Genomic DNA, 288,358 nt, shown 5'->3' with positions numbered 1-288,358 from the left:
TGCGGCCAAATTGTATGAACACCTCATCAAGAGCCGCCTCGACGAGGAACTGACGGCAAAACATCCGCTGTCCGACGTACAATTCGGCTTCAAAAAAGGAAAATCCGCGATGCATGCCATGACGCGTGTTCTAGAAGTGGCCCGCGACGTCAAAAATCGTCGTCGCGGAGAACGTTGGTGCGCATTAATCACGCTAGACGTGAGAAATGCGTTCAACAGCGCGTCATGGGAGTGCATAATTAACGAATTGACTAGAAGAAATATTTCAGATTACTTAATCAACGTCATAAAAGACTACTTCGCAAATAGAGTAGTAAAAATAGACAAAGAGACCACGTTCAATATGGCGATGGGCATTCCGCAAGGTTCGGTACTCGGCCCGCTCCTATGGAACATCATGTACGACCCCATCTTAGAGGCGGGCAAATCGGAAAACGTTACGCCCATTGGCTACGCAGACGACATTGCTCTCGTCGTTTGCGGCTCCGATAGGGCGCAGCTAATAGGCGAAGCGAATCGGGCAATAAACCGTTGCGTGCAATGGTTGACCGACCATTCGCTTCAAATAGCCTCGGAAAAAACCGAAGCAGTGATTCTAAACGGGAAAAGGTATAAGAAGGACATTTTCTTCATCGCTAATGACGTCCGCGTTAAGCCCAAAAAATCCATTAGATATTTGGGTGTAGAGTTCGGAGAAAATTTGCATCACGGGCGCCACGTGGAAGTAATCTGCCGGAAAAGTCTAAACAAACTGGGACTTTTGCAAAGAATCATGCCTACGTTAGACGGTCCAAGTTCCCAAAAAAGACAACTTCTTTATGGAGTAGTACAGTCGACGCTTCTCTACGCCGCTCCGATTTGGGGGTGGATGACGAGAATCGGAAAATACGTACGTATGTTGCTCAGCGTGCAAAGAAAGGCACTCCTGAGAGTCATATGTGCGTATCGCACTGTATCCTATGAAGCGGTACAAGTGCTAGCAGGAATTCCTCCAATCGATTTGCTAATCGAGGAGAGAACACGGCTCAACACTTTACAGAAAGTCAGCAATGCGGACAAAAAAGCAGCTCGATCTGAAACAATTTGGAAATGGCAGCAACGTTGGTCATGTCTCACGGAAAAGGGGCAGTGGACTAAGAAATTAATCCCTAACCTGGATACGTGGGTCTCATGCAAACACAAACGCCTGAATTATTACCTAACTCAGGCGTTCACTGGGCACGGAAGCTTTAGAGCTTTCACGCACCGCATTGAAAAAACGGAACCGAACTGCAGTCACTGCGGAATCTTAGACTCCGCAGAGCACTGTATTTTCCGATGCCCGATTTTCCAAACTCAACGAGACGAGTTAAAAGCATGCGTGAACGCTCTAACTCCAGTAAATCTAATAAAAGCAATGCTAAAAAACCCAGAAAATTGGGATCGCTGCAGCAGAGCCATTTCCAATATGATGAGAAAGAAAGAGAGGCAAGAACGAATCTTGGGTACGGTATGATTCTCGTAATTTTAATTTCACGAAACAGCATAAATCCAAAGGATTATGGGGTGGTCACGATTATTTTCACTGATGGCCGTCACTAAATTATAAAACTCATACAGCCACTTCCTGACTAGTAAACTGTTTTTCCAGATTTCTCGAAAAAAATAGAAAACACAAAAAAAAAAAAAAAAAAAAAAAAATCTTTCTATTTTTATATTAAATTTCCGAATATTGCGACGCGCAAAAACAATGACAACACCGAAACCACCGTCGTAACCGAGGTTTTATCCCGAGGGACAGTTCCGGCCGACGGTGGAAAGCTGCAAACGAGGTTTTTAGTGGGTAGGCACTGCTAAGTACAACACAGTGAATCCCACACTACCCTGCCAATTCATCAGCAGGCACGGGTGTCTTTAGAAGATTTTCCTCGTACAAAAAAAAAAAAAAAAAAAGGCCGAAATAAGCCAAATCGGTCGATTTGAGCAAATTCAGAGATGAAACGAACGTTTCTGACCGATTTCGCTCGTTTCTGCCTGTTTTAGTCATTTTGGCACGTTTTCATCCATTTGGTTCTGTTTCCATCCAAAATAGACAGATTTGGCCGAAATAAGCCAAATCGGCCGATTTGAGCAAATTCAAAGATGAAACGATCGTTTCTGACCGATTTCGCTCGTTTCTGCCTGTTTTAGTCATTTTGGCACGTTTTCATCAATTTGGTGCAATTTGAATCCAAAATAGACAAATTTGGCCGAAATAAGCCAAATCGGTCGATTTGAGCAAATTCCTTGAGGAAACGATCGTTTCTGACCGATTTCGCTCGATCCTGCCTGTTTTAGTCATTTTGGCACGTTTTCATCCATTTGGTTCTGTTTCCATCCAAAATAGACAGATTTGGCCGAAATAAGCCAAATCGGCCGATTTGAGCAAATTCAAAGATGAAACGATCGTTTCTGACCGATTTCGCTCGTTTCTGCCTGTTTTAGTCATTTTGGCACGTTTTCATCAATTTGGTGCAATTTGAATCCAAAATAGACAAATTTGGCCGAAATAAGCCAAATCGGTCGATTTGAGCAAATTCCTTGAGGAAACGATCGTTTCTGACCGATTTCGCTCGATCCTGCCTGTTTTAGTCATTTTGGCACGTTTTCATCCATTTGGTTCTGTTTCCATCCAAAATAGACAGATTTGGCCGAAATAAGCCAAATCGGCCGATTTGAGCAAATTCAAAGATGAAACGATCGTTTCTGACCGATTTCGCTCGTTTCTGCCTGTTTGAGTCATTTTGGCACGTTTTCATCAATTTGGTGCAATTTGAATCCAAAATAGACAAATTTGGCCGAAATAAGCCAAATCGGTCGATTTGAACAAACTCCTGGATGAAACGATCGTTTCTGACCGATTTCGCTCGTTTCTGCCTGTTTTAGTCATTTTGGCAAGTTTTCATCAATTTGGTGCAATTTGAATCCAAAATACACAGATTTGGCCGAAATAAGCCAAATCGGTCGATTTGTGCAAACTCCTTGATGAAACGATCGTTTCTGACCGATTTCGCTCGTTTCTGCCTGTTTTAGTCATTTTGGCACGTTTTCATCAATTTGCTTCTGTTTCCATCCAAAATAGACAGATTTGGCCGAAATAAGCAAAATCGGCCGATTTGAGCAAATTCACAGATGAAACGATCGTTTCTGACCGATTTCGCTCGTTTCTGCCTGTTTTAGTCATTTTGGCACGTTTTCATCAATTTGCTTCTGTTTCCATCCAAAATAGACAGATTTGGCCGAAATAAGCCAAATCGGTCGATTTGAGCAAATTCAGAGATGAAACGATCGTTTCTGACCGATTTCGCTTGTTTCTGCCTGTTTTAGTCATTTTGGCACGTTTTCATCAATTTGGTGCAATTTCAAGCCAAAATAGACAGATTAGGCCGAAATAAGCCAAATCGGTCGATTTGAGCAAATTCAGAGATGAAACGAACGTTTCTGACCGATTTCGCTCGTTTCTGCCTGTTTTAGTCATTTTGGCACGTTTTCATCAATTTGGTGCAATTTCAAGCCAAAATAGACAGATTTGGCCGAAATAAGCCAAATCGGTCGATTTGAGCAAATTCAGAGATGAAACGAACGTTTCTGACCGATTTCGCTCGTTTCTGCCTGTTTTAGTCATTTTGCCACGTTTTCATCAATTTGGTGCAATTTCAAGCCAAAATAGACAGATTAGGCCGAAATAAGCCAAATCGGTCGATTTGAGCAAATTCAGAGATGAAACGAACGTTTCTAACCGATTTCGCTCGTTTCTGCCTGTTTTAGTCATTTTGGCACGTTTTCATCAATTTGGTGCAATTTCAAGCCAAAATAGACAGATTTGGCCGAAATAAGCCAAATCGGTCGATTTGAGCAAATTCACAGATGAAACGATCGTTTCTGACCGATTTCGCTCGTTCCTGCCTGTTTTAGTCATTTTGGCACGTTTTCATCAATTTGATGCAATTTGCAGCCAAAATAGACAGATTTGGCCGAAATAAGCCAAATCGGTCGTTTTCAACAAATTCATTGATGAAACGATCGTTTCTGACCGATTTCGCTCGTTTCTGCTTGTTTTAGTCATTTTGGCACGTTTTCATCAATTTGGTTCTATTTCGAGCCAATATACACAGATTTGGCCGAAATAAGCCAAACTTACTGATTTGAGCAAATTCCTTGATAAAACGATCGTTTCTGACCGATTTCGCTCTTTTCGGCCTGTTTTAGTCATTTTGGAACGTTTTCATCAATTTGGTACAATTTGCAGCCAAAACAGACAGATTAGGCCGAAATAAGCCGAAAACGACCGATTTGAGCAAATTCCTTGATGAAACGATCGTTTCTGACCGATGTCGCTCATTTCTGCCTGCTTTAGTCATTTTGGCACGTTTTCATCAATTTGGTACAATTTGCAGCCAAAACAGACAGATTAGGCCGAAATAAGCCGAAAACGACCGATTTGAGCAAATTCCTTGAAGAAACGATCGTTTCTGACCGATTTCGCTCGTTTCTGCCTGTTTTAGTCATTTTGGCACGTTTTCATCAATTTGGTGCAATTTGCAGCCAAAATAGACAGATTTGGCCGAAATAAGCCAAATTTACCGATTTGAGCAAATTCCTTGAAGAAACTATCGTTGTTGACCGATTTCGCTCGTTTCTGCCTGCTTTAGTCATTTTGGCACGTTTTCATCAATTTGGTGCCATTTCGAGCCAATATACACAGATTTGGCCGAAATAAGCCAAATTTACCGATTTGAGCAAATTCCTTGATGAAATTATCGTTTCTGACCGATTTCGCTCATTTCTGCCTGTTTTAGTCATTTTGGCACGTTTTCATCAATTTGGTGCAATTTGAATCCAAAATAGACAAATTTGGCCGAAATAAGCCAAATCGGTCGATTTGAGCAAATTCCTTGAGGAAACGATCGTTTCTGACCGATTTCGCTCGATCCTGCCTGTTTTAGTCATTTTGGCACGTTTTCATCCATTTGGTTCTGTTTCCATCCAAAATAGACAGATTTGGCCGAAATAAGCCAAATCGGCCGATTTGAGCAAATTCAAAGATGAAACGATCGTTTCTGACCGATTTCGCTCGTTTCTGCCTGTTTTAGTCATTTTGGCACGTTTTCATCAATTTGGTGCAATTTGAATCCAAAATAGACAAATTTGGCCGAAATAAGCCAAATCGGTCGATTTGAGCAAATTCCTTGAGGAAACGATCGTTTCTGACCGATTTCGCTCGATCCTGCCTGTTTTAGTCATTTTGGCACGTTTTCATCCATTTGGTTCTGTTTCCATCCAAAATAGACAGATTTGGCCGAAATAAGCCAAATCGGCCGATTTGAGCAAATTCAAAGATGAAACGATCGTTTCTGACCGATTTCGCTCGTTTCTGCCTGTTTGAGTCATTTTGGCACGTTTTCATCAATTTGGTGCAATTTGAATCCAAAATAGACAAATTTGGCCGAAATAAGCCAAATCGGTCGATTTGAGCAAATTCCTTGAGGAAACGATCGTTTCTGACCGATTTCGCTCGTTTCTGCCTGTTTTAGTCATTTTGGCAAGTTTTCATCAATTTGGTGCAATTTGAATCCAAAATACACAGATTTGGCCGAAATAAGCCAAATCGGTCGATTTGAACAAACTCCTGGATGAAACGATCGTTTCTGACCGATTTCGCTCGTTTCTGCCTGTTTTAGTCATTTTGGCAAGTTTTCATCAATTTGGTGCAATTTGAATCCAAAATACACAGATTTGGCCGAAATAAGCCAAATCGGTCGATTTGTGCAAACTCCTTGATGAAACGATCGTTTCTGACCGATTTCGCTCGTTTCTGCCTGTTTTAGTCATTTTGGCACGTTTTCATCAATTTGCTTCTGTTTCCATCCAAAATAGACAGATTTGGCCGAAATAAGCAAAATCGGCCGATTTGAGCAAATTCACAGATGAAACGATCGTTTCTGACCGATTTCGCTCGTTTCTGCCTGTTTTAGTCATTTTGGCACGTTTTCATCAATTTGCTTCTGTTTCCATCCAAAATAGACAGATTTGGCCGAAATAAGCCAAATCGGTCGATTTGAGCAAATTCAGAGATGAAACGATCGTTTCTGACCGATTTCGCTTGTTTCTGCCTGTTTTAGTCATTTTGGCACGTTTTCATCAATTTGGTGCAATTTCAAGCCAAAATAGACAGATTAGGCCGAAATAAGCCAAATCGGTCGATTTGAGCAAATTCAGAGATGAAACGAACGTTTCTGACCGATTTCGCTCGTTTCTGCCTGTTTTAGTCATTTTGGCACGTTTTCATCAATTTGGTGCAATTTCAAGCCAAAATAGACAGATTTGGCCGAAATAAGCCAAATCGGTCGATTTGAGCAAATTCAGAGATGAAACGAACGTTTCTGACCGATTTCGCTCGTTTCTGCCTGTTTTAGTCATTTTGCCACGTTTTCATCAATTTGGTGCAATTTCAAGCCAAAATAGACAGATTAGGCCGAAATAAGCCAAATCGGTCGATTTGAGCAAATTCAGAGATGAAACGAACGTTTCTAACCGATTTCGCTCGTTTCTGCCTGTTTTAGTCATTTTGGCACGTTTTCATCAATTTGGTGCAATTTCAAGCCAAAATAGACAGATTTGGCCGAAATAAGCCAAATCGGTCGATTTGAGCAAATTCACAGATGAAACGATCGTTTCTGACCGATTTCGCTCGTTCCTGCCTGTTTTAGTCATTTTGGCACGTTTTCATCAATTTGATGCAATTTGCAGCCAAAATAGACAGATTTGGCCGAAATAAGCCAAATCGGTCGTTTTCAACAAATTCATTGATGAAACGATCGTTTCTGACCGATTTCGCTCGTTTCTGCTTGTTTTAGTCATTTTGGCACGTTTTCATCAATTTGGTTCTATTTCGAGCCAATATACACAGATTTGGCCGAAATAAGCCAAACTTACTGATTTGAGCAAATTCCTTGATAAAACGATCGTTTCTGACCGATTTCGCTCTTTTCGGCCTGTTTTAGTCATTTTGGAACGTTTTCATCAATTTGGTACAATTTGCAGCCAAAACAGACAGATTAGGCCGAAATAAGCCGAAAACGACCGATTTGAGCAAATTCCTTGATGAAACGATCGTTTCTGACCGATGTCGCTCATTTCTGCCTGCTTTAGTCATTTTGGCACGTTTTCATCAATTTGGTACAATTTGCAGCCAAAACAGACAGATTAGGCCGAAATAAGCCGAAAACGACCGATTTGAGCAAATTCCTTGAAGAAACGATCGTTTCTGACCGATTTCGCTCGTTTCTGCCTGTTTTAGTCATTTTGGCACGTTTTCATCAATTTGGTGCAATTTGCAGCCAAAATAGACAGATTTGGCCGAAATAAGCCAAATTTACCGATTTGAGCAAATTCCTTGAAGAAACTATCGTTGTTGACCGATTTCGCTCGTTTCTGCCTGCTTTAGTCATTTTGGCACGTTTTCATCAATTTGGTGCCATTTCGAGCCAATATACACAGATTTGGCCGAAATAAGCCAAATTTACCGATTTGAGCAAATTCCTTGATGAAATTATCGTTTCTGACCGATTTCGCTCATTTCTGCCTGTTTTAGTCATTTTGGCACGTTTTCATCAATTTGGTGTAATTTGCAGCCAAAATAGACAGATTTGGCCGAAATAAGCCGAAAACGACCGATTTGAGCAAATTCCTTGATGAAACGATCGTTTCTGACCGATTTCGCTCATTTCTGCCTGTTTTAGTCATTTTGGCACGTTTTCATCAATTTGGTTCCATTTCGAGCCAATATACACAGATTTGGCCAAAATAATCCAAATTTACCGATTTGAGCAAATTCCTTGATGAAATTATCGTTTCTGACCGATTTCGCTCATTTCTGCCTGTTTTAGTCATTTTGGCACGTTTTCATCAATTTGGTGCCATTTCGAGCCAATATACACAGATTTGGCCAAAATAATCCAAATTTACCGATTTGAGCAAATTCCTTGATGAAATTATCGTTTCTGACCGATTTCGCTCGTTTCTGCCTGTTTTAGTCATTTTGGCACGTACAATAGACGATGAATCATATTCAGATATTACAAAGTAAGGCGAAATAGCCATATAACTTTACTCTCATATTTTAGTCGGTCAACTTTTATTGTTGGTAAGGTTACTGATCATAATCTAACTTTTACTTTATATACAGTGGGCCGCATTAATATTCGGACACTGTAGTGGTTAAGCATTTGTTGCTTTTAAATTAAGCTGTTTGTGAAATTAATAAATCCCTTGTTTTATAATAAGTTAAATCACACATTCTAGATACTCAAAACATAATTTTTATTCCCCTAGTTTATCCACATTTTTTATTAATCAGTATTAAGTAAAATACTGTTTAAATGTAATCGAGCAAAAATATTCGAACACGTCACATGTTACGCAGTTTGCACGTCCTATTCTGCTGTATGTTTTGCTGGATTACCATGTTTGTAAACATATCTTTAAGCGCTACCTCGCAGAATTACTTTAGCTGTGAAAATGCCACGTAAAGGTAAAAATACAACGTTTGATATACGCCAACTTGTGATTTATAATCACGAAAAAGGAAAATCATGTAGAGAAATTGGTAAATTATTAAAATTAAGTAAGAGCACTGTAGCTGATATCATAAAAAGATATAAGCATGAGGATAGAATACAATCTATCCCTCAAAAAGATCGTCCAAAGTTATTGGACGATCGTGATAAACACAATATTATGAAGAAAGTGAAGAATAATCCTGCTATAAGTGCTCAAATATTAGCAGCAGAATTGTTTCAAGAAACTGAAAAGAAAATTCATGCATCTACAGTGCGTCGAATAATTAATGAAAATGGATACCATGGTAGAATTACACGGAAAAAGCCATATATTAACGATGTTAATAGAAAGAAAAGATTATTGTTTGCCAATCAATACATGTCTAAAGAATATACTTGGTGGAATGATGTGATATTTTCTGATGAAAGCAAATACAACATGTTTGGTTCAAATGGACATAAACTTGTATGGCGTAAAGCCAATGAAGAGCTTCTTGTTAAAAATCTCAGACTAACCCTGAAAAACGGCGGAAAAAGTGTATACTAGTTTGGGGCTGTATTTCGGCTGCTGGAGTGGGCGAATTAGTTTTCATCGATGGAATTATGGACAAAAATTATTATTTAACCATTTTGAAAGAAAATTTAATTAAAAGTGCTACTAATATGAATATTCGACAAAGTTTCAAACTTTATCTGGATAATGATCCGAAACATAATTCGCGCATTGTACAGGAATATTTATTGTATAATTGCCCAAAAATATTACATCTTCCTCCACAGTCACCAGTTCTAAATCCCATAGAGAATCTATGGGATTACTTGGATCGTAAAACCAGAACATCACCCATAAAATCCAAAAATGAATAAAAACTACGATTGACTAAAGAATGGTCACGTATTCCACTATTATACTTAAATAAAATTATTTCTAATATGTCTAAACGATTGAGATATGTAATTAAGCAAAAAGGTTATCCTACCAAGTATTAAAATTGTTAAAATATATTATATTGTTAATTAAAAAGTAATAATTCGTGAAGCGTCCAAATATTTTTGCTCGGTTAAATTTAAGCAGTATTTTACTTAATATTGATTTATTAAAAATGTGTATAAATTAGGGGAATAAAACTTATGTTTTGAGTATCTAGAATGTGTGATTTAACTTATTATAAAACAAGGGATTTATTAATTTCACAAACAGCTTAGGTTAAAAGCAACAAATGCTTAACTATCATAGTGTTCGAATATTAATGCGGCCCATTGTATATTGTATCGAATAATTTTTCCTCAAAATGGTGTCAACATAAAACACTACTTGTGTTTGGAACCCAATCAGACGTTTTTACAAATTTAATCCAAAATTTCCTTTTATTTGCATCCTTGGGGAAGCTAAAAATATTTTTCTATGTGAATTTTCATAAAGAACACTATGGAGGGTTTGTTCACGAATGCGTTTAACACGTTGACCATGGGTGTTAATGGCAAAAAATATATACTACGAACGGGAACTTTTTCTCCATTATCTTATTCGGATAAACCATAATTTATGAACATTATACGTTCTTATTGCAAAACATCATTTGTTTTGTAATTTTTCAATGTTTTTTTTCATGGCACGACATTGGTGTCTCGCAGTCTTTAAATAGTAAATTAGAACATATGGACGGTGAGGCATTGATGTGATACCAAATTTTCCAGTCAAGACTTGTTAGTTTTTGTTATTCGCGTCAACGCCTTTATGCGAGTTATAATGTCGGTTCATCAAAACGCGTAAAAAAACACAACTTTATTCAGAACTAACATATGTGAGATTTCGGACAAGAATTAGCAAGCTAATCGTGCAGCGAGGATAACTGAACAAACAAGTCCCCCGCTTCCTACAATAACTTCTTATTTATAGTCTACTATGATGCAATAATATTATTATTTTGTGTTGATTTTGCAACTACAAGGATTGTAACTTGTGTGCAGTGTCAGTTGCGTTTTGTACGTGCTAAAGTAAAGTAATCATCAGCGAACACGGATGATGAAAAGGATCAAAGCGCTTAGAGCAAATGTGGGATTCTTTGATGTCCGATGAAGACAGTAATGTTGCTGAGTTCGGCGATATTTATTTGTCCGATGCGTATGAACCTTCTTCAGGCGAACAGGAGAGCAACGAAGAAGAAGTTATTGTGCAGTGTGCTAAATTATCAAATATAGTTTTGAATGGCGCAAATGAAGCAGGTCCTTCAAGCCAGAAAGACAAGTGACTCTGAAATTTGTTCTACAGATACGGTAATTATAAATTTTTATAATAAACTAAAATTCACTCAAACTTTATCGGTTTTTAAAATCTTTTATTGATCAGTTTTCAATTTTTTCGATTATTTCTTTAGAGGTTGGAGATATAGTTAAGTTTTCATTCAAAGAAAACTTCTTAAAAAAAATTATTTATTTTCAAATTATAAACTAAAGTTACAAGATTTTTGTACTCGATGTACTAGCAACTAGACTAACTGATGATTATTACAACAATAATAATCCTATGCTAAATACCTGACTTTATATAATAAAAAGATGCTGAAAGTGCTGAATTCTGGAGCGTGTTATGGTTTTTGTTTATGCACGTGGTACATGTGTTATGGGTTCCTATGGGAAATGACCATATAATTATATAGTAGAAGTTGTTATTGCACATTATGCTGCCACGGGCGATAGCTCAGTCTTAATAAAAGTGTTTCTCAATAACTATGGTGCTCTCAGAAAGATAACGAATTGAAATTTTAATGTTGTTGGGTTGCGTGTTGGTAAAATAACTATGCAGGGTGAGGATGACCAGAAATGATACACGTTAATAGTATGAACTATTTATATATTATATAAGAAATTGAGAAAGAAAAAAAAAGGGCTTGGCTGAGGTGATTCCGGAACCTCTTATAGACGACGACTAACTATACTATTATACCTATATGTGAGCATTCCTCGCTTATGTTAAGACTATCAAGTAATACTATGTGAGAATGACATGGGGGTTAGCCGTAAATTACTTCTAAGATAAGTGTGGGAAAACGATAGAGGGTTGTTTATGAATTCCTTAACATAGGCGAGAGAAAAATTGATGATGGGTCAGGAAATCGTGGGAAAAAGCCTGGAATGTGCCTTATCAATGCTCTTAAAAAGAGAAGGATGCGCTCGGGGATGGATAAGACATGTGTATCGGGGGGCATTCCGGCCTTGGTTCTTGACAAGTAAAGGAGTACCTTAAAACTTGCTTTGTTTTATTTTTTTATAACGGTACCGAAATCTTACATATGTATATGTGAGCATTCATAAAGAAAGTGATACGGGGTTGGTTATTAATTCATTTAAGGCAAGAGCAATAAACCTGTTATCTTACAAGAATGGTGTTATGTCTTATCCTTGGGCATATGTGGTATGTCACAGACACCTATGAGTGTCCCATTGGAGATTGACTAAACTTGTACTAGTTAAAGTAGATCGTTGCCTTAAAAGATAAAGAGGGTCTGTTTATCATATGGGGGTGGGAAGAGAATGACTAAGAGATGTAAGCGTGGGAAGGATGTGGAAGGTTTAGCGTTTATTTTTTGAAGATAAACAGATACGCGGGGATGACTCCGACACTTTTTATGGAAGGGCACTCTATTCCCAATCTTTGTCGAATAAAGAAGTCTTTCGTAAATTTGTGTTTTTTTTTCCTAAGAAGGAAATATTTTTCTTGCATATATATATGCATGTGCATATTTGGGCATAAATTCGCAGTTTGTAGCAAAAACTAATAACTAGGTATAGGAAATTATGATGTATTAATTGTAGTGTACCCATCGAATTTTATTAGAAATGCAATGTTCTTAGAATAAGCTAAATTTGTTATTAATATTTTTTTCATCCAGATCTATTTATTTTTCCCACGAAAAGGCACCATTAGTATAAGCAAACTCAATCTTTAGCTCAATAATAAAGTAATTCAGATATCGACACAAAACAACTCCCCTAGTTGGTAACTTTAGATATAAATGTAGGTCTAAGTCAGTTATAACACACTTCCAATATAGAATTAAGATCGTCAAACGCTGATTATAGTAGTACCAAACCCAAAGTACGTTTTCATTATTTTTCCTGCATCAAGATACATTATATAATTACCAGGTTTGTATCGGTAAATATTAAGCTTCAAAATCAGTTTTTTTCCTCAATCACGTCTCACATACAACAATGAAGCGCACTTCCATAATTAATATTAATAATATCGAAAATTTACTGAGTGACCTTAATACATGCGAAATTATGTGACAGGAAGAACCGTGTGACGCAAAATTATTACTATCATTAGTTTGTAAGGTCAATTAATGTGAAAATTAAGTGCAAGGTCGTAAACGTGAGCTTTTGTATCATGCAAACTAGTGTATGCTTTAGACATTTCTTCATTGTGATTTTAGTTATCTCAGATTCCATTTTGCGACATTCAAAAATGTCACAACAGCGAATCATTTATTGTCATTAAATTGCTTATAAATTATCAAGAATTTCAGATAAGAGGTATTTATGTCATATTATCCCAGAGCTCCATAAGCCGATGCAACGTCAGCAGTCCAAATCAAAGAACGACGCTTCGGCCATATGAACCGATAGCGGCGCGATATAATTTCCCTTGAGAAGTCATAAATAATTTGTGTTAGGGAGGTTTTTATTTAATTAAACGCACGCACGTGTTCTCAACAACTTTATTTCGTCCTTTTCGGGAATCGAATGACCCACCATACCAAAGATGCATCAGGGTCACCCCCGAGTACATCTGTTTATCTTTAAAAGAATTAACACACACCATTCCACCTTCTTCCCACGCTCGCAACCCTCAATCATTCTATTCACACTTATGTTAGGACAAACTAATAAGTGAATCGTTTTCTACATTTTATGTTCCAGCCAAGATGATAAACAGACTCTCCATCTTTACGACTAATGATTTATTCTAATTTAATATAGGGCTAAACAATAAGGGATATATGTATTATATGTATACAGTGGGTAAAATAAGTATTTGCACACTCATGATTTTTGGATTATTTCAATGTATCAATAAAAATTTGATTTTAACAGTATATATTTAATAGTAACAATAAATGCTTTATAAATAATTAACTAATCATATGATAATAGAACTTAAAAAATATTGTTATTGACTAATATAATATTAAATAATATCAAATATCGGACAAAAAAAGTATTTGCACACTATGTCCAACTCAGAAAAATGCAGTCGTTGATCGTTTGTTTATGGAACGAAAATTTATTTTATAACAACACGAGCAAGTCAAAACTTGTATGATGCGTATGTAATCGTGCATTAGTCGACAAAGGTTTATTTGTAAAAATGTTTCCGAAGATAGCTAAATTATCTGAAAGTGTGCGCGCTCAAATTATTTTATTGCGATCTCAACAAAAAAACTACAGGGAAATAAGCGATTTGCTGAAAATTGGGTTTTCTACAGTACGGTACGTGATAAAAAAATATGAAGAGACAGGTTCTACTGAAAATAAACCGCGATCAGGACGACCAACTGTCCTCACTACTAGAGAATGGAGGCAAGTTTTAAAAGAAATCTCCAAAAATCCATTTTTTTCTGCTCAAAGTCTGGCCGATAATATCGTTACCACTGTAATGTACCCTTAGGCTACGCCTATGAATTTTCACTACTTTAGTGGTATGTCCGGGATGGCCATATGTTGGGAACCCATTATCCTCCAATAAGGGTTACCCTTCATAAAAACTTTCACTCCTTTTCCTCGTTAAGACAAAAGTCTAAAATATCCACATTTTGCTAAAATCTCACTACAGCTGCAACACCCCGTAAATAATCTTTTTTTACCATTATCTTGACGTTACGGGTTAAGGATTTAGAAAGTTACCATCTGTGGATTGTCTCGTTAATTACCTAAAACCGAAGTACGCCTATGGGTACTGAGCCCCAGATTTAGTACTTAAGATACCCCGAAGTTTGTAAAAGTCGATAACCATTTTGACCATTTTACCATTATAATAATATAACTCGACGCTCCCGGAATTTTGTCACTTCCCTCATTAACTCTTGGCTCTCTCTATTGAAATGTCAGTTTAATCCCAAGATCTTTAGTTTTGTAAACGATTAAGGGTTGTGTGTATCATAACGAGCGGAATAAAAATCTACCAAAGTGTTCCCGAGTTTTGTTTCGCGAGTTCCATTACACAACATCTAACAAAATTGTCAGTGCTCAAACTGTAAGGAATATTCTGCATGGCTCCCAGGTTTTTGGTAGATCTCCTAGAAAGAAGCCCTTTATTCAAAGGAAATCACCAGAAACGTTTAACATTTGCAAAAAAATACATCAATGAACCAATAGAATTTTGGAAGAATGTTATATTTTCTGATGAATCAAAGTTTAATCTATTTGGTTCCGACGAAAAAATATTTGTATGGAGTAAACCAAACAAGGAATTGGATATCAAAAATCTACATCCTACTGTCAAACATGGCGGAGGAAACGTTATGCTTTGGGGATGCATGACATACAGGGGAGTTGGTAAAATTGAATTTATTGAGGACAAAATGAATCCTGTACACTATACAGGGTTATTCACCCAAACCGTTCATTAGAAGTTTACTAGGATCTAAAAGTGATACGAATTTGAAAATTTGGAGTTAAGTTAAGTTCGACATATACTATTTTTTTTAAATATTTTCAACTTGCTGTCACTTCCGGTTTAACCGGAAGTAGCTGTAACTTGCTTATTTCAAATGGAACCCCCAGTATATTATTTTATTTTTAGATTCTACGTAATATTTTAGGTACATTTTCTGTATAATGTCCTATACTTAGTTCTTACCGTTTTTGAGATATTTGACTTTGAATTAAAAACGTGCCTCTGTAATGACCAATTTTAAAATTGCATATCTCCGCAGTTATTAAAGACATAATCACCATATTTTGCAGAATACCAATACATAGTCTTAGGTTCACACTTTTACTAGTTTTATGGCTTAGTATTATACAGGGTGTCCAAAATTCAGCTCCTAACATTTACATTTTTGAAGTTGCAAAAGTCGTTTTTTTTAAATGGAACACCCTATAACTTTAAGCAGTATGAAGTAGCAAATGTAATTCTCTATCGAACTGTATTAGGGTTACCTATACCTATTCCAAACCATTTTCGAAATAATTAAATTTATGTGAAACTAGTAGTACATATTCACTCTGGTAAATTTTTATTCTTCGCGTAGTTGGCCATGGAAAAGAAATAATGACAGTTATTACTTGCATTGCACGTTTTTGTTTTTCGGTGGCTGTTAGTAGCAAAATTAAAGTGAAACTTTCAATCAAAATGGAAGAATACACAAACGCTGATATTCTCAATTTGTTTTATATTCACGGAGAATGTTACAAAATTTTGGAGAGAACTTGCCGTGTATTTAGTGAACGACATCCCCATTTGCCGCCAATGAACAAGACAAAATTCAGGAGAATTGAAACTAACTTTTTACAATTCGGGAAAGTTAGCGCTACAAAAAATGTTCCTAAACGAGTGACTAATGACGAGGGTAATATAATAAGTACACTGGCATATTTTAACGCCTTTCCGCAAAGTTCAACAACATCTGCAGAAAAGGATTTGGGAGTTTCAGCTTCGTCTATTCAAAGAATTCTGAAAGAACATCGTATGCACCCTTACTCTTTCCAACACGTGCAGGCTTTTAGAGCAGGCGATGATCTTCGGCGAATAGAATTTTGCGAATTTATGCTGCTAAAAATTCAAGAAGACCCTCAATTTCTTTCAAAAATACTTTGGACAGATGAGTCGAAGTTTTCTAGAGAAGGAATAACAAATAGAAAGAATCAGCATTTCTGGGCAGTAGAAAATCCACATGTTTTACGCAATGTATATTTCCAAGACATGTTTAGTTTTAATGTTTTCAGTGTATTATGCCATGATCAGGTTCGGTATTGTATTTACAATGAAAATTTAAATAGTGACAAATATTTGGAAATTCTTCGAGAAACTGTTACTCAATTTGTAGAAGAAATTCCTATTGGTGATCGTCAAAATTGCTGGTATCAGTTAGACGGGGCTCCTGCACACAATTCTCGCGAAGTTTACTTACAATTGTCACGAATGTTTGATGATCGCTGGATTGGACTCAATGGCCCTTGGAGGTGGCCACCGCGGTCGCCTGACTTAACACCCTTAGATTTTTTTTATGGGGCTATATTAAAAGCAAGGTTTATTATTCTCCAGTAAATACCCGCGAAGATTTGCTCAACAGGGTGCGGACAGCGTTTGACGAACTGGACAATAATCAAATCCGACAAGCTGTAGAAGGAGTCCAAAGAAGAATTGATCTGTGCCTTCAGATGAACGGTCAACATATTGAACATTTATTATAATACAATTTCTTTGTTTCGACGATCGTTGAAATTTAGTTACAATAATTAGTTTATTAATCTTATTTATTATTATTATGTACTTCTTTATTCAGCAATGATTTAGGAACATTTTTTGTAGCGCTAACTTTCCCGAATTGTAAAAAGTTAGTTTCAATTCTCCTGAATTTTGTCTTGTTCATTGGCGGCAAATGGGGATGTCGTTCACTAAATACACGGCAAGTTCTCTCCAAAATTTTGTAACATTCTCCGTGAATATAAAACAAATTGAGAATATCAGCGTTTGTGTATTCTTCCATTTTGATTGAAAGTTTCACTTTAATTTTGCTACTAACAGCCACCGAAAAACAAAAACGTGCAATGCAAGTAATAACTGTCATTATTTCTTTTCCATGGCCAACTACGCGAAGAATAAAAATTTACCAGAGTGAATATGTACCACTAGTTTCACATAAACTTAATTATTTCGAAAATGGTTTGGAATAGGTATAGGTAACCCTAATACAGTTCGATAGAGAATTACATTTGCTACTTGATACTGCTTAAAGTTATAGGGTGTTCCATTTAAAAAAAACGACTTTTGCAACTTCAAAAATGTAAATGTTAGGAGCTGAATTTTGGACACCCTGTATAATACTAAGCCATAAAACTAGTGAAAGTGTGAACCTAAGACTATGTATTGGCATTCTGCAAAATATGGTGATTATGTCTTTAATAACTGCGGAGATATGCAATTTTAAAATTGGTCATTACAGAGGCACGTTTTTAATTCAAAGTCAAATATCTCAAAAACGGTAAGAACTAAGTATAGGACATTATACAGAAAATGTACCTAAAATATTACGTAGAATCTAAAAATAAAATAATATACTGGGGGTTCCATTTGAAATAAGCAAGTTACAGCTACTTCCGGTTAAACCGGAAGTGACAGCAAGTTGAAAATATTTAAAAAAAATAGTATATGTCGAACTTAACTTAACTCCAAATTTTCAAATTCGTATCACTTTTAGATCCTAGTAAACTTCTAATGAACGGTTTGGGTGAATAACCCTGTATAGGCGTGTTGCGTCGTAATTTGTTAACAAGCGCAGCAAGACAATGACCCAAAGCATACGACTAGAAAAACTAAAGAATGGCTGTTGTATAATGCAAGACGTCGACTTCTCACACCCCCACAATCACCAGACGTCAACCCTATAGAAAATGTGTGGCATCATTTAAATACTCAAATTCGAAAAAAAACGTTACCAACAAAACGAGTTTGAAGAATGTGATAACTGAAGAGTGGGACAAAATACCCGAGAATCTTATTAAAAAATTTGTGGAGCCCATGCCCAGAAGATTACAAGCAATTATTGATGTGTAATGTACCCTTCGTATTATCATAATTCTCAAGGAATAATTTTAAAGTAACTAAACATATTATAGAACAATTAGGTTGTTTACTACATTAGATTGTTATTTCTTTGTTCAGTATAAGTAATTAACTGGGTAAAAAGTCCGGATTCCGTTGCAAACTACCCTTAATGACATGATAAACAGTAGTATTTAAGTAACTTAGAACCCCTTAGTCGGCAGTTCCTGTTCAGCAGTCCTTCCTCATCAACCAGCTTGAGAAGAAGCCTCAACTAGTATTTAGTGTTTTCTTGTTCTTGTGTAATAGAGAAGTTGAATAAAAGTGTTCTATCTAAAAATCGCATATAGTTTCACACGGCCACATTACAGATGCAAATGGATTACATACCAAGTATTAAATTAATATTATTATGCTTTTTTAATATTTTTTTGACATTCACTTTGCTTAGGCTACCTACTGTGCAAATACTTTTTTTGTTGGATATTTAATATTATTTAATGTTATATGAATTAATTGTTATATTTTTCCAATGTTGTTGTACGATTAATAGATTATATATAAATAATTTATTAATATAATATTAAAACTGAAGTATTCAAGATTAATTGAAATGGTCACAAAATCATGGGTGTGCAAATACTTATTTTACCCACTGTATGTACTTAATTATGAGAACTAGGGATAACATTTGGCAGTTAAGACTTTCCTGCTAGAGACATACAGTAATGGACAAAAGTATATAGACAAATAAGATTCTTTATAAAATGTACCAAATAATTGAATTTGAACTTCCTTTTTTGGTAAAAAATATGGGTAGCTACAAGGAATAATATTTTTAAAATGTTTATATTTTTTTGCATAGCAATAAATATTTAATAAAATAATATAGTTTTTTGCTTGGACAAAAGTATATAGACTGGCAGTTCATATCGTTTATTTGTTGAATATACAATATTAGAATTGTTTCATTTTTTCAAAAAATTAAGGTCTACAATGCCCCGCGGTGCTCAAGTATCTTTTGAAATCAGAACAAAAATTATAGAGCTGTATAATAGTGGTTTATGACAAGTAGACATCGCAAAAAGTTTAAATTTGAAGCGGAAGACAGTTTGGGCTATTATCAGTCAATTTAAAAAAAAAGGCTCCGTGGAAGTTGCTCACCGAACTGGTCGACCTAGAAAACTTCAAGCTAGGACCCTTCGTTTGATTAAGACAATTTCTTCCAAAGATCCATTTAAAACGCCAAGACAAATTAAAAATGAGATTACCGCTGAGGGCGTTCCCAGTGTTTCAACTAAGACCATAAAACGAAGGCTGGATGATCTTAATTTATTTGCACGTCGTCCCATCAAAAAGCCATTGCTTAGTAAGAAGAACCGGAAGGCCCGACTAGAATTTGCACGCAACCATCTGCACTGGACCTTTAACGATTGGAAAAGAGTGTGTTTTTCGGATGAATCGAAATTTAATCTGCATGGAACTGACGGGATCAATTATGTGCGACGTCCATGTGGCAAAAGAATGGATCCCAAGTACATGTTGTCCACCGTTAAACATGGAGGTGGGTCTGTGATGGTGTGGGGATGTTTCTCGGGATTTGGAATGGGTTCGTTACATCGTATTGAAGGAATTATGGACAGATTTACGTATAGGGATATACTAAGAGATGTCTTGTTACCTTATATGGAAGATCATATGCCCCTACGATCCACCTTTCAACAAGATAATGACCTAAAACACACTTCTAGGCTGGCAAAACAATACCTGTTAGATGAAAAAATTCGCATTTTACAGTGGCCATCGCAGTCACCGGATTTAAATCCGATTGAAAATATGTGGGAACATCTCAAAAGACTAGTTGAAACCAAACACTGCTCCAATAAAGATGAACTCTATAATCAATTGGAAGAAACATGGAAGAAAATCGATCTGGATTACATCAACAAGCTTTTAGAGTCCATGCCTAGGCGATGCCAAGCAGTAATTGACAATAATGGGTACTCCACTAAGTATTAGAATAGAATTTCATAAAAAATAATATTTTGTTAATACATATATTAATTCATGATAACCTTTTATTTTAGAAATTTCTGATTTGTCTATATAATTTTGTCCAACCAAAATTGATTAAATAAAACTTATTTTTTTTAATTGAAATGTTTGAAAATTGGGGTTTCTGTCTCAACACGCACCCATTGCCAGGCAACTTTATAAATAACCATCTTTTAAAAAAATCTCTGGAAATAAGAATTTTTCCCAAAATTTATTTGTCTATATACTTTTGTCCATTACTGTAGATCAGGTTCACTTAAACTCTCCACTTGTTAATATCGTTATAATAAAAGTCTATAATCCAAGAATTTTGAGTCACTAACTCACATCACCAACCAAGACCCATACTAGTAGTCCTAATAAAACATAACTTTTATACGTATTGTTTTACCTACAGGCTTTATGATGTATTGGCATTGTGGATAATTAATCCGGCGTAAGGTACTCGAAGTGTGTGTGATCTTTCTCGTAGGGCCGAAGTGTCATAATTCCGCAAAGTGACCGCTAAGTTAGTTATGGACTAGATAATCACATTCGGACCCTCCCTGAGATCGCAGTTTCAGAGATGCCGTTTCGCACAAAAATAACTAACAATCTTCCTAACTACAGCTAAAATTTATTGATAAAAATGAATTATTTAACAGCTAAACAAGTTGATAAAAATACCAGCAAAAATGTGGTGGCAGTTAAAAAAAAGGGTATCTGACATCATACATGAATAAAAATATAATAACAATAACGTTCCACGGAAGATGGTCTAATTATTACGTCGATTTAAATCTAATAAGACACATGTCTCAACAAGCACTATGTGTTTAATTACATCATTTGTAAACTTAATTTTGAGAAATATCTATCCAGTTTTATCGATATTTTACAACATGTTTTCATTGCAGCTAATTAAACGGTGTTGGGACCAATTAGTTGATTGGTCAAATATCATACATGTAGATAAAAACTCTACTGTTTATAAAAGATCTTACTAAGGTTTTTACTTTCATAAACATAATTTCTGTGTGTGTTTATTCGAGAACGGTATCGAAATCGATAAAATCGAGAATCAGTAAAAATTATATCTTCATAAAAAGACAAATTTGTGTATTATATGATGCAATTAGGTACTTGTGTGATTTTACCTATTTTATGGGTGTTTTTCTTTAAGAATCACTGAAATTGCTGTTGATTAAAAATCGTCATGAATGATAAAAATGGCACAATGAAATTTTCCCTAAAGTATTAACAAATAATGATCCACAAAATATACTCTTAAGTCATTAAATCATCATTAAATTATAGTTACACAAATTTGCCTTCTAATTTATTCTTAAAGAACTACTAGTTTAAAATCACCTTACCTAATAAATAAATAATGGCTTTATGTCTACTTTTCTCAGATTTTATGTATTTATTTGTTGTCATAAAGTAACGTAATAACCAGCATTTTGCAGCAAAAAATACAGGATATTCCAGCTTTTGTAACAATAATTTTCTCAAAACTATAAAATTATTTCTTATTCCTGCAATTTCTCCCAAAATCAATATGTCTATGATTTTTGCCAGAACCTCAGGTCATGTTAAGTAGGGACGCCATCATTTTTTATTATGATCGAAAATAGCATTCTGAAAATTGCCCAATCAAAAGTGCGTATCTCATTCTTGAATTGTCACAGCTCTGTCACCACGTCTGTCATTTTAAGATAAGAATAAGATTCAAAATTATCTTCTATAGAGGGATGCGTCACTTGGTTGTGTCAGCTCCATTGGCGTATCGCATATTGGAACTTAATAAAATTAGAAAAATTACTCATATATAAATGTAAAGCCGTTTATTGCAAAATTGAGATTTTTACGTTATTGCATTTGTAAAAGTAATCCATACAACGTGTCAGAACGGCGAAAGTGTTAAGTTAAAAATGGCGGGTATTTTAAAGACGTATGCACCAATTATTCTGGTAGTATCATAAAGGCCTACGGGTTCTTATGTCCCCAGTAAATCCTTTAAACTATATCAGCACTAAGTATCATAAGGGTGAATAACGTGACAGACGATGGTGTGATAGTGTTGTTTTTGTTTGACTGCTGTTCCGACCAGAACAGAAACTCAATTGTAGCCGCAGCTATGATGTTGATTATCCAGAATCATCTAACTTGAATTGCATAAATTTGAAATTTCTTGAACCAAGTAACAAGCACATGAAGTGTGACTCCAACGATTGAAAATGTCAGTCGTTGTTGAGGTTCCTTCGATAAACGAAAACCACGAAAACAACAATTTGGTTTACGAAAGTGGACTGTATTAAATTTCACTTATATAAATAATGTTAAAGTATTGGTCTAAGTATGAAGTGGGAGTTTGCTTAGTTGGGAAGTTTACGAATTACGTTTACGATCACATGTCTAGAGCGAGCACTGGTCAAAGAGAGCAAAATTACTGCAATCATCCCTTAAGTACTAAACCCGAGGAACTCCACCCAGGGGCGCACCAATACCAGACCCTATTGCGGGCAATGGTCGCGCCTAAGGTCATAAAATCGCCGCCATCTGGCAAATACCTATACAAGTCGCTTTCATTGAAGTATTGCGATCCGCCGAATTGCGGATCGCGGCAAAGGTCAAATTTAGAAAGCTTCCTTTGACTAGTAGCGTATTTCCCAGCCATAAAGAGCCCTTCGATATGGCCTGGTGGGTACGATGGTCTGGCGCCCAGATGGAATCCTTCAAATACGTATCGATGCCCATGGGCGTAACTTAAGGGATAAAAATACAAAACAAATTAACTAAGCAAACTACGCCAAGAAACAATAACCTAAAGTCCTTAACAGTCGTCGCGTAAAAATTTTTGTGCCAAATGATTGGCAAAGAAAAATGGCCTACCTTATCAATTGAATATCCTTAAGCATGATAACTTTACAGACTTCAAGCGGTTTTAAAGATATTAATTTCAGAAATTTTCACATATCTTTGGATAATTTAGTTCTCAATTGGAAAATTGTAAAATGGTTAAGAGTAGAAAAGGAAAGAACTTCATTGTTACTTAAAAAAAAATGAAATATGGGAGGATTTTCATAAGCTTGATGCAAAAAATCACTTTAAAAGAGCAAATCGACGCAACAATGTGCATGAATATCCCATAAACTTGCATGATTATCCTGCATATCGAAAGATTCTACCTATAAGTGATGTTAAGGACTTTAGGTTATTCATGTTAAGGATTTTAGGTTATTGTTTCTTGGCGTAGTTTGCTTAGTTAATTTGTTTTGTACTTTTATCCCTTAAGTTACGCCCATGGTCATCAATACGTATTTGAAGGATTCCATCTGGGCGCCAGACCATCGTACCCATCAGGCCATATCGAAGGGCTCTTTATGGCTGGGAAATATGCTACTAGTCAAAGGAAGCTTTCTAAATTGGACCTTTGCCGCGATCCGTAATTCGGCGGATCGCAATACTTCAATGAAAGCGACTTGTATAGGTATTTGCCAGATGGCGGCGATTTTATGACCTTAGGCGCGACCATTGCCCGCAATGGCGTCTGGTATTGGTGCGCCCCTGGGTGGAGTTCCTCGGGTTTAGTACTTAAGGGATGATTGCAGTAATTTTGCTCTCTTTGACCAGTGCTCGCTCTAGACATGTAATCGTAAACGTAATTCGTAAACTTCCCAACTAAGCAAACTCCCACTTCATACTTAGACCAATACTTTACCATTATTTATATAAGTGAAATTTAATACAGTCCACTTTCGTAAACCAAATTGTTGTTTTCGTGGTTTTCGTTTATCGAAAGAACCTCAACAAGTGAAAAGAACTTTAAAGATTTAAGTGAGTCATGCCAAACTGACATAATCGAAGATGTGATTAAACCGTATTACTTGAAACTAAAGCACACTTTGGGCGATGAAGAATCTGCTTCTACTGACTGATGAAATACCGCTCTCTGTCATGAAAGAGGATATGAGAAGAAGAAAACGGATTTAATTTCACTTTTTATGCTATTATTTTAAGTTGACATATTTAGGAAGTGCAGTTGATACTAATTATAATTGGAAGTAATAAATTGATAATAATAAAAATGTCATAAAATATACACAGATATTTGCCCCTTTACTCAGCAAATAAATTATCAAGACTGTCGATTATCAAAATCTTAAAATTTGTAGCAAAAACTGAAAACACTAACAAAATCTTTTATACAGCAAAACTAGAAAAATGGTGCATCTGCCTTTCTGATATAATACTCTTGATATGTTTTTTTTTTTACTTAAATATGCAATAATAAAATTTTCATCTACTTGCTTACCCTGAAAGTGTATATTAGTTACTATCGTTACTGCTAGGGGGCATCAGGCCAAATTCTTCTCTGAAACAAACTTAAATAATTAGTACGCAATAAACTGCAAAACTCTCGCTGATTACCTTTTGAATACTAGGTAAGCTTTCAGTGCTGCGTTCTGAACTGCTTCAGTAGGAAAATGGGCCGTTATAAATCTTTCTTCCGATAAGATAAATCTTATCATAGAGTTCTCTGGAGTAATTCGTAATATATCATGTAATAATAAATTATATGTCATGGATGTACCAGGATCACGAAATTCTATCCGGCGTTCCTCTCCTGAGGTAATAAAAGACAACTTACCAGGAAAAATAACTCCACTAAAAGAAAAGGTGAGAGTACACGAGTAACTATTTGCCATTTTCAGTTTATATTTTTGATAATCTTTCCAAGCTTGTAGAACGTTCTTTACTGAAAATTTAAAAAAATTTGCACTTTAAAAGTATAAAAATAAGTTAAACATATACATACAATCCATGGTGATTTTTTCTTTTGCCTGTGGTCTTGTGTGAAATAAACATTCGTATTAGGTTAGGAGAGTTCAACGTATAGTGCATTACCCACTCGAGAACCGTTCACTCTGCGAACCTGCACCGACAAGTGACACTCACACGAGCCGCACTTAACGGGTGACAGGAACGGAAGTACAGAAAGGGTTCGTTAGCCTTTAAAAAGGAAGCGAGCCCCTAAGACCCTCCCTTAAACACAGAAGGACAAGAAAAAGGTCGAAAGATCCCCAAATCGGCGGGGATTTTCAAATCAGGCACCAAGGAAACACCACCGGTAGCACTTGTGCAGAGGAGGTGATTTTTCTCAGAACATCGTCCCAGATCATAGCGACGCAGAGCAAAAAGCAATAATCCCGCTAGACTCTGCTACTTGAGGCCGAAAACCAAAAGCAACCTAAAATCCAGATCGAGGATTTTTGGGCATTGGACTTGAAATTCTCTGCAAACACAAGGTGTTTTAGTGGATGAAACCCTACACAGGCTGGTAACACTGGCTACCAGTGTCGTCTTATCAACAAGATTTTTCATCATCGGGGTCACATCCCCCCCAAAAAAGTCCTCTCTTTTCCATTCGGAATTATCTCATAATTCTGAGCTTTCTCTAGGAATGTACCACTGTTGTCACCCTTAGTATTGCGTATACAAAGCTGTGATAATTAGCATATTATTAATTCGGTGTAAATAAAGTGATCAAGTAGGAAAAGTGTGTATCAGTGTCTAGGATCAGTTTCTTCGTCGGGTTCGAATACTGATCCCCCAGTGTGTTCATACAGTAATGAGATTTCAGATTACCCCGTTAGCTCTAGCTGCATGTTATACTGTATCGAAACCTGGTCGGTACATGTAAACACAACTAAACTCGACAAGCGCAATGTGAAATTGGTATTCGTAGGGCGTGTGGCCAAAAATTTCGTTATTAATTTCGGAAGGAAACTGTAATGTCGAAAAGTTACTGTTATGTCATAAATGTGTGGTACTCACTCGGGAGCTGTTCACTCCGAGAACTTGCACCGAGAAGTGACACTTACACTTGACGAGTGACAGGGGCGGAAGTACAGAAAGGGTTCGTTACCCTTTAAAAGGGAAACAATCCCCTACAACTCTCTCTTGTCCTGCTGGATATTGAATGAGCATTTGACAGAGTATGGCACGATGGGCTGATCTACAAAATAAGGTGCTTAGGTATATCGACAGCTACTTCCAAGATCGCACGATCGTTTTCCAAGTAGGTGACGTCTTTTCTGCTCTAGGAACACTGGAAGCAGGCGTGCCCCAAGGAGCTGTCTTATCACCACACCTGTAAACTGTGTATACGAGTGATATTCCTAGAACAGCTAGGACTGCATTAGCACTCTATACTGACGATATGGCCATTCTTTCCAAACACCGGAAGAAAATTGTTGTACAAAGGAATCTGCAGCGTGCACTGAACAACTTGCAGAAATGGCTGGTTACTTGGCGAATCCAAGTCAATCCGACAAAGTGCCAGGCCATACTGTTGGGGAAACTGCGCGATGAGGTACCAGATCCTTTAGAGATCGATGACATCAAAGTTCCATGGTAGAACTCAGTCCAACATCTGTGAGTAATACTGGATAAAGGATTGGCCTGCAAAAAATATATTGTTATGTTTTATATTAAAAAATTGAATTGAATAATGGGGGAAAAATAATAAAATGAGGTAAACTTTTTTTATTGATTAAACTTTTAAAGAATAGAGAGAATGGCAACAGAGTCATTCAGCCAAAGCTAGGATTTCAAGATTTCCCTAAAGTTTAAGATTTCTTGTGGCAACACTGACAAGACGTATGTTTAATGTTTTAATTATATTATAATTAAATAAATCTGAATATATAGGGTGTCGGGTATTAGTAGGCCAATCCACTAACAGGAAATTCCTTATGCGAAAATAATTGGACTTTCTTTATTGCATTTTTTTCTTTGGCCCTTTATTATTATTATTAATTCATTCATTCATTCATTTTGACCTTTTACATGCTAAAACCTTTGGTACGAAATTTTTTTTTTCTAAAACGTATACAGGGTGTCCCGAAATTAGGTGTCAATAATTTACAGGAGTGTTAAACTTTTCAAAATAGGACGACTGAACCAAATAGTGATAGATCAATAATGTATACTAACGGAGCTAGTGCCCTTCGAAGGTACTCCTTTGGAAATTAATTATTTAAAATACCTGTGGAACCGTTAAAGAGAATTGAACGCAATTTAACATATCTACATAAAATTTGATGGTGATATTCATTTGTTAACAAATACGTCAGTAGCGTGCGTTTAGGGGGAAGAGCATAGAATATTTTTGTCTAACTTTTTTGTACGCCATCTATCGACAACTTTAACCCAAAATAAAAGTTATTTGAACTTTTTTACACAGATAAGGTCCTTTTATTGTAAGTCGCTATCCCTTACCGTTTTCGAAATAATGACACTTAAACATTTCTCTGCATGATTGAAACTGATGTGTCTATTTAAATTAAAATTGGCTTTCCACTTCCAAATGTTCAATTAATCGTAGTGAGCTCCTGTCATATTATTTAGAAAAGTCAATTTTAACTTACTGTTTTTAATATAAAATAAATTATTGTTTTGTTGTTTGTGAAAATGGAACATTATTCGCACAGAGAATTTGCCGACATGGTTTTTGTTTATGGTTTTGCAAATAGAAATTCTACCGCCGCAAGGCGGGAATACGGGCGAAGATTCCCGGGTAGAAGAATACCCGATCGTCGATTATTTGCAACAACGTTTAGAAGATTAAAAGAACATGGAAGTTTTAAAAGGGTTAGAGGCCAAGGAAGACCACGAAACGATAATTATGACGGAATCGATGACGTTATGGAACTGTTGGAGCAAATAAGCATTCGAAATTTGGCGAGGAGAACGAATGTCCCGCGTTCGATGGTATTAAAATCAATTTTCAAAAAATGTGTGGCTGGAAATAAAACCAAATATTCTTTAGGTTGGAAGAACTCTTCAAATTCAAGGATTACATGCTTTTCATTATCAACGGGTTCATGGATTGCTAGAGAGGGATTTTGCCCCACGGGTAACATTTTCACGGTGGATTGTAAATAACGTAAATGAGGTACCCCTAATACTTTTCTCCGATGAATCCACATTTACAAGAGATGGAATTTATAATTTTCATAACTATCACATATGGGCAGACGAAAAACCCAGGGCGATCTTGAAGTCAAGGTTTGAACATAGATTTTCAGTGAATTTGTGGGCGGGAATAATTCATAAAACCTTGGTAGGGCCCGTAGAAATACCTAACCGCTTAAATACACGGGAATATCTAATTTTTTTACAAAATGTCCTTTCCTGATTGCTGGAAAATGTGCCATTAAACGTGAGAAGTTTAATGTGGTTCCAGCAAGATAGAGCTCCAGCCCATAACGGGAGAGTCATTACACATTTTTTGGACAATCAATTTCCTGGGCGATGCATAGGTCGATTTGGGCCAACACATTGGCCTACACGTTTGCTTGATTTTAATCTTCTGGATTACTTTTTTGGGGTCGGCTTCATGAATTAGTTTACGCGACCAAGATGGAGACATGAGAAGAACTTGTCAACAGAATATTTGCCGCTTTTGCTGAAATTCGACAGAATTGGCAACACGTGCAAAGGGCTTCGCAAACTATTACAAGAAAAGCACACTTATGTCGGTTAAAAAATAATTCATATAGGGTGTGGGTGACCAGAATGATACACGTTAATAGTATGAACTACTAGTATATTATATAAGAAATAAAGTGCTTGGTTGAGGTGATTCCGTAACCTCTTACAGACGACGACTAATTGTATACCTATATCATATGCAAAGAAGTAAACGGTACTTAGAACCCAAGAATAAAACATAACGTAGCCAGAAAAAAGAACCAGACATGAACATAAACAATCTCCCTAGACGAAAGGTAATCAATATTAAGTATTTATTACCGAAAATGGGAGACTGTTCCCATAAACCATCTTTAATATTGTGATTTCTAACAGCTTATGCATAAGAGAAAACGGAAATGTTTTCGAACAATTCTTAGATGAGAAACAATGACAGTCATTTATTTATAATGATTGTGTTAATAAAATACGATAACATTACAGAAAAATTGGAAATTCAAATAAAAAGAATTTATCGGCTCGCAGACCAAAATCTATTATTTATAAATAAACAATAATATTATCTCTCCTCTTTGAATATCAGTATTAATAAATATGACTATTTCACTAGTGATAGAATTTCCAAAAATACTGTGATGTTAGCACATTTTATAATCAATCATTGTATTTTATGTTAACTAGTTATATTCATTGGTATTTTGTAAAAACATTTTGATTGGAAAATAATATTAATAATACTAATAATAATAATAATAATAATAATGTCGCACAATCTGCCAATTTTAATTTAAATAGGCGCATCAGTTTTAGTCATGCAGAGAAATGTTTAAGTGTCATTATTTCGAAAACGGTAAGAAATAGCAACTTACAACAAAAGGACCTTATCTGTGTAAAAAAGTTCAAATAACTTTTATTTGGGGTTAAAGTTGGCGATAGATGGCGTACAAAAAAGTTAGACAAAAATACTCTATGCACCTCCCCCTAAACGCACGTTACTGACGTATTTGATAACAAATGAATATCACCATCAAATTTAGCATATAATTTTATGTAGATATGTTAAATTGTGTTCAATTATCTTTAACGGTTCTACAGATATTCTAAATAATCAATTTCCAAAGGAGTACCTTCGAAGGGCACTAGCTCCGTTAGTATACATTATTGATCTATCACTATTTGGTTCAGACGTTCTATTTTGAAAAGTTTAACACTCCTGTAAATTATTGACACCTAATTTCGGGACACCCTGTATTTTCTGAGATATTGGATTTCCTTACACTAAGTAGCAACCCTGCATACAGTGTGACCATTTAAGATGGATACACTCCTATAATTTTTGCGTTTATAACTCGATTTCAAAGAACCAAGACTCAAGAGATAGAGAAGAAAAAGCTCTATTTATATCGTAAAAATTATCTTCTAACTCACCGGACCAAAGCCTACTAGAACTTATTTTCTACGGCAAAAATCGAAAAAAAGGGTTAGGGTGTTTTTTTGGAAAAAATAAGTTCACTGAATTCAACGTTTTTTAAAATGAATACTTACCAAATTTCATAAAAAAATAACAATTAAATTTAATTAATGTTCTATAACTACTTTAGGTGAAATACTTTTATATGCAGCACAGATTTTTATAAAATACACAAACAAACCACCGATTTTATTACTTCTGACAAATAGATTGAATTAATTTGACGTCTATCATTAAATTTAATTCGTTTGAATTTGTTTTTATGGCTCTTTTGATAAAACAGTTTTGTTTGCAACTATAAAATAACTTTCTCTGAAATGGTTATCGATTGTTATTTTTTGATAAAATTTGGTAAGTATTCATTTTAAAGAAAACCGAATTCAGTGGTGTGCTTATTTTTTCCAAAAAGAACACTCTAATCCCTTTTTCCGAGTTTTGACATAAAAAATAAGTCACAGTAAGTCTTGGTCGAGTGAGTTAGAAAACAATTTTTACAACATAAATAGAGCTTTTTATTCTCTATCTTTTGAGCCTTGGTTCTTTGAAATCGAGTTATAAGTGTACAAGTTAAAGGAGTGTTTCCATCTTAAATAGGTCATACCGTATACAGGGTGGCTACTTAGTGTGAGGAGTCCAATATCTCAGCAAATATACGATTTAGAAAAAAAAGTTTCATACAAAAGTTTTTAGCATGTAAAAGGTCTGTATTTTAAAATTATTTTCAAATATACATGGTCCGGCATAAAAGTGTGGCAATAACAAATTAGATTTTTTTAAATGGAACCTCCTCAATTTTTTTGTCATTTTAGGATTACACGTTAAATTGTAGGGTCAGTTCATGTAAGGTTTTTGCTACTTGTGACGCCATCTGTGAAGCCGGATTGTGAGCGTTTAAAATGTTATTGATTTTTTATTTGTTATGTCATCTGTGAACCAGAGTCGTAAACACCTGCAGATTTTTTTCTTGAGGGCGTTTACAGATTTCTTCTAAACGCCTCCAGATTTATTGATTTTCTGCTTGTGGTGCTTTCGGTACACTAGGATAATAAATGCCTGTACTATTATTGATCTTTTACGTATGGTGTCATCTGTGAACCAGAATTGCAAACACCTACAGATTTTCTTTGAGTGTCTCGAGATTTTTTGATTTTCTGCTTGTAGCGCCATCTATGAACTAGGATGGCGAGGACTTCAAAATTTGTTATGCCATCTATGAACCGGGGTTGCCAATGCCTGCAGATTTCTTTTTACCAATTTTCCGTGCATTGTAAAATTATATGGTCATTTCCCATATGAACCCATAACACATGTACCACGTGCATAAACAAAAACCATAACACGCTCCAGAATTCAGCACCTCCAGCATTTTTTTATTATATAAAGTAAGGTATTTAGCATAGGATCATTATTATTGTAATAATCATCAGTTAGTCTAGTTGCTAGTACATCGAGTACAAAATCTTGCCATTTATTGTAACTTTAGTTTTATTTTTTGAAGTAAATAAAATTTTTTTAAGAAGTTTTCTTTGAATGAAAACTTAACTGTAACGACAATAATGACATACGTCAATAACCAGCCTATGAGAATTCTCCATTTGTTTGTTTCCATTAATTGAAAGATGGAAATTAGTTTAAAATTTTACGTTTGAAATAAAATTATTATGCAATTTAAAAATTAAAAATTGAGAAGCAGAAAATAAGAATGATGTGATGACGATGTGATCCCAGTACACTGATTGACGATCTATGGAGCTAGGAACTAAGAGGTAAGAAAGTAAAGAAGTGCTAGTGCTAAAGAAATTTACAATAATTCTTTACTTCCAATATCTATTCTAGAATTGACAGGGCATACAAACTAGTAATAAATTTCTGTTTATTCTAATGCAATGAAAACTTATCTTTGGCACTGTTGTAAAACAGTTTTTTCACAAATGACCAAATCAGTTTCATTGTCGAGATTCCCTTCAGACTTGCAATTTAAAATTATTCAGTTTGAGTATGAACAATCGATTTGAAGAGGAATCTCAATACCTACTTGAATAATTAACGGTAATAACAAAAGCTCATTTACTGTATTAGCTTCGCCTGAATTACGTATTCGAACCAGCAAAGGTATTTTTTTAAAACTATTAATTTTTTATTAAAAGTTACTACTACTAGAACATTTCCTTACAAAGGTTTAAAATTTAATGAATGCTTTTGCAGCACATCTTCCTTCCTAATATCTTCTGTGTTTGCAATGGGAGCAGTTTTATTGTTGTCACAGCAACTTGTAGTTGGATAACTCTTGTATTAAAGTCAACACATTACATAAAAATTGGTTGCGTTTTTCATACCTATAAGGGGTTAAGCGATAATACCTAACATTATCATTATTATTTGGGACTTGTTTCAAAAAACCAATTTATGGAAATTTGAATAAGAAAGTGTTCTTTTCATAGAAGTTAGTTTTGTATAATTGTTTTTTTATAAGAATGGCTTATGTGTGCAGCAATGAGGAATTAATTACTAAACTATTGTATTAGTGTACAGAAAAGGAAGACAAAATTCCTCAAAGTCGAAGTTTGCATTCAAGCCAAGGGAAACAATTGTGAACAATTTTTTTAGCACAGAATAAATAAACTTTTGTTATTGTTCATCTCGTTACCAGTAGGATTTTCATTAGAATTTTATTTGGCAAATGAGCTTCTTAGGTAACAGTGCAAGGTGGAAATATGTCGGATAACTTGTGAAATGCGTATTACAATTACTGCTATTGTAATATATACAATATATATTATATTAACTGCTATTACCAGATAAATTCCATTTAAAGGAATAGTTTTAAAAAAATGAATAATTTATTAATTTCAGAGAAAGCTGTAGTAGCTAGTAGGTAAGTCGAATTAGGGCTTTATAATACAAAGTATTAAACATTTTACATTTGTGTATGTCTTTCCAATTTATAAGTGAATATTTCTCTTGAGGTAATTGTAATCCACTCGACTTACAGGGTTAGTTCAATGCAAAACAAATTAGAACTATAGTATAATTATACATATAAGATAATTGCCATAGTTGATTAAATAGTAATAATCAATGTGTAATTGTATCCAAGATTGAATTAGACGTGGTTTTTACTTTATTTTACTGTTATTTTTCCCTTATTATTTGATATATTGTGAATTGCATTAAATTTTATTTAATTATAACATATTTAAAATATATCAAACATACATATACATATACATGTATAATAGTGAACACATTATATAGTATATACCTAACGATAATGGGGGAAAATTAAGTGGAAAAAAACAGCGTTTTTTATTTCATTTTATTGTAATTTTTTTCCCACCATTATACAGGGTGTCTGGTATTAATAGGCCAATCCGCTAACATGAGATTACTTATGTGAAAATAATTGGACTTTCCTTATTGCATTTTTTTCTTTGGCGCTTAATACTCGATATACAGGGTGTTCAAGTTAGTAAATAAATAAATATTTTTGTTAATAACTTGGATGTTTCTTAACATATTTTAACAAAAATTGGCAGGGATGTATAGTTTCATGAGGCGCACTTTTCCTATAATTTGGGTAAAAACATTTTGAGAAACAATAGGGAAAATGGGGGGTTGTGTACACATTTTCTCTGCCAACTTTTTTTTGCATACGCCAATGGTGGACGTGTCTACTTTTTGAAACTAAATGTTCCTTTACCTCAATTTTTTTATTCTTTTAAAATTTTTATTTACCATTTACATTAGAAAATATTTCGGCTTATTGCCCTCAATACGTAGCTTCAGTTAGTACCATAATACACATGATTGCCTTTTTAGTACTTGGTGCATGGTACATTTATTAATGTATTGATTTTCCATTTGAAAAACAATTGTTATCGTGCTAATGCCCGGATTTTTATGGACAATTTGTAAAATTTTGCCTTCCTGGTGTGGAGGTAAGTAAATAAGTGTAAGTTACGTATTGGGAGCAATAAGCTGAAATATCTTCTAAAGTAACCGGTAAATAAAAAAATTGAAATAAAGAAACATTCAGTTTAAAAAATTAAACACGTTCCCCATTGGCGTACGCAAAGAGTCGGGGGGGGGGGGGATGTATACACGACCCCTCATTTTCCCCATTGTTTCTCTAAATGTTTTTATCCAAATTATAGGAAAAGTGATCCTCATAGAACTATGCATCTCTGCAAATTTTCATTAAAATATATTAAGAAACACCCAAGTTATTAACAAAAGTAATTATTTATTTATTAAATTCAATACCCTGTATATCGAGTATGAAGGACCAAAGAAAAAAAATCCAATAAGGAAAATCCAATTATTTTTGCATAAGGAATGACTTCTGTTAGTGGATTGGCCTACTAATACCAGACACCCTATATATTCAGATTTATTTTATTATAATATATTTAAAACATTAAATATACAGTGGTGGACAAAAGTATGGAAAGATTTTACTTTTCTGTAATCATTTTTATTTTGTGTTACTGAAACAAAAGTAAAACTAAAAAATAAAACACCATTGAGCTACTCAATATTTGTCACATAACTATTCCTGAAACAATTAATTATTAAATTTTGTCAATGAAAATTAAAAATAAACTTAGACAAAAATATGAAAAGAAAAGTTTATTGTTATTTTTCAATGCTTTTGCAGAAAAAATCCTAATATTTAGTAGAATATCCTTTTGCCTGAAGAACAGCTTTACATCTTCTGGGCATTGAGTCCACAAGATTTTGACAGATTTCAACAGGAATGTTCCGCTATTAATCTTGAAGCACTTCCCATAAGTCTCCTTCTTTATGAATAGTTCTTAACCGAATTTTCCGGTCTAAGTGTTCCCAGAGATGTTCTATTGGATTTAAGTCTGGTAATTGGGAAGGTCATTCCAAAACGTCCACGTTGTTTTCCAAAAACGAATTTTTTATGAGTTTTGAAGAGTGCTTAGTATCATTATCCTGTTAAAATCTCCATTTTAGAGGCATCTCCTCCTCAGCAAATGACAGCATCGTGTTTTCCAGAATATCCCGATACATGAATTTATCCATTTTTCCAGTTATTTTAAATATTGGGCCGGTTCCAGATTTAAAAAAGCACTTCCAAATCATTATATTGCCACGTCCGTGATTCACGATAGGTTTCTGATATTTAATGTCAAATCTTTTGCCCACTGGTCTTCTAACAAATTGTAATGTACCCTTAGGCTACGCCTATGTATTTTCACTACTTTAGTGGTACGTCCGGGATGGCCATATGTTGGGAACCCATTATCCTCCAATAAGGGTTACCCTTCATAAAAACTTTCACTCCTTTTCCTCGTCAAGACAAAAGTCTAAAATATCCACATTTTGCTAAAATCTCACTACAGCTGCAACACCCCGTAAATAATCTTTTCTTACCATTATCTTGACGTTACGGGTTAAGGATTTAGAAAGTTACCATCTGTGGATTGTCTTGTTAATTACCTAAAACCGAAGTACACCTATGGGTACTGACCCCCAGATTTAGTACTTAAGATACCCCGAAGCTTGTAAAAGCGGATAATCATTTTGACCATTTTACCATTATAATAATACAGGGTGTTAGTGAAATAACTTTCGTAAATTTAACCAGTGATTAAGAACATCATTTTGAACAAAAAAGTTCCTTACAACAGGGGTCGTAAATACAACCATTTCCCTGGAAAATTAAAAAAACATTTTCTGAGAATTGGCAACGTAGCGTCGAATTTATTTCATTTTCACACCTACCTAAGTAGCCGCATGAAGTGGGTTTGCTTCTTTACACGTTTTTTTTTTTGGGTCTGGTAGGTTTTACAGTACATAATTAACAAAATGCACTAAATTTATGAAATTTAAAAATTATGTGATTCTTATTATTTTTAAAAGCTACTTATCTTTAAATCATTGTTGTCATCTCTTATTGGTATAACATGTTACATTACACACTTTACACCACTAATATCTTAATCAAAATACAAAGTTATAATTGTTTTTACTACATCAAATGTTCAAAATGTCCACCATTTGAGTCCATACATGCACGACAGCGTTTTAACCAATTTTCCCGTACGCGATGAAAAATTCCTGGTGTATTCCTAATATGATCGGCAGCAGCAAAAATACGTTGTCGTAACTGGTTTTCGTCCTTTATTTCCACGGCGTAGACCAAATTCTTCATGAAACCCCAAAAGAAAAAATCTAAAGGATTAAGATCCGGAGATCTGCTAGGCCAATGATTAGGGCCATTTCTTCCTATCCATCTATTTTCAAACTTATTGTGTAAATGTTCCACAACTGGACGGCTTATGTGTGCAGGAGCTCCATCATGCAAATACCACATCATGGCACGCAATTGAAGAGGTACATTTTCTAACAAATTTGGCAAATCATTTGTTAAAAATTCTAAATAGATGGGTCCATTTAATCTTGAAGGTAATACAAAAGGCCCAATAAGCTGATCTCCCACTATTCCAGCCCATAAATTTATTGAAAATTCATGTTGGAATTTTTTTTGGAGAAATGGCGTGAGGATTTTCATCTGCCCAGTTATGACAATTGTGAAAATTTCAAATTCCATTCCTTGTGAAAGAAGCTTCGTCCGTTGATAAAATGGTAGACAAGAAATTTGGATTTCTTTGTTGTTCAATGAACCATTCACAAAATTGTTGCCTTGATGCAAAATCAGTGGGTAAAAGTCCTTGAACTCTCTGTACGTGGAAAGGATAGAGCAATTGCTCCTTTAGCGTTCTATGAACAGTCCAATTAGAAACACCTACGTAGCGAGCAATACTCCGGGTACTCCTTGTTGAATCCTCTTCCACAAAGTTTATTATTTGTTCCTCGGCTTCAGAACCAACTTCTCGCTGTCGACCTCGTCCTTTGTAAGTAGGAATAACACTACCTGTATCCAGAAGCCTTTGGGAAACTTGCACAAATGTTTGTCTCGCTGGAAGTTTTCTTTCTGGATAACGATCACCGTAAATGCATCTAGCTTCTTCAGAATTTTGTGACGCCTCACCATAGATTAAAAGCATGTCATGATACTCGCGTACAGAATACATTGTCACATAGGTATTATTAATAAGTAGGGATAAAATCACTTAAAGCTCCCCCAAATTAACTTTGCGGATAATTTGTTGCGTGTACCGACAGAAGATGCATTCAGCGAGACCGAAATCACTCTAAAATATTAAAAGTATGGAAGGACATACAGTCCATGACAAATTTGAAAAATAAGGGTGGTTTTTGTCTTTTGTCTCTTCTTGATGGTCACTAATGGGCTACACATGTCCATGGCGCCAGGCATGTTTGCCCAGGATCATATGTCACATAAAATGGGATAAAGTGCAGATGGTTACATAACTCATGTACTATTGAGGTACTAAGTCAATCTGTTTACTGCGCATTCCAATGCCTTATCACTTCACCCGCAAGGTGGGTGAGCGACCCTCATAAGGGCCATAAAAAACAACCCTGACGAAAATAAACTTCTCTTCTTCGGTAACATTCAGTGCGGCGTTGCCACTTACGTTTTTTTTTACCGTTTAAGTTATTAATTAAGTTTTCAATTGCTTTTAGCAATGTTATTGTTGAATTATTTTAAGTTTTTTTGTTACACGTCAAACAACCTGTATGTGTCAAGTACATTTTTCCACATTTTATTCAAATTTTAAACCTTATTATAGCTTTTCGGTTACCAACTTTGACATTTTTTTTTGAAAAAACTATTAGGTTTTCGACCCCTGTTGTAAGGAACTTTTTTGTTCAAAATGATGTTCTTAATCACTGGTTAAATTTACGAAAGTTATTTCACTAACACCCTGTATAACTCGACGCTCCCGGAATTTTGTCACTTCCCTCATTAACTCTTGGCTCTCTCTATTGAAATGTCAGTTTAATCCCAAGATCTTTAGTTTTGTAAACGATTAAGGGTTGTGTGTGTCATAACGAGTGGAATAAAAATCTACTAAAGGGTTCCCGAGTTTTGTTTCGCGAGTTCCATTACAAAATGATCTACTATCAGACCCAAATATTTGGAATTTACTTTCATCGCCTCATAACACTGTGTTCCACTTTTGAGAGTTCCACAGTAAATGCTTCTGAGCAAATTGAATTCTGCTCTTCCGGTTCTTTTTTGAAATTAACGGTTTTTTAACTGCAACTCTTCCGAAGAGACCAGCTTCACACAAGCGTCGTCTCACAGTGCAATCAGTCACATTAACGTTGTAATGTTGAGAAATTTCTTGTTTTATCTGCTGGGATGATTTATGGGGGTTTGCTATAGAGATCTTTTTAATACACTTTTCTATGTAAGGAGTCGCTTTTCTAGGACGGCCGGACTTTGGACGATTTGTTGTAGCACCTAGTACTTTAAACTTTTTTAATAGTTTGGAGACCGCACTTTCTGACACTCTCCGGGACTTTGTTATCTCACACTGCTTGAGGCCTTGGTTATTCAACTTTACAACTCTATTCCCCACATCATCTAATAGATATTTGTTTTTACCCATTTTTAATACTTCTTGAACCTTCTGGGAGGAACTAAACTCAATAAACGTGATCAAAATTTTTAAAAATCCATTCTTTTGACCAGGGTATTAACAAAAAAATACTGATAAAAACGAAATGCATGGAGATCCAAATATAAAATCTTTGGAATGTTTACTATTGAACAAATTGCTAATAGTATATAAATAACCGTTGCCGTTTTATTAAGATTGTTTACATGAGATGCAAAATAAGAATCTTTCCATACTGTTGTCCGCCACTGTACGTCTTGCCAGTGTTGCCACAAGAAATTTTAAACTTTAGGGAAATCTTGAAATCCTAGCTTCGGCTGAATGACTCTGTCGCCACTCTATTCTTTGAAAGTTTAATTAATTTTAAAAAAAGTTCATTTCATTTTATTTTTTTCCCCCATTATTTTATTCAGTTTTTTTAATATAAAACAACAATACAGGGTGTTTCCTAAGTACGGTACATAACTTCGGGAGCGCATTCTACAGTTAAAATAAAGGTAATTTTGTTATATAATCTATATCCCAAAAATGCTTCGTTGCGGAAATACAGGGTGTGAAAGTTTCTTTAAAAAATTACTATTTTTAAAATATTTCCGAAACTACTTGAGACATTTTAATTAAATTTTGCAGGGTTTGAGAGTGCGTATTTTACGCTAAAAACAGTGGCTGTTGTGTAACCAGTGGCGTGCGGACAGGATAATTGCTGGATATTTTAAAGGAAAAATGTAATACGCCACTGTTTTTTTCCAATATTTTGTTCCTTTTTTAATTATGTGTTCGATTTGGAAGAAAAAAGGTCTCTTGACTTTTTTTCGTAGACCGCACCGTTTTCGAGTAAATAAATAAAAAACATTGTAGCTAAATTTGTTTAATTCTTTTTTATTATTTTTAAGAGAAGAAATACTCGTAAGAAGATATGAATTTTTTTGTTGTGTACTTGCCTGTTTGGTAGCGAAATTGTCGACATTTTACTAGTCACCAACACCGTTTATTTATCTGTGCGTGAGACATTAAAATTCGAAAATGAATAACTTTACTATCGCTGAAATGGCTCAAATGCATTTCATGTATGGCCTAGCAAATGGAAATTCGGTAGAAGCTCGACAACTTTATCAAGAACGTTATCTGAATAGAGTAACGCTATGTACTAAATCATTTAGAAAGTATTATAACTAGTCCCCATAATCAAACACACATGTGCCCTTTATTGTTTAGCCCTGTACTAAATTAGAATAAATCACTTGTCGTAAAAGATAGAGAGTGTGTTTATCATCTTGGCTGGAACATAAAATGCAGAAAACGATTCACCTATCGGTCTGTTCTAATAAGTGTGAAGGGAATGATTGAGGGTTGTGAGCGTGGAAAGAAGGTAGAATGGTATGTGTTAATTCTTTTAAAGATAAACAGATGCACTCGGGGGTGACCCTGATGCATCTTTGGTATGGTGGATCATTCGATTCCCGAAAAGGATAGAATAAAGTTGTTTGAGAACACGTGCGGGCATTTTTATTAAAATAAAACCCACCCTCTTAACAAAAGCTACATGCCAGATTGAGTGAAACCGGTAGTTTTAAACATAATCCGGAAGTTCATGGTAGACCTCCAACAGTAACAACGCCTGCACTAGATGAAGTTATACTTCAAAAGATAGAAGAATATCCTTCAACTAGTACCAGGAAGATATCACAACAACTTCATGTGAGTCCAAAGACTGTTTGGAAAGTTTTGAAAGTTTCTCAGTTATTCCCATACTACATACCACGAGTACAAACTCTGTTGCCCCGCGATTTTCAACCAAGGCTAAATTTCAGTAGGTGGTTACTGTTGAAATCCTATACTCAACCATAAGTCATCCAAATTAATAATAAACAGTTTTTTCTAGCGGCGTCTAAAGACAAGCGGATTGATTTCAAATATACATACCAATAAACTATTAATTTGGGGAACTCGACAGAAATACATACCTAGCAGTTATTATCGTATATTTTTCTTCTTAGAGTTAGTTCTATATACAGGGTGAGTTTTTTAAGTGTGTCACGTAAATATACTACGTGACAAAGAAAGGTAAACACCCATTAAAAACCATTTTATTTTGATAATTTTTTGCATGTTGACTTATCTTAAAAAAAGAAAGAAATGATCAAAATTTCAAGTTTATCTGTTAACTTTTTTTTAGTTTCCATGGGTCGTTCCTTAAAAAAATAAAATTTTGTTTAAACATTTTTGTTCACATTTGCATCGCAACTTTTGTGAAGTGTGTTGCAATCGGTCATAATTTTTACTCATTATGCCTAAAGTGCGTAGAATTGAACAGATCCGTCAGCTTAGTGACTTTGAGAGGGGGCGGATTGTTGGGTTGCGCGAAGCAGGTCTGTCGGTCAGAGAAGTGTCTAGAAGAACTAACTGATCCTTAGGAACCATAGTGCGGTGTTACCAGGCGTGGACTCAGGAAGGCCGTGGGCACAGAGCCAGAGACACTGGGCGACTCAGAGGAACCACAGAGCGCGAAGATCGTCGATTGCGACTTTTGGCTCTTAGAGACCGATTTAGCGGCAGTCGAGCTATTGCAAATCAGTGGTTTGAAGAACATGGGAATAGTGTTGGTATGCGTACAGTATATCGCCGAATACGAAGTTTTGGCCTTTTGTCCTATCGTCCGCATTGGGTGCTGCCTCTCACTCGCGAACATCGATCTAACCGCTTACAATGGTGTAGAGAGAGGATTCAGTGGGACCAAGAATGGACTCAGGTGATCTTTAGTGATGAATCCCGCTTCTGTCTGGGGATGAACGACGGTCGGGCAAGGGTGAGAAGGCGACGGGGTGAAAGGCGAGATCCACAATTTGACAGAGAGCGTCATGTCCACCGTACTGTAGGCGTTATGGCATGGGATGCTATCGCATATGGTAGCAGGTCACCCCTAGTTTTCATTAGAGGCAACATGACTGCCCAACGCTATATACAAGAAGTGTTGGAGCCATATGTGATTCCATATTTTCGAACTATCCCGAACGCTATTTTCCAGCAAGACAATACTAGACCTCATGTTGCTAGGCAAACAATAACGTTCATGGATCAACATTAAATCAACCGTTTACCCTGGCCACCTCGATCGCCGGATCTGTCTCCTATTGAACATGTCTGGGACATGATTGGCCGCAGACTGTTGAATTTACAGTACCCTCCACAGACTTTAGCAGCCCTTACTCATGAAGTTCAGATTGCCTGGAATGAGATACCTCAAGAAGACATTGACAATCTTATTAGATCCGAGCCCAGGCGTATCAATGAGTGTATAAGGAACCGTGGATGCTCAACACACTATTGAAAAGAAAAATGAAGTTCTTTCTCTGATCTTGCTGAAAATGTAATCATTGAATAAGTATGTGGTACTGAACATGTACAAAAAAAATTATCAAAATAAAATTATCTTTAATGGGTGTTTACCTTTCTTTGTCATGCAGTATATCTCTGAAGTTACGAGTTTTAGAAAAAAAAAATTTCAAATAAAAAATGTATTATATGAAAGGGGAAAACTTTTGGCATCATCACTGTTTCGATTCAAGGTCATCTTCAGGCTCTAATCAAGGTCAACTTTGTTTTTTCAAATAGAAACCCCACATTTTTTTGACAGATTCTGATTTGTTGTTCAAAATAAACATGTTTTTACTTGAAACATTTTTTTATTCATTTGAGAGTTTTGGCACAAATTGACATTTTTAAAGAATTTTGTTCTAACGAAAATGCTTGTATCGATACATTCAAGAGAAGAAATTTAAAAAAAAACATAATTTTTAAACAATTCAATCAAATAAGTGTTCAAAATGATGTCCTTCTACTTCAATGCATTTAGCGATCCTCATTTTGAATGACTGTTGGATATTCCAATAGGTTTCTGGTGGAATATTACGGCAAGCTACTCTTATTCTTTCTTTCATGTTTTCAGCAGTTGTTGGCACTTCAGCGTAGACGATTTCTTTTAATTACCCCCAAAAAAAGAAATCTGGAAATGTTAAGTCTGGTGAACGTGCTGGCCAGTTAACATAACCACCACGACCAATCCACTTTTGAGGAAACATTTCATCCAATTTTTCCCCAACAACTGTTGCATAATGAGCTGGGCACCCATCATGTTGATACCACATGGTCATTCGTCGATTTAGATTTACTTCTTCCAGAAGTATTAGCAAGTCATGTGCTAAAAAATCGAGATACTTTGCAGCATTAAGATTTCTATCGATAAAAAAGGGCCAATTAAATGTTCTCCTACAATGCCACTCCAAACATTTACAGTCCATGGACGCACATCTCGCAACCAATAGGGATTTTCAACAGCCCAGTAATGCATGTTGTGTCTGTTAACTTGCCCCTGGTTTGTGAATCCAGACTTGTCCGAAAACAACACATTCGAGAAAAAATCATAATTTTGTCTTATTTTTCTTTGAGCCCAAGTACAAAAGGTAACTCGGTTTTGAAAATCGTCACCATGTAGTTCTTGATGAAGAGAGAAGTGATAAGGATGAAACTTATGATTTTTTAAAATTTTACAAACACTACTTTGTGAAATACCAGACTGTTCAGCCAGTTGGCGAGTACTTACATGAAGATCAAGTGCAATGGCAGCTAAAATATAAATTTGATTGTCTTCATTTCCAACGACGGTCTTTGAGCGTGCTCTTTTTTGTATTTCGACACTTCCTGTTGCTCGAAATAAACTAACAATTTTATTGAAAAAAGTCCGTGACGGATGTACGTTTTGTGGGAAACGCTCGGCATAACGCTGCACCGTTGCAGTAAGACTTCTACCTGATTCGCCATAAGCAAAAATAATTTCAATTTTTTCGTCTTTTGAAAATCGCACTGCCATTTTACAATATTTATTATTCTAAAATTGAATTAAAACTGTAAGCGAGTAGGACTGTGGGTTCTATTTGTTTACAAATTGATAAAACATCTATTTATTAGGTTTTTTTATTCTTTCTTTATTCGACCAGAAACATATTGGAATATCCAACAGTCATTCAAAATGAGGACCGCTAAATGCATTGAAGTAGAAGGACATCATTTTGAATATTTATTTGATTGAATTGTTAAAAATTATGTTTTTTTTTTAAATTTCTTCTCTTGAAAGTATCGATGCAAGCATTTTCGTTAGAACAAAATTCTTTTAAAATGTCAATTTGTGCCAGAACTCTCAAATGAATAAAAAAATGTTTCAAGTAAAAACATGTTTGTTTTGAACAACAAATCAGAATCTGTCAAAAAAATGTGGGATTTCCATTTGAAAAAACAAAGTTGACCTTGATTAGAGCCTGAAGATGACCTTAAATCGAAACAGTGATGATGCCAAAAGTTTTCCCCTTTCACATAATCCATTTTTTATTTGAAACTTTTTTTTCTAAAACTCATAACTTCAGAGATATTTACGTGATACACTTAAAAACTCACCCTGTATTAACAGTAACGGTGTCCTCCTTGTACAGAGTTGAAGTTAAAGCGAATATAGTTAAAATTTTTAAGTGATTATGTCATTTTTCATGTCAGTTAAGTGTAAAGGTGCATTACATGTGAAAGCACAATCTATGGTGCTCAATGTACATGATGCACTAGTTCATCAATTGCCACACGAAACCATTAGAAGTTTAGTGACAAAATGTTCTCACATGACAGGAGTTAGTAAAAGGACAGTGTACAGCCTTCTGCAAGAACGGAAAAATGGAAGTGTAGCTCCTCCAAAGAAATCGACAGGACGAAAAACGGTAGAAATGGATGAGGACATCACAACTTGTGTACATTTTTTCTGTTGTACTATGTTGCGTTATTATTTTAAATATTGATATTTAAATAAACATTACGAGAAATTAAAAAAATATATACATTTAATTTCAAGCTATACCCTTCTTAAACTCTGCCACTGGTACTACATTTCATCCGCACTACTATTGTTTAAATTGTATGACCTATTGTATTTCTTAAGGGTCTATGGTGAGCACGACCTTAAATTGCGAAAATTGCCTGTTTACTATGAAAACCGTGCATTGTCTTTTCAAATTTTGGCGACTCACCCTATTAGTAAAAATTTGTGTTTATTGGTGTTCTGTGCTGCCAAACATTTTCAAATAGATTATAACAAAAAAATTTGAAATGTTTACTGAAATGGAGACTGATGAACATTTTATAAAATTATTCAAAATTTGGCAACACTTTCATGAAACTAATATTCCTGATAATCATTTGGCCGTAACAATTAGTAAATTACCAATTAGTAAGTAAAAAATAATTAGTAAACTATATATATATATAATCTTCATTTCATCGAAATAGGCTATCGACCATATTGGTCTTTCTGCCCTTGTTACATAATCAGGTGCCTAGGTCTACACAGAGAGTGGTCAGAACGGTATACATTGGAGATGCAAAGAAGACAAAAAAAAAAAAAAAAAAAAAAAAAAAATCGTTATTGTATATCTTCGCTCAGTTCTTCGTGTAACGTATTAGGAGGGGAGAGAAAGTGGGACTGTCGTGTTTGTCGTCTGAGGCAAAGTGGATTAAGTATTGTCCAGTTGTGTCGGTTGTTTTTCCATTTTGTCTGTATTTGTGATAGTCTGTCCGTTATTTTTGTCATGTTCGAACGCTCGTATAGTAATTGTATGGAGGGGTTGTGCAAAGGATTGTCAGGATGTCTTATTTTAGTGATGAGTCTCAGAGCGATTTGTTCTGTTGTCTGTATATGTCTTTTGGTTTTTTCGGTAGCGTTTGCTCTCACTATATGTCCGTAGTCTAAAAGGGGTCTGCATATCGATTTGTAAATTCTTGTCGCTGTCTTCGTGCTGACTCCCTTATTTTTGTATGTCAGTGCTCGGAAGTGTTTTGTTCGTCTCGTTATTTCTGTCCTTATGTTTTGTGCATGTTTGTTAAATTTCAATTTGTGGTCTATAGTTACGCCCAGGTATTTTACGTCGTTAGTGGGGTGAATTGTATGTCCGTCTGCTGTAAGTGTCGGGGAGTTTTCTTTAATTCTGTGATTTGTCAGTAAAAGCTGGTTCTTAGCGGAATTCGGTGTTAGCCTCCACTTATAAAACCAGGTCATAGTGTCGTCCATCAGTATCTGCAATCGATCCACGGCTTTCCTTGTCGTTTTGTCATGTACTACCAGCGCCGTGTCGTCCGCATATTGTAATATGTAGGCCGTTAAGTCTATGTCGTTTTTGTTCAGTAGGTTGTGGTTATAGATGTCGTGGCAATATACGTTGTAAAGTAAAGGGGAGAGGGGCGAGCCCTGGGGCAGGCCTTGCTGTGGGGAGAACGGGAATGAGAGCGTGTTGTCAATTCGAACTTCAAGTAGTCTATCGTCAAGTAAATTTTTTACTATGTGAACTAAGTATTTCGGTGTGTTGAGTCGATGTAGTTTGTATAAGAGTCCTTTATGCCAAACACTATCAAAAGCCTTATTGATGTTCATAAATAAGCAAGCTGATTTGTTGTTGTTTAGTTGTGTGGTCTGTATATTGTTCGTCAAGGTAAAGAGAGGGTGAATTGTTGATTGCTTCTTCTTAAATCCGAATTGGTAAATCGGTATGTGTCGTGCTAAATGTTCGTCAAGTCTGTTTTTTATGATGTTTTCGAATAGTTTACTTAAGACTGGAAGCAGCGTAATAGGTCGGTAATTCTGTACTTGTGAGTTGTCTTGTCCGTTTTTCGGGATCGGTATAATTATGCCTCTTTTCCAACATTCAGGTATTGTGTTATTGGTTATATGGTGGTTTAGAGCTCTCAGCATTACATCATGGGATTCTGGTGTTAGGTTTTTTAGTATTTGGCTCTTTATCATGTCCTTTCCTGGTGCTGTATTTTTGAGGTGGGTCAATCCTTCGTCGTATTCCGCGTCAGTAATTAGATTGTTTAGGTTGTTTGGGACTGTCTCAAAGTAATTGTCGTACCAGTCGTTAATCTCTTCCCATGTCTGTTGGTCAAAGTTTGGGTTGGTTGAGTTACTGAAAGTCCCCCGATAGTGCCTGGCGAATGCGTCAGCTTTTTGCTGGTCTGTGTACAGTTGATGTCCGTTTTCGTGGATGTATGCTGTGATATTATTCGATTTGTATCGGGACAGTTTTTTTATTTTCTGCCAGTACGATTTGCCTCTGTCGTTTTCTATCTCTTGGCAAGCTTTCAGCCATTTGTCCTGTCTGTATTCGTAAATTAGAGCCTTGATATTTCTGTTGAGTTTGTTTAACGTACGTTTTAGTTCATTGTCCTGTAATATTGTATACTGTCTGTATAAGTCTCTTTTCTGTTTGATTAGCCTCAGAATGAACCTCGGCAATGCGTGCTGATGGAAGCTTTTTTTTAACAGTGGTGTGTATTTTTCGACAGCCTGCGTTAGTTGTTGTTGAATCGTCTCAATGGTTATATCGCCTGTTTGTATAAAATTGTGTATGAATTGTTTTACTTTGTCTAAGTCTGTTCTCTGTAGATTAAGTTTTTTGTTTGGTTCTATGTTAGTCAGTGGAGTTTGCTCAATGTCAAGTTCAAAGGTCATTCCTAGATGGTCCGACCCAAGCTCGTTTGTCAATTTCACGTTGTTGATGTTTATGTCAAGGTTTTTCGTGTGTAGAAAAACGTCAGGTGTAGAGTCCGGGTTGTCAGGCATTAAAAACGTTGGTGGAGTTTCAACTTTCACAAAGTCAGAATTTCCGAGGAATGTTTCAAGCTGTCTGGTTTTATTATTGTTCATGTTTAAGTCTCCAATGATAATTGAATATTTATAGAGGCATGCCTTGGTCAGTATTGTCTGTTCTATTGGTGAAAAGGGATGGATATATACGAGGAAGATGTGGATTTTGTCGTCTAAGAAAGGGATAGTGAAGTGGATGCAGTCGTTGAGTCTGTTGTTAAGTGTTGGTGGGTTGGCCTTTCCAAGTTTGATCTTGGGATTTGCTAGGACGGTTGCCCCTCCCCTAGCATTGTTTATAATGTTGCCGTGTCTACATATATATTGCCAGTCTCTGTAGCGTGGTGTTTGTCCAGTCTTTGTCTTGGTTTCAACAAACAGACAGCAGTCAATGTCGTTGCGTTCTATGTAATTGTATATTAAGTGTTTCTTGTTGTTCAGTCCATTGATGTTGCTGTATATTATTGTGAAGGCTACAGATTTGTGATGGTCTGTCTTAGTTGTTCCTGTGGTTCGGTATGGGAGCTGCGGTTAGGTTCTAGGATATCAAGCATTAAAATATACATATAACTTCCGAAAAACACAACCGAGGTGTCAACTTTGAAGTCCTCAATAAATTGTTTTTTCAATTTCTTTAAGAGTTCATCTCGGTTGATGTTATTTGATTTGTTAATTTGATGTTTGTACTTATTGATTATATAGTCGTGTGTGGTTAACGGAGAGTGAATTCTGCTTTGTTCTTTGATTGGTTGTGACCCCTCGGTTGTTGTTCTGTTAATACACTTGATTTTCACATTAGGTATTCCCTCGATTGGTGCGGTTGGTCTTTTCGGGCACTTTCTGCTCCATGCTGCGTGTTCTTCTGAGTTGCAAGCGATGCATTTTGGCGGCAGGGGAGATTTGCATGTTGAGGTTGAGTGGGGGCCTTGACATTTAGTACACTTTATAGGTTGCTTGCAGTCTTCGGTACGATGTGAATATTGGTTGCATTTTTAGTAAACTATTAGTAGTACAAAATTAATTTAATTGGTTACAGATTCTAATATACGTGCGGATGTTAAAAGTCCCCCCCCCCCACTTTTTTTTTAATGGAACAAGATATCGACTTGGGGTCAATTACGTTCAATTTAGGGTCACACTTACTACATTCTGGAGAACAAATGACATGTGTCACGTGATCACTCTCGGAGAAGGCTCTGTCAACGCAATATTTTTAAATGGAAAAGGGGATCATGTGACATATCGTTTTAAAGGGAATTTAATTTCCTTTCCAGCGAACTATTTTTTATTAAAATCGGTTCAGTGGTTCAAAAATAAAATACAAAACTTATTAAAGAAAAACTTTTATTGAAAAATGTATAAATTATTTCAATAAGTGTTCGAAATGTTCACCTTGTACTCCCTGGCAATAAAATAGTCTATTTTCAAATTCAGCCCTCACATTCTGGAAAATTTCTGAAGAAACATTGGCACACACGTCTCTAATTCTATTAATAAGTTCATCGATATTTTGTGGTTTAGTCCAGTAAACCTTGGACTTGAGATAACCCCACAGGAAGAAATCCATTGGTGTTAAATCTGGAGAACGGGCAGGCCATTCTAAAGGTCCGCTTCTGCCAATCCACCTTCCGGGATAACTATCATTCAACCATTCTCTGATCAGTCTGTAAAAATATGGAATTGGAAGGTCGTTTCTATTTGAAATTCATCAGGATTGTCTTGAACTATTTGCAGAATGATTGGATTAAGTTGCATCCGCAACATATCCAGATACAGAGGACCGGTCAAATTTTCCCACAAAAATATTGGACCAATGATGTGGTCAGCTAATATACCAGCCCAAATATTGACCTTCTGGGAATATTGCGTGTGATCTTCACGAAAGACGTGCGGATTTACATTGGACCAATATCTGACATTTTGTCTGTTTACGATGCTATTAAAAAAAAAAGTGCTTTCGTCGCTGAAGCAAATTGATTTAACATACCCTGGATTTTCAGTTATTCGGTTGACGAGTGTTTCCGAAAATTGCAAACGTCTATCGGCATCATCTTCGGTCAATTGATGGAAAATGATTAGTTTGTATGGATGAAATTTTGACTTCTTTGGGTACTTTTTAACAGTCGTTGTAGATACACCAAAATTCAACGCTATACTCACTGTTGATTGCTGGGGTTCATTAATTACTGATTCAACAATGTCCAGCTGCTGGTCTTCGCAGAGTGCTTTGTGCGCCGATCCTCTTTGTCTCATAACACAACCAGTTCTTTGAAACTTGGAGACCAATTCTCGATAATATTTTCAACAGATAGGATTATCCGGAAACCTTCCATTAGAAATCCTCTCTGCTTCATGAAAATTACGACTAACTTCTCCAAAAATCAGAATAGTTTCGCATTTCTCTTCTAAAGGACGACTACGAACCATTTTCGAATTTTAGCAATAAAATAATATTGAAAATTTTAAATGAATACTGTTCAAATGTGCACAAAATAAAAATGATTTATTTTCTTTGTTGGATAATGCTTTCTTTCATAAGGCAAAATTTATGAAAGTATCACTTCCATCAGACACATAAATTATTTTTCGATAGATATGTTTGGTCTAGTCCCTCCAGGATTATATATATGTCGGAGTAACTTGTGTAGTATTCTCCATTTTTTTGTATTTGGTATATCGCTTTTTTTTATTAACAGAGAAAAGAAAGATAGAAGAGACAGACAAACCAGTTCACTATTCCACGACCGCTCTTCTTCCCATCAATCTATTAACTGCCAGTTCTTTGTCCCTATTGTCTTAACTTTCCCAGTTCTGGTGAGTCCTTCAGAACCGTGGGAAAAGTACCTGCTAGTCCCTATTACAAAGGAACTAATAGTTTAGTATCACCCAAATAATTAGCACACATGGCCACTTAAGCGCGCCGTGGCAATAGTGACCTCGTTCGACAGTGCTTTGTCTTCAGATGGCCCTGTCAGCCTGCCCTTCATCTTATTGTCTATCCTAATGCTACTTTTACAAATTTTAAAGACTAATAAATCTCCGACATATATTAGCAGCGACGGAAATTGCTGATAATTTGATATCTTTCTTTTCACATCACGGAATTCCTATGAAAGTAATCGTTGATAATGGAACCGAATTCAAAAACACTGTCGTAACGGAATTCTGAAATTACACAGAATTTAAATTCATTTTTGTTCACCGGAACATCCGTAATCAAACGGACTAATTAAAAGATTGCATTCGACTTTAACAGAACACGTAAGATTATTAAATAATCAAGGTCAATCGAAATTACCAGTCGAACAAAAGATGAAATATGCGATTTTGGCTTATAACTATTCAGTTCATTCGGCAACAAAATTTAAACCTATGGATATAATTAACGGACACATTGGCAATGAAGATCCTTTTAATATTAAATTAGATCAAATGTTAACGTCCAATTATGCGACGGAGCACAAAGATAGAACTAAGTTATTATACTCAAATAAATCAAAGGCTAGTTGAAAATAAGGGAAAAGTAATAGGAAAAATAAATGAAGGAAAGAATAATCCGTCTTTATTCGAACCCGCAAGAGAGGTTTATATTAAAGAAAATACGCGACAAAAATTAGGCAATACATTTAGACCTCCGATACAGTTAAAATCTACGAGCCCTAACCACTATATGTTGGGACAAGCCTCATATTTTCAAATAATATACGTTTACTATTGAATAGGTTATTTAATTAATTTAAGATTTTAGGTACTTATTTATACATATAAGCAACATATTATTTAGGTCTTTACAAAATCAAAATGCCCTAACTTTCTTGAATATACCATTTTAATACATTTTCTGCATAAATATGTTGACCACTATATGTTGGGACAGGTACAATTTATTTCCATACGCGGGTACGGGGATCATCAAAGTAAGCGTTGTAACAAATGCAATACGTTAGTTTGACAGCTATTAACACTTTATTATAATAGGTTATAGCTTATTTATTTGTATTGTTACAACTGGTGGTTTAATAAGTGAACTTATTGCAAAATGGGTCGAGGAAAAGCTACAAATCTAAAAATCTGTGAAATTATAGTCCAAAAATAACATCATGGTATACCAATGAGAGATACTGGTGAAGAATTAAGTATAGCAGGAAGCACTTGTTTATTCGTGATTCGTGGTAACAAGATGTTGATTAGATATGGCCTAATTCTTGATACGTCTAGTTAGCAATGGACTGAATGCTTGCGAAGGACCACCCTGAGTTCGCGGTCTCAGAGACACCGTGTTCGTGCAAATGAAGAAAACAAAAACCCGTTTTAACAGTAACTAAGGTTTATTGTTCACCAACAATTTCGAGTAATTCAGCAAAGAAGTAACAACTTTTCGTGACAAGTTAACTAGTGTACTAATTAACCGTGTATAGGAACCGTGAGTAAAGTAATCGCGTATGAATAACATGCAAAGTACGGAGTTAAGAGTCGACGGAGACGCACAAGAAGAGAGCGATTTTTCTTCTTGCAAAATCTTAAATACTAAAGTGAATGGTAAGCGTACATAGGCGTACCAAAAACCAGGAGGTCATCATCGGCACTTCTTCTAGATCTGTCCTTGTAACTTGCCTAACTTTAACAATATAATTGGGTTTTATTGGAGGGCGGTTAAGACCAGAATCAAGAACGTGTCTAAATTCTAGTACGCACAAAAGGTCGGCGAGAAGTTTTATTACATAGTTAGTCTAGGATCAAACGAAATGCGGACCAACATCTGGTCATACGGGCAAAGTGGCAAGAAAAACGAGTAATGTTCATAGGCGTAGCACACGGGCCCCTTACAACTAGTCACAGATTTAATACTAGGCTTATGAAGAATACAACTTATCGAACTATTAGATTAAATCAATTATCGGATATTCTGTCATCTACACAAGCCCTAACAGTACTGTTTATAACGTTATTAAAAAATATGGCGAAACCTGCAATATTGAAGTACGTGGAAAAAGTTCTGGAAGACCGAAACTACTTTCGGAACGACATCTTAGAATGTTATTAAAAATTTGTAAATCTGGGCGGAGAAACACCCTTAGAGAAATCAGTACATTGTGGAATGCACAAACAGGTCTTAAAATTGGTCGAGAATGCTGCCTGCAATATATCCATAAATGTGGCATGAGTTTCTATAAAGTTTGTTTGTTATTCCTAGTGTAAATGTTAAAATAAGTGAGTTAATTTTAGGCAAAAGAAAAACCATTACTAACATATGTACAAAAGAAAAAAAGATTAGTTTGGGTAAAATCAAACCAATCTTGGACAGAAAGAGATTGGAGTAAAATAATATTTAGCGATGAGTCAAAATTCGACGTTTGTGTGGGAGATTATCGAAAACGGGTTATTCGGACAAAGGCAGAAGCGCTTCACAAGGACTGCCTCAAACGAACTGTCAAGTTTCCACAAAATATTATGGTGTGGGGATGTATGTCCGCTAACGGGTTGGCAACATTAACTTTTATAAATGGCACTGTAAATGCCGTTAAATATCACGATATCCTCCAAAACTCGTTACTACCGAGTATTAATAAACTATATCCCACAACTGACTGCATATTTCAGCAGGATGGCGCATCATGTCATTCAGCAAAATCCACCAAAAAATGGTTTGGAGAACATAATGTAAAGGTTTTGTCGCTTCCTGCCAGCAGTCCAGACCTGAATGTTATCGAAACACTCTGGCATAAAATGAAACAGCAATTGAGAAATCATCCTCAGCGAACGGTCCCAGAATAGATGCGAAACTTCAAGAAATATGAAATAGTTTCACACTCGAGTTTTGCCGTTCTCTTGTATATTCTATGCCTGCTAGAGTTCGTACTGTTTTAAAAGCTATGGCGATGTGACTAGTTACTAAATTTAATTTTCTTGGTGTAAAAATTACTCGTGTCAACATATAGTGGTCAGCATATTTATGTATGAAGTTAATTAAAATTGTTTATTGCAAATACTGCAGCCTTTTCTTTGGTTTAAATGACTAAATCATATGTTATTAATATGTATACATAAGTACTTTAAATTTAAACTTAATGGAATGAAACAATTCACAGAAAACACGCTATTTGAAAAAATGCAGCCTGTCTCAACATATAGTGGTTAGGGCTCGTATAAACCCTGCTCGTAAAACAATGACCAGTATGGAACAAAAAAAGGTTCATATGGACAACGTTAAAAGACCGTTTAGGAACAGATAGAGTTTCGAATCAAAGTAATCATTTAAATTCTATTGTCCCTACTGTAATACGTAAATTAAAATTATCCATCTACACTGACTAATTTTAAAACATTATATTTCAGCATTTTGACCGGTGCACACGGAACTTCAACAGAGGAAAATGTCAAGATAACAGAATTAAAAGTTAACCCCGGTATCATACCTCTTAAAATCGGAAATGCCAAAATTATTGAGAATACTCACGCAATGATACATTATTATGATTTAAATCCAATTGTTGACCAAATGAACATACTAAGAGCAAAAACAACAAACGTGACAGAAACACTAGACACGATTAATCATTTGAAACCATATTTGGATGAATTTAAAAATTTCCTAGAAATATTAAAATTCGTTCGAGAAAGAGTAGAAAGGAAATTAAATAGAATTATACCAAACTATCCTAGAATAAAACGTGGATTAGCAAATGGCATAGGTACAATATTCAAAACAGTAACGGGAAATCTAGATGCATCTGACGGAGAAAGATACGATAAGCTCATAAACAATCTTCAAATAAATCAAAGAAATTTACAAGCAAGAATTCTAACTCAAGGCACATTATTTTTAACTGTATTAGAAAAATTTAATCAAACTTTATTGCTGTTATACAAAAACGAGAAATTAATTGAGGGAAAAATGAATCAAGTTTTATCATATGTAAGAGATGTAATTGATAGCAGAAACTATGTATTTCTAAAGGAAATAATTAACGAAATTGTTGACATATACGAGTTAATTAACTCTATTCTTCAAGATATAGAAAACTCAATAGGGTTTGCTAAGCTCAGGATTATGCACCCTAGTATAATTGAAACAAGGGATCTTTACAATGAATTGTATATTCTTCAGAATCAATTAGGAAAGAATCAACTCCCTTTAACTGTTACAATTGAAAACACTCCATTATTTGAAAAAATTATTAATATTGAATGTTTCATTTCGAATAATAGAATTACGTACATCCTCTACGTCCCGATTGTTCATAATCAATCCTTTAGTTACTTTCACTTGTATTCTATCCCTGTGTATGTGAAAGGTCTGTTTAAGGTTGTAATACTGCGAAATAAATTTCTCTTAATCAGTTAATTGTACTATACCTATTATAAGAAGGAATGTCAAAAGGTTAAACCAGAACTTTACCTGTGTCCTAGAGAAGATTTGATAGAAATTCAAGATAATGCCCCTTGTGAAGTTAAGCTGTTAAACTCTGATAAAATACTAATAGAGTTCCATAATTTAACTCACACAACTTAAAAAAATGTATACAAATTCCTATTTCTCCTAAGAAGATGGAAACTTACCTTGTTGTAAAGAAACAATTTCTTAATAAATCACTCAATTGCAATGATCCAAATTTCGACATGAATATCTATAGCCTCTTAGTTTCGTTCTCAAATATAATAAGTATCCTGTTTCCTTTTATAATTTCCCTGGATAAACAATGTTCTCTTTTCTGAAAGGATATAAACAAAGCACTGCATCTATGTAATTAGAAGATGCTACTTTTTTTTGTAGGTGAGAATTTTACCACTTAAAGTTTGAGTCACATTATCTACTGAAAAAGTGTCTTTTATAAGGGCTAAATGTGTAAATTGGTGAATAAGAGACAACAATCCAATTTTGAACAGAAGTTTTGGCCAAAGTTACTTGTATCTCCCTGGCATCTTACTCATCAGAGATCCATCCAGAGATCTTAAGTATATGCTTGGTAGTTTAATCTTTTTTGTGTTCTGTAGTTCGCTTTATCTTACCATATGCCAAATACTATCGACCACAAAAGTGGCCGACCAGTTTCAAATCAAAATCGCTTGCGGTACTATGGGTCGGATAGTTATAAATCGGATTTATGAAAATTCGATTTAAAAAAAAATTTATTGTCTATTCCCAAGCGAAAGCTAAATTACAACTGCCACTACTACTAAACAAATTTGAACGAACTAAACTTCTATCAAGGATGAATGCGGGTTCCCAGGAAAATGCATGGTAGCAGTTTTACGGGAACTGCTGCTTTGAGACAAATCTTGGAATTAATTTGTGGAATGTGATTACACTGCATTTGCCTGAGAATGTAACTGGATAACTTTTTTTGTCACACTTGACCTAGATTACTTTTTGTTGGATCCTCCTTTTTGTGTATATACATCAATATTTTGCACATAAACATGTATTGTTGGCCCAATTCATTAAGACAATCTTATTTTTTTATATTTTTTCTGTTCATCGTTCATCTGCAATGCCTCCAAATCTAAGCAATAACATTAAAAATAATATAGTACTTTTGTACGAACAAGGGCGTAATGTTTCCGAAATTAGTCGTGAGTTGAATATTACGGTACGTAATCACATTGTCTTTTTTCAATTAAGGTAACTTTATCACTGGCTTAAATTTGGGGACGTTTTTTTGTTTATATTGTTACTTCTGGCAAGAATTTCATCTCGAGTTGAGCGAAAAGTCTGTGAGACGTCGGCTGTGTTATACAGGGTGTTTAAAATTCGATGTGCTATTATTGCTATCTCTTAAACAGGAAAAGTTACAGGGTTGGTTAAATTGAAAAAAATGTGCCAAATTTAATACTCTTCTAAGAACCAAAAACAATGTTGCCGATTGATTTTTAGTTTCTGAGTTATTATGAAAAAGCTAAAATTAGGTCGAATTTAATTTTCTAAATAAATCGATAACTAAAGGTTTTTCATCAAAACGTTTGATACAAGAACTTCATAGTTTTCTTATGTCTACAAAGCAGTAAATTTCAAAATTTTAAATGTTCCTTAGCTTTTGAGATAACGACAACAACTTGAGTTTTTCAAATACGGACCTATGGATGTCTCGGTGATTTTTAAAAGTTCTTAATAACCCCTTTACAATGTATGACAAGATATGACGATGTATCACAAGATAGATTTTTTTTGTTTTAGCTTAAAAAAAAAATGCTGCATTTTTCTCTCAATAAGCTAGGCCGGTCTTGGAGTACCAAGTAAAAAATGCAATTATTATGTCTCAAAAGTGTTATGCAGGCAAATAAATTATCAATCAAGCCACAGAAAATGAATAATAAATTAGTATTATAATAACATTAACTGGCCAGCACGGTCCCCGGATGTAAACGGCATCTTATAAAGCTTAAAAATGCCCCCAACTTTGCCCTAATTTAACCGACCTCGTATCTCTACAAATAACCGAGATTCCCATAGTTAAGCTCGTAAAATGGACACCCTGTATGTATTCATGTAGAACAAAATTGTTAACAAGCAGATAAATGGAGTAAAACTCATTGGAAAAGATCTTCTTAATTACTCATGGTAACAGTTTACAATACGGTTTTCTCTTATTTTCTTATTGTGAGGAATATTTTGCATATAAACAGGTTCTACCGTGTGTCCTAAAAAATTTTAGATGAAGTAGGCCATGGAGTTATTTGACAGCGAATCCGTATGTCTTTGATGTTCTGCGAAATCTGGAACATAAATGAGCGAACTTAACCCTATTTAAAAATACAACTCTGTTGTGCTAAAATACAACTCTGTTTACCTATATTATTAGTTTGTTTTTATTTAAAATAGTCTTTTCTAAGGCTCCACGGACATGTGTGTTGCTAAGTTAAAGTTGTAAGTACGTTTGTATGTCTCTTTCCGTCTGCAGACTATTTCCATTACTCGCCTCACATCTTCAACAAGTTCTAGGGTTCACTTAATTGGTCTACCACTTTCTAATTTTTTTTGGATACTGCCCGTTTCACGAAACAATTTCACAATATAATTCAAATTGTTACAAAATTGCATTTCCAGCACTGCAATGTAGGGAAACTTTTCACGAAACCCTTAAAGACACGGTTGAATTTTATAAGCCTATTCTCCGCTTAGGAATTGGCCATTCAGATAATAAGATTCAACCATAAAGGCTTTTTGTTCGAGTGTAAACACCATTTTTAGCGCCCAGAAAACTTTAACTGACCAATACACAAGTTCGTGGAACCTTGGCAAAGACTATCTTTGTGGTGCATTATACACTCGAGAGCAGTTCACTCCGAGAACCTGTACCGACAAGTGACATTCACAGGAGTGACAGTTGACGAGTAGCAGGGGCGGAAATAGCGAAAGAGTTCGTTAGCTATATAAACTCAAAACGACCTTTAAAAGCTCTCTTATTATTTATTTTTTTCTTAGCTCTCTCGAGATAAAGTACCACGATTATCACCCTCAATATAGTACATACAGACTGTGATAATAAACGTAGCAATAGTTTTGTGTAAATAAAGATAGTCGAGCAGTATCAGCGCGTATTTTGTATCTAGAACTAGTATCCTTGCCGGGTGAGAATACTGGTCACTTCAGCATGTTCACCTCGTAACGGAAATATAGATTACTTCGTTAGTACCAACAGCACACCGTGTTACTCCGAATCCCATCGGTAAACGCAAACCCCTATAAACCCGACATCTTTAACAAAAGTCAACTAACAATTAAAGTAAACAAAGTTATTTTTTGAAACGAGGTTAGGTTCGTTCATTTGTGTTCGAGATTACTCAGGACATATCTGTCGGGTTTTTAGGTGTTTGCGTATACCGATTGGATTCGGGGTAACGCTGCGTACTATTGGTTCTAACGGGGTAATCTATATTCCCGTAACTAAGTGAGCACGCTGAATGGACAGTATTCTAACCCGGCCAAGATACTAGTCCTAGGTACAAATACGCGCAAATACTACTTGACTATTTTATTAACACAAAACTATTATTATCACAGATTGTATGTATTATACGAAGGGTGATAATTGTGGTACTTTATTACGAGACAGCTCTGAACTTTTAGGGCCGCGAAGAGAAAAGCAAGAGTCAAGAGTCTGTGAAAGAGCCAAAAAACCAGAGGGTGAAGAGAGCAAAATAATAAGAGAGATTTTCTAGGGTCGCTTTGAGTTTATATAGCTAACTAACCCTTTCGCTATTTCCGCCCCTGTCACTCGTCAAATGCCATTGATGTGAGTGTCACTTGTCGGTGCAGGTTCTTGGAGTGAACTGTTTTCGAGCGCACTGTAATTTGAATAATGTACCACAGACATGTGGAGACATGTGGTGCATTATCCACATTACAGTACGTTTCTCATTTGTGCAATTGGCGCATTAGGTCAAGCTAAATCTTATTTAGCAGAGATAACGAACGAGGATGGTTCCCTGAATGTTGACTACTTAAAGGAAAACGCAAGTATTTTGAGAGTGCAATCTCGTTCTCGGCATTGCAATCTGAAAACGTACACCTCTTTCGTCGATTATACGTTAAAACGAAATGATGTATCGGGTCTATGCCGTTATTGTTGTGATTGCGCAAATGGGAAGCGTACTGCCGGTTGTTGTTCTCATGTGGCTGCAATTATTTATTATTTATCACATGCTCGTTACTTAGCCCGAATTATCAACCCGGCCGAGATTTTAACCAACATGTTTAAAACCACTGGTTTCGTAGGTGTCCAAGAAAACAGTGATACGGATGAAGACGCTGACGTCACAACCTTCTCTGAATAATAATCGATGTTCTCAAAAACATTGAATATCTTCACTTCTTTCTGGGTACATAAATTGTACTTACTTGTTCGTCACTTTATAGGGCAGCTCTAGGGGCTCTATGCTGTGTATATTGTATAGCGACGTCATTTGGTGTTGGTGCTGTTTTTCGCCGTGTTAATTATATGAATAATATGGATTTAGATTTATAAATTATTCATACTTATATGCAAATACTTCGAATCGCTATATCCCAAATACTGAAATTGGTACAAATCTGATTCAATGTGAGTAGGTACTTCGACAGGCTCTGTACACAGTGTGCAAAAATGGTTGGTGTACCAAAGCGTGAACTCCTCTAAAACGACCTTAATTTTTTTTTTCAGACTTCGGCCCTTTGGTATCAACCGGCAAACCTGTAAGTATAGGAAAATAAGAAGGCGGTTAATGAAAGACGCATGATTTTGCTCCACGCTATAAGATGAACAGTTCCCGAGATAAGAAGTTTTCAAGTTTTCACACTCAACCTCTTTCCACTCTTAAACGGTGAAACTTAGGAAATTCAAATTTTAAGTGGTCAGTCCTTTGAGTGATAGAAACAATTGGTAAAATTTTCAGATCTATCGTCCGTGGGGGTCGAATTGACTACTTAATCTTACACGGCCTTTCTGAGCTACAGGGTCATTTATATCCCCAACTACTCATTATGAGCATATTTTCAAGCTTTGAATCTCGATAATTAGGGCACATGAAGTCCAATTGCCACACATAGTATGTCAGATTGATAGCCTAGAGGTTCCCTTTTCGAATATTCACACCAGAAATTTACAGGTTGTAACATTTCTGAAATACAGGGTCATTTATATACCCAATTACTCATTATGTGCGTGTTTTCAAACTTAGAATCTCGATAATAAGGGCAGATGAAGTCTAATTGCCACACATAGTATGTCAGATTGATGGCGTAGAGGCCCCCCTTTTGAATATTCACACTAGAAGTTTACAAGTTGTAACATTTCTGAACTACAGGGTCATTTATATTCTCAATCACTCATTATGTACATTTTTTCCAACTTTGAATTTCGATAATCAGGGCAGACGAAGTCCAATTGCCGCATATAATATGTCAGATTGATGGCCTCGAGGTCCCCTTATCGAATCTTCAAACCAGAAGTTCATAGGTTTTAAAGTGTTTCAACTACGAGGGCATTTATGTGATGTGTGATAATCAGTGGATAACATAATTTTGTTTAGACGCAATGGGCATCGTTGCCCAAGTGTTTGAACCTTTATTTGTTTGTTTGATTTTATGTTTATTATGGCGAGCCTGCGAGCTCGGATCTTGATTCCGATGTGCCAGAACCAACTGGTCCATCCTAATGTAGACAGTTTTAATAAATTTTGTTTTTCAAAATCAATTTACGATTTTATGTATTCGTCGCCTTATTATAACTGGCGCAGTTCGTAGGATTCCGAGAAGATAACATCGTTAATATTTTGTATTTTCGCATTAATCTCGGTATTGTGAAACCCTCTGGAGGCGACTTGACGAAAAAACAAAGACCACCATTAATTGTTATTTCGAAACCCTTTGGTTCTCACTGAAGAAACTCATCTGGAAGAACGCCAGAAACCTGATTTCCCAAACCTGGCCCTCACGGTCAACTGCCCTGATTATTGGAATCACCTGTGGACCCACCCCAGTACTAATAGTCTAAGGTAAGTCGTTGACTACACCATATAAACTGCTACCTAAATTTATTTATTTTTTTATTATTTTTTTTTCTTTTCTTTTCTTCTTTTTTCTCTATCTATTAGTTCACATTAAGTTAAAAGTTAGCGATCACCCAGTTTTATTTTGTCAAAATGGCGCAAAGTTCTACTCACTGCTAACCTTCTGCCAATAATTATTTTTCATATAATAAAGTATTTAAATTAATACAAAAATTTGATGGTACGAAAACACAATTGCATAATTTCATAGATATTAGTGATTTCGCTTACAGTTGTTTTGATCCTTAAGAACTGAATATTTTCCAATTTATTATAAAATCAAAATTAGAAGGTCCCGCTTTGGACTACGTAGCGTCATTGGAACTAAATGATTGGCAAACCATAAAAAATGAATGGATAAGGAAATTTGGGGAGTCGCATGATATTCATTGTTTAGCCCATGAAATGACCCATTCGAAACAACTTATAAACGAGAAGCCATTACAATTTGTTTAGCGTGTCGAAAACCACCTCTTGCAAATTCAAAAAATTATTAAATATGATACTGGATACAATGCATCTGCTCGGAATGTTTTACGCGAATATCATGAAAAATCCGCCCTTTTAACCTTTACGAATGGTCTAAAAGATCCTCTTTGCACAACCATTCGTTTACAAAAACCCGCGTCTATTGCAGAATTAATACATTTAATAAATGATTTTGAAAATCAACAATTCATGCTTAAACAAAGCGCTTCTCGTTTTACTAATGCTAATTCACAAACTTTGTCATTAAATACCATTCCGCAACATCCTCAAACCTCTTTACGTAAACCTCCAATTAAGCTTGTTAATAAAAAATGTTCTTTTTGTAATAAACTCAGGCATAGTGTGGAATCTAGCTACGCTAAACAAGCCTCAATAAAAACTGAAGAAACTTCAAGTGCAATTAAAACTTGTACAGATCAGTCTGTTATCAATAACCAACCGAAACATGAATCCGCTGATCAAATTTTGAAGTGCTAAATACTTGATGAAAATTTTTGTGTAGCGGCATCGGGAAATTAGAATCTTTTTTTGCGAGGAGGGGGAAATCTTCTAAAGACACCCGGCCTGGTCGTCAGCCGGGTAGTGTGGGATGTGACCGCAACTGGTGCGCCCACCTACCCACTAAATCCGCCTCCCCTCTTCCGCCCCGGAACCGCCTCTCGGCATTACATCGGGGACTCCTGTTCGCCCGGTCTAGGTACGGCCACGATTCCGCACCTCACTCTTCTTCCTTTCGTTCTTCCTGGCAATTTTTGCTCTCAGAATATTTTCAATCAGTCTCTCAAACAACCCCCAATTCTCCCTACTCTCCACCAATTCATTCCCTATAGTGCTTTGGTTCAGGTCGAGTCCCCCCTCCCTCGCCCCGCACGATAGTTTTCCCATGCCGGACATCCCCAGAGTGTGTGCTCTGGGGTATCCTCCTGTTCTTCACAAAACCAGGACTCCGCACTCCTCTCAGCTCCGATCCGTCTCAGGAATTTTCCGAACACGCCGTGCCCCGTAAACACTTGAGACAGCATGCATCCACTCTTTGTCCATTCACATTCGTACCCCTCCCACTCCATTTCCCATTTCTCCAGTACCCACCTTCGTACCTCCCCGCTGTGCTTTCTCCCCATTTCACACATCATACACCTCTCTTTCACTCTTATTCGCACCGGCGGTATCTTGGCTAGGGCCAGCACCGCCGCGGTTGGAGCCGTTCTATAAGCACTGGCCACCCAGAGTGCTAGCGAGCGATACGCCCTCTCTAGGATGGCGTCATACTTTTTGTACTTTTTTGTACTTTTGTACAGCTCCGTCTGCCAGACGGGAGCCGCGTACAGTAGGACCGACGATGCCGCCATCACCAACGCCAGGTCGTCCGCGTACGCCACCGGAGTGACGCCCTTTGGATAACCCACCGTTAGCAGTTCGTCGTAGTACAGGTTCCACAACACTGGTCCCAGGACGGACCCCTGAGGAACCCCACATGACAGTTTGCGAGCCTCCCCGTTAGGCAACGTCAAAATTTTATCATGCAGGTACGACTGCACAACATCAGTTAGGTACCTGCTCACGTGAGATCTCCTGAGCACCTCTACTATGTGGTGTCAGGACGCGGAATTGAACACATTCTTAACATCAATGGTTACCATAACACAGAAGCCTGCGCGCTTGTAATCCGTTCTCCTGATCTTCTCTACGATATTCATCACACCCAGCATGGCGTCCATGGTGCTCCTGCCCTTCATGAACCCATACTGCCTTTCACTAATCATGTCATGCGCCTTCACCTCTTCCATCAGTCTGGTGTCGATCACCTTCTCCGTTACCTTTCCGAGTCCATCGATTAAAGAGATGGGCCGATACGAGGCCTCTGCACCCGGCTCCCGCTTCGGTTTCTCCAGCAGGACCAATCGGGCCTTCTTCCAGACCTTCGGAAAAACCCCCGAGGTCAAGATGCGCAAAACGCAGTCGGCCATACCCTTGGGCACTGCCCCAAGATATAGCTTTAAGATCTCGTTCGGTATCCCATCTAGGCCTGGAGCCTTGCGGCTCTTGAGACTCCCAACTGCCTGCCGAATCTCCTCCGCTGAGACCCGAGCCACGTGTTCGGTCCCCGATTCCCTTGGCACCCATCCGATCTTCTCTTTCTTCGGAAAGAGTTCGTCCACCTGCCGTAACATTTTTATTTCCGGCAAGTGACTCATCCTGAGATGTCCAAGTTTCCCAGCCACAATCTTGTAGCCGAGATCCCAGACATCCGTCTCCAGATCATCGCACAACCTCTTCCACGACTCCCTCTTATCGTTCCGTATGGACACCTTGAGGGTCTTACGTGCTTCCTTGTATTCCCTTTCTGCGCTCGACTCCCTTTCCCTCGCTCGCTCCCTTGTCCAACACTTTCTCGTCCTAATGCATTCTCTCCTTCTCTCCGTAATCTCCTCGTTCCACCAGTACGTCGCCTTCTTTCCTCGTCCGTTCCCCTCGTCCCGTTTCCTAAAACAATCGTCGCAGACGCCGCTTATTTCTCGAACTATTTCATCGGGAGTTTTGGCGACGCTCAGACCCCTGCACCTTTACGTACCGGTTCATTTTCTCCATTCTTTTCTAATTTACTATTCATCCTGCTTTCCCCACACCCCCCACTGCCACCAAGTACACCTCCTACCCGTGCTATCCGGTAGGAAATGTGGTAAAACTTGGATATCACGGAAACCACTTAGAGCGTTACTTTTTTTTCCGTAATCTACTCGCTTAGTAGTTCACCAATATGTTTTTTTTTGTGCGGAAATGCTTTGTTCAAAACTTTGCTTTTCCACATTTATTTCAATACTTGACTCTCTTACGGGACCGTGGAGCGAACAGGGGTGCTGGGTGGGATAAATAAAAATAAATTGAGGTAAGTTGAGGTAAGCTGAAGTAAGTTGAGGTAAATTTAGGTCCCGTGGATTGAGCAATCTATCGGGCGCGTCCCCCGGGTGGCGGATAGGGGAACGGCCAGGACTTCTTGCGAGGTCACTGGTTAGTGGGAATAATAAGTGATGGCTTCAGCCTAAAAACTGCAAGTCCGGAACGAAAACTTCCGCCGTGGACCAGCTTATCAAACCGTAAACAGCTGATGGATTTCGGCAACGGGGGCAAGGATGTCTTCGAGGCCGGGGTGGATCAGGTGAACGGGGATCCCTTCGGGGATCAAGTGGTGAGGCCACTATAACACCTCCCAATTCTTGTGGCATGGCGCGCGCCCAAGGGATGCAAGGATGGGGGGAAGCCCAATCCTCAGCGGCCTCGAAGGGGTCCACACTGTGGACACGGGCTTGGCGAGCGCGCGGTACCTTAGCTGAAATTGTACTTACCTCACAAAGTGCAACTTCTCCCAACTTACCTGTCATCCTTTGAAATTCCCACTCTTCGGAGTATCCTGTTCTTTCCCCACTTATCCAAGGAGCAAACCGCAAACAGCCGATGGGTCTTGGTGGGGGTTGCAGCGATGTGGTCAACATCCGAGATGATTGGGTGCGCGGGTACCCTTAGGAGTCGTGTGGTGAGGCCACTATAAATACCTCCCAAATCCTAAGGTGGGGTGCGCGCCGATGGGATGCGTGGCTGGATGGAAGACCAGTTCCGAGCGGCTCCGTCCACTTTCATCCAGTGAACACAGACGTGGCGAATCTGCGGTACTCAAGCTAAAATTGTACTTCAATCCTAAAGTGCGATTTGTCCACTTACCTTATCCTTGTTGATGAACCATCTTTTTGGAGTGTCCTGAAAAAATTATCCAAATTACTAGTCTATTCCTATCCTAAATAACCTGTACTTACCTAATACTTACCTGGATGATGTGAAGTCCGTATGTGTGAAACCTGGAAAAAAAAATGATGAGTGACTTAAAAAAACAAGTACCCCAGGCGGGTGGTAATCCCGCCACCGGCTCCGACCGGGTGAAAGCCCCGGTGACCGGTGCTGGCCCCAAGAATTCTGGGGAGGGCCGAAGGCACTTGAGGAAGAGCAGCCTGCCGGATAGGCTGGAAAGAATGGAGGTGAGAGAGGGGTTCGAGAGGAGCTCCAAGCTCAAGCGAACCCCACCAAAGGGGGAGAGAGGAGCGAAGGATGGTGCGGGAGACAAGGACAAGGACAAGGAGAGGACTGGAACGGCAACAAGGGAGCAGGTAAGGAGGGCGAGTGAGGGGGCAATGAGGGAGGAACTCTCCTTTGTCCTCTCGGAGGAGATGCCTCCACCTGCGAGTACCCCGAAGCGGGGAAAGCGGAGAAGGGCAGAGGAGAGCTTCTCCCTTTCTTTTACAGGGACGGCATTGGAGGAGGCGATCGCGAGGGTGGAGGACCTCGATCGCCTCCTCAAGAATGGATACAGGCCGAGGCAGGACGTCATCAATGCCGTGTCGGGCATGATGAGCGCGCTGCGCAGGATGGCGCGCTCTGTTAGAACGGTCACGGCGGAGACGGGTAGAGGACGAGGAGAAGGACCGACTCAGGGCGGAGAATCATGCTCTCAAGGGGAGGATTGCGGCGCTGGAGAGGGAGGTGAGAACGGCGGCAGAGACTATCGCATGCGCCGTCCAGACAGAGACAGAGGAGGAGAGGAGAGCGGCGGAGCAGTTAAAACGGATCCGTGGACTGGTCGCCTCCGGAGAGCTGCTTGCAGCGATCCGGGAGCGGTGGGAAGCGGGTCTGTTTAGACGGACCGAGGTGGCTTACGGGGACCCCTTTTCGGAGGGGTACAAGAGCGACCTAGGGGTGATTGTGGGGGAGGGGAAGAGCCCTCTGAAGGAAAGGGCCCTGGCCATGCAGCCGGAACTGGGGGAAGTGGGGGAGGACCACGAGGCAAGGGTAATACCCTTCCTTGTGCAGTCCTGTAGGCTGAGTAAGGAGGGCAGGACGGAGACGCTTCGTCTTCTCCCGCCAACTGCGTGGAGAGCTGGATCCCGAGGCTGTGTTCGGAACGCTGAGGGAGCTGGTGAGGACCGCGCAGGGGGAGGGTAGGGCGAGGGTGGTCGTCCCCCAGGTATCCGGGTCGGACCCGGTCAAGCTCCGGAAGCTGGGCGAGCTAGCGGCGGATGGGAGCGGGGTAACACTACGCTTCTATCTGCCAGGCAAGGGGGAGAGTGGAGAGGGGAGGGCCTCCTCCTAGGAAGAGGAGGTCATCCTAGTAAATAGGGAAGAGGGAACCACCTACTTGGAAGTGCTGAAGAAAGTGCACCAGGTGGTGGCAACCGGGGGAGCAGAAGTGAAGGTATGCACGGTCCGGGAGACCAAGAAAGGTGAGGTCCTCCTGACCGTGCCCAAGGGAGGGAAAGGGGACCAGGTGCGGGAGCTGCTCTCGAGAGAATTGGGGAGAGGTCGTATACGGGGGGGAGCTGGGAGACCGGTGGCCTTCCTAGTTTACGGCTTGGATGGAGTGACCACGGGGGAGGAAGTGGGAGGGGCGGTGGCAACCGCGGCCGGTGTGGAGCAGGGGCGGCTACGGCTGTTAAGCCTACAGCCTAGCTTCGGGAGCTGCCAAACCGCCACCTGGTGGAGGCCGAGGCGGCGGCAAGTGTCCGGCGGATCGCGGATCTCCGGATCGGCATCTCACGGTGCCGGCTGCGGGAGCGACGGGTGTCCGGCCGATGCTACCGGTGGTGGGAGGGAGGCCATAGGGCAGGAGAGTGTAAGGGGCAGGACCGCCCTCAGCTCTGCGCGAGATGCGCGCAGGGGGGCTACAAGGCCGCCACCTGCAGAGCCGAACGGTACTACTCCCTGTGTAAAAAAGAGAGCCATAGTGCGGGGGGACCAGGGTGCGAGCCCACCCCGAAAACAAGGGGGGAACACAAAGCCAAAGGCGAGCCTAAGGCCAAGGGCGAACTCAAGGCCAGGGAGGGTCCAAGGGGGACGCCAAAGATCGGAGAGGGACCGGTGGCGGCCTCCACACCCAGGACGGGGTGTGAAGGGGACGACTCCCCAGCCACCAGCTTCCTTCGGTCGCTGGCGGGAGATGGAGTGGGAGACGCCAGGGAGTAGACTAGGAAGGACTAGGAGAGGACATGGGTGAGAGGGTGTGAGTGTGACTGTTAGAGTGAGTATGTCTGGGGTCATGGCGTCTGACAGAAAGCTGCGGTGCCTGCAGATCAACCTGGACAGGGGCCGTCTCGCGATGGATCTCATGTACCAGGTGGTCAAAGAGCAGGGCATCCATGTGGTGTTCGGACAGGAACCGTGCGTGGTGGAAGGGAGCTTAGTCCGGGACAGGTGCGACGATGCTTTTATCCGGCTTGCGCCGGGTGTGAGCGTGCCGTCAATCCACCGAAACCGAGGGTTCCTTGCTGCGGAGGTGGACGGCGTCACTCTCGTCTTCGTGTACTTCTCCCCAAACCGGACCACCGCCGACTTCGAGGCGTGGCTTCAGTAACTGGAGGGGTATGTCAGGGGGCGTGGCGGCAAGAGGGTTCTCATCGCTGGGGACCTGAACGCTAAGAGTGGGCGGTTCGGCTCCTGGGTGACGAATGCCTACGGGCGGGTCCTGGAGGAGTTCCTGGATGCCGGGGAACTCGTCCCCATCAACACCGGGGGCGAGTGGACGTTCGGGAACTGAAACGGCAGGTCCCTGATTGACGTGACCACGGCAGGTACGACTGTGCATGGTTGAGTGCGTGATTGGAAGGTGGAGACGGTAATGGAGGGTGGGAGTGGCCACAGGTACATCTCTTATCGCTTGGCGTGAGGGGGGACCGTACCTCTTGGCGTGAGCAGAAGCGAGAAGAAGGTAGGGTGGAATGTGAATGCGAAGGGCTTAGGGCGATTGAGCCAGTACGTGGTGATGCATGACGGTCTTGGCGAAGTGGAAACTCCCGAAGGAATAGTTCGGGAGATAAAGGAAGTTTAAGGAAGCGTGAGAGTGGACATGGGAAACGGGCGGTGTACTGGTGGAATGAAGAGGTCGCCGAAAGGCGGAAAGCATGTGTGAGAGCAAGAAGGACGTGGACGAGAGAGAGAGGAAGGGGGCGGCTTGGTCTAGATCCGAAACGGTTGAGGCCGAGGCAGCCGATATGTATAAAAGAGAAAAGAAGGCCCTTAAGGCGTCCGTAAGGAGGGCCAAGAGGGATGAGTGGAATCGTGTGTGTGCGGACCTGGAGACAGACGTCTGGGGACTCGGCTACAAGATTGTGGCCGGGAAACTTGGTCGACTGAGCAAGGGTCCCCTGCCCACGGCAGAAATGCACAGGCAGGTGGACACGCTGTTCCCGGTGAAGCCGAGGGTAGTGTGGGAAAAGGTGCGGATGGTGCCGGATGACGTGCCTCGGGTTACGGCGGAGGAGATCCGTCGGGCGGTCGGGGAACTCAAGAGCCGCAAGGCTCCAGGACTGGACGGGATACCGAACGAGGTCTTGAAGCTGTATCTTGAGGCAGTGCCCCAGGGTATGGTGGGCTGCGTGAATCGCATCTTGACCTCGGGCGAGTACCCTAAGGTTTGGAAGAGGACTCGACTAGTGCTGGTGGAGAAACCGAAGCGTGATCCGGGTGCGGAGGCCACGTACCGGCCCATATGCCTAGTGGACGGACTAGGGAAAGTGGCAGAAAAGGTGGTCAAGACCAGATTGCTGGAAGAAGTGACGAGGTATGGGATGATTGATGAACTACAGTATGGGTTCGTTAAGGGCAGGAGCACCTTGGACGCCATGCGGTCTGTCATGCAGGTCGTGGAGGGGATCAGGGGGAAAAGTTACATGCATGCAGGCTTCTGCGTCATGGTAACGATAGATGTGAAAAACGCTTTCAATAGTGCAGCGTGGGACCTCATCATGAATGTGTTGAGGAGGTCCCCGGTGAGCAGGTACCTCTTGAATGTAGTTCAGTCGTACCTGCATGCTCGAGTTTTGGTGTTACCAGACGGGGGGGTCTGAGAGTTGTCTTGTTGGGTGCCTCAGGGGTCTGTACTTTTTTTTTTTTCGAGGAAAAACCTTCAAAAGACATCCAGCCTGTTGTCGCGGCGGCTGGATAGTATGGGATTCGCTTACTGCGCCTACCCACTAAAAAACCTCGGACTTCACGTATCCTGCGCCGACCCGGAACCGTCCCGAGGGATATAACATCGATGCCGGCGAAGGTTTCGGTATCTTTGTTTCGTATCCCGATGCGGTCGTTCATTTCGAAATTCGATTCGCGGAAAGAAGAATGAAAAGAAAGCGATTTCATTTGACTTTCCCCTGCTTATTTTTTGCAAATTCTTTCATCAATCAGCGCCAGAAATTTTTATTTTATTTTTTTTTTTGTCATTGCCAATCGGATCAATTCACCCACTCCCTGCAATCCCTACTTCCCACTTGACTTGCCGAGTGCATTCTTTCTCCGAGACGTTTTTCCAGTTTGCCTCATCGTGCACAGGAAAGCCTGGCTCCGCTGATCGGTTGTCTGGCCCATTCCAGCTTTTGGGGTCCTGCTTTGCTTTTCCTGGATTTTGAGGAGCTTCTAGTTGCTCAATCTTCGAATTTAGTCGTCCCTGGTTCCAGTTGGGCCCTTTCTAAATCTCGCAATTTCGGCTTTCCCTGTTACTTGACGGTATTCCCGGATTTCGTGGTTTCAATGAATAAGTTCCATTCACCATTTCGTCTAAGAAATGCAAGTTATTCCTGGAAAAATCAAAGCTTTTCCTAGGATTTTCGTGAGAAAACCGGCCTCGCGGCTTTTCTAAGTCCTGCCATGTTTTTCTGGAATTTTAGGAAGCTCCTAGTTGCTCAATGTTCGAATTTCGTCGTCCCTGGTTCCAGTTGGACCCCTTCTAGGACCTCGCAATTTCGAGTTTCCCCGTTGCTTAGGGATGTTTCCGGATTTCGCGGCTGCAGTGAAATAGATTCTCCTCGCCGCTTTATCTGAAAAATACCCAAGTTATCCCTGAAAATCGAGACTTTTTTTCCCAAAAACTGGAGGAGAGCCCTCGCTTCCTCGGCCCTTGCTTTCTTCGGGCCAGCTTCGGCTACTGTCCCCCATCCGGAGGTTCCCGCATCGGCTTCTCGCGCGGTTTCTAGGATTTCAGTTCGTTTGTGTCCGATGCCGATCGTGCGATGCCTGGATTAATTTCAAGAAGAATTCACAAATAAAGAAGACCCTTTTGTCTGAGCAACTGGTGCGCAGAGTTTTCCTGTTACGATTTAGAAAGCATATTGTTTTCTTGGAAACCGTTTTCCGAAATTTTGAAGAGATAAATTCCTTTGGATCAATTGCTTTTCCGACTACTTGTCCGTGGATCATGCTGGACGGGAGGCGCGTTCCGCCCTTTCTTTTTCTTTGACCATGTCGATAATGACTCGGCTACATCTGTCCCAATTTTCTTTTGATTCGAGCATTTTCTCGATTAAATTACTCGGAGTTAGCGCGTTCACGCATTCGCGCAACTCGTTTCTGCGAGTTTCGAGAATCGAGCACTGGAAAATGCAGTGTTCCGCGGTGTCGTCGACCCCGCAGACCTCGCATTTCGGCTCGGTTTTCCCGATGTGATGCGTGAAAGCCCTAAAGCTTCCGTGCCCGCTCAGGGCCTGAGTTAGGTAATAATTCAGGCGTCTGTGTTTGCACGATACCCAGATGTCCAGGTCAGGGATTAGTTTCTTAGTCCACTGGCCCTTTTCTTCTAGGTTCGTCCATCATTCCTGCCATTTCCAAATGGTTTCCTTTCTGATGGATTTTCTGTCCGCCCCTGTGATCCTCGGGAGAACGCTGAGACGCGTCCTTTCTTCCAGTAGGAGGTCGATGGGGGGAACGCCAGCTAGGACTTGTACCGCTTCGAAGGATACAGTTCGATACGCACAGATGACCCTCAGGAGTGCTTTTCTTTGCACGCTCAGCATCATGTGCGCGTACTTTTTGATTCTCCTCATCCATCCCCAAATCGGTGCTGCATAGAGGAGCGTCGATTGTACCACTCCGTAGAGCAGCTGTCTCTTTTGCGTAGACGGACCGTCCATCGTCGGCATGATCCTTTGCAGTAGACCTAATTTCTTTAGGCTTTTGTCGCAGATGTTTTCCACGTGACGCACGTGGTACAAATTTTCCCCGAAATCGACCCCCAAATATCTTATGGATTTTCGAGGTTCGATTCGGTCACCGCTCGCCAGAAAGAATAAATCCTTTCTGCACCTTTTTCCGCTCAAAATGACCGCTTCGGTCTTTTCGGGGGCTATTCGAAGCGAGTGGTCGGTCAGCCATTGCACGCAACGGTTTATCGCACCGTCCGCTTCGCCAATCAGTTCCGCCCTATGGGAGCCGCAGACGACAAGCGCGATGTCGTCCGCGTAGCCAATGAGCGTCGTCTTCTCGGATCGGCCCGCCTCCAAGATGGGATCGTACATTAGGTTCCACAGCAGCGGCCCGAGTACCGAACCTTGCGGTATGTCCATCGCTATGTTAAACTTGGTCTCTTTGTCTATTTTTACGATTCTATTCGTGAAATAATCTTTTATGACGTTGATTAAATCGATATATAGTTCGAGATATTTCTTCTCGTCATTTCATTTATTATGCACGTCCACGAAGCGCTGTTGAACCCGTTTTTTATGTCTAACGTAATTAATGCGCACCAACGTTCTCCGCGGCGCTGATTTTTTGCATCGCGGACTTTCCTTTTCTGAAGCCGAACTGTACTTCCGACAGCGGATGTTTCGCCGCCAGTTCCTCCTCAAGACGGGTCTTGATGAGGTGTTCGTACAGCTTGGCCGCAGCATCGATCAGACAAATAGGCCTGTACGATCCCAGTTCTTCTCTATTCTTGTTCGGTTTTAGAAGCAAGATAAGCTTGGCTATTTTCCAGGAATCCGGGAATTCCTGGTTTTCCAGCAGTTGATTTAGCACTCGAAGCCACACGTCCGGATAGGCTTCGAAGCTATATTTGACCGCTTCCGCCCCCAAACCGTCGGGTCCCGGGGCTGCTGCGTTCTTTAATTTGCAAGCAGTCGCTTTTACCTCTTCCTGCGAGAAAGGCGTAAAAACGACTGGCATTATCATTGCCGGTATGTGGCCGGGGCCCCGCGGAAAAAGGTGTTCCGCGACTTCTAGTTTCCTTTTTCCGTCAATTCGACAGGATTTCCGGGTTTGAGTTGCCTCATGACGATCTTGTAACCGTCTCCCCAGATGTCCTTGTCGAGTCTCGTGCACAATTCGGTCCAGCTCGCTTTTTTCCGCGAGCTTATCTCCTTGTGGAGGGACTTTTTCGCGTCTTTGTACCGTTGCCACGACGCCTCCTTTTCGACATCCACGACATTCGGATTTCCGCGTACGCGAAGCGCGCGACATCTGACTTCGATGCAGTTCTTTCTCATTTGTTCGACTTGTTCCGTCCACCAGTACGGATTCGACTGTCCCGTTGCGGTGCTGCGGTTTTCCGCGCACGCCGCCCGAGAAGCGTTTTTCATGAGCTTGGAAATCTCTTTTCCGCCGTTCACTTCGGGACGACGTTCCAGTAGGTTTCCGACAGCTTGCACGAACTTCTGCTTGTTCGGTTTGTAACAGCCAGACAGTCGATTTTTCCGCGCTGTTATGCTGCCAATTTCGAAACATATGTGTTTATGCGGCGAACACGGCTCATTTTCTAGGATTTGCCAATCAGTCGAGTGATTTACAAGTCCCAGACTCCCGAACGTGACGTCGATACACGTTTTTTGGTTTCTTCTCACGAACGTGGGTTCTCCCGTGTTGAGAGCCACCATTTCTAGGGCCCCCACCATCTGAGACAATGCCCCGCCCCTGGCATCTTCGATCGATGCACCCCAATCCGAGGAATTGGCATTAAAATCGCCTATTAAAATTAATTCGCCGTGTTGGCCGGTAGCCACTTGTTGCAAGTCGTTCAAATATCGATCGAACCGCTCCATTGTGCAGTTAGGCGAAATGTATCCGGCAATTATTGTATACTCTTCTCCGAAGAGTGCAATAAATCCGTCTCCGCGCGTTACTTTCGAGAACCTCGCATTGTTGGTTCTCGCCCAGATGGCTACATCACCCAAGTTCTCGCCCATCCATTTAGGGTTGTTTTGTATTAGGTTTTTATTTGGCTCGCTGGCTACAATTAAATCGACATTTCGCTTAGCCGCTTCAAGGAAAGCCATGTCGTGTGCATTAATCGAACGATCGGCATTGATCTGTAGGATTTTTGTTTTGAATTTTATTTTCATTTTATTGCAAATTATTTATGAACAAAACTAAACTAGATAGAATAGAGTTGTTGCCGAGAAAAAAGGTTTTTAGGAAGTACGCTTTTTGTTTGTTAAACCGAAAAAAGGGGAAAAGAACTGTTTTTCTCGATTTTTTATTGACGATCTTCCGTGATCGTCTTGTCGTTGTCCGTGGCCGTTTCGCCCCATTTTAAGAGGTCCCGACGTTGTTGTTCGGTCCTCTTAGCCGCTCGCGTGCCGTTAAGTGCTTCCCGAAACTTGGAGCACTTGCTGCTCCCCGGCCAGTGCCCCTTTACTTTGCAGAGGACGCACTTGCAGTCCTCTTCTTTTTTTGGGCAGTTTTTTCCCCGATGGTCCGATTTTTCGCACCGGAAGCAGCATTTTCTTCGGTCGGGACCGTTGCAGCTGGACGTCGCGTGATCGTACGCCCAGCATCTCGTGCACCGATCGATTCTGAGGTGCCGCTCCAGCTTGCACCTCACGAGCCCCACGCGAAGGGGTCTCCCGAGAATTTTTACTGTGTGCTCTTCCGGGAGCCGCACAGTAACCGCTTGTTCGGATTTTGCGTACGGGCGCATTTCCCCGATCGCGACGTCCGCCTCTTTAAGTTCCGGGACTACTGCTTTGAGTCCCTTGAAAACCTCTTGTTTAGAGGCCGCGGCATCCATGCCTCTGATAAAAATCCAGACTTTCTCCTTACGCTCCTTAAGGAGGCGGACGCTTTCTTTACCTAGGGACTTTTCGATGTTCCTGCCGATTTTTTCGAGCGCCGTCTCGTCTTTGTCTAGGGTAATCACTAAGTTACCCTCGCCGTTGGTCTTTATCGTTTTAATTTTGTCCCTGCTGGTGTTGCCCCCCAAGGATGAATTGATTTTTTTAATCGTCTCGGCCGCGCTTTCCTTCTGTTTATTAACGACGATCGCGTACGTCGTAAAGTTCTTCCGTTTGATTTGTGAGGGTGCTTTTCCCTCTGACGTCTTCGAGCGGGTCGTGAAAATCCTGATCTTGGGCCCGTCGTGGAAAATGAACTGAATCATTTTTTTGAAACTTAGCACTGACATCCCTTTTACGTGGTGCAGAGCCAGTTTCTTTTCGTGGCCAAATTCGCTTTTCAATGTGGCCATTTTATCGAATATGTCCCTTTCTCCGACCGGAACGTTAACTTTAATAATCCTCTGACCTGAGGACTTATCCGCTTTTTTGGATTTGATCTTCACGGCCTGCTCGAGGACGTCAAAATCATCCAATTCCGCGAGTTCCGGGTGGCGGCTTTTGTATTGTGACTGGATACTCTCAGTTATTTCGCGGTCGTCTTGTTCGACGAAGACGACTTTTGTTTCCTCTGGGAGATTGTCTTCCAGAGGGTTCCCGATTACCACCGAAGTGGTCGCGAACACGGTGTTTGACCAGGTCCTGGATTCGCATTGCTTCCAGGCCTGGTAGGAGCATTCCGACGGGAGTTGCTCGACCGCCGATTCTTCGCCCGTTTAGACGCTAATCTCGCGCGATTGCGGATTAGCCGTCCCGATGGACGCTACCGAGACTGATTTTTTTGGCACACCGATATTTGCTGCTTGCTTAAGGAAGATTTGTTCCCCCTCGTTCAGCTTATCGGTAAAGCCTTGGATTTTGCGCGCCGATTGGTTAATCTCGCGCTTGGTGTTTCTATTGGCCCTAATGAGGGCCATTAGGTTCCTCCCTTCGAGGAACATGGCGTTAATGAGGAGCTTAAGCTCCTCAATCGCCTGGTTGTTTTCCGCTTTTTTCGCGGCTTTTTTCACGGTTTCGCATCGTGCCGTCGCTTCTCCCGATGAAGATTCCCCCGAACTGGAGGAGGACCCGCTATTTTTCCGAGAGGACCTCTGCTTCCGAGGCCTTTTCGGGACCCATGCCCCCGCGGATTCTTCCTCGCTGTTGCTTTGCAGCAGATTGACCTCCACAATGGAATCCATTGTGGGGGTTTCGCGAAATTTATTACTTTCGAGGCCAAAAGCAGAAATACCCACGAAAAGAAATATCGACAAAAATAAACAGTTCGCCACCAGATGTTGGTGCCCTAAAAAGCTTAGCGCCCCGAAAGGGACGATTTATGGCACTTGCATTCGAGCAAGTACCCTTTTTTAGGCAATTAAGATTTTATGACTTACTCAGAGATACTTTGTTATGCACAAAACTCCACGTAACTCACAAAAAACAAAATGCACAAATTTCACAAGTAGTTCCTCGTAAAGTACTCGTTTCGCGTTATCCGTAGATACAAAAATCAGAGAATTTGAACTACTTTAGCCGCTTCAACGAGCCGATTTACGCCGGAGCGATTGGCCTACGTCTTTCCTTGACGCTTGTTCGCACCGAAATGCCAGGAGTCTGTACTGGGCCCCGTCTTGTGGAACCTCTACTACGACGGGATGCTGACGGCCGGGTACCCGCGTGGAGTCACTCCGGTGGCCTACGCGGACGACTTGGCGTTGGTGGTCACGGCGGGGGACGGGGAAACCCTAGAGACGAGGACTCGGCAGGCCATGGAACTGGTCACCGATACGTTCGAAAACATGGGACTTAGCATGGCCACGGAAAATACCGAGATGGTGCTCCTGGCCGGGCGAAGAAAAATAAGGAATATGAGTCTGAGAGTGGACGATGTCTTGTACGAGAAGAAAGAATGCGTGAACTACCTGGGAGTGTGGTTCAGCAGAAATGCTCGCTTCAGTGAGCATGCGCGCCGGACCGCCGAAAAGGTATCTAGAGTGATTGGGAAGCTCGAAGGCATCTTGCCCAGAGCTGGTGGTTGGGGGTATGAGAGACGGAGGTTGATGGTGATGGCAGCATCGTCGGGTCTGCTGTACGCGGCTCCCGTCTGGCAGACGGAGATGACGTGCGGTAAGTACGTGGCCATCCTGGAGAGGGCAAATCGTTTGCTCGCGCTCCGGGCGTCCAGTGCCTATAGAACGGCACCTACCGAAGCGGTGCTGGCTTTGGCCAAGATACCTCCGGTACGGATTAGAGTGCAAGAGCATAGTATGCTGAGCGAAGGTAGGAGCGAGGCGAAAGAATGGGCGATGAGAGAATAGGAGAAGGACTGAGAGAAGTATGAGGGCTGGATCAAAACCTTCATACCCCGGATCCGGATCTGGTGCGAGTGCGAGTGGAGTAAGAGCGGGTACGCGCTGTCGCAGGTACTTACCGGGCACGGCGTGTTCGGTAGGTATCTGAAGCGCATCGGGGTGGAGAGGAGTGCGCGTTGCTGGTTCTGCGATGCGAATGAGGGCACATCAGAGCATATGCTCTGGGAATGTCCAGAATGGGAGGACTATCAGGTGGAGGCCAGGGAGAGTGGACTCGACCTGGACCGAAACAAGATAGGAAAAGAATTGGTGGAAAGTGAAAAAAAATGGAAAGCGTTTGAGGGCCTGACGGAGAAAATCCTGAAGGCCAAGACTGTAAGGGAGAACGAGAGGAAGAAAAGTGGGGTGCGTGGCCGTGTTCGCACCTAGTCCGGAGATCAAGGAAGCCCTGATGTAATGCCGTAAGGCGGTCCCGGGGCAGAAGAGGGGAGGTGGGTTTAGTGGGTAGGCGGGCAACGTAATGTTCGATCGAATCCCACACTACCCGGCTGTGGACCAAGTCGGGTGTCTTAAGAAGATTCCCTCCTCCTCGCAAAAAAAAAGGTAAATTTAGGTAAGTATATAGCAAAATAAACTTAGTTTTTTTGGATTAATCTATTTATTAACGGAAATCACCATATTCTAAACGAATTATTAGGTCGTGTAGTATGAAATGAGTATATTCTCGAAATGCCACATTCAACTGCGAATAACTTCACTCTAAATCTGTATTTGGACTTGACTTTTTTATGTGGAAAAGGCACATTCTTCCTCTTTCGATCAGAGTTTAAAGTGTTAAAAATTATTGAAAACTTTTATTTTTATAAAAATTTTTGTGCAGCCATGCAAAATAGTGAAATTCGTGTGTTAATGAAATATGAGTTCCACCGTGGAACCACAACAGCTCAGACGGCTCGCAATATTAATGATGTGTTTGGTACTGAAGTCACTTCACAGCAAACAGTATCTCGTTGGTTCATGAAATTTCGTTCTGGCAATTTTGACCTGAAGTAACCTGAACAAATGAACCACGTGGACGACCTGAAACTCAAGTGGATAATGATTATCTGAAAGCCGTGGTGGAAGCGAATCCACGTCAAAGTGCAAGCGAATTATTGTTAATAATCAGTGTAACCAAAAAAACAATATTGACTCATTTGGCTGAAATTGGTAAGGTGAAAAAGCTGGACAAGTGGGTACCGCATGAGTTAAGCGACATACAGAAAGAACGACGTCTCGAAGCTTGTGTTTCTTTGTTGTGCCGGTATAATAACGATCCATTTTTAAATCGGATTGTTACTTGTGATGAGAAATGGATCCTATAGGACAATACCAGACGTTCATCGCAGTGGTTGGATCAAGATGAACCACTAAAACATTGTGCGAAAAAAAATCTTCATCACAAGAAGCTTATGGTGTCCGTTTGGTGGTCCAACGCAGGTGTCATCCATCACAGCTTCATGAAACCTGGTGAATCGATTACGGCTGATGTCTACTGCCGACAACTGACCGAAATGATGAGGCAACTGACGGTTAAGCAGCCAAGATTAGTCAATCGAAGCGCACCGCTATTGTTGCACGACAACGCTCGGTCACACACCGCACAAGTCACCTTGGCCAAGCTACAGGAGTTGGAATTGGAAACTCTTCGTCATCCACCGTATTCACCCGACTTAGCACCCACTGATTACCACTTCTTTCAAAATTTGGATAACTTCTTGGTAGGGAAAACATTCAACTCCGACGAGGCTGTCAAAGCTGTCTTTCAAGAGTTTATCGACTCCCGGCCTGCAGGCTTTTACAGCAGGGGAATCAATGAACTTCCCGTTAAATGGCAGAAGTGTATTGATAATGGTGGTGCATATTTCGATTGACAATAAAAACATTTCATATGAAAAAAAAATGACTAAAGTTTCAATTCAATTCTACTCATTTCATACTACACGACCTAATATATTTAATAAAGCTTCCATTGGGTCGATATTGATTTTCCGACAATAGCGACGCCAGAGTTCTTCACACAGAACATCAGCGAATTGACTTTCCGGTATAGATCGTCCTTTCAATTTTCGCTTCAATACGTTCCACTGAGATTCTATCCTTTGTGTATGTGTCCCATCCTCAGCAACAAACTCTTTGCTGTGATTTACCGTATGATGACTGTAGCCCAAATTCTTAAGGCCATCATACGCCTTCCAACAATCAGTTCACACATCGGATCCTTCAACTACATGTTTCTGAATGATGGGCACCAGAACCTCCGCACTACGCTTGTTGTCAGGACATAGTACACAACGCAAATCTTCCGATCTTTCCGCTATTATGCCTAGAACCCAATGCCCATTAAGAATCCTTCCCCTGTTATATTTTCTATGACCAAACATAGACTCGTCAATCTAAAATGTAATACTATTTATTTACCAATGTATTTATGTAAAATTGAATCATAAAGAGATTCTGGAACTAACCCGAACTAACCTGAACTACAACACCTTGACCTCCAGTTTTAGGCATTTGTTCCTGCATTTTGGAGAAAGCTTCTGTTACCATTTCCCTACAATATCTTACACGATTGGAAATTGTGTCTGTAGCAAGCAGCTTTTCCCCATCTTGCGTACAAGCTCGCTGGATTTGTTCATAACTTGAACCGTGAGCGTAATGGTAAAGTATACTAGTATAAAAAGATTAAATTAAAAAATATATATATATTTATTAATTAATGCTCACATGAATTCACTTTGAATTGAAAGCCGAGAATTTTCAAACCATGTGCCACTGGAGACGAATATGTCAGGTCGACATTTATTCCGTTTTGGACATCTATATCGACGCAAATTAGTGTCAGAGTCAAAATAATGCGAAAAACGCGTAACTGGTTCGGAATGACCTTTTGTTTTGCTTCTACAAAATGGCGGCTTCGGAAGAAGTCGTTCTCGTAAAGCTAGTTGATAGCCTTCTTCACGGGTTTTAGGCAACATATTATCAAACCATTTATATTCCATGATTCCAACTTTAAATTTCCAAATAAAATCGTTTACCTATATCGATCCTATATAGGTCGGACTTTCTGCGCCATAAGGGCGCCTACCATCATAAACCCAACCGTCGGGCGCATACCTATATCGGTCCCTTTTATTGGGGCATTGGAGACACGCTAAATTGCGGATCTCAGCATTAGTTCAATTTAGACTGCGTCTATTCACAAGTAGCGTATTTCCCAAACATAAAACAACCTTCGGTATGGCTTTTTGGGTGTCGTCGTCACTCCCTCCACATAAAATCTCCCCAACAAATACTGACATACATTGGCGTAGCTTAAAGGACTAAGTACGGCTAGTTTACGATTAAAATTAACTAATTACCTAACTCAAGGCACCAACAATACTACAACTTACCTAAACTTTCCTCAACTTACCTCAATTTATTTTTATTTATCCCACCCAGCACCCCTGTTCGCTCCACGGTCCCGTAAGAGAGTCAAGTATTGAAATAAATGTGGAAAAGCAAACTTTTGAACAAAATATTTCCGCACCAAAAAAAAATATATTGGTGAACTACTAAGCGAGTAGATTACGGAAAAAAAAATAACGCTCTAAGTGGTTTCCGTGATATCCAAGTTGATCCGAAAAACGAATTCTTGTTATAAGAAGCGGGGATCTTGTTCAAGTATTTCGGTTATCCTGGGAGATATGGCATCTTGTAAAAGTTGTAGATAGTTTTCTCCATTTAAGTTTCTAGGAATGAAAAATGGTCCAACTATGTGATCACCCAAAATTCCTACCCAAACGTTCAATTTTTGAGGTTGTGTATGGATCTCTCGGAACAAATGAGGATTGACATCGCTCCAGTAATGACAATTATGTCTGTTAACTTCACCATTTAAATAGAATGAACATTCATCAGAAAATATTGTATTATACAACAAAGGCCGTGTTAAGGGTTCAATTCGGCCCCCACGGGCGATTGATCTGAAATTTTTACCAATTGTCCCTATCACTCAAAGGACTTACCACATAAAATTTCAACTTCCTAAGTCTCACCATTCAAGGGTAGGACGGGGTTGAGGGTGAAAACTTTAAAACGCCATATCTCGGAAACTATTCATCGTACAGCGTGGGGCAAAATGGTGCGTCCTTCAGTAACCACCTTCTTATTTTCATATACTTATAGATTTATCGGTTGATGCCAAAGGGTCGAAATCTCAAAAAAAAAAAAAACTTAGGTGATTTTAGAGGAGTTCGCACTTTGGTACACTAACCATTGTTGCACACTGTGTAGAGGGCCTCTCGAAGTATCTACCCACGTTGAATCAGATTTGTACAAAATTCAATATTTGAGATATAACAATTCAAAGTATAGGTGTACAGGGTTATTCACCCAACCCGTTCATTAGAAATTTACTAGGATCTAAAAGTGATACGAATTTGAAAATTTGGAGTTGAGTTAAGTTCGACATATACTATTTTTTTTTAATATTTTCAACTTGCTGTCACTTCCGGTTTAACCGTAAATAGCTGTAACTTGCTTATTTCAAGTGGAACCCCCAGTATATTATTTTATTTTTAGATTCTACATAATATTTTAGGTACATTTTCTGTATAATGTTCTATACTTAGTTCTTACCGTTTTTGAGATATTTGACCTTGAATTAAAAACATGCCTCTGTAATGACCAATTTTAAAATTGCATATCTCTGTAGCTATTAAAGTCATAATATCCATATTTTTCAGAATGCCAATACATAGTCTTAGGTTCACTCTTTCACTATTTACATGGCTTAGTATTTTACAGGGTGTCCAAAATTCAGCTCCTGACATTTACATTTTTGAAGTTGCAAAAGTCAGTTTTTTTTTTAATGGGACCCCCTATAACTTTAAGCAGTATCAAGTAGAAAATGTAATTCTCTATCGAACTGTATTAGGGTTACCTATACCTATTCCAATCCTTTTTCGAAATAATTAAGTTTATGTGAAATTAATAGTAGATATTCATTCTGGTAAATTTTTATTATTTGCGTAGTTGGCCGTGGAAAAGAAATAATGACAGTTATTTGTTAATAATGACAGTTATTGTACGTTTTTGTTTTTCGGTGGCTGTTAGTAGCAAAATTAAAGTGAAACTTTGAATCATTTGATTCAATTGAGAATATCAGCGTTTGTGTATTCTTGCATCAAAATTGAAAATATCAGCATTGGTGTATTCTTTTTTATTAATTTTTAATTTTAATTTTTTATTAATATTTAATTTTAAAACGCCATAGCGTTTTAAAGTTTTCACCCTCAACCCCGTCCTACCCTTGAATGGTGAGACTTAGGAAATTGAAATTTTATGTGGTAAGTCCTTTGAGTGATAGGGACAATTGGTAAAAATTTCAGATCAATCGCCCGTGGGGGCCGAATTGACCCCTTAACCTTACACGGCCTTTCTGTTTAAATGGAACATGTTACTAAAGGATTCGCAAAATTCTAATCGACGGTCGAAATTATCCTCATTTAATTCCTGTACTAGTTTTATGATATAAGGATGGAATTTTACTATTTTAAAATTCTATGAACAGTACTTTCTGAAACGTCGGACTCCTCAGCAACTTTTCGTACAGATGTTCTGTTGTCCATTTGAACATGCCCCAGAACCGCGATTTGGACTTCCTCACTTCTCATTGGGCGATCAGCTTCATGTTTTTTATTTTGGATGGAACCAGTCTCATTGAATTTCATTAGCAACTTAGATACGTAAGGGTGGCATATTCTTTTATCAGGATGATTTAAATTGAAGACACGAGCTGCCACTCTTGCACAATTATTGTTTTTGTAATACAGACTCACAATCTCGATTCTTTCTTGTAACCTATACATCATTTTGATCAGATTAAAAATTGAACAAACTGCAAAGTTGTCTTGCTACGAAGTACTAAAACCACGAAGTGCAGAGAAAAATATCAATAAATTGTTCTTCCAAAAAAATTTGGGTTTATCAATTTTAAATGGAATGTTAGAAATTTTATTGTTATTGATACTTTTGGGGCTTCGAGACGTTTTGAGTTTAACTGTATACTTTCAGCATTTATTACTATAATATTCATGGTTAAAATCAAGTTATTTGGTTTTTGTTTAATTTCTACAAGACCGACGTACAAAAATAAAAAATAGAAGCTTGACCATTTAGAGGATAAAATTATCTTTCAAATGAGTTATAACACAACCCCTCTTCCAATTTGAAAATTTCAAAGGCGTAGTTTCCAGAGGTAAAGAGATGACATTTCGAAAACGACTTTTTCACCAAATGATGTCTCCCTCCTTATCAAAGTTGGCGTGTTTTAGCGTTTTTTTTTAACTAACAACAAGGAAGATATTCAGGGTGGACATTTTTCCCTGGGACACCCTGTATAATGAACTTGCTCTAAAAACCTTCCTGTCAGGGCTTAAAGAACCCCTGGGTAAAAATATTAGGTCCATGAGGCCATGTGACCTTCCACAAGCACTTCAATTCGTTAATGAAGAAAGTAACATTCGTTACCTAAGATCTAGCAATAACCTATCAGGACCGAACACTAGACCTTTTAATCCATCACCAAGGAATCAACTACAACCTAATATTCGTAACGATCAAATCCGAAGACCGAATTATAATGCCTTCGATCAACTAGGAAACTTCCAAAGATATAGTTACAATCTTTTCAACCAACCAGGTCATGTGTCACAACCAAATTTTCAAAATAATACTACGTTCAATAATAAACCGTCCACTAACGTGTTTAGACCGAATCAAAATAAGCCATTACCAAACCCAACCCCGATGAGTATGTCCACCAGACGGACCGGTAGAACATTTCGATCGAATAATAATAATTTCGGCAATTTCAATAACAATCAAAATTCAAACCAACCTAACCATAACTTCACGTTCGAGGAATTGTACAACGTAAACACTTTCTATGACCCGAGTAACATTGCTGACTCAAGAGTTTCCGACGAAGCACGCGGAGGAGACACCCGGATGCGATATGACCCGTGCAAGTACGTGAGAAACGGCATAATTGATGACGCAGTGAACAGGTGCATTCCATCCGGTGAAGTAAATTTTATGGGAACCAACCCACAAGACGAACTAACATAGAACCCGAAACCATTGCGTTAAATTACTAACGGTTCAGGAGAACTATCATACATAATTTTTCCCGAACAAAATCTAAAATTATTAATTGATAGCGGATCAATTAGATCGTTCCTAAATCTGGAAAAAGCAAATAGATATTTACCAAAGGATATTAGCAAGGATCCATTTGTAGTCTCAACGGTGTTTCAAAGTTCTGCGCATGACTATAGCGTGACCATTCCTACCCCACAAATATTTAAATTACCAAAGAATCATAAGATGAAATTCTATTTATTCAAGTTCCACGACAAATTCGATGGATTAATAAGGATGGATAATTTAAAATTTTTGAGAGCTAAACTAGATTATGAAAAAGGATATTTATTTACACCTAATGCAGATATTAAATTGAGCTTCCAAGAATCGCAACCAAGTATAAATTACGTAACAATTATGGCAAGAAGCAAACAGGTGATAGAAATTAAAACGAGTGTACGCAATGGAGACGTGATACTACCATATCAAAAATTAGAAGACTTCGAAATACCTAATTGCGTTCTAACGGTAAGAAATGGACGAGCACTAACTGTCGTATTAAATAAGTCAGGCGAAGATAAAATTTTAAACGTCACTAAACCCTTCGAAATAAAGGAATATAATGAAAATATGGATGCCAAACTTGATGAAAATGCAGAATTAAATTGCATTCAGAATGAACCAGAAGAATTTAGGGACAAAGAGATACGCACCAAATACTTGAACCCGGAAGAAAGGAAAAACATCTTAGAATTATGCCGAGAATACAAGGAGGTATTTTATAAAAAAAGGGATGCCTTTGACCTTCACCAGTAAGATAAAACATAGGATTAAGACAACAGATGAACTGCTAGTTTACGCTAAGACGTATAGGTACCCGTTCGTCAATAGGGCCGAAGTACGAGACCAGATAGATAAAATGCTCAGACAAAAAATAATCAAACCTAATGATTCACCATGGTCTGCGCCGATTTGGGTGGTGCCCAAGAAAAGGGACGCTTCGGACAAACAAAAGTGGAGAGTTTGTGTGGATTTCCGGAAGCTTAATGAGAAAAAATAAACGACAAATATCCCCTACCCAATATCTCCGATCTATTGGACAAGTTGGGCAAGTGTCAATATTTCACCACTCTTGATTTGGCGAGTAGATTCCATTAGATCGAGATGGAAAAAGAAGATGTAAAAAAGACCGCGTTCAGTACGGAACAAGGCCATTTTGAATATACCCGGATACCTTTTGGCCTGAAGAATGCTCCAGCCACGTTCCAAAGGGTTATGAATAACATACTAAGGGGCATCCAAAACGAGAAATGCCTTGTATACCTGGACGATATAATAATTTTTTCCACTTCCCTCTAGGAGTACACTGAGAGAAGTACTAGAAAGATTAAGGAAAGCAAATTTTAAAATGCAGCTAGATAAAAGCGAATTCTTAAGAAAGGAGGTGGCATATCTAGGACATATTGTAACACCAAATGGGGTAAAACCCAACCCGGATAAGATAAAAGCAATCAAGAATTACCCCATACCAAGGACTACGAAGGAAATAAAAAAATTCTTGGGACTATTAGGCTATTACCGGAAATTTATTGACAACTTTGCAAGATTAACTAAACCATTAATAAGATGCCTGCAGAAGAAAGCAAAAATTGTGCACTGTTACATACTAATAACCATGCTAAAACTCCCCTGTCGTAACCTAGACGTTAAGCACTCTTCCACAGCGTTCAGGAATATTCGAGCGCCTTAGTTCTCGACGCCTGGACCTTACATATAAATGCATGCGGGATCGTAGAGCGAGTATCAGAGTATTAGAGTACGCAGTAATCATCTAACCTTTACATATACTGTAAATAGTCCTTCTACAATATACTTGTATTTTAGTGGTCTTTATTATTTCGTTATATCCCACGGATATAACATGCACGATCAGGAGTTTTTACACTGTTTTGAGAATTGTAAGAATGCCGTAATTAACGAACCGATACTACAATATCCGGATTTCAATAAGTCTTTTAATGTGACTTGCGATGCCAGCAATACAACATTGGGAGCGATCCTGTTACAAGGACCTATCGGACAGGACCTGCCTATAGCCTACGCATCCAGGACATTAAACGACTCCAAACAAAAATATTCGACAATAAAGAAAGGATGTCTTTGCCTTGTCTGGGCAAATAAATATTTCAGACCATACTTGTTCGGAAGGAATTTAACATCATCACAGATCACAAACCATTACAGTGATTATTTAACTTGAAGGATCCTACATCGAAACTATTAAGATGGAGAATAAGATTAAAGGAGTACGACTACGACATTGTATACAAAAAAGGGAAAAGCGATACAAACGCAGACGCATTAATTCGAATCGAGATTCACACGAAAGAAACCAACGGATTCTCCGAATTAGTTAAATATATGGAAGAGTTCAATAAGTCATTACAGGAAGGAACCGATAGGGAAACCGGACCCTCGAATGACCAGCTATCGATGATTGCGAATCCAGATTTAGATCAGAATGAGATTCTTAACGAGAATATTGAAGTAAAGACGGCTTATACTAATGAGGAACAAGACCCAATAGTAGGAGTACCGATCATGGAAGGAGCAGTGAGCTATGGAGCCAACCAGATTTTTATATCGCGGGTATTTCATTCACCAGCAAAGCCGAAATTAATCACCCTTTTGGGAAAAAAAGCGATATATCTTACAAGTCTCAAAGGATAACATGGAATACGATGTGATGAAGTTTATCAAGGAAAATATAGCCCCGGAAAAATTGAATTCGATCTATTTCGAAAACCCTGACAAATATCCTAAATTTTGTGAGGCAGTACGGAAAAACTTCAGATGGCCGTCATTGAAGTTCAGGAAATGCACAGTAAAGTTAGTTGATATAATAGATGATGATGAAATACAAGAAATCATTAAGGCATATCATGAGGAGAAAACTAACCACAGGAGGATTGAAAAAACCGAGCAGAGGATAAAAAAAGTATTATTGGTCTAACTTAAAATTGACCATACAAAGCTACATTAATCATTGCGAAATCTGTCAACGAAGTAGGTACGAAAGGAACTCGGTGAAAATGGAACTAAACATAACCTAACAAAACCTTTCAAAATAATCCACCTGGATACGTACACCTTGGAAAAACAAAAATTCCTGACTATAATGGATAGCTTTTCTAAGTACGCCCAGATCTATACTCTGAACTCCCTGAACGCCGTGGATATAGATGATAACTTAATTCTATTCTTTACACACCATGGAATTCCGAAACAAGTCATAACGGATAATGGGACCGAATTTAAAAACACCGTAGTAACGGAACTTCTCCAGACTCATAAAGTATGGGCCCAGTTCTATTCACCTGACCACCTTCAATCGAACGGAATGGTAGAGAGATTGCACTCTATCTTAACGGAACATGTCAGGCTCCTGAATAATCAGGGACAAGGAGAGGTACCTATCGCAAAGAAGCTGAAGTATGCCATACTGGCATACAATTATACTATTCACTCATCCACGAAGTTTAAGCTGATGGACATCGTATATGGACACATAAGCGACAAGGATCCCTTTGATATGAATATTAGCAAGGTTTTAATGACTAATTATGTCAACGACCACCGAGAACATGCCAAAATCCTTTGTTCCAAATTAAACGAGAGCCAAACCGAATTAAAGCAGAAAATCATTGAAACTCGCAATAAGGACAGGAACCAACCCACCATTTTCGAGGAAAACGAGCAGACATATGTAAAAAAAAGAGACAAACAAAAATTGGGTGACCCATTCAAGGAACCAACGACTATAAAATCAATCAGTCAAGCTAGAAAGACGGTTAGAACAGCAAATGAGGAAAAGATCCATATGGATAACTTAAAGCGGCCATTACGAAGAAAATATAGTATTAATAACTAAACTAATCATAATTAAATTAGTTCCATAGACGAATGTATATACGTTGATTCAGAGGGAATTTATTCTTTCAGCCTAATCTATGTCACATGGGGAACTTCGATAGAGGTCAATGAAGCAAAGGACAACCCCGGAGTTCTGCCACTAAGGTTGGGTAGTGCCAAAATTGTAAAGAACTATCACATAATGCTACACTATTACGACCTACGTTTAATTAAGGGTCAGATGAACAAATTATATTATAAAGCAAAAAACGTTACAGAAACCGTTGAGAAGGTGAGGGCAACGAAATTGTACCTTAGGGAATTAGATAATTTCATTAAAATAATGGAGTTTATCAGGGGAAAATATCTACAAAATTGAATCAGATCATACCCTATCCGAGAATAATCAAACGTGGACTGTTAACATACTAGGATCCGTTTTTAAAGCCGTTACAGGCAACCTCAACGCAAGTGATGGTGAAAGGTATGACAGGGAAATTAACGAACTACAAAGGAATTACAATAAAGAAACGAAAAATCAAAAATCTTTAGGCAATGCCTTGATCAAGAAATTTAACCTAACGATACAAAACTTAAATAATAACAATAAACTAATTAGTTTATGTCCTCAATTGAGGACAAATTAAATGAGATATTACCTCATGTATTAGCAGAAGGAAACGATAAAGTCTGTCTTTTCCTCAAGGAAATCGTAAGTGAAATAATTAACTTGTACGAGATAATTTACGCAATATTGCAAGACAGAAAATTCCTTGGTGTTTGCAAGAATAGGGTTGATGCATCCAAGCGTAATTAAGTCAGAAGAATTATTCCTTGAATTAGGCAAACTGGAAGAAAATTTGGGACCAGATAAATTACCCATACCAGTCACCCCTGAAACCACCTTAATGTTCGAAAACCTGATCAACATAGAATGCTTCATTTTGAATAATCGGATCGTATATATGTATGTAGCATCGGGTTTGATACCACTGTAGATATAGGATGGTGTTTATATCTTATAATGAAATCACAGATAGGAAAAGGACTATAAATATGCGTTTATTAATGTAAAGTGAATAAAAAAGAGTATAAAGTAACTTGTGAGTTTCGTGAGCGTGGACGCGACTTCTGAGTTACTAACGACAACCGAACTCAGAAGAAAAGAGAGCTTGTACATGCTCTGCAAGATCTTAAATACTAAAACCATGTGATAAACCATGGGAGTACCCTGGTTAGGGTGCCATTTGCACCACCCGCCCTATCAAACCGTTACGTCTTAGCTGGGAATTGAAACTGCAACTATAGGGCCAACGGAATCTATTAAGGACAATTCAAATGCCGACAAAGTATATTACAGGGAGTTCCAATGCCGACCAGGTTTATTGCGGGGATTTCCAACACTGACAAGGCATAGTATGGGAAATTCCCATGCCTCAACTAATGCTCACCAGGGTCGTACCCCAGTGGTATGACAATCTTAAAAATAATTCCTACTGTCTAACATGTATCCAACATAAAAGTAACACCTATCTATAAGAAACACGAACCTACACACATAATGCATATACCCATAGTACATACACAGGTATTTGACTATTACCATCTGTATGCTATTCCGATTCGAAGGGAGAATAAATTTAAAACTATAATCCCTCAACAAAAATATCTAACCATAACCCAGGTGTACTATGTATATTATGACAATAGTTGTAATCTAATTAAGCTGGGATTGTATATGTGCAATAGTAAGGAATTAGTTGAGATAAGTAGTGACCATAACTGTAAGATCGAACTATTGAACAATTTAAAACCTAAGACAGTGTGCCAGCAAAAACAGGTGATTATCAAGGAAACAATTATAAATCAACTAGAGACATTAAACCAATAGATAGTGGTGATTCCAAATAATGAGCCCGTGTTGATGCAGTGCCCTAACGAAGGGAGTGAAACGCGGAACCTAAAAGGAAACTTTTTATTGAAACTACCGGCAAGGTACCAAGTATCCATCAACAACCGACAAATATATAGGTACATGAAAGCTAACAACGGGGAGCATAAACCTAAAATAAAGCCTACCTGTCTGATTGTCAAAGCTGTCAGAAAAAGAGGGACCTTCGCCAACATTGAATTTGACCAGGCAATTACCGAACCTCAAGCTAGACGAAATTCATACCTGGGAACAGCAGATAGAACAAATACCAGAGCAACCCCTAAAGTTAGAAGAAACCATCCCGGTCACCCCCAGCCTATGGACCGTGCTATTGTATCTCATTATAATAGAGGCATGCAGCTTAATGATTTGGAAAACCTACATACTACCAAAACACAGAAGAAGGGTGCCCGACCAGGGGGAGTCAATTCAACTTCCTCAAGAAATCGGAAATTGAATCTAAAGAGGGAGGAGTTACGTATGGTCCCGGACTATACACCAAAGGAAAGGAAAGCTGACGCTAGGCCTTTTTTCATATCAATAAGATTCCTGTATATGGGATAGTTTAGTCTTCAGTTTTATAAACTTATTTGTAATTATAACAGTTGATTTGAATAAAAGGTTCGGTCGAGTTCTACATCCTTTTTTCCTTTTCTTTAAATAAAGTTTTTTAAAAATATAACTTCATTACAAGAAAATATAACTGGCGCAGTCGGGAACGAATAATCCAAAGGGTACGTGTAGTAAGAGAGTAGTAAGAGTAGTAAGAATAACTCTCATTTACCAACACGCCGATCTCTATAACATGCCGCAAACCTTGTATTGACATATTGCGAACTTCACAATATAAATCATTACTTTTTTACTTATTTTTCTGCACTTTCCCTATACTTGATCTGCGATAACACGGGCAGACGTGGTTCGATTACCTAAAAGAATAACTCTCGGCGTGTCGATTAATAATACTTATTTTTTAAGGTACTTGAGCCATGTTGGCCCGAGTTACGCAGTTCAAATATTTGGAAAGTGCAGAAAAATAGGTACCAAAGTGATGATGAATCTCGTGAACTTCACAATTTGTCACTACGAGGCTTGCGGCATGTTATAGAGCTCGGCAAGTGGATTGATGTGAGGTATTCTTCAAGGTATTTGAGCCACGTCTGCCTAAGTTATCGTAGTTAAGGGGTTTGGAAAGTGCAGAAGAATTGGTAATCAATGTGATGAAGTATTTTGTAAACTTTACAGCATGTCAACCTGAGGTTTGCGGCATTTTATGGCCGCGTATATACCGCGGCCATTTAGTAAATCATTGGGCAGTCCAGACCTTAAATTATAATCAAATGGTAACAATTTTGGTAGGGGGGGGGGGGGGAGAGAGATAAATTTGCAAAATTCCTTTATTGAACCTTAAAAATGTTCAAATTTATAAAATTATTTATACTAATTCTCTCATTTTTAATAAAATTGCTCAATTAAAATTTACATTTTAATAAAAAACACATATACATCTTATAAATCTTAATTAACCTTAATTACTTCAGCAGAAACTTGAAATTCTACTGAATTTGAACCAAACAAGAAACCCCTATTATGTCAATTCAACCCAAAGCTCAAGCCTTCAGCTATTGACTTAACTCAACGCTTACCTAAAAATGAAAGAAAGCATTAAATTAAAAAAAAAATTTTTTTTTCGTGAAAAACTAGATATATTTAGAAACGATTAACATTTCACTCTTATTTAATTAGTAACTCTATTTTTTCTACAATAAACCACCTAGTTAAATAGCCTTCGTAAATTCGAGAAAAGTAAATTTTTAACAATTTTTGGTTAAACTCTGATACCCAAAGTACAAAATTTTACAGATTTTACAGATTTTTTCTTCTACCCCAAAATAAAATTTCTTTTACCATACTAAAATTCTGTAAAAATATTCAACCCACAGCGATATACATATAAACTAAAAACTTAAGTAAATTAAATCGCGGACTATCATTCACAGGGCAGGTTCTTCTGAATAGACTAAAATACCCTCATCTTTATTAATTTTCGAGAACTTAACTACTAATAATTTAGGTTTTACACTTTAACTTTTATAATAGGGAATCTAATCCCAGTTTTTCTTAAACTTAACTGGCCTCGCTTAGACAAATCTAGATTTCTCAAACTTTAAAATTTTACCTAATACAATCATATTGAATCTAACTTTACAAATTAACTACACCCAATAAACTTTCGTTGCACAATTTGTGTAACCGCAACTGCTGGCACAAATTTTGTGGATACTAAAATCCCATGCTATTTACAACACACAATTAATACTTTCTATTTAAGATATTTATATTTTACGCCAAAACTTGTATTTTACTCAAGTTTTTGTGAAACCTTAAAGCAAAGAAAGTTGAATATTTAAATACCGCTCAAAACATAGGTATTCATAAATTCACTGACAACCCAATAAATAAAAAATTATATTAAATATAAACAGGGTGTTAGTGAAATAACTTTCGTAAATTTAACCAGTGATTAAAAACATTTTGAACAAAAAAGTTCCTTACAAGAGGGGTCGAAAACTTAATTGTTTTTTCAAAAGAAAATGTCAAAATTGGTAACTAAAAAGCTATGATAAGGTTTAAAATTCGAATAAAATGTGGAAAAATATACTTGACACATGTTGGTTGTTTGACATGTAACAAAAAAACTTAAAATTATTCAACAATAACATTGTTAAAAGCAATTGAAAACTTAATTAATAACTCAAGAGGTAAAAAAACGTAAGCGGCAACGCCGCACTGAACGTAACCGAGGAAGAGAAGTTTGTTTTTGTTATGGTTGTTTTTTATGACCTTTATGAGGGTCGCTCACCCACTTTGCGGGTGAAGTGATAAGGCATTGGAATGCGCAGTAAACAGATTGACTAGTACCTCAATAGTACATGAGTTATGTAACCATCTGCATTATGATATAGTTATCTGTACTTTATCCCATTTTATGTAACATATGATCCTGGGCAAAGACGCCTGGCGCCATGGACATGTGGAGCCCATTAGGAATCATCGCGAATGGACAAGACAAAAATCCTTATTTTTCAAATTTGTCATGGACTGTATGTCCTTCCATACTTTTAATATTTTAATGTGATTTCGGTCTCGCTGAATGCATCTTCTATCGGTACACGCAAAAGATCATCCGCAAAGTTAATTTGGGCGAGTTTTAAGTGATTTTATTTCGACTTATTAACAGTACCTAAGTGACAATGAATTGTGTACGCGAGTATCATGACATGTTTTTGATCTATGGAGAGGCGTTACAAAATTCTGAAGAAGTTAGGCGCATTTACGGTAATCGTTATCCAAAATGAAAACTTCCAGCTGGACAAACATTAGTGTGAGTTTCCCAAAATCTTCTGGATACAGGGAGTGTTATTCCTTCATATCAAGGACACGAGGTCGACAGAGAGAAGTTAGTTCTGAAGCCGAAGAACAAATTTTAAACCTTGTTCCAAAGAGTTCAACAAGGAGTACCCGAAGTGGAGCATGCATGGACTCAAATGGTGAACATTTAGAACATTTAATATACCAAAAACAATAATAAATTTGTGTTTTTGAGTGTGATGTGAGTGGTGTAAAATGTGTAATATGTCATGTTAAGCTAATTAAAGATAATAATAATAATTTCAAGGTAAATGGCTTTTCAAAATAACAAAATAAGACTCACATTATTTTTAAATTTCACGAATTTAGTTCATTTTGTTAATTATGTACTGAAAAATCTACCAGACACAAAAAAAAACGTGTGAAAAAGCAAACCCACTTCATACGGCTACTTAGGTAGGTGTGAAAATGAAATAAATACTACGCGACGTTGCCAATTCTCATAAAATGTTTTTTTAATTTTCCGGGGAAATAGTTGTATTTACGACTCTTCTTCTAAGGAACTTTTTTGTTTAAAATGATTTTCTTAATCACTGGTTAAATTTACGAAAGTTATTTCACTAACACCCTGTATATACAGGGTGTTTCAGAATTATGGTAACAAATCGATACAGGTAACAGATTATCGAAAAATAAATATAGTTTACTTAATAAAAGATTGTCTTAAGACCTGTCATTTCTGAGATACAGGGTATTAAAATTTTACTTTTTTTTTCTTTTTTTTAAATTTATTGTAAAACTACTGGGACTATTGAAATAAAAATCGGTGTATCTTTATTTCGTAATCTGAAAAATTTAATAGGCATAATTAAAATTTTGTACATAATAAAGGGCGCTAGTCATACGTGTATCATTACATATTTTCATCCAAAACTTTTTTAAATTTAGATTTATCGGTAAAAGAGTTCAAGAATATTAAAGAACAGTCAATTCTGCATAAAAAAGTTACTCTTAGTAAAACACTCTAAAGTGAACGGTTGTCCAGAAAAATGACAATTATTGTCATATCGACTTTAAACGCTTTTTTTAAGGAAAGTCTGAGGTTTTTCTATCATTGCTTTTAATACTATCTAATTACAATGAAATAAACACTAATATTATAATAAATGTTCAAAGTGATGACCGCGTTGATCAATACATAAATTGCACCGTCGTAACAAGTTTTGTTGTACCCTTTGGAAAATTCCTGGGGTATTCCGAATCACATCAAAAGCATTGAAAATTCTTTCAGTTAATTCTTCAACATTTATTACTGGTGCCATGTACACCAAACCCTTCACATGACCCCAAAAAAAATAAATTCATGACATGATTATAAACTGTCAATTCACTGACAGTTAACTTACTAATGGTTTGCAATACGCATAAAATTTATTGTGTAATAATAGAGTTGAATATCAGTTTTGAAAAAGTCAAATTCAATTTCAATTTAAAAATCGTAAAAGCTAGAGTTATTAAATTTTGTTTTATAACATTTCAAGTTATACCTTTTGACGCGTAACAAACCATTGTGCGTTAGAAGCTACTTTAGAATGGAGTACACTTTTCCGGAGTTGACTGATATGGTGCTTATTTATGGTGAAACTCAAGGTAATGCAAGAGAAGCCGAAAGAATTTATCAAGAAAGATTTCCTACTCGACGACATCCAAGTAGGGCAAAATTTCCAGCAATTGTTAGACGCTTGCGTAAAAGTGGTATGTTGTTGCTTAATAGGCATGATGCTGGTGCACCAAGAAGAGTTCGTTCTGGACAAGTAGAAGGGGACATCCTCCAAAGAATTGAAAATCAACCATCCACGAATACTCGGGCAACTGCTAATGAATTGGAAGTTTCAAATTCGACAGTTTGGAGAACTTTGAATGAAAAACTCTTACGTCCATATCATCCACAAAGGGTGCATGCACTGGTCCCTGATGATTATCCGAAGCGAATTAATTTTTGCCATTGGTACATTCGACGCATTGCAAGAAATCAGAATATTGCCAATTTAATACTATTTAGCGATGAAGCGCAATTTACTAGGGACGGATATTTCAACATCCACAATAGTCACGTTTGGGACGAAGAAAATCATCATCTGGCACACACTGAAAATTACCAGCACCGCTTTTCAGTCAATACTTGGGCTGGAATAGTAGGTGACCATGAACTAAATTAAAATATACGGGGGTCCAAATTTAAAATAAGAAAAATAAAACACTTTGAAGTTTAAAAAATGTGACGCTAAATTTTGGAGACCCTGTACAATATCGATCATCGAAACTTTTTTAATAAAACTATTAAACCATGCTTAATAAGCATCTTGAGTAGTTTCTTTACATAGACATTATCTCTATTTTTTATTATTTTTTCAAGCTAGAGGCGCAAATGTAATTTTTTTCAGTTTTTAATTTTTTTCGCCAGTATTATTTAACCGATCTCAACAAAATTTTAGGAATATGTAGACAATCATAGAAAGCATTTAAATGTGAAAAAAAAATAGGGTGTCCCATTAAAAAAAAAAAGTTGGGTATCGTCACACTTTTTTGGGACACCCTGTATAATTAGAAATATTTTCCTGGAGTACGTCCTAAGACACAGGTAAAGTATACAAAATATCGAAATCCTACTGTCAATGATAACCGAGCTATAGGAGACGGGAGGTGAAGTGCGCCACCCTGTATATAGTATACTGTATATATATGTCCTTATAGTTGAAAGATATTGACGACCGCGAATGTGATAAAGAACTATTTTATTTAACCTTGACAACTACTTAAATAGACTCATTTAACAAGAAGTAACTATTCGCAAATACTCTAAAAAATAATAATAATTGGTGGTTTGCCAGACCTATCTATGACAATAACCAGATTATAATATACCTATAAATAAACTAATTGTTGACAATTATAAGGGAACAAGTAACTAGTAATGAAGTAATTCAGGTACTCACAATCAGCACCTGATCTAAATTACATGCACCACATATACAGGGTGTTTTTTTTTGGTGTGCCTACCATTGTATATACAGGGTATTTCAAATTCGACCCTCACCATTGGGATCTCGGAAACTAGAGAATATACGAAAAAGTTTAAATGAGGGCAAAGGTGCATAATCTAGGGCTTGATCAAATACCATTTTCAAAATTTTAATATTCCGAGTATTTCCGAAGATATCTGAGAAAAACTAAAAATTGGAGAATCTATTTTTATTTTTTTTAGTGTTATTTGACAAGGAAGGTTAAATCCATAAGCACATTTTCATTGCCACTTATTCTCAGCTACACGATTACATATTCAGATTTGCCATCCGACGTTTCGTCTTTCTGCTACCATTATCAACTTTATTTTTTCTTATGGGCGCCATACTGAATTTTTCGACAGAAAAATAGTGCGTTTCATTCTGATTTCATTGATATAAAACTTCTTATAATTAACTTTTTTAAAAGTCGAAATATTTAAATAAAAAGAAATCTTACATAGTTGGCCTTGACTCCATCGAGAGACTTTCTTTTGTTCGCACTATATGACAGAACTTCTCAAACAAGATTAGAGCGTGCGCAGATTTCCAATGAAAATGAGCTTCAGAAATGAAGAGAAACGAGATATGTTAAGATTTTGTTAAAAATTTTGATAGGAACAGTACGAAAACAGCAAAAATGTATTTTGAGTTATATCCGGAAAGACAACAACCGCATTAAACATCATTTAAAACTTTGGATCAACATTTAGCTGAGTTTCGTATCTTTGAAAATCTTCTTCCATTCTGCTTCCATACTTCATTTTAGGTTTTTGGTCGGTTTGGTGAGTTTGGTGCTTTCGAAATGTTCATCCAAAGTTTTAAATAATGTTTTATGCGGCTGTTGTCATTCCGGATATAACTCAAAATACATTTGAGCTGTTTTTGTACTGTTCCTATAAAATTTGTAATAAAGTCTTAACCTATCTCGTTTCTCTTAATTTCTGAAGCTCATTTTCATTGGAAATATGCGCGCGCTCTAATCTCGTTTGAGGAGTTCTTGTTGAAATAGTGTAAGCTCTTGAGCAAAAAAATAAAAAAGTTTATGTTCCTTCTTGTCTGATGAGAAGACCGCCAAAGCAGCTGTGCGATTTAGCCAACTGCTGAGTGGCCATTCTCTAATGATAAGAAAACCGTTTTTGGATAACTGATAAAATGGGTTCAGTTCGGCATTAAACGTCTCAACTAAAACTTCACCACACTGTTTTACTTCATTTTACCTCCATCACAATTCTTCACCCTTCCAGACCATATAATTGCAACAGGTTATGGGCCCAGTTACACAGGTGCTGCAATTGTGATTGGTGAAATTACCTTCTATTATGACATTCAAATGGAGAGTGATAAACCAAGGATTGAAAAGCTCAGGGACGCTGACAACTGGCAACAGTGGCAGTTTGTTGTAAGTACGCTACTGGACAGTGAAGATGCTCTGGGAGTTTGCGATGGATCGTTCATAAAGCCAGAAAGCACAGACCAGAACTACGACCAACGAAGTCGAGAGTGGACAAAGGCAGATCGTCTAGCGAGGAAAACCATTGTCACCTCCGTAGAAGCCAAACCGCTGCAGTTATTGATGAATTGCGAAAATGCTCGAGAAATGTGGGTCAAGTTACACAGCGTATATGACATGAAGTCTGACGAAAGTCTAGGATTAATTCAAAAACAGTTCTTTGAATTAAAGTGGGACTCTCTGTTAAACATAGCAGGGCACATTTCAAAATTGGAACAAATGGCAAGTAAGATGAAAAAATTAAACAGTCCAATCCCAGAATCAATGCTGATGGCAAGGGTCCTGTCAATTCTGCCAGCCAAATTTAATCACTTCCATAGTGCTTGGGATTCAATGGACTCGTCGAAGCGTAACATCGAGACACTAACAACTCGTCTCATGACAGAAGAGCTTCGATTGCAGAAGAGCGAATCAGAAATGGAAGAATTGACAACAGCATTAATGACAAAAGCAAAATTCACTCACAAAAAGGAATTCAAAAGGGAAAAAGAGTGTTTTACATGTGGAAAAACGGGACACTTCCGTAAAGACTGTCCGGGGTGCGCAAAGTGCGGTTCAAAAAGGCATCTGCAAAAGGACTGTCTAAAAAATGCCAGTGCTCAAATGCAGATAGACGATTATGGCGAAAAACAAGCGTTTGTAGAAATTGGAAGTGAACAAAACAACTGTGATATTTGGTTAATTGACTCTGGTGCGACAAATCACATCACGAACCGCAGGGACTGGTTTGATGAATTTATGTTGAAATCCTATACTCAACCATAAGTTATCCAAATTAATAATAAACAGTTTTTCTAGCGGCGTCTAAAGACAAACGGATTAATTTCCTATGTACGTAGTAATAGACTATTAATTTGGGGAACTCGAGAGAAATGCATACGTAGCAGTTATGATTATATATTTTTCTTCTTAGAGTTAGTTCTACAGTGTAACCCATTTGTTTTGGGGTCAGTCTGTAAAAAGTTTATTAATTGTGCGATTTAGCCCGGATTTTTTTTTAATTATAGAGCTTGAAGAACTACACATTTTCAGCAAAATTGGCCTGGTTGATATAAAATCCAAGGCCTACTATGGCAAGCTACTACAAGCAAAATTTTAATAAATCATATTAGCGATTTTTTTAGAAAAAATCTGTGCACGCCACTGGATTGAGCACCCTTCAAAACGGGCCTGTACAAAATTTCATCGAAAAATTTTAGGTAATAACGATTTTGTAGAATAATTAAAAATGCACACCAGGTACTTATTTATTTTCAAAAATTCATAGTTGGCTATGGAAAACAATTGAAGTGTTTATATTAACTGTCAAACACATAAAGTCTAAATCGATATTAGAACTTGTTTTCACTTAATACAAATTAAATTATTAATTATTATAATTATGGAAAATTTAAGTGTAAGAGAAAAAACAGAAATTGTTCGTCTTGTTGGCGACAACGTGCGCTCGGCAGCAGAAGCTACGGCAGAATTCAACATCAGACATCCAGATAGACCAGTAAGTCGAAGTACTGTGCAACGCATAAATAATACTTTCGATGAAACTGGATCAGTTTCCAAAAATTTGCTTAAAACGAGGCAAAATGGACGTCGTGGACTTTTTCAAAATAACAATCAAATTTTGCAATATTTTAACGACAATTCCCAAAATAGTATTAGAACGGCTAGTTTGGACCTTAATATACCCAGAGAAAGTATAAGAAGATGCCTGAGACAAAACAAAATAAAAGCTTTTAAGCCAAAATTTTTGCATACGTTGGAACCAGGAGATGAAGAAAGAAGATTAGAATTTTGCTATTGGCTGCAAGGAAAATATCTAAACAATGATAACTTTTTAAACGAAATTTTATTCACCGACGAAGCCACCTTTACCACAAATGGGGTGGTTTCGAGTCAAAATTGTCGTCACTGGTCAGCTCAAAATCCAGAATTCATCATAAATGCAAGGAGACAATATTCTCAAAAAATTAACGTTTGGTGTGGAATAATATGCGACAGAATAGTTGGTCCCTTTTTCTTTGACGGTAATTTGAATGCGGTTGGGTTTTTTAATTTTCTTGAAAATGAGTTTAGGAACGCATTAGATGATTTACCATTAAGGTATCGCCTTAATTTAAAGTTACAGTTAGATGGTAGTCCTATTCATAATGCTCGTTTGATAAAAAACTGGCTAAATGAAAATTTCGAAAACTCTTGGATAGGGCGAAACAGTCCTTTCTGTGAGTGGCCACCGAGATCCCCGGACTTAACCCCGTTAGATTTTTTTCTTTGGGGTTTACTTAAAGAAAAAGTGTATAAGTCAAGACCCCAAAATTTACAAGGACTACAAGCTAGGATAATCCGTGCTTGTGTGGAAATTACTCCACAGCAAATAAGAAATGTAATTTTGAACATACGCAAAAGGAATGATAAGTGCATTGGAGAAAATGGTGGCTTGGTAGAAGTTGCAAAAATGTAGTTGTTTCTTGTGATGTAATTTTCATTTTTGTTTTGTTTTATTTGTTCTGTATAAGCCTAAGACTATAACTAAATTGTTTAATGTTACAATTTGTTTTTCCATAGCCAACTATGAATTTTTGAAAATAAATAAGTACCTGGTGTGCATTTTTAATTATTCTACAAAATCGTTATTACCTAAAATTTTTCGATGAAATTTTGTACAGGCCCGTTTTGAAGGGTGCTCAATCCAGTGGCGTGCACAGATTTTTTCTAAAAAAATCGCTAATATGATTTATTAAAATTTTGCTTGTAGTAGCTTGCCATAGTAGGCCTTGGATTTTATATCAACCAGGCCAATTTTGCTGAAAATGTGTAGTTCTTCAAGCTCTATAATTAAAAAAAAATCCGGGCTAAATCGCACAATTAATAAACTTTTTACAGACTGACCCCAAAACAAATGGGTTACACTGTAGAACTAACTCTAAGAAGAAAAATATATAATCATAACTGCTACGTATGCATTTCTCTCGAGTTCCCCAAATTAATAGTCTATTACTACGTACATAGGAAATTAATCCGTTTGTCTTTAGACGCCGCTAGAAAAACTGTTTATTATTAATTTGGATAACTTATGGTTGAGTATAGGATTTCAACATAAATTCATCAAACCAGTCCCTGCGGTTCGTGATGTGATTTGTCGCACCAGAGTCAATTAACCAAATATCACAGTTGTTTTGTTCACTTCCAATTTCTACAAACGCTTGTTTTTCGCCATAATCGTCTATCTGCATTTGAGCACTGGCATTTTTTAGACAGTCCTTTTGCAGATGCCTTTTTGAACCGCACTTTGCGCACCCCGGACAGTCTTTACGGAAGTGTCCCGTTTTTCCACATGTAAAACACTCTTTTTCCCTTTTGAATTCCTTTTTGTGAGTGAATTTTGCTTTTGTCATTAATGCTGTTGTCAATTCTTCCATTTCTGATTCGCTCTTCTGCAATCGAAGCTCTTCTGTCATGAGACGAGTTGTTAGTGTCTCGATGTTACGCTTCGACGAGTCCATTGAATCCCAAGCACTATGGAAGTGATTAAATTTGGCTGGCAGAATTGACAGGACCCTTGCCATCAGCATTGATTCTGGGATTGGACTGTTTAATTTTTTCATCTTACTTGCCATTTGTTCCAATTTTGAAATGTGCCCTGCTATGTTTAACAGAGAGTCCCACTTTAATTCAAAGAACTGTTTTTGAATTAATCCTAGACTTTCGTCAGACTTCATGTCATATACGCTGTGTAACTTGACCCACATTTCTCGAGCATTTTCGCAATTCATCAATAACTGCAGCGGTTTGGCTTCTACGGAGGTGACAATGGTTTTCCTCGCTAGACGATCTGCCTTTGTCCACTCTCGACTTCGTTGGTCGTAGTTCTGGTCTGTGCTTTCTGGCTTTATGAACGATCCATCGCAAACTCCCAGAGCATCTTCACTGTCCAGTAGCGTACTTACAACAAACTGCCACTGTTGCCAGTTGTCAGCGTCCCTGAGCTTTTCAATCCTTGGTTTATCACTCTCCATTTGAATGTCATAATAGAAGGTAATTTCACCAATCACAATTGCAGCACCTGTGTAACTGGGCCCATAACCTGTTGCAATTATATGGTCTGGAAGGGTGAAGAATTGTGATGGAGGTAAAATGAAGTAAAACAGTGTGGTGAAGTTTTAGTTGAGACGTTTAATGCCGAACTGAACCCATTTTATCAGTTATCCAAAAACGGTTTTCTTATCATTAGAGAATGGCCACTCAGCAGTTGGCTAAATCGCACAGCTGCTTTGGCGGTCTTCTCATCAGACAAGAAGGAACATAAACTTTTTTATTTTTTTGCTCAAGAGCTTACACTATTTCAACAAGAACTCCTCAAACGAGATTAGAGCGCGCGCATATTTCCAATGAAAATGAGCTTCAGAAATTAAGAGAAACGAGATAGGTTAAGACTTTATTACAAATTTTATAGGAACAGTACAAAAACAGCTCAAATGTATTTTGAGTTATATCCGGAATGACAACAGCCGCATAAAACATTATTTAAAACTTTGGATGAACATTTCGAAAGCACCAAACTCACCAAACCGACCAAAAACCTAAAATGAAGTATGGAAGCAGAATGGAAGAAGATTTTCAAAGATACGAAACTCAGCTAAATGTTGATCCAAAGTTTTAAATGATGTTTAATGCGGTTGTTGTCTTTCCGGATATAACTCAAAATACATTTTTGCTGTTTTCGTACTGTTCCTATCAAAATTTTTAACAAAATCTTAACATATCTCGTTTCTCTTCATTTCTGAAGCTCATTTTCATTGGAAATCTGCGCACGCTCTAATCTTGTTTGAGAAGTTCTGTCATATAGTGCGAACAAAAGAAAGTCTCTCGATGGAGTCAAGGCCAACTATGTAAGATTTCTTTTTATTTAAATATTTCGACTTTTAAAAAAGTTAATTATAAGAAGTTTTATATCAATGAAATCAGAATGAAACGCACTATTTTTCTGTCGAAAAATTCAGTATGGCGCCCATAAGAAAAAATAAAGTTGATAATGGTAGCAGAAAGACGAAACGTCGGATGGCAAATCTGAATATGTAATCGTGTAGCTGAGAATAAGTGGCAATGAAAATGTGCTTATGGATTTAACCTTCCTTGTCAAATAACACTAAAAAAAATAAAAATAGATTCTCCAATTTTTAGTTTTTCTCAGATATCTTCGGAAATACTCGGAATATTAAAATTTTGAAATTGGTATTCGATCAAGCGCTAGATTACCCAACATATATATAAGGTGTACAAATAAGTTTCTGCCGTTTGACAAAACATGGCCCCACCAGAAGATTATCTCGAAATTGTCAGATGTAAAACGTACTATCGCATGTTTGGTCATCTAGTAACAACTCCAATATTAGTGACTCCTTATCAGCATCACATAATTTGTTTCTTCAATAATGGCAAGTTTTACGCCGAATAAGCGTCATTTGCGGGAACTTTTAATTTAATTCTTTAATTTCAAGAAATTTATAACTGAGGCGCATCAATTGCTTGTAGAAGTATATGGTGAGGCTGCTTTAAGTGATAGAAGTTGTCGTGAGTGGTTTCACAAATTTAAAAACAAAATTTAATTTGACGTGGAAGACAAAGAACGCAGTGAAAGACCTAAAGTGTACGAAGATACGGAATTGGAAGTGTTATTGGAGGAAGATTCATCCCAAACGCAAAAGGAACTTGCACTTACATTAAAAGTGACTCAACAAGCAATATCGCGTCGTTTAAAAGTATTTGGGGCTGGGAGGGAGGGGGGAGGCTTCCTTATTAATTGAAGCCGAGAGACGTTGAATGTCGATTTTGCATGAGTGAAATGTTGCTTGCCAGGCATAAAAAAAGAGTTTTTTGAATCGAGTAATCACTGACGATGAAAAATGGATCCATTATGATAATCCAAAGAATAGAAAATCATGGAGACCACCAGGCCATGTTTCAACATCGACAGTCAAACCAAATATTCATGGAAAATAACTGATGTTGTGTATTTGGTGGGATCAGCTTGATGTCATATATTATGAGTTGCTCAAACCGAACACAACCATTACTGAAACTCTCTACCGAACACAATTAATGAGATTAAGCCGAGCACTCAAGGAAAAACGCGCCCATTACTACTCTAGAGACCACAAAATTATTCCCCTACATGATAAAGCTCGTCAGCATGTTGCGGTGTTGGCCAAAACCCATTTGGAAATACTTAAGTGAGAAGTCGTACCCCACCCACCATATTCACCAAACCTTGCTCTATCCGACTATCATTTATTCCAATCGATGGCACATGCTCTATCTGTACAGCCTTTTACATCATATGAAGATATCAAAGATTGGGTCGATTCATGGATAGCTTCAAAAGATGAAGAGGTCTTCCGACGCGGTATTCAAATGTTACCAGAAAGATGGGAAAAAGTAGTGGCTAGCGATGGACAATACTTTGAATAAAATATAATGGACCGTTCTTTCACTATAAATTCGTAATTTTTTATATCAAATGGAGGAAACTTATTTATATCCCTTATAATTTTATTTTACCTTCAGAGTTTTACCTATATCAGATGTTCTAGTGTTCCTTACAATATCTGAACACTACTGTTTACTTTAACGTCAATTGATGTTTTTTAAACTTAGCAAACAAATACAACACTTTAACACCTTTTTAACTTTTGACACCCGTTTTAATCTCGAAATATGAAAGTGGAAATCCGTATTGACACAGGTGGAAGATATTACAGGGATAAAGAAACAATAAATTGATAAAATCGATCACTTCAGGAAAAGGGATATATCCACTTTCGTAAATTAATAAACATCAACTAAATCCTTTGTTATTGAAAATGTTAAGTAGAGCTCCAAAGGAAAATGGATATTTATGAGAAATACAGGGTGTCAAAAAAAAATTGAGTGAAGCCATGACTCAGTTATTTGTGTGCGGATTTTAAGGAATTAAAAACCAAATGAAATAATATTTTTCAGACTACTAAGTAACGTTAAAGTTTTTCTTTTTACCTTAACTTCTGTTTCAGGTGTTAATTTCAGAATTTCAAATAGAACTCCATATTTTTTACGTTTGTTAATAGAAAATATTTTTCCATATTTAATAATATATAATAAGCTAATGTTAAAATCATTTTTAACCGAAAAAAATGGAAAAAATTGAACAAAATGATTTATGTAGTCATTTGTATCCTAAATCTGGGCATTATGAGTTAAGTAATCATCTGTATTTCGTTCCATCTAATCCTATTGCATTATCTTGTACAAAGACTCTTGGCATCGTGTGCAAGTGGCGCCTATATGATACTCAGCGAGAATGGACAAGAAAAAGCCGACCTTAACAATTGAAACTACATCATTCTTCCTCTTAATTTTCTGTGAGCAGTTATGATGCAAGTGTGATTATTGTAAATTAGTTTTGTAGAAAATATTTTTCTGAATTTGATGATGTATGACAAGTTAATGTTAAAACAATTTTAAACGAAAAGAATTGGAAATTTAATTTTTTGAGTACTAATACTATCGGCCACAAAAGTGGTCGACCACGTTAAGGTTCAAAATCGCTTGACGCGTATTCCGAGCGAAGGCGCCTTATAAGCTCACAAAAAATGATCCACAACAAAAACGTTGTGTCGAGCGAATAAATTTAGAATTTTACATCGAATACCAAGTTTGTAAGGATATTTTCAGGATGATAATTTCAAATAAATCAATTCGGCTAGTAATTATATGAAAACATCACTATATTAACATTGAAATTTGTAAATTGCAAAATTTGATATGGCTATATAATTGTTTAAGATAAAAACTAAAAAAATACATGTTAAATTCAATTATAAACAAGACCAACAATTACAAAACACTGTAGAACAACTTACTAAACTTCAAGACTTATAAACAATAACATTTTGCTGGGAATTAGGAATTAACTAGTCCGACTGTTTCCTACCTCTCACTTAACAATCAAGTGGTTTCTATGTCGCAAAAGTTCTTTAGACAAAAGATTACATAACCGACGTTTTTTGTAATGCGTACGTTAAAAGGGAAAATTTCAAGACACATTTTTTTCGGAAATACAGTACGATCGAAAGAAAATAAACTTAAAATTTATATAAATAAATGACAAAATTAAAAATAAACAATTCTAATAGCGGGTTACTCCCCCATTGGCATCGATAACGTCTTGTAGCCTCCGGCCCATTGAACCCACAAAGTTTTGACACAAAGGTGAACCTCTAACCGCATTCCAGATTTGGTTGCAATGTGCCACCAAATCTTCGGTAGTACGTTCATTGTTATTGTGCCACATTTGAACCATTAGACCCCATAAATTTTCTATCTATTTCTATGGAGTTTAGGTCTGGTGAATATGCAGGCCAGGGAAGATTATTTATGTCTGGATGCTCGTGATATCAATCCCTCACGATGTTTGCGCGATGTATCCTACAGTTATCATCAACATAGTTGATGATAGGCATTTCTGCCACAGGATACAAAGTACGAACAGAAGGAAGCATAACTTCGTCGAGCATCCGAACATACTTAATAGAATTCGCCCTTGTTTTAAAACTTGCCAGTTCGCCGGGACCATCAGCAGAAATCCACCAATAGAAGTTAACCCATATTCGGCGGGACCTTCTGTTCGATACTATATAGTGTTCATCGTACTGAGTATTATGAGGTCGCCATAAATGTAGCCTGCCGTTTTCGCTTGACAAAAAAGTTTTTTCGTGAACAAAAATAGCATTTGTCCAATCGAAATTTAAATACTCTTGGGCAAATGCTAAGCGGGCCTGTTTATGTTGCTCTGTCAGAGCAAGTTTCGTTGCTGGTCGCCGATTATGAAGACCCTCTTTATGAAGGGTCCTTCGGATAGTCTCCATACTTACACCATACTTACAACGTACACCGTAGTGGGATGTTCGTCGGAAACCACATTCCCGAAAATCGGCGACCATTTCCTACCGCTAGTCGTTCGACAACTTGGGGGGTCTACCAGGCCTGGGTCGCTGGTCTACGTGACCCTCGACCCCATGACAGGTAATTCAGCGACGGACAGTCTCCCTCTGAAACGAAATCAAAACTGCACGGGCACAAAAATTTTTAAAACTTCTCAAATTTGAGTTTCTGAACAGCAATTCTTCCTATACAGGGTGTTCCAAATATTCGCCTGCATATTCGCCAAACCTAAACCTCATAGAAAATTTATGGGGCCTAATGGTTCAAAGGTGGCACAATAACAATGAACGTACTACCGAAGATTTGGTGGCACATTGCAACTAAATCTGGAATGGGGTTAGACCCTTGTGTCAAAACCTTGTGGGTTCAATGGGCCGGAGGCTACAAGACGTCATGGACGCCAATGGGGGAGTAACCCGCTATTAGAATTGTTTTTTTTTTATTTAGTCATTTATTTATATAAATTTGAAGTTTATTTTCTCTCGATCGTACTGTATTTCCGAAAAAAATGTGTCTTGAAATTTTCCCTTTTAACATATGCATTACGAAAAACGCCGTTTATGTCATCTTTTGTCTAAAGAACTTTTGTGACATAGAAATCACTTGATTGTTAAGTGAGAGGTAGGAAACAGTCGGACTAGTTAATTCCTAATTCCCAGCAAAATATTATTGTTAATAAAAGTCTTGAAGTTTAGTAAGTTGTTCTACAGTGTTTTGTAAATTGTTGGTCTTGTTTATAATTGAATTTAACATGTATTTTTTTCGTTTTCATCTTAAACAATTATATAGCCATATCAACTTTTGCAATTTACAATATTCAATGTTAATATAGTGATGTTTTCATTCAATTACTAGCAGAATTGATTTATTTAAAATTATCATCCTGAAAATATTCCGGCAAACTTGGTATTCGATGTAAAATTCTAAATTTATTTGCTAGATACGTTTTTGTTGTGGATCATTTTTTGTGAACTGATAAGGTACCTTCGCTCGGAATACGCGTCAAGCGATTTTGAACCTTAGCGTGGTCGACCACTTTTGTGGCCGATAGTACATTGAGTTGAATATTACAAATACGGTTTTTCTTCTACAAATCCGTTCATGAATAATTGAGTTATAGTTTCTACCGTTTTTTGACACACCATGTACAGTATATACAGCCTCAGCCAAAATTATTTGCCACCCTTCTCAATTCTTAGAAATTTAATTTTTTTTGACTCTAAGCAATTATTTCGTATTTTATTATTAATCGGTGCGATCACCTGAATAACGTAAATAAAGCATCCCATCATAAACATGCGAGAACAAGTCGCGACGCGATTACAGCAACAAACTTGAATTTTACTTATAGGTATTCATTTTACTCGGTCACTCGTAGTGTGAACATCGATTAACAATTATTAGCTTATAGTCGTTTATTCTAAAGAAAACTCTTATTTTTCGACAAAAATGCCAAAAACGAGAGAATTAGATTTAGCAAAACGTATAAAAATTCAATTACTTTTTAAGGAAGGTAAAAATAAAACACAAATCGAAAAAATAGTCAAGTGTCCTCATAGTACTGTTAAATATACATTAAAACGTTATAAAAAATCAAAAAGTCATGAAAATTTAAAAAGAAGTGGAAGAAAACGTACTACAAGTGCAAGAAAAGATCGGCAATTGGTACACACTTCTTTACAAAATCGGAAAGACACATCTTCTGAGCTGGCTGTAAAATTATTCGGAGGCACTGAGAAAAAAATTCCTGTCAGAAGTTAGGAGACGGCTTCAATATGCCGGGCTCAAAGTTTGTAAAGCAAGGAAGAAAACGTGAATGTGAAAAAATAATAAAAAAAAAACGCTTGCAGTGATGTATTCAACATAAAAATTTCATTGAAGAGGATTGGTCAAATATCGTGTGGTCGGACGAATGTAACTTCGAGGTATATTTATTTCAATTACATTATAGTAATAGAGGAACAAGTAAAATTCCTATTAGTCGTCCTTTAAATATTCATTGATTTTTGTAATAATTTAAGGTTTTTAGTACCGCGGATGCAACCTTCGTTAGACGTAAAATAGGCGAAGAATACAAGCCAGAAGGTATCATACCAACCATAAAACACGGAGGAAGAAGTATAATGGTATGGGGTAGTATGTCGACATACGGGGTGGGCGAAATCGTTGTGTGTGAGGGCTGAATTAATTCAAAAAAATATATTCAAGTACTGGAAACGGCACTAAAACCCTCTTTCAATAAAATGTTTGGTGGTACCAACATGGATGACGTTCGTTTTCAGCAAGGCAACGCGACATGTCACAAATCGCGAACGACAATGAAGTGGTTCTCGAATAATGGGATTGAGGTCATAGATTGGCCTCCTCAGTCATCGGGCCTTAACCCCATTGAACATCTTTGGGCGATACTGAAGTGCAAAATTAGAGAACACTCTATTACTTCAAAGGAATCACTAAAAAATGTTTTGATTCAAGAGTCGCATAATATTACTCCACAAGAATGCCGACGTTTAATGTCAAATTTACCCAAAAGAATCGCCGCTATTATTAAAGTTAAAGGTTTTTCTACTAAATATTAATGTTTAATGTTTTATTTTAATAAATATTCATATTTTGATCAACTGGTATTTTCCTTTTATCTTGAATATAAAATAATTTAAAATTATTGAGTTTTAACATAAGTGGCAAGTACTTTTGGCCAAGGCTGTATATCGAGGCATCATTTGAGGGTTCATGGCAAAGAAGCGACAAAATTTGAAATTTCCTCATCTTCGAAACCTTATAATAGAGTTAAGGCTAGATTATTCAAAAGAATATACAGGGTGTCTGTAAAATGTCTATAGAAAATCCTACCACTTATTCCTGGGATGAAAACATTTAACCTAATTTATCTCATCCAAAAGTGAACGGTTTTCGAAATACAGGACGTCAAAATTAAGATAAAAAAATCGAAAAAAATTAATTACTTCATTTGTAATGCTACTATCTGAACGAAATATAGTATCGGAGGATTTTTAGGGACAAGAAATTAGAATCCCTTCACATTTTCGATGCATATTATAGAGGACGTTATCAGCCATAGGTGAATTCCTTTTAAAAAGGCATACCTTTTTTATCTCCCGGTATAAAATTTATTTATAACTAAATTTGTATTTTTCTACATGTCTTGGTAGAAGTTTTTACAAGTACTTCTTGAGATATTTGATTTTTAAAGTTCACTGCATTTCTAGTGCAATAACTATTCGTACAGTTGAATACATCATAAACTATTTGAAAATGCAATTTTAACTAATAAATCGTGTACTTAATAATTAACTGTATTTTTTTAATTGTTGGCTTTTATTAAATGTTCGATCTCCATTAACATCCCTACAAAGATTAATTCTACGTAAAAAGTTACAATAAACCCTAGCCATCAGTTCCTCGTCGTTTTTTAAAATATCCACTGAATTTTGAATTCGTCTCCACAAGTCGTCTTCATTATTTACAGACGTTGACTATACCATGGATTTTAGAGCTCCTCATAAAAAAATAATCCAGTGGAGTCAAATTAGGCGAGCGCAGTGGCCAGATTACCGGAGCATCATTTCTTCTACTGATCTAACTTTGTAGGTACTGTTAATTCAAATAGTTACGGACATCGATGCTAAAATATGGCGAAGCACCATCGTGCATAAAACACATGTCTTGCCGAAGTTGTAGAGATAGATTGTCTAACAAATTTGGAAGTACATTTTGAATATGGTCCAAATAGTCTTGACCGATTAAGCGAGGGGGCAAAATCACTGAACCAATAATAAAATTATTAATTATTCCTGCTCACGCATTAATTCTAAATTCAAGTTGATAATACATAACTCCAGTAGCATGGGAATTTTCATCACAATAAATATGTTCATTATGTATGTTGGTAATTTCACTTCTCGTAAAACAAGCTTCATCAATAAACAAAATGGTTATAGCGAAATTCATGTTGTTTTGTATTTGCTCATCAATAAATCGGTGGAAACCCAGTCGTAGGTCAAGATCCAAAGGAAAAGGTCTTTTATTTTTTGGATGTGGTAGGAACGAAGTAATTGTTCTTTTAAAGTATTATGAGCAACATCTTTAGATACCCTCAATTCTCCACCTAACCACCTAGTGCTTATTTTTCTATCTTTAACAATTCTATCCAAAATTTTCTCTTCCATTTCAGGTACTCTAATAGCACGTTGTCATTCACGATTTGCAGTAACAGGAGCAAAGCTGTCGGTTGCGCGAAGCCGCCTCTTGATCGCACCAAATGTTTAGTGGTTCAGTACGTACCAATTTGGGAATTTTTCTCTATACACCCTCACACTATCGCGGCTATTCCCTTAGCAAAATCCATAAACTAATAGTATATCAGTCATTTGTGTAAACTTCGGCCATTTTAAAACATGAAATAGCGCAAAATCTAAAGATTTATTAACAACCTTGACACGTTTTGAGTATCGTATATATCAGCATACTACTAGCATACGTACTTGCTGTATACGAGCACGTACGATTTTATCAATAAAAAAATACTTCAAATAACTCAAGAAGGTCCATTGTAACTTTTTATGTAGAATTAATCTTTGTAGGAATGTTAACGGAGATCACTTCGAACATTTAATAAAAGCAAACAATTTAAAAAAATACAGTTACTTATTAAGTACACAATTTATAGTTTAAAATTGCATTTTCAAATAGTTTATGAGGTATTCAACTGTACGAATAAGTACTTCACTAGAGATGGGGCAAACTTTAAAAATCAAATATCTCAAGAAGGAGTACTTGTAGACTACCAAGAGACCTTTTTTCCCCAAAACATGTAGGAAAACACAAATTTAGTTATAAATAAATTTCATACTGGAGGATAAAAAAGTTATACCCTTTTAAAGAGAGTCCACCTAGCGCTGACAGCGCCTTCTACAACGTGCATCGAAAATGTAAACAGATTCTGATTTCTCGCTCCTAAAAATCCCCTAATACGAAATTTGGTACAGATAGCAACATTGCAAATGAAGTAATGAATTTTTTCGATTTTTTTATCTTAATTTTGACGCCCTGTATTTCGAAAATCGCCCACTTTTGGATGAGACAAATTAGTTTAATCATCATGTTTTCTCTCTCTCTCTCTCTACTATACTATACTCTAGGAATATGTGGTAGGATTTTATACAGACATTTACAGACACCCTGTATAGTAATAGGCCACTTTTAAAATATGTATATTAAACAAAACTGTACCTGAGAATTATCCTCAAGACTATTTTAAATCTTCCATACCATTCACTTCTTCAGTACATTAATGATTTTAGATGATCCAAAGTAAAGATCACCAAAACATAGACCTCAAAATCTAAAAACGAAGAATTTCCAAATTTTATATATAAAAATGTTGTCTTATTTTTTGTGTGGTAGTTTAGATGTATTCTGTATAATGAACAGCTCCACAATTTAATTTTTACAATTTTAAAACGTTTTATGCCATAATCGTCGGATGGGAACAAATAAGAGTAACAGCAACTAAGGAATTTCCAGCTCTGGAACTGGTAAAATATGAATGTGTGGAGCACCTCCTTTTGTGCGGGTACAAAACCTCAATCTGGAAATTCTTCCGAATTGATTCTTATTTACAGGAATCCCAATTAATTTGGAGCTGATGTCATCTGATTTAGTCAGTTTCAACTGCAGTTATTTGTCTTCAGAATGGGAGTTTTGTCAGAAAAATAGAAAACTCTGATCAAATCCACTAGACCATGATAATTTTTTCTTCTTCTCTCTCTTTCTTCTTATTTTATCTATTCGAATCGCATATAAAAAAATAATAAAATCAATATTCTTGTTTAACAGAAATCTGAGAAGTTAAGTAGTAAGTAAGAGAAGAGTCTTTCGTCATACATAAAAATCTCTCTCAATTAGATTGTGATATACAGTATTGCCAATAAATATAACAATTTTCCATAAATTAATCTTTTTACATCCCTTTACTATTTCCACACCATTTTTTTATATTTGTTAGAATAGATATTGATAACAAAACCAATTTTTACTCTTTCATTGGTTAAACTCCGTTTCATGGAGTTTAAATAATTTTTTTCTATCGTTGACTGATCAAAAAGATATCAACTTCTGCTCTTTCAACATTATATTTTACTTCAGTTGTAAAATTTGGTATAATTAGCATTACGAACGATTCATTTGCATCGTACAATAGTTGTTAAAACAATGGGTCGAGGTAAAACAATTTCAGAAGATTTAAGGACGATTGTGATTGAGCGATTCAATAATTAATGGCGAAAAACCTATCGAAATTAGTCGAAATTTGGACAAAAATAAGTAAAAAAAGGAGTCGATAATTTCTCCAATTATTGCACACTATAAAAGTACAGATATTATTTGTTCTAAACCGATCTTTGGGAGACCTAAATTTACTTCAGAAAAAACCGATCGTTTAATTGTTAGGATTGCAAAACAGAATCCATTTGTTATCAACTAAAATACTTGGCCAAATAATAGAAATAGTGGCAAAGATATTAGTGTAAGAACTGTGCGAAAAAGATTAGTGGATGCAGGACTGTTTAGTAGGAGGCCAGCTAAAAAACACTTTTATCAAAGAAGAACGTAAAGGCCCGATTGCATTTTGTTAAACGGTACATTGAGTGGGCTCCTGAGCAATGGAGAAGAGTTGTTTTTACTGATGAATCAAAGTTCAACTTATTCAGAAGTAACGGTATAAATCACATTAGATATTCTGTGGGAAAAAGACTAAACAATAAGTACATTGCACCAACAGTTAAACATGGCGATGGATCGGTAATGGTGTGAGGGCGTTTCTCTGACAGAACTGTGGGAAAGATGGATAAATTTATGTATAGAGACATTTTAAAAAAACATCTAGTACCATGTATGGATGAAAAAATGCCCTTGGAATCGTATTTTCAACAAGACAATGTCCCAAGTATTCGTCGAAGTTCGTCAAGAAATGGTTAGAAGATGAAAAAATTGCCATTCTGCCTCGGTTATCTCAAAGCCAAGATCTAAATCTCATAGAGAACATGTGGGAGTTTGTTGACTTGAAGATTCGTTCGAAGATTCGAAATTATACAAAAATAGATTATTTATTCCTTTCATTACAGAACACTTAAGGAGGAATTAGTGAACACTATATTAATAAATACATTTTGTTAATGCCCAAGAGATATGAAGCTGTAATTAAACAAAAGGGCTACTATACTAAATATTAACTAAATATGGAATTTGGTTCTATTTCGTACAATTTGTGTTATAGAAAATTTATAGAAATGTAAAGATTGCTATTTTTTTGACCAACTAAAAATTAAATTAATTTTTTAATGTCTTTTTGTATGGTTTTTTAAATGTTTTCTTTCAGTACCTTAAACAAAATATTAAATAATCATTGAAGAAAATACATATGGAGCTCTCAAAATGACATTTCCAGTTTTATTTCAGATTTTTAAAAGTTGCTATATTTATGTCCAATACTGTAAATATGTAGATCTATGTCAACTCCTTGTAATTTTGTAGGATTTGTGAACTTCAACTCCAACTCGATGCTTAAGAAAAACTTAGTTTTGCAGGATTTTCTGCAGTTTTTGTCTTAAATTTAGCACATTAAATATACAGTATTTGGTCAAAAGTAGATAGACAAAGTCGTTTTACATCACAACTACAAATAAATTGAACATTGTTTTATTTTTTTGTAAAAGAGATAACTATACTCTAATAAATAAAAAAACAATTTCTGAAATATATTGAAAATTCTAAATAAAATAGTAGGCAAAATAGAATAAAGCTAGGAAAAGATATACATATAAAAAATAACTCAATTTTTATATTAGGTGTACAACTTTGCTTCCGCCGTTTTTTTTCCGAATTTCGCGATTTTATTGTAAAAAACTAATTATACCTTTAGGATCCAAAGTATTGTCCATCGCTGGCCACTACTTTCTCCCATCTTTCGGGCAGCATACGAATCCCGTGTTGAAAAAATTGGACATCTTTTGAAGCGATCCACGATTCTATCCAATTTCTTACTTCTTCATAAGACCGGAAGTGTTGGTCAGCTAGCCCATGTGCCATGGATCGAAACAAGTGATAATCAGAAGGAGCTAGGTCAGGAGAATATGGCGGGTGGGGTAGGACTTCCCATTTCAATGTTTCCAAGTATTTCTTGACCACTTGCGCAACATGGGGTCGAGCATTATCGTGCTGCAAAATCACTTTATCATGTCTCTCGTTGTATTGCAGCCGTTTCTTTTTCAATGCTCGGCTCAAACGCATTAATTGGGTTCGATAAAGAGCACCTGTGATTGTTTCAGTTGGTTGTAACAGCTCATAATATATTACGCCGAGTTGATCCCACCAAATACAGAGCATGATTTTGGAACCATGAATAGACGGTTTGGCCGTCGACGTGGAAGCATGGCCGGGATATCCCCAAGTCTTTTTGCGTTTGGGATTATCGTAATGAACCCATTTCTCGTCCCCAGTCACAATACGATGCAGAAATCCCTTCCGTCTTTGCCTTGCAAGCAACTGTTCACAAGCGAACAGACGCCTGTCAATATCTCTTGGTTTCAACTCGTACGGCACCCAATATCCTTGCTTCTGAATCATTCCCATGTCTTTGAGGCGTTTTGAGATTGTTTGTTGAGTCACTCCCAATGATTGTGCCAATTCTTGTTGACTTTGACACGAGTCTTCGTCAAGTAATGCTTCCAAGTTCGCATCTTGGAAAACCTTCTTTCTTCCACCGCTATGTTGGTCTTCGACGTGAAAATCACCGTTCTTGAAGCGCTGAAACCACTCACGACATGTCCTTTCACTAATAGTGGCTTCCCCATAAGTATCTGAGAGCATTCGATGAGCCTCAGCAGCAGATTTCTTCATATTGAAGCAGAAAAGTAAAACCTCCCGCAAATGACGAGAATTTGGCTCGTACACTGACATTTTCAATTGCGAATAACTTTATGATGAAGACACAAATAGACTAATATTTTTATGAGGTTATGTTAACAGGTGCCCAAGGCTCCTGCATGCCCACATGGGGTTATTTATTTCGATCATTACTTACCGCTACATACATCTATTCAAAAACGGCGGAAGCAAAGTTGTACACCTAATAAAAAAATGGAAATCTTTTCTAAAGATTAAAGTAATTATAATTAATACTTAGAATAGTACCCTTTATTATTAATTACACCATGATACTTCCTTGGCATAAAGTCTAACAGCCTATTAATAACAACCAAGTCCATATTTTACCACGTTTCGAGTAATTTCACAAACAAGTCATCCCGATTTGAATATTGAACATCTCTAATCTTTCTGTCAATAATTTCCCAAAGATTTTCTATTGGATTCAAATCGGGAGGCTGCGACGACCATTTTAAAACCGTGATTTTTTCAGCTTAAAAAAATTGTTTCACTAACTTAGAAGAATGGCCGTTATCGTGTTGAAATTTGAATCGAAGTGGCAAGTTTTTATCAGTGTAGGGAACCATAATGTCTCTAAGGGTATCTCGATACATTATCCTATCCATAATACCCTCAATAGAATGAAGTGGTTCCGTTCCAAATCCCGAGAAGCACCATTACGCCATTACGGAGCTATAACCATGTTTTAAAGTTGGTTTCGTACATTTAGGATCCAATCGTTTCCCAGAAAGTCTTCTAACATACTGAATACCATCAGAATTGAACAGATTGAACTTCGATTCGTCACTCTAACATACTCTTCTCCATTCTTCTTTGTTGGAATGTTGCAATATGTTGGCGTGCAAACTCTAATTCAGTCTTTCGGTTCTTTTTAGAAATAAGTGGTTTCTTGGCTGGCCTACGAGCAAACAACTTTTCTTCAACTAGTCTTTTCCTTATTAGATTAAAGATAATAGTCTTTGAAGATATGCTACACTTCCCTCCCGACTCTAAAATTTCCTTAATTTTTTGGGACAAGAGAAAGGGGTCACTCGAACTTATCCATTTTAACTTCCGGTAGTTCTAGCACTCATTTTTCTAGAACGGCCTGGCCTGACTTTGGTACAGGTTCAATAGTACCAATTTTCTTGTATCGCTTGATAATGGCTCACACAGCAGCCTTTTTTGCACCAAATCGCTTACCAATATCTACTTGGCGATCATCTTGTCCATAGGCCTCTATAACACGCTGCTTCAAAGGCCGTGTATGGTTAAGGGGTCAATTCGGCCCCCACGGGCGATCGATCTGAAATTTTTACCAATTGTCCCTACCACTCAAAGGACTTACCACATAAAATTTCAACTTCCTAAGTCTCACCATTTAAGGGACGGGGTTGAGGGTGAAAACTTTAAAACGCCATATCTCGGAAACTATTCATCGTACAGCGTGGGGCAAAATGGTGCGTCCTTCAGTAACCACCTTCTTATTTTCATATACTTGTAGATTTATCGGTTGATGTTAAAGGGCTGAAATCTCAAAAAAAAACTTAGGTGATTTTAGAGGAGTTCGCACTTTGCTACACTAACCATTTTTGCACACTGTATAGAGGGCCTCTCGAAGTACCTACCCACGTTAAATCAGATTTGTACCAAATTCAGTATTTGGGATATAACGACTGAAAATATAGATATATAAATATCAATAATTTATAAGTCTAAATCCATATAATTCATATAACTAACGCGGCAGAAAACAGCATCAACACCAAATGACTTCGTTATACAATATATACGGCATAGAGCCCCTAGAGCTGCCCTTTAAAGTGATGGGCAAGTAAGTATAATTATGTACTCAAAAAGAAGGGAAGAAATTCAATGTTTTTGAGAAGACTGGTTATTAATCAGGTAGGGTGGTGACGTCAGCGTTGTTGGTAAAATGAACCATGCAGGGTGTGAGTGACCAGAATGATACACGTTGATAGTATATGAACTATTAGTATATTATACAAGAAATAAAGTGCTTGGTTGAGGTGATTCCGTAACCTCTTACAGACGACGACTAACTGTATCATATGCAAAGAAGTAAAGGGTACATAGAACCCAAAAATAAAAACACAACGTAGCCAGAAAAGAATCAGACATAAACAATCTCCCTAGACGAAAGGTAATCAATATTAAGTATTTATTACCGAAAATGGGAGACTGTTCCCATAAACCATCTTTAATATTGTGATTTCTAACAAGCGTCTTCATCCGTATCACTGTCTTCTTGGACACCTACGAAACCAGTGTTCTTAAACATGTTGGTTAAAATCTCGGCCGGGTTGATAATTCGGGCTAAGTAACGAGCATGTGATAAATAATAAATAATTGCAGCCACATGAGAACAACAACCGACAGTACGCTTTCCATTCGCGCAATCACAGCAATAGCGACATATACCTGCTACATCATTTCGTTTTAGCGTATAATCGATGAAAGAGGTGTAGGTTTTCCGATTACTATGCCTAGAACGAGATTGTATTCTCAAAATAGTTGCATTCTCTTTCAAGTAGTCAACATTCAGGGAACCATCTTCGTTCGTTATCTCTGCTAAATACGATTTAGCTTGGCCCAATTGATAAGTACCTGTGAAAAGTAATATTAATTGAGCTTCTGTTAATTGAGGGAAATCCTTTATCGCATTTGAAGTAATCCGTCTGAAAATAACTTTCTTACGCGCCCATTTTCCTGTTTCTACTTCTTCCGCCAAGTAATTCGGTGTATCTACTAGCGCTTGCATCCTTGCGATGATTTCTTCTCCTGCGTCTTTATCGGAAGTTAATCGTTGCCCAAACTGATTTTGTAAAAAAGCCGCGATTCTAAAATACTCGCCTATTGTCGGGACGATCTTATTATCTATTTTCCGGTCAAGTAATTGATATTTTTGTTTCAAAATACCGTGAACAGCTTCAACGACCCATCGGACTTTTGTTATAAGTCTCGAGCGATTGGCTTCTAAACTCTCTAACTGTTTGCGTTTGCCTTTGAGAGCTGGCATGGCTGTTTTGTATCCTTTAATATTTAAATATTCTATTACGTCCCGAAATCCTCTGTCCAGTACAAAAATATCCCTTGCTTCCAGTAAATCGGATAATCCCGTATTCTCAACTTCCAGAATTGTTCTTAAAATTCGCGCATCATTTTCGTTTGCGCCGAACGGTCCAAGCATGTCGACAATAAAACCACTAGTGGTACATATCGTGAATGGTTTACATAAAGGTACTTTCTTTTGACCAGAAAACGATCTCCTTTGATATTCATTGTTCGTGCTTTTCTGATGTCGAGCATAAGTGCCATCACATATCAGAATTAAATCCTCATTATCAGCTTTAAGTACTGTTCGAGCAATTGGACTAGTTTCATATATAATTTTTTCCCTAGTCGTATTTTGACATCCAAAGTGTTTAGCTAGAATATCTTGGACAAAAGCACATCTCACTGATTTAAGATACTCCGAGACGACCCCTTTATTGGGTAAATGAAGAATGGAAGCAATTAGTTCATGTGAATTACCGGTTTTAAGTTTGAATAAAAAGGTAACGATGGCCTGTGTGGTGGTTCTGTTACAAGAATTTCTAAGAGACGTTAGCATTTCTTTTAACTGCAATAAATTCTCCCAAGTCAAGCTTGTGAAAAGTCTTAATTGTGTTTCGGGCATAGAAAAATCCGAGACTTGATCAAACAAACTTTTATCACAACTAATCGCTAAGTTTTCCATCATGCAAGAGAGCTCTTTCGATGTGATTTCAGAAATATTTGAATATACCTTGATCTTCATTAAATCTTCCTCAAAAAATGAGTCGAAAATGATGTGACTTCTACAGCATCTATCGCCAATTGGAATAAACAGTTTTCTCTTTGCGTAACTCTGGCAACGAGCCTTCTCGGGAATCAACATCAAATTGGAAGTTGTATTACCACCACAAATGATGCAATATTTGTGAGTTGCAACGGTGCGATCGATTTCCAGACTAACTAATTCTTCGGCCTGTTCATTAGATATTAAATTATATTTAACTTCAGGATCACGTGTATCGTCTGTATCGGAATCATCGCTATTCTCGTTGATATTAATCTGAATCGACTCTTCCACCACAGGATTTTTAGAGATGTCATTAGGAAGTCCAGCGTTTTGCTGAATTGGGACCAGCATTCTTTGCTTTTTGTAAAAGGAAATACGGCAATATCCGCACACGGTGCGATTCTGTTGAACTGCAACACAGAATACTTTTGAATATAAACGGACGTCTTCAGGAGTGTTGATACATTTTGCCTTTCCAGGCACTTTTCTTCAGGCACGTGAACAAATCACACTTAACATTCAGCGACGCTGATGTGGAAGGTAATGAATCATTAGATTCCATAATTTAAAATAAATGTAGGTTTTTCCAACGTTATCTAGGGTTTTAACAATAGGGTTTATTGATATTAACGGATACACTTTGAATTCTACTTGCGGATAATAGTTCTGGTGAGCCACTCAAAAGAAAGAGAGAGCTCTCTAGCTTCGGGGCGCTCTTAAATACTAAACTAAGGGTAATTAAACAGTGTCGTACCCTGGCTAGAAAGCAATTACCGACTTATGACACCACCTGCGACGTTACCGTGGTATTGATAACACTTGGTCGATACATTTCCATAAATGCCGACAAAGGGCGGCTATCCTTTCTCACAAGTACCGATAAAGGGTGGTTAGACGTTAATCATAAAATATAAGAATCGCATGAAGATAACGATTGCGAAACCCTCTTAACTGAGGAAAATATTTCTAACCAGGTTGCGACATACATAGGCGTCCTATAGGGGCAACATCAGCCCCCTCAAAACTCTTTCATCTTAAACTAACAGGCCTAACCTAATTAACAATATTAGCACTATCACTATATACAACTCAAAGATTTCCTGATCGTACCTCGATTTTGTCTTAAAAATAGAGAAGTTTTTACATATATGCAAAAGGGTTAGATCTATTTGACCTTAGAATCCCACATGAATAATAATTTAAAAAACTGTAAAAAACGAATCGAAAATTGCCAAGTAAATATACACACCACTAGGCACAATAGTTTATTGCTATGTGTACAACTATACTAAGGCCATAAGTGAGAAAATTTTTTAAAATATTTATTGCGATAAATACTGTTTTTTTGCATCGTGGTCTACGTATACTTTGAATCGCTATATCCCAAATACTGATTTTGATACAAATCTGATTCAACGTGGGTAGATACTTCGAGAGGCCCTCTACACAGTGTGCAAAAATGGTTAGTGTACCAAAGTGCGAACTTCTCTAAAATCACCTAAGTTTTTTTTTTGAGATTTCGGCCCTTTAACATCAACCGATAAATCTACAAGTATATGAAAATAAGAAGGTGGTTACTGAAGGACGCACCATTTTGCCCCACGCTGTACGATGAATAGTTCCCGAGATATGGCGTTTTAAAGTTTTTACCCTCAACCCCGTCCTACCCTTGAATGGTGAGACTTAGGAAGTTGAAATTTTATGTGGTAAGTCCTTTGAGTGATAGGGACAATTGGTAAAAATCGATCGCCCGTGGGGGCCGAATTGACCCCTTAAACTTACACGGCCTTTACGCATTGCTACAGAGGAAGCTTACCAATACCTAGAAAGACACCCGGTAATAGTTTTAAACGCCTTAAACAGAATATCCAAACTATGTCAAAAGTGTTTAGACGTGAATGGAAATCAGTTTGAACATTTGCTTTAATTTACATTATTATGCAGTTAAAAAAAAATGGTAAATTTGTTTTTGTTAGTGATATATTCATGTTCCAAAAATAAAATTATACGTTGAGCCCTTTTATAATTCATATTGTTAATTAGATATTAACTATTAATATAATTATTGACAATTATAATTGTCACTAATTATTTTGTTTTATATATGGCCGCCTCTAGAAACTATCCTCTTTCAGAACATGTCAATTATTGACATTATTATTTGAAATAACCATATCGAGTTTAGTATCTTTGGAATGGAGAAAATTAGGAGAATCAAAATAGGTAAAAATATACAGGGTGTCCCGTTAAAAAAAACATAAGTTTGGTCCATATCTCGAAAACTAAGAATTATAAATAAAATCCGAGTATGCCACTGGATTCTTCGTAAAAATCTCTATCCGACACCGTTTATACATTTTCAATAATTTAACACATATTCAAACTATAGGGGGGGTCCCAAAATACAATATTTTCAAAAACGCCCTGTAGTGCAAAAACTAAGATAGCTGGATCAATTCTGTTAACGTCATCATTAGTTTCACTAAGAAGTGAAAAAGGTTCGCGAAAACCGCATCTCTTTATCTTTGTTAATAACCGAGATATCCCACGATTACAACGAAAATGGGACACCCTGTACATACTCTGACAAGTACATATCTCTTCAAAGTTCTAAATCATTCATATAAGATAAAATAATCTTGATTCGTTACCAAGATGCAGAATAATTTGAATTTTTACAGCGCCACAATGCACTTTTTTTCGCTATTTTTACCCTCAACAGTCGCTCGCCACAACTATATACCATTTGTAGCAAAGTAATAGTAATAGATTGTCCATATTAAAATGACAAAAATAGGTATGGGGTAGTAATAATAATATTAAGTAAAGCATGCAATTATTCACCAAGATGTTTTTATTTCTGGCCAACTTGTGTAACCACATTTCTTCCACAACTCGAAAATTTGGGAACTTATTATTGCTTAAGTAGGTAAGTCATTTATTGATGTATTCGTTATTAAAGTGGTCTCAAAGCTGCATGCAAAATTAGCATAGGTTCTCGCAACCGGAATCGCCAGTCTCATAAGGTAACTGCCCTCCCACATTACCTCTAAAACAAGGAAATATATTTTTTAATGTTCACCGAATTACTTTAGTTCAGAATGAATAACCGTCAGGCAGATACTTACGCAGGTCCATAATTGCAAACATAAAATTTGTGGTAGGGGAAGCTCCCGTCAGAATTATCATAATAAGCAAATCCGCACCCCACGTATTCTGTATTCGCCCAAACTACCTACAGAAAAATTCTTTCTAGTAGGTCATTCATAACTAGCGAGGGAAAATTTAGCAGGATAGATACTAGGGTTCAAAATAAACATTTTCTGACGAGACTTGGCAAAATAATTATTAACAAAAAATGTTTATTTTAATCTTTACCCTTAAATTTTCCTCCGTAAGATGTGAATTACCCTGTATAGTATAGAATATCACTTCATATTCAGCGCACACAACCATTACCTGAGTATAGTGTCCGGTCTTTTCAAATCCTTCACAACATTCCTGATAGTTATAGGAAACATATTCGCTAAACCAACCTTCTATAGCAGAATCCCAGTCAGTGCCTTCAGAAGGGCCTGACGAGCTAGTCATGATAAGATTCTGACCTACCGAAAACCGGTCTGAAAAGTAGATGAGGTACACCTCCTTAATTAACACAATTATTATGATGATAAGAACTAATTGCGATACTCATGCTGGAATTAGAGTCATTTCACATTCAAAACATATCATATCTTAGTCATTAACTAACAGTTATAAAATAAAATGCATTAAAAGCACGAATATTTTCAAGTCCAATTAGACTTTAGTAAGTACTCCCAAATAAAGATGGTTCCTACTTATCATTTGATAATAGCTGTTCTTTCCAAGCCAGAAGTTAAATTATCATTCAACAAATTAACATAAACAAACTAATAATGGAATTTACTTACTTACCGTCATGGACTGCTCTATGTTCAAAGACACAAGTATTGGCAATGTCTTGGGCAGCTTCTGCTAAAGCTGCGTCGTATTTCTACAAAAACCATGAAAATTGATAAAAATAAGGACGTTCACATTTAAATGAATAAAGTAATAAATATTTAACATAACAATTTTCATAGAATGGCACCATAAAGTAAAGAAATATCTTACAAATCTCTTTAGATTAATTCCTCGTGGTTGACCATCTACTTGACCATTTGCTATGCGCAGCCGGACTTCGTTATGTTTGTTGACAATATAGTCAGCATCTACTTCAGGGACAGTGTTTGCTGTTATAAAGGCATAAAGGCAAAATATTAAACTTCTGCATATTTCAAAATAAATTTTTCAGAATAACATATTAAGCAAAATTTTGTGTTCAAGGAAACTGTGTCAGTTTCGCAATATTTAGGCTCATTTAAAATATAATTTGATCAATTATAATCGGTAAGTAACGTCATTTAATGAAGCATGGGTGAGATATATTTCAAACAGACAATTAATGCCAAGTTGGTTGATCAAGAAGAATTTATAGAAGTGGCAATCAGGGCAAAAGGACACATCAGTGCAGGTAAAAAAGAAGTAAAAAAAAATAATGAAAATTAAATATTTAATTGAAAAACTAAAAAAACTTACCCAGTAAACGACCACATTGAGCTTTGCAGTAACTAACTAGAGACACCACTACCAACAGCCAAAGGAGTTTAAAATGCATCTTGGTGACTTGTCCAACTTCTTGTTTATGCGGATTCTCTTGGATCTTTTATAGCACTAGAATAATGAACTCGTATACGTATATGACTAATTTGTGAAAACTGTGATAACAAATATGTGGAAGTGAATAATATAGGGTGTCTAAAATTTAATCACGAGTATCCCAGTATTTCAAGATACTTCGTTAAGTATAATTCCTACGTTTATACTGTTCGGAGATTAAAAAATATAAAATGGGATTTAAGATTGAACAGTTTTGATATCTTCAATACAATTGCTTCTCCCTTAGATTACAGTTTACTGAGACACCCAATAATATACCTACTCACATGCTTCTTTAGCAGATAAGATTAATTTAAATACACTAATTGTTCTATATGTTTTATCTACTCTCGTTTCAGGTGTTTTTCATACAAACGCTGGGGTCCACTACATTATAAAAATCTACTATTACAGAAAAGTTTATTAGATGATATGAAAATGTTGAGAGAAAATGTTATGCTGCAATTGTCTCACTTCGGGTACGCAAATTTTCCTACATCTTTTATCAAAACATGATTCGAATTGGCCAAGTTTCAAAGGTATGTACATTTACTACTGGTTATCATTTTGAAAACTTCCTAACCCTATTATCTCGAAACGGGATAGATTTTTTTTTAATCGCCAGAATACGTCGACTTTGTTATTGCAGGAGAATAATTTTTATGTGGAATTCAGCTCGCCTCTTTCAACTCTATCTCGCAGTGCTCCCTTTTAAACATCTTCAATGGTAAAGCGGGTTAAGTGATATATCATGTTAAAGGGCTTTTCATTCTCTATACTTTAATACCTTATTTGTCACATTCGACTGTTGCTATTAGCAAGTTAGGCGTCTTTTATCATTTTAAAATCATTTTTTCTATTAGTGTTTTGATTTTTATTTATTCTATATAATATTTAGTTAAGATTATTTTATTGAAACATGTCTTTTGATTAGAAAATTGTTGTACTAAATCAATTTACTAACCTATTAACTTATTACTTGTCAAGACGACCATCAAAAGAAAAAATGCATTAATCGCTGCAGCCAATGTTTATCAATCGAATAAATTTAGAATATGAATTTTTGTAATGTTTATTTTTGTTTGAAATGGAATGTCGTTTCAATAAATTTTGATATTTTCTTGCTTGAATTGTATTCAGTCGGGTCAAAATTGCTCTTTTAAATTTCGTCTTTACTTACCATTTCCGGATATTTCCGGAAATGATAAATATCTCGGTTGTATTCGGGTCTCGTAAGTTACATGATCACTGAGTAGCATGCTTGGAAGGAACTCAAGTTGCATCGAACTAAAAGTTTCGGCGATTCAAAAGAAAAAGGCCATAAGCGAACGTGAGATCGAGCAGTGCAGTGCATGTTGTTTCAAAATTAATAGTAATTAAAATCTCTCTTTTCAATGACCAAAGAATGACAGTTTTTGTTAACAGGATTCCGAATGGATTATATTTCCACAAGGTTTATTTGCGGTAAGTGATCGGTGTCTAATTTAACCTCGTTCCAAGTGGTTTTTGTCATTGTTTATATATCATTTATTAAGAATATACACGCTGCATATCATTTCGTTTCGTATATTGTTTCCATGGCTAGACCGTACGCTTGCAAAGAAGGGTGTAAAGTTATTTGAATGTTTGGAGGAACCATCGTACCGTTGTGGTCATTCGTCCTATGATTAACACCTTTGCAAAAGATATCGATTCTTAGATGATTTAGCTGAGTGGTAGCAAGATAAATAAGATATTTGTAACACGAAATAAACTAATAATCCGGCAAACTTTTGTTCGAAGAATTCATTAGATACAACGCTAACTTTTTCTTCCCTAGGCGCATTCCTTCCTTCAGATATAATAGTATGCAAAATTAAACTCCAAATTATAGAAGGAACACTTGATTTTGGTGAATTTTTTTACCGAATGCTAAATTTCCAACGCTGAAGATACCCTCTTCGAGATTGATTTCATTTGCAAAAGAGCCGCTTGTTTTCACATCGATTTTTCAGTACAAACAAGTCGACGTGCAGTTTTGCGATACTACGGCATCCGGAAATAACGCTTTAGGTCTAGAAACTTCCAGAAACAAAAGGATAACACTTGATGGCGGTTAATGGCTTTTCCGCATTTCCTCCCGCATCGCTCGCGAAAATGATTAAATTTCAAATGAAAATGTGCAAAATTAAATTTATAAACTCAGATATGTTATTCAACCCTGAAAGCGGTTAAGTTTTTAACAGACCGAGACAAAAAGTTAAGGTTGGTAGTAGTTTTATCTTTATTATACGGGGTGTCATATGGATGGGGGTTTTCCTTTTAACACGACATAGACTTCAAAAAACTAAGTAATATTTTTCGAAATCTCAAAAAAAAAAACGAAATATGCGCCTATGAAAGTTTTAATAAGTATCATATCTTTAGCTACTGCTCACTCCGCGACTGGCTACAAAAGGTGTTCGAAATTGTCTCCATTAGTTTCATTTGCACAAATTATCGCTCGCCTTATCCATGAATCTGTGTATGCTGTTAGAAGAGATGGTTTTCCTCTAATTTATTAATTTAAATTAACCGCACCGCATTTTAATTTGCAGCATACTAATTGCGGCTTTAGGCACTAATGGTATAAGTAGTGATAGTTTATCAAAATAACACTTGAAGCTTAACTTCACAACTGATTTTTACGCAGCATAGATAAATTTCAAAAAAATAGTAAACATTAAATGTTTTTTGCGTTCTTACAATAGCTGATAATTTTTTATAGAACATTTTATTACCTTTATATTGAATTTTCTATTTTATGCAAAAATGGATTTAGATTTTATATAAAAATTTATTAAAATTTATCTGCGCATATTTCATTTGTTTTTGAGATTTCGAAAAAATGTTATATAAAAATATTGCTTAATTTTTGGAGGTCTACATCATGTTACAAGGAAACCCCCTACTTATGTTACACCCTGTATATGCATATCATTTATGAACACAACGTATGAAATTCTAAATTAGTATTGTTCTCAAAAAATCTGTGACTTCTTTTTCAATCAAGTTCTCTTTGCAACATGAAATGTATTTTTTATTTCGTTGGGGTATGTTTGCATAATGAAACAGCTGCCTTGAATTGGCAACTTTTCCCTCATTTTATTAAATCTGAAAGCATCGCATATTACTTCCTATCGCATATCACGTATCGTTTTCAATGCTGATTAACTGCAGCTTTACAAAGGGCAGGTTGTACCGACATCACTTCGTAGATGATTCAGTCTAATATTAGCGCGGCGATGAACACGGTATTCCTAATGGGCACTGCACTAGTAATCGGGATAATTGGATTTCCTTTTGTTTTAAAGTCCTTTGAGGTACACCGTTAGTATATCCATGATTTAGTGAGTAAAAGTGGATGTTACTGACGTGATTCTAGCTCACGCTTTTGGTGCGCGGAGGTAAGTTCTGATTGTTGTTTCTTGTGGTTTACAATTAAATTTTATCAGGTAAATGAAAACAAAGTAATTAGAATTTTAGTTGAAAGTCGAAATTATTTGTAATTTTGGCTTTTGTGGAAGGTACTTAAGACCATTTTTGGACGTGGCCAAAAAATGATATCACAATTTAAGTTATTTCGAAGACTAAAATGTTTTTCTTCTGTTTTAGGTCTCAATTGTGGACGCCTCTGCTTCGAATCGAAATTAATGTGAAACTCTGTTTTTAAATTTTTTTTTTCAGGAATTAATATGATCTCCCAGGAATCAATATTGATTTTTTTTGTGTTTCAGGTTTTAGTTGTGTGTTAAGTTCAAAACGTATCTGTGACTTACATTGGAATTAGGATTTCTAGCAATAAAAGCTTCAGCTATTCTTTTTGCCCATCTTCTTTGCTCCCCGTAAATAAAAATAATTGTGGATCTTTTTACGCACGAATTATCGCAATAAAATTTAACTGATTTGAGTATTTACTAACATCAACCATTACTACAGATAAGTAAATAATATTTTATTTTTATAACAAGTACCAAAATATAGAGAATGAAAGCCATTTAAAATGATATATTACTTAACCCCCTCTACCATTTAAAATATTTGAGAAGGTCGCTCTACGGGATAGAGGGTTGAAAAAGGCGCAGTGAGTTCTACATAAAAATTGTTCCCCCTCGATAAATAAATCGACATGTTCCGGTAAAATATATCCCGTTTCGAGATAGTATGGATGAGAAGTTTTTAAAGTAACACCTTGTATAGTAAGATTATGTATAAGGTGACCATTATTTATGTTGTTGTAGGAGTCATTTTTATTAATGGAGACAAATTTGGTTAAATGGGCTAAGTTGGGCGAAATTTTATGCAGAAGTCATCGGCAATTTTAAAATTACGGAAACTACACACCTTAATCATGTATGGAATTCTGCACAATTGATATTAATCGATCAAAGCAGATACTTAACCATAACTGTTCGCTAGTACTCAAAATCTGTTCTGAATTTGTCACTCTGCCTCTATCTATATTTCCATATATTTTCTATTTTCTTTTCTAATATTACATAAATTATATTCTTCTTTTATAGCGCACCGTGTTTGCAGAAGAGACACAATTTATCTTCGATAAATACAATGAACTAATACTACTTGTTGTAGACAGATAAGTACTTGAGCTAGCTAGACGAATTAATCTGAAGAAATTTGTAATTCATTTGTTCTATCATTATGTGTACCATTTTATATAATCCGTGCTATTTGAAATTGCGAACATATTTCAGGTTTCGCAATTTTCATATTTATATTTTTAACATTCTTTCCAGAAAAACTTCTCAGTTGGCAAAATAATAATTAACTCAGTATGGAGTAAGACCTAAAATTAAAGTTTTTCTTGAAAATGACTCAGAACATTTAAATTGATAGGGACAAAGTCGCATCCTATGTGCGGCTCTTCTCAATGTCCTCAACGAAGGTGACAATGCTCTTTTCTTCGCTAGATATCGCTACATTCAAGAATTACATTTACAAGAATTATCATTTCTATGTGTTTTTTCTTCTGAGAGTGTCAAATGAATTTATTTTAATTTAATATAACAATGTAGTAGTGTTATAAATAAAACTAGTTTGTGATAAGAATGGCAGTTTTCGTAAGAAAACAAAACAATTTCGTAACTAAAACTCTAAAATATTTAATATCTTCGCTAAAATATCAAAACAATACTAAAACTAAGATAGTTTTGGTATATTAAATGTTCCTGTTCAACACAAATTTTCACACCCAGAGCTACCAATTTGGTATGGAAGCTGGCCTATAAAATTCCCACTGAAATATTTTATACAATAATTAGTATTTATTCTGCACAAATTTCAAATGATCACGTTCTCATGACGTATTAACGTCGTTTTCAGTTCACTTTTCACAACATTGTATATTTTATTAAAACGGGAATTAAATTTGACTTAAACTGGATTAGACCTCAACACTTCATGAAAACCAAAAATACTTGCAGATTTTAAAAATCATAAAAAAAACATTGTAAGTATTACTTACGCAGGTCCATAATTGCAAACATACAACTTGTGATACTTGAATATCTCGTTAGTATCGTAATAAGTGAAACCGCATCCGACATACTCTGTATTTGCCCAAACAACCTAAAATTTTTTTTAGTCAATGTTTATGAAACATGGATTTGTGTAAACAAAGTGACCTGAGTATAATGGCCAGTCACCTTAGACCCACTTTCACAACAACGACCAAATTTGTAATCTTCATGTTCATCGAACCAATTTTGTATAGCTGAATTCCAATCTACACCATTGGAAGAGGCTGTTGAGTACATTATGTAGAGATTTTGTCCCACTGCATGCCAACGTCCTAAGATATGAAATATTGAGGAAATCATAGAATTAGAACTTTTAAGAGCCAAATTATTATTTTCGTGTAAGCGACAACTAGATTTGATTTACTAGAACTTACAGATTTATCATTAGTTTGTAAGGATATCTCTATGCTTCTGATAGTTACTTTAATACTAACTAAAACTGAAAGATGCCATTACTTACCATCACGCACAGTTTTGTGGGCAAATTCACAGGAATTTGCTATCTTCTGGGCTGCTTCAGCTAATGCAGCATCATATTTCTATAAAAATATTGAAAAATTGAATTGCAAAAATGTTCTAAAAGTGTTCATTTTCAAAATATCCTTTTGAGTTACACATTTTGCCTGTAATTTTTGACAATGAAATTAATTTGTAAGCGCTTCCCAATTTACAAAATCAATAAAAAAAATTAATAAGATCAGTTAAGAATCTAACAAATGATGTATCGTGTTAGAAGTTCCTAACAGGAGAATCACCATCTATGCATTTAGATCAATTCAAAAAACTTTCTGAGCATTATTGCTTTCTAAGGATTTAAAAGGAAGATGCAGATTTTCGCTAACTTAACATATTTAACTGAGTCACCATTAACAATTACACAAATACAGTACTAGCTTTAGAAGCGAGAAAATCCGTATACTCACCAGTTTCTTAAGATTAATTCCTCTAGGCTGCCCAGGAATTTTCCCATTTGCTATGAGCTTCCGCAATTCATTGTGCTTACGTACGATAAGCTTAGCATCTGCTTCTGTTACCTTATTTGCTATATAAATAATATTCTTTGAAAACTAGATATCTTGGTGTAATGAAATCAACAATTCATTAAGTGGATAAAGAAATATATTTGTGACGCAATTGATGTTAGTAGTAATTTTTATAAAAACAATAATTGAGGCATGGCAAATTGCAAATATCTTACATGATTCATTATTATGTTAGTTAATGAATATATCATGTCTATTGCGTAGCTAAGTGTGTAACGGCTTCTTATCTTGGAAGAAGTGCATTTGTTTACGTACTAACCATATTAGTAATTTAAAACAATTATTTATGCGATATTAAAGTGCTGAACTGTTACTTATTAGAGTTGAAAATGAAATTTACATAAAAGATTATAAATTATTTAAAAGAATCGCCTTGCATCCGATTGTTTTTTTAGGAAACATTAAGAATTTTGACTTAATTCTTATACATATATGTAACTTACAAAATATTTTCCCACAACTCGAAGTCCAGGCCCACCCAACTAAGCTGCAACTCACCAACACAAGTGTAAGTAGTTTAGCGTGCATTTTGCCCCACGATCGATCACCAAATAAATTGGCTTCTAGATAAAACTAGAAATAATTTAGCTCACTTTTTATACTAATTAAAGGCAACAAACTTACACACAAAACGAATTTTCCCGTGACAAAAGTATTGATAATTTTTATAGCTCATAATTGCCATTGTTTGATTGCGTTCAGAATGGACTATTTAATGTGAATATTTTGCCACAATTCTTTTCAAGGAATTGTGTATGAACTTGCAATATGGAAAAATGTCCAAAATTACACAAATTATCTGGATCAGAACATTGGTGAATAAGGAGATTACGTGGGAAATTTTAGACAAAACAGAATAAATATTGAAAAAATTTAGTTTATGTCTTTAATTTATAGAAGTCTCCTACACATGAGACATATTATTCAACCACTGTGAAAATTCGTACAAATAATGTAAGTGCATTGGTCACATGTAAATGAATCGTAGAAAAAATATCGTATCTAAGTAGTGCTAAAAAGTTACTTTCCACATTAGTGAGTTTTCCCCATCGCATAATAAAAAATGCTATTTTTTTCCTGCATATAAAAATATAAAATTGATGATGAGTACACAGGCCGTATAAAAATAGTAAAAATATATATAATTTCTTACCTGAATTACACATCAATAACTAAGAATTCCAATCATCATCGGCACAGAATAAAATTTTAATTTTATTGCTTTTATGGGTAGTTAATTAGTGTTTATAGTTTAAAACTACTGCAGATGTTTTATTGTTCCTTTATCGAGGTTATTGTGGTAGTTTCATTTCAGATTACACAACATTTTTATTTGATGTTCGTTGTACTGCAATATTTACCGGTAAAACAATGTAAGTGTGCATGCAAGAGTGTCACCTATCTTTGTAATATTATGTATTTATTTAAAGAGATTTACAATATCATTGCAGCTGAAAGACTAAAATTGTTTTGCTCATCAGTGAAGTAATTTTGTGTGTCACGTGTAACGCATTTGTGAGTTAAAATCGCATAATTTTAATTCAAAAAATTGGACTTAGTTTTGTGCTTCCTGCATCTCATTATGTTTTGAATGGTTTTATACAAAAGTTATATAACTCTTTAAATGCTGCTGTAGCACGCATAAGTGATATTTATATTATTCAAATCTATTCAATTCTGTCTGACCTAGTTATATTTATTAAAGATGTTATATGGGATCAGGTCGTTTACCTGGACGTGCTAGACTTCGCTAACTATACAACTTTGAAGCTGTCAGACCCATCAGACTCAAAATAAATTGTACTCTAAACACGCAGGGTTGTTAAACTATAAAAGTAATTTCAAAGAGGCAATCTATGTCCTCAAATTAAACTACTATCCTTAGGATCAATAGATCCTCAAAATACTAACAACTTTAGCTAGAAATTAATTTGCAAGGAAACCGAGAAACTAACCATTGACTAGTCTTTATTTCATCATTGTTTTTATTGCTATTTCCTTAATACATTAAGGCCACATGTAATTTTCACATGCAGTAAGTGCTCTACTAGAGTTTTGGTTTCAAAATAAGACTCGATTTAAACACATTGAATACTTATCCATTGTAACGTCAAACAAAAGAAATTACTACAAAAAGCACTAAGCAAGTTCTAAAATATGTATATTAAAAGGAGAATTAAAAGGAATTATTAAAAGGAAAAAACAGAAAAAACAGAAATATGAAGTCAAAACTCAATCCTCATCACTATCTATTAGTGCACGACTGCGCTTAGCCGCTGGCTTTTCCTGATCTGAATCCGACAAAGATCTTAAACGCTTCTCTGTTTCAGTACTTCCTTCCCCCTCACTATCGCTATTCATAATATATTTTCCTTCTTTCCGGAAAATACTACCACCTTCAGAAATATCTTCTTGGTGCCCCATCTTCTTTTCATGTTGCGCTTCAGTTTCTTCTTCTTCACGCTCCTGATGCATAATATGTTCCCCCTTTTTACGAAAACAACCCTCTCCACACACTTTTTGTTCCATTTCTACATTAACCCCTGATTCACTATCATCATCCAAAATGAACTCTTGAATAGTAAATTGAGGAAAGGCCCGCGTCTCACTTGTGACGTGAGATACATTTTGAGATGGAAAACCAGTAGTCTCAGACGACGCTCGAGGGTTTTCAGGGTTAGTAATTATCCTTAATTTATCAAAAACGTCTTCGTCATCAGAGCTCTCGCTATTTAAAGGTAAAGTTGCTTCAGTGTTTCTAGTTTCAATTTGGAGAGTATTGTTTAGGGCTTGCTGGATCAGGTCGCAGTGTGTTTGTAAGAGTTGAGGGATTAAAGAACCGGGGATTCGCCAATAAGTTTCCTGAAGAAAAAAGCAGAATTGGGTAATATGTAAAATATAGAAGAATCGACGTTTGAGTTTGTCTACTTCTCCGAGAAGAAAACTATCTACTATTGATTTTGCCTAATGCATAGTTGACTTATACAAGAGCTGAAAGAGGGCGTCCTAAACGAAATATATCAACATGTGTTTTCCTTCAATTTTACAGGCTTTGAATTCTCTGCCAAGCTAATAGATGTCTCTCAAACTATGAAGAAAGGAACTAAATTGTCCTGGGGCTAATAAATTATTTTGAAAAGTGTTCCAAGACAGCTATCCTAGATTGATGGATTGCCTGAAGTGTAAGCTTCACAACGACAGGCAAAAATAATATGACAAATTTTGGGTAAGTTCTCAAAGCAAGCAGAGAAAAATGTTTGTATATTTTGGGATATGTTGTTTTTTAAGAGCAAAAAAGCTTGAAACTAAAAAAAATCTTGTGAATTTCTCTATATTCCTTAAATTATTTTTTCAAATTTTGCCTATTTTAGCTTAAGAAAATTAGGTTAATTTAGTAACTCTATACAGGTTATTTCCTAACTCTATGGCCAAACTTCAGGGGGTGATCCTGCAAGCAAAAATATGAAGAAAAATTTCAATCACCTTGGGTCTGAAAATACTTCTTAAGGGAGCTACCACTCTTTAAAGATGGCTGTCAAAAACCGGTTTTTGACTAACTGTACTTTTTTTTATATAAAATTTAAAAATTATAAATTAATATAATTATAATTAATTAATATTTTTTTTAGAATGCGAATAATTCGTTGTTGTGAAATAATTAAAAATAATTCTGGATTTTTTGCAAGGGTGTGCAATTCTTCACGAAGATGTGAAGTTTGCATCGACGCTGGAAAGGGCAATTTCCAGCATTTACTTTAGACAGTGAAATATTTAAAATGTTCTTGCATTTTGTTAAATAAATATTATTAACATTGTTATTAATTCTTTTTCAGTTAGTCAAAAACTAGTTTTTGACCGCCATCTTTAAAGAGTGGTAGCTCCTTTAAGAATCATTTCCGGACCTAAATTGATACGAATTTTTTTTCATATTTTTGCTTGTAAAATCGCCCCCTGAAGTTTGACCATAGAGTGAGGAAACACCCTGTATATGCTGTAATTTTTATTCTTGAGACATTAGTTTCCTCTCGAGTTTGACTATTTTGTCAAAACAATTTAAGGTTTGTACGAGGACCTTTTGTAGCCTAGAATTTCTCTTTAAAGATTTTAAGAATATTTACAATTTCAACTACGAACTTCAGGATGGGGTGCGTTGTTTAAGTTTAGCCCCTAAGGACATCAGCAGATACAACATTTAAAATGCATATAACAATAGAAACAACAAACACATAAAACGAGTTAAAACAGGCTTACAACCGGTTAGAATACCCATACATACAGACTAAACTATAGTATATTAAAGCTGTGGGTGGTCAGCACCGATAATATTTATGTTTGTTTTTGCTTCGATCTCCATCAAACGCAACAAAATATTAAATGCGATTCGCAATTACAGGTTTTAGTAACGAAAGTGAAACTGGGATTTTTTTGGCCTAATTAATTTCCAATTATTCCAGGAAATCGAACCCTTTTCTCTTTTCACATTTATGAACGACCTGCACCTTACCGTCATCTGGAAAGCCATCTCCAGTAGACAACAAATGATTAGAAAAGGCCAACTTAACTTTCTCTATCTTCTCTCTAAATCACAATATAGTTCTCAAAAATTAAGATAACCAGTACTAATCCGAATTTGAATCTCTCGTTTAAGTCAAACCGTAAATCTTTATCATTGATCAGTAAACTTCAGTTATTCGAGGCAGTATTAAATTATCCAGCAAACAATTTACGAAAATCTGCAAACTATGCCGAAATCGGAATTACCTGTTCGTCGTAAGGAGGACAAATACCTAAAGCTTTGAGTAGTTGTTGGAACTCTAGGCTTTCCATAGCCGTTTCGGCGTAATCCATTACGGGAACTAATGGAATACCTTCATTATTCTCGACCTCGTAATCTTCAATGGCGTCGCCTAAACTCTCTTTTAACCACTCCAGAGATTCCCGCATTTCTGAAAGATGAAAGACTAATTAATATCCAAATTCTATTTCGAGTACCGGCGGAGGCGAGAACTCCGATAACGTCAACCGAAATTCGTCGGATAAAAGTCGCTCCTCAGTTTGACAGTGAATCGAACTTCGAAACCCGGTTAATTAAATGGAGCTTAAGTTGGAATTAAATTTTTGCCTCGCCTAGAAATCGGCAGTTCATCGATTCAGTTACTTCGAAATTAATATGCAATTAGCAATATACCTTCACCAGAGATTTTAATAAGAATCTCAGCAATTTTGGTCTTCGAAGCTGGAACAAATACTGCAACTTTCTTCCTTTCCGATTTCTGTTTCTTAGCTGCCTCTTTCTTTGGACAGTTTTGTGAGGGCTTTCTCATTGATGAGGATGGTTGAGACTGAGAATGCTCATCATCACTGATATCACTTTGAGAAGATCGGTCTGAGTTCGCCGGATGAGCTGCAAGAAGAACATTTTTTCATTATTTCAAAATCTCAGTGTTCCAATAACAGTTACAAGAAACGGTGCTCTTGAAGTTTAAAAATCTTCAAGATTTCCCCATTTCCGCAATCGAACAGCTAAATCACCGCGCAAATCCAATTCCTTGATTGTCCTTCGAAATTAGTTCATTTCGTTAAAACTCATTGTTTTCGAACCTGCTTGCCCGAATCCGAAATCCAGACTTCCTCGTATAAATTAAACAAAGCCCGACCACAAACGAATCGCTGCCACTTTTCTTCCGGGCCATACGAATAAATTCCCGAATGTTCAATCGAAATAATTAATATAGGGGAAGTTTCGATGAATTAATGTGGGTGGCATTAAAGCGTAGCGCCATTAGGAAGAATGAACAGAATTTTAACAATAATAAGTTTAAGCGGCACTCGCTAGAATTAACGAGATAATTTTGTTTAATTTTTTCGCAATTTTTATTACCATTGGATGCAGCAGTATTTTTACCTATGGTCTTGTCCAAAATGGATTGGACATTGAAATTGAATTTGTGAATATATTGAATTTTAATAATTAATTCTAATAATATGATAAGATTTTTTATTATGCAAACGAATTACTGTCACAAATACTACTCTAAAAAAAAAAAAATAATCACAAATAATGGATTGCTCGATTAAATTAATGACACCCTGGGTTACGTTATATGTATACATAATAACAAACCACCCATCGAGAGTTATAACAAAAGGACGGATTACTTGTACTGAAGTTCAGGTTAGAACCTACACTACACGCACCACAATCTGTTATAATTCTTGGTAAGAGGATACGCCAGTAACTAGACAAAATATCAGTAAACAGGAGAATATTTTTGAAGGGAGGAAGGAACCTTACCCTCAGATTCAAAAACCAAAAGTACCGATTAGTCTAGCTAGCCTTAGATATTCAATTAGTTTCATAACTCAATTCTTCTCTTTCCTTTTTTCAATTCCTCGTCGACAACCTGCTTTCATCAATATTTTGCGACTTTTGGGATTTACCTACCTTTTACCGGGCTTATTTACTTACTGAGATATCCTGGAGCAATTATACACTTCAATTTAGGAATCTAACCTGAAGTTATCGGCTTGGGTAAAAAAAGATTGCGCTCATATTCGCCTAGAAGTACTCTAGGAGATTTTCAGTCCTAGAATAGCTCTTGTGGAACTAGACCAAGCTGACATTTTAGAACTAGATATCATAAAATGAATAGGAGTCAACAAAAATCCTCCCATAAAATTTAATATGTCTGGGCAACTTTTGGTTCTCTCGAAATATTGCTGATGTGGATCAGTCTACTTACTACTTGAAAGTTTATTAGATTTAAAAATACTTTCATATAGTATTTATTAGTCACTTGAATTCTGTTCAATTTTTCATAGGGTCAATGCTGATCAGGCTACTCACTGTTAGGCAACCTGTTGTTCTTAAATGCATTTTGCACTTGGGGTAGCCTGCAGTACAGTTAATGGCATTAAGTTCATCTTAGTCTAGCAGTAGTTCAACATCCCAGTATCACATTGTCTACCAACGTTAAAGTAATTATTGCATATTTCGATCTGCGATTAATATAAATCAGTGATTACAATAATGTTTCATGTATAAGTTAACATTTGAGTGCAAAACGATTTTTAGCATATTGACATAATTCAGTTAAAACGTTGTAGGAAATTGAAGCCGAAATTGGTTTTGTGTTCATTGGATTGCACAGCTATTCAAATAATCATCAAACATATTTTGAATAACATTTGATGCAGGTAATACAATTAGCATTGTGACTAAAATTATTGAGGCTATTATTGTGTAAAATTGATGAGTAAAAATAGGTACCAAAAAAATGTCCATTTATGTTTTGCCACGTTTTTGTCCTACCCAACATTATAAACACGCGCCCTTGAAGGATGACCCCTCCTTCTTGTTTTTGTAGCAGTCGGACAGCGGTCTGAAATCTCAGCGTTATTCAGTATTCGATACTTTCAGCTCAAAATGGAGAAATCTCGGGCCACTTGACCCGAGACCCCAAGAGAGAGCTTGCTGACTTATGTATTTTTAAACAAATCAAAACGTTCTCGACATGAAGCTTGATATTTATTTAAGAAACACTCTGCGCCAGAAGTGGAAAGAAAACACGTTTTCGAAACTTTTACGATAATAAAACCCACCGAAACGGAGGAACTTTTTCGACGTAAGCCATAAGAATGTTGGCCTTTTTTCATTTTACCTCGTCGAGCACGCACGCCGACAAAGAGCTTTCCACCGTAATAAAAAATCACTGCTTTCGAAACGAGTCTCGGCGAAATTGAAAGCGAGAATAACGCGCAATATCGACAGAAATTCGAACGATATATATCGGAAATTTATTTGCTCTGACTTCCATCTGCAAATAAAATATACTGCGGTAAACTATAATAGGAATTCTAATCCTTTGAAAACTAATAATCTGATTATTAGAGATTAGGAATCTGCGCTAAATTCATGAAGCACGCAAGACTTCACACCTCCAGTCAACCTCAACAGAATTAGTAGTTAGAACAGATACACTTCACTCACTGTGAAACGGGCTAATCAAATTGAAACCCTGCTTACATTGATAATTAACTCCAACTTGATCCTGCATAAAACCGCACCTGTGTTTATCTTTAACTTCAGCAGTTTCCACCGGATACGTTCAAGCAAACATTGATCGAGATTGACGCTTATTATTTATTGAATACTCAAATACTTCGGGATATGGCAAGGGTGAGATGTCTCAAAGCAAACCACTCGAAACATGGCGGTGAATTATCAATGTCGAATGCAATGAATAATTTCACACCATTACCATATGACTGACCGTCCAAGCACGAAAGGGATGTGAAGGGTCCTCAAGAAAAATTGTGTGCACACCCTCTGGTCTGTTTTGCCGAAAATAAATTACGTACAAGCGGGGCTTCTCGCAGGCAACCCCTTGTTTCTTTGTCGGGGGAGAAATCTATCTCGAGGGATTATTTATGGTTTTGAATTATTGACTTCTGGGGTTATTACACGCGTAAGAAGGGTGGCATTCCAAAAATTCGTTTTCGGTATCTATCTATGTAACAACACACAAATGTGAATTTTAGGTAAGGTATAGCGTATCTATGTTACCAAAATGCTGGCAACGAATCTACAGAATTTTATCTGGGCCTTACATGATATGATACTTCAATATACCTCGAAAGTTGAGGGGTTCCTAATTACTGATTCTATTATGAATTGTTTGTTGTCAACCCCCTTTATTAGGGGTAAGGAGAGGAGAGAGGGGGTAATTGAATGACCCCTCGCCCATTTACCTTGTCCAAAATAATTTAGACGTTGTATTTGCATTTAAGAATATAATGAATTTGAATAATACATTTCTAGTGATAAAAAAATTGATTTTAATTTTATATCGATGTTAAAAAACAAATTACCGACACAATACCAATATAAAATAATATAAATAATAAAAAATAATAATATGAATAAACACGAATGGTGATTTACTCCATTATGGTGATAACACTCTGAGTTACATTATACATAGAAACAAAAAACCCGTCCAGAGTTAAAACAAAAAGACAAGTAACTTGTACTGAAATACAACCTGATGAGCACAATACGTGCTTTACACTAAACGTATCACAACTTTTTGGGACTCGCCCTTCTTTCTACTTTTTGGATCTGTTTTCTTGTTTTCTGAACTTGTGGGGTAGAGAAAGGGCAATACTAGAAAAAAGAAAGGAGAGGTTCAAAGTTGTTACTCTTAGGGAGGTATTGCTGACTCTTCCGGGCTCGGAGTGAATGACTTACTTCCGGGAAGTTATAAACTTTAAAACAATAAAAATGTACAACCTATTTCTGTACCACGTGTGCCAATTTCAGGATCGTACACCTTGAGCGATATTAATAACGTCAACAAACGCTTTATTAGTGAATCAGAGCGTGACTATACTATACTATACTATACTATACTATACTATATATATATCATACTATATATATATATAGATAGTATGATATATACAGGTATCACCAGTTCAAGTCGGAACATAGGGATTGTACAAGTGGAAGAAGGAGCACATAAGTTTTTAATACGCCTTCAGCAACGACCAACAACGAAGTAGGCGGAGTCAGTCCGGTTCGCGTCTTCACTTCGATGTTTAGATTAGTATCGATTTAACTGTGAATATTAAAGGAAAAAACACCAATGTAAATAAATGTAAAAAATTCAAGACAAAATAACTTTGCACGTTAAAATCGAAATTCCGTACATGCTTTACCTGCACTGGTCAATTTATTTATTTTCCGATATCCTTTTAAAGGATAAACGAATTGTTCCGTTTCGTTTATCAATTGACCTCTAGTCTCGGTTCATTCTTGTACCCACCAAAAGATGACAAACAAATATTAGCGAACTCAGATCATCATATTCATCAGTGACGTACCTAAGTTATGCTACAATGGAGAAATGTACAATGATTTATAAATAAGTAAAAATTCGAAACTAATTTAATCCAATTAAATTTTGAGACAATGAGAGATCTGACAAAACATTAGACTGACTTCGCCCAATTCGGTCGCTGATCTCTCAACCCACTTCGTCGTTGGTCTTTATCGAAGGCATATTAAACATTATGCAGTCTTTCTCCCACTTGAACAATTCCTATGTTCTGATTTGAATAAGTAATACTTGTATATAGTTCTGAAATAAACTGTACCCCAGAAGATCACTAATTTGACCTCTTCGTATAAATAGTCCTTTCTCATGCATTTAAGCTTTCTTATACATCATTGACAAGGATATGTGTATAGACGTGATATCGGACACAACGCCTCAATTTATTGTCCTGAATGACCAGAGGCACATCCAAAATTTCTCAACTTTATATAGAAATCGATGCAGCTCTATGGTTTACCAAACCTTAAACATAAAATCCAAGTTCCACTGATAGTATTTCAGAAATAAAATTTGAAATTGTGCCATGCCATGCAACCGGACAACTAATTTTATTTTATACAAATGATCTAAAGTAGTGTAGAGTCTAAAAAATCGAGCCAGCAAAGCAAAATGACCATATAATAAGAGCAACAATGAAAAAAACACTTTAAATTCTGACATAGTAATGAGTGAATGTCATTCTCAGTTAGTTTTAACTGAGAATAGAATGCAATTCCACCGCTTTAACAACACCCACTTTTGTGTGAGGTGTTATTCTACAAAACAAACAAAAGAAAAGAAAAAATTGTTTAATTTCAACGAAAAAGAAGGGTCATATGAGAGAGATTTCATATAAGAGAGGTTCTCTTTACCCACTCACGTAAAGCTCATTTTGTGCCCCCAAGAACAATTCGGCGTCGCAGCCGTTTTTCCCTACCTTCGCATCTGGTTTACCTGCATCCCCGCACATGTTCCTGTAAAATTATGCAGCAAGTTACATTAATCTAGACCACACCAATTTATACCCGTCGTTATCATCCCCAGCAAAATGCGCGACCATGGAAATAACGGATGCAAGCGAGAGCAGCTGAAAACTGACGTACGATAAGGGTTTGCTGAGGTACGAACTCGTTTATTTGCTCATTTGAAACAAATGCAGACTGATAAAATATTTGATTTATACCTGCAGGGGGGCCATTTCGGTCCCTCCTGCCCTTGGGGGACAGTTGCGACGTTTTTCCGCCGTACACGACGAACATTAACGTGATGAAGTGTTCATGGCCTGTTGGTTTTGCCATGCTGGTGTTAACCAGACTCGTCAGCTAAATTATTAAATACGCTCAGCTTTTATTTAGCAGGCAATTGTTGTCCTTCTCTAAAGGCCCCAACGGAAGACTTCGCTTGGGAAAGGTTCAAATTAGATATTCCTTCGGCGTGCGGCACAAATGGAAAGCTTAAAAACCGTTATTGATGACCTGCCAATCGGGTCCGGTTTAATTAAAGGAAGTATTCGAAGGAGAGAATTTACTTAAGCGGACATTTATTATATGGGGTTGAGTTGCCAGACTTCAGACTTAGAATCGAATTTCAAATCGACGGAAAACATCAAACCCACAAGGCAATCTGCTTTTCATCACCCATAGTATTTGCGAAACACTTTGACCTTAGATATATTTGTCTTTGGCTCGATCTGTCACTGTCGACCTGCTTTAATGCAGAAAAGGTCCCTTCCTGAGCTGTTTGGTCTGTTAAAGTATATGTTTGTTCTCGTGATATATGAAAGGTAACGAGGCTGTGTCAATGCATCTCGAGGATTCAGTGTAAACACGTGTTATGTGCTGTTTGCGTTGGGAGCTGGTAATGTCTTTTGTGGGAGTGTTTGTTGGGAAATAATAATCTTTTCTAAACACAGCATTTTCCCTTTAGAATCGTATAGAAAAACCATCCATCCCCTCCATTTTTCTGAAATTCACTGTTTTCACTTCATTACAATATGCAGAGTGATTCACGTTTTAACCGGAATGATATTTTAATAGGTAACACAACTGAGAAAAATAAAGAAAACATTTATTATGAAGTTATATCTTTTAATGTATCTTTATCGATATGCAGGATGCTGAATATTATTTTTACCGTACTTGGTTCGAGTATAACTCCTTCAGTTAGTGAGACATTTCACTAAGATATTTAGCGGAGGAATAGTTTTCCCGATTAAAATATGTCACCTTGTATAGATAATGGTTAGTTCCAGAAATAAATTCTTCGCTGTTCCGGGTAAATTTAGATTTTGGCCGGCTGTTTGCCAATTCTCCACTGTCAAGCATGTATATAAAACCTAATTGGCTATCTAGTGCAAATAATGAAATTACGCTGGGAATAATTGGAAAACAACTGGGCGCGGTTTCAGAACAAAAAAGGAGTGTCTCGGACATTAATTGATTAAAGTGCCCCTATTTGGTTTGCTTTGTTAGCTCCGAACGACATTTTTCTGAACCAGTAAACACACACGAAAGGAGTACTTCACATAGTTACCACTTATTGTCTATTACCTTTTGTTGTTAGTACTCTTGCTTTTTACTTTTAAATTGTCAAATTTTCATCTTTTTTGCAGTATTCCTGTCACTAGGACCCGTTTTCATTCCAGACACAAGTTTAAGAATCGAGTTTAGATAAATCCATATACTTATTTGAAAACGTAAAGATGCCGATATTTGATATCTTCAGAAACTGTTGGGATATCTAATAAATTTATTCCTATTTAAACAACTTCAAATCTCCTATCATTCCCAAGATCTCTAGGTTGTAAATTTTGACGTCGGACAAACTGCATTATATAGCGTGATGAAAAATAGGAATTTTCAAACATAAATAATACAAATGGACGTTCACCTTTGCCCATCACTTTTACGTCTCTTCTCGACCCCTGTGCTATAAATTATTACCAAAACAGAGTCAAAATGGTACTTTTATACGCGAAAATTTTATAGAAAACTGCATTAATACATGTATTTCCTCTTCAGGTGGAAGACTATTTCTGTTTAGTACGATATTTTCTTACAAGTAGTTTTCACTTTTTACCCCCAAAATACCAAATTTCCTTAAAACTCATCCTCTAATTATTATTGCAGATTGACTTTTCCTTAACCTACCTTCCCACCTTGAACGGATTTTTAACACACAAACAATAAAAGGTCTCAAAAAATATTTGAAGTTTTCAGATAGAATTATCTCCGATTATTACAGAATGGCTTCTTTGACTTCCAAGTTAAGAATCACAGGTATTCCTTTATCTAATTTGTAAAAATTTATTGACTAATAACTGAAAAAACGCCTATAATTAAATTTACTATCAATATAATTTAAACTGAAGTTATCACAAAACACCTTCGACATATTACGATACAGTTTCATTCACCTTCAGGCAATATTCGTGAATTGTCCAATGTTTTCATAAAAGAATAATTCATAAATGCCTGCTACTTTACTAAAGTAAATACTACCTGAAATTGACATTAGTATACAATGCCTCTAATTATTGCAAAATGTCTTCCTCGTCTTCCAGATTAAATATTAATGGAGTTTATCAAAATCTTAACCATTCGTATTAATAAAATTTTTCATACAGTTCCACTAAAATATCTCAAAAAACTCATAAGAACCAATTAGAAAAAATATGTATATCTTGCTCTCTTCAATAGCTAGAGGGTAACTACCGTATGAGATATTTCCTAAGAGACTTCAATTGTTAAATCAACCCCCTCCCAATTGAAAATCACTTTATCCTGACAACTAGTGCCATTATGATCCCCCGACCTTGTACCAAGGTAGGCGGTAATCCGTCCCTAAGCTGTTTGTTCCGGCCTGTTTGCCTTGCTAATGACGTTTGAATAATAGGCTAAATATGAATTATTTATCTGTCCAGCATTCCAACAGTCCAACGCATACAATTAGAGGGAAGATTTAACTACCGGGGGTAACAAATGACGACGGACTTTTTTTGATCGCTTTGTCCAATGTGTACCGTGAACATTCCATCCATTAACAAGCATTTTCCGATTGAGTGGAATAAAAAAACCGAACAAAACCGGATGGGTCAAAGAGAATAAAACCATGTGTCGGACGAAATCGCGTGTCGTGAATTCATTAAAAACTAGTCATTAGTATAATGGATGTTACAAATTGCACTCAACTAATTAATCGGACGTTTTGTAAATTATGAATTATACGATTTAGGCTTATAATAAAGGTCAAAGAGCCAACTCACGTCCTGACCAGATCCCCATCAGTGTGCGCTGAAACAGCTTTATCCGGACGTATACATCTTCCTTAACCGAAAACATAAAAGCGGAGATCAGCAGATATTAACGTCGTAAATCAAAGTCGATCCTCAGTGTATTAAACCAAACTTTTTCCGATATTTGATACATGTGCCGTAAACATCGATGCGGATGTTAATAATGCATTGGCTACAAAGGGCTTATCTTCTTCAAAGGGGCTTTTTACGACGGATCGGTTTCCCTTCATGTTCAGGTATATCAGCATTTTTCTGCAGGGGGTGACGAATATCTTAAATCCACCATCAGGCATTGCCAGGGTTCTATTTACAAACCAATTCGTAACAATGGCATCAAACCCATTGTACAAAAAGCTGACGGCAGGGATTGCAAAAGTGCACGCCAGACTGATTGCGAATATCCAGCCAACGAAATTTGTCCGATTGGCTAGCTCCATATGCAAAATCCCTGGATTTCCTCTGTTCTGTTAAACTGAAAGGGCGATAGTTTCCTGTTAGCCTTTCAATGGGACATGTCCAGCAGAGACTTTAAATTCTGCTAATCTTTTGCCGGAATTGGTTGCACACGAGCAGCTTTTATCTCTTCTGATGATCCGTTTTTAAGGACATTATATCCCATTTTAATAAACAAGGTTCGTTTTCTCTCATAATTCCTATTACTATTTTTTTTTGCTGAAACGCTTATTAATTAGCAAGTGACTGAAAATTTTGTGTATCTTGTATAATATTTTGCAATGCTGGGAATTTTGTCAGTGGTCATGTCATCAAAACGGTTATTTGCGTGACAAGACCGGAAAGTAGTGTTTGGCAGGGTGACCGAACTAGATTTCAGGATGAGCCGTAGGCGAGGTTTGGAAGCTCGGAGAGCCCTGCTAAACACATTTTCTGTCGCGTCACATTCTGCGACACTAGAAGGTGTGTAATAAACTGAAAAATGTTTATTATTACAGACTTCTGTTCGTTAAATTGTAATTTCGAGTTTATTAACAATTACGTTACCTATATACATCACGCGAACAATGCGTTTAGCGTTAATTTGAATAGCTGCAAAATACAATAAACTTAACTAATTACCTCGCAAATATCCGATAACATCATAACGGAATAATGTGGTAACATTTTCAGAGGATGTTATATACCTGGAAACAAATATAATAGATAATGATTAATGTAGACGTAGTATGGCAGCAAACAAGGAAAACAAATTATAATTGAATCCAATGTCAATACTGCCAATTACGAGTTTATGCCTTAATCGACGCCAGTGTATTGAAGGAGAGTCGTGTTTAGGGTTGAAGGCAAATAATTGATGACCTTTTCAATCTGACCAAAAAGACATTAATTTTTACTTAGAATTGGCAAAATTCAATTATACAGTTCGGTGCAATTTAGTTACTCCACAATCCGGTAAATCAGATCCGAGGACCGATCACCCATAAATCCGAAGTGGAAATTTAAATTGATTGTTCTTCTGGAAGATTGATTGTTCACCGTGGATATTAATCAGGCAGATTTTGAATCTTTTGACTTGGCGCTACACAAGTAAATTGGGTTTTTGTTATTTTTCATTCGAAATAGAAACAATGTACCTGCAAAAGTTTTTTAAGAGAAGAGTTGCCTGACGGGTTAAAAAAATAACTATATTCAGTTAAGCTAGTTAACTAGACCCTAATAGCGCTGTTTCCTTTCAAATTGCATAAGATTAGACCCAAACTGGGGATGCAGTCAAAAATAATATTAGAAAATCCCTCTAAGGTCAATTGGTGTTAGTTCATGTGAAATGTAAAACTAAAATGAACTATTACTTTTCGCCATATCCATCGATGTTTGAGATTCGTAATCAAATGCGAAGGTAAGCGAGCGATAGTCCCATCCAATTCGAATTTTAATGATATGAATGGCCCCAAGGTCCGGTTCAGTAAATCCAAAGTCAACTCCTTAAGTTTGCTCTTAATCCCAACTTACTTCAATTTTTTACTGTGTTTAAGCCCTCTAAAACGTGGCTGTACTTAAAAAGTCGCTAGAAAATCTTAAAAGTTCCTAAATTATCTTAATCTATCAAAAATCAATATTTTTTTTAAATAGGGATTCACACAAGGTATTTCGATATTTTTATAACGATCTTTGTTAGCTGCAACAATCTTGCCGAACGTTAAATAATAAGTAAACTAACTTTGATAAAATTGTGATGGATATAGAATCGATTATTTCAAGAATTCGGCCTCAGTTCAGTTTAGGACACCCTTAAAAATATTGGATTAACACTGCTTCTAAGAGAATCACTAACAGAGGATGGCTTACAAATCTTCAGACTTTTGGACCGTGTTACTTAGGGTTTTGCGCGTGACTTATCGGTTTTTTTAATTATTACTGTTTTTTACCAAGAATACTAGATATAGTTATAGCTGTCGTCCACTATTTTTCTTCCATTTATGTATAATTTATTTTTAAAAAATCATCCCAAACACCTTTCCCTGTCACAACATCCGGTAATTTATTTCGCGAAGTGGGAAGCGGTTGTTTGATTGTTTGTCGTGAATGGATGTGCCAGTTGGGAAGATGAAATATAGCCGGGTGTGTTTTAAAATCCAATGTTTTATGAGACTTTTTCGGCGCCGACACAAGGAAAAAAAATACAATCCCCGCCAGGGGAATATTTTCCCTTCACAATCACAGTTTTTTTTTTATGAATCGGCGTAATTGAATTAAGAGGACGTTATTCTTTTGCAGCCTCCGCCTCCGGGTTTAAATTTCCCAGTAAAATGTTTGAAGCAATATATCTTCCTGTGTCAATCCAGTTCATTTCGCATCCAGAGAATACTACGGCGCAAATATTTCAATGCTTGTCTGGAGTTGCAACAAATGGCTTGCGCTATAGCAATTTCGTGACAGACGCACCACTTACGAAACGTATTCCTAGAACGAAAATCACGTTCTTATGGGAGTTTGCAAAACGTGTTGGAAACTCCGAACAAATGTATTCGCAATTTTAAAAATGCTCAGCAAAGGAATGCTGAAATTCGTCTATTTGTGGGGTTAGCGGTGAAATTGGGTGGCAGCTAATTAAAATTTCATTTATTCCGTAGAAGGATTTCAAAGCAGTCCCCTGATAAGGCATTATTAATGAATTTCGAGTAACGTTTTTGTTTATTTTTTATAACAATTCTAAATTCCCAACAAAGACAAGGGCCATCCATTTGTGATTTAAAGGAATATATCGATTAATTTTCAGGGCTTTCCTCAATTCCTGGCGTTGTTATTAAAAATGTAATGATATTGACGATTTCAGTGGTAATTTTTTATGATTTTCGTTTATAATTGAATTTTTTTATTCATTTTTTAGTATTGCAAGCGGTTGACAAAATAATATTTACGTCTACTGAAGATTAAGTAACAATGCGACAGTAGTTAAAAACATAAGTATCCCAAAGACTTCACTTCTTTAAGATTGCCTAAGACCTACAATTATGCTTAGGTACGCCAATTATTATAAGTATTCATGATCTTTAAGGAAATTTACTCAAATGTACAATGTTTTTTCATAAACGTTTACGCCAACGAACGTTCCTGAAAAGCGGGTCCTCCTCAAATTTTTCCGCTATTTCCCACGACTTCGGGTTTAACTGGAGATGATATCAACGTCGCTATTTTAAATCTATACAGGTATCACCAGCTCGAGTGGAAAAATCGTGCAAGTGGGAGGAGGACCGTATAAGGTTAATATGCCTCCGATAAAGACCAGCGAAATAAGTTGAGATACTAGAAGCTGACGTGGGCGGAGTTATTCCAATATTACCAGACCCATTATCGTTTCGACATTTTTACTAATACAGTCGAACCTCCATAACTCGAACCTCTATAACTCGAAATTTTCTGTAACTCGAAATTTACTATTGTCCCCTGTACGTTTTGTCTAATTTCTATGTATTTTAATTTCTTTAACTCGAATTTCCCTAACTAGAAACTCTTTGTAACTCGAAGCCTAGCAATCGACCAATAAACGTGATGTGGTCGTTAACGTTCAATGATAGTTCAGCGAATTTCGCTTTAGCAGAAGGTAATACTGGCTTTTGGATATCTACCGATTTATTTGTGATTTTAGTTAATACGTATGTTATGCCAGCGTCCACACATCTCGGTAGATATAAAAAAAGCTGAATAGGATATTCGCCATTGATTATATACCCGGGTATTATATATTTTTTCTTGATAACGAATCGGCTCTATAAAAAGAGGCAGAACTGATTCGGTTTCCTTTGTGAACGAACATCTCATTTTGTCGTTAGTTTTTAATTTATTAAATTTAAAAGCCTATGTTCAACATACAGTTAACTCGTATACGTACCATTTAGTGTCGGGAAAATGTCGCCGCCGCGGAAACTTAAAAGTCTGACGATTGAAAAAAAAATAGAAATTAAAAAAAAAGTGGAAATGGAATTAAAAAAAATATATCGCTAAAAAGTATGAAATACCGCAAAGTACGTTGTCTACTATTATAAAAAATAAATCGTCCATTTTACAATTTGACGCCGAAATTAATGACCAAGCTAGTTTCAAGCGAAATAGGCCTAGAAAAACTGTTAATACTGCTTTAGTAAAATGGTTTGAAGCCGGTAGAAAACAGAATTTACCCATATCAGGCCCAGTTTTACAACAAAAAGCTTTAAATTTTGCACAACAATTAGAAGATAAAAGTTTTAAAGCACGTTCAGGATGGCTTGAAAAATTTAGAAAAAGGTAAGTTATACCGCCATAGGTTCATTTTTGTTTAATGTTTATGTACTTTTTTTTAATTTTAGATATGGTATAGTGCAGAAAAAGATTTGCGGTGAAAGTGCAGATGTTGATAAAGCGCATTGTAATACCTGGATCCAAGAAACTTTGCCAGCTCTTTTAGTATTAGATTTATGTATCCCGCCAGTCTAGATCCAAAAGGAATAAATAATATTAGGTATCAATTAAAGCAAACGTCTAGACCCATTAAGAATATTGATGACTAGATAAAATAAATAAAATGTGAAATAGGACGTACATGCCCCATATAGATGAGGTGTGTAAGTCAGTTAGTCTAAAGAGGGACGCTGCCCTTGCTTCATATACACATGATAATAAAAACGCTCAAGCTCCGATTGATATCTAGTGCTGTGTTTTATTGGCACCCCATTTTCCTATGAAAATCAAATATTTAGCTTCATATGATGAGAAAGACGTCTTTAACGCAGACGAAACTGGATTATTTTTTAAATGCTTACCAGATAAAACGTTGTCCTTCAAAAACGAAAAGTGTTATGGAGGCAAACTAAGTAAGGAAAGGGTTACCTGTTTGCTAGCCGCAAATATGACTGGTACTGAGAAATTAAAAATTGTATTAATAGGGAAAAGTGCCAAACTACTGTTATCGAGGTGTGACAAGCTTACCACTTACCTATAAAAGTAATAAAAAAGCATGGATGACTGCCGATCTGTTCGAATCGTGGCTTTTGGAATTGGACAAATATTTTTTACGTCAAAACCGAAAAGTTTTACTTATTATTGATAACTGTCCGGCGCATCCTCAGCTAAATCACAAATTAAGAGCCATCAAGTTATCTTTCTTTCCACCGAACATGACTTCCAAATTACAGCCTCTCGATCAAGGCATAAATTGTTTCAAGCTCCATTATAGACAGAGGATTTTGAAAAAAATTTTGGACAGTTTCGAAAGTCATTCTTCCATTCCTAAGATTGATCTTCTCGATTGCATTAATATTGTGGCCAACGTGTGGAATGTGGATGTCACCCAGACAACAATTCACAATTGTTTTAAAAAAGCTGGTTTTGGCATTCACAACTTTTATGACCAAGAGGATGAAATTCCATTAGCACAAGTAAGGAAAAAAATAATCCAGAAACAACAAATGACTTCGAATATTGAAGATATGTTTAATAGATGTGTAGAATTATGCAACGTAGATCACCCGACATCCATAGATGAGTTTGTAAATGTTGATGATAATCTTATTACCAGCGAGATTGCTACAGATGAAGAAATTGTTGCTATTATTAGCAATCAGGATGAGCATCAAGAAATATCCGATGAAAGCGACACTGATGATATTCCCAGGAAAAAACCTTCCCTTCACGAAATGTCAAATGCATTTGAAACACTCCAACTTTTTTTTAACATGAACGAAAACACAACAGATGATATATTTCTTTTACTTGATAAACTAAAGAAATTTTATGAGTTAGACTGTGAGAAGAACGCAGTACACCAAAAGTTAATAACAGATTACTTTAAAAAGTGATCACATCACGTGTAATTACATACATATGTATAGATTTACATGTTTTATTTAGTCCAATATATTATATATTTTTTTAAATCAAATATTTGTATGTGTAATGCAATAAATATTATTTATTTTATTATCCACTCTTTTCTCTTTAATTCGAAATCTCTTTAAGTCGAAGTTATTTTGCGGTCCCTTAAAATTCGAGTTATGGAGGTTCGACTGTATAAGTTTTAGTGATGATGGATGAATTGTTTTTTTTTTCATTTTTTTGCTTACCTGTTTTTTGCTCTGATATTTTTTAAAAATTCTATTTCCGCGAAGGCAGTAAAATCCATACTAATCTATGCATCGAAGTAGAAGCCTAATGGGTGGAGTCAATCAAGTGTTATCAAATCTCTCACCGTTTCAGAATTTTTACTAATACAAATCCCGATTAAAGATTAATTGTTTATTTTAATATTTATTTACGTTACTACTTTTTGCTCTATGTCATATATTGATTAAAAGTATATAATACTGAGTAGTTAGCGTTTGTTATTGGTTATTAGCGTTCTTTATATTGTATTTATATGATCAATTTAAATTTATAATAATTATTATAAATTATTTATCTTAATTGAATAAGATCTAATTAATATTTAGTTATTCGGTCCAGTGCAAATAATTTATTCTTCAGTTCTGATTATAATAAAAACATAAAAACCAATAACGAAGGTTGCTGGCGGTGCTATTCCTGCAACCTAAGATTTGTGAATCAGTCGGTGGAGATTTCTGCATGACTAAAGATGTGTAGCATTTATTGTGCGTAACATCCGATATTTCTAAAAATATTCATCGCCACGAAAATAGTGAAATTGGCACTAATCTAAACATAGACGTGCAGACGTTGGATGAACTAACTCAGCCCAAGTCAACCGCTGACCATGCAACCCACTTTGTTGGTCTTTGTCGAAGACATATTAAGCTTTATGCGGTCCTTCTCCCACCTGCACAATCCCTAAATATCATCTACATATCTAAATGAATAAAAAATTTAAAAAACTGTAAACTTAATCATCACAAACATTATCTCAAAATACTAGTAGAATACTGTATTATCAATTTTATTTAAAATAACCTCTTGAGTAATATAACCGTTAAATGAATCCTTGCAACTGAATATAGCCCTGCAGCTGAAGCTTAAACTGGCTTGTCGAATAGCATTCGCGGTTGGAAAATTGTGTTGTCTGCATGCCAAAATATAAAGAGGCCCGAGTTTTTATAGGGAAATTATTCTGGAACCTCGCCCTATCCCCATTTTGTATTAAAACGTCAAGGGCTTAATAGTGCCTCTAAGGGCCAACAAAGAATGCTATACTAATTCGAGTTTACTTATTACATCAATTCGAGATCGAAAAAAGCAGGAAATCTTTGCTCAAGGAAGTCCCGAATTTGCGCAAAACATTTATTCCTCCACGCAAAGAAAAAGAGGTAAAAAACAAGAAAACAGTAACAACTTACATTTTCTCCCTTGCTTCGACCTTTTCTTGTGAACTTCCTTTTTGTCCCGAATTAAGCCCATTACAAGTAGTTTTTCCACAACTCGGTTTTTCGGTCTGGGAACGTCCAACTTTTTCATAATAAATCCCAGAGGATCTGGCATAGAAAATGAGATATATTATGGTTATTGAGTCCTGAGTAATGTTGGGAATTAAAAACCCTATTTACCATCAGTTTCCTTAAACTGCTCAAATAATTCTTGTAAATTTTCTTCCTCTTCGTAACTCCAGGTTTTTGGTGGTTTAGATTTACCGGAGCTTTTCTTGCCAATATAATCGGTGAGCAGCATAAGTTCTTTCAGTTTTTTAAGCACTTGTCTTCGACTTTTGGTTTGATCTATTAAGTTGGAGGTTATCCAATCAACCACATCTGTAAAAATTCATTAAAGTTATAAGAAGGAATATGGAGAAAGAAGATGAAAATTAAGTGATAATATCCAATTCATTTCTACATCTCTGCGTTGGCAAAGAAACTCCGATGCAGATATATCGTCAGTTTAAGCCCAGTTTTTCAAACTACTGGTGTTTTGCCAACAATGTTCTTGTTGGTGCCAACAATTTCTATGATAATCATCTTGGTGGCAAAATTACCTGGAGTTTTAAAAAACAGGCTTGAACTTAAGTTCACATTCTAAATTGTCCAAAAGTTTTTACAAACGTAAAATAAATTGGGAAGAAATTTAAGAAATTTTTGACCCACCTATAGCCGATACAAGGAAATTCTAGGAACTAATCTAAACATATCTGTTTGGAAGTTCGGAAATTTTCAGAGATTTTTCAATGATTAAGAAGGTAAATCTAGAGAATTTTTAAAAAACATGTAGATATTAAGATATGATATAACTACTTTTGATCAGCCCCGGAAAACATATTTACACGATTATAATAGTAATGGTAATATCATGCATTAATGCGTTATTGGACATAAAATATAAAGTGCGGACCAAAAGTAAAGAATAGAGAATATTTCTAATAAATTACTAAGTGTAAAAAAATCGCTACAACACGTATCCTACATTTTTTTCTTGCGCTCCAAATACAGCTAACTTTCATTATACAGGATGTGTCACAAAAACAGGGCGATAATAATTTAAAATTTTTTAAATCAATATTCTACAATATTATTACGTTTTCAGATTTTCTGGTGAAGTCTGAACATTTTTCCTGTACCATGTCCTATGCCTATCTTCTTTAGTTTTAGGAAAAAAGAGGTTTTTATTTGTAATATTATTTATTATCACAAAAACTGTTAAGAATACACAAAACATAAAAAATATTAAATTAAATGTCCAAAGTGATCGCCACTTTGAATTTGATAGTGGGGGAAGCCTACTGTCAAATTAAACAGTTGACTTAATTAATTACTATACCTGTAAGTTTGATGAGATGTTCACTGCCATAATTTCTGTCACTAAATTTGTCATTGACTGATCAGTGAAAACGTTTTTGAGAATAATTATTATATTTTTTTAACTATTATGCGTCTCATGGAAGCACAGAAAATAGAAATACTTATGATGAGAGGGTATGCAGACCGATCAAAAACGCAACAAGAAGTCTACCTGTTATTCAACGAAAAATATCCTAACTACTCGATAACTACGTCAATGGTAAGTAAAATGGAAAAGAAATATTGGCAATACGGTCACGTAAGGGATGTGCCAAAAAGTGGGCACATCTGCACAGGTTAGTCAAGATACACAAGTGGACGTTCTACTAACAGTTCAAGAAAATCCTCATGTCGTCTCCAAACAGTTAGGAACAAATTTGAACATTACAAAATCAACAGCATTAAGGATGTTGCATAAAAATAAGTTGTATCCTTATAAAATTCAAATTCATCAAGAATTTTCTGCGGAAGATTTTTTATAGACGTCTTGAGTTTTGCGACAGGTTGCAAACTTTTTATTATTCTCGCCAAAATTTCGTTAAAAGCATACTTTTTTTGGATGATTCAACTTTTAATCTTAATGGAGAAATAAGTATCCAAAATTTCCGATACTGGTCAGACACAAACCAGCATTGGATGAGGGAAAGATACATGCAGTACCGGCAAAAGGTTAATGTATGGGCTGACATTGTCAGTGATAGCATTATGGGAACATATCATACCATATAGTATTTTTTTGATGAAAACCTAACAGCCAACTCCTACTTAAGATTTTTATAAGATTTTCTTCTGTCTACTCCCTTTGCTCGCTTTCCCGGAGATAATCCGAATTTATCTTATCCAGATATCTAGTATCAGCAAGATGGCACCCCATCCCATTTTGCAGCGGATGTCTGAAGATTTTTGGATGAAAGTTTTCCAGGAAAGAGAATAGGAAGAGGAGGTACAATTTAATGGTCACCAAAATCTCCATATTTAACGCCGCTTTATTTTTTTATGGGGTTACCTAAAAGGCAAGGTGTACCAAATAGAAGTGACAAAGGCCGTGTATGGTTAAGGGGTCAATTCGGCCCCCACGGGCGATCGATCTGAAATTTTTACCAATTGTCCCTACCACTCAAAGGACTTACCACATAAAATTTCAACTTCCTAAGTCTCACCATTTAAGGGTAGGACGGGGTTGAGGGTGAAAACTTTAAAACGCCATATCTCGGAAACTATTCATCGTACAGCGTGGGGCAAAATGGTGTGTCCTTCAGTAAACACCTTCTTATTTTCGTATACTTATAGATTTATCGGTTGATGCCAAAGGGCCGAAATCTCAAAAAAAAAAAAATGTTTGGTGATTTTAGAGGAGTTGGCACTTTGGTACACTAACCATTTTTGCACACTGTATAGAAGGCCTCTCAAAGTATCTACTCACGTTGAATCAAATTTGTACAAAATTCAGTATTTGAGATATAGCGATTCAAAGTATACGTAGAACACGATGCAAAAAAACAGTATTTATAAATATATAAATATTTTAAAAAAATTTCTCACTTATGGCCTTAGTATACTTGTACGCATAGCAATAAACTATTGTGCCTAGTGGTGTGTATATTTACTTGGCAATTTTCGATTCGTTTTTTACAGGTTTTTAAATTATTATTCATGTGGGATTCTAAGGTCAAATAGATCTAACCCTTTTGCATATATGTAAAAACTTCTCTATTTTTACGACAAAGTCGAGGTACGATCAGGAAATCTTTGAGTTGTATATAGTGATAGTGCTAATATTATTAATTAGGTTAGGCCTGTTAGTTTAAGATGAAAGAGTTTTGAGGGGGTTGATGTTGCCCCTATAGGACGCCTATGTATGTCGCAACCTGGTTAGAAATATTTTCCTCAGTTAAGAGGGTTTCGCAATCGTTATCTTCATGCGATTCTTATATTTTATGATTAACGTCTAACCACCCTTTATCGGTACTTGTGAGAAAGGATAGCCGCCCTTTGTCGGCATTTATGGAAATGTATCGACCAAGTGTTATCAATACCACGGTAACGTCGCAGGTGGTGTCATAAGTCGGTAATTGCTTTCTAGCCAGGGTACGACACTGTTTAATTACCCTTAGTTTAGTATTTAAGAGCGCCCCGAAGCTAGAGAGCTCTCTCTTTCTTTTGAGTGGCTCACCAGAACTATTATCCGCAAGTAGAATTCAAAGTGTATCCGTTAATATCAATAAACCCTATTGTTAAAACCCTAGATAACGTTGGAAAAACCTACATTTATTTTAAATTATGGAATCTAATGATTCATTACCTTCCACATCAGCGTCGCTGAATGTTAAGTGTGATTTGTTCACGTGCCTGAAGAAAAGTGCCTGGAAAGGCAAAATGTATCAACACTCCTGAAGACGTCCGTTTATATTCAAAAGTATTCTGTGTTGCAGTTCAACAGAATCGCACCGTGTGCGGATATTGCCGTATTTCCTTTTACAAAAAGCAAAGAATGCTGGTCCCAATTCAGCAAAACGCTGGACTTCCTAATGACATCTCTAAAAATCCTGTGGTGGAAGAGTCGATTCAGATTAATATCAACGAGAATAGCGATGATTCCGATACAGACGATACACGTGATCCTGAAGTTAAATATAATTTAATATCTAATGAACAGGCCGAAGAATTAGTTAGTCTGGAAATCGATCGCACCGTTGCAACTCACAAATATTGCATCATTTGTGGTGGTAATACAACTTCCAATTTGATGTTGATTCCCGAGAAGGCTCGTTGCCAGAGTTACGCAAAGAGAAAACTGTTTATTCCAATTGGCGATAGATGCTGTAGAAGTCACATCATTTTCGACTCATTTTTTGAGGAAGATTTAATGAAGATCAAGGTATATTCAAATATTTCTGAAATCACATCGAAAGAGCTCTCTTGCATGATGGAAAACTTAGCGATTAGTTGTGATAAAAGTTTGTTTGATCAAGTCTCGGATTTTTCTATGCCCGAAACACAATTAAGACTTTTCACAAGCTTGACTTGGGAGAATTTATTGCAGTTAAAAGAAATGCTAACGTCTCTTAGAAATTCTTGTAACAGAACCACCACACAGGCCATCGTTACCTTTTTATTCAAACTTAAAACCGGTAATTCACATGAACTAATTGCTTCCATTCTTCATTTACCCAATAAAGGGGTCGTCTCGGAGTATCTTAAATCAGTGAGATGTGCTTTTGTCCAAGATATTCTAGCTAAACACTTTGGATGTCAAAATACGACTAGGGAAAAAATTATATATGAAACTAGTCCAATTGCTCGAACAGTACTTAAAGCTGATAATGAGGATTTAATTCTGATATGTGATGGCACTTATGCTCGACATCAGAAAAGCACGAACAATGAATATGAAAGGAGATCGTTTTCTGGTCAAAAGAAAGTACCTTTATGTAAACCATTCACGATATGTACCACTAGTGGTTTTATTGTCGACATGCTTGGACCGTTCGGCGCAAACGAAAATGATGCGCGAATTTTAAGAACAATTCTGGAAGTTGAGAATACGGGATTATCCGATTTACTGGAAGCAAGGGATATTTTTGTACTGGACAGAGGATTTCGGGACGTAATAGAATATTTAAATATTAAAGGATACAAAACAGCCATGCCAGCTCTCAAAGGCAAACGCAAACAGTTAGAGAGTTTAGAAGCCAATCGCTCGAGACTTATAACAAAAGTCCGATGGGTCGTTGAAGCTGTTCACGGTATTTTGAAACAAAAATATCAATTACTTGACCGGAAAATAGATAATAAGATCGTCCCGACAATAGGCGAGTATTTTAGAATCGCGGCTTTTTTACAAAATCAGTTTGGGCAACGATTAACTTCCGATAAAGACGCAGGAGAAGAAATCATCGCAAGGATGCAAGCGCTAGTAGATACACCGAATTACTTGGCGGAAGAAGTAGAAACAGGAAAATGGGCGCGTAAGAAAGTTATTTTCAGACGGATTACTTCAAATGCGATAAAGGATTTCCCTCAATTAACAGAAGCTCAATTAATATTACTTTTCACAGGTACTTATCAATTGGGCCAAGCTAAATCGTATTTAGCAGAGATAACGAACGAAGATGGTTCCCTGAATGTTGACTACTTGAAAGAGAATGCAACTATTTTGAGAATACAATCTCGTTCTAGGAATAGTAATCGGAAAACCTACACCTCTTTCATCGATTATACGCTAAAACGAAATGATGTAGCAGGTATATGTCGCTATTGCTGTGATTGCGCGAATGGAAAGCGTACTATCGGTTGTTGTTCTCATGTGGCTGCAATTATTTATTATTTATCACATGCTCGTTACTTAGCCCGAATTATCAACCCGGCCGAGATTTTAACCAACATGTTTAAGAACACTGGTTTCGTAGGTGTCCAAGAAGACAGTGATACGGATGAAGACGCTGACGTCACCACCCTACCTGATTAATAACTAGTCTTCTCAAAAACATTGAATTTCTTCCCTTCTTTCTGGGTACATAATTATACTTACTTGTCCATCACTTTAGAGGGCAGCTCTAGGGGCTCTATGCCGTATATATTCTATAACGAAGTCATTTGGTGTTGATGCTGTTTTCTGCCGCGTTAGTTATATGAATTATATGGATTTAGACTTATAAATTATTGATATTTATATATCTATATTTTCAATCGTTATATCCCAAATACTGATTTTGATACAAATCTGATTCAACGTGGGTAGATACTTCGAGAGGCCCTCTACACAGTGTGCAAAAATGGTTAGTGTACCAAAGTGCGAACTCCTCTAAAATCACCTAAGTTTTTTTTTTGAGACTTCAGCCCTTTGACATCAACCGATAAATCTACAAGTATATGAAAATAAGAAGGTGGTTACTGAAGGACGCACCATTTTGCCCCACGCTGTACGATGAATAGTTCTCGAGATATGGCGTTTTAAAGTTTTTACCCTCAACCCCGTCCTACCCTTGAATGGTGAGACTTAGGAAGTTGAAATTTTATGTGGTAAGTCCTTTGAGTGGTAGGGACAATTGGTAAAAATTTCAGATCGATCGCCCATGGGGGCCGAATTGACCCCTTAAACTTACACGGCCTTTTAAAAAACTGCGAAAAACGAATCGAAAATTGGCAAGTAAATATATACACCACTAGGCACGATAGTTTATTGCTATGTGTACAGGTATACTAAGGCCATAAGTGAGAAAAAATAATTTATTGCGATAAATACTGTTTTTTTGCATCGTGTTCTACGTATACTTTGAATCGCTATATCTCAAATACTGAATTTTGTACAAATTTGATTCAACGTGAGTAGATACTTTGAGAGGCCTTCTATACAGTGTGCAAAAATGGTTAGTGTACCAAAGTGCCAACTCCTCTAAAATCACCAAACATTTTTTTTTTTTTTGAGATTTCGGCCCTTTGGCATCAACCGATAAATCTATAAGTATACGAAAATAAGAAGGTGTTTACTGAAGGACACACCATTTTGCCCCACGCTGTACGATGAATAGTTTCCGAGATATGGCGTTTTAAAGTTTTCACCCTCAACCCCGTCCTACCCTTAAATGGTGAGACTTAGGAAGTTGAAATTTTATGTGGTAAGTCCTTTGAGTGATAGGGACAATTGGTAAAAATCGATCGCCCGTGGGGGCCGAATTGACCCCTTAACTATACACGGCCTTTGGAGGAGTTAAACCAGAGAATTTGTCAAGAAGCGTCTCTGAGAACTGAAATACTTCAAAATGTTCAAAAAGAATTTGTCAATAGGTTAGGTTACTGTCATATTCAAAATGGCGGTCACTTTGAACATTTAATTTAATATTTTTATGTTTTGTGTATTCTTAACAGCTTTTGTTATAATAAATAATATTACAAATAAAAACCTCTTTTTTCCTAAAACTAAAGAAGGTAGGCATAGGACATGGTATAGGAAAAATGTTCAGACTTCACCAGAAAATCTGAAAACGTAATAATGTTGCAGAGTATTAATTTAAAAAATTGAACATTATTATCGCCCTGCTTTTATAACACACCCTGTATAATGAGAGTTAGTTGTATTTGGAGCGTAAGAAAAAAATATAGGATACGTATTACAGCAATTTTTTTCCCTTTAGCAATTTATGAGAAATATCCATTTTTCCTTACTTTTGGTACGCACTGTACATGTTTCTTACCTTCTTCACTCCCAGAATATTGATGCTCTATGAATAGTCTTCTTACTTCGTCTTCTTGCTCTTCTGACCAGGCTTTTTGTGCCGCTTCCCTGTAAACCACATTGTTTATAATACTATGATCTCATCGTGCTGTAAATTAATAATTCGAAATACAAAAACAAAATAATAGCATTAAGGAAAAATGAATTGTCTCTGAAAAAAAAATTTCAATGACCTGCACTAAAGACAAATCATTTCCTTTAAAAACAATCCAATATCCATTAAGTAATAAAAAGTTAAATACCACATAATGTATGAATCTGCAGCCGATTTCTCTGTATTTTTACAGTGGAATAAAGTTAGCTACCATAAAGGTTTCGAGGCAATCCTCGGAGAACTTTATCGCGCAGAAAAGTAAAGCCCTGATTTACTTCCTACATTATAAACGATCGTTTTATACTTCTTGTGCGTTAGAAGCTTTATGGCTTTATCGAAATATTTTTGTTTGCTTCGGGGTGAAAGACTTTAGTTCTCAAAGTCTTTGAAACACTCATACTTACTTTCCATGAGTTTCCGTGTAACCGTGTTCTATATCATAACACTCCTTGCTATTTTTCCAAAACAAAGCTTCCATAAAAACTTTCTTGTTGACTTCGGCCACTTTCGTGAATTGTCTTACGATGTAAGTTGCGAACTTCACCAATTCCTAAAATAGTTTCGGTCAGTTCACTAAGTGGAAACGTTCTAGATCATCTGGAAAATTACTGCCCGACTTTCGGTTTGATCGACTTCGGGAATCATAAAACAAACCTTATATTGAGGAAAGTCTTTCTGCTGGAATATCTTCTGGAAGGATCTGAATATGCTCAGCTGGAAGAGCATTACATACATTTTACAATCAAATGCAATTCTATGCAATAGTTTCACTATGCAATGATTAGAGTGGGTGGAATTTGATTCAAAATTACGTAGGGCCAATGAACAAGCTTTTATGATTTTTGGGTTAGGAAGCCTCTTGGCGAAATCTTCAAACTTAAAGCTGCTCTCATTATATTTAGGTTCTTCATCCTCCTCCTCGTCATCTTCATTCTCTGGGTCATCTGTATTAATTATAATAATGACAAACATACAAAGAGCAGATTTTTTTAAATCCTTACCCTCATCTATCTGCGGTGGTTCAAACGTCTTGAAGTTTTCTGAAACAGACACAGAGCTAGTTAGCTTTAAACCCAAGAACCCATACAGGGGATAGGATAATTAAATTTCAGCAGTGGAAACAACAAAACCCAGAGGTTCAGTGAAATATTCAAGGCATTAATAGACGAATTATACCAGATGAGATTTCTAATAAAGCAAAATGAAATTTATAATGAAGCAACCAACCGCCACTAAATTGAAATTGGCCTCCGTAACTTCTAATTTGCAATGTTATTAGATGTTCCCCGGGCTTCATTGCGTCGCGACGCCGTTGTTTTGGCTTGTTTAACGTTTATGTTGGTATTGTTTTAATGAATGAACGGTCTGGATCATTATAAAAGGGTTTCCTAGATTTAGAGGCTAATAAAATCTGTGTATATGGAAGTAGGAAGTCATGAGAACAAAACTGGTGTTGCTGATTCTAACTGCTAAATAAATTGTATGAACCAGTAAGGGAATTTTTGTTTAGATGGTACATATTTAAATTAAATAGTTTTTTAATGGTTCGGATAAGTCAAAGTTATAAAAAATAAAATCTGCTAAAAAATCAGAAAAAGGTAATATTAATTAAGGTTAATAAAATTATAGAAGTTATAGAAACTCATTTCTTTTTAAAATACAGAGGTTCATTAAGGTAAGCCTATATTGTTCAAGAGTACAAAAGCTTAACTGTTAATAAATATAGAGGATTTCTCTTAAGGTTACTAGGGAATTCTTATAAAAATTCAAAAAAATCCTTATATTTAAATTCCTCAAATTTGTAGATACAAACTAACGTCGGTAATAAAAAAAAAATATTTTAAGGTTAGTTTGAGTTTATCAAAAATGCCGGACCTTTCCTCTAAAAATCTTTAAAATTCCGCTTATTAAAATCACTTGAGGTTACTTAAGCTTACGGAAACGTAGTTACTAAAATATACAGAAACCTCCTGCTGTTAAAAATCAACGATGTTAGTTCAGGATATTTAGACTGATACATTCGTATTCCTGCTAAAATTCAAAGAGATTTTGGTTTTAGATCAGTTGCAGTTCCTCAAGATTATATAACCGGAAACAACCGTCTCAAACATTCAGACAATGTTTATTACGAGCCCTGCAAACTATAGATTAAACGGTGGACCAATAGCTTGGTCGGATCTGGGTGCATCATCATGAGCATCTACTTATCGGGCCATTTAGAAAGGGTAAATGTGCATCCACACGTATCCCTTTATGCGATTTAAACAACTAACTAAACAGTCGGCCCACCAAGTCTGCGGTGGCCTTTAAAGATTAATTCAGGTTACTAAAACTAAGGACACGTTCTAAGAAAATACACAGAATTTACTTGAAGGTTAGCTCAGGTTGTATGAGAAAAAAAGCTTAGTTCTCTTAAAACTCCAGATCGTACTATAAGTAAAAATATTATAAAATATATATCTCAAGGTTATCCAAGGATACAGAAGCTGAATCTCCTTAAAAATTCAGAAAGGGTCCTTTAACGTCAACTCATCTTATTAACACGATCCTGTTAATAATTCAGAGTATTTTAAAGAGAGCTCGCCTTACGCAGAGCTGAATTTCTGATAGAGATCATTTATTAAAAACAATAACTGCCAATAGCAGTCTGCATGACTTTTGTAGTAAACAGGGTATATCCTTGCATAACTTTAACACATATTTTGCTATAAAAATAAGTCCCAATGTGTGAACGAAACTGGTACAAATAGATTATAACGATTATGTAAACGTATATACTAATTTATACATTTTTCGATGTCCGATTTCCTGCTTTTTAATGAAAGGTGGAAAATATGATCCGATCCGGCGAAATCCGCATTGTTTTAATTAAATGCGCGCATTAATTAAATTAATTTGTTCATCAGGTCGTGCATGCTCTTTATATAATTAAAACCGAAATTTCAGTTGAAGCTTTACAAAGTGTCGCTTTTCCGTTGCTAGCGTCCAAAAGGATTAATGGAGGGGCATTTGAGTTTTACGTATTGCTCCCGTTCTATCTAATATTGGCAACGGGACAATTTAGTGGGGAAAACTTTCAGTCCCGCAGTTCCGGTCAGTAGAATATTACTTTCGTGTTCATTCCTTGTGAAGTAATAATATGATCGAAAATTATGAGGTGTAATAGGACCAAAACCCTAATCTCTAAAGCAATTTTGTGTGTTTTCAATCCCGAAAAGTTTTCTCGCTTACAAAGGGAGATTACATAGTCTAGATTATCCTAGAAAGGAGTGTCAATGGATTGAAAGGAACAAAAAGAAAACCGTACGAAATAGTTTTATAAAGGATATCAACGATATAGGCGAAAATTCAATGACAGGATTGTAGTAACATATTGAACCACTTTCTTGCAAGTGGTGGATAGAGATTCTTAAAAACTCTCCACCGTATATGTTTCCATTTAACCTATATCCGGTAAGAACAGAAAGTGTTTCCAAAATAACCTCAAATTAGATCATGTTGCAGAATAGATCAGAAAACAACAGGCAAAATCACATAAAGACGTTCGATGCGACTAAAGACGATAGAACAAATTGAAAACGGGGAGTAATGAAAACTGATAAAAACATAGGTATAATGCATTAACGAAGTGCAAATAGAAGAATCTGAAGCATTAAAATGCTTTAAATACATGTAATAACCATAAGACTGTGATAAAAAAAAGAAAAAGTAGAAAGCACGAATAGAAGACTAAATCTCACAAGAAATAATTATGAACATAGGCGAATAAAATACTAAACGTGCATGATCCTCTCAAGTTTCGAAACATTGTTTTTTCTAACACAGCTCATAATTTAAGATGACTCTAATTTCTATTTTTAATTAAAATATTTGCATATTAATTGGTCTCTAAAGAGATTGAAAAATTGGCTTAAAAATCTATACTCAAAACGTAAGTTTACTGAGAAATACTATGAGATATCGTGGCTATAACTACGGATAACAGTGAACAAGTACAATTCAGCCGAAAATAATTCAAATTTAAATTTTTAAGCGCATTAATCCAAATCCGGTCCCTCATTAAGTCAAGCGCTAATGAAATAATAATAGCATTTAGGCGATTTCTGTGAAAAGGTTTTGGGACCAAGCCGAGCATAAAATCGGTTGAGATAGCAGAAACTAATGCAGGCAGTTTAACAATTAGGACCCCCCCCCCGAGTTGGGCCTTTGTTCTCGAGGCAAAGCCGGGGTCTCCTGAAAGTCGCCGGCCATTATGTGTGTGTGCGGAAACTTTCAACTCGCACGATTTCTTGCCGCTCCCTTGTATGACACGGGTTTTGTATTTTAGAACATCAAATGTTTCTGAAAAAGTCCGTGGCAACCGCTACTGTGTTGGAGAAGTTAGAATGAAAGCGACATCGCACCCTTCCGTGTAAGCAATCAACCTAATATAAACTACTATCAGGGTAATGGATATGCATCATCACCCTTTAAAGAGCCCCTGATAGCGCTGGGTGCTTACAAAAGCTCGTCATAACGCTTTAAATGGGGAATTTTAGCACTCCCCTTTTCATACACCTTAGCCTGGTAAGCTCCTTCTACACTTGAACGAATTAGTCCTAGCATCAAAACATTAATGGTCTTGTGAATATAAGTGCCCGGCCGGTATTAATAAGAAATGAAAGTTTCCCTCAACTAAAATATCGTGATGCTAAAATTGTCATTTTTGTCTTCATGGGACACGAGAGAGATAATGTGTGTAAAGGAGATAGGTGATAACATCTTACGAGACCTTTCCTAATGATTATGGCCTCTAATTACGCTCCGGTTCTGTACAAACCCGCGATGATCTATGGCAATATTATTGAAGACAGGGCCCCTTCGAATTACTACTTCGACGAGGGTCCTACAAGGGCGGATTACCTTGGAAGAGCCTCTTGCCTGATCGCACACTATGACGACACACGAACTCAAGGGGGAAATCTCCGGCAGGTCTGATAATATCTTTCTTTTGATTATGCTAATGTCAAACACAGAGCCTATTCAATTTCGGCTGTTTTCATTGCTCCTGTGCGATCTTGGGGAGTTCGCTTTCAAAGGGATTGTGATATGTGGGAGTAATAGAGGAAATGTAATAGGGAAACGACTCCGTGTTGTCTAATTAGATGGCTTAAATTTTTTTCCAAAACATTTTTTTAACGGGGCTTAACAGCAAACCCACTAATTTGTGTTAAGTCGCTTAACGCTTGCTTTACGCGAGCCATTTTTTAAAGGGCTAATCCCTTTAGAAGGATAAATGTCGGTGCAAATTATACGGAGTGCGCGGGCTGCAAGCGGCCGGGTCATCGGAGAATTGCAAATCGCGTCTGGCTACACTTTTACTAAACCGAAAACCGACAATAAAACCCTTGAGGAACGAAAATAAAAGAACCATAATGAGATCGGGCTGATTTAATCTGAGTTTAGGATGTACTGGATTCGGAATTAGATTACAGCTAAATGGATAATTATGTAACTTTAATTTCGGATAGTCTTCCATGAGCTTTAAAGTTTTAAAATAAAGAAATTAGTAAATTATCAAAATTTGTTAGTAGTATATCAAGTAGAACACTTAAAACTCCAAAGAAGTTCGTCGAGAAGCGACTTCCGCACTAGCATTCTTAAGCTTTTGAAAAGCTTAAAGAAAATTATTGAAGTTACCCACCTACTGAGGTTTTAGACTCCCCTGGTACCTGGACTTGTTTCAAATTTTGCACTGCAGTTCACCTGGAAGCATCCTTCTTTGAAAAGATGCTCAATGCCCACTTACTATTGCCCAAAAGTATATGGGCGATAGAAATTAGGTACCAACCCTTTAAACCCATCTCGAAGTTGGGAAGATACTTCACGGTAGCACAGCTAGCCTGAATTAACCTGACCTAACCGTAGACAATGAAACTCTCGGAAATTTGGAAGTTAGCTGTCAGTGTATCGGTCAAGATGTTGAGCTTCTCATTAGTCAAATATGTTAGAATTTAGTATTCGTCCTTTGGAATACATTTAGCATGGATTTAATTCAAACACCGATGCAGTGATTGCCTTGTGATTTCGCAGCAAAGGATTTGAAATCGATTCTGTAAATCAACTGTTTTTAATCGCTTCTGACTTGTTGAAACGTGCCGTCGATATTAACTTAAAATTTCACGCCTGGTTTACAGCCTTTTAAAATAGATACGTCGCGTTTCCACGTAATCTTTTTCAAGTTGTGAAAGGGATAAAAAAATTTTAAGGTTTGCGGATAAGATTTAAGCTTCGTATATCTCGAAGAGTCTAGTAATAACTTACATTTTCTATCAAATTATTTTATTTTCAAAATATGTAGATTAGGGTTCCACTTTGCCACATACCCTGTTGTTAAGAGGGAAACTACCAACTCGCTAATTAAAGCTGCTCCTAAATCCTTAAGTACAAGTATGACGCATAGCTTAGAACTGAGTGATATCATTGGACAGAAACTGGTACACACGAATGCACATTTGCTTTTTACAACTTGCTTTCCCTGCAAAACTTTTCCCATTATTTCTGATTGAAACGCTAAATAAGTGTTTCTAAGGGCTTAAAATCGCCAACTTTATCCTCTAAATCGCCCGGGAAAACACATTTAGAACGGGTCCATTTATTTTAGAGGCATGGCAAGTAGGCATCTCGTCCCTATGAGTTTTCACATGGCGGGCTTTTTGTGCATGAAGCCCTAATTTTGCCATAGAAGAATTTCATCTCGGAACAGGACGGAAGCGGAAGCGCCCTTAAAAAGGCTGCGCTGGAAATGTCAATTAATCGATCCTCCTTTCGTCATTGTTATCAACGCGGACCCTTTTAAGCCCGGACAGGATCCCCGATCTAGTTAATGGAGGCGGTGCAGTCCGATATCTGGCAGTCGACATGAAAGGGTTACGTTGGTTTAACAGAGGCAGCGTCCTAAAGGGCCGACATTGCCGATAACACGTAACGTATACGAACAACTTAACGGACATAATCTCCCTTCGGGTCATTCCATCGATGTTGCCGGAATTACTGAGGCTGTGGATCAGTTTACTTGGTAAAGCGAAGTCTTCGTAGACCTAATTTTATTGTCCGCCTGTCTTTATGTTTGGACATTGTCAGATCCGGTTTAATAGTTACGGCAAGCGATCTAAGGGAAGAGAAGGATATTTCACTAGACGCCATCAAAGCTAATGGACGGAAACAAAGTGGATGTCGGCTTGGTTATTTATATTCGGCATATGTCATCCAAAGGGGAGCTTTTCAATCCGTAATGGGAAAAAATGAGTTTTCGTTGAATGCAAATAATGCTCAAGGGGGAAAATATACGAGCTTAACCTCGATTTCACACATTTCATCTCTATCGCCAGCCGAGTGAAGAGCGTTTTGTCATTACTCCAACGATTTTTCTGAACCGAAGGTACAACGCTAAATCTGGAACAACAAATCGCGAAATTAATGGCGCGTCGTGGCTGCTGGTCGCTCTATATTACCTTCTATAGCCAATTATGTCTGTTTATTGCTTGTACCCTTGTTGACACCGCAATAAAGGCCGAAGGGCCGAACATGACGACCACTATCTTCGAATTAAATTCATGTGGTTGTTGCGCAATTACCCCCGTAGTATTGGTGCACTTATGCTGATAATCTTATAAGAATGATTAATTCTTACTGTCTTGACAATAAATCGAAGTCATGAAAGACATATCTAACTATTGACGAAATTAAGTAAGTATTAAAACTAAAAATCTCGGTTGGACACCCACTTTCATGAAGAAATCAACAAAACTAACACGCATGCCCTCGTAGAAAAAATATAGTAGTTGCCCCACTAGATTATTGACTGGCCGACAGCACTCAATGTGGTAAAGTATTACTTTCCTGGTCATTTCGTACGTAAACAAATATTTTCCAATTCTGATAATGAATGGGACATTCTGAGTAAGTGAAACGAATGACCAAATATGTGTCATAGCGCATTCGGTTATGAAGTGATGGCAGGTATCTTCATTTCACAATTCACTTAGAGCAAGAAGCTCAGCTTCAGTAAATTTAAATGCCCGTCAGGGATTTTCTGGAATGTATAGCAACAGATTGGGTCAACTATTTCCATTAATATTTTATTTTTTAACCGGGAGGAGCAATTTACAGAATACGTTCCAGTCTTGGATGTTCTAAGTAACTCATTCAGTTTTCAATTTCAAGGAAAGACTATAGAGTAAATTGTTTCTAAGAATTGCTAGAAATTTACATATTGTAGAGGAATAGACAGCGATCGATCTCTACATTTTTTAAACCTAAACTTTAAACCATTTTCCAAATTTTCTGTCAAATATTGGACTCTATAGTACATTCTCTTGAGTTTTCTTATCAATAAATAAATAGTGTTGTAACTCATTTCTCAGTGCAATAATGAGTTGTTCAAATTTAGAGTTTTACACGGAAAATTTGTTTAAAATATTTCTTACTCCTTACATATTTAGAAATTCATAAATCCCCATAAGAATCTGGACTCGCGTGCAGTGGTGTAATTCAGCTTCTAATTGTAGTAAAGGATGATTGTTAAAACTTAGAGATTCAGACGATTATTTTCTACATTTAAAAAAAATCATAATCCCCTTAAGACCTTCGGAATTCTTAATCATCTGCGAAGTATTGAATTTTGCAAATACAACTCTAACTTTTGTTCCACTGAAGGGCAGTGTTGTAATTGAGTTTCTAAGTGTAAAAGGAACAATTGATAAAACTTCGAGATTCGGACGGAAAACTTCTTGCCGTCTAACTCTGTTTAAATTCAGACAGGCCGCGATTATTTCCTTCATCTTAAGAAATTCATAATGCCCTTCGTCGACCTAATCGATTTCAAATCACCTGTCTGCCTCGTGACACTGGGGGATAATATAATCTTACCTTGTTCTCAGAACTACAAGGAATTGTTAAATTTTCGATATTCAGAAAACTTCCCCACTTCACACACACACACACTATTTCCAATTATAGATTAAAGGGGCAAATCACCTGAGAGACAAACTCAAAAAAGTAAGGAAAATACCGAAATCTATGTTTAAGTTAATGCAAATAAGGAAAAGTATCAAACTTGTTTTCCAGGGTAACGTTGAGGTGCTCGACACTAAACACACATCAGAGACGTTTCAATCACTTCAACAAATATTTATTGCTTTTCAAAAAGTTAGAGGGAGGGTCTGTCATAGGGCTTTTAATAAATCCGCATGTGGGGCTCAAAGAAATTGATATTTAGGGGAAAAAAGTCGTACATGTGACTAATATTGAGAGCCGTTATAATGGAAAGTCGCAACCAGTTTGAATAAGTCGATTAAATTCATTAGAGTTGAGGATACGAAATGTGATTCCAGAAAATTGTTCCAATTTAAATCAAAGCAAAGTTGGAACCTTTGAAAATTTTAACTCCTCTTCAGCTGGAAAATCGCTGGAAAATTTCAAACGAGAGATAGTAATTTCGAGTTGGATTTTAAAGTTCTTGATTTGTGTGATGAATTGAATGACCCCTTAATGCAATTCCCTGGTAAGTATCTATGTGCTTTAAGATAAATTAGTTCTATTTGCAGTCGAAATTTTCCGGCCATGTATGCGACGTTCGAAGGCGCTTTCATATATAAAATCGAATCAAGGCGGGAAATTGACTGGCATTCACGTCAAGTGTAACGTTTTCCGGACCCATTTGTATCTTTTCGTCTGTCAGTTACCTTTCGACAGTCGGTTTGAACCTTTCCTCCAGGGCCACACCTATTACTTAAATCTAAAGTGCTGCTCTAACACAATACAAAAAGCTCTTCATAAAAAAAAATTTGTTGGATTATATTATAATCTGACAGGGGAAATATCTCTTAACAAGACAAAGACAGATAAAAGCAACTGCTGGCTTTCAGTTCTTCTTAAAAGACCAAGACATGGACCTATAAATCTTGACCTTATGGGGCAAACGGGGAGCTCTGTCATAATTTTTCGCGTAGTTCCGCTCTCGTGCCTCGAATATGTGAGTTTCGTTTTCTATAATGTATTTTGATTGATAGCTTACTTCTTTATTCGCTACATTTTTGCCGAGTTTTTCCTTCTTCTTGTGAATCACTTGAACTGATCAGCTATTAAGCTGAAAGATTTATTTTACAGTTCTCAGTGTAAAAAATTGGATTAAGCTCTTAATTTCCTGGAAGCAACGACGGCAACTTCCCCGTAGTACATTAAGTTCGTATTTATCACTGCCAGGCACAAAATCTAGTTTTTGTTTCGGCATTTTCCGAATGCTCCAGTCGGATCGTTTAAAACAGCAACAGATAAGAAAAGTTTTTATTCGGCAGACACTTAAACCGTCAAAGAAGGATGCTTTTCCGCCTTCCTTTCAGTGAAACTTCACTGTCGTCACACTATGCATTCATACCGGAAGGCGAAGTGTGCGCTATCTGCCGTATGGTTTTTATTGCGATAGTTTGACAGCGTGTACTTTGTTGTTAAGAAATTGCAATTTAAACTTTGGTATTGAGAAAACTGTTGAAGTTTCCGAGGAAAATTGAACGACTTGGGGCGGTGTGAATAAGGGTATGCATAAAGGCGTTGTGAAGGGTAAGGTAATCGAAAATTTTTAGGAGGATAGGAGGTGAGTAAGTTGTAGCTCTGAGTGATAATTTTTACAATTTTTAACAGCGAATTTTCCTGCCAGCTAAACCAATACTGAATATGAAACTTCAAAACTGATCAACATATATCTACTACACTCACTTTCACATGAAAATCTTGTAATTTTGGTGAAATAATACTTCATAATAGAGTAACAAATGACCAGAATTTCAATAAAAAAAAGAAAGAACACTTATTAATGTAGGATCGCAGTTGACTGTTGGGGTATTCTTGTAGATAGGTGTTACTTTTACGTTTGATAGATGTTAGATAGTAGGTATTATCTTTAAGATTAATATATCCCTAAGGTACGACCCAAGTAGGCATTAATTGGAGCATGGGAACTTCCTGCACTATACCTGGTTGATATTGGAAAACCCCGCAATAAACTTGGTCGGCATTTAAATTGCCCATGATAGATTCCGTTGGCCCTATAGTTGCAATTCCAATTCCCAACTAAGACGCCATGGTATAATGCGGCGGGTAGTACAAATGGCACCCTAGCCAGGATATGCCTATGGTTTATCACCACAAGTTTTTAAGGATTTGCAAGGCATGTACAAGCTCTCTTTTCTTTTGGGCTCGGTTGGTCGTTGGCAACTCAGGAGGCGCGTCCTCGCTCGTAAATTCATAAGTTACTTTGTCCTCCGCTTTGTTCACTTTGTATTAATAAACGCACATTTATAATCCTTTTTCTGACCTGTGATTTCAATATAAGATATAAACACCATCCTATATCTACAGCAGTATCAAACCCGATGCTACATTAATTAAAAAATTAATAATGAGTGACGTCCAGCTGGACGATGTCGCTGAATCCCTTCTTCAGACCACAAAGACTATATTCTCGCAATAATAGAGTGGTTTCGATTCATTCTTCGGGCAATTTCACGAAAAGAAAATCCGCCCTCCTTCATGCCGATAATTCGCCCTCTATCAAAATCCGAAACGTGAAAAAAATTTCGACGCTGTCTCACTGGAGGTATTTTAAAATGTCTTGTTCACAGTTCAGCAATAAAATAAACTGATATTTCCATGTAAATATTATTTTATTTATTAACAATTGAATAAAAAATCTAGAATTTCGATGGCAAAAAAACCATTGGCATTATTTCTTTTTTACTGAAACTCTGATCATTTAATACTCTATTATGAAGCATTATTTTGCCAAAATTACCATACCTAATTATTATTATTACTGGGTGACGCATTTCATGTGAAAGTGAGTTTATATTAATTATAGATCTAGCCAATTTTTTTTCTATAATCTTATAATTTCGATAGTTAAAGCGTTCTATCTTTTCGAGATTTTGAGATAATTGCTGTTACATAAATTGTGGGACACTCAATACCGAATGCGTTAGATATTGTCCTAACATTTTCGTCACATATGTTCATTTCCATTTTCGTTATTATTAGCTTTGACATAATATTTTAATTTAACTAAATAAAATCAACGCAGAAAGCTCTTTCGAAAATTAAATTGCAACTATTCAAACACAGCATCAACTGGCTTCTCCTTGAATTTACATCCCCTGCTGCTACATTTGCACAGAGTAGCAAAATTTGTCATTTGCCCGTTTCATACTCAGCAAGCTTTTAATTGCAACCACTTGTGAAGAGTGTCTGGAAGGCAATCATTCTCTGACAAGAGGGTTTTAGTCGAGACCCTAACGCCCCAGCGATAATGTTACACCTTTTTGAATGCTCCATGTAAATTCGCCTAAAGTCAGCGACCTTTTTAAGATAAATAACTGCTATTCAGCATGTCGACATAAAAAAATTGAACTGATTTATATAAACTGTCATGCAGCTCTTGTTTGATATTACGACACTTTGTAATACAATTCTGTTGGATGAGTGTGATTAAAATCCACAATTCGTGCCATTTGTGATAAAAACAGAAGCATTATTAACTAATGTAAATCAGAGCGCTGATACAATGGCTGAAACAGCATTGGCTCAAAGTCAACAAGACCAAATCAATTTTGCCTACAAATCGCACTGCAAAAGCACCAAACTACGAAGAATAATGGAAAATAGGAGTGTTCGGCAAACAAGCTGAGGTCACAGGGCAAATATTAATTGTTTCCCTTATCAAGGGCGAACAGGCCAACACGTGATGGAGTCAATCCCGACGAGGTTTAGATGGGCGTATGAGAGATTTATAGTATGAAGTGCTTAACAAACTGATATCGTAAAAAATCTTTTGAAAGACCTCAATTACTATTATTATTCAAAATACATTTTTTATTATAGAGGTTGCGATATCTCTTACATAAAATTAAGTTGAAAAGTTGACGAGAGGCTTTGACGAAGTGATTTAAAGATACAAATTGACTGATTGATGATCTCTTTGAATTCGTACCGAATCGTGTGTTCAACAATATAAATGATTCTTTTAGGGTGTAAAAATGTCTGTTTTTTTTTTTTGGAAATTAACGACTAACACACTAAAGGCTTTAGAGAATCCAGAACTTTATTACAAAGACCACATTACTAGGACATAGGCATGAAAATAATCATTAGCGCCAAAGCCTGCTACTGCTGCAAAAACCGCAGCTTTTTTGCGGCATAAATTCCCGTTCTGCCCTAATCGATGGGAGTGACTTTCAAAATGCGATATGGTCGACTTTATGCTGGCTAATAATATTATTATTGCTGACAAATGGGTTTGTTTTTGTTAGCCAACGAAATTGGCTAACCAGCGTTCTTGGACATCATTCTCCTTCATCTCTCTAAGCACAATATATAAATCTTGTCTATACTAGATGTTTAGAGCAAAAAAAGGAATCAAGAATATGTGAGAAAACTTAGCAATATCTGAGATTTTTGTAATTTTTCCAACTACGTTATTTTTTTTTAGCTTTCTCGATTCTAAAGAGTTTTAAGACTTTCCTGAAATGCTTTTGGATTTGAGAGCCATATCTCGAAATTTATGGAATTGTGTTAATAGTTCTTTAGGATATTTTCCGATTTTGGTTTTGGCTTTTGATTTTTTAACTTTTCATAACTTTGAAACATCTAATAGATAACTATCATATAGATTTGACCTGAGTTCAAATGCGATTTGCAAGAATTTGTGAATTTTTGAAGAAATTGTTGAAGATCTGCGGGATTTTTCACTATCTCTTCTATTTTCTCTACATATAAATACATTTTCTTTCTACCAGAAATATGCCTGCTCTACCTGAACTTTATATTGCCAAACAGTCCTATAAAGAATCATTTGCGTCATCTGTAACAAAAATGTAGTCTCCACTTCTGAGGACTCACACATCAAGTAGATGTTCTTTTATCGCAAGCACAAAAGATTTCCCTGTTAGGTACGTTCCTGAATACGGTATTTGCTCCAGTTTTCTTCTTTACTTGCTCAAACTTGTTGACTTATGAAACAGTAGATAAGCGCTTCGATGTGAATGTGAACAATAAAACTAAAAGAGCATTTTAATAATGTAACGGTACGATGATAGTTAAAAGCACGTATCCAGTAGGGATTAAGCCAATTATCATGGAAGTCACATCGCTGGCGACATCAGGCAAATTACAGTAAGTATCATCTGCCAAATTCCCGTCTGTGTCAGAATCAAATAGACGTTAATTAGGAGAGGTCTGCGGATCGATGTGACCGGACGGGGTAATGTCGATTGTGCCATGAATTTTCGTACGTCACACAATAGACATAATTATTGGCGAAACCCTCTTAAACCCAGCAATTTAGGACGCTATATCTAACCCACGTCTGCCTAATAGAACCTGTATGGACAATTACCATGGAATTTAAACTGGAGGCCTACTAAACGTTTGGCTGCTTAATGAATAAATACAATAAAGAAATATAAAAAATTTCGATAAAGTATCAGCACATGGTCATAATACGGCCAAACGGTAACAGCCCCGTTATAGTATTTAAAGGCAGGCTCACACTATTAATTCAGGTATAATTGCAGGCATTTAAAACGCCATGATCATGAGGATGCCTGTAATTACGACGGACTGTTACGATGCTGATTACAGCCGTTGTCCAGTGACATTTTCACATGCACCGTCGCATTTGCGGAGTTGAATCTGTGCATTTTGCAGCTGTCTAAATAACGGCCAAGTGGAAAATTCAGTTGACGTTTTTATGCTTCCATCCAGCTGGAACGATGATAATTACAGTTAATCTAGTAGAGTTTTTAATGCAAACGCGGAAGGTGTAGCACTCATCGTCAGAAAAATTAATATATCAGCTAAAACCCTAGTCATGGTTTCATCTGGATCACCTTAAAAAATATTCTAATAATTATCACATGGTGCGACAAATCTACACGATGCAGGCATGAAAAAGGGAAACCGAAAATTAATCCATTTTACCTTGCTTGGGGGCCAATGATATCTTCGGTGTTGATTCAGCGCCAGGTCTGAGACTTGCCTTAAGCACTTCGACTCAGGCAAGTGCTCTATAGAATAGGAGTGATTCAAAATAGAGACAGAAAAGAATACCTACGATAGGAAAATGAACTGTAGACTTTGGTAGGTTTGAGAAGATTCTGAGAATTTCGTATATTAGAAACGCACTTATTTCCAAACAATTATGACATTTATTGTCAGGAAAAGTAATATCAAAGCTGTGCACCGCTGATTACCTCGTGTTAACAGAACATTTGCGGCATAAATAATGGACGTTAGTAACCAAATAAAGCGACAAATCTATATGGCACAGCAATAAACAAGAAAGGGAAACGGGCAACCCAATTTGCAACAGAACTGACCTGCTGACATAGTTTGCAGTATGTCGGTCCTCTTAAAGGTAACAATTAAAAATACCTAAGTGTTCATAAACTCTTCCGAAAATGGAACAACAACGGTTAGACAAGTGAGCTGGAGAAAAGGATAAATGATTTTTGGTTAGTGAGCAACCAGGATAGAACATACAGTACCGAGCAAAAGTAAAGCAACTTTTGTTATTTGCTTTAAATCCATCCAGGACATACGGTATAGAACAACCTAATGCAGATAATTTCTACTAGCTAAGAGTAGAGCATAAACAACTAATATTCAGTTTTTTACCAACTCGTTTTTTATTATTGTTAAAAAAATTTGTTTTTAATGCGAGCAAAAATATAGCAACTTTTAGCATTTCAATGTAAAATCAGCCTATTTATTTTTCATTCTAATTCTGCCTGTGTCGTTGAAGTGCCTTTTAGTGAAAAATATGCCAAAAGGAAAAAAACTTTCTTTAGATATAAAGCAATTAATAATAACAAAATATCAAAATGGAATTAAACAAGTGACCATCGCAAAACAACTAAACTTAACTAAAAGTGTTGTTTCAAGAACTATAAAGAGATTTCAATTAAGAGGAACATTGGACAACCCAATTAAAACAGGAAGACCGAAGAAAACCACTGTTCGTGAAGATCGTCGCATCAGACAAATATCTGACGATCAACCGTTTAAAACAGCCGTTGATATAAAACGCGAATTAAAAACGCAACAAGATATATCTGTGCATACCATCCGACGTGGTTTGAAAGATTTTAGACTTCAAGCACGAAAGCCTTCCAAAAAACCATTCATATCTAAGAAAAACAGACGTGCCCGAATGGATTTCGCAAATGAACACTTTTTGTGGAACGACATGAAATGGAATACAGTGCTTTTCTCAGACGAAAGTAAGTTTAATTTGCATTCATCTGATGATATTCAATGGGTGAGACGTCCGCATGGCCAAAGATATCAGCCCAAATACACTTTGAGCACGATCAAACATGGCGGTGGAAATGTCATGATATGGGGATGCTTTTCCAAAGCAGGTGTGGGCCCTATTGTGAGAATAAACGGCATTATGGATCGATATCAATATTTAAATATTCTAAGGGACCATTTACTACCTATTATATATATACTACCTATTATGCTGAAGCTAATATGCCCCTTCTCTGGAAATTTCAACACGACAACGATCCAAAGCACACCCCTAAAATCGTTAAAAATTTTTTAATGGATCAGAAAGTGAATGTGCTTAAATAGCCCGCTCAAAGTCCAGACCTCAATCCTATTGAGAATTTAAGGGAATTGGTAGAAAGGAAAATTCGCCTTAATAGAACTGAAAAATTTCGCAAATCAGATGAATTATTTGACGCCATCCAAAAGACCTGGAACTCGATCCTAAAAGAGTATATTGAAAACTTAATTTCGTCTATGAGAAAGAGATGTCTGGAGGTCATCAGAAATGGTGGAGGTCCGACAAAATATTAATATTGTGCTTAATTATTATGTGTAAATTTGAAAGTTGCTTTATTTTTGCTCGCTGTAAAACTTTTGGTTTCTTTTTTACAAAAAATACGAATCGTTAGGAAACTAAATTTTATATGTTATTATTTTACCTTTACCAAGTAGATATTACCTGCACTGAATTGTCCCATATCTTATATCTTGGTTGAATTGAACGAAGATAACAAAAGTTGCTTTACTTTTGCTCGGTACTGTACATGATATACAAGCATGTCTCCATTTTTGAACTAAGCCTTCAAATACACATCTCTACAATACCAATATTTCTATCATAGGATATGAAGGAGATCACGATTCAAGGGACGCTAAATGAGGAAAAAACATCGAACTGAGTAGAGCAAGAACACCTGAAGATAAGTAAATAAACTACGTCCCCTGGTAGAACAGCGAGAGATGCTGATACAGGTTGGATCTACGGCGAGCAGAAGGCGTTCTCACTTTTTTTTCATTGCGGCCTCATGTAAATTTTTCATGTAGATATTGAGAACCATCTGTTTCCCATCCGGGTATTATTTTAGGTATTATTAGCGATAGTCCCCAACTGACCACAACACAAATAAGACCAAAATAGCATTTGCAAATGAAAATGTAAGTATTTGTTTTAATTTCTAGACCACTTGAATGCGGCTGAAATATTACGTTAATACTTCCGAACAACTGTACCGTAATAAAAGGATTTAATAAGCAAAAATTCCACTTAAACTCGACATATTTTAATAATTTTAAAATTCAGATTTCCAGAAATTGCCCGATTTTCTAATGAACTACGAATTACTAACGACAAAGCCAACTTCAAGAATGTCGCTAGTTAAACCAATTGCACGGGACATCGCAGTAATACTGAAACAAACCAGATTTAATATTCTAAAAGGCCCATTTTATCACTGCAGCTGGAATTAGTTTGAAACAACTCGCGAAGCCAGGCCAGATAAAGTGATATTGTGAAAATAAATTCCATAAACGAAATAGAACCACACAAAGTTCCGGGAAACTAAGAAAGTTTTTAGTGTGAAGACAAATCGTACGGTTAAATTAGCGGCGAAGAAATTGCACCTCTGGGTGATATATTCTTGGTTAAAGTTTATCTGGTGTTACCTTATTACCTTGGTTGAAAGGTACCAAAGCTCAACAGTTAGAATAAATACTTGTATACTTAGCACTTGCAAAAAAGCGTTTAGTAAGGGAAATATCCAGAAGATCAAAGAGTTCTATCCAGAGAAATATCATATCCTGATTGGATTGTTTTGAACGTTTAGTTTAGTAACCGACCGTTGTAAGATATTTTGCGAAAATATAACATTCCTCTAGCATTAACAACAGAACACAGAAGGGGATTAAGGACGAACACAGACATGCATATTTACTGCCTCAAAATATTGAAAAATCGTCCTCAATTCATCCGCTACTCAAAAACATTCGCTATAATCTGCCGAATTGCCATTCAGATATCTCGTAAACATTCTGACAGGCGTTCTAGAAAATTCCATTGTCGTCGGCAACCACGGACTCCTTCCATGACAGATGCATTTACCATGAATGCATAATGGCTCAACACCTTTCACGGCAATATATTCCGGCCTTAGGAAGCGGAACTATTTCCGATTTGGCTAGGTAAACAGAGATATGCAAAATTGGCCGACGGCTTTGCCTCCGCCATTATGCAAATCTGCGTGCACCTGCATAAATATTGTTCCTCAGGAGTGGATGCAGATGATATTTATACTTCAATGGAAACTTATGCCCAGAGGGATACAACCGCGTGTGTGGGAGTATTATACAGTGTTTTTTAACTAAGAACAACAAATAATTTTAAATTTAATAAGCAATAATCAATAAAGAAGTTTTAAAAAATAATTTTCATGGGAATGAAGGAAAGGAGTTATGTGAGCGTTGTTAAAAGTTGTTTTTTTTATATTCACATGCCCAAATTCTTTGAAAGTTCTCCATATTTTTATACACGTAAAGACTTGCTACTGTAACAATCGCCTAATTCCAAACCCCCCTCTACAGTAAATCATCCAGGGTCGCAATTTAAATTCCTACACGCATCGAATTTTATGGTCGAGAGGGAAAGTTAAAAGAGCCGCAAAATCACGGGGTTGCAACACATCAAAGACTTTTCCATTGGCCTTTATTGCACACGTTTCCGATGAAATTACTCATGGCGTTGCCAGGAGGGGGTTATTCCATTTCCAAATGTTCGCCGTCCATGGGGAGTTAGCAGATGTTGAGTAATATTAAATCGGATCTTAGACAGACTCGGCGGAATCATCAAGGGGGATTAATAACACTCTCTTGTCGGTATTGCGGTTAATAGCGAATTAATAGCCATATTCGAAATCCTGCAGACGTGTATGAGGCGTAATAAACGCCGCAATGTTAAGTTTATCCATTATTCATCATTAATTTAGACTGTTGCTCACCGAATGTCGCTGCTGAGCATTGGATTGAAGAATAATCATGGATTCAAAAACTAACGTAGACGATAATCCAATTAATTGCTGTGAAGTCATATTGGCTAACTTTCGTAATTGAAATATTCTAGTAATCAACTAGCAATTATCAGATTTTATTGCGAGCACAATGCGCAAACTTCAGAGCGTTATTACGGCTTTAATAACAGTCGAATCTATTCGCATCTCGTCCTGATTCACAATGTGTCCGTTAATTTGCTCTTGGAGCTATACCGATAATTAAACTTGATGCTATGTCTCATTAATCGGCTTTACTATAGATAGTAGGTTTCATTATTTGTCATCATTATTTGCTGCTTACCACTGAAACTAAATTTAATGAGGATATGTGTGTAGTAGGTTTGAAAACTGCCATTAGTGCTGTATAATTCTAGGGTATAACTAAACCGAAGTGTGCTGTTATAATCAGGTTTGTAGTTTACTTATCGAAATTCGTAGCCTCAAAAAGCCTGACTGATTCAAAAATAGACATTTATTCTCATTACTTCATTCCTCTGCAGGATCACTTTATTTCAGCCTTAATAAACTTGCCATAGATAATTAATAAAACAGTATATCAAGACCAAAATGGATGAGGAATTGTCATTTGGAGTGAAAGTTGAAGGAACACTGGGTTAAGTGTGATTTCAAGAAAACAATGCAGAAATGCATTCAAGGAAAATTGGACAAGGCAAAGTAGTTCCTCAAAAAGCAACCAGTAACAAATAAATTTGGATCTGATACAAGTGTATATGCAGCAACATGTTAATATTGCTATATACTTTAAGGGTGGTGGCTTTTTTTACGTCGCAAAAGACTGCAAAGGCAAACAATGCTGCGCACAAACGTGGAAGGGAACATTCCGGAAAAAACTGCTTTGAGATGGCATTCTAAACCTAAATTAAAGCTCAAATTGGAAATAAACCAATATATTCAATCTAAAAACAGTTCAACCTACAAGAACAGATTAGGATTATACCGATATCACCAACTCAAGTACAAACATAGAAATTGTGCATGTGGGAGAAGAACCACATAAAGTTTAATATGCCTCCAGCAAGAACCAACGAAATGGATTGCGCGGCTAGCAGTTGACGTGGGCGGAATCAGTTCAATGTTACCAGACATCTCAGCATTTCAGAATTTTTACTGATATAAGTTCTAGTGATGGATTAATTTTTTTTCATTTATTTGCATTGCTAATTTTTGCTCTGTGTTAAAAATTAATTAGGAATATAAAATACCGAGTAATTATTGTTTATTATTCGTTACTATTGTTCTTCATATTTTTATGGTTAACTTTAATTTGTAATAATAATTATAAATTATTTATCTTAATTGAACAAGGTTTAATTAATATTTAGTTATTTGGTCCAGTGAAAATGATTTATTCTTCAGTTCTAATTGTATTAAAAACGTAGAAGCCGATAACGAAAGGTGCAACTCTTGTAACCTAATGTTTGTAAGTCTTTCGGTTTAGACTCCTACGTGATTAGGCATGCATCATTTACTATGTATAATATTTGATATTTAAAAAAAAATTCATCTCCGCGAAGGTAGCGAAATCGATACTAATCTAAATATCGAAATGGAGACGTTGGCTGGACTGGCTCCGCCCACGTCAGCCGCTAGCCGTGCAACCCACTTCGTTGGTCCTTAGCGGATGCATGTTAAACCTTATGTGGTCCTTCTCTCACTAACACCATCTCAATTTCTACTTGAACTGGTGATACCCGTATAGAAATCATACCAATTATTCACAGGAAAGTTCTTTTTAAACCGTAACAAATCGTTATCCAAGGAAACAAGACATAATTCAACAGAACAAACAATGAATCGCAAACATTGTCGATCGTTTGAGGCATATGTTGGAAGACGATAAAGGCTGTGAATTATTACGTCTGACAGAACATTGGAAGTCTGAAAGAAAGATGAAGTAGATAGTGCTTGACGAGTATAAGTTGGTTTCCTTGTACAGTAGACCCCTATGACATGCGTTCGAATAAGACGGAACGTATCTACCGTGTTATAGGGAGTCTACTGTACTACAGAATACAGGAAAAACATAGAGACGATGTAAATTGTGTCAAGAAGTAGAACTAGTACTAAAGTAGACTCAGTTGCAAATATTAAAATACTTTATTTCCATTAGTCTAAACTAAGGAAATAAAAAAATTCTTTCTGTTCGCACATTTGTCTAGTATTATACGTGCGTTTATTGCCAATTGTTACAGTCCAACAATGCATTCTTTTCCTCGTGGACTGAGTGTGTGTTACTTGAATTGAGTAGGCTACAATAGACGTCAAGGATTGTTTACCAGTCAATTCAATTGAACAGAACAAAACACAATAATTTCCCTTTTCAACCCTTCAATATCTCTTTTTAACAGAAGAGAACACGAACAAAATTTCATCCAAGTTTTATCAAGCAGTAGAAACTTCCGTGTAGCCAATTTCTCAAATGCAAGAATCCATAAGATAAACATTACACAAACACAACTCGGTTTTAATGTCAAAATATTGTATTAGTCTCAGTTCGTAATTGCTAATGCATTTCGCAACTGCAGACATAACAAACAATTGCTGGTGTTCTGAATGTAAATAAATAATCGGAACTGTGCTTGACTAGAGGATAAATATTTAGCTGAATTACTATTCGACCATCGGAAATTAACTACGTCAGCTGTATTATTCGTTTGCTCAGCGACATGTCCATGTCCGAAATGTAGCAAACAATCGAGATTTCAGAGACTTGTTGGGTTCGGTTCAAAACCAATCGATTTAACTGTGATGTAGTTGATGTTTATTAGGTGATTCACTAGTAAAACAGTGGGGATTGAAATAGCAAATGGGCAATTAGTTGTAAATTTGAGCCCTTGCTCAGTTGATTCTTGGAATTGATAATAACAAGTAGCTTTAACCTGACTGAACGTTAATCCGACCTTTTTGATAAAATAATTTAATTTTCAGCCGTATTCCGGAATGTTATAGTCAAAGAAGGACCGCAATAATATCGAACCCCCGGCTGTTCATCCTTATCAGTAGATGGGCGAAACTTGATTTAGTTGGCAATTCCTCCGACCAAATAAACCCCGAAACTTTCTCTCCTCCGAACGGCCACGAATCTTGTTTAGTAGTTTGGGCATACCCTCGACTGTTTGCCAGCACAAAGGAACAAGATTTATTTGTTTTTCTTTTAAACCCCTTCTCGAAACACAAGTCGAACTATTCAAAAGTTTCCCGTTCAGTTTTCGGCAGATATTATTTATAATGCCGTATCAGGATGAGATACGTTTTAACATCTCTCCTTATTATCATTACAACTACTACAAAAACTGTTCAAGCGATGCGGGGATAGAGTACTTTAATATCTAATAATCCATCTAAACACAACATTTAATTGCTTTACATTCTATTCCTCAAAGGCAGCTTTGACATATTATTCCAGTAATGTAACGAACAGGTCTGAATGGTAAATGAAGGTAAACTCCTTTGTGTTAAATGAATGCAAAAGTTGTCTTATTGTTTTTCCCTTTTAAGCACATTAGCGCTCGATTTTAATGAGCAGAAATTAATGCGAGTTTTATGTAGAAGAGTTCTTGTTTAAATTAACCATAGCCTTGCCAACGAGAGTTTATTGAGTCAATAAATTGAATTCATCGACACCCATTAACGAGTCTGTCACTTAAATGAACTACGTGGTTAATTTGTCATTGGAAACACAGGAGTTCCTGTTGCTCGTTTGAAAGATAAACCGTGCAAACTAGGGCCTGCACTTAACCTTATTAAGCCAATTTCTTTTTACATCCCTTTTTTACGAGCAAGGGCCGTGTTACACAGTCACCCGACTAATTCAGCTGTAATTCAGTTTCGTTTATCTTAGAACAGAGTCGAATTAGAGTTCTAAAGTAAAACCATTTAGTCTCTACTTTAATGGCCATTAAGTGCGTTAAAAACAAAGGTAACATTTTCAATTTCTTTAGTTTCCCATAAATTATCTTTTATTGTTGAAAATCATGGCGTTGATCTATGTGGGGGATGTTCTAAAGATCACTCCTGCCATCCTTGTAGTATTCTTCCACATGAAGAATCTTTGAAAAATAGGTCAAAAGGGCAAAAACTAAAGACATAGCCGTAGCAAGACATGTAATAAGAGTAGCACAATAGAAATAAAGGAATTAAAAGGTTATTTTCTACGAGGTTGTTTAGTAGCGAAGATATCGTATATTACAAAACGAGCACGAAATGCTTCTCGTTTCTGCTAAGCATAGAAAATGGTCATTTTATACAACTGACAACGAGAGAAAGATATGCCAAATCCCAAAGTCTAACGATTTTTACCATTTGACTTTATTTTCACTGGATCAAAAAATTATCACAGTCGATTTAAAAAAAACACTTTCAAAATCAATAGGGTGAAGTTCTTAAACATTTCTTAACAACTAATACAGCCCTAAGGATGCTTAATTTGTTGTAGCTACTCCCCAAAATAGTGCACTATAATTTTCGAAACTTCCACCAATTTAACAAGCGAGGATTTTCAGTATTTGCATCAATTTAAAAACGAATTTACAAAACGGGCCCATGCTCGAAGCGTTTTTTGATGAGCTTATGGCAGGAGCGATTTATATGAGAGGCAATAACATCTCAGTGCAAATGGAGTGCTATTTATCTTTCTTTTCATAATAAAAATACGCGCGGGGCCGCGGCATCTGGAGAACGTCGCCATGCGAAGTCTCTTCCAGAAAATGGGCAATTTTGGACCCAGCTTCCGAATGGATTTTAAATCGTAGATGCAGCGACGCGGCGATTCAGCAAGTTTCTAGTCTTAGAGATTTCATCTGCTTTATCTTTGTAGATGAAATATTCAAAGGGAATTTAAACAAACTCCATTACCAGAACTCGATTGTTGAAAATAATCTTTCCATAATGAAATTTAGCAGTGCCAGAAGTAGAATGTTAGAATAGTCAACGGTAAAGTTCATGATGTGCAACTTTGAGCCAAATCACCATAAGACATAACGTGGAAAAATGCAGGAAACTAGGTCGGAACTCAAGGCAACGTTCCACTTGGAGGGAATCTAGTATTATTAGCTCATTGGTCCGCCCTTAAGGCATCCCCAGTAAGGCAAGACAAATGATGCATACGGCCAATTGTTGAGGATTTCCTCTTGGATTATGCTCGGTCCGACACGGCCAATTTTGAGTGATTAATACGAGCCCTGATCATCCCCACTGACGCAAACCACCAATACTTCCTAAATATGCCTATTGCGTGTCATTTATATGATTTAATCTCCTTTAGGGCCAAATTATTAATGTGTTGTCAACTTTAACTTTCCATAAATAGAAATGTCAAAATAAGCACCAGGTGTTGATCAGATTCTTAGTTGTTATCGGAATTAGCTTTATGTTAAAGTTAGTGCTACATTAATAATCTAGCTCTATATAAGACACAATAAACCAGGTATCAGTCAATGAATTAAACTCCTGTAAATGAAGAGCGTGCACATCAGAAGCCTTAATTATTTATTCCAGACACCAACGGAGTGTCGGTGTTGCATCTAACTTGTGCCGTTGCACTTTATAAATCTTCATTATGCGAAGTAACAAAGCTTAAAACAATGCAAGTGCGCTTTACATTAATCAATTGTGCATTTTGCGGAAATCTCGACTTTATAATGCATTTCTAAACAATCGGCATCATTATGCTAAACGAGTTTCTACCAGATTATTAAACTTTTAGCTCAACATTGATATTTCGGACTAACCCTTAATCCTAGACCGTCTAATTTTGGGAGACAGTAGCTACACTTAATGGATGTGGCGTACTTCGGCAAACTCAATTAAGTAAGTGTTTTGCTTCAACTTGAAAGGAGCTCTGACCCACTCCGGTCACTCGGTAAACCGTTTTTCAGTTTAGAGATTTAATTTTGGCAAAATAGGATTTTGGCCAAACCAAAAGTTCTCATAGGATGTAGCACAGCAGTTCAGGAAAGCCACACTTTTAATTCTAGTAAACAGAAGAATGTGCGAAAACCCAGGCCATAAACTTTTCCTTCAGACTCGAAAAAAAGGAAGACGTAATATTGGACAAATGAAAAGCTTTAGATCGAAAAAATAGGAAATGCATATGCACATGCCCTGGATAATATTCTTTACCATTTGCTGGATTTTGTTCTTAGCCAACAGAAAGATATACGGCAACACGCAGCTGTATTATTATTTTAAATAAAATATCGATGGCCATATCGGGCAGATGAAGGACACGTGTTTGAACCAAAACTCTAGCATTTGATTTGTTTTGCTATTGCCAAACCAAGAGATATTTCACCATATAGAATTTTCTAAAGTTCAAAAAGCAAACACTTTTATGTAATATCGAATACAATACTAATGAAAAAACAGGCTGATTTTGAGCGGATTAACGACTAAAGATTGAAAGTTTTAAAGTTGTTTAATAAAAACCATAAAATTTCATGTGATTTTGTCATACATAATATATATTTTGTTTTGGGTGCAAAACATTTTTCTTAAAAACCAAAATCTGTATTATTATTTAAAATACTACAATTAGGCCACATTCACTTTAGGCCGAAAGTTGATATTAACGACTACACAGGCAGTGGAAGAAATTTCGCATTATAAATTCTAATTTTCTGTTACATAGAAACTTTGTAAGTTTGGTCAGAATATTTTGTTTGAGAGATATTACCTTTTTATTGCGTTACATGGAAAAATAAAAATAGGTTATTTGAAATATGTTTATAAATATTTATTAACCCTTAATGGTGATACAAAAGGTTTTTTAGGGATTGAAAAGAATATCAATGTTTTTCCATTTACTGAATATTAATTCATCTAAACGTAGACGAATTAATATTCGAATGAAAAAAAGTTTATTACTTCAAACCAACTAGAAATATTTAGCAAAGAACCTAGATATAATGAACTGTACATTCTATTGGCAGTAAATGTTCAAAGTGAATACCATTTGATTGAACACATTTTGTAAAACTTTTCGAACTAATTGTGCTGTGTAATAACTCTTGTCAAGTATTTATGAAATTTTCATAAACTATGGATTTTATATATCCCCATACTGTTTGATAGTAGTTGTTTGATCCATATTTCGAATAGTTGAACAGTCATGTCTTCATGGTAATCAGCAGAGGATTGGCTTATATTTTTAGCGAACAACAACAAGCCGTTTGGCACAAATCCATTTTCACTGCCAGCGTGCAGAATAATAATTCGTTTGCCTCTCGAACATGAAGTACCTAAACTGCAATTTTTTGAATTGTCTACCCAACCATATTTAATTACATCATGAGTGTCCAAAGGTTCATTTAAATAAACTATCAACCTTCCTAACTGTTGATATTTCCTAATTTTACTTAAATATTCTCCTCGCAAACCAATTATTCGTTGTGACCTCATTATCACCATTAAATTATCTTTTTTTTATATTATAAACCACAGTCTATTATAATATAATTGTTTAGCAATGTTCCTAAGCAATTATAATTATAATGTGAGGAGTATTTTAGCTTTTATAGAATCATTTCTATTGTATATACCGTATTTTCTTTATAAAAATTATAGACAATTCTTCAAATATCATCTCCACTAGTATTATCGAATTCGAGAAGTTTCTTTCTTTTCAAACTATGGTTTATAACATTTTCTACCTTAATAAATATCTTTTAATAAATTGTCGACAATAATCATTTAGTCATTTCGCTTATTCTTGTTATAATACTTTTAATGGAATTATGATTGTTTTTTTCCTTTAAACAGTTATAAATATTCAAAACGATCTGTGTTTTAAAAATTACTACTAGCATCCACAGGATTCACATTTACTTTATTTTCCAAATGGTTTTCAAAACCAAAAAGTCGTACCTAACTGATACATTCAGCCTTTTATGTGTAAATAATTAATTAGAATAAATATACAGGGTGATTCAAAGTTGTAGTGCCAAAAGCCTAGGGGGTATTCATCTCAACAAAATATGAAAAAAGTTCATATGAACATGAGTCCGGAAATGCTTCTTTTCCGAGATACAGGGTGTTAAAGTTTAAGAAAAAATTTAGTTTTTCATTAATAGCTTAAAAACGTTTCAGCCGATTTGAAAGAATCTACTAAAAATAGTACATTTTAGTCTCTTGACTTTTTACCGTATCTCGCTTAGTTTTCGAAAAAAAAATACAATACCATACTTCGACACGTCTCTGAATTCGAGAAGGAAAAGTAAAAAAAAAACATCAAAAGAACTTGTCTTTAAAATGCATACCTAAGTACTTTCCATCTTCAGAATGGGTATATATCAAAAATACAATTTTGTAAATTAATAAGTGTTAACAAATATTTTTAAGCTATTAATGAAAAATTAAATTTTTTCTTAAACTTTAACACCTTGTATCCCGAAAACAAATCATTTCCGGACTCATGTTGATATGAACTTTTTTTCATATTTTGTTAAGACGAATATCCCTTAGGCTTTTGGTACCATAACTCTGAATCACCCTGTATGCTTATCAAATCAATACACTCGTAATAGTATAATTAATCCTATAAAAGGTATATGTTACACTCAAAACTTCTTTTCAGAGTGCTTTTGGTCGCAAAGTTTTGTCAAAAGTAGTTTTAACTGAAAAATACCAGTCAAAACTACTTTTGATTAACTTTGTTAGACAAAAGTACTTTTAACTCACAAATATCAGTTAAAGGTTGTTTTGACCAAACGGGTCGGTCAAAAGTCCCAAAAAGCTGATGAGGTAAATGAACATTACGTCCAAAAAACATATTGTAAGGGGAAGCGCTTAGGCTTGTGATTTTTAATAATAGTTTTACTGAACTGATAATAATAATTGTTTATTTCTAAATATCAACTAAATGTATCAACCGTTTGAATCGCGCACAAGCTCATCTAATGACACAAATCGTATCCTAAATCTATTCCCTACCTTGCATATTTCATAACGGTTATAAAATGGCGCGAAATTGTCTATTATAATATCTACTTCCTCCAAACCTACATAATATAAAATAAATGTAGTGGTTTGATCATGAATGATAACTCAAAGAAAAAATCCTTTTTACAAAGACTTCTTAGTATGGAAAATTTGAAAGACTCATTACAATGTCATGTTGAAAAAAAATTTTGAAAAATTTATAATTGAGATCGAAGATGCCAAAATTGTTGCAAGGAAGACCCCTAAACAGTACGGGAGGTTGAAACGGTTTAATATTATTGAAATTTGTGCATTAAGAAATTAGTTATAAATACCGAACCATTGAAATACTTTTTACTTGCTGAAGAGATCTTCAACATCATTGATAGTGCTCATCGTTCTATTGGACATGGAGGTCGTGACCGACTTAAGAATGAAACCGCAAAAAAGTATGCTAATATCACAAAAGAAATTATCAATATATTTCTATCCATATGCAAAGTTTGTCAAAGAAAGAGAAGCAAGAGGAAAAGAGGTCTGGCGTTTAAACCAATCCTGCACACGGAAAAGAACAGCCGTTGCCAGGTGGATTTTATCGATATGTCAACGCAAAAAGACCGTGGCTATAAGTTTATTATGGTCTATCAGGATCACTTGACAAAATTCGTGGTTTTGCATGATTTCAAAACAAAAAGGGCTCGGAAGTCGGGCATCATTTGATGGACATTTCCTAACTTTTGGAGCTCCTTATATTGTTCACTCCGATAAGGGCAGAGAATTTGTGAATTCAGTTTTGAAAGAATTAGTTTCTTATTGGCCTGAATTAAAACTAATGAATGGGAAACCGCGTCACAGTCAAAGCTAGGGTTCGGTTAAACGAGTAAACCAAGATGTAGAAAAATGTTGGCTTCTTGGATGGTGTACAATAAAACAATTAACTGATGGGCCAGAATGAAAAGCTGTTTTGCTTTTCATTCTGGAAGAAAACAATCTCCATATCGTGCTATGTTTGGAACTGAACTAAAAGTGGCACTAGCAACATCGAATTTACCTTTAAAGGTGATTAATAGACTAAACAATGAAAAAGATTTGCAGGCTGCAATAATAGAGATGAATAATAATTATATATAATAATAATATATGTATAAGACTATGAAGCAAATGCAATTGAACAAGATAAAGATGGAAATAACAATAGAGACGAGCAAAGTCGTGAAAAAGTATATGACGTACAGAATGAAGAGAAAGTGAAGATAGAGTAGCAGTGGAAGCTATACCTAACAGCAAGAAAAGACGCTCATTACAATTTGACAAAACAAGCGAAAAGAATAAAAAAACTAGTGATCAATCACATCCACCATTAAAACTTGATGACAATATTACCGTACTAATTTCAAGCGTGGACAAAGCAAAAACTGACCTTCGTAACATAATTTGAGTTGTTATACTTGAAGTGATTTATTAGCAATTATATAAGATTGGGACTACAGATGGCATATCAGACAAATTATACCACAGGAAAGTATTTATATAGATGTTTGTTTGTGTATGTGTAGTTATGTGCGTGATCAAATTAGTTTTTTTTTTCTTTTATAGATCGGAGTTCGATGGTTGTACCGAAAAAATAATTCGCCTGGAAGAGGTGCCAAACATGACAATTACGTTAAGGACTCCTGCAAAAAAGCTGCTATTGGAACGGCCCAAGGGTATGCTCGATGTTTCTGTTACAAAGGCCTTTGTAACAGAGACATCAAGCCGACATTTATGCCGAAAAAAAACTATTATGGTAATTCCAATTGCCATAATTGCCTAAGCTGTAATGATAAATAATTTTGTCCTTACTTCTTTTCAGAATTTAAGTAGTAATTTCTAATTTAAATATTGTCTATATTATTTTTTTATTAGGTCGTGTAGTATGAAATGAGTAGATTCTCGAAATGCCACATTCAACTGCGAATAACTTCACTCTAAATCTATATTTGGACTTGACTTTTTTTATGTGGAAAAGGCACATTCTTCCTCTTTCGATCAGAGTTTAAAGTGTTAAAAATTATTGAAAACTTTTATTTTTATAAAAATTTTTGTGCAGCCATGCAAAATAGTGAAATTCGTGTGTTAATGAAATATGAGTTCCACCGTGGAACCACAACAGCTCAGACGGCTCGCAATATTAATGATGTGTTTGGTACTGAAGTCACTTCACAACAAACAGTATCTCGTTGGTTCATGAAATTTCGTTCTGGCAATTTTGACCTGAACTAACCTGAACAAATGAACCACGTGGACGACCTGAAACTCAAGTGGATAACGGTTATCTGAAAGCCGTGGTGGAAGTGAATCCACGTCAAAGTGCAAGCGAATTATCGCTAATATTCAGTGTAACCAAAAAAACAATATTGACTCATTTGGCTGAAATTGGTAAGGTGAAAAAGCTGGACAAGTGGGTACCGCATGAGTTGAGCGACATACAGAAAGAACGACGTCTCGAAGCTTGTGTTTCTTTGTTGTGCCGGTATAATAACGATCCATTTTTGAATCGGATTGTTACTTGTGATGAGAAATGGATCCTATATGACAATACCAGACGTTCATCGCAGTAGTTGGATCAAGATGAACCACCAAAACATTGTGCGAAAAAAAATCTTCATCACAAGAAGCTTATGGTGTCCGTTTGGTGGTCCAACGCAGGTGTCATCCATCACAGCTTCATGAAACCTGGTGAATCGATTACGGCTGATGTCTACTGCCGACAACTGACCGAAATGATGAGGCAACTGACGGTTAAGCAGCCAAGATTAGTCAATCGAAGCACACCGCTATTGTTGCACGACAACGCTCGGTCACACACCGCACAAGTCACCTTGGCCAAGCTACAGGAGTTGGAATTGGAAACTCTTCGTCATCCACTGTATTCACCCGACTTAGCACCCACTGATTACCACTTCTTTCAAAATTTGGATAACTTCTTGGTAGGGAAAACATTCAACTCCGACGAGGCTGTCAAAGCTGTCTTCCAAGAGTTTATCGACTCCCGGCCTGCAGGCTTTTACAGCAGGGGAATCAATGAACTTCCCGTTAAATGGCAGAAGTGTATTGATAATGGTGGTGCATATTTCGATTGACAATAAAAACATTTCATGTGAAAAAAAAATGACTAAAGTTTCAATTCAATTCTACTCATTTCATACTACACGACCTAATATTTTGTAATGATAAACGTTTTTGCAAATATTAAAAATTGTTTTACTAAATCCTTCTAATCAACAATAGTTTTGACCAATATGTTAAGTCAAAACAACCTTTAACTGATATTTGTCAGTTAAAAGTACTTTTGCCCAATAGAGCTGATCCATAGTAGTTTTGTCTGATATTTTTCAGTTAAAACTACTTTTAACACAACTCTGCTTTTGACTGAAAAGAAGTTTTGACTGTAACATATACATACATGTAAAACTACGAATGACTTAATTCAACTATATAACACTACAAATGGGCAACAAAAATTGAATTTTAAACGCCCTTCATCGACGCCACCGGTTCCAGTTTGTTTACACCTGCGAGTACCGGTCTCCGTGCAGAGTGGCGACACATTTCAAACCTTAATCGTTTCACCACCCAGGTCAAGGCAATATTCATTAGGGCCGCTGGCTTAGACATTCGAAATGTTTCAGAGCCCCATGATCGTTTAGTACCGAGGAACGTATTGTTAGGACTTGCGACGTATTGTTTTATCACGGATTATGGTTGGGTTATTTATTAGTTTAAATGTTCAAAGTTAGTTTAACAAACTGATGTTACGCCCATGGACAACCCCAGCCATTGGGTAATACTGTTGGAATTCCCAGCGCTTAACACCCATCTTCGGCTGAGGGAAGTTATTTTATGATTGGGATTTCCAGCACTATTCTTTGTCGGACTAACATTGCGAATTTAAATTAAAGGTACCGCCAAACGAATACAATGGCTGGGCTCCAATAAAAGCCCAGCGATCGTGCCTCTAAGTGCTACGCTTTAACGTAACAAGGTAGCCTAGAAGCCGCTAATGGGGCCCTATCGGGGGTACGTCTATGGGCGTTACACCTCCGTATCAATACTTAAGTAGGGTGCGAAACTGAAGAAGCTCTCTTTTCTCGCTACTTCATCACGAACTCGTACGCGTTAAACTCTCGTCAACATTCTTTAAATAACGCATTTCTCCATATTGTATAGTTGTTAATGTTACCAATAAACCTTTGTTAAGTTAAGGTTTAGTTTCTTTTATACGCGAAAACAGTGTCTCTGAGACTGCGAACTCAGGGTGGTCCTTCATAATCGATCAATCCAGTCCATGATCTACGTAGTTCACGGTTATCGTATCGAAAAGGGTGAATCGACCCAACCACGTACACGCGCCAAATTTGGACCTAACACGTATGATTGGTTTTGCATATTAAAAATCCTATACAGTGGTTACAAAAAGTATTCGTACACTTAACTAATAAATAGTAAATATTTTATTTTCCTTGAAGTAAGTATTTGAAAATGTGTTTTATAAAATTATCCGTTCTAGTTATTGTTAGTATGTAGTATATTGTTAGTATAGTAAAATTTTATATCAATACCATATTTTAAATTTCACTAAATTTATTTATAATAATATTTTTTGAATGAACATCTAAAACACTCGTCAAAAACGTATTCGTGCATCAAGATAAAATATAATTTTTTGCAATTTTTTACTAACTTGAAGTATTGAATTTCTGCATTAATAGTCTGTTGCTAGTGAGTTTTATATGCTAAATAATTTAACTCTAGTACCAATTATTAGGTTGGTGGGAACGAAATGCACGATTCTGTGAAGTATCAAATTGAACAACAGATAACTATGATATTTAAAAACAACCGATATCTCTTTTTTTTTGCTAGAAAGGTACATTTTCCTCTATTAAACGTATCCTTAGATATGTAATTATCAGTCGATTTGTTGTTGATAAAACAGTTGTTGTAAAGCAATGGATAAATCTAAAATTCGTATTATTTTCGAATATGAATTTTGCCATGGAACAAATGCAGCTCAAACAGCTCGTAATATTAATGATATATTTGGCGTAAATTCAATTAACGAAAATATAGTACGGCGATGGTTCATAAAATTCCATTCTGAAGATTTCAGCCTCGATAATGAGCCACGTGGACAACCACAATCAAAGATAAACAACGACGAATTGAAAATCGCGGTGGAAACCAATTCGTCTCAAACTATCCGTCAATTAGCAGCAACGTTTAACATATGTAGATCATACAACAACATTGGATCATTTGAATCAAATCAGAAAGACAAAAAAGCTTGATAAGTGGGTTCCACACAAACTAAATGAACATCAAATGTGAAACCGTTTAGAAATTTGCGTTTCTTTGTTGCCACGTTTCAACTGTTAGGGCTTGTGTAGAGGAAAGAATATCCGATAATTAATTTAATCTATTAGCTCGATAAGTTGTATTCTTCACAAGCCTAAAATTAAATCTGTGATTAGTATGTAAGGAATCCGTGTGCTACGCCTATGAACATTACTCGTTTTTTTTGTAACTTTGCCCGTATGACCAGATGTTGGTATGTATTTCGTTTAAACTTAAACTAACTATGTAATAAAACTTCTCGCCGACCTTTTGTATGTACTAGAGTTTAGACACGTTCTCGATTCTGGTCTTAACCGCCCTCCAATAAAACCCAATTATACTGTTAAAGTTAGGCAAGTTACAAGGACAGATCTAGAAGAAGTGCCGATGATAAACTCCTGGTTTCTGGTACGCCTATGTACACTTACCATTAACTTTAGTATTTAAGATTTTGCAAGAAGAAAAATCGCTCTCTTCTTGTGCATCTCCGTCGACTCTTAACTCCGTACTTTGGACGTTACTCGTATGCGATTACTTTACTCATGGTTCCTATACACGATTAATTAGTACACTAATTAACTTGTCACGAAAAGTTGTTACTCCTTTGCTAAATTACTCGAAATTGTTGGTAAACAATAAACCTTAGTTACCGTTAAAAAGGGTTTTTGTTTTCTTCATTTGCACCAACACGGTGTCTTTAAGACTGCAAACTCAAGGTGGTCCTTCGCAAGCATTCAGTCCATTGTTAACTAGACATATCAAAAATTAGGTCACGTCTAATCAACATCTTGGTACCACGAATACACGAATAAACTTCAACGGTGAACCATTTCTGAATCGTATCATTACATGTGATGAAAAATGGGTTTTGTATGACAATTGTAAGCATTCAGTTCAATGATTAGATAAAGATGAAGCGCCAAAAAAGTCCCCGAAACCAGAACTTCACCCAAAAAAGATTATGATTAGTGTTTGGTGGTCCAGTGCTGGTGTTATCCACTATAGATTTTTAAAACCTTGTGAATCAATTACAGCGGAAGTTTATTGTTCTGAATTGGATGAAATGATGCGAAAATTCGCTGAAAAACAACCAAGATTGGTCAATCAAGGCAGACCAATTCTTCTTCACGATAATGCAAGACCTCACGTCACAAGAAGAACGCTATTCAAAATTCAGGAATTGGGCATTGAACTTCTGGCTCATCTACCATATTCTCCCGACCTTTCACCTACAGATTATCATTTATTTTAGGCACTTGATCACTATTTACATAGAAAAGTTTTGAGTTCTCAAGAGACTGTCGAAAACGTCTGTCGTAAATTTCTTGCTTTCCGTCCTTCAGGTTTCTTTGCGACTGGTATAGATAAGCTACCGCTAAGGTGGCAGAAGTGTATTGACGCAAATGGCGAGTACTTTGATTGAGTGTGTCTGTTTTTTTAATTAATAAGTGAAGTATTAATTTGAAATGGTGCATTTCATTCCAACCAACCTGATATAAATATGCCTCGAAAAGTGTCCGAATTAAATCTGAATATGCGTAATCTAATTGTTGACCTCCATAAAGAAGAAAAATTGTCACGTCAAATTGCTAAAAGTGTAAAGAAAAGTCATAGCACCGTTCACTACATCATAAACAAGTTTATGTATACGGGAAATGTTCTATCAACTGTCCGTACAGGAAAATCAAGAAAGATAAAGAACTGGCATCGCAATTTTATTATTCGTAAAGTAAAGAAAACCCTTCAATTAGTGCTGTTAAACTGACATCAGAACTTTAAAAAGCTCCAGAGCATCTGCCCAAACTGTTAGAAATGTTCTAAAAAAAGCTAGATTTCATGGCAGAGTAGCCAGAAAAAAATCGTGGATTAATAAAACCAATCACAACAAGAGAATTCAATTTGCAGAAGAACACCTGAATTAGTCAATGGAGTTCTGGTGTAGAGTAATCTTTTCCGATGAATAAAAATTTAATATTTTTGGATCGTCTGAATGTGTGGAGAAAACTAGGAAAAGTTCTAAAAAAACAGCATCTTACCATCACTGTGAAATATGGTGGTGGAAGTCAAATGATTTGGGGTTTTATGTTTCTAGGTGTTGGAAACCTTCGTTTATTGATGAAACCATGGACAGGTTTGTGTACCGAGATATTTTAAGTGAAAATATGGAGCAGATTGCAATTAAATAGAGAATTCACGACGCTTATTGATTCCAATCAGACAACGATCCTAAGCATTCCTCTAGACTTATTCAAGAATGGCTTCTATATAAAGTCCCTCACATATTAAAAACGCCTCCAGTCCCCAGAGCTCAATCCGATAGAGCACTTGTAATTATTCTTAGATAAACAAATTAGTAAACATGACATAACGAGAAAAGAAGCCTCACGAAGTATTCTTCTCCAAGAATGGTTTTCAATTCTTCAGGAAGGTACTGAAAATTTGATTTCTTCAATGCCACGACGGTTGCAGAGTGTTATCGATTCCCAAAGGTACTCAACAAAGTATTGATAGATATATTCTTATTTGTTAATTTATTATGCTTTTCCTTTAGTAGTAGATGTACGAATAATTTTTTGACTTCAGATTTTGACTGTCCAATACAATGTATGTAATGCTAAAATACCTATTGTTTTTCCTATTTCCAATTTTAATATCCTAGTAAGAAAATGTTGTGATAACCTTAATAAAGTATTTAATCAAATTAACTTTATCATTAAGATTTGTTATACCAATTTTACTGATAAAACTCAAGGTGTGCGAATACTTTTTGTAGCTACTGTAAGTCATTCGGAAAGTCAAGCAATTTGTTGTAGAGGAAATCTAAATATAACGGGCCAGTGATATTAAATGGTACCTCATGTAATCCCAAAACATATTTGTCAATAATTCCACACCAAATGTTAATTTGAAATTCATGTTGGAAATGGCGTTTAGTTATCACATGCGGGTTGTTTACATTCCACACATGCTTTCGTCGAAAATTAAATAAACTTTGACCTGCAAAAGTTGCTTTGTTCATAAACAAGATTGTATTAAAAACATTGGATCATCGTGTTAGAGTGTATGGTAAAATTGTGAAAATTGCCTCCTAGCTGGACGATTGGCTTTCATAAAATTTTATATTAATGTAATCATAGAGATACAGTTTTTCTTGATGCAAAACTTTTATTATTGACCTTTGACTTCCTTCAGTGTTCGTTGCTAATCTTCTCGTAATTTATTTCTGGATATGCAGCAACACGTACTAAAATTGCTTCTTTCTGCCTGGAGTGATACATAATTTTTGGACATTTAATGATGTTTTTTGGAGCACAAAGAGCCGATCTTAGCTAATATATCATAGATTCTCTTGAACATCTTGAAATCAGGATGTCTTTTGTTAGGATATGTGACCTAATACCGCCGATGGGTTCTACACCCATCGGCGATATTAAAGGGTAAAATTTTGATGAGCATATACGTATAACATATCTCTGATTTATTGAAGAACAAATTATTTCCTAGCATAGTTAACTCAACTTTAAGAGTTTTAACATAGAAAATAAATTAACTACTTGATGCTTACAAGCAAGAGCTAATCTGGCACATGTTATCCCACATCGTTATCATGTACCTTCATTTATTTCAATAAACATTTTATATTTTACTATGTAATGCAGTAAAATGTTTAAATGGAAATATCTTGCAAACAGAAGACTTTACCCATATTTACAAGGTATTGTATCTTTTTTACATAACAAAAAAACATAAAATTATACAGATTTTAATAAAGAATAGAATCGATTGACTGACAAAAAAGTTACCAAAGTTTAGATATAATTTATTTATATATATAACGGTCATCTTTCCATCATCACATCATTGGAATATTTCTTCGTACGTCAATCAAGAAAGTCAAATATAAAGGAATTTCTCCTTCGTGGTAAATTCCAAACTTCCCAATATTACTGGAACTTAATGAAACATACATCAAATACCAAATAAGGCACTCTATACAGAAATGCGCCCTATAATGGGACATCCTTGAATGGAAGTGTGTTAGGAATCAATGCCAATGACGCCCTTAAATCGCCCGTCCCTTTCCGCGTATTTCCCGTTAATCCATACATAGACCCCTTATATCCAAGTCTGCAGCGATTTTTCTTAAGCTTTAAATAATACGACGTTTTAACGCCACTCATCGATTTTCTTAAGCTATTTAACCGGAAAATATTTTTCACGTTTCAAGCAAATTTGTTTAGTAAAAAGAGTGCGGCAGTACACCAATTTGTCTCCATTTTCTGGTTCTTTGGATCTGGATACCCTGTTAAAACGTCATTCATTTTAAATCGCCCTGTTATGGCCCCCAATTTAAATGATTTTCAGACCCTTTTCAGTTGAATTAGTGTAAGATTAATTAACTTCGTCGGGTTATTTTTTACCTTTGCACGAAACGTTTCCATTTAAAAAATGATTCGGAAATTTTAAACATTAATAACAGAATTGCCGGCTGATATTGATGGATTGGAGAAGTATTGATGATTTCATTAAATCAGGAGATATTTTCCATTTTCCAGAGTTGATTTAGTAGCAAAAATATCTTTTACCGAAAATGTATTTGTCGTAGATATTTTTTCTTATTACTGGAACGTCCATATTAATCTGAACTTGATTCTGCTGATCCGAATTTTTTGGAAAAAGTCCCCAATCATTCTGCAATATAATCGTCCCTTTCCTAAATTAATGGATGTAATTTGAGGAGGGTTTTTAAGGAAAACATTTTTTGCCCACGACCGGAAGATAACACAAATCCATTACAGTAGTGCCCGCTTTACGTATTTTGCCAGCAACTGATACGACCTGAGTCGCCGACCCGGAGATGATAAATGAGATACTGGTGATAGATCGCTTTCGAATATATGGTGGCATCTTGTTCATTATATCAGTAACGACTTATCACTCTCCTAATACTTCGAAGAATTAAGCTTCTGCACATGTTGCTAACAAGCTTTGATTGCTGCACATAAAATATTTCAAAAATTTAAATCAATACATTAAGGGAAACACAATAATTAAACCTGATATTAAAGTTTCATATATCTACGCTTGTAGGTACCGTACTAAACTCCGGGTAATTAAATTCCCTTCTGTGATTTAATATCATATTATGCACAGAATATTTGTCTAATTTCCTGGAACGTTCGCTATATAGTTTGATTGAAATTTATGCTATGATTAGCATAATATTAACTGAAACCAACTGATATTCTCAGTGAACTGTAAAATTATATAATTTTGCTAGATTTCCAAGTTTCGACGTCTCAAAGAAGCGTCTTCAAGTAATTTAAAATAGCACCTTTAAAATTATTACTAGGGCTGTAATAAATTAAACATTCAAGAGGGAGGAGAGAGAACTTTCGTGTCGGGTAAAGCCTTCGCAAGAAAAAGCAAATTAGCTTAATCCATTCCGGGGTCTTAATCCAAAGATACCTTATGAAAAATTCAATTCCCTGTAAGGGATAGGCTAGCGTTGATTTTAATATTAATACCATTCTTGAAGTAAAATGTTCCACGGTGAAGACGTAAGTAAATCTTTCAAAAAGGAGGACGTAACATCTGCCAAGAGTTCTGTTCTATGAAAATAAATCCTTAGACGTGGAAAATCCAGGGTCACGTCCTAAAACACGGCTGTTCCATGGATACTTATCCAGGAATATTAAAAAGAAATGCAACTGCTTTCAACGACTATTAAGGAAGTATATATTACTTACAACCAGTTTGAAGTGACAGGATGAGTAATGCTGCGATAAATCTTTCTTTTTTAATTTTAAAATTTAAGCCGCCTTCGTCTTGCTTCCTGTAATAGGCTTAAAATCTGGGAAGGGAGGACGTGTTTATCTTTTTAATGACGCCATTCTCTTTTTTGCATTTGGAAGTTTGAGATTCTTAGGAAGACTATTAATCGAGTGACATTTCTTTTGTACTGTGGAAAATCGTGCGGTATTGAAATACAGAACATAAGACATTTTCGTTACAAAAATATTATTTATAATCCGCATTACAGAGGAGTAAGAGAAGTAAAGTTTCTTAAAAAAATAAAATCGCACTTGAAAAAATGTGTATAAAAAATGGGAAATAAGTTGGTAAGTAAAAATAATCTAATACATTAGAAACATTAAATTATAGGACCTCTGCAGGAGCACTGTTACAAACGTGTTATTCCCTGAAATCGAAATCATATGATAAAAGATGGCAACTCTAACCCTGTAATGCATTAAAAGGCTAATACTTACTGGACGAGTCTATTAATGAAATTACAGCACTCTTTATTCATACCTACAATTATTTATTCATAAAGTAGGTAATATGAAGCGACTTGTTTGCAAAATTTAATTATAATGTTCACAAAAAGGATGTTATAGCCTTGCAATTGATTCTAATCGAAGAATATTCATTCATCTAATCCATTATGGAAACCTACTTCCCTCCATAAAAGCAATAAGCTTTAAAATTTAAAATTACTATAAAACAGAGCTTGTTTTTGCTGTTCTAAACTTGGCTCTCCGAAGGATGTTTTTTGATTTTAATCAAAAACATCAAAATATAGGTCAACACATCGGCAGCTCTCCAACTCGCTTTTAATGTTGTCCCAAACGCGATAAATGTTATTGGTCACTCAGTTAGTAATACTTCGGTCTAATGCAATTCCAACATATTCCATTCTTTTCATCCACTGTTTCGAGGACCCAGCATCAATCTAAATTTCTTTCCTATCCTCCGGCTTTATTAGTTTTCCTCCAATTTTCATTGTGTTTCCTCAAAACAAAATTCTGACATACTTCCGGATGATCGTTTTATAGGCTCAAATTCTAGGATTAGTCTAACTTGCTTCAAAAGACACTAAATTCCAGAGTTTTTGTCAAAAATAGTGAAATATGCAAAAGCAGGGTGAAACAGATTGATATATTCAGAATTAATACGTATTGTAGATCCAATACGATAAATTTCGTGGCAACTGCAAAAATCTGGACTAATGTATAAAAAAGCAATTTGTTTTGAAGATTTATTGCCCTTTTTTTTCCAGCGGTACTCTTAATTTAATAACGACAGGTCCTGTTATTACAACACCCACGCCTCGTGTTTACGTTACGAAATATAATAAATCCCTGAAAGAAATATTGATTGATGGATATTTCTTCGAACGCGTCATTGTAATGGGGAAACATCGATCAAAATCACTGATATTGTTGTCCTTATGGTAAAATCTGTTTTAATGGTTCCCGACTGATTTGTAGCAGATCTGCGATGTGATCGCATTTCTGCGAATGAACTCAAAAATTTTTCACAATTTCATTAGTTGCAAACCCTAATGGACGAGAATTTGATAAAACGCCTGTCATGCTCCATTAAATTATGCACGCGCAAGGTTCCCACGGTGCGAAAATATGTCCCCGCCTAATGACTGGCCAGTTAATAATCCTGTGTCATCGCTGCTACCGAAAAGACTCCCAGATCAATCCATCGGAAAGTTAACTGGCAACCCATTAACCTTCGACTCTAAAGAAAATATTGCACGGTTCCCACGTACGCGCAGTGAGACGCGCACCTCCGCTCTTTGCCCATCGTGGCATCGTCTTTAGATGTCAGTGGATGCCGGACGGTCGAATCGATGCAACGGGACGTCAAATTTCTGCACAACACGTGAAATTACGATACGCACTTCGGTATTTAAGCAATTAGTGATGTGACTACGCGACAATGTTGCAGCTCCCACTTTTGCTGCTCACAGTGTTAGTTACGGCCAGTGCAAAATGTCCTTTGACGTGCACTTGTAGGAACGTCCCTCTGGAAATGGTGCCCACCAGTTACCTGCACTCCACTACCATTAAGTGCGTCGGCTTTCCCACTTCCAATTCGACCCAATTAAGCAACTTGACAAGAATTCTAGAAGTTTCTCGCTTGGACGATGAAAGTTTCGCCAATTTAGTTCAGACTTTAGCGGGAAGTGATTTACCGGAATTAAACGCCCTGTCTGTAATGAACAGCTTTATAGGCAACATCAGTAATGTGCTTGATGTTATCGGTGATAAAATTAAGTCTGTAAGTTTTCAAAGGCTGGCGCTGTCCGAAGTGCCGGATTTGAGTGAGTGCTCAAGTTTAGTTAGTTTAGATTTATCTAGCAACGGTATCGCACAACTTAGCAACCTAAGAACTTTAGCGTCTCGGACATTACTACAATCGCTGAATTTGAGTGCAAACTATATCTACGAAATTGGCTCTCAGAGCTTCCAAAACCTTACCAGCCTGAAAATCTTAGATCTGTCCAGCAACAACTTGTCTGCTTTATGCAGTAATATACTTGGACCTCTCACAGGATTAAATTATTTGAACTTGAGCCACAATCGTATTCAAATCTTAAGTGATGACTCTTTCTCCAGTTTAGCCCACTTGCAGCAACTGGACTTGTCGTGGAATAACCTGGCTAGAATGGCTCCAGGTAGTTTGCAATTGCCAAACCTCACCCGCCTCCTTCTGGCAGGAAATTTCCAGTTAGGAAATACAAGCGCAATCATAGCTGAAGTAGGTAGGAAATTGCATACGGTGGATGCTTCAAGGATAGGTCTGAAACGAGTACCAGGCACATTGACCCATTCAATAAGAACTTTGCGGCTGGCAGGAAACTCAATAAAAGAGCTCACTTGTGGAGAATTGGACACCTATCCGTTACTCCAGGTCTTAGATTTCACTTCGAACGGCATAAATTCCATTGAAGACGACGCGTTAGGGCGGCAGGAATCCCTAGCGGTGCTCTATTTGAGCGACAATAAACTTCCCACTATTCCCAAAAGTTTGCCTGAGCAGCTGACTGAGCTGCATCTGGAGTGGAACGCGATCCAGAAGGTTTTGAAAGGCGACCTCCAGGGACTACCAAACCTTGAAGTATTGTTGCTAAACGACAATAAAATTACAAGTATAGAGGGCGGAGCTTTCGCTTATTTGCGCTCGCTCGTCACCTTGGATTTGTCGAGAAATTCGATAAAAGCTCTTTATCCAGGGAGTCTCACGGGCCCCTCGGCTTTGCAGATTTTAAGACTGAGTGGTATAGACACAGTTGCCCCCGCGGAAGACGTGTCATTTCCGCTTTCAGCCCCGGATCATTTAGTTAGTCTTGATTTATCTGGAAGCGCGGGCCTGGCGCGACAATTGCTCGCCGATAGAGCCGCTCTGGCCGCCTCTAAGGAATTGCAAGAGTTGGATATTTCCGGTGCAGATCTGGAATTCATCCGTTCTGATTTATTACACTTTCTGCCAGAATTAAGGGTGATACGCCTGAGAGATAATAGGCTGAATTGCTCTAATTTGCAATGGCTAGCTGCATGGATGAGACGTCAGGATAGAAATGACCAGGTTACGTGCGCTAGCCCCCCAGAATTATGGGGGACGCCACTGCTTGATTTACAATACGCCGACAGCTACTCGATAGAACAGATAAATCATGACGATTTCGAGGGGGCCATTAATCTAGTCAATGCAATTGGGAAGAACAGCCCTAGGGGAAAATATTTTTCTGGAGGAATCACTACCATAACAACAAATAAATCTATCCAGGTCAAAGAGGATGATGATAATGATCCCAAGTTGCGATCGTTGGACAATAAAGCGAGAGAGGTTAGTGATAATGAGATTGTAGGAATAGGTGACTTTACGTCGGGACGTGTCGCAAAGAAAGACATGGAGACCATTAAGGTCGTCAACAAGATATTAGTGCCAAGTGCAGACCTAAGACTCTCATCTTTAATTCCGGTGACTAACGAGCGGAAGAAATATTTTGAAACGAGGTCGACGAGTACGAAAGGACAAGACGAAACAGGTAAGATGGTTTTCTATATTTTTATACAACTTTAGAATTGTCCCTTGTGTATCTGTTTTGCAAAACTACATACACATTTTGCCAAATATTTAAATTCTGGAAGGTGAAAAATAATTATGTGAAACAAACACACATCGACTGTTTACTTATAAGATTTATTAACAATATCTGGGAAGTCTTTAAAGTGATTAACTTAGAACTATTAATTTAGAGTGATTAGAGTGATATAATAATTTTTCAATTAAGTTTTTGGAAATGAAATGAACTTTTACCGAACGCCCTTTCAACATGTCTTGTTACTCAAATGCAATTACGTGTGAAGCGAAGTATCTCCAAGGTAAGGATGACCAACTTGGGGATAAGATGTTTATAAGAAAAACAGTAATAGATACAACCTTGGTTAAATAGTAGAAAAGTTGCACGTTCAAGAAAGTAATATCACGGTCCAAACAGATTTCCTAAAGGATTTTTACTTTTTCTGTCCGAAACAACCAAAATTCCGGATTAAAAAAAAAATCCGAGTTATGGTAAGAGATAGGCGAAAATTAAAACCACTTATCCATTGCAGTTTTTTATAATGTTTAACATGTCAGTCTTGGATTCATTCTATGACTTTTTGTTTATTAAGAACGATCATAATCTTTTTTTTCTAAATACGGCTGTGGAAAGTTTTTTGTCGATTTTAAGGCAACTGTTTATTACAAATTAACTAATGTCTCACTAAGTAATTCTTATTATATTACGTGCCTGTATAATTTACCTATGCGTTCAAATCAGTGTCGATTATTTTCTAAATACAAATATGTTAACATCTCTCGACTGTTAGAGCTAAGTTTTAAGTCACATATTTGTTGTCACAATTTCAAAAGCTTCAAGAATTCTCCTTTGCAGTTTTTTCGTATCAAAGGTATGTTGATAAACATCATTTTTGATGTGGCTTCAAAAACAAAAATCTAATAAGATGATGTTCGAAGAACGAGCTCGTCAAGGATTTTCCGTCTATGTTTTTACCCATCTTCTAGGAAATCTATGTGATAGATAATCCTATACAACTTTTGCATTATATGCAGGTGCGCCATCCTGTAGAAACCAACAGTTATGTATTGAAGCCAACAGGAGATTATCTAAAACTTCCTCCAAATCACTTTCTGGTAAAGCTAGTAGATAAAATTGTAGTAGATGGATACCTTTATTTGTTTAAAACAAATTAAGCTGTTAATTGTGAGGTTCAAACCGCAATGGAAAACTGGTTTCAGTTTTTTTTAGATACAGATGTGAACAAAAAAATAGCGTCACTTACTTTTCGTTCATTTGTTTAATAATTAGGAAAAACCCAAGTAAGGTTAGGAAGTTTTGACGTTTGAATTAGCTCCAGGTAGGTTTCTAAATATATCCATAGAAGTTTTCATCCTTATAAAAGTTTTGAGTAATTTATAAATTAAATATTTCTGTTTATTGAAGAAAGAAAACCTTAATTTGCCTAAAAGCAATAATATTGATAAGGCGGCCCGCCAAACGTATATGCGAGGTCAGCGTTTTTAGTGTTCCTTTGGATGTGTGTTCTTTTTATTTAGTGAGTCCGTAATATATCGTCTTGTAATCAGGTGCTCCCTATTTCTTTTCTCACCCACTGAAGTAACCTTCAACACTGTTGAACTGTTTTTTTGCTGTAAAACACCCTTGAAGTTTGTAAAGTGAATTTTGTCGAAATTTTTTTAATTTTCTTAACATTTTTTTGGTAAGTACTCTACTATTCTTTAAACTAATATTCGGTACTTAATAGTGTAATTTTCTTAGTATCTATTATAATAAATGGGTCGTGGCAAGCATTGTACGCCTCCACAAAGAAAGTTATTAGGTCGTGTAGTATGAAATGAGTAGAATTGAATTGAAACTTTAGTCATTTTTTTTTCACATGAAATGTTTTTATTGTCAATCGAAATATGCACCACCATTATCAATACACTTCTGCCATTTAACGGGAAGTTCATTGATTCCCCTGCTGTAAAAGCCTGCAGGCCGGGAGTCGATAAACTCTTGGAAGGCAGCTTTGACAGCCTCGTCGGAGTTGAATGTTTTCCCTACCAAGAAGTTATCCAAATTTTGAAAGAAGTGGTAATCAGTGGGTGCTAAGTCGGGTGAATACGGTGGATGACGAAGAGTTTCCAATTCCAACTCCTGTAGCTTGGCCAAGGTGACTTGTGCGGTGTGTGGCCGAGCGTTGTCGTGCAACAATAGCGGTGCGCTTCGATTGACTAATCTTGGCTGCTTAACCGTCAGTTGCCTCATCATTTCGGTCAGTTGTCGGCAGTAGACATCAGCCGTAATCGATTCACCAGGTTTCATGAAGCTGTGATGGATGACACCTGCGTTAGACCACCAAACGGACACCATAAGCTTCTTTTGATGAAGATTTTTTTTCGCACAATGTTTTGGTGGTTCATCTTGATCCAACCACTGCGATGAACGTCTGGTATTGTCATATAGGATCCATTTCTCATCACAAGTAACAATCCGATTCAAAAATGGATCGTTATTATACCGGCACAACAAAGAAACACAAGCTTCGAGACGTCGTTCTTTCTGTATGTCGCTCAACTCATGCGGTACCCACTTGTCCAGCTTTTTCACCTTACCAATTTCAGCCAAATGAGTCAATATTGTTTTTTTGGTTACACTGAATATTAGCGATAATTCGCTTGCACTTTGACGTGGATTCGCTTCCACCACGGCTTTCAGATAATCGTTATCCACTTGAGTTTCAGGTCGTCCACGTGGTTCATTTGTTCAGGTTAGTTCAGGTCAAAATTGCCAGAACGAAATTTCATGAACCAACGAGATACTGTTTGCTGTGAAGTGACTTCAGTACCAAACACATCATTAATATTGCGAGCCGTCTGAGCTGTTGTGGTTCCACGGTGGAACTCATATTTCATTGTGTCAAACACACGAATTTCACTATTTTGCATGGCTGCACAAAAATTTTTATAAAAATAAAAGTTTTCAATAATTTTTAACACTTTAAACTCTGATCGAAAGAGGAAGAATGTGCCTTTTCCACATAAAAAAGTCAAGTCCAAATATAGATTTAGAGTGAAGTTATTCGCAGTTGAATGTGGCATTTCGAGAATCTACTCATTTCATACTACACGACCTAATAATTCGAAAGTTGAAAAACGAAGGATATTCGTGAAGAGCAATTTCCAAAATTATTGGATGTTCTTTAAAAATGGTTCAAAATACAATGAAGGACCTTCCGGAACAAAAAAATAGAGGAAGGCCGAGGAAAACCACCCCAAACGCAGATCTAGTCATAATTAGAACATGGAAGCGGAATCCATTTATGAGCGCTCAAGGGATTCTTATAGAAATAAATTTGAATGTGAACGTGTGGACAGTTCGTAAAAGGTTACGTGAACAAAATTTAGTTGCTAGAAGCCCGCGTCAAGTGCCCTTGTTAAAAAAAAATCATTTAAAAAACAGAATAAAATTTGCTCGAGATCACCTAAAATGGACTGGGGAAGATCAGAAAAAATGGCGCAACATACTGTGGAGCGATGAAAGTAAAATTATGCTTTATTCTTCAGACAATTCTGGACTAGTTAGGAGGCCCCCAGGTACTGCCTACGACCCTAAGTACACGAAAAAGACAATTAAGCATGGAGGTGGAAATATTAAGATCTGGGGATGTTTTTCGTGGAATGGTGTTGGCCCCCTTGTCAAAATTGATGGGATTTTAACAAAAGAGTTATATTTGGGAATTATGGTGGACCACATGCTTCCGTATGCTGAAGACAATATGCCTATTCGATGGGTTTATCAACAGAACAACGATCCTAAGCATACAGCGAAGATTGTCAAAAACTGGTTCACCGAAAGTTCCATCAATGTTATAAGTTGGCCCGCACAATCCCCAGATCTGAATCCAATCGATAACCTTTGGCAATACCTTAAACAGTAGGTTAAGGCCCGAAAACCGACAAATTTAAAAGATTTGTGGGCCATCACTCAAGAAGAATGGTATCGGATTCCTGTAGAGTACTGTCAACGACTGATCGCCTCTATGCCTAATCGTTGTCAAGCAGTTTTAAATGCAAAAGGGCATACAATCAAATATTGAATGTACATTTTTATAAATACATTTAAAAAAATAAAATTATTTGTTGTAAATTTAATTATTTAAAGTATGAAGTAGAGAACCTTAATTTCCAAATAAAGCAGTTTTTGTGTTTTCTTCTGTCTTCCTTAATATTTTCTTTAATATACGACAGACCGACGTCAAATTACTTGTAGATAGTTCTTAAAAGTGTTCAAAGAACGTGCTGTATTTATAATTTCAATAATCTCAACTGGAACAAAAATATTTTACTTGAAGCTGTAAGCGCATAGGTGACGCTATTTTTTTGCTCGCATCTGTATATCTTACCATAAATTGGGACAAAATTTCTAAAATGTTGTTTCTGATCTGTTTACATCCGGAAAGTGCTCTCTTGCATGCGCAAGGTTTCTCGTAGTTAATTCATTAAATAAGTCTATATCTGTATTGACTATCGTTTACGAGATCGCCATACTAAACATTCTTATCTTGGACACATTGTATACTTTTTTTTAGATGTACAATGTAGTTGTCGTAAAATTTTGTATAGCTTCGGACTGCCAAAGGTCGTTGGAGACTGGCGGTTGCTTGTAGACGGTACGGGGCTGAAGACCGTTTAAAGACGAATGTTTGGGCTTTTCATCGCGCCCCTCCCAGGTAGTTCCGGTAAGGGAAACCGTAGCAGTGGCGTGCCACCGTGAAATTTTTTTAAAAATTTTTAATATGCTTTTCTATAAATAACCAGATCATCACAGCGTTGTAAATATGCCAAAACTTGGCCTACTGCTAGACGTTGGAGATGTGGATTTCAGACGCCTTTAAGGGGTATACGATTTAGTAGAAGTAATTTTTTTTAAATCCCCCAAGATTTGATTTTTACTGGTCCTGAGATTTGCCTGGAGGCATCAAAAAGAGTACATCGTTCATGCTACCCTCGGCGTATTTAATAATTACCTGAGGCTGCCCGTCTAAAGGGTATAAATGGGGGCCCAAATTTCGACGAGAAAATCAACCTAATTGTATGTACGTATTTTCGGACGACTCAGCTCACGAAGAGTCCTAAAAATTCGCCTTCATCAAAATTTAAAAAAAATTATAGGGGATTTCGTGCAGCTCTTATACTAAACGAGTTGTTTAATTTTTAATTTGCACTTTCGATGCCGGTCTGTGGGCGTTTCACCATGTTTTATCTTATACCTCTCGAACGCGACGAGCTAGAAATTTGACAAAAATTCCAAAAATGTTCCACGATGCCGGCGTGAATCTGATAAAAATAAAAGTGATTGGATAAAATTTGAAATTATAGTCAATTTTTGAATAAGAGCTAGAAATTCCCGTACAGAATTATATGAAATCTCGGAGTTTTCTTTATACAGGACAGATTTATGTGTTTTCCCTGACAAATCGATTAAAGGCTGTAACTCTTATTTTTAAAATATGCAATTTTTCTGATATTCCAACCAAAAAATCATCGCGATAATTCGCGCGTGATCATCATAACAATAAATCTCTCGGCTCGTTCACAAATCTACATCACTTTCAATGAAATGTCAGTTGAGAAATTTATTTACATCAATTCATAAATATTCAACTTTGCTCATTGTTTTTATGAAAATGCGGCCCAGAACTGGATACAACTGGACGAGGAATAAAAATTAGGAATCTTACGAAGGATTTTCAGGCTTTGCTGACAAATTCGGTGTTCGCCTTCGCAATGTTTCAAACATTTTATTTTAATTTTGCTGCTCTTAGGTAGGTACAAAATTAAAAAGAAAAATAATGAGGGAATCAAGAATGCTGAGAAAGGTATCACACAAAATGTCCATTGTATTGGACATAGTCGTCCAAAATGTTGGATACCCCTGGATGGAAAAATAATTGATTCTGCGCTTATGATTATGCGAATACGAATATGATTAATGCGAATTGGACAAAGAAATTACAATTGAATTTATTTACATAACGGAAAACTTAGTTTCTCGCAGGCATTTGAGTACAGTCAGTTATATTTTCCATCTAGTGCGAGAAATACGATCAAGATCACCAATGTTCTAGCAAAAGTGAGGTTGCCAATTAGATTTAGCAAAAATATTGTTCCTATATGATTATTTTAGGAAGGTTCTCTCTGCAGTTAGAAAAATAACCATTTTCTGGAATCCCTTTAGAAGTAACAACTTTCTGGCGTGTTTTGCCGTCGTAAAATGTTCAAAATAACCCAAGGTTTTGCTCAAATATATGGGCGGAAACGTCCATTATTCGACAATAAGAGCAAATACACATTTGAAATTAATCTTGAATTGCAGAAAAATAGTATGTGCTTTTTGTAGGCATGCATTATGCACATTATCAATTTCCATCGTCGGTCAGAAATAATATTACATTTCTACTATGTACACAATACATTATTTCCACAAATTTCAAACTTAAAAATAACTCAATTTTGACACACTGATTGTGCAAAGCGATTCTTTAACAATAAATGAACTCATACCACTATTTTACGAAACTATTTACATATAATCTTTTTAGCATTTCTTTATCTCATAAAACTGTTCAAGTTTAACGTCACATTGGATTTCCAACAAACATTTCTGTGAAATCTTGGAGTTTTCTCAAAGTGAAATCTTTGAAGACTTCTCTATATAAATGACAAAGCTTTATAACGGGAAAATGCAAGGTCTCTTTCTGAACCTGGACAAAGTACGTTCGGGTTAACTCAAGGTTCGTCCAAGAATTTGGAATCTAAAAGGTTTAATCTTCTCTTTTATAAGACTTAAGGCATTTAATTTAATGATTTTTACATTATGACCGCTATTGGGACACCGCTCAGCGGCGTAAAGGGAGAAGAATTGAATAGAAAATGTAAAATTATCCAAATCTCATGAATTCCATAATTCTCATCACCCGATATATGTGAGGTTTTCTAACTGAAATTAAGAAAACGCTTTATGTATTTTAAGATGCAACTATAGATCTGGCATTCACGAATAGTCTTGTTTCTTCCGTATCATATATTCAGCATTTGCGAAACGCTAACTAGCATGGATGGATAGCTCCAGATAAATATTCGTTCGCCGTGATGTTGTTCAGGAATTTTTATCTAGGAACGGAGACAATACATTACGAAACGATTTGGAAAAAATCTGGTCGAATTCAGAAATTGCGATGACGTACAGGGTATCCTGTTTTGTTTGGTTGTACTGAATATCTCAGTTATTAATAAGGATGAAAGCCTTCTTTTTGTGAAACTAGCGGAAGTATAATTTCTTATTATACCTTATTCTTGAATAATAACCAGTTTGGCGTCCACCTCATATGCCATAGTTAGTTTTTTTCTTAAAAATCACTGCTTTTGAATAGTCTCGTCAATAGTTTTCACCGAAGCGAATATTTTTTTGCCACTATCTATTTAACTTATTGTAGTGGTATTAACATATACATGCTATAAAAAAAATGAGTGAAGCTATTAAATTCTAGCTATTGAGTATTCTGAATAGCGCTTTTACCTTTTGGAAAATTGAAAATACAACCGAGGTCCGAAAGCTTAAAATTTCAAAATATTCCTGTCTAAAGAACATCAAAAGGGCCATGACATACCAGTTTATGTCTTCTTTCGTCTCACAAACAATTAGGTAATTCTACATATATTCACTGATAAGCGATACATTCGACAAAGACGACAAAAACGGGACGTCCCCTATATACAATTTTCCTTTTAAATAAGCTTATTATGACTTATTGATGGCAGGTACAGAAAGGAAGAACCCTGGATTGTTGATGATGATTTTTTCATTAAATGAGAAACAAAGATGTATGCAACAAACTCTTTCTATTTATCCCCATGCTAGACATTACCTCGAACACAATGAACAGAAAAATTTCCATAAAAAAATTATCGGGGTATGATGATATTTTTTAATCTACGAGCAACAGCTAAATAAAAATAAAACAGGCCCTTTTGACTATCAGCAAATCATCATATACAATCAAACAATCGATCCAGGAAATAGTCCTGTACTGTTTAAACCAGTCTATCCGTAGGGAAATCGTACGATTTCGTTGGAGTCACGAACATACTCGCACAAATTGCATCCAATTTAATTGGGGCGCAGTATGGTGCATGGCATGCTTAAGTTCCAAAAATTCTGGTATCCAGGTTTTACTTATCTAGTAGTATATAGCAGCATAAAAAGTAAGTTTGCTAGTAGTAAGATGAGTAGTTTTTAAAGTAAGAACTTGTTTTAGTTATTCAAATTAATATATAATATATTCAATGATATTTTAAACATGTACATAAAAAGTCCTGCATGTCAATTGGTTGAGTGTTACAAATTGGTTGCGATAATTGATGATATTGCCCAACCTGTTGAATGAAACGTCAATATTCTTTTTACCACAATCTGGAACCGCTTGGGTTCCGTCAATGTCACAGAACTACCACATTTTCACTTATTAAAACACTTATTTTCGGTTATAGTAATATATCTTAATGATAAACATTTTTATTACAACACAAGATCACGGACCTTTCAGAATTAAAACTGAGACTGGAAGAGTCCTATATCCGATTAAGACAATAATTAGTAATTAGTGGAAATTGTAAACAAAAACAAACAACAAAATCTTGCAGATTATTAGTTCAGAACTTTGATTATTCAGAGCAGATGATCATTTAAAACTTTACTACAATAACTCAAATGTTACGCTATACTATAGCAGAATCAAATATAAGAAGTAGTTTGTTTTACCTACTCCATACTTGTATAGCTCCGCAGATAAACCCATTAATTACCGTAAATCATCTGCTTTTAAAACATCTTTTCAAACTTTCCCCTCACTTATCTATTTCACCAAGTGCAGCTAGGCAATTCAATAAGCAATCCCTCTGAATGCACCTTAATTAAACCCATCAACTCTGCCCTTAACTACAAGTAACCAGGCCCTGTCGTGCATCGCCAGTTTCCTTCAGACAGCGCCCTCAAAGGCCCTTTATACTACAGCGAACCAATAGCGAATCGATTGAAGAGAAACTACAGCACTTTTGCCCATCTAATCTTACGGTTAAGCTTTTAGAATGCGAACAGCGCAAAGAAATGAAATGTAAACAGGAAAAGAGCTTTCGCAGACTTAGGAGAAAAAAAGACTGTAATTAAAAAGGTGGATCCAGCGTCAGGGTCAAAAAGAATGGTTTTGAGAAAACCGCTCCGTAAAATGGCATTCTAGACAAATATTTGAATAAAATTGTTGATGGGACACAGATTAATGGTAGGGATGTTTCAAATTTAAACTTCCACAATAGGGATTATATTGTAGGAAATAATGAAGCTGGAAGACAGGCTGTAGAAGATTCGGTTTAATCAAATTAACTAATCAATTACATAATTACTCAACTGATCTAATCAAACTTGATCTTTTGCAGATTCCAACAGGGCTTCGACAGCCAGCACCGACTCGAGTCAACATTTTAGGGGGCGAAATAATGGGCCAACTGCAGCCCTTAATAAAACCCAGACGCCCCATAATCTGGCGTCTAATGAAAGGAACTTCAGTGACACATCTGGCTTAGTGGGAGCCAACAAAAGCGACACTCCAACATTGCAAGTTAATATGACAGAGGATGTTTCACAATGGAATGCTTCAACGGTGAGTTAAGACATTATTCTGGATAATTAAACTTCGAGTAGGGATTTCGAATGGAATGCTTTGGATTTGTTTACGAAAGTGCCATTTTGTGTATTTTTATTAGGAGCTTGGTTAATTGGAAATTTTCGGTTTTACATGGATAAGAAAGACAGTTAGGGAGTATGGTAAATATCTCGAAACTCTATACTATTATATTTTTTACTTTTTTATCACTACTGTTTTAAGACTTAATTGAGACTGGCCCTTTGAATCCTGACAAAAGTTCCCAAAGCATCACTACAAAAAAATTTGGAAAAGGCTGCTTTAAAGGGTACCATACATCAAACCTTCTGTCAATACCTCTAATCCTCATTATAATGTACACTCCTCTATCTCGCAAAAAAACTTGAAATCTTTGGATCTTGGAGACATAAAAAAACGAGAAAGGCAGAGTCTACCGAAAAGTTCTCAGAAGAACAGTTGATTTATGTAAATAATAACTATATCCCAACATAACGTTCATACATATTTAAAGTCTCCTCAGGCCTCAAGCCTTCCCCCTTTCTTCCAGATAAGAACATCAATGTTCCGAAACGATGAAAACCAAGGCAAGTTCTTACACCCAGGAATGTTAATTCTGGCCATGGGGATTTTATGCGCAGGTGCAACTCTAGCAACACTAGCTGTGAGGTTCAACAGCAGGAAAAGATGGATGGAAAGGAGAGAAAGCGCGGACAGCATCCCCGTGGCCAGCATATCCAGCATCACAGAACTTTGGTGACATTTGAGGGATGAGGAGCAGGACCAAGAACTCCTGCACGAGACTTCAGTCCCCTAAGATACCAAGTACGTGATTGATAATAATTTTTGGACAAGGTGCGCCACTGGATTTAAGTGCTGTGTTGTTATTCTTAGCTTAAAGAATAAAACGGCGGCAACAATGCGAATGCTCACATTTGAATAATCCTTTCGGCGTATTTAAGCCTTTTTGCAGTGCTGTTTCATGCACTCGAGTGAACTCTAAATAAATAGTTAGGAGAGCTCCTTCTTGATAAGTAAGTTAGGCGACATTCCGAGTGGATGGTTTTCCTTATTATTGCATTTCTCGTTTATCTCATAGAGCATGGTTCTTCGAATGACTGACACTTTTATACTCGATGTATTATAAAGTAAATACAGAATAAATTAATGTTTTATATTTGTAAAACCCTGCTGTAATTAAAATTGGGAATTATAGGATTTGGTTTTATAAAAAGGATATAATGTAAGTAATGTAATCTCACAAAATCCGGCGAGGTCCATTTGGGATGTGGACAGAAACTTGTAAATTGTATGATAAATAGATTTACTGTATTGTGCAAGGTAATTTGAAAATTGCGTAAATAAAGGAGAATGTTCACTCTGAACGTACTAAATATAAACCATCATCATTAAAACATACACCTACCCAGGCTTAAGTGTTAAATTCATACCAGATTTTCTAATCTGGGGAGTAAAAGTTTTGCTAGAAACGGCATCAAAAAACATATCTACACGACCTATCATTTCAGGGGAATATTCTACTTTCCAGATTGAAGGATGTGGCTTCAGAGATTTGTCTATTTCACAAAAGGAAATATTATGATAATCCAGATTCGTTCACGAGATCAAAGATGATCCCAATAACAAATAGTTATGGTTAACAGAATGTAGACAACTTCTTTCCACAGCTGAATAGTCAAGATCATCATGATGGTGCTGATTGGTCTATGTGAATCATAAGATTTATAAATTGAGAAGTGGTGGTTAAAGATAAGTATTGGAGGATTTCAATAAAGCGCTTTAAAAGCAGATAATGGCAATCTTCCTGCATGAAGAAAATTCGAATTGCATTTAACTATTAAATAATATTTTAGGTTAGTAGTTGAATGTAAAAGCCGATTTTTTTATAATAAGTATCTGTGCCAAAAATATGGATAAAACATCTGTTTTAATGTTGAATTAGGACAATCAAAAATCGAAGTCAGAAAAGCTAGTTAATATTAGCAAAATAAAGTTGAACTTCAAAATTTATAATCAAATTGAAGAAATATTACCATTAAAGAAATAATGATTGACCGTAATAGATAGTTTTTATAGAATTCCAGAGAAGGAATTCCTACTAAGAGTACATCTAGGAAATGATTGTAGTAAAATAACAATTTTAAGAGAATCAGATCAAATAAGGAGTTTACTGAATATAGAACATGTTTTACCGTCACCTGTATGATAATTATTAGGATTGGTAAATTAAGAAGTTGATGAAACGAACCCATTTGACTTACTCTAGAGTGTTTATGAAGAAGAAAATAAAAACGAAAATTCAGGACTGACATTAAGGGCCACTTGCACGTATGCTAAACTTTTCTATTACCTCTAAATTCAAACTTCCATTAATTCGCTTCCATAGATTTTGTTAGTCATTTTGTATACAGCTATTTTTACAACAAATATTGACCCCAGTGTCCAAGCAAACACGAGTGCTCCTGTTGCCACCAGACCTAAATTCCATTTGACGCTATCGAGTATTGTAATAACATCCAATAATCTGCGTTTGGAAGATGAACTAACTTGAACTATAATCAACTAACTTGAGTTAGCCAAACTTACACAAGGTGGTCCAATTTCAATAGTTTACTATTATTATCCCGTAAACCGTTAGGCATAGAAGTTCAGTTGCAAATGGCTAAATTTAATGCTAAACTAAGATTTGAAAAGGGTATTATCAAATTTCACTTGGTTTACAAAATATTAAGAATAAAACAAAACTTGTCAATACAATTTGTTTTCTAAATAAATTGAAAATTGGCGATTCTACATAACATGCTTCATAGAAAAGTGTACCCTTTCTTGCAGCCTACCAACCTACCAACCAATTTTCTTCTAACAAGGATCTGAAATTTTATTTGTCGTTTCAGATAAATACAGTCTATCGTTGAGTGAACATCCTCTGATCTGATATAACCCAATCCAACTCCAAATTTATACCTTATGAAGAAGTATTCCAACTATAGAACCGTATTTACATAATACTTTTATTTAATATGAAATAATTACTAGCTCTATTTTCCCTATTTTCATCAGACTTGAATGAAAATGAGTAATATTAGTCACACAAAGCTACGGAAACATTCAAAACCTCATTAATATTTAAACAAAATGGAAAAACCGCTAGAACAGAGAGTGGAGGGAATTTAATTAAAAACATGTATAGGAACACTTTAGCTACTCAAATAATTGCATAATACGTCAATACAAAAAGGGCACTAAATTTATTTCATGTTAAATAGTAGCCCTGCGCACATTTTCTACTTTGTTCAAAATGAAATTACAACAAATTGAATCCCTGAAAGCACAGGTAATTCATAAAACATTTTTTAATCAAAACAAGCAGCTAAATTGAACGATACCCATCAAGCGGAAATAAAATGGATTTGTTCGATGGACGTAATAGCGGAAACAATTATTATTGTGGATCATTGTTCTGATTGTACGGCATGATAAAACATGCAGTATATGACTAATTTCACAAACCACTAAAATGGACCTGACTCCACATTTATGAATGTACAATATTTTTCCAGAATGTTAACTGTATTCTTGCATAGTTCTATAGTTTTAAGCAAAAAAGATAAATAAATGTATTTAAATTTTATATTGTTCTTTTTTCATATCCGGGCATCAAAATAATTGACTTTACATATTCGGGTTTCGGACAAAATATGATTTATTCACAAAAGGCCACCGCATAAAATGAAGGACTCATTAAAACTGTATAACGGCTCTATGCAGCTTTAATGCATGTGCTCTCTCTGTGAGATTTATTAATGATTGTTTTTGGTGCAGGCATATTTAGTTTCCTGCCAACAAAAGTGAATTATCTTTAACTTTGTTGATTCCAATAAAACAGCCTCCCTAACGGGAGGTGCACGTGATCACGTGTTGAATTGTCGAGAGATAATAGAATTTCTCCTGTAATATCGGTAATTACTCCAAGTTCCTACATCATAGAGGAAATTGCCTGGATTCAGCGATCCAGGTAACAAGACACTATTTATGCATTGCGCCTTGCATACGAATTACCGTCTCTTGACTACAGAAGTGCAGCAATGTTTATCTTATCAGTTTTCTGGAAAATCGTCTTCTTAGCAGAACAAAAGAACGCCACTGATATTGGAAACGTTTCCAAAGTAATCAGTAATAAGGACACGTATTGTCTAACGCTGATGAAGCTTTTGCAAGAGCTTTCTGGTTCGTTATCGATTTATCATTCATTGGCGACGCTTTGAACGATCCATTATTTCTAGGTTCTCTTTGGCACTATAACCCAAATGTGCCTGAAATATGCCGGGGGAAAAACCACATATTTCTACGTCATATGCCCAATCCTCATTGGCCAGAAATAACGCTTCTAATTTTCCGAAGCTTGTTCTTTAATTCCCTCATCGGGCCAGAATTCGACAACACAATAAAACTTGTGTCTAAACCGGTTTACTCTTTCAGATAAATAATCTTTTTCCAAGAATTTCTGGAAAAAGCGATTATTCCCTGAGCTCTGCAAGAAGAAATCTTGGAAGTAAGCTAAAGTTAAATTTAAAGATAGTCTTGTCCTAGGGTATTAGTTCTTATATCAAGGTGCAAGAATGATTATGGAAAAGTACATTTAAAATCCTTTATTTGGAGTTTTGGAATTCTCTTGACAATTGCAGAGCTCCCACAGGAGATATAAGTGCCAAAACTAGGTATTTTTGCAATACCAACCAAGATTTTTTTAATTGTGTAGGTATGTAAATATGCTTTTTTTGCTATAATATAATAAATAGACTTTAATCAGTACGATATCATTTTACTTCTCTTCCTACTTTTCTCAATAGATTTATTAAATTATACAGGGTTGCCAACAAAACGTGATCCTATAGCTTTTAATGATTCCTAAGCTAAAACATTTCCGTTTTTGAGTTTAAACCTGAGGTTCTCGGTTATTTGAAAAGTTACGAGGCCACCTCAATTAGAACGAAGTTGCTTAATTTGAAGCTCAACAAAATGCAGTTTAAAAATTTGATAAATTTCGACTAGTAATGAAAATGTGTGTTTCCTAATATAGTTGACTGGATGAACTAAAGCAGACCATGCCTGTAGAGATTGAATTCTTCAAATATTTAAAATCTAAGTAGCTGCGAAAGAACTAAAGACACTGCCTGCTTACAACAGGTGTACATTTTTATGTGAAAATATGAGGAACTTCTAGGAATTCAAGGCGGTCTTAAAATATGAGTTTTTTTGCAGTCTAAAAGGTTCTATATAAAAAACATACAAAAATGTTGTTTATGATCAACCCTATTCTGTTTACCCCATTGTATGATTATATCATTGACTCATAATGTATTAGTCACATCTGTTAACAACTCCCTGTAATAAAACAAGGCACATCGACACAGTCTGCGTAAAATACGAAGTTACCTGGCAGTGTGGTAGTTTCGATCAAAGGCAATGAATCAGTCAGTCCCTATACTAAACGATATTTATATTCATGCTACATCCAATTCTGTCCCAAATTAGCTCTCTTTCAGCACCCTTATCCAATCTGAACGGCTTCATTTTCCATTCAGAGAAATTTTACATTAACCTTCCTGGATGATCATTTTGCATTGTCTACCCAACATGTATTTTAATATTATACATCGATTTCTTCGAAACGTTCAGTTTCGGCCATTGTATTCGCTTTCGTAAATATTTTTAAATATTAATCAGTCATGTAGGGGGAACGAAAAGTGCGAATAATTTAGCAGTTATTGGACTGGAAAGTTTACCTTTTACGATTTAATCATAACTTGCATTTGTTTATAATTCATTATATTTTATGAAACGTTTCTGTTCGATTTAGCTCGTGGATATGTTGCAAAGTGTTCGTATGCATATGAAAATTAAACCTTTTATTTATTTAAATTTACACATTACGGATTATCTGAGACAAGTAATATCTGAGGTTGTTTAGAAGGTCACCCGACAAGAATTACAAGGAAAAAATGTTCATACGTGGAAACTCACACAGTCAATAATAAAATAAATAATTTTATTATTTAGTTATGGTAAATTTATATATACCATTATAATCAGTCGTGGATCACGAGGAATTGCGCTGTAAGGATTGCTAATGCCAATACTCATTTTCAAGAATTAAAATTTTTAACAAATCCACGTACATACGGGAATAAATTATAAGTAATTTATTCATTGCAAGAGCTTAGAGATTTCTGCGATAGCGGAAAATTAGAACTTAACATGAGGAAATCAGAGGCGTAGGGAGAAGGCCTATCCTTAAATTTAAGTACTTCGAGGTAATTAACAATACTCATATCCAGAACTAAAATGTTTAAAACTTGTAATACATTAACGAACCAACATACGCCAAAAGATTAATTTATTAACAGAAGGAGGTCGCTTCGACACATCCTATTTATAATTTTACATGACGAAATCAGAGAAAGAGAATATTGAGGATTGAAGCAATTTACTGAGAAGTAATAATACTAATTTTTAAAGACTCAAAAAGTTTTAGAATGTGTAATAAATCAACAAACAAACATGCCTTAATTTCAAAAGTCTAATGTGTAGGTCATGGGGAGTGATACCACTTAATCAGAAGAATACTAATTTTCAAAGCTTAATTTTTCCAATTTATAATACAGATTTCAAAACCTTAACATTTTAAACATTACAGTAAATAAAAGAGCCAAAATATCCTAATGGATTCTAGTGTAATATGTTAACCACAACATACATCTCTAAAACCTAATGTTTAGAACTCTACACAAGGACACTATAGACGCAGAGATTGAGAAGTTGAAACAATCGAAGGATGTAATAATACTCATTTTCATATCTCAAGTTTAAAATTCTTTAAAAACGTAGTTAAAAGAAATTAAGCTTTTTAAAAAGTAATACCATTGTGTGAAATATAATTTGCTTTCTATATAAACTCCTTATCCATGTAACTGTCCACATTTATCTAGGGAACAATCTCAATCAGCCAGACAACGGATTAAACACTGAACCAAAAATAACTGAAAATAATGAAAAATACCACTTCATATTTCCCCTAGGGCGAAAACATACATACAACGATAAATTTTTACTGTTATGGTCATCGGTTTATGATCATAACGTCATAGACGGGCAAACAATAAAACAACTAAACAGTAAAACTATTTTATACCAGGGCAACTGATAATATACTTCCTATATAATGAGAAAATCAATTTAGGCTAGGCTCCTTTACAGCAGTTTAAAACACGAATTTAAAGTATTTGTTGTAAGAGTGAGAAATTTTAAACCCACCCCCGTAAAACTAGTATAAAAAGGCGGAGCTATATAAAACCTAATTTGGCTTTTCCCAGAGTTTTGAAGGTCGATAAAAATTCGCTCGGAATGTCAGCTCAGAGAGTTGTAAAGTTATTTGTAATCGAGTTATGTCTTCGTGTCAACGAAGAAGTTATTAGCGTTTAAGGAGGTGGTTTATTGGCTCCTAATTGCTTCTGACGGACTACTTTTCTTTGAGCTTAAGCTCTGTCAAAATCAGCAGTGAAAACGAAGAAATGTAATATACCACTCCAACGAGGTTTTCCTTCCTATGTTAAACATTAGGTTGATTTTTTTCTCCTATTCAACTCACGTAAAGCAAGTTTTTCAATGTATTTTATGTATCGCCGTAAGAATACTAAAGAGAAGCTGTGGGTTTGATTCGGTTAGTGGGTTTTGTCAGCGTTGAATGAGGAATTTTTAGTAGAACTCGACTTGAAAACCTGATGAAACTATGGCGGTTTTAGAAGCTTGTGGAGTAACTCCACTCTAACTCTATGAAACTTTTGACACTAAATACAAAATATTTCTGAACGAAGACTAGTAAACAAGCGAACAGAAAGCACAAAGAGATTTCCAGCTTGGAAACTCTTGGAAAAAAAGATCTCGACAAATATCCGTTGATGAGAGGGAAAAGGACCCAACTTACACTATTTCGGCTTTAAGAAGAAGTCGGGGAAAAGATAAAGCTCGATATTATTAGCGCCCAAGAAATAATGTCCCTATAAATAATTTATAGACCCACAAGTGGAACAGATTAAACCAAAGTTCTTGCCTTTCGGGATCAGAATTTCTGATTAAATAATGCTAACTTGGCAGTAGCGTCACATTTTTCACGTTAATGAAATTGATAGATTTTGCTTCACAACTAAATAACAGTTCAGAAGCGATTAGAGGCTACACAAACAACCCCGATAAGTAAGAATAGATACAAGTCTTACTTCGACCTGATTAATTAAATTTACGTATCTCGCTAGAATTATGTTTATCTTTATCTCTAATACTCTATTCACAAATGTCTCAGGGTGTTTCACTTAGGGGCGAAAGGGATGATATTTTACTTCCATTAGTCGAATCTCTGGCACGCAGTTGCCAGAAAGTCAGTTTTAACCTTAAACATGGGGAGTCAAACGCCGAAAAGAGGTGAATGCTTTCACAACTTATACAGATATTACCAATTTAGGTGGAACCATATGAATTGTGTAAATGGGAAAAGGACCGCATAAGGTTTAGCATGCCTCTAATAAAGACCAACGCAGTGGGCTGAGAGACTAGCGGCTGACGTGGGCGGAGTCAATCCAGTGTTCCCAGTTCTCATCCTTTCAGAATTTTCACTAATATAAGTTTTAATAATAGCTTAATCGTTTTTTTTTCATTTATTTATATTGCTACTTTTTGCTCTAATATTTAAAAACGTTTCCAAAACTGCAAAGGCAGCAAAATTCGTACTAATCTAAACATCGAAGTAGAGACATCGGCTGGACAGGCCGGTCCAGTGGGCGGACATAGTCCAGTGTTACCAGATTTCTCGCCATTTCAGATTTTTTACTAATATAATTTCGAGTAAAAAAATTTATTGTTTTTTTTTTCATTTACAGTACAATACGTTTATAATGGACTTGAGGGGACTGAGAGATTTAGTTCATTATATCCGAGTGTCTATTTCATAAGAATCAAACATATTACATACATAACTATAAAAAAATGCGTTTTAATGCCTAATTGAACAGAAATAAAAAGAATGTTTGTTAAACATTCAACAAACATTTTTTCGCATTTTCAAACAAAAAACATTTAATATATAAAAATTTACATTACTCATAATTATTTCTCAAGGAAATCGGTTATTTTCCTTTGAATAGAGATTTTTTAAATGTAAGTCTTCTGCAAATACAATTCAATTTTATATAATTTAGAAAAAACTCATTGCTGTCCTCTTGCTGAAGGAAATATTGTTGCGTGTACACAATTAAGAGCCTCTTTTGTAGTAACAACAGTTTTTCCTTTACTATCATCATCTTCAATATCTTCAGTTGTTTCTTCTTGAAGTCCTTAATTTATTAAGTCTGTATCAGCTAATTGTTCTCTTACAACAACATTGTTATCAACATTTACAAACTCATCAAAATTCACTGAGTTCATAAATCTGTTTTCTCTTATTAATTGAGTCAATGGAATATCATCCTCTGGATCATATTCCGTATTAGAAGATATCGTTGTTTTTGATAAGCCGAAAAAATTGCGATTGATGGCGAAAACAATTACTGATAGTTCGCGTAGAAATTTCATCCCACGCTAGGCTTAATAAATTTATAGCATCTAAAATAGTAACACTTTTGATGTTAGTATTATCCTGAGTCTCCAAGAGTTTCGTTAATATTTGTTTTCTGTAAATTTGTTTTCAATTCAAAATTACACCCTGGTCCATAGGTGTAGAACTGACGTCACATTGGGTGGGAAAAAAAATAAGTTTTATGTTATGCAGTTTAACGTCCAGATAGGCTGGACAGTTATCAACTAACAATAATATTTTTCTTTTTTCTTTAAGAAGTTCTTGGTCCCATTTTTTAAAATAATCTATAAAAATTGACGTCATTCATGTCTTGTTGTTCCAAAAATAGTCAACAGGAAGACTATTAATGATTTTAAAACACCTAGAATTTCGAAATTTTCCTAAAATACCGAAAATCAAATTCTTGATACAACTCAAAATAAAAATTTTAACTTTTTTCACTTACTTATAATGAGTAATTTTCGTTTCTCAGTTCCAGAAGCATTATCATGGCTGTGATGCGTTCTTTAGACATTTTTCCTCCACTACATCTTTCACCTTTTAACTTATGTGTTTTATTTGGCAACATTTTATGAAAAATCCCTTTTTCGTCAGCGTTAAATGTGTTTTCTTCTGTATAATCATTACTTATCAAAGGCCAAACACGGACCAGTCACTCATCTGCAATATTTCTATCTACTGAGTCCGACTCGCCACATATTTTTCCAAACACAATGTTATGTCTTTTTTTAAAACGATCAAGCCATCCAGAACTGCATTTGAAGTCATCCTCAATCATTTTTCCAAATTCTTCTGCCCTCATTTGTACCATTGACCCACTTATTGGGAAATTATTCGCTCTTTTTTGTTGAAACCACTTAAATAACATTTCGTCAACCCGGGAGTGTAAAGGCAAACGCATTTTTTTCTTTTGGTCATTAGTTTTCCAATCATTTTTAATTTTATCACGATTCTTCCAAATATTTGACACTGTGGACTTTTTTAATCTCATTTTTGAACATATACAGTCAGCGGCAAAAGTGAGTACACACTTAAAAGTTGTACAATTTATCCCGTAGTAAAAAATTTTAAAAAAACCTTATTTAAAGTTATGAATACAGTAGAATGTTCGTTCTATTGTCTTCATAATTACTGTTTAAAAACATGTTTATATACAATTGGCAACAAGGTAGAGTTTGGGGAATCACAGGACTCCGTAAAATACGATGCAAAAATGAGTACACAGTCTGTGTATTAGAGATCAATTAAAACTAAGTAGCATGCAGTGAAGAAGTAATTCGTACGATTTGTTAATTGTTTGGCTGTTAATATAATATCCAATAAGTAACAACATGGCAAAACGTAATGAAAATCATAAAAGGACTGAAATATCAGAAGATTTACGCAAACTTATTGCAACCTTGCGACAAGAGGGCAAGTCTTTTCGGGAAATTGGAAATATAGTGAAGAGACATTACAGAACTATAAAAAAAATTTGGGATAAGTATGAAGCTACGGGTAGTGTGCGCAATAAACCTCGTTCAGGACGTCCACGGAAATTAACACCTTTTGATATACGCGATATAACAAGGACGGTTAAAAAAAATCCTAAAACCAGTGCAGTTCAATTAGCCGCGGATATATCAGAACAGAAGGGGACTTCTATAAATGTTAGTACTATTCGACGAGCACTCAATCCGCAAGGTTTCCATGGTCGTATACCCCGTAAAAAGCCAGCTATTAGTGCTAAAAATCGAACCCTCAGAGTGGCCTTTGCAAAAAAATACTTATCAGAACCACTAGAATTTTGGAACACGATTCTTTTTACAGATGAAAGTAAATTTGAGATATTTGGTCAAAAAACGAGATAAAAAATATAGCGAACGAAAAATTCTGAGCTGGATCCCAAAAATCTCTTGAGCACTGTTAAACACGGGGGTGGTTCCGTAATGGTTTGGGGTGCAATGGCAGCCTCTGGAGTGGGGCAGTTAGTTTTTATTGATAAAATAATGGATAAAACAATATATATGAATATCCTAAAAGCCAATTTACGGCCCAGTATTGTTAAATTAGGTTTACAGGGGTCATCGGTATTTCAACAAGATAATGACCCCAAGCACACTGCCCATATGGTCAAGGAATGGTTGTTATACAACGTTCCAAAACAACTCCATACTCCACCCCAGTCCCCAGATCTCAATTCAATTGAGAATCTGTGGGAAATATTGGACTGGAAGGTGCGTTCTAAACAAATTACAAGCGCAACTTCTCTCAAAACTGCACTACTTGAAGCATGGGATACAATTTTGCCTACTGTTACACAAAATTTAATTAATTCTATGCCCAGACGATTAAGAGCTATCATCAAGGCCAATGATGGACCAACAAAGTATTAATTTTTATCATTAATGTTAACAAAATGCATTGGAACACGCCGATTTGTAATATTGCGTACTGACTTTTGCCTCTATTTTAAAGCTCTGTTATAAGGCAATCATCTATAAATCGATTTGTAATTCATTTAGGTAATTACAATTATTACCATGTTTTTATGTAACCACATATGTACCTATATTTAATGTTTATAAATTTTTTTTCATTATTTAGTTTATCTTAAATATATTATTCTTTCAATTTCTATTGTGTGTACTCACTTTTGCCGCTGACTGTATATGATTGAGACAATTCTTTCTCAATATCATTTATAATTATCAGTTTTTCGTGTAACATAAATGCCCGTTTTACACTTTTAGCCATTTTAAAAAATTTTAAAAACAAATAAGGCGTACCGGATACCATACACAGACCAACTGTAAAAGGCGAGCTGGAATAAAATTTTGCTTACACATGCATCAGAAACGGTTGTACCGGGAACTCCCAAAAAACCTCGGTTATGATAGCCAAAACAAACAATTTTGGTTCACTATAAGCGAGAGTCTATTACAAACAAGTCCATCTTGCCCGAGGGTTTTACTTATGATTTTATATATGGTTAATTTGGGACTTGAAAATCAGTTCAGTACATGCGAGTTCATTATAAATGGATTACACCATATTTACATAGCTACTTTCTGCTCTGTTATAAATTAGCGAGTAGTATAAAATACCAAGCAATTATTGTTTATTATTAATTACTGTTGTTCTTTATATTTTTATGATTAATTTGTACTTGTAATAATTATTGGAAGTTATATATGTTAATTGAATAAGGTCTAATTAATATTTTGTTATGGAATTATTTGGTTCAGTGTAGACGATTTATTCCTCAGTACTGATGGTAATAAAAACATAGAGGCCGATAACGAAGGTTGCTGGTGGAGATTCCTACAACCTAAGGATTGTGAATCATTCGGCTGAGACTTCTGTGTGACTAAATACGTGCAGCATTTATTATGTGTAACATCCGATATTTTTTTAAATTTCCATCGCCACAAAAGTAGTGAAATCGATACTGATCTAAAAATTGAAGTGGGACGTTGGACGGACTGACTCGGCCCACGTCAACCGCTGGCCTCGCAACCCACTTCGTTAGTTTTTGTCGGAGGCATATTAAACCCTATACGATCTTTCTACCATTTGCACAATCTTTATGTTTCCAATTGATCTGGTGATACCTGTATATATAAACGGTCTTTAACGTAAAAAATGAATCAAAATATGATTTGTTATGTTATAGTTAAGGATACAAAAACTAGATACTTAGAAGTTAAATCCTACCTAGCCTCCACTACATTTCATTGCGCCACTGGCCTGTAATATGTGAATTGGTTTAAATAATGAAAGAGTTACTAAAAGCGGATATTATGACTTATTTTTCGAAAATGCACCCATATTGCTTTTTCTGAATTAGCATTTATACTAGTTTTTAGTAAATTTCCATAGGCGAAATAATTCCCTGTAGAAATTCAACTCTGTTGTTATTGCGAAAAATAAACTACTAGATCAGTCGCAGAGATTTAGTTTAAAAACTAATCCAAACCGGCCATTTTAAATATAATTAACGATAATGCCGAAAAGATACCGAAATGACCGTTTCCCGATTCTGGAGCACATAAAATTTTAATTACGGCAAAAGGATATTAAATATGTTTTAACGTCACGACTCTAAATCTAGAGCCAAATTATACGGACCGTACGTGAGCGGAAATTTGCAAGTTTAAAAATGAATTATATTCCGACCAGATGGTTTGTATTGCCTGAGGGTTAATTGTGAGAATGTAAATTAACACCCAAGGATAAATAATAAGCGGTGCTTTTTTGGACTTTTAGAGATAATTTTATTGAAACAAGTAATAATCTGCCGAAAGGAAAACACCTTTTTGTAATAATACAAAATACTTTTTCATGCATGTAGAAGTATAGATTAATTTCTAGTTCTCTTTATTTTTTACCAAACCTGGAGGAAATATTATATGTACATTAACAAAAAGAACTATATCTCAGAGAAAATCGTGAACTCAAAAACAAAAAGAGAAACATTTGTCATAGTTCCACAAAACTAGGCAAACGATTTGAATACCATCAACATAAAATGCCAATTGAAACGCAGTTTTCTGAGAAGAAAACACAAATTTAAGTGGTATGAATCACCTTCTTGAAGAGAAATCTACACAATTAATATAATCTGAAATAGAGATTTGATAGCGAAATCTAAAGAAGTATGGAATTAGCAACAAAAAGGTGTTAGAGGAAATACGCAAATTTCTCATAGGAAACAAATAAGATTTGGTTGAAAAATCAGCAAGATGTAGAGATGTAAAAGTCTGAGAGAATACATAATTACCTTAGAACTAAAAATGAACATCACTCTCCTGAAATGTTTGGATAAACATACTAATGAGAAAGAGTTCTGAAGACCAAAGGTGAAAAATCCATTTTTAATAGCTAAATCACCAAACAGATCCACAGTACCGAAATGAGATGAGGATACCCAGCTGCGAGCCAACTGTGTTGAAGACGTGCAGAAATAGGTCCTCTATGGGGGCTCATTCCCGTAAAGATCTCCTGGGGGCCTTTATGGTTAAAAAAATGTAAAAAATTCAGATTCAGCTCACAAATTATTTATGGGGTTCAAGCTCAAACTACGTCATAAGTCACATCAAATAGCATAATATTGTAAGCTTATGATCAATAAAATCAAAATGGTTTTTATTTTAAACTTTTAGCATTTTACGCAGAAGCACAAAGCAAACAAATATAGTAAAAATGACAAAATGTAAATTTGCAAACAATTTAATTTATTCAATTGTCTGTTTTTTGCGGCTATCTACACTCAATTTTATTCTCTAGCTATCTATAATAAACGATTCCAATTTTGTAGTTTTGATTTCCCTCATATTCATTGTACTTCGGCGTAAAACGCAAAAAAATCAAATTAAAATTATTTCTCGCAGAAAATAAATCTTCTATTGAAATCAATATGGGCTACATGGAGTATCTATAAATATTAGTCGTAGCACGTCAGAATGAAAATACGTATAGAAGATGGTTGAAAATACTATGACCAGAATTTAGATTTGGACTACACGAGTCCCAAATGCAAAAAATAGTTACACAAAGACATATTTCGAAAACAAGCAAAAACCGTAGTGCGGAATATAAATCCAAACCATTACGTCTCCATATTCTTTACATTAGCCTCCATTTCCTGGTATAACGTCCGTACATTCCGCGCACCCCCAACAGGGTCATATTCCATTAATATGTTCTTAGTCCTTCTCATCATAAAGCTGCTGGCATATAATGCGTTGGCCTAAATGCGCCAGCCAGAATTTCATTTAAATTAGTATTTCCTATTTCGCAGTACGTTGTAACATACCTCGAGAGCCGAAAACTCATTTCGCGGATCTCTGGAAATAATGCATTTAAATAGCGACTTTACATCAATCCTGGTGTGTCGTTTATTGTTGAGAATTCACGTCTAACAATAAAGTAGAAGCCTTCGAATTTTCAATGGGACAACAGCTATGTCTAGAAATTTATGGAAGACCTCGGAGTATTGCAACCGCATACGGCAGTGCCTCAGGAGAGCTCATAGATCATTGGAGCGGGGCTCGATATTTCGATACGAGGTTACCAAAACTGCTTCGTAAATTGTTATTGTTGTTATTAATGAGCCAATAATAATGTCAGTTAGGTCACATTACTTTAATGAAAATAAGTTCCCCTTACTTCTATATGAACGTCTCTGGGTATAATACGAATATAAATATTCACATCTTTCGTATGTCCGCCTTGAGATCCATAATGCCTCTGATGCATTGCAGGGAGCACATGTGTGACCTAGATCTTTTCTCTATGCATATTTTCCTTTATGTACAGGTAGCAATATAGGCGAACTAAATAATTCCGAAGCAATTTTTAACAGACGTTCCACCATTTTGCATTAGGGATCTAAGAAAAGAGGTTTCTCCGTCTATCACAGATCGATAAATGTGCTCCAAGTTAAAAAAATATATTATCGTCGCAACGAAAATACGAATCTTAACCTAAATTTTAAGACCTTTGAAGAGGATCTTTGAGTTATGTAAATTTTATACGGCAAATAATATATTCGAGCACCCGGAGGCGAGGCAAGAGGTTTGAAATCCAAACCAAAAAAATTGAATATATTATAATAAAGAATTCGGAGTAACTTCGCACTAAATTCAGGCCCTTTAGGGCCCGACTAGTTCCAACGTTATATACTAACTTCGAGTATATATTTTCCTTTTGAATTGGATACGAGCTCTCTGTCTAAAATACGCCAATTGGCTCTTTGGTTGCAGATGGAACGAGGGAATATATTTGAGGAACTAAATGTGAAAGCCCAAATAGCTTGGTAAATGAAAACGGAAAATTTCACATAAATTTACAGAAGAAGAAATGTGCATACCAATAATAATTTCAACATCTATACAGATATTTTGAGCTTGTTAAGACCGCTAACGCGAAATTGTATTGTTTGTTCTTGTCATTGGGATTTGTTTGAAATGTCCTTCATTAAATTTCGCTTTGCATCGGTAACAGAGAGATATATAAGTAGGAGCACAAGAAAATGACTGTCTATTTAGATGCTGCAAAGGGAATAATTCAACATTATATAAGAAGATAGGATCACTGTTATTTCGTCCTTTGAATGGAAGTCCGTCTTCGGTATAAATACACATATTTTAAGAAGGTTTTAATAAAGGAGATTTAATTCATTTTAATGATGAACAAGATAGGAAATAACCCTGCTTGCCTAAGATTGAAAATGTACCGATAAGAAAAGTAAATTCGTTTGATCCATAATGACATCTTATTTGAACACACTATGACAGAAATCCTAAAAACGTATATGACAATATATTTCCAAGAGATCTCGTCTTTATCGACTAACTGACCAAATCACTCGATATGACGTTTACATTTTTAAAAATTTTTAGCACCTTTTAAAGTGTGATGAAGTCTAAATTTAAAGGTTTTAATGATTTTAATCCGTATAAAATATACAATATAGTAAATTAGGACATTTACCTACAAACAAAAGCTTAATTTGGGGATTCTATAGATCAAATAAATCAGGAACTATGATTTAAAAAGTTTAGCTACTTCGAAGATAGTGACGTATAACCTCTAAAAGCAAGCTTATTTACAAAATTACATAAAATTAGCTTGATGTAGTTGAAACTTATTGAAGAAAATATGATTTTTTTTCAAAATTAACACCCTGTATCTCGGTTATTATTAACTTTTGGTATAACATGAATTTATGTAAATCGGATTATTTTTACACCAAGAATTCGCCTATGCTCTGTGTTCCATTAATTGAGGACCACCTTGTATATACAGGGTGATTCACTAACAATGGGAAAGGCGAAAGCTAAATGTACAACATGTTAAATGATAGCCAAGTTTCGAAAATATGTGGTGTTGAAAATTCAAATTTCTCTTCATTTTTTTAATATTAATCTGAAAATATCGACGTTATGAACTTGAAAATTTGCGAAATTATGTTTTTTAGGCAACAAATTAGATATGTATTACAATTTCCGCGTTGTTTTCAGAAGACATAATTTAAGACCAATTTCAAAACATTTACATATTTTGCTAAACGGCGTGAACGGGGATAACTTATTTGTTTGTCTTGCAAAACACTCCTCCTAAGTTACTGAAAAATTTGCTTTTACAAATACGTCACGAAATATAGTTTTTATGCACAATGCTTCGCCTCGGTAATTCAGTATGGATGTTCGGGGACTTTTTAACCAACAGTTTAAACATTTACGGATAAATCGTGGCTACACTAGCCACCACGAACGGTTTCTCAAAAAATTAATGGAAATGTAAAATTGAACTTGCTACAAAACCAGTAGGCCATGTCATTATCTTATCCGTAAGGGTCTGAAATCCTTTTATCGCTTTTTTAATCATTTTGTCATGTACAATAGGTGCAATATCATCAAACTATTACAATATGTATACTGATTTGTTTATTTATTTTTTGCCCTTTAAGCCATGATTGTATACCATATATGTATATACAGATTGCGGCGACGATTAGTGTCCATATCTATATATGGTATATTGTGACGTTTAATGTTTATGAACGCGCATCCGGTATGATCGCTCTGAAGAAATTCCTGTTTCTCTCGATTATTGTGGGAAGGACAATCGTCCTGTTGGAACCAGACGTATTCTAATCGAATCTCTAGGGTATCAGTAATTTTAGTTGGAAAATTAGTAGTTTTGTTTATTTTCGATATAAAAATAAACGATTTTGTCTACACGCAAATTTTTAATAACGCAACTCAAAATTTATTGCATTATTTGGCGAACCATAGCACACCTCCTTCGAAAATTTTGGGTTTACTAAATTCAGTTACCGTCGCCGCTGCACCACAGATTGTACAAGATGCGTGTTCACAGACATTAAACGTCACAATATATATAAATATAGACACAAATTATCGTCACAATCTATATACAAAAGTATATAGACAAACAAATATTTGCGCCTAAAATATTTTATTAAAGTATCAATACATTTATTTACATTCTAAAAGTTGTAAATACCAATGAAGAAAGATATGTATATGAAATTTGTACCTGATATTAAAAATAAACCAGATAGCAAATACAAAAAATATATTTTTTCTTGGGACAAAAATATACAGGGTGGTGAAAATTTCGATGCTCACCATTGGTATCTTGGAAATCGCAAAACATACAAGGTTGGTTAAATTAGAGAAAATGTGTCAAATTTGGAGCTTAGTCAATATTCGGAAACGGTGTTGCTAATTTGTTCTTATTTTTCGACATATTTGGAAAAATCTGAAAAATGCTAAAATTTAATTTTCAAAATAAATTGAAAACTAAAGATTGTTCAGAAAAATGTTTCGTACAAAAGTTTTACAGTTTTTTCGGCTCTTCACGCGTGCGATTTTCTAAATTTTATAGTTGGTCTAATTTTCGAGATAACGACCCCAACTTTTTTTTTAATGCGGACCTGAATAAATCTTGGCATATTTGGAAAGTACTCATTAAGATCTTTTCAACGATGTATCGCATGATAACATTTCCCAGTGTTTTGGTTTAAAAGGGACCATCATCAGAGTGTTTTTATAAATACGAACAAAATTTTATTATAAATGTGAACATTAACGAGTAAGTGACAAATTCAAAGCCTTAAAATAATAATAAATTTCTTAATTTAATATGTGTTCAAAATGTCCACCGTTTTCCCTAATACAAAGATTTGTTCCTAAATTAATTTCTTCCATTGCTTTTTATATAGTGAGCCTTGGAATGGTTTCGAAGGCGTTTCCAATTTTTTGACGCAAATGATTTACATTTGTTTTATTTGTTATTGTTATTGGTTACGGGCACATGGTGTTAGCATGTTAATGCTGATATTATGTCATTTGTGTTTTAAACATACAAAAAACAAACGTACTCTTCTTGTCGTTTTTGTAAACATGTTTACAATTGAAGAAAAACTAGACATGTACAACGTTTACATTCGTAGTTATAGAAATTCTGTTTTGGCATCTCAAAATTATGAAAATCTCTCTCCGGAAAGATAGCAACCTCATTGAACTATGTTTGCTAGAGTTTCAAGGAATTTAACTTCTACTGGTGGATTCAGAACATCAAGAGAACCGTATCGAAAACAAGCTGGTATAAATGAAATCCATGTGTTGGCATCAATCGCAATCAATTCAGAAACTTCCAGTCGACAATTTGCCGAAGAATGCGGTATTCATGATTCTACTGTGAGGAAAATTATTAAAAAACACAAGTACCATGACTATGAATACCAAATCGTCCAAACGCTTCATCAAGGCGATAATGACAGAAGATTGGAGTTTTGCAATTGGTTTCGTCAAAAAGTTCAACTAGATCAATATTTTGCCCGAAAAATTTTATGGACGGACGAGTCTTCTGTTACTAATGTAGGAATGTTTAATAGAAGGAATTGCCATTATTATGAAACTGAGAACCCTCACATTTTAAAAGAAACTAGATCTCAAATTCGACATTTGTTAAATGTATGGACTGGTCTTTTGGACGATATAGTTCTGGGACCATTTTTCTTTGAAGGGCATTTAAATGGGCCTAAATATTTGATTTTTTTGGAAATGAATTTAGAGGAAATGCTAGATAAGTTGCCTTTGCAAAAGCTTTTAAATCTTGAATGATATTGCCAAGATGGTGCTCCTCCGCATAACACTCGCATTGTACGGGAGTATTTAGATAGACGCTTTTCAAATTCATGGCTGGGTACTTCGGATCCTGTTCGTTGGCCACCAAGATCGCCCTGCTTGACACCGTTGGATTATTTTTGGTGGAGCTGTGTGAAAAACGTTGTCTATGCAATCCCAACCGAAAATATAAATCATTTGCGTTAAAAAAATGGAAACGCCTTCGAAATCATTCCAAGGCTCACTATACAAAAAGCAGTGGAAGAAATTAATTTACGAACAAATCTTTGTATTAGGGAAAACGGTGGACATTTTGAACACATATTAAATTAAGACATTTATTATTATTTTAAGGCTTTGAATTTGTCACTTACTCGTTAATGTTCACATTTATAATAAAATTTTGTTCGTATTTATAAAAACACTTTGATGATGGTCCCTTTTAAACCAAAACACTGGGAAATGTTATCATGCGATACATCGTTGAAAAGCTCTTAATGAGCACTTTCCAAATATGCCAACATTTATTCAGGTCCGCATTAAAAAAAAAAAGTTGGGGTCGTTATCTCGAAAATTAGACCAACTATAAAATTTAGAAAATCGCACGCGTCAAGAGCCGAAAAAACTATAAAACTTTTGTACGAAACATTTTTCTGAACAATCTTTAGTTTTCAATTTATTTTGAAAATTAAATTTTTGCATTTTTCAGATTTTTCCCAATATTTCGGAAAATAAGAACAAATTAGCAACACCGTTTCCGAATAGTGACTAAGCCCCAAGTTTGACACATTTTTTCTAATTTAACCAACCTCGTATGTTTTGCGATTTCCAAGATACCAATGGTGAGCATCGAAATTTTCACCACCCTGTATAGACAACACCCTCTAAGAAATATTTTGCATCAGTTTAGTTTAAACATTGATGTGTTTTGCATTCGATTTATAGTTTGAAATATTTTTTTATTATTTAGAACAATGCCACGTGGTAAACAAATTTCATTTGATTTGAAAACAAAAATTGTTGATTTGTATAAAATTGGTCAGCGACAAATTGATATTGCAAAAAAATTTAATGTGAAACGTAAAGCTGTTTGGGCCATTACTAAGAAATATCAGCAGAAAGGAGTTCTTGAAGCAATAAAGAAAAGTGGACGGCCAAAAAAACTTGGACCCAGAGCCATTCAACTCATAAAATATATTTTCTCCAAAGACCCGTTCAAGACACCTAAAAAAATAAACAAAGAAATTCTAGCACAGGGACTACCAGAGGTTTCCACTAAAACCATAAAACGAAGGTTGGATGACCTCGGCTATTATGCACGTCACCCAAGCAAAAAACCTCTTCTATCCAAGAAGAATCGGATGGCCCGTTTTAAATTTGCTCGTCATCTTCATTGGACTGTAAGTGAGTGGAAAAGAGTATGTTTCAGTAATGAATCCAAGTTCAATATGTTTGGATCAGATGGTATTCACTATGTAAGACGTCCTAGTGGTAAAAAGTTGGATCCTAAATACACACTTGTCACTGTTAAACATGGCAGCGGATCTGTAATGGTTTGGAGGTGTTTTTCGGGGTTTGGAATAGGACCTTTGTATAAAGTTGAAGGTATTATGGATAGATTTTTATATGTCAATATCCTTGAAAACGTGATGTTACCCTATATGGAGGACCATTTGTCCCTAAAATCAACGTTTCAACAAGATTCGACCCAAAACACACCTCTAAGGTGGCTAAAGAATTTTTCAGGCATCAACAAATTGCTGTTTTGAAATAGCCATCACAATCTCCCTATCTAAATCCCATCGAGAACATATGGGAATATTTGGATACACAAATTAGAGATAAAAAGTATTCCTGTAAGTATGAACTTTTCACAGCTTTGGAGGAAAAGTGGAAAACTATCGATATTTCGTACATCAATAAACTTTTACAGTCCATGCCACGAAGATATCAGGAAGTAATAAAAAATAATGGTTACGCAACAAAATATTAAGCCTGTTATTACATAATAATATAATTTGTTTGCGATATTTCAGTCTATTAATTTTAAAATAATTGTTTTTTTTACATTTGTCTATATATTTTTATCCCTCGATATTTCAATGATTTTTTTTGAAGCACTCAATACTTGTGGAAAATTAGAATATGTATTTGTATTTTAAAAGAATTAGATACTGAAGAATATTTTATATTTGGGTTTCAATAAAACTAATTATGGCTGAAGTATTGTGTAAAAGCTGTTTGTCTATATACTTTTGTTTATTAATGCATATATATTTTGATAGTATGCATTATAAAGGAAGAGTGAAAGCGACGATTCCCTGAGTGAGCCTTCGTTTAGGAGAAAAGGGGAAAAAGTGTCATTAATTTGTACTCCTAGTTGTCTGTTGTCCAATAGGTTTTTGATAATATGAAGAATATATGTAATACTATAGAAGTACTAGAGCCTCACATTTTTTTTGTAATGGGCTTGTGCGATCCTCAGTTTGTCACCTAATCAATATTTTCTTTCCCTCCGTTTTGCTCTGTCACATTCAATTTTTCAGCTTAATTATTGTTAATGCTCTTCGCCGGTCTTTGAGGGAAATAAGAAATAGGGACAAGGGTAGATATCCAAAATTCCCCCTTATTGTTATTTCCATCGTGGAATATTAACACTCAATATTACATATGCCCTAAACGATTTATCGTTTTCTAGTCACGGTTCCCTCAAAACAGACGACTTAATAAACCAGCGAAGGTTTAACGTCAAAGCTTGCGTTCAGTTTACCCAAACACACGTATTCAGATAACGTACACGTCATACGATAACCAGACATATCCCGTTCGCAAATTTGTTTTCCACCCAGGACCATGAACCATTTACGAATTTATAACTATATGTCGCCAAATAAAAACCAAGTGGGACCCAAAAGCACTTACGTTGCAGTTGTCGCATCGTAATAAACGTAAATAAGAGCGAGGTACACTCACCGCCCAAGTCGGCGAAGAAAACGTCCCGGAGGGCCAAAAATTCCTCCTCTGGCGCCATATTTGAGTTCCCGAAACTATCGTTCTCTGGCCAGACCTCCCTGCAACAGAAAAGATATCAGAAACGAAAGTGGATGGCGAAAATGCGAAAAGCGAAACAGCGTGCAGTATAAATTCGCAATGTGGCGGAAGAGGAGCGTTTGTTTAGAAAAGTGAAAGGGCTTTCGTATTTATGTGTTTCGCATTTCTTTTGTTAATTTATGCTCGCAAGATGGAACAATAAATTGTTTGCATAAAGACGGTTTGTATTTGGGAACAATGGGATAAAAAGTATTGTTTGGTTTCTGCGGCTCAAAATATTTAAGGACACATTTTAACAAAAACAAGTTTTATTTAAGCCCAGAAATATCTCGTATAATAATAATAACCAAAAACAAATTCACTATCATACCACAGAACATAAATCGTTTGCAAATTGAGGACGTCACTTATAGAGTAAGTTTGGAATTTTTAGTGTTTATGCAGAAGTAGATACTACGAATATGAAGGAAGTAATAAAATTATAGAATCAAAATTAGCAAATAAATCTGCTATGAGACCATTCTATCAATTGCGATTGATTATTAGGCATATTATATTATTACAGTTAATTACTGCATTGAACAGAATTACTCCATAGCAGATTTATTTGCAACTTTGTATTTCATAAGTTTACTACTTTATATTTATTCAGTTTTTTTCATTTTGTTTCGAAATAACCCCGCACACGAAAGTATGGATTGTGGGAGTTGTGGAGTTGCATATTATTTTGAGTTAAAACCGACTGAAAATAAAATTAACCCTTTACTAAGGATTTGGACAAAAACCCTTGTTAACATTTTGATCACAAACTGCCACCGTTTTCAGAATCTAATTTAATATCAATCCAATCTAATAACAAAAGGTAAGGTGTATGCATTGAGAATGTGTAAAATATGACTCTGAAAAGCCCTTCTCTTAATCGCTGATGAATTACAGTTTTTGACATAAATCATATTATAATTTCAAAAAGTTGATTTAAAGTAAATGATTGGTGTTTGATTACTGTACCTAATTTAACTTATTTGATTTAAAGTTTTATCCTATACAATTTAGTTCTGTTTTTCTAATAATTTTTTCCTAAGTTCTCAAGACGGTGGTAGATTTGTCACCGAAACGTTAACAAAGGTTTTCATCCGAGCCCTTAGGAAAGAGTAATCCTTATTCTCAGTAAGGTTTAACTAAAAATAGTGCGCAAATTTAATCACTCCAGCAACTCTTACTTGTGTCTGAGACGTTAACCTAAAACAAACAAACAGAAACATTGAACAATCCTCCTCAAACGTGTAAAATATGTTTGCATATTTATTGTACTTACTTCCTCGTAAAGGCTAAAAATTACAAACTAAAACTATTTTATGTAGAAAATAACTACCTATAAATTTATGTTAACTAAATTCATTGAACCAGACAGTAAATGAAAGAAGTATTTTTTAAACGTACACAATACATTTTTTAAATATATAAAAAAGGCAATATTACCTTTTTTACGAACTTTTTTATACTCATTTATTTATGCTCAGTTTGGCTGATGAAACAAAATTGCAAACAATTATGAGTAATTGCCTTCATCAACCCTGCAGAATCCAGTCTTTTCCCGTAAACAATCCCCCTATTCCATTGTATCTCAGTTAAAATCACCATGTTTACCGCCTAATTCGGCCCCTTCCAGTTTACTTCGGCCTCGGGCTCAATGTTTGCTGAAGGTGCCTCACAAAGTTCGGCGTATAATTAAGCAGTAACATTCCTGATAAAAAGAGATGTTGGTTTTGCAGTTATATAGGGTATTAATTAAGTATGTAGACAAACTTTAAGGGGCGAATCTTTAAGGGATTTTAAGATACCAAGTTCACATTAACAAGGGTTTGCAACGACTAAGATCTCGAGAGAATTTTAATTTGAATACTTTGTATTTTTGTATCTTAACAATTTCTAACAAAGCCTGTAGAGCAATTCTAACTTTCTATCTTTGTACATGCCGAGTAGACATTTTTGATAAAGCATGTATTGAAATCGTGCAAATTATAACAATTAAAAAGATAAAAGTGGGTTTACATTAGAGGGTTTTCAAGACATTTTTCCGGTTATGATCAACTTATATGTTAACAAAGCCGATATTTGACCTAGCCAAGTATTCCTTTTCATGTTGTATTAATCCAAAGTAGTTACACTTTTTCTCTCGATACCATGCGGCCATTTCTCTATCAAGGGCTTGGCGTTATCTTTCCATCAAAGAATAATTGTTTTTCTCCTTTTTTACATTACTACTTAATGATATTTATATTGATTTCTCTCACTGGTGGTCTTTTTTCTTTTCGCAGATTCTAGCAATCTGTCTTCTTAACTTTTGGATAATCTTCTCTGTTGACGACAGTTAACCACGACGAAGATTTTTAATAGAAACTAACAATGTTTGACGGTTTAATTGTGAATGTTGTAATCACTTTATAAGGAAGACGGGAACTTTCAATTCGATAAGATTTGTAGACTGTGGTAAACTTATTGATTTTCTATAAAATTGTGCTGCCAATAAAACTAGCAACACATTCATAATTTGGGTCTTCGACAATTTTGTTCACTAGCGTGTTTTTTAGTTTTTAAACTCTAGGCAACTTCATGCAAATCACTTTAAACCCGTAGATTCAAACTCAAAAACTTAATAAATCAAAACCGGCAGCGACCGTCGAGGCACTAATTAACCACTACTTTAAAGTTTTCGTTCAAAAACACCCCGTTTCTTAGTAAAAATATGACTGGCATTTTCGACCGACACTGAATCTGCATTAAGTCCCGTCCCCACAAAGGGAAACTTACGAAAAGGAATTTGTATAAGTTCGCCGTCTGAAGCCAAAGAACAGGAATCTGAAATAATGCAACTGCTCCGTTATATCAAAAGGATTATCCGCTAAATCCGGAAAAGTTTAAATCTTTCCTAATTTATCGCCTAAGTTAGTTCGGTAACTCGGCTTAATAAGAAAAACATGTTGGGAGTCGGTAATGGCGAGCACCGAGAACCTGCTTCTGCAAGATAGCAAGAATTTCCAGGTAATTTTGGCTTATTAAAATTCCCGGCTCTTTAACGCTTGTTTCCTAGAAGTGTCTCACCTTCTGATGCACTTTAGAGTTAGTGCCTGTTAAACTTTCGTCATTTGCTCACATAATGCTTAAGCCAAGCTCGAAAAAAGAAAAATAGGAAATAATAGAGCATGTACAAGTAATGTTTTATCAAAATCTACATATATTACCTCTTGAGAGTAACTGTAAAGTTAAGGATCAAAGTTAGAAACAAAGATGTATTGTCAACAGTTTTGTGCTACCCCTGGAATTAACATAGTGTTATAACGCATGGAGAAACTTCCACGTACTTGAAATACTGGAGGATTTGCGGGGGATCAAGTCGACAAACTTATGTATACGACTTAGGTGTGAATTATTTTGAAGGAAAAGTGTGGGTTGGTGCTGAGGTGCCAAATGGGTGTTTGTCTAGATACTTGTTAGGTTACACGTTGTGCTACTCGGAATAGGGATAAAGCTGAAAGTTAAATATGAAGCAAGGGCGAATCTGCTTAATTCCAGGGATATAAGTAAATCCGTAAGTTGTGGATGTAACTTACCGAGCGGCTCGCAAGAGCCCAATAGCTTCCTCGTAATCACCGTTCCTTAATTTTCTTTGAACTTTTTTCATTGCATCAGCCCTGAAATTAAAGGCACTAATAAAACAATTTTTATTACAAAACAATAATTTCAAATAAAATCCGTCTAACACAAAATATTTTCTCTCAATAATTAAAAGCAGTGTTGGCCTTCCACAAACGTAGAAATACTTTGGTGAAATACATCCTAACTATAGAAAGAAATGATGTAATGAATAGAATGTACTATATCTCCTATCAGCGAAGAAAAGGATAACCAGTAATCCACAGAAGGGAAAAATGGCACCTCGATCCAAACAACAGAGGTCTTTATAAGTAAATAAAAAAAGGTATTCAAAACTCAAAATCTTTGCTCTCTTTTAAAACTGAAAAACCTCAAACTAAAAAGACGAAACTTCATCAAATCGTCCCTAATGATCTTCTGTATTAATCAAACTAAAGACCGCACCTTAATTGCTAATTATCGCTCATCAAGCCTGATGGTTTCCTGAACGATCTATTAGGATTCAAGATCCGCTTACTGCTCGAAAAAAGATGCTTAATTAAAAATCTTTAATTTTTTTCTAATGATAAAAGAGTTGGTGTACCGAGGAACCGCAAACAAGGTCAACGTCAAAGGGCGCTTTTCTCTCCAGAGACAATGCCTCTACATCCAGTATATTTAATTAAAAAAACAACAAATCCCAGCAGGACTTTTTCCCAAAGCGGGAAGAAAAAAATTTAAAAAGGGTCCAGCAATTAATTATTCGTTTTCGAAAGTTGGTCCCAATACACCCAAAACTTTTTTTAAACATAAAATTCCAGGTTAATTTTGTCAACGAAGTACGAAGTCCTTGAAAAAATTTGATTCGATTCTGAAGGCCTGCCTGAGTCCTTTGTCCCGTTTCTCAGGACGTCTGTATCTTGCCGTACGTGGCACTCGCCTTCCCTTATTAAGTTATAGGCCCCATCTGGTCACAAAGGCTCCTAAATTGTTTTCTAAAGTCGTATTTTATATGGTGCCAACCCTGTTATTTCGACCCTTGTATGGTTTAGTTCACACGCCTACATTTAATAGACCCTACAGTGCTAATTGCTTACTTTTGATCATCAATTGGAACGTCCGAAGCTGCGTCGAATGGGGCAATATCGTTAGGAAATTCCTTGATGTCCTGCAAAATCGTTGAGACTTGAGGAGACGCCTCATCCCACATAGATTCTAGATCGAGTTCCTGCGACTGGGCCTGGATTTTTTGAACTGTAACAAAAATATATTTAAGAAAATGGGACCATTCAACCAGAAAAGAAGGGGATAAAAGTTTAAGTTGGTCCCTTAAACCGCCTTTTAATCTGTCCATTAGCGGTCCAACCGGCTGCGAAACATAGTAAGTCGCGGTTAATGGTCAAAGTAAGGCCCATTTTCCATTTCCCTTTTTCGGGGTGACGCTTTGTTATTTAAATGGCAGGGAGACGCTAATTCTCTCCCCTATTCGGCAAGGGCGACCGTAAAGGAATTTAAATTCGCACGCCGCAAGTAAATAAATTAATAAAGATGATGGAAATTTGCCGCCAGGTGGTGATTCGATGAATTGTTCTCGGTGGGTGATTTAATTGTCTATGGAAATCTCATTTCAGGGTAATTATTTTTGATTGGAATACGAGGGAAAAAAGTACCTTTGTTTCATTTGCGACTAGTTGGTTATCGTGCGGTAACGTGTTCGATATGTACTGGTTAGCACCACCTGTTTGTTTTTCACTTGCGTAAATTCTTAGAAAGGTAGGACAGAAACTGTCTACTCTAAGATGGACAGTTTCTAATGAACCATAATTGTAATATTCTTCTAATGAATCAGAGCTTTAGAGAAACTGCCTGCCTATGCTATACGCTGAATCAATCCTGGTTCACTGCGCACAAGTCTGTGATCACTGATCATCAATTCGCGACGGAGAGGGCGGAGCTAGCAGTATATAAGAAAGGCAACGTAAAGGATCCTTTCAGTAAGTATTTGATAACTTACAGAGATAATAAAATATAGAATACGATTCTGTAACTTATGATGTATCTTTACACTGGCATTTCGCTGTACCTTTAACACATCAAAGTTACAATTATGGATCGTTAATGTTGATATCGTATGTAAATAACTACAGATTCCACGCTGTCATGTATCACTTTCAAGCAAATGACTCAACTTTAGAATTCGTGGTAATTTACGAATTATAGACTTATTATTATTTCAAACAATATCAATTTATTACCTAAATCAGTTAAACCATTGCAAGTACGTTGAGCCTCAATAAACTTTTTCCTTTCATTATTTTCATTGATAAATTAGCCTCAACTTCTATAATAAAAACATTATCCGTATTGACACGACGTCAAGTTTGAAAACAAAAACTTGCCTGATAAAATAGTGATTTATGGGCACACAAAAGATCCATCAAACCAGTCATAAAACGTTTGAGGAAAGGAAAATTATAACCCGTAATCAGCCATTAGCGTCCCGAAAACAAATAGTTTCGCGTGTTCGGGAGCCGTTCATCGAAATGTCTCCCCAGAAGATTGAAGTTGTTTATTTAGCTGACAAGCTATAAATGAGAACCACTAAAATTGCTTCCTCAGTCATCGATTAAGCTATATAGATATGCGATATTAAACGACGATCATAACTTGTACGGAATAAAGCAGTGTTGGCTTTTTACGTCGTGATTATAAAGGCCTGTAATGGAATGGAATGACCTGCACAGAAAGCCTTCTGCAGACCCCATCAGTTTTCCTGCGAGCCACTTAAAGCAATAACAAGTGAAGTAATAAAAACTTAAGATTAATGGCCGAAATTCCTCTATAATGTGTATGCTATGCCCTAACAATACCTCGGTTCCATTAAACCACTTATATTTTTCATTGGTCCCCCGTTTTCTGTCGTCTTTTTCCTTTTGGACGGCCAAGCAAACCCGCGACCGGAATTCCCGACGTGGAAAGAATGCCTCGTTTATTTTCAATGCCTCGTCCATATGGGTCAACCGAGTTAAATTCTTTTGGTTTTTCTCCGATCTCATTTCATGGCTTCCAATTCCTCAACCAGTAAAAGTAAATGTTTTATCCAGCTACAGCGAGAAAATTACTGCTTCCACCATAAAATTTTATCAGGTATTTCACATAGAATATTTGAATTAAATAATGATATTTAATTCAGATTTGTCCACAGAAATCCAACTCTGACACAGTCTTGAATAAAATTTCTAAGACATGGATGTGTAACTAAGCCATTAAACATTTAACTTGCCGGAGCCAGATAATAAATGAATCTGAAGTGTAAATACATAAATCATTTTGATTTTTGAACGTAGACAGAGGTTAATCGTAAATTAAAACCGAGGTTGGCTGCTTTGTCTTTCACGAGCAATTTTGGCCGGAATTTTGGCAATAAATGTCACAACTTGTGCTGAAAAGGGTGTAGGTTTATTGCTGATTATAACCAGGTATGTGTGCATATTTTGTGATGAAAACATGTGACGTTTGCTATGAGCAGGCCCTTCGGTGTGAAGGCAAATAGTCATTGTAAAGTATGCGCATGAACAAACTATAAATTAATAGTAGGTATGTAAAATTTATCGGAAGCTGAAAAGTTTTGCTTTATACCAGACGAAAACCTATACGAGTGATTGTTTTTGACGTAAAATGCATTGATACTATGAAAATCTATTTATTAAGTCTGAGTGTTTCTCCCGAGAAATACACTCACTTTCACATGAAATACACCACCCAGTAATAATAATAATTAAGTCTTGTAATTTTGGCAAAATAATGCTTCATAATAGAGTATCAAATGATCAGACTTTCAGTTAAAAGATACAACATTTGATAATGAAAAAATTAATAATGAGTGACATCGCCTCGTACGGCAATGCAAGCACGTACTCTTCGCGGTATGCTTTGCAACAAATGATCAATATCTTCCTGGGGTATTTCATTCCATGCTACCTCAAGATGATGTCGTAGGTCATCCACATTGTTTGGAGGGCTCGGTAAATTTCGAAGACGGCGACTCATCATATCCCAAAGATGTTCGATGGGCGATAGGTCCGGTGACCGTGCAGGCCAAGGCAGTATTTCCAATTGTGCTTCTTCTAGGTATCGTCGAGTAATGTTCGCACTATGTGGTCTTGCATTATCCTGTTGGAAAATGCCATTTGGTAAAGTTTGCATGAAAGGTACTAATACTGGCCTCATTGTCAATGTAGCGACGTGCGTTTAGGGTGCCTGGAATGAACACAAGAGAAGATCTTCGGCCAACACATATCGCACCCCAGACCATAACACTAGATGTGAAAGCTGTGTGGCGCCTTTCAGAAAATTGCAAATTTCTTCTTTCACCTCGGTATCGTCTGACTCTTCTACGACCATCATTGATCCACAAACAAAATCGTGACTCGTCACTGAAGACGGTATTGTTCCACTCATGATTCCAATCAATTCGTTCTTGACACCAGGTCAATCTGGAAGCATGGTGTTGGGCGGTTAGTGGCAGTCGTAGATTTGGGCGGTATGAATGAAGGCCAAAAGACGAAATTCTTCTGTAAGCTGTTGCCATCGACACCCGACGATTTAGAGCTCCCATCCAATCTACTGCAACAGACATTGTTGTTTGAAATCGATCACCAATAGCCATCCGTCTAAGAAGTCGATCTTCACGTGCGTTGCTGCTACGGGGAGGACGTCCAGCTGGACGATGTCGCTGAACCCTTTCTTCCTCACCAAGAAGACCATATTCTCGCAATCGTGGTGTGGTTCCGATTCATTCTTCGGGCAATCTCACGAAAAGAAAGTCCACCCTCCTTCATGCCGATAATTCGGCCTCTATCAAAATTCGAAACGTGGAAAAAATTTCGACGCTGTTTCACTGGGGGCATTTTAAGATGTCTTGTTCACAGTTCAACAACAAAATAAACTGATATTTCCATGTAAATATTATTTTATTTATTTACAATTGAATAAAAAATCTAATAGGTCGATGACAAAAAAACCACTAGCATTCTTTCTTTTTTACTGAAAGTCTGATCATTTGATACTCTATTATGAAGCATTATTTTGCCAAAATTACAAGACTTAATTATTATTATTACTGGGTGGTGCATTTCATGTGAAAGTGAGTGTATAAGTTCTAAGGCAAATCTTGATTCTTTGCTCTATTACATTCTTTGAAACGATGGATTTCGTATCATTCATTGTCAGTCAGACCATTACACAGATTTCTGTATTTTTATGACATTTTGGATATCGTAACAAATATCTTACTTTTAAATTTCTTCATTTCCATTCTACCCGTTCATTTCTTGAGAGTCAGTAAAGATATGAGACTTCAACCGGGACTTCATTAATATCTAACGAAACGTGACATTTTGTTCGGAATAACATTTTCCAGTATTTTTTGCTTCATTCTTTATCATTCAGGCCACATCAGGGACTTTTATAATTTTCAAGTAAAGGAGCAATTTCTTCCATTTTTACTCTTCGTTCTGTCTCATAGACTTTGTCCTCCAGTCCACTTGAAGGATTTTTTTGATTGTAATGGAAGATTGGCATTTGGGATATTTAGGGAACGAATACGGAAATATTTTGTTTGTATAAGGGGTTTCGTGGAAAGCGGTTCTTTATAATCTGGAAAGGGTCAGACAAATATTTTTTTAACGGATTTCGTTCCGCGTCTCTTTCCACCACCTTGAGATATATTCTGCCGCTGAATTAAATGTAAAATGTTGAAGTACCTCGAAAGGATCCATTTAATAAGTGGACAGCAAATAGGTGATTGCATTGGTTACCTTGGTAAGGACACGGAAAATATTGTTTCTTTTATGTGTTTCATCGCTTTGAAACCAGGATTTTTCTCTTATTTCTTGTTTTTATAACACTTCGGGGAGTTCTTCCACCTTTAAAAAGTTTCGTAATTTTTTGCTTTACTAGGAAGCAAAAGAGAGCACTTAAGAATCTATCGTCTTAGGCATCAAATGTTATTCATTAAGTCCAACTGGAAGAAGATTAAGTTATGTTTGGAAGCTTTGAGATCCTCTGTCAATCTTAATACCTGCTACGTTATCTAGGTTCTGTTAATTACCTTTTTGTGTTCCTGCTTTTCAATTTCTCTTAGCAGGCTTTTTTTCCTTACGTTGCTTTTACCAGCAGGTACAAAGCGGCACCTCTATAAGACAAATTTTCTTTTTTTCGTTTCGCAAAGATTGTGTAGATTGAAACAAAGAAGAAAAATTAACTGGATATTAACTCGTAAATAAATAAACGTTTTTGTCTCAGTTGCGTCCCGTACAGCAGAAAGCTCTTAATTCGGCCGGTGTAAATGGATATTCCCAATAAAAACGCAAAAAGACGGAGAGAAAAATTTCCATTAATGCCTCGGAGTTTTCACAATCCATCATTGATTCTAGCGGGTGTTCTGTCTGATGGAGTTTTTTGCCAAGAAAGCCATTATTGCAGCTTTAAAACTGAAATATTAGCAAACGAAACAAAATGATACTTCCAGACGTTCAATTAGCTACATATTTCCTCTACAAATTAAAGGAAAACACGAACTCGACTGGCAAAACTAACAACCCACATTTTCAGAAGCTGCTTATGTCTTCCGGCCGTGCTTTGCCGAAAAGTTCCCAAGCAACCTCCAATAAATTTGAATATGCAAAAGTGAAATATATGAGTGTGATGAAACTTTAGCTGGTACATGTTGCTCTGCGATTAGTTCTGGTTAATAACAACTTTAATAGCGAGCTAAAGCTACGCATTAAAACTGAGCCAGTAAGTTATTTAGGTTTATTATTAAATCCAATGTTAAAGTGTATTAGACAGTAAATTAATAAGCCACTCGAACCCCTGCCGATTACCATGACCTGGATTGTTCTATTAATGCCGCAGAGGAATAGGGCCCAAGCTTTCAACGGTTATAATAGGCTTATGGACTTTATTCAGCAATCCTTTGGGAAGTTCTCCTTCGCAATCTAGTTGCGCAGCTCTGAAGCCTCAATTTAAAGAGGGAGCTCAATTTTTAATTTTTATTTTCAAATTGAACTAAAGTTAATGAACCGCACCGCGGGCCCTGTGGTCGGGGATCTTAATATGTCCTACTCGTCGAAGTTTATTGGGGAAAACGTTTCAAGTTTATTTAGGCCAAAGGCGAATTCATTTTGCAAACGATAGTGGAAACGCGACCAAATCCAATTAATCCACCGAAACTTGTCTGAGTTGCCGGTTTTCTCTTAGTTCGGAGTTCACTAAATGTTCCAACGGATCGTTTGCAGAACTTAAATTATTATTGATTGAAATGTCCTCTTGTTTACTCTTCGTCGAGTTTTATTAGCTGCAGTTACACAAACGAAAACGGGTTCGCGACTTTTTCGATTCCTGACGTGAGTCGAACAAACTTGTGCAATTCTCATGATTTGGTGGCTTCTAATAATTCCGACAAACTTGTGCAATTCCCATGATTTGGTGGCTTCTAATTTCTCCACGTGCAACACATAAAGAGGACCTTCGTCCCTTTATTGTGTGTTTTGCAGAGATAGCTAGGAAACGAAACGGTGTAAAAGGGAAACCTTAATCCCCTCGTATCTAGGGCTTACGGATTTCCCCTCGTCATAAGACTCTTAACGGATCAAGACGAATCCCAATCAATAATACTCTTCTCAGCGTTTTATTAAAGCAAAGTCTTTGATTGCCCGTTTGCCTCTAGAATTGTGTTAAGATTTAGACCATGAATTAGTTCATACTGACTTTGATAAAGTGGACTCTAGCAGTAATGTTTCCTCTACGATTTTCTTGTATATTGTCGCATGACACGCCTTTTTATTGTGCTATTTTTTTTAAATAAAAAAAAACATTTAAAACTGGTAATGTTTGTAACGTGGACACCTAGTATCTAAGTATCGCTTAAATGGTAATATTTAATGGGGATGTCAATTTCAATTTTAGTTAGTTGGGAGATTTGTAATTTTGGTAGTTAAATTGTTTGCGACTTGCATCATCTTTTGAGAATTGGGTTTTAATCGTTAACCCCCCTCTAAGAGATTCTAACGTTGTTCGACTAGTTCTTAGAAAATTGACAGTATCATAAAAGTTGTCGGCATGCTATTTTTGGGTACATTGTTGCTCATTGTCCGGAATTGCCTTCATCACAGTATGTCCTGTAGTACAATCCAATATACACTCACTTTCACATGAAATGCACCACCCAGTAATAATAATAATTAAGTCTTGTAATTTTGGCAAAATAATGCTTCATAATAGAGTATCAAATGATCAGACTTTCAGTAAAAAAGAAAGAATGCTAGTGGTTTTTTTGTCATCGACCTATTAGATTTTTTATTCAATTGTAAATAAATAAAATAATATTTACATGGAAATATCAGTTTATTTTGTTGTTGAACTGTGAACAAGACATCTTAAAATGCCCCCAGTGAAACAGCGTCGAAATTTTTTCCACGTTTCGAATTTTGATAGAGGCCGAATTATCGGCATGAAGGAGGGTGGACTTTCTTTTCGTGAGATTGCCCGAAGAATGAATCGGAACCACACCACGATTGCGAGAATATGGTCTTCTTGGTGAGGAAGAAAGGGTTCAGCGACATCGTCCAGCTGGACGTCCTCCCCGTAGCAGCAACGCACGTGAAGATCGACTTCTTAGACGGATGGCTATTGGTGATCGATTTCAAACAACAATGTCTGTTGCAGTAGATTGGATGGGAGCTCTAAATCGTCGGGTGTCGATGGCAACAGCTTACAGAAGAATTTCGTCTTTTGGCCTTCATTCATACCGCCCAAATCTACGACTGCCACTAACCGCCCAACACCATGCTTCCAGATTGACCTGGTGTCAAGAACGAATTGATTGGAATCATGAGTGGAACAATACCGTCTTCAGTGACGAGTCACGATTTTGTTTGTGGATCAATGATGGTCGTAGAAGAGTCAGACGATACCGAGGTGAAAGAAGAAATTTGCAATTTTCTGAAAGGCGCCACACAGCTTTCACATCTAGTGTTATGGTCTGGGGTGCGATATGTGTTGGCCGAAGATCTTCTCTTGTGTTCATTCCAGGCACCCTAAACGCACGTCGCTACATTGACAATGAGGCCAGTATTAGTACCTTTCATGCAAACTTTACCAAATGGCATTTTCCAACAGGATAATGCAAGACCACATAGTGCGAACATTACTCGACGATACCTAGAAGAAGCACAATTGGAAATACTGCCTTGGCCTGCACGGTCACCGGACCTATCGCCCATCGAACATCTTTGGGATATGATGAGTCGCCGTCTTCGAAATTTACCGAGCCCTCCAAACAATGTGGATGACCTACGACATCATCTTGAGGTAGCATGGAATGAAATACCCCAGGAAGATATTGATCATTTGTTGCAAAGCATACCGCGAAGAGTACGTGCTTGCATTGCCGTACGAGGCGATGTCACTCATTATTAATTTTTTCATTATCAAATGTTGTATCTTTTAACTGAAAGTCTGATCATTTGATACTCTATTATGAAGCATTATTTTGCCAAAATTACAAGACTTAATTATTATTATTACTGGGTGGTGCATTTCATGTGAAAGTGAGTGTAATACAAACGTGTGCACGAGTCCTATGCAGGATTGCATATTGTATGTCCTTTTTGAGATTGAAGAAATCCCTGTTTTCAAAGCACGAATAGAAGCTAAAATATGAGAATCCCCTGGCCCAATCCAAGATTTCCAAAATATCTCATTTGCTCATTGATTCAAAACTTGACTTCAATATCAAGAAATTGAGCATTAAATGATGATATTTCTAACTCTTGCCCAAATATCTAAAATTTCCTAAAAAATAATTTGAATTTCAATAAGTGACAAATAATAAAAACAAGGTCAAAATACTGTTACTCTGTGAAAATTCATTATGTTTACGTAGTTTTTTGTTTCTTTCTTTATCATTCTCTTTCATTACTTCAATGAGAATAATTAAAAAGTTATCTGCCAGGTTTAAAAGAAACATACATATATAATTATTTTAATATCTTTTTTGCCTGAAATTCTAACATGAATAGTTTCAGCTTCTTTTAAGTCCAACTTCTACAAGTTGGCGCATCCATCATTCATATAATTAACGGTCTCTACGTCCAATTAATATTCAAAACGAAATGTTCGAAATAACTTGGACGTCTAAAAGATTAACAACGGATGACGACGGGTAAATTTCTCTAACTTAATTAATGCAGGCAACAACTTCACCTTCGAAAGTTTTTGACTTGAACAACGACAGGAGGGTTATTAATTATAAAATCAGAGACACTTTGTGTTTAGTTTATCCCCACATGGGCGTCAAAATTCGTTACATAACTCGGGTGTGTTATAGAGCCTGCAACTCAACTTCATTATTTCAGTAATTATGCCATCCGTCGGCAAAGTTTGCCCTAATTACCTTGCACTAGAGTAGAATAATGAAATGACGGCACCGACAACTTGTGGCTTTCGCAACGGTTCACTATCACGAATTAAATTATTATGCAATATTGACCCGAACCTCAGCTACTCTAAAACACAAAACTTCGAAATACTTACCCTTTTTGGAGTTCTGCTTACGTTTCTTGCTTTTGCTTTGCACCATCACTGTTCCCTCTCTCCCGACGAAAGTTTCTAACATCTTCAGGAAAATGTGCTGAGTTTCAATTAAATCTTTCAGATAAGCGTCTGACATTTTCAGCTCATCATAGTTTACGAGCAAAGTTAGGATAAACTCCCGATATTCCAGGACATAGAATATGTTGCTTTTGATTACTTTTGAGGAATCACGAACGTTACCTACATAGAAGATAACTTTCTAATTGTTGCAGGATGAAGGGTGTTTATGAGTACCCACCATCAGGTGATCTGTCCATTGCAGATAAAGTCATGAAGAGTTCACGATATGCCAGAATAGTCAAATGGAGACGGCGCGACCAGAGCTTCAGTTTCTTTTTATCGCTGGCCATCATGTCGAAGAAGTTTTCACTTTGTTGTTGGACGTAGTGGAAGGTTTGGACTGACAGTGTTTCACTGAAAAAAATATAGAAAGAGCATGTGCAGTTTGTTTTGCTGTCGAATTTAAAACCAAAGAAACTTGCTTGTGTACAACAAGAGGTGATAAGGCAATATCATCAAATGATAAAGCACTACCCATTACCTCTATCAAGCAGGTAGAGTTTTAAAAGTCGTAAACGTCTGCTGGGGCCTGTATTTCGCACGTTAAGCATAATTTTTAAAAAATAATATGTATGTTTCTACGGTAGAACGGAAATAATTTAACACTTACTGTATTTAATTTTTTTTTGTATTTGTCCCAACATCTAAAAAGAAAAAAACGAGTTGCTAATATGGTAAAAGTTTGACATCTCGGAAACCACTTACAGCATTGGTTTTTTTCCGTATTCTACTCGATTCGTAGTATACGAATATGTGATTTTTTTGGTGCAGAAATGCCCTATTCAAAAGTTTGCTCTTCACATTAATTTCATTACTTAAGTGTTTTACGGAACCGTGAAGCGAAAAAGGATGCTGAGTGGGGTAAGTTAAGGTAAGGTAAGGTACGTCAAAGTAAGTCAAAATAAATTAAGGTAAATTGAGGTAAGTTAAAGAAAGGAAATTAATTTTTACATTTTTTAAATCTACGCGTATAGTAGCTCATTAATTTGGTGGATAATTGACCGATTGTTCTCATATTTGGTCTATAACTATAACTACCCAACCTCTTACATTACCTTATCTTATCATGACTTACCTTATATTACCTTACTTTACCTTACCTTGGAACAATAAAGACACAATTAGCATGGTTCCGGCGCAATTATAATACCTTACTTTACCTCAATTTACTTTGACTTACCTTATCTTACCTTAACTTATCCCACCCAGCACCCCTTTTCGCTCCACGGTCCCGTAAAACACTTAAGTAACGAAATTAATGTGAAAAAGCAAACTTTTGAATAGGGCATTTCCGCACCAAAAAAAATCACATATTCGTACATTACTAATCGAGTAGAATGCGGGAAAAAAAAACAACGTTGTAAGTGGTTTCCGAGATATCAAACTCGACCCGCCAATACTGTACCTATATAGAAAATAAAAAGGATCTTTCGTAATTACTGCCGAATAGTATCTGGGAACAGGGCTCCTATTAAAGTAAACCGCGATTTCTCTTATGTGAATTGGCAAATTTGATAACCTAATATGTGCAAGAAGTTATGGACTTAAGTCCGCAGATCTACGAGAACCTAACCATCAAAAACCCTTGGGCAAAACAAGTAATCTAAGAAATATTCAGGTGTCCACAATACTTTGTTCTCACCAAAGAGTCTACGAATAATGTAGTTAAGAGAAGTTGGCAAGAAAATGTTGACGATGAAAGAACAACATCAAAACACATTTCAATTAATTTTTTTTTCATGACGTCGCTAACATTGTGTCCAACATTTTAGAGCTTTTGAACAATTTTGAATACATCATTTAATTTTCACTTATCTCTGTTGCAATACACACGGCAACTCATTTCAAATGCAGGTTTACCCCTTATTGATAAAATTTGCCACCTATATTGAGATAGATACCAGTGATAATTAAATAATGTGTTTTAGGTTATTTGAGGGCTTTAAAACATTGGTTCAGGTTAGCTACGTGACAATGCAAAAAGCAGAGTTTAAAATGTGTTACTAATATATCTCAGTAAATTTGATGTACGATTGTGCTGAAAATACACAGTTTAAAAGTATAAGTTTGTGTCCATTTGGCTGTACGTGGTAGATAAAGAACTCTCTCTCTCCATTATGTCACGAACGAAAAGGAAGTAAAAACATAGCCTGTATACTATACCAAGTTACGAGCAAATCCAAACTTTGCTAATAATTCTGGATTGAAGTAGTGGCAGAGAAGACTTGAGAACAAAGTTTTTCGTTTCAAAATATGATATTAAAAACCGCCCTTATTTTTTATCCTTTGTGTCAATGACTGAAGTAGGCATTTTCTGAATTGCATTATTGTGGTCGTTGGTCATCTTAGGCCATTAATATCAATTAGTGCAGCTTTACTGACTGAAAAGGAGCTGAAAGGATAATCAAAGAAAAAACCGGAAAAAGAACTAAACTCGAAATTGGAAAGTGAATAGTTGAGAGGTACAAATGGAAACCAGAGCATGCCCTTACCAATGTAAAACAGGAGTTTAATTTTTAATTTTTAAGCCATCTTGTATAATAATAATATTTTTATAACTGATATTATAATATACAGGGTGTACCAACTAAACATAATCATTAGAAGTATCTGGATAGCCATCAAATATAAAAATCGGAAAAAATTCACATAAATCTTTATCGACCTGATTTTCCTCTAGAAAATATTTTCAACTTTGTGACACTTCCGGTTATACAAGGAAGTAGCTACCAACTTCGTTATTTTAAAAAGAATCCCTAATTTTTTCACAATTTTCGAATTTATCGTCAAATTTTAAGGTCACTTTATGTAAAGTGTCTTATCTTTAAATTTTACCGTTTCCAAGTTATTCCGGAAAATTTGAAAATTTTTGGAGCTGCAAGGTCCCACAGAAATCGATATTTTGCTTTAACCGCCACGAATTTTGAAATCAGTTTTCTGGGGCTCCAAAAGGATTTTACAAACTACATTTTGACGTATTTACAATTTAAAAACGGTCCCCCAGAACTCCCGAAATAGGCCTCCGAAAGGGCATGACTCAGAACATCAATAACTTGCTCATTTCAAATGGAATACCTTAATTTTCTCCACGACATCGGGAATTAAAAAATCTACAATTTTTGTTAACATCATCCTATCCCTAAACTCAGTAGTTTCGTAGTTTCCGAAAATTGCTCCCTTTTTGACTTCTAGATGTTTCGATAGTCGCACTGATGACGTCAGCATAAACAAATGTTACGCGATGTCCGCTAATGGCCATTGCGTAGGAAAAGTTATTTTGACAATTTTAAAATTTTTTACGTCATCGGTGCGACTATCGAAACATCTAGGAGCCAAAAAGGGGACAATTTTCGGAAACTGGGAAACTGCTGAGTTTAGGAATAGGGTAATGTTAACAAAAGTTGTAGATTTTTTAATTCTGAACCCGAAGCCGTGGAGAAAATTGAAGTATTCCATTTGATACAAGCAAGTTATTGACGTTCTAAATCATATCTTTTCGGGAGTTCTGGGAGACCGTTTTTAAACTGTAAATACGTCAAAACGTAGTTTGTGAAATCCTCTTGGGGTCCCAGAAGACCTATTCCAAAATTCGCGCCAGTTAAAGCAAAACATCGATTTCTACGGGACCTTGCAGCTCCAAAAATTTTCAAATTTTCCGGAATAACTCGGAAACTGTAAAATTTAAAGATAAGACACTTTATATAAAGTGACCTTAAAATTTGACGATAAATTCGAAAATTGTGAAAAAATGGGTGGTTCTATTTAAAATAACGAAGTTGGTAGCTACTTCCGATATAACCGGAAGTGTCACAAAGTTGAAAATATTTTCTAGAGAAAGATCAAATCGATAAAGATTTATGTGAATTTTTTCCGATTTTTTTATTTGATGGTTGTCCAGATACTTCTAATTATTATATTTAGCTGGTACATCCTGTATATATCAGTTATAATATACAGATTGTGTCTATATCTATATATATTGTGACGTTTAATATCTATGAACGCGCGTCGATGTCGCGCATCCGGTACGATCGCTCTGAAGAAATTCCCGTACCTCTCGATTATTGTGGGAAGGACAATCGTCCTGTTGGAACCAAACGTTTTCTAATCGAATCTCTGGGGTATTGGTCATTTTAGTTGGGAAATTAGTAGTTTTGTTTATTTTCGAATATAAGAATAAACAATGTTGTCTGCACGCAAATTTTTAATTGCGCAACTCAAAATTTATTGCATTATTTGACGAGCCATAACACACCTCCTTCGAAAGTTTTGAGTTTACTAAATTCAGTTCCCTTCGCCGCTGCGCCACAGATCGTACCAGATGCGCGTTCGTATACATTAAACGTCACAATATATATAGATATAGACACTAATCGTCGCCGCAATCTGTATAGTGAATATTGTAATATAAAATTTACTTTACTTACTTCTAGGGTTTAAATATAAATTAATTGGGTTGAAGGGGTCGGTAGAAGAAATGAAAGACTTCTTTATTAAACTGGTTGGCGCTTCGCAATAATTATTGTAATAAATTAAGCGTGAAACGTAAATTAATTTTAAAAAACAATGTTATTAAAGAAATTATTGCGAAACGTCGACCGGATAAGAAAGAAGCCATTCATTCCTTCCAGCAACCCCTCCAACCCAATTAATTTGAATTTAAATTCTAAAGCAGTCAATTAACACCTGGGTCGATGACTCCCACAACAGCAGAAAATTTGTGTTTGAATAAAAACATAATTAAACATCAGTTCAATGAAGAACACATGCATTCGCATAAAGTTTACGCGTTTAAATTTGAATGCTAATTTCAATATCCTAGATTTTTTTCTTTACGTATATCCTTGTAAACAGACAAATCGGCCAGTCTGCTTTGTCATACTTCTCCCTTATTAATGGTAGCATTTCTGTGATTATAACATATTCTTATTACTTTTTAATCCATTACCCTAAACATTTTCGCAAATACTATTTTAGCCCAAACTGAAGCCGAGTAATGACGGATCTACCGACTCAAAGCCGTCAACCCTTAACACCGTCATCTAACATAAGACAAGGTAAAAACTTAAAGCCATCGAACGAATCTGTAAGTAGAGCTACATATGGACGAGCTCTCCTGTCAAGGTCCCATTTTTCAACTTGTATCAAAAGATTGTCTACATTCATGCTTGCAACAGCTCAAACATACAGTAGAAGTATCTGCAAATGTTTTTCAGAGCGCGCAGGCTCAAATCTACAGCTATATTTTGTTTATTGGTCAATCGCATTCGTAAGCTCAACAGAGCAGAAAGGAACAAAGTGAATCCAACTGGAAAAAGGGCATTAGAATTAATTGGCGCTCTCAGGCGTTCAAAGTGCTATGGATCACCGAGCAAACTTCCTTTTTTGACTTTACAACGCTGACTGCATATATTGTCGATGAGAATTGAGTGCGTACAACGTACACAATTTTTTTACTGACGTTTGCAATATTTACAATTAGCCATAATTATACTACAGAGCAACTTGTTTCATTAGGGTAACAAGTACATTGTGTTATATAATATTTTCATGAATGCCTCAACACAATGAAATCGCTAATACTGATATGAAAAATATGGTTTGTGTTTATACGGAAACAAATTTTAGAAATTGTTGAGCTGCTGAAAGATACCTGTAACTTTAGCCCAATAATAGACAATCAGATCGGACTTTCAACAAATTGGATGAGATTGATTCTTTTCTTTCAATAACAGACAATGGAAAACTCGAAATTGTCACGGTAGATCACAAAAAGGAAATTTTCGGTCAAATATTAGAAAATCCAGATGCTAGGGCAACGTATCTTCAACGTATCTTTGAAACGATGGGGATTAGCAAATCATTTTTTTCTTAGACTTCTACAGAAAGAGACACTGGTTCCGTATCATTTTAAGCTTGTTCAAAATTGTTGCGAAAGAATTTTCAACCTAGAATTAATTTCTACAACTTGTTACTCCAAAAGCAACATCATGACTCCATAATGTTGTAAATCAAATGTGTTATAACAATAGCGGTAAAACTTTGGTTTAAAACTTGGAAACTGTATTGATCTAGACGGTCAAAATTTTAAAAATTTACTTAATTAATTTTCTAATTTTCAAGATATAAATAAACAGAATGACTGAATTTAAAATATCTCGAAAACCGTTAGAAATACGAGTTGTTTTGCAGAATACCTTTTTAAAGTACGCTCTAACTGCCGCTGCCTGTTCACCTCAGTTACTAAAGCAGGTTTTATGGGAGCAGGAAGCAGAACAATACTTGGGGAAAGCAAAATTTATTTTCCTAACGATTTTCACAAAAAAAAATGAACGCAAATCTGAGCAGAGCATTGTTCAGTTGCAAGGAGCGAAGCAAGTCCGTACGCAACTTACTGCACACATCAGTTTGCAGTGAGACCCATAAAGAATAAAGAGGAAATTTCCATCCTCGGCGCAGTCAAGGAATTAACGATGAATACCCGCAAATACTGCGAACCCTGAATGCATATCCAGTAATTTCCATATTCCGGCAGCGAAATCGTTCAATATCTCATCCCGACAATATTCAAATCAGTTTTTAAAAGACCGTTTTCTCTATTCGTCGGTTTTTTGGTATGCGCTTTTATTTCCTGTTGTATCGTCAATATATTGAATTCCTCCCGCTTTGCGTTCTCGCTTAAAGCATGAAATATTTCCTCGCAGTCACTGAACCCGATTCGGCAAGAGAAATCTATAAGATGGGACATATTCAGTCAGAGCAGCAATCGCCCAGCGCGAAATGGGCCAATTCTCAATCGACTTGACTGATCTCAAGTAATAAAATTACCAAGTCAAAACTCAAAAAAGTAACAAGCAGCTGAAAAAAGTTGATATAAGCAACTCACCTAACGAGTTTCACTTCGAATTTGTAACACCTGTTGAACTCCATGAAAAATCGCATGGCCCACAGGTAATAGGATTCATCATGGGCCTGTGCTTTTGCCCTAACCAAATTGTCTTTCACGTGATACATCAAAGTGTTGTAAGCGCCATTCAGAAATTCGACGCAAAATTCCTTGAGGAAAAGCCGAATACTGAAAGCGGATCTCCGCTCTGTGGATGCGGCTTTTATCTGAGGAAAAAACTCTTTGTTGCATATTTTGGGAAGTTTTGAAAACTCTATTTTGCTCAAAATGAAGTTGTCTTAATTTATAATTTTTAAAAACTCAGGAGAGATATAATAGAGATAAAACTGGACATCATCCAAACTGTAGTCGGAACTAGTCGAAGTTCAATTAAAGATAACGACGACTATTCAGAGACACAAAATGAAAACGATCCGAACGATTCTTAAGTAAAATGAAAGTTTTTATCCACCAACTTACCGGAAGGCGATTTTTCGGCGTTTTAGGCTTGGTCTTATCGACGTCGAAATTGAGTGAATCCAGTTTGCCTAACGGCTTGTGATAAATAAGCTCGTTGTCGCTTATAGACTTCATCGACTTCACGACGAACGTGCCGCCGAATCTCGAGTGTCTGGAAAATCATCACATTCTCATCATTTAACTAACGAGATATTATTTTTTCCTAAAACTTTACTATTTATTTTTCATATCAAAAGACCGTTTTAGACACTTTTACTATCAAAATAACAGACCATTATAATTATTTTCCACATACCCAATCCCAGGTATATTCCTGAAGGAGATAAAACCAGACATGATAAGTCTCCAAAATATTAAATTACCATTAGTTTAAGTATGGAATTTTTTGCGTTTACGCAGATGTAAAATGAATATGACGTGAGTGGTAAAATTACAAAATGGAAATTTGCAAGCAAATCTGCTTTGCGGCCGTTCTATTGATTGCAATTGTTTATTACAAATAGATAGAAAATTAAATTGAGCACAAATTGCCACAAAATAAAGCAGATAATTGTAGAAATTACGCAAAAAATGAGATTTAGTTTTGGAATAGGGGCAAAGTCAACATATGAAATAAACAGTAATTGTAAAATCATTGCTTCGTCAGTGTAACAGTATAGACGCCTGATTGAGAATTGAGGGTACAGTAGTGTTATAGCGCATGGACATAAAGTAGTGGAAAAAAGTATGAAATACTTCAATACATTTTTTTTCTTTGTATTTTATTGAAGGTTGTTAAAATTGTCACATTTATTTTGCAATACTTGTTACCTAATTGTACTAGTGTATAGTAAGTCGAAACCTCAAATATTTAATTATTAATTTCAAAATGCAAATAAGTGGTTAGAAAAAAGTATGGAATATTTTTATTTTTTATTTTAATACAAATTAATAACTTAGTATTTTGTTGTATAACCATTTGCATCTATCACTGCTTGACATCTTCTGGACATTGAGTCGACTAATGATGCCAATGTCTTCCGAGGTATTTAAATCCATTCATCCTGGATGGTTTGCCATAATTCTCTTTGTTTCCAATCTTGCGTTGCCTCATCATACGATTTAATATCTCCCACAGATGCCCTATAGATTGAGATTCGGAGATTGCGAAGGCCACTGGTTTATACTGATGTTGTTTGTTGCAAACCACTCAGTAACTAACTTCGAGGTATGTTTTGGATCATTGTCCTGTTGGAATCTCCAAATTAATGGCATTGATTCTTCAACGAATGGCAGAGAATTCATCTTATTTTTCAAAATGTCCAAATACAGGAAACGATCCATTTTCCATCTATTCGGTAGATAGGTCCAACTCCAGAACGAGGAAAACATCCCCAAAACATTATATTACCACCTTCACGTTTTAAAATAGGAATTAGATATTTAAGACAGCATCTTTTCCCTACTGGTCTCCTTACATATTGTCTACCATCGGATCCAAATAGCATAAATTTACTTTCATCACTCCAGAGGACAGTATTCCATTTTTCAGTAGTCCATGATAGGTGTTTTCTAGCAAATTCTAGTCGATTCATCCTGTTCTTCTTTGAGAGTAAAGGTTTTTTTACCGCAATACGTCCCAATAATTCTTCATTAATAAGCTTATTTCTAACAAATCTACTGGTAATCTGAATGTCAAATTGCTCCATAATTTCTTCTCTTATTTGGCAAGATGTTTTACGGGTATCTCGTAAAGACATCCTTTAGTATAGTTTTATCAATTCGGGATATTTTTTTTGAAGGACGTCCTGTTTTCGTGCAGTTATCTACACCTCCAAATGTTCTAAATGTTTGTATAATTTTGGATATTCTTCCTTGGGAAATGCTTAACTTCTTGACACTTCACGTTGTGTTTTGCCACTTTCCACTATCTCAACAATATTTTTTCTCAAGCCTGACGAAAATTATTTTGATTTAGGCATGTTAGTTTGTCGAACTGTGGAAATAAATTGAACTATAAATGCAAAATAAATCCTTCTTTGGCCTATAAAATTATTAAAAATAGAATATTCCATACTTTTTCCACTGCTGTATATATGTAGAACAAAATAACTTTTTGCCTCTTTTCTTTTTAATTCGTACAAAAACTTAAACGCATAAAAAAGAAATAAAGCTTAAGACACCAATATAAAAATATGAAATAAAGACTGTAAATTAGAATATTGTCGTGTATTTAGCTAGAACTAGCTAAACGCCGAAAGGATACCAATCGTCTGCAACAATGTAAGTAAAAGAACTCTAATGATGCGTTATTATAGTCAAAGTAATGATAATTTCTCCGGAACCGTATATGCATGCTTCTATCTCCCAAAAGCGAATATTTGCTCTCTGATCGTCAAAAGAACGTCGATGTAGTAACATCAAAACCTATTTTCACGGTTCAGCTCACACTTTGAAGGCAACTCCTCACTATTAGGACTATTTTAGGGCTATTTTACCTCGTGCCGCTGAAAGCTTTGGCCTTTTTCTGCCTCTGGTTGATTTCTTTATGCCGAATGGCCAACAGCTCTGCCTCATCCCGAATTTTTTCCGTTTGGCTTCGCTGCAAAGCAGCGTGTGCGAGCTCGGAAGCGTTCTGTTCACGCAACATAAACGACAGAATCTCCAAAATGTGTAAGTAATATGCATTTTCGATCGCCGAACTCGATATATACAGGATTATGTCCAGCATGCCTGATTGATGAAGTGCCCACAGCACCTGAAATGGACGTCGGAAATTTTTATTTTTATAACTCCCCTGTGCGGAAAACCGACGGTTAACGCATCATTATTTACAGCTCTACAGTAAATGTGCTTTGACGCTTCACATTACTGCAAATATCCGAAATGATTAACATGCTGGAAGGTCAAAGCGCCAGTGTCGAACAGAGGAACATGAACTAATTAGCAATTAAAGGGTTCTGCAGCTGAATGACACTCAATTTTGCTGGCAATTAATATTGGTACTTCAAGTTAATTAGGCATAATGCGATGTTCAGTATAACAGTAGATTATTGTGTGTAGTAGCGAACACCCACAACTAATTCCCGCGCCCTCACCTGATCGTGAACACTGGCATCGTTATCTGGTCTTTGTTCCGTGGAATCTGCAGGAACGTACAAAACGTTCCTGATTAATATTAAAATCCTCTCGATAATTAAGCTGTTTTCGTCGCCTCTTTGGAAAGGCTCCTGAAAATTTCAATAAAAACTTAACCAACCCTAAACTGGCACAAAGCGGTTGGGGGATGCGTTCATAATTTATATTAAAAGGAAAATTATCTGACAGAACAAACACACTACAATAATAAATGAACTAGAATTTAATAACTCCAAAGAAAACTTAACCATTGTTAAGAGTAGCGTACAAAGGAATCCGAAACAAAACCAAGAAACCTCGACAATGGAATTCTCCTGGCGAAGGAAAAAGAAACCCTAAGCTTGCCCCCCCTAGAGACTTTCGGCAAGCGCCTAACTTGCGATTTAGGTTTTAATAATGTCCCCATAAAACTTTAATTAATTTACTTTTCAGGTCCTTTGTCCCCGGGTATTTATGCCGTGTTTTTGCCTGAAGTATTCGGACTACGCTCCGAGGAATGTGGAAAAAGATTAAGCAGAATATAGGCCCCTTTGTCAGGCCTAACACAAAACATACTTACAATTTCAAGAATTTTGCTCAATCTGGTGCTGAGCACCGCCCACACAGCTTCATCTGCAAACGCTTCTTTATAATTTTTTAAATGGTCTTCCACCTGAAGGTACAAATTCCTCGTAGTCTTCTCTACAGGTATTTGCTCGTTCCATAACATCAAAGCCGGAGTTGTTAAATTTACAATCAATCTGGAAATCGCAAATAACAGTTTTGAACTTTCAAAAGTTTTCTTTGGCAGAATACACAAAAGAATTGCAGGTGGGTGTAAAAGTATATCATACGACTCTGCAAGGTAACCCATTCATGAAACGATGGTTTAAACACAGGAAATTGAGTTCTCATTCCCCAAAGAAAATTGTTTGGAAATCGGGCGGAATCTCAGCACAAAACTTTTCAATTTATTCTGGCAATAGCTAGGATGATATTGCTTTTCAGTTATAGCCTGCGACGAAATTCAATCCTTTACTTGCCAGTAAACGCTGTATTGCTACGTAAAATCCCAGATAGATTTTACTGCACTACACACCATAACCATAAAAGGGAATTGAAATTATGACATTTCTCACTCAATTTAGAAAGAATTTTTCTCACTTGGAAAGTCAATTAATTTGCTTTTAGACCTAGTGGTATAAAAGTCAATTCAGTTGAACCAGAATAGCTGTTTAAGCTATTCCATGAAAACAGCATTGCTGACACTAAGTGTTATAGATTAAATTAATTTGCCAATATTGCTACGTTCATTAGATGGTTTAAGTACCAGTTCTGGTTCAGCTGAACTGATTTTCGTACAACTGGGCATTAAAACAAATTAGTTTCCTTTCAAATAAAACAAATCTTAACAAATTGACTGAGAAACAACATAATTTCATTTCTAACCAGGACTGGTACTTGAACCATCCCATAAGAATAGCAATGCTGATAATTCATTTCGTGGTACTTGGTGCAAGCAATGTTTTTCTTATAGGATGGTTCAAGTACCAGTTCTAGTTCGCCTGAACCAATTTTTTTAAGAGGGGCCTTAAGAGATTTTAATGCATCTATCTGTATTTATCTAAACCATGCGCATTAAACTTCTACCAAGACTCGGCAAAGGCTGTATAAATCAACTTGCATAAAAGGCCCGACAAATTAAATCTTTGAATAGTAAGCCTACCGCTCGGCCTACCTCCATTAAACATTTAAATTCAGATTAAATTTTGATACGGCCATAAAAAGACCTAAGTCTGAGCGCTAAGCCTCAAAACTTCACGACAGTAACTGCGGGGGTTCTATTTCAGGATTTACATATTATACTTTCGCAAAATAAATTATGTGCTCGGTTTGCTCTAAAACACAACGGTGTTGTTTACATGCAGGATGTGGGTTGTTGAATATCGCCTTGAGGTTTGTTTAAAAACATGGATATGGGATTATGTAAGTGGGAGGAGGGTCGCTAGCAAAACAAGTCAAAAAGGCGGATTTATTCTCTCAAATAAAGATGCTCGGATTATCCATTCCAAGATGGTAATTACGTGATTTCCTAGCTATCTTCTTTGTAATAAATACATACGCATACACAGTGTGACCCAAATTGGGCCTAGGTGTAGAGACATTTGGAGAAGTATAAGAGACAGAAAACTGATTAAATTAAAAAAGTGAAAGAGAATTTAATAGCCATTTCAATTGCTGTTTTTTCGTTTTTGAGCTAATTCCTAAAAACCAAAAACCTACGTCGAAAAAGAAATACAATTACTTGAACTAGAAAACTTCTCAATCCTGTAAATGTAAAAAAAACTATAAAACAGAAAAACTTCTGTAACCTATCGACCTGTGCATTTTTAGTCAAAGATATGAGCATTAACTTTTTTCCTGCTGTTATTGTTTTTTCACCTGGCTTAAAATTTTTCCACTATGAATTATTTAAAGGGACTGGTACTTAAATCCTCTTTAACTTTTCTCTCTTCTTTTAATTATTTTTCTAGTTTTTAGAGTTTCTCAGATTCCATACATATAGGCCCAATTTGGACCCCAAAGTATTTTTTGCTTCGTAAGTCTAAAAACTCTATTTCCTAGTTTATAAATTAAATATGGAGCACTGTGTGGTAATGACAAAAATCTGCGGATTCAAATCCCATATGCAACCGTTTTTCATTACGTCACCTTGTGAACAGAACAAGGAAAGGTGAAAGGAAAGCTTTCCCCGGAATTATTTTTACACTTACAAAACCATAGAACCCATCTCGAAATCATGTAGAATGAAGCAGGGAAAAACGTAACTCTGACATGAAAACCTATAATTAGAGAAAATTTCAAAATTTCGCTTATTACAGGTCAATGTGGGTTAACCTGGATCTTTCATGATATAATTTTTGAGTCCGTAACAATACAATATTATGACAGTCGTACAAAAAAATCTTTTCGCTCCGTTTGATACCGTTTGATACCATGGTCTTCGTAAGTGCAAAAATGTCAAATCACGAAAACAGTAAAAAATCTAAGGATGTCGGGTGAGAGTACATTAAATCAAATGTCCTTAGAATTGCAAGGTGAATCCGAACATAGAATAATTCACAGAGTGTTCCATTTAAAATAAGAAAGTAAACGGCCCGTCCTATATAGCCGGAAATGTATTCATGAAAATATTTTAGTTAATGTCCCCATCAATATTCCTAACGAACCAAATTTTCTGATTTTTCCTAAGTCGATCAACACAGATTCCAGTGAGACACCTTGTATAACGCGAAGTTTTCTAGTCTTGTTTTAACGTTATAAAAAGTCTTGAAATTTTTCACAATTGCCTTCAGGATGTAACTTTATATTCTCATCTATAAATCCTATGATACCTAAAATTGTTCCAGGCACTCTCAGCTCAATAATCAATTTTTCGCACGATCTTTCTCATAATTTATTGCCGCTTGTTATGTTGTGCTATATAACAAGCGGCCAAAAACTCCCTTTAATTGGTCCTTTCCTCGGTCTTTTCAGGAAAATAATAATTTGAAGAGAATTTATGTTAAATGAAATCTGAACAGATTTGAATTATGAAAAGTGTGAGATTCAGATTTCTTAATGTTTTCACTTTCAGCAATTCACAGTTGCTGGAAATAAATTTTTCAACACCAACTATCAATATTCCAGATAATGTTTCAGATTTTTCACATTACCAATTATGAAAATTCTCAAATTCAGATTTCTAAATAACATGGGTTTTAGGTATTCTCTCGGGTATTTTAGCCATAAGAACTACGATTTTTAATGTCTAGACTCAGACTTCTAGAATCTCCATTTTTTGTTCGGGCCATTTTTCACATCTCTCCGAACTTTTCACAGATTTTGACTCCGACAACTGAATATTTAAACACAAAGTTATCGCGAAAGTTACCTACTCAATACTTACTTATGATCGAACTTGTGATTCTAAACTACAAGGAATTTGGTAAAAAAAAGCGCAGAATCATAAAGCTTAATCTGTTTTTTAATAAAAAATTTATTATTTTTTTTTTATTATATTATTTTTATTTAACAATACCGTATTAACAAAACTCATTGAGACCCTTTCAAAACCTCCAAATCTTAAGTGTAATTAATTTTTTGTATCTTTGGTTTTACAGCCTTAAGCTGTTAGGAGTATATTGTCAAATTTGTTATTGTTATCTTACATACATAATTTACGATTAGGACAGCGGGTACTACAATAAAGTATCCCTAATTCAAGAAAATTAGCTCTGGTTTATTCTTCAAATTAAATTGGTTTTTAGCAAATTAAATTTGTTTCTTTCTCAAAATTTGTCTTAATCTTATCCAAAAATTGCCTCAGATACTGAAGTTGCCCTTCAAAAATCCCATGTCACTGGTTTTGAGCATAACTGGCAATGTTGCAATACAAAAAACATTTTTGGTTCCAACTTCTACAATTCATATTCTCTGAGGTATATTCCATGATCTGTGGTAATGGAACGTTCAACAACCGTACTGGGGGAGCTCCGAATTTAGGTCCCATAGAAATCACTGCGCCTCTCTAAGACTATCTACTGGTCAATTCCCTAAAGGCAGAATCCCCTCTTAACCCCAAATTCATAAACACGTTTCCATCACTTGTATTTACATATTAAACTATTAAAACTGAATTATGGTTCAATTTCAATAAAATCAGTGTTAATACATAGAGAAACATTAGTATTTCTAAACTTATTACTATGTAATTTTTACAAATATTAAATGAGTCAAAGCAGAGCTTCCAAGATCATACCTACAAAGGAAGCAGCTTAATTTATCATAAGAACGGTAAATTTGGGATTATACGTTTCTTTTTACGAGATTTTCATTAAAATCTCATTTTAATAAGCCTCCAGCTCGAGTTCTAGTTACTCTTAAGCACATTGAGAATTACGACGAGTTTAAAAGGAGTAAGAAACAGGATGTGAAGGATATGTTGAGTAGTAGGCGAGGTCGTTTTTGACAATTTACACTGAAAATATAATTCATGAATTTCTTCGTAAACACACTTCATTAATTAATTTTCGTACCTACATATATAAAATCTCTTTGACACTGAAAATTTTGCTTGAACTAATTCAAGAACAAATTCGTGAAGTTATTCACAGATTATAACATGCTCTAATTACCCTGTTAATTCCCGGTTTCCAACTCATAAAAATACCGAGTATCAAAGACAAATGTTTTATTTATTTACTTGTTGTCTTTAGTTTTTCACCTCTTGCCTATGATTTGTTTGCTGAAAACTGTGAAATGTGACAAATTCTCAATAAAATATAAAAATATTTTGTTTATAAACAGAATTAGGTAAAACAATCCACAAACCTCCAAGTTAGTGTAACACATATTTATTTATGTGATGTCAAATAACATGTGTTCTTAAATAAGAGAAAACATCACTTTGCCTTCATAGGGAGCAAAAGTCATAGTAGAATTTATACAAAAGATAGCTTCTCAGATACACTTTAAATAGTTCCATGAACTTAATTAATTTAAGATTCTGTGGTAATATGTTTAGTAGTCAGTAGAGACTTTTCTGAAGTAGTGCAGTAGAATAAAATGGAATAAAGATATACATTATACTGAATGTTGTGAGTAAGAATTTAGTCAGGTTTTTTTTACACATATGTAAGTCTGAACAGAACATAAGTTTGCAAACTATGGTTTATGAGTTTGATGGGTTCAGTGAAAATATATTTTTAATTATATGCTTTTGAACTATAAAAATGTTGCAATGATCTGTTGATCAATTTCATGAATGATTTCATAGTTTTCATTCATTTCATCATTTGCAATCCAAATGCTTTGCTGATTAGTATATTATACCATTTCCACATATGTATTATAATAATCCTTACTCTAATCTCCAGTTCTTACCTTAATAAGACATCGAACAAATCAACCTCTTCCCAATAGCTCTTTAGCAGGGGCAATAAATCACTCTGCAAAACTCCAGTTTCTCCCAGCTGTCTTCGAATATCATGGGTCTCATCATCTCGCCTTAAGTAGCGAATCAAATCTTTGACAGTCTCCAAAGTATTAGCATCTGCGTAATATTTATTAGACTTTGAATCAAAATACCCGAGGGCATTGCATGCTGCAGCCAAATCTGCACTCAACAAGGACGACATTTTGCCAATAAGCAGTTTTTCCGTCGGTTTTCCACTAAAAGCACTTTTGTCCGCTTTAATGTCGGTGTTATTGGTAAACAGCGTTGAAAACTGCCGGCGAGCGAGCGGAAAAAAGTTAAAAAGTTTACCGGGATCTCGTTATGTCTTCATTCAAATTGCGAGACGATGAACGGGGACGATCAATACTAGTTTAAGGACGTCGAAAAAATGTAAAACGCTTCACAGTAAGTATTTTCATGTGGTTTTCTTTAGTTTCAAAACTCAATTGAAAACAATAAACAAACTTTATTTGAGGTTATGTCGAAACGTCAGTACCAAGAAAGCGCGGGAAAGTAAACATTATAAAACCTGCGCAGTACCCCATGGATAGTCTCTCTATCACACTGGGGTTCTTGTTTCCACTTGAAAGGTGTAAAATTGCGTAACACTCAAATGAGCTATTACCAAATATAAAATATGAGAAAAGTTCTAGTTAAATTTGAAAAAAAAATTATATAAATGATAACTCTTGACTGATGTTTATCTTGTGTCTTGCCTCGTTGCCATATAATAAAGAGAGACAACGACATGTCCGTCCTTCGAGGACACCGCGAGCCATTCCTCCCGTAGTTTTCAATGTTATTATGTGAACAACGTTGCCAGTCATAGCGAAATTCTGCTGCCACCGCGAGTTTTGGGGCCTCGGTGGTATTATAATAAGGATAAAATGGCGAAATTTTGCTCTGTTTTGCTGCTTGATGTTAATTGTACTAATATAACCATGAAAATTACATATTGTGGAATGTCAAATTTTAAAAATAAGTTTCCTACAAATGGCAATTTTGCACGAAAAAATTATGCAAGTGAACACATAACTCTCTACTGCAATACTTTTATACCTTTCCTTTTGTTTAATGGATTACGTCCTTTTTGAATCAATTCTCAAAACACTCGATTTTATTTAACTCGAACTAATTCTGAAGTGTAGCAGAACATTTCCTGAGATATTTCTAGAATTTTTAACTAAATTTGCTGGCAATATTGTATGAGATTGAGCACGCAACCTGCTACCAGCTGCGTCAAAAATGTTGGTCTTATTTATCTCTTATTCCTCCTAATTTTCATTTTACTATTTTAAATATTTTTTCGGTAAGTGTTCAGCAAAATATATAGAAAGCTAGAAGAAACACCTAAATTAAAGCAGCCTGATACCTTAATTCCTTCAATAAATTTAAAAAGGACATGGTATTGCCCTTCCCCTTAAGTTAATTGCTTCCATAAAACAGTCTCACCGATGCAGGGGCTTTACGGCGTTTTGTTGTACGTCGGAAGCTCTTAATGATGAGCATAAAGAATTTTACAGCGTTTCTAGTAGGGTGTAAAAATGCATTTACTATACTAAACAGACACGGGACTACAAACCCTTAATCCTCTATCCAGGAGGGTGAGAATGAAAAGAAAGCCCTCCGTTGAAATGAATTTTCCTTTATTCTTGCTGGGAAATGGGGCTTTGATGGGAAACAAATAGCTGCAAATGGAATAAAGGGGGGCGTTTCCATGAGAATTCCCTACATGACTGGACATTGTTTCAGTCATAAAAACATATACATAATTATCATTAATGGAGGGTCAAAATAGCCGCATACTGCAACGCTCTAACTTGAAAAAATGTGAAAAAGCTTCCTTACTACTTGTTCGATGAATCAATTAATAAATATAAAGTAATTGAAATTAAGACGATGACCAGCAGAAAATAAATAAGTTACATGTTAATAAGTTACGAACAAATTTTATACCTATATCCACATGGTCTTCATATCTCCCTCGCTTTACTTGATTGGCATGAGTTCTTTCCCCATCGTATACAGATAAGACCATGCCACTGCGAACGTTCCGATCAGAAAATAAAAGCGTCAGGGCGCCGCTTATTTCTTAAATGGCCCTCGTATCTCCCTCGCCTTCGTTGGCTCACATGAATCATGTCCCAAGTATATTCCTATGTATAGAGGTAAATGTTTCCACGTGTGTTTCCACTCTTCAATTCCAAGCTCCGACTTGGAAATATACCGGTTTTGATTTAAGCAGATGCGACAATGAACAGTTTTGTCAAAATCAAAACTACAAGAATTCAATTCACATCCAAGGAAGTGATTCCACATTTTTGTCGTAGAATAAGTAGGTACCATATATAGGCTGAGCCTCGGTTTGAGCGGTCCGTCCCATCATCCACAACCCCCATTGGTTATTGATGTTAGTATTTGAATGGACCAAATATTAAAAAGCAAATAAAATAATGCATTTAAAAAGTTCCGTACAAAACTCAATGTTGTATGTGGGTAACAGTTGGCTATCTTGACAAAGGTAATTAGTAGAGGGTTCCCTGCATATTTTGCATTCTAAATTAAGCAATCCGTTGTTCTTTTTCACTACCATCGTTTTCCAAATGGAGATTTGCTAATGAGCACCATCTTGCGTAATTATTTTCATATTAAAATAGAGACTAATTATATTCTCGACATCATGTGAATGCGCGCAGCAAATGACGAAATTTCCCTTATTAATTCCAGTTTGATTATCCTTTATCCTTTCTCTATCTCTCTGTTATTATATTTGCCCCAAAATGTATTATAAAAGCTTAATCGCTTTAGGGCTGCAAAGGGTCTTTTTTGTACTGACGCATAAAAGGGCGTAGTTAAATGAGAGATGAAGAAATTGTATTGCGCATTACTTAAGGGGCAAAATCTTTACGGTTATGGGTGTATGAATAATTATGAATTTCCTTAAAGATCCAAAATGTAGTATCTCTGACATCTTAATTAAAATATTCCTCCCGTGCTAAAATATTCAGTTTTAGTATCTTATTTTTCCCAATGGACCGACTTTGAATCTGAAGTTAAAAAGGTCGTGGAAACGAATTTATAGGAAAACGTATAATAAAATAATTTTAATACGAATATTGAACTTCACAGAAATTGGAATGTCACCGTGAATTCGGGTATTCAACAAAATAGTAGGACATTCGGATTGTCGAATTCACCATAATCGGATGCGGAAGGCTTTTCCTTTTTTTCTGTGCTGAGGCAAAGTTTTGCTAAAAGACATGGTGGAAACCGAACTTTAGGCAAGGTGTTTCTGCAGCGCCCTTTCCTTTTCTTTGATCGTCGTCTTTCAAACACTGCAAGTTCCAAAATATAATTATAAAACTTCTAGTAATTGGTGTTTTTTTTATTTTCCTTAAAAAACCGTCAATTTTAATTAACTTTTAGAGCGATTTTTGGGGCCATATTACAGTACCTGAGCCTCTAAAACGTTTTCAAAAGATTTTTGTTCTTTGCTCCTGATGCCAAAAGGAACATTTAGGAAGTATTTTTTTTAATGAATTTATTTTGAGGCTTTTTTGGAAACTTTCGAGAAAATTCTACTGCATTTCAAAGGAATGTTTGCGGGTCTTTGTATCGTAATCCATGCGTAAATGTACCGTGTTGTCCGTAATCGACAGCTGTGGGTCCTATGTTAACTCTGGAGATCTCTATGAAGGATCTGGAACCTTAAAAATACATTTGAAATATCTTTTTTTCGAAGGACTTTCAAAGTGGAGAAAATCCATATTAATGTCAGTTCACATCATTGAAGCTAAAAACGATGGGACAGCCAGCCGAGTGCAAGGTGATAGAGCTCATCGAAGCAATTAATTTAATCTGTGTTTTTAATGAAATTATTTGTCGAGATCCCAAAAGATTGGCGCTTGACATTTGATAAGTGGTTAAACTTTTATTTCTCTCACTTCTTTGGCAACTTTCAGAAAAACTTCGAATCTTCTGAGGTAATCTTTGGAAATGTAGAAAATTTAAACGGAAAAAATGGTTTTCAAAAATTTCTAATAGACACATCTTCGTTTACAGTCTAAAGGGAATACACGAACATCAACGAGAACAATTTAAAAATTAGATCAGTAGGTGCGAGCACTATTGGCAACTGAACAATAGCATAATGCATACCTTTAAGCACAATTTTTGCCTTAAAAGATCAAAGCTTGCGTGATAATTAGCACATTTTACATTCTAGATATTCGCAAAAGCCATTAATCCACCAAAATGAGGTAAACAAACATTCATGAATTGCAGTAACATAATCATTGAAACGGCGAAATGCCATAATGCAATTTTCATTAAACCAAAAATCACCAGCAACGGAAAGTTTAATTGGCGTAAAATATGCACGTCCAAATAAAATTACTAAAATCGTATTTCCCAATATCAACTACTATTATTATTATAGGTTTGTGAATATTTTATTCGAAATAAATTATTAATTTACATTTGAATTTGCTATATAAGAGGGAGGTTTTGTATTTATTTTATTTTTCCGAAAGAGTTTTTATGCCACTCATAATATATTCATTAGTTAGTGTCAAATAATGATATGAAAACTCTTGCAGTGTCCTTTTCCTGACTGCACCCTCATGAGCTCGTAACAATGGCGTTAGAACAAAATACCGTAAAATTGCATCCGTAAGTCTGCTTTATGGATGTAATTAACTTGGTAGAATTGGGGATACTACACGTCTTTTATTTATGGCAGTTGCTGGAGAAATACGACACTTTTAATTATGACTTCGGCGCCGAGCGACGTGCCGAAAATATGTATATCTCCCGATATCTGGATATAAATTGTTCCCCATATACTTCGAGATTCTCTGCTGTTTAGGAAATATGATTAATCGTGGCTTTATACCAAATATGTACGTATAGAAACCGGAATTTCTTCTCAAGTGATGCATCATAACGGCTGATAAGATATAGCAAATAAATAGGAACAAAATCCAATTTGTTTCCCCAATTTCGAACGATCATTTGTCGTTTTCCCATGTGTATTCCCTGTGCTCAAAGACCTCATTTGCTGAACTAATTGCATTTTTATACCGCAGCGAATTCCTCGTAAAGCTGTTAAATCGTCATTAGGGGAGATAGGCGGACTACATCAGTGTATTGGCACGATTGCTCTCTTTCGATTTGCCTGAAAACCTGAAACGAAAAAATGACCTTTGCTGCCTTTTTTGCTCAAGTGAAACTAGATAGATCGAATTATTGTCATTATTCAGTTCACCATGACGATTCTTAGAATCAATCTTTCCCACCAATCAATCAATCCCAACCAATCAATCTCCTCCAATACTACACTGATCCTTACCAAGGGCCAAATACACCGAAAAACCTTTTTATGCATCGCTTGCAATCTTAAAGATAAATGACCTACTTCAACAAATTCTTATTCGACCGAATTGATGTCCGTTACATCCCATATCTGTCATATCATTAATCAGCTTTAATATCTTCCTTTGTGATAAATACTCAATTAAAACAGTGTCTAAGCAATGCAATGGTCGGAATTACTTAACTTAATATATCAAATAAACTGGCCATCTGTCTAGTCTGAACTATTTGCCGAATTGCGGATCTGCAAAGCATTCAGATTTAAGTCTGTAAACAGAGGCGCCATGATGGGGGTTGAATAGAATTGGTAGTAAAATTATTGTAATTGCTGAAAATTTAATTTTCTCCGAATTTACCATCGTGTTGGCAGAGAAATTGAAATATCAACAAAACTTACAGTGAATGAAGTTAAGAAGCAAAAAAGACGTAAATCACCCCCAATTCTTGCAGCTAAACCAGCGTCACCCCAATTCCATTGAAGAAGGATATTGGCTATTTAGAGGGCCAATTTCAACTTACATTGGCATATTTAATTTGCGAAACGACGGATGCCATTCGGGAACTTTCATTTCCATTCCGACTTGCTCATGATGAGTTTTAACTCAGATTAGATAGATGGGAAATCGAGGAATCGTTGTGGTGGTTCATTGAAGGGCGTTACCAAGCACTCAATTTTCAGTGCTTTTATTGGCGAATGGGGACAAGGATTCAGAACCTCAACGCCCTTAGATTTCTTACAAGTTTCATTGTGGTAAACTGAGGTAATATTTATTTAATCAACTAGTGTATTAATGACGACGATTAATAGTCGAGGCATTACTCCACAGATAGCAATTTTAAAATTATTAAGATTATGTTTGAGTGTATAAGCATGGCTTTTACTGTAAAGAAAAAGAGAAGAACTGACGTTATCTACTAAACTATCATTTATATTAATAATTTCATATTTTCGTACGGATGCTTAATGAAGCTCTGAGTTCCTTTTGTCAAAATTTTATGATTTTGATGCATTGAGCTTATAAAGCTATTTCATGAAAAGGCCGTTCTCTTAGACCTGTTGGAAGGTTTTAATTGATACTCAACACTGTCTTCGAACCTACCAGAAATGCATCCAACAAAAACTCATCAACCATTTGACTATATCCATTAAAATTGCTCACACTTTGCATCCAACTGCATCACCAATTTGCATTTCTAGCTTTTGACTCAAATAATATCAGTGAAGTAATTAAACAGCCATTATCTATTAATTGCAAAAATTAATTAATCAAACGCAGCTTTTCTTCTGAGAGAATTTCTACTATTGCCTGAATATCGCTAGTCCCATTAAGCAGATCACACCTAAATCATTTCTAGAAGGAAATCCTGGATAAATGAGGACATTATTTCAACAAAGTGAGCATTTCAAAGATATGTACTGGATGTTCAAATCCTTCGAAAGTTTCGAATTTGAAATATCCATATTTGATTTATTCAAAGACAAATATTAAGAAATGTTTTGCTTCTTTCGCTCATTATTTAAAAAACATTAATTTCGTTTTTTTTTAGTATTTAATGAACTTCACGTAAATTTAGATGAAGCAGAAAAGCCTTCAAAATATAAGTTTTTACATTTATTTTTATACTAACAGACAAAAATATAATTGAATAAAACAAGTGAAGTTAAATTAATTATTAAGTTAAATTATATTTCAATGGAAAACTATTTTATTTTACTTTTATTACACCGTTCTTAATAAGATTTTAAAAGGGCTAAGGCTTGGAAATGTGTAGCTACCCAAAAAAATGTTGTACATACATTAATTAAAATCAAATTAAATAATACTTCAGACATTGTGTATTGTTGGGTTCGCGGAAGAATCTGGTTTGAACAGAAATTCGAGGGACCAAATGTATGTTCTGGGTCGAAGAACAAATGTTGATTCTTCCTGACAATTAAGTTTGACTGGATTGTTCACTCGCAGACCACTCTGAGTTTTACAGTCTCAGAGACACTTTCGTGAAATAATAACTTTCACTTTTTAAATTAAGGTTTATTGTAGTTCACTGCGTAATAGTAATTAACAAAGGGTTATTATTAAGATCTCGAGTAAACTGTCAATTGAATTAGAGAATGAGATCGAGATCTTTCGTATGGTGTTTCAAACCTAACTGACGTTTCTCTCAAGAAATCGGCTTGGAAAAAGGAAGGAGACGTAATTAAAATTTTTTCTAGACTTATTAATTACTGATACGAAGGGCATAACTTATTCGTTAAATTAAACTGACATAAAATAAATCGACCATCATTGTAAATATTCTTAGATGACCGTCAGACTAAACTTGGACCTACGTGTTGACAAATTAATCAGACTAGCGGTGTTTGATAATAAGTCCTAAGATGTACAGAGTGATCATTGAAATTTCATATCTAGCAAGTTGTGGAATTTGTTGAAGAAAAGAACGTATATCGATTATCGTTTGTGTATATTTGGTTATCTAAGTAATCTACATCATTTGCTAATTTTTTATGCCGAAACGTTTCTTTCAAAGACATTTAGCCATTTAGCCATCATTATTTATTATTTTGTTAATTTACCATTCGGCCTTCGTATTTTTTCGTTTTCCTTTCTCTGTTATTGTATTAATTTTATTCGTTTTATTAAAAAATATTATTTTTTAAAACCACAGTATCGTTTTTTTAAATTTGGTTTCCTGTACCTACCGCAAAATAGTGTTCGCGGATGAGCAGAAAAAATTTATGATTGAAGCTTATTTTCGAAATGGACATCAAATTAATGGAAAATGCGGTTATGAAGTTCATCCTGTTTTCGAAAATTTCGTGAAAAATTTCCTGAAGTTGTAAAAGATTAACTGAATTTCGCAAATATACTGAAATATGTTATAAATTTATTTTGTGAAACCGGCAGCTTTCACAGAAAGTCGGGCAGCGGAAGACCAAAAAAACAAACTCCAGACACTGTAGAAAATGTAAGACTCCACAGATATGATAATGCATCAAAACCCAAATACCTCCTTTAGGAGATTGTCACAGCAGATCGACTTATCTTATAGTACCTATCACAGAATTCTCAAAAAGGACCTAAATTTATTTCCCTACAAAATGCAAATGTTCCAAGAACTTCGGCCTTTAGATTATAAAACGAGGATAACTTATTGCACCTAGTTCAATGAGACAATGAATAACAATATTCTGGATATAGCATTCTTTAGTGATGAAGTCTGATTTCATTTATCGAGATATGTGAACTCTCAAAATATGAGTGCAAATAATCCTTACATGTTTTAAGAATCTCCATTACATCCACAAAAAATTTCGCTGTTTCCCAAAAATTAAATTGAATCAATTTTCTTCAACGAGAGTGTTACAGCAGAGCATTATTAAAACATGTTGGACGAATTCATTAATCAATTACACCCTGACGAATTATAACAGGGTTATTTCCAACATGATGGAGCAACAGTTCGCATAGCTCGTAGAACCTTAGATTATCTAAGAGAATATTATGTCAATCGTTTGATAAGTTTACATACAGAGCATATCTACCCATTTCGGTCCCCAGACCTTACGCCACTAGATTACTTCTTGTTTTCAATTAAAAAAAAAAAAACGTTTTTAGATAACCAGTACACACAATCGAAAACCTTAAGAAACGGATTGGAACAGAGTGTGCAAATATCACCCCAGAAGTTCTCGACAATGTCTTTGAGAGTATGAAGCGTCAGGTTTTATATATTGAAGTGAATGGACATTTTCAGCAATTATTGTGAATTTTTCAAAAAATTAGATTTGTGGTGTTAAAAAAATAGCCTTAATGTTTAATTGAAATCTATGAAAATTAAATGAAAATTAAAAATAAGTAAAGCAATATAACCTCACTCGGTTCCTTTATCAAAAATTGATTTTAACATTATTTTGCGGCATATATCAAGCTACGACCCACTTTTTATCTTCTATTTCTCTTGTGTAAAATTCCACACCTGGCTGGATATGAAATTTAAATGATCACTCGGTATAATGCTTAAAGGATAGAAACAGTTTTCAATCTATCCAATTGGAAATAAAAGTGTAACATGGTAGAGTCGCATTCGTTGACAAGTAATTGCAGAAGATCTAAACAAAAAAATCTTGAAAAATTACATCTAGGTCCTCAAAAAGGCTTTGTTCAACAATAAATTTTAATAAACAGTACTACTTAACTAGCAATAACACAGTTCTACAGTTCCCAGAAATGAAAGATAAACAGTGACGAAAGTTGTAATTACTTTTTTACATGGTTGTAGAAAAATATGTTGACATGTACACTGTTTTTTAAGTAAGACAACTTGTTTTTTTAACATATTATATCTTGTATAATAAACTAGGTAATATTCTCTCAAGATATAATACGCCGTTAAAGTTAAGACATGACAATTGGAACCACCCTGTAGTAGTATATACTACTTCTCACAACATTATGATAAAGCGTTATGTTTCCAGTTTATGGCAATAATAATCTTATTAGACTTTATTCAAATTCTCCTCTTCCATACGTTCTGCACGACATAGGTTCTGCATTTCCAACTCTCTAAAATTGGAACTTTTCGCATGAATGGACAAATAGTCCCTTTTTACTGTGTAGGATAAGTCATGAATGTAGTATGTTTTTACAGGGTGTTGTTCAAGCTTGTATATAATGACTCCTTACTGTCCTATTCTCAAGCTTAGTAATATTCTCATTTAAATTATAATAAAGGTCCAGCTAGCATTAGATCTCATTTCTTCAGCACGTTAACTTAATACCACTAGCCAAACGCTATGCACTGCGAAGTACCAAATTAGGCGAAAGGGCTTCGGAAACATAAGGTCGCCAATATAATCTATTTTAATGTCCCAATGGAGCAGCTCTATTTGGCCCAGACGACAATGTTAACTAGATAAACAGAGACTGCCTCAGAATAGGAAAATATACGTTTTGCTGAAAACGCTCTCCAAACTGCCGGAGCTCCATTCGGTCTTATCTTGTGGTAATAAAGAACGTTTTGAGAGTGGAAACTAGGCTAGATAGTGTTAAGCAAGTTGGGGCTTTACAAGATGTTGTAACGTGTTGTAATTCCAAGGCAATATCTTTTTTTTTGTTTTATATAGATGTATCCTCCCTTGCGTTTTGGGAGAAAGCTTCCTTGCACTGTTACTTTCGGAAATTCGAGTGTACTCTAATATAGTCATTGACCTTATTTTTCTATATTATTATAACGCATGAAAGATACTAAAAAGTAATTCAGAAAATTATCAAAAACAAGTATCCTAAATATATTATAAAGCTTATAAAATTCGTAGATAACTTTCACCATTTGTCAGGCACACGCCATAACATAATGATACGCTTGGAGTTGAAAGCGAACATTTCCAGAATATATGGTTAAATACATTTTATATATCACTGGGGAAAAGAATATGGTTAGTAATAATAGGGTTTGGGGAAACAAGTTTTTTTTTTTTAACCAACAAATCATTAAGACATGATGTGAAATACAGACTTAATTAAAACACTTGGCGAAATTATTTTGCTCAGCAAATTTCATTATCTTAACAAATTAAGCCAGGACTCTTATTGCTAAACCAACAAAGTAAGCAAAATAATAATTACATGAATCTATACAGAATTTGAATCTTCGGTTGCTCGCCAGTTTAAAGTAATTACAAAACTTTTGCTGACTGAGAACTTCATTACTCCGCAGAATAAAAAGTTTTAAATTAAAATGGGATTAACATATACCCACAACCTAATTTGCTAAAAGCAATTTCAGTTTCCAACGGATATTCGTTTTGAATTGGGATAGTTTTGTTTTGTCTTTTTTCCGCAAGAATTGTGAGTTTTATTTATGAAGTTAGAGCGAATAAGAGAAGCAAAACAGGAAAAAATCTAATTATTTAATCCATTTTTTAAGGGGAGGGAAATAATCTTCCTATTACTTCAATTTTTAAATTAATTTTGAAAAATATATATTTTATTAAAATGAGGAATTATTACGGCATCTATAGCGTATATCAAAAGTTCAAGTTACATGCTTTAGGTTTTAAATAGAGTTCTTGTCAACTGGACCGTACCAACTAAATTCTAGTACCAAATTTGAATCTCGAAATCTCCAAAAGAATTCACCGATTTTGTCAGATGAGATTATGTGGGATAATCTCACTCCTTAACTAACTTATAAAGCTAATCAAAGTTCTGGGTCTTTCTCAAGTTGAGTAATACAGGGATGAAACAACTAATTTTACTCAAATTGCTTCATGACACAATTTTGAAGAACAAAAAACCAAAGTGGATTATTGAAATGGTTATGAAAGTGGTTGTTTTGGATAAGGATATGACCTCTGGACTAGTTTCCGCAACTGTGATCAGTAATTCAAATGGATTACAGGTGTTTTGATTGAGGCTGTTTCTTGTTAATAAGTGTTTCGGTTAATAATGTTTATTTTGTTAACTGTTACTGATGTGTTACTGATTTATTTGTTAATATAAACTAACAATATCGATAGCGTCTTGAAAGGTAAACATACCGCATTCAAAGCCAGTTCGTTATTAATTAATTGTCAGTGTGCAATAAACATAGTTTTCATATGTATGTAGCTCTGAATATGACGACTTTCGTACCAAGAAAAGACGTTTTGCGGAGAAATTTAATAACCTTCTTTCATTTGAAAAAAAAACAGCTGCTGAAAATTAGCGATTGTTACTTGAAGCATATGGTGAACATGCTCTATCCCAAAAAAATTATGAACTATGGTTTAACCGTTTTAAAAGTGGCGATTTTGATATAAAAGACAAGGAATAACCAGGACAACCTAAGAAATTTGAAGATGCAGATTTGCAAGAATTATTGAATGAAAACCCTACTCAAACGTTGAAACAATTGGCAGAAACCTTGAATGCCGCTCAATCCACCATTTCCGAACGTTTACATGCCTTGAGAAAAATTCAAAAGAAAGGAAAATAGGTGTCATATAAATTAAAAGAGCGAGACATTGAAAGGCAAAAAACCATTTGTGAAGTTTTACTTGCCAGACAGACCCGAAAGGGTTTTTTACATCAAGTTATCACAGGTGATAAGGAGTAGATTTATTTTGACAATCCAAAACGCAAAAAATCATAAGTAAATCAAGGCCAATCATCAACATCACAATCACTACGCAATATCCATGGAAAGAAGGTTTTACTGTGTAGTTGGTAGGATAATAGTGGAGTTGTGTTTTACGAATTGCTGAAACCTGGTGAAACGATTACTGGCGACCGATACCGAAAACAATTGATGAAATTAAACCGAGCATCGAAGGAAAAAAGACCAGAATATGCCCAAAGACAGGATAGAGTTATTTTTCAATAGGATAATGCTCGGTCTCATATTGAAAAATCGGTAAAAAAAGATTTGAAAAACGTTAAATAGGGTATCCTACCCCACTTACCATACTCCCCGGATTTAGTCCCTTCGGACTACCATTTATTCCGATCAATGCAACATGCACTTTCAGAACAACACTTCCATTCTTACGAAGAAATAAAAATTAGGCTTAATAATTGGTTGGCCTCAAAAAGCAAAAAGTTTTTTTAGTAAGGAATCCATTTTTTGACCGAAAGATGGGAAAAAGCCATAGCTAACGATGACCAATGTTTTAATTATTAACATTATTGAATTTGTTATAGAAATAAATGTTTAAATTTTGCAAAAAATCAACATTATTAACCGAAACACCTATTATAATTTTTTCCAGGATCAAATAATGCACAAGATAAGTAATCAATGAAATGTAAGATAATCAAATAATTCTCAATATGAAACTTGGTTATCATCTTGCAACGTTGCAACGTAACGTAAAAAGTCTCAATATAATCCAAAACGAAAAGCAAACTGAAATAATTTAAATTTTGCGAAGGATCCTTGATATTCAATGTCAGTGTTATCTGAAGAGCACTTCTGCTTCTGACACGAAAGCCTTATAAAGGATTGGAAGCTTTGTATATCCCCGAATTTGCTGCTATGTAATAAGCTTAAGTTCTCTTTCAAACTCTACATACGTAGTCATCTCCGCAGATTCGTTGAGGATTACATGTCGGGGTTTATATTTCTACTTGAATGTTATTGTTTAAAAAGCAACTTCATTTTCTTTAATTTATATGTTGCAATAAAATCGAATTTTATAACCAAAACGGCGTAATTTATTTCAATAATTCGATTACTGTCGATTTAAATAACCGTTTATTTCCCTAAAACTATTTGCAGAATTAAAAAACAAACGTTTTGTGCGCGATATATCTTTAGCCAAACTGCCAATAAAACCTATCAGTGACGTGCATAAAGCTAATTTATTGTAACGTCCCCTATAGGTACGATAGGGGGATGATTGCACATTTTTCAGCGAATTAACCATGGTTTCCGCAAAATTCATTTCACAATTTGCTGGCAATGATTATTCTGTGTTATATTATTGGAAAATTGCAGTTTGAAAATTTAATAAAAAAAGATTTACAAAAAAAAGTTTTTTGCACATACGCCTCTAGAAGGTACACGCCAATTAAGCAAGGCACTCTTATCTGCAATTTCAAGACAGCTAACTACTGGGCGTTAATAATAACCAAAAGTGAAATTCCATCGCAGTTCAGCAAATTTCTCTCGATCCTAGGCATTTTTCCCCCTAGTAATTATTTCCTCAGCTATTTTCCGAACTGGTCAGCTTCCTGACGTTAATTTCATCATATTTGAACTACGTAAAGCCTTCTCAATTTTCCCGAATCAGGTCACGTGCTCAGCGCCGCCGAAGGGATCGACCAAGGCCCCCCCGGGGTTTGGCGGATTTATGGAGCACCGAAGTAGGCTGACGGAAATATTAATCGGTTGCATTACCACTAGAATGCGTTTTGCATTTTCTTTTCTCTATTGCAGAGTTATTGCCTTAATTTCCTAGATTCTGGACCACAGGATATAATACCACATTTCTCGGTGATTATTGGAATTTAAACTGCCAATATTAGTTTTGTCTGAGCCTAGTGGGAGTTCGAGTTTTATGATTGACATTTCAGGTATTGGATTATTAAACTTTCAGCATTCCCAAACGACCACTCAATAACGAATATTGCAGTTGTGTCTCTAGTCTTAATAACCCATGAAATTTCATTTCGTTGAGAGATTGAATTAGATAGAAGTTATAAGCAGCTGCTCTAACGCTCTTTTGCTTCGTTTCCAATTTAATTTTCCTCCTTAAAAAGCCAGAGGAGAAATGTTGTTGTTTGTCTGCAAGTAAACGAACAGAATACTGGAAAGGCGGAGAAATCAAGAAGATGGCAGGTCATCCGGTGCACCGCGATAAGCAGACAACATGAGGAGTATAAATAAAATGAAGGAAAAGTGCTGTCGAGCTTCCCCTCTTTTCAATTTTTCGATAAGGGGGTTGTTTTATTAAGGTTTGCTTATCGGCTGTGATTTTGATGTTATTTGCAGAATTGGGGTCTGTTTGATATAAGGTTATGATGCTGAAGCCAACCTTTTCATCCACTATTATACAGAGTGGCCCATTCTAATTACAGGATTCGCTAGCATTTAAATTATTGCAAATATCGCTTGGGAATTGCATTAGACATGACTTGTCTACGGTGCCTATGTGGAAAGCCTGAGGCTAACGTTAGAGTATAAGGTGTTTCATAAACTCAGATAAAGTGCAACATACGCTTTTTTTTAACGAGATGCCCTTTCTATAAGGTGTACAAATAAGTTTCCGCCGTTTGACAAAACATAGCTCCACAAGAAGATTAACTTGAAATTATCAAATATAAAATGTACTATTGCAAGTTTGGTCATTTAGTAACAACTTTAATATTAGTGACTTCTTATCAGCATCACATAATTTGTTTCGTTCAATAATGTCAAATTTTGCGCTGAATAAGCGTCATTGCGGGAACTTTTAATTTACTTCTTTAATTTGAAAAATTCTGCAGCTGAGGCGCATCGATTGCTTGCAGAAGCATATGGTAAGGCTGCTTTAAGTGATAGAAGTTGTCGCGAGTGGTTTCACAAATTTAAAAACGGTAAAACGGTGGAAGACAAAGAACGTAGTGGAAGACCTAAAGTGTACGAAGATTCATCTCAAACGCAATAAGAACTTGCACTTACATTAGAAGCGACTCCACGAGCAATATCGCATCGTTTAAAAGTGTTGGAAGGAGGGGGCTTCTTTATGAATTGAAGCCGAGAGACGTTGAATGCCGATTTTGCATGAGTGAAATGCTGCTTGCCAGGCATAAAAAAGAGTTTTTTGCATCGAGTAGTCACTGACGATGAAAAATGGATCCATTACGATAACCTAAAGAAGAGAAAATCATGGGGACTACCTGGCCATGTTTTAACATCGACAGATAAACTAAATATTAATGGAAAGTAACTCATGTTGTGTACTTGGTGGGATCAGCTTGGTGTCATATATTATGAGTTGTTCAAACCGAACACAACCATTACTGGAACTCTCTACTGAACACTATTAATGAGATAGAGCCGAACACTCAAGAAAAAACGCGCCCATTACTACTCCAGACACAAAATTATTCTCTCACATGATAATGCTCGTCCGCTTGTTGCGGAACCGGTCAAAACCTATTTGGAAACACTTAATTGGGAAGTCCTACTCCACCCGCCATATTCACCAGATCTTGCCCCATCTGACTATCACTTATTCCTGTCGATGTCGTATCCTCTGTCTAAGCAGTGCTTTACATCATATGAAGATACCAAAGATTGGATCGATTCATGGATTGCCTCAAAAGATGAAGAGTTCTTTCGACGTTCTATTCGAATGCTGTCAGAAAGATGGAAAAAAATAGTGGCTAGCGGAGGACAATACTTTGAATAAAACATAATGCACCGTTCTATCACAATAAATTCGTAATTTTTTATATCAAACACAGGAAACTTACTTATACTCCTTATAGTAATATACAGATTGCGGCGACGATTAGTGTCTATATCTATATATATTGTTACGTTTAATGTCTATAAACGCGCATCCACGTCGTGCATCTGGTACGATCTGTGGTGCAGCGGCGACGGGAACTGAATTTAGTAAACTCAAAATTTTCGAAGGAGGTGTGTTATGGCTCGTCAAATAATGCAATAAATTTTGAGTTGCGCAATTAAAAATTTGCGTGCAGACAACATTGTTTATTCTTATATTCGAAAATAAACAAAACTACTAATTTCCCAACTAAAATGACCAATACCCCAGAGATTCGATTAGAAAACGTTTGGTTCCAACAGGACGATTGTCCTTCCCACAATAATCGAGAGGTACGGGAATTTCTTCAGAGCGATCATACCGGATGCGCGACGTGGATGCGCGTTCATAGACATTAAATGTCACAATATATGTATATAGATATAGACACTAATCGTCGCCGCAATCTGTATATCTGCTTTCGCTTGCAAATTTTAAACCATATTTTATGCAGTATGATCTTCAAAAATCTGAAAGATTCTCTGGGGGTCTTGAGAAACTTGAAGGATTTTAAGAAGAAAAATCACTCTGGGAAACTTGTAAGTGTGAATGAAGGAAAAGTGCTGTTGAGTTTCCCCTCTTTTCAATTTTTCAATAAGGTCGTTATTTTGTTAGGGTTTCCTTATCAGCTGTGAGTTTAATGTTATTTAGAGAGTTGGAGTTTCTCTAACGTGAGGTTATAGAGCAGCAGCCAACCTCTTTTTAAGATTTGGAGAACATTTTCTAGGTTCTATACAAATGTCAGATTCCTACAGTTTTTAGAGATCCTTCTAGTTTTCTCTGCTTCATAAAAAAATTTAAGAGCTAGTTATAATTACCTGCAATTTTGTCACAATTACGTATTTAAAGACATTTTTTAGTATTTAATGAATATCTTTTAATTTGTCTGCTTTGATGGATATGTCTCGTTATAAGAAATTTAAGAGCTGCTACTACACCAGCTACTTATAAGCATTGAAAAAGTGGTAACTTTCGAAAGCCACGAGTTGTTGCGAAGGCTGCAACACTTCTTTGCTTCTATATGATTTAAAGGGTACCACTTGAAAACCGCTGAAGCAAATCCATATCGATTTAAAATCAGGGAAAACTTGAATCGCTCGGTCTCTCCTATAATCACTTTTCCTACGATTGGGTAAGAGGAAGGAAAAATTCATGTTTTCCTCTTTCCAAGACGTAGAAAAAACACCAAGTCCTACCTCCAATTGAATCAAACCACCAGGTCGTCAAAGACCCATCGATTCTAGTTGTGTATTCTAACTCATCCTTGAATTCATCATCAACCGACCATTAATGCAGTCAAATACATAATTTAATTTAAATTTACGGTCTTAAAACGATCAGTGTCTTCCCGGGTATCGGCAAAAAACTTATTTCCTTTAATACTTAAATTTAGAGCATGCGAGCCTTTTGAATTCGGAGCTTTGTATTATTTGTATCGGCAAAGCCGGTTCAAACCAATACAAATCTGGGCCGATGCGGTATGATATTCATGAAGAACTTATTCTATAATGGGAAAATACAGATTTGTTCGCTGTTTCTTGTCATCTTTTATACATAGATATACTTTTTTATCATTTTTCTACTATCTCTACGTTTCGTAATGCGAAAATAAATTTAACGCAAATTATAGTCAAACACATGTTGTCTTTCCTGTCACACACTTTCCTGTCAACATCACAGTTTTCAGTGTTTGAATCACTTTGACAATGGTGAATCCTTGCAAGAGATTTTGTATCTTTCACTCAACAATCACCAAAGTTTAAAATTTATTATTGTAGCTATCAAACGCTGCGTTACAAAACAAATATCTTCAACGGCCTTTTAAGGCGATGCTCAAGTCCTTCACATTTCTTGAGTGAAAAATAATTATCATCATCCATTATCGTCCTCCCTTGCCTAAAACCAATAAATTAGAAACCTCTCTGAAGAGTTTCAAACGTTCCAATAGAACCTCTCCTAAAGGCATCTCTCAGTTTTTATTTCCCGCAACAGCAGCCTTTGTAAATCAGCTCCACAATGAAAATTTAAATTCTCCCTGTTTCTTTTGATCGAAACTCGTTTAAAGCAAATTTAATTTGTGCTAAACTTTCCTCTAAAACCTCATTTCACTCGCTATTGAATATCCAGAAACCATCACCCAAAGGCCAAAAAAAAAAACCTCTCTTAGTACATTGCATTTTCCCCACCAGTATTGCCTAGTTAAACAGGGTTCGATTATTTTCAGGGCATTAAAACATGAAATGGGCTGATAGAACTTCAATTTATTTTCTCATTAATATGCTAAATGTCATTACGAGACCGGTCAATAGGGATGCAGCACTGAATAGCCGTATAATAATACACGATGGGACTCCAAAATAAATTTCGTATCCATCGAGGGGAAAAGCGTTCCGCTTAAATCTGAGCTAATTTATGGGGACTCGGGGATTTTCAAAATCGAATAATTAGATCCTGATTGGATGATTAAACTGCAATTATATGAGATGCTGCAAAATTCGGGCACAACCATCCTTTCCAACCCTAAGTCCGAAGGGACGTATACTTTTCGCCGTATCGCACCCTCATCAAGCACATTCTCGAATATTTTACGCCAATTTAGGCCCATGGTGGCCAAAAGTTTCGAGTAAAGATATGCTTGTTTAAGGATTTATATTTGTTTAATAATTAATAGGCACAGAGCAGGGCGTAAATTTATAATTAGGAACTCAGAGGTAGGGAGATATAGGTAATCAACAGTAAAAGCATATAATAATGCGGGAATTTGGGATATATGTACAAAGTTGGAAAAGGATACAATATTAAACTTTGAAACCATATTTTGATGTTACAACGAGAAGTAAATTATGCAAGAAAAGGAACTTAAAGCTTTCCCAAACCACCCTCCCCGAAATGACAAAGTAATATTATCTCTTGCCTCGTTTTTTTAGATATTTAGTACTCAGCTCTTTTACTCCACTTCTCTTGGTTTTGGAGTTTTTCTACTCTTCTACCTCTCTGCAATATATTCCTTCTCATTAGAAAATTTCTTAACTGCTTTGGTATGCCTATTCACTCATCTCCACTTCTACTGCTCTGTTTTGTTCTTTTGCATCCTATTTTCTTGCCCACTGTTACTGTACTCACAAGTTAAAAGAGAAATTCCACACACATTTCCCTTATCTAACCTATTAATTTATTAATTTAATTTTTTTCTGGTTCCTTCTTTTTCTTTTGAGAATCATCTTCTACTCTTTCACTTCTATTAATTTTCTTTCAGTGGATTTCTTCATATGGATTTTCGCAAACCTCAGAAATGCGAAATATTTCTAGGCTTCAATCCACAAATACTTTTGCCACCTACAAGGGAAAGGACCCAAGTATAGCTCCCCCGATTGTAATGAAATTTTGCAGAGAAGTAGTTTACACCTATCTAAGAATAGTATATTTTACGTACTATGTTCAAGATTTAAGAGGTAAAAACTACCCCAAAAGTGTCATTTTTTGACAATAGTTTTTGATCCAGATGAGTTAGAACAACAAAAAAAGCAAAATGTTCCTTTTTCAATTCGCTATCGACCCGTCAAAGTCCGGAAAAATATCAGTTTTAGTTTTTTTTTTCGAAAATTTCAATTTTTTTGACACCGTTTTTACACGCGCTCAGCTGCCTCGTTCAATTTTCTATCATTTCATAGAGAAAACATTTCTCAATAAAATGGTATAAAGTAGAGTTCGATACCATATTTCTAACAAAAGTTATAATTGTTTATATAAAAGTGGACACACCATGTTCGAGCGCCTATAACGTCAGAACCGCAGGTCACAGTAGAAAATTTCTCATAATAAAAAAGGCTTTATTTAATAAGTATTAAAGAATGATACCATTAAAAATATATTTTCAAGTAAAAATTGAATTTACGTTCTCTCTGTAGTTAACCAATATTATGCGTTATGCATCAGCGTAGGGCATTTTTCCATATATGAATAATATACAAGTAAAAG

General features: G+C 36.0%; 6 protein-coding genes and 1 pseudogene across 6 annotated transcripts; 3 read left to right on the top strand and 4 right to left on the bottom strand.

Moving 5' to 3' along the window:
- Positions 1 to 62,260: 62,260 nt before the first annotated feature.
- Positions 62,261 to 65,058, bottom strand: LOC136409555 (uncharacterized). Its single transcript, XM_066391135.1, has 5 exons — positions 64,941 to 65,058; positions 64,649 to 64,895; positions 63,205 to 64,129; positions 62,439 to 63,099; positions 62,261 to 62,391 (listed from the first exon to the last, which is right to left on the bottom strand). The coding sequence occupies exons 1-5, from the start codon at positions 65,056 to 65,058 to the stop codon at positions 62,261 to 62,263; spliced, it is 2,082 nt and encodes a 693-aa protein (XP_066247232.1).
- A 7,533-nt stretch (positions 65,059 to 72,591) lies between these two features.
- Positions 72,592 to 73,644, bottom strand: LOC136409554 (uncharacterized). The gene has a single exon (XM_066391134.1). The coding sequence runs from the start codon at positions 73,642 to 73,644 to the stop codon at positions 72,592 to 72,594; it is 1,053 nt and encodes a 350-aa protein (XP_066247231.1).
- A 23,913-nt stretch (positions 73,645 to 97,557) lies between these two features.
- Positions 97,558 to 98,502, top strand: LOC136409549 (copia protein). The gene has a single exon (XM_066391127.1). It carries the CDS (start codon positions 97,558 to 97,560, stop codon positions 98,500 to 98,502), a length of 945 nt encoding a protein of 314 aa, XP_066247224.1.
- Positions 98,503 to 122,393: 23,891 nt separating this feature from the next.
- LOC136409547 (uncharacterized) lies at positions 122,394 to 131,463 on the bottom strand. The gene is made up of 14 exons (XM_066391124.1): positions 131,445 to 131,463; positions 131,264 to 131,383; positions 130,701 to 130,819; positions 130,238 to 130,316; positions 129,883 to 130,049; positions 129,723 to 129,826; positions 129,438 to 129,494; positions 128,017 to 128,104; positions 124,100 to 124,223; positions 123,635 to 123,753; positions 123,437 to 123,515; positions 122,960 to 123,120; positions 122,629 to 122,735; positions 122,394 to 122,549 (listed from the first exon to the last, which is right to left on the bottom strand). Exons 2-14 carry the CDS (start codon positions 131,346 to 131,348, stop codon positions 122,486 to 122,488), a joined length of 1,353 nt encoding a protein of 450 aa, XP_066247221.1. The 5' UTR covers positions 131,349 to 131,383; positions 131,445 to 131,463; the 3' UTR covers positions 122,394 to 122,485.
- A 1,578-nt stretch (positions 131,464 to 133,041) lies between these two features.
- Positions 133,042 to 268,479, bottom strand: LOC136409489 (protein timeless homolog). The gene is made up of 20 exons (XM_066390998.1): positions 267,915 to 268,479; positions 262,570 to 262,750; positions 261,971 to 262,102; positions 261,371 to 261,630; positions 258,894 to 259,044; positions 258,414 to 258,640; positions 251,706 to 251,881; positions 251,408 to 251,647; positions 241,906 to 242,062; positions 240,787 to 240,867; positions 237,098 to 237,195; positions 161,526 to 161,564; positions 161,179 to 161,468; positions 160,929 to 161,074; positions 160,390 to 160,478; positions 152,975 to 153,175; positions 152,768 to 152,902; positions 136,009 to 136,224; positions 135,582 to 135,766; positions 133,042 to 133,682 (listed from the first exon to the last, which is right to left on the bottom strand). The coding sequence occupies exons 1-20, from the start codon at positions 268,166 to 268,168 to the stop codon at positions 133,053 to 133,055; spliced, it is 3,888 nt and encodes a 1,295-aa protein (XP_066247095.1). The 5' UTR covers positions 268,169 to 268,479; the 3' UTR covers positions 133,042 to 133,052.
- Positions 165,310 to 189,732, top strand: LOC136409519 (KRAB-A domain-containing protein 2-like; annotated as a pseudogene).
- On the top strand, positions 201,876 to 215,797 carry LOC136409494 (transforming growth factor beta activator LRRC33-like). The gene is made up of 3 exons (XM_066391005.1): positions 201,876 to 204,093; positions 213,609 to 213,832; positions 214,383 to 215,797. The coding sequence occupies exons 1-3, from the start codon at positions 201,981 to 201,983 to the stop codon at positions 214,590 to 214,592; spliced, it is 2,547 nt and encodes an 848-aa protein (XP_066247102.1). The 5' UTR covers positions 201,876 to 201,980; the 3' UTR covers positions 214,593 to 215,797.
- Positions 268,480 to 288,358: the final 19,879 nt, after the last annotated feature.

This window comes from Euwallacea similis, chromosome 6 (genome assembly GCF_039881205.1).
Source record: "Euwallacea similis isolate ESF13 chromosome 6, ESF131.1, whole genome shotgun sequence".
NCBI lineage: Eukaryota > Metazoa > Arthropoda > Insecta > Coleoptera > Curculionidae > Euwallacea > Euwallacea similis.
Note: the sequence above shows the minus strand (reverse complement) of the source record. Positions and strands in the feature narration are given on the sequence as shown.

Bases quoted from the DNA above. Each gene is read 5' to 3' on its own strand.
- LOC136409494 (XM_066391005.1), top strand. From the start codon at position 201,981: ATGTTGCAGCTCCCACTTTTGCTGCTCACAGTGTTAGTTACGGCCAGT. The intron at 204,094-213,608 runs GTAAGATGGTTT...GATCTTTTGCAG, and splicing joins GAAAGGACAAGACGAAACAG to ATTCCAACAGGGCTTCGACA. The intron at 213,833-214,382 runs GTGAGTTAAGAC...CCTTTCTTCCAG, and splicing joins CACAATGGAATGCTTCAACG to ATAAGAACATCAATGTTCCG.
- LOC136409554 (XM_066391134.1), bottom strand. From the start codon at position 73,644: ATGGCTTTCCTTGAAGCGGCTAAGCGAAATGTCGATTTAATTGTAGCC.
- LOC136409547 (XM_066391124.1), bottom strand. From the start codon at position 131,348: ATGCACGCTAAACTACTTACACTTGTGTTGGTGAGTTGCAGCTTAGTT. The intron at 123,754-124,099 runs GTAAGTTTTTTT...CCTTTATAACAG, and splicing joins TCAATGTGGTCGTTTACTGG to CAAACACTGTCCCTGAAGTA. The intron at 122,736-122,959 runs GTAATGGTTGTG...ATTTTTCTGTAG, and splicing joins AGACCGGACACTATACTCAG to GTAGTTTGGGCGAATACAGA.
- LOC136409489 (XM_066390998.1), bottom strand. From the start codon at position 268,168: ATGTCGTCCTTGTTGAGTGCAGATTTGGCTGCAGCATGCAATGCCCTC. The intron at 262,103-262,569 runs GTAAGTATGTTT...TGAAATTTTCAG, and splicing joins TGAGCAAAATTCTTGAAATT to GAGCCTTTCCAAAGAGGCGA. The intron at 237,196-240,786 runs GTAAGTTACATC...TTTCTGTTGCAG, and splicing joins GGGCTCTTGCGAGCCGCTCG to GGAGGTCTGGCCAGAGAACG.
- LOC136409555 (XM_066391135.1), bottom strand. From the start codon at position 65,058: ATGTTGACCACATCGCTGCAACCCCCACCAAGACCCATCGGCTGTTTG. The intron at 64,896-64,940 runs GTAAGTTGGGAG...GTACAATTTCAG, and splicing joins GGAATTTCAAAGGATGACAG to CTAAGGTACCGCGCGCTCGC. The intron at 62,392-62,438 runs GTGCGGGGCGAG...AAAGCACTATAG, and splicing joins TCCGGCATGGGAAAACTATC to GGAATGAATTGGTGGAGAGT.
- LOC136409549 (XM_066391127.1), top strand. From the start codon at position 97,558: ATGGAGAGTGATAAACCAAGGATTGAAAAGCTCAGGGACGCTGACAAC.